The following is a 288,358-nucleotide window of genomic DNA, read 5'->3' as shown; positions in this document are numbered from 1 at the left end:
CACTGTACTTAGAAGTGTCACATATGGATAGACTGTGGTAGGGATACTGGTGTTTTTCTCCAGCTGGGAGCAGCATTAAATGGCCCAACCCGAGAAGGGATTTTGTGCTTTGGCATTTGAAAGCAGAGGGAAAGTCTCCTGGAAGAAAAGGGGAAAAGAAAAGGGAATTGCATAGCCCATTACATATGGGAGAACCGCGTACTCGCAAAAAAGGACATTGTCTAGGTAGTTGGAAGATCAAATTGAATACCCCCGCCTGAGACTTCTTTGAAGGATTAAAATTGCTCCGTCTCAGGAGAATGGGGACTCGATGTTTTCTTTGTTGGTCCAGATAGTCCACCTCCAAAGTTCAATGGTTTCAACGCCCCGGGATGGATTCTTAGCGTTTGGTCAGTGTGTTCGATTCCTAGGACTGCCAGAACAAAGTATCACAAACCGAGCAGCTTAAGAAACAGAAATTTATTTTCTCACAGTTCCAGAGGCTGAAAGTCCAAGATCAAGGTGTTGGCAGGTGTAATTTCTTCTGAGACCTCTGTCCTTGGTTTGTAGAGAAGTAGCCGTCTTCTCCTTATAGTCACTGATCTTCCCCCATGTGTGCCGGAGTCCAAATTTCCCCTTCTTATAGGGACCCCGGTTATACTGAATTACTGCCCACCATAATGACTTCATTTCTTACCTTAATAACCACCCTATAGGCTTTATCCCCAAAAACAGTTACATTCTAGGGTCCTGAGGATCCTACTCTACTCCTACATCATAGGAGTAGATGGGGGGACACAATTCAGCTGGTAACAGCCAGTGTGCCCATGACCACTCTACGAGCCACCATATGTGTTCTTACAAGATCCTAGCAATTGACCTGATTGATTGATCCTAGCAATCAATCTCAGCTATCACCAGGAATCCCTGTTTTAATGAACTTACAAGACCTAGTGAGGACCTCACCATTACATAAACAATAATCCATTTACTTAAGAACACAGTGATTATCCAGATATATGCTACTAATGTGCTCACAGTTAAAGATCAAATTTGTGCCACCCAGAAAATGAATATACCCCATTATAAAAAAGCTATACACTGCACATGATCAAAGTTTAGATCCACTCAACATCTTCTTACACCAACTAAACCCAGATAACTCATTCTGTCTTAAAAGATCTTATCCAACTGGGTCAATATACCTATGAAAAGGTGATCAGTCTCACTAATCATCAGAGAAATACAGATTAAAGATCCAATAATACAGTACTGTGTATGTACCAAATTGTTTAAAATTTTACAAGGTAACAATACCAAATGAACAGATGCAGAATGACTGAGTTCTCATATATGGCTGGTGGGAGCATATATATTGGTACAACCACTATGGAAAATTGTTAATGTCTCCTATCCTGTACTGACCCATACACGATGACCTAGGAATCCACTCCTAGATATAGACCTGGCAGAATCACATCATGTGTCCACCAAAGAGATGTATTATAATAGTCACAGTAGCACTATTCACAATTTCCAAAAAACCAGAAATGACCTGTGTCCAGCAATATTACAATGAATGCATAACTTGAGCACACTCATACAATGGAATACTATATACAACAAGAATGTACAAGCTACTGCTATATTCAACAACACAGATAAATCTGTCACGTAGACTGTAATTTGAAAGATGCAGCACACGAAAGATTACATATTGTATTATTCTATTTATGTAACGTATAAATTTAGGCAAAACTGAGAGTTTACCATAAGGTTTAAGAACTAGGAAAAGGCTAAAGTCCTGTTCTATTTCTGGAATTGGGTGATGGTTAGACAGATGTGTTCACTTTATGAAAATATACCAAGCCAATCTTATGGTTTGTATACTCTTTCAGACATAATGTAATTCAATAAAATTTTTATCACAACACCTTCAAAAAAAGGAAAGATCAAAACAGTTTGAAATAAGGCTTTATAATGGGGGTTAAGTCCCTCTGATGAGAAAACAATTAAAACAATGATCCCAATGGAAGATAGATTTAAAAGACAATGAGAATCTTGCTTTGATGACTAAACACTAGAAAACTACAAGTTTTTTCTTTGGTTCAGAGTCTGTACATGCATGGATTGATTAAAGGAAGAGGCTGTGTGTGTGTGTGTGTATGTGTGTGTTGTTTAGTTATTGACTCAATGAACTCAGTGGTTTTGAATGACCAAAAGGAGTCCTTCTCCATTCTTAGCTGAGATCAATATTCTGAAATTGCCAACCGTGTTTGTCAAGGCTGCTTGGATCCCGTTGAAAAGCAGAGTTCGAGGATGGGCTATCTCCTAAGATTCTTCCTAATGTTTAGTAAACAACTACAACCAACATCAATTTCCATAAGACAATCAAGTTGTTTTTCTGAACTCAAAAGATGTCACTGGTGAACTTTTTCCTCCTGCTCTTTGATCTAAGCTGGCTTTGTCATGGAGACACACATGGGCCCAAGCACAGCTGCTCCAATCTGTAACCTCAGTGGACACGTGCAAACAGCTTTAGAGGAGCATACCTTACCTTCTTCCACTTTGTTAAATTGAGTGCTTCGGTTAGCCCAACTGTTGAATCTAAGTGATACTCCCTAACTGGCAAATGTAATGGTTAATTTTATTTCTCAACTTGAATAGGCCACAGAGTACCTAGATATTTGGCTCAGCATTTCTGGTGTGTCTGTGAGGAAGTTTCTGGGTGAGGTTAAGTTTGAATCAGTAGACTGAGCAAAGCAGACTGCCCTACCGAGGATGAGTGGGCCTCATCCAATCAGTTGAAGGCCTGAACAGAATAAAAAGCTGAGTAATAATTTTTTTCCTTCCTTCCTTTCTTTCTTCTTTTCTTTGTTTTCTCCCTTCTTTACTCCCTCCCTCCCTACCTCCTTTCCTTCCTCCCTTCCACCCATCCTTTCCTTCTTTCCTTCCCTCCTTCCTTCCTTTTCTTCCTCCTTTCCTTCCAACATGCTCTGTCTCTCTCCACCCCCCACCCCCACTACCTGAATGTCCTCAAGCTTAGACAACAGCCTTCCTCTGTCTTTAGACTCAGACTCAGACTAACACTATTGGCTCTCCTGCTTCTTCTGGACCCATTGTCTTTCCTTATAGTTCTGCAGCTTGACAACTACAGATCTTGGGCTTCTCAGACTCCTTAGAAACATGAGCCAATTCCATATAAGGACATATATATTCAATATATATCAATATACTTATGCTGTTTCTCTGGAGAACCCAGACTAATACAGATTTTAGTACCAAGAGTGGTTCTAGAGGAACAGAATTTTAAGGATGGGTTTCTAAATTGGTTTTGGGGTTTCTGGAAATGGCTCTCTGAATTGATTAGATTTTAAAATGCTATTGACTCTATTTCCAATGGTAAAGAGAGCAATGCTAGTCATACATAAAATATCTCCACTATATAGTTATTGTCAACCACTTACAAGAAACAAGGATCTGGATGATAATGTACAGTACTTTCAAACTTTCTGGAGACCTAACAAAGATAATGAAGTTGGCTGCTTGCTCCCATTGTTGCTGGGCAGAGTAGTAAAAGAAAGGGATGAGTTCAGGGATTCTAATTCCAAGGTGGAGCACCTTATAAATGACCAGAAAGCTCCCATGTGTGCCCTCAAGAAAACCCTTATCTCCTGCACTGCAGGGCTGAGATTGCCTGAAATTGAATGCAGCATCTCATCTTATGACTGGCTAAAACACAACTCAAGCTGAACCTCTGGACTCACAGGGTGTCTACTATCTCAAAAGTGAAGAGGGCAGCTGGATAGAAAGCTTCCGTGCCCTCAGAGAATACATAAATAACCATGAGCAGAATGTTGGTTGAAACATCAGATGAGAATGAGAAACATGCTAGTGGACACTATAAAGGAAAGGTGGTCCTTTATAAGTGACAAAGAGGGCACCTGGGTGGCTCAGTTAAACATCTACCTTCAGGTCAGGTTATGATACCAGGGTCCTGGGATCGGTCGAGCCCCACATCAGGCTCCCTGCTCAGCGGGGAGTCTGCTTCTCCCTCTCCCTCTGCCCCTCTCCCCTGCTCATGCTCTGTCTTGTGTGTGTGCTCTTTCTCTCTCTCTCTCTCAAATAAATAAATAAGATCTTTTAAAAAAGAAAAATAAAGTGACAAAGCATTTGGTTCAGGTTCTAGTGTGTTATGGAAGGTAGAACTTGTGACTGATAAAACCAGATATTTAACTCAGGATATTTCTAGGTGAAGTGCTGAAGGAGCTACTTCGTTCCTCCTGACTGCTTATAGTAAAATGTGAGAAGGGAGGAATGAGAAGGAATTTTTAAGCAAAAAGAAGCAGTACTTAGATTTTAAAAATCCTCAGACTGTCTAAATGGCAAAAAAATGAGGAAGTATATTTGGAAGAAAAGACCAAAGCTGTGTCAGGACTAAGACTCAAAATAGACTATGGAATTATATGGCCAAAGGCACTACCAGTTTGAGCTGAAGGGGACAGGGATGGACAAAATGAAGAAAGGCTCTTGGACTTCTTACATCTTATGAGATGTGACCATGGAGCTTGTCAGCTGGGTATATAGGCTGTTCTTCAAGACAAGGAAAGACTCTGAGGGCAATTCAGAGATCATAAGGGCTTCCTCCATGGTTTCAGGCAGGTTGGGAGTAGGACATTGCTTTGGTTTCAGATCTCAGTCACCCAGATCTTGGGGGAGGAGCCTTGGAGACAGAACCACCTGGAGCTCTGGGGGCAGGACCTCCACCCAAAGTTTTGGAGGTAGGTAGGACTGATGCCCCAGGGGGCCTGGAGGCAGCATCAAACCAAAGAGGGTTATTCTTGAGCCTTAGGGTCTAATGGAATTCTCCTTATTACATTTTGGACTTGCTTGGGGGCCATCATGCCTTCCTTTTTTCCTATTTATCCCTTTGGGAATGGGAAAAGTCTACTCTATGCCTGTCCCATCATTGTGTTTTGGAAGCACATAATTTGTCTGGTTTCACAGGTTTACAGCTAAAAAGGAATTTTGCCTCAGGATGAATTATATCTTATCTCAAGTCTTACCCATAGTTCATTTACAGTATATTTAGATGAGACTTTGGACTTTCACACTTCAGAGTTGATGCTGCAACAATTTAAGGCTTTTGAACCTGTTGAGATAGAATGACTGTATTTCACATGTGAGAAGGTCATAAATCTGGAGGGATCAGGGAGGAATATTAGAGGTTGAATGTCTCTCAAATTCGTATGTTGGAAGTCTTAACTCCCAATGTAATGGTATTTGAAGGCGGGGTCTTTGGGAGATAATTGAATGAAGTCATGAAGTCATGACAGTGGGGACCCCATGTTGGGAGTAGTGTCCTTACAAGAAGAGGAAGAGAGACCAGAGTTTCTCTCTCTCTCTCTCCACTATTCAAGGACACAGTGAGAAGACTCTTCTATTGCTTAAGCCACCCAGTTTATGGTATCTTGCTATAATTGCTCCAATTGACTAATACAGTGTATAAGCAGTAAGATGTTCATAAGCCATTTAAGCAATTTTCTGCCCATCTCATTGGTCTCTTTACGTAATGATTGGCTTGCATTTCTTTGAGGGACTATGTGATAGTTGGTCTCTACGCCAGCAGCACATTTATGCATATGCACTATAACTCACGAATTGATTGTGGGATTCAAATAAGCTCAAGTTTAAGAGGTGAAGCCATTTACATTCTTGGCATAGATTTTTTTTTTAATTTGGTTGAACCTTCAGGGTACTTTTTATTTTGTGAAATTAAAAATCTGTCTTTCTAAGAAAGCCAAATACAATAGAAAATCTAATAGGGAGCTCTAGGGCATCTGTTACTGTTAAAAATCTATTTCAATAAATTTTTAGTATTGGCTTAATTTTTAAAATAACTAGTATGTGTTAAAAGCAAAATCTGTTTGGGGTGGGTATGTTTTTTGCTGTTGGAAATGAAATAAGTCAGCCAAATGTCATATTGATCTTTGCTGAAATAGCAAAAACTTTAGGGAGTTAAGTCCAACTTTGTAATTTCTTCAAGGCAAAAATCACAGTGTGATGGATCAAACTGTGTCCCCTACAGTGTATTATCAGAAAAAGAGATAAACACCTATTTTTTTCTCCATGTAGTTTGTCAAAAGAAAATATTTGCAACAATGAGTGTCCTTACTTTAGGTTTCAGTTTCCATAATCATAAGAATCTTAATCAACTCTGCATCTTCAAAGAAAAGGCCACCAGTGCTAAGTATACAAGACATCTCTCAGTTCATGTTTCAAGTTTCAAAATCCTTATTTTAACAATACCTGAAGGCTGTCAGCTTCCCAGAAGAGCATATCAAAATGATAACAAATGAAGCTTGTCAGGAAAGCCTTCCCTGTGGGGAGAGTAGAGGAATGTGTGGAGGAAGGGGAGACAAAAGTGAAATAGTCTGTCTCTTGGAGTCAAGTTATCAAAGTGTAGGAGATCATGATGGAAGTACCTAGGTCAATTTTATAATCCCTAAAATCTTTTAATTCATTTAACAATAATAACTGATACCTATCAAGTATCAGGCACTGTTATAGGCTCTGAAAATACCATGGGAAGACAAAAGGATCTGGGAAAAGGCAAACACAATAGTCATTTCCACACACATGAGTCAAGTATTTTTTAGTTTCAATGTGATTTGCAACATTAAAAAAAAATCCATGCCCAAAACTCATTCTGCAATGATCATATTCATATACATTTATTCAAAAAATATTTTGAATGCCAATTCTATTTAGGACCTCAGACTGTTATAAAAAAAATAAAAACTCACTTAAAATCCAGATGTTCTAAACTCAAGTGTTTCTGAAATTTACTATGACCTTTTTTATGTATTCCATAAATATAAGCCATCTGCTAAATTATAATTTATTTCAATAGGAAGGAATGATAATACAAATAATAATGATAATACAAATTCTAACATGATTTGGTAATGCAACAAATGTCATCAAATGGCTATATCCTTTGAAAATTATCAAGGAAGAAATAAATCTGAAACACCATCGGCCAAATGGTCATGGTAATAGAATCACTCATAGAAACCATGTCAAAAATGAAAGTGCTATTTTTTCCTTAAAGAATACATAAATTACAATGATTGGTTTTTTAAATATTAAACCAGCCCTGCAGTCCTGAAATTAGCCATACTTGGTCACAATGTATTACCCTTTCCATGTATTTGTTGAAATTGATCTGCAAGGGAGTGTAGCATCTGTGTTCCCAAGAAATATTGGTCTTAGGGAACCTGGGTGGCTCAGTGGGTTATGCCTCTGATCTCAGAGTCCTAGGATCGAGTCCCACATTGGGCTTGCTGCACAACGGGGAGCCGGCTTCCCCTTCTCTCTGCCTGCCTCTCTGCCTGCTTGTGATCTTTCTGTCAAATAAATAAATAAAATATTTAAAGAAAAAAAAAAAAAAAGAAATACTAGTCTTCGGTTTTCCTGTCCTTTTTTTTTTTTTTTTTTGTCTAGGCTTTGGTATCAGATTAAACAGATTAATGCTTTCTAATTCTATATAGGAAGTATTCCCTCTTTTTCAATTTTCTGCAAGAGTTTATATAGAATTGATAATTTTTTTCCTCAAATATTTGGCAGAATTCACTAATGAATTTTCTGGCCTGGAGCTTTCTTTGTAGAAAGCTTTAAACTGTTTTATTTCCTTAATAAACAAAATGCTTATTTTTCTTTTTTTTTCCAAATGCTTATTTTTCTGGAGTAAGCTATGTTAGTATGTATCTTTTAAGAAATTTGTCCATTTCATTTATGTTGTCAAATATTTTTGACATAAAATTATTTATGATATTTCTTATGAGGCTTTTAATATATATAAGATTTATAGACTCTTAACATTGACAATATGTGATTTTTTTCTCCCCCTACCCCACACTACCCTGATCACTCTGGCTAAGACTTTATCGAAGAACTAGCTCTCTCTATTTTTAAGTTTTTTATATCAATGATCTCTGCTCTGACCTTTATTATTTTCTTCTGCTTCATTTGGATTTGATTTGCTCTTCTTTTTTCTACATTCTTAAAATAGAAGCTGAGGTCATTGTTTTAAGACCTTTCTCTTTTTTTCTAATGCAAGTATTTTTAGTGTTATAAATTTTCCTCTAAGTACTGCTTTAGCTGTGTCCATAAATAAAAATATTTCATTTCCTCTTTCATTCAGGTCAAAATCCTTTCTAATTTCCTTCTTGATATCTTCTTTGACCAAAGGATTATTTAGAAATATATTGTTTAGTTTCAAGTATTTCTAAATAATCCAAGTAAAGGATTTAGAAAGTATTTAGAAACTAAACAATACTGACATGTTTCTTGTTTTGATTCCTAATTTAATTTTTTATTGGTGAGAGCACATACTTTGGATGACATGAATGCTTTTAAATTTTTTGAGACTTGTTTTATGGGGCTCAGAAAATGGTCTATCTTAATGTGTATTCTGTCTGTACTGTTTTTTGTTCTCAGGCGGATTGAACTATTGTTAACATGGTATATCTTTTGTCATTCTTTTAACCTATTTGTGTCTTTACTTTCAAAATTTATTGTAGGCAGGGTAAAGTTCGGTCTTTTTTTTTTTTTTTTCTTTTAAAGCCAGTCTGGTCTGATAATGTCTTATTTTTAATTGGGGTGATTTGGTCATTAGCAATTATATAGTTAATTACCGGTATGGTTACTATCTTACTATTTCCTCATAATATTACATGTCTGTTATTCTTTTTTTCTTCTTTTTCCAGCTTTTTTGGATGAACTGAGTATTTTCATGATCTCATTTTATTTTTCTTATGGGCTGATTACATAAAACTATTTTTTTCTGAGATTTTAGTGGTTGAATTTGGTTTATAACAGGCATCTCTATCTTATCACAGTCTACCTTCAAGTGATATCATCCTAATTCATACATTGTGTAAGAAGCTTGCAAGAATATGCTTCCATTTCTCCCCTCTCAGCTGTTCTGCTACTATTATCATATATTTTCATATGTATGTTTTAGACCCCCAAACATGTTTTATTTTTGTTTTAAAGAGTCAATTATTTTCTTAAGAAACTTAACCCACTGAGCCACTGAGGCGCACAATTTTCTTAAGAAATTTAAATAAGGGAGCCCCTGGTTGGCTCAGTCAGTTAGGTGTCTGACTCTCAATTTTTGGTCTGGGTCATGATTTGGGGGTTTTGAGATCTAGTCCTGTGTCATACTCCACACTGGATGTGGAGCCTGGGTGAGATTCTCCCTCTCCCTCTTTCCCTCCCCCAATTGCATTCTCTCTCTCTCCCTCTCTAGGAAAAAAAAAAAAGAGAGATTTAAATAAAAAGAAAAAAAGTATTGTTATTTATCCACACAATTATTATTTCCAGCACTCTTCATCCCATTTGTAGTTCCAGGATTCTATCCTGCATAATTCTCTTTCTGTTTAAAGGATTTACCTTAATATTTCTTCTAGTATAGGTTTGGTGACAATAAATGCTTTCAGCTTTTGTGTAACTGAAAGTTTTTATTGCTCTTTCATATTTTAAGGATATCTTTATTGGTAATGAATTTTAGGTTGATGGGGTTTTGTTAATTTCAGTACACTATCTTCTAGCTTGCAGTATTCTGACAAGAAAACTGCTGCTCTTTAATTTTACACTCAGAATCTAATGTATCTTTTTTCCCTGACAGCTTTTAAGATTTTCTGTTTCACTGGTTTTAAGCAATATGCTTATAATGTGCTATATGCTTCACTCTTCATGTTTCTTACACTTGCAATTTAATGAACCTCTTAGATCTGGGCTTATAGTTTTTATCAAATTTGGGGAAATTTGGGGCATTCAAATATTTTGCATACCCTCTCTCCTTTGGGGACCCCATTTATATGTATATGGTTTACATTTAAACAACACAGGTTTGAACTGCACTGGTTCATTTATACATGGATTTTTTTTTTATAAACACAGTATAATACTATAAATGTATTTTCTCTTCCTTATTATTTTCTTAATAACATTTTCTTTTCTCTAGATTACTTTATTATAAGAACACAGTGTATAAAACATGTGTGATACAAGATTAGGTTTTCAGTCAACAGTAGGCTATTAGTAGTTAAATTTGGGGGGAGTCAAAAGTTATATAAAAATTTTCAACTTCATGGGGGTTGGTAACTCAAACCCCACGTTGTTCAAGGGTTAGCTGTATTTGCTTGAAGTTCTCCCAGAGTTCAACGATGTTCTCTTCACTTCTTTTCTAATTTTATTTTAGATCATTTCAATTGTGTTGTTCAAGTTCATGAATTCTTCTGCAATGTCAAAACTGATAATAAGACTATGGACTCTGAAAAACAATCTGAGGGGTTTGAAGTGGCGGGGGGGTGGGAGATTGGGGTACCAGGTGGTGGGTATTATAGAGGGCACAGCTTGCATGGAGCACTGGGTGTGGTGAAAAAATAATGAATAATGTTTTTCTGAAAATAAATAAATTGGAAAAAAAAAAAAGAAATGAGAAAAAAAAAAACTGATAATAATCCTATCCAGTGTATTCTCCAAGTCAGACATTGTGTTTTCAACTTTTGAAGTCCAACTTGGGTCTTTTTCCCTCTTCCATATTTCTACATAAGACATACAATTTTTCTTCTAGCTTGTTGGATATATAAATTATCACTGTCATAACTTTTAATGTCCTTATTTACTAATTCTATCGCTGTGACGATTATGGGTCAATTTCTAATGATTGACCTTCTCATTGTGGATTGTATCTACCTGTTCCTTTGCGTCCACAGTGATGTTTGTTTGGATGTCAGAGGTTTTGGATTTTATCTATTGGGTGCTGGATATTTTTATATTCCTATAAATTTTCTTGAGCCTTTGTTCAGTGATGCAGTAAGAATAAATTACTTGAAAACAGTCTAAATCTTTTAAATCTTACTTTTATGATTTGTTAGGAAGGACCAGAGCAGCATTGAATGCAGGTTTAATTTTTCCCTAGTCCTGAGACAAGATGCTTTTCCGATAACTCTCCATCTGGATGTTGGGAACAGCCATTGTTTTGACTCTGTGTGAACACTGGGCATGATTTCCTCTAGTCCTTTTGGGTGGTTCTTGCCCTAGCTTCAGTTTCCTCAAACACATTCACTGATTAGTACTTAAAGGAATACTACAGATCTCCAGAGTTCTCCCTGGATATAACTCTCTCTCTCTCTCTTTCTCTCTCTCTCTCTCTATCTCTCAGGTGCTCTGCCTTGTGAAATCTAAAAACCTAGCCTTCCCTAGGCTTACAGTTCTGTCTTCTCATCTCATGGAGACCACTGTACCCTGCTTGAGGTCCCCTCCCTGCACTACAGACCAGGAATTTTTCCATATAACAAGCTGGGGTAATCCCAAGGCTCCTTTCCTTTGCTCTCCAATTTTCTGGATCATAGCCCTTCATCATCTGGTACTCTATGTGTCGATAACCCATTTTTGTCTGATTTTATGGTTATTTCAGGCTGAGGGATAAATTCAGTTCCCGTTATTCCATTTTGACTAAAAGCAAAAGCCTCTCTGTCTTATTTTTTAATCTTTTCTAGAACATAGCTTCAGGGGTCATTTTTGAAATTCTAAATGAGTATAACACATGATTAACAAATATAAAGTTTAAGATATATTAATACATATTCTGAATCCATAAATATGCTTTCCAAAATTTTCCTCCCTTTAGTCTTACCAGGTATATGTTTCAAATTCTGCAACATTGTTTTGTTCCTAGTGCTGATTGATCACTTCCTTCATAAAAGAGTAAACTATGTTGGACTGAAAAAGTGTGGGGGATATTTTTCACATTTTTTGGTTAACAAATGCCATGATTAAAAATCTGAATTTGGGGATGCCGGGGTGGCTCAGTTTGTTAAGCGGCTGCCTTTGGCTCAGGTCGTGAATCCAGGGTCATGGTATCGAGTCCCACATCCGGCTCCTGGCTCAGCGGAGAGCCTGCTTCTCCCTCCCACTCTGCCTGCTGCTCTCCCTGCTTGTACTCCCTCTCTCTGTTAAATGAATAAAAATCTTTTTTTTTTTTTAATGTTGAATTTGACTTAAGTTCAAACACAAAACAATGAGTAACAATAACCTCCCTGAGTTAGAAATACTTTTAATTCTCTTGTCTTGATGCTTAAAATTTAGTGAGTTTACTACTGTTGAAAAAGAAATGCTTCTCACCCTTTCAGGAGCAAGTTAAGGAACCAGCTTAAGGGAGGATTGGAAATTCGATCTTTACAAGCTGGAGTTGTAGCTTTTAGGAATGACACTCCTTGCCTCTAGCAGCTCTGCCCCGCGACCTCCTGCACTTGGGACGGGCGCTCACTAACAGACTAAAAGCAAGCATCCTTTTTGTTGCCCATCTACAAAAATCAGTAAGAGTGAAATCTGAGCAAGCTTATGATTTTAATCAGTACTGGCTAAGGCTTTATTGTCGGGGCATGAGGCATTGGGCAAAACAGATGAAATCTGCCCAGAACCTCACATCAATTTAATTGTTTTTTGTTTTTTTTTTAAGACAAAGAGTTACAGCTAGGAGAATACAGTGTTGGCTGTATTCTGGGTTTGTTTGGCTTCTATTAGTTTTACTCTGGGGAGAAGGTATTAAGTTCAAACAACATCGACGGCATTCCTGAAGGAGGAAAAGACTCATAACCCAGCAACTCACAGCTAAGGGGGAGAAAGGGTATGTGGATGGTGAAAAGATCTGACCTCTGCCTGTCTCTATCAAGGCAAGGGCAGGATGGGGACAAAGCCTGATCTGGCACATGTGCTAGACCTTCAGTTGTTTGAAACTCACCTAGCAACCAGGCTATGTATGGACAGATGTAAAGAAACACGTGAAGTCTGACTCAGCCCGGATCTCGGCACAGACGGCTGGAATCGAGTCATCCACAAGCCACCCACCTAGGGGCAGGTGAGACAGACCATCTCAGGAACAAAGTCAGAGACTGTGGCTCAGTTGAAGGAAGAGTTACAGATGCAGGGAAAACTCTCATCCTCTGCGCCATCCATTTTTTTCAACCATTGCAGAGCCCCTGCTCTGGGTCAGACACTGGTCTTCGTGGAGGTACGGTTGAACTAGACTCAGTCTCTGCCTCCGGGTGAAGTTAGGGAAATTCCAGGAAGGGAATGTTCCCTCTGTCGTGTACTCACCTTCTCTTAATGGGAAGAAAGGCAACATGGAGCACCAAGCATCAACAGAAAAGTCTAGTGTGGACTTTGAAGGTGCATCTTACCAGAATGTCTCCTCTTCGGAAACGATTCTCCAATTCTCAAGCTCCTTGTTTTTTCTTCCTTTACTCTGACTCTCTCTTTCTTATCCACAATTTTACCCATGTGCATGTGTATGCACACAGACACTAGCAAAAATGAGTCATAAACTACTAGCTATAATATAATAGGGAGATCTCAAAAAGTAATACAAGGAAAGTTGATGGGAAGCAGATAGGGAAGAAATCAATTGTTAGAGGAAGGAAGAGACAGAGAAGTTTCTAGAAAGGGGACACTTGAAAGAATGGAACCCACGAAGTGGTTAGGGAAGGAAAGTTAGAACACTGAAGGGACACAGACAACACAGTCAAAAGCTCAAGGTCACGGAAAGGCCTAGAGTGGTGTGTGGGTTTGAAGCATTCAGGCTGAAGAAGCTGGGTAGAAATGGCTATGGGGAATATCTAGGCCTTCAACCTCTTTGACAAGGATGGGCCTCTCACTGGAAGAACCAGGGGCTGGAAAGTGCCCTCATGAGCAGGTCCTTGTTTCAGAAAGCTGGTATGTGCACTTAAATGGAGAACAAAGTATGACATAGGGAGTGACAGAAAGTAGGGAAATCAATACCAAAATTACTGCAATAGTCCAGGCAAAAGATACTGATGGCTTTTCACATTCGGGAATATTCTTGGCATCAGAGTTTTATGAGCACATTAAATTAGAGCTGACATATTTATGTTCATCAACGAACAGAATTGAGAGAAGTAAGCTCAGAGATTTCTCTCTGATCCCCTCAGTCCCACTTCCCACACAAAAAATTCTTTCATTGCTTCAAAGTTTTCAGAAATTGTATCTCTCCTTTTTACAACACCTAGCAGGAATGTGGGGAAAGAGAAGGTGGTTGGTTAATAGGTAACGTTGCCCTTAGAGAAAAGTAACACAATAAAATATAACTCTGGGTGACCTACAGTCGCTCCACATAAGTACAAACACCACACTCTCTACAAGTGCCATTAATGAAACCAGTGAGAGTGAACAAGGGCCATTATCGCTGCTGGTCAAACACCTTCACCAGCTGCATTCTTCACAGGCAGGGCGAGCCTTGCATTTTGCCTCATCCCTTTGTCCACCACCCCCTCCCGCTTATGTGGAAAATGCAAAGAGACAAAACAAAATGTGCCAAGTGAGCCTGCCATTTAATTTTTAACCCTATCTCCAAAATGCACTGGAACTTATTTCAGAGAGAAGGAGCTACGAAATGGGTGTTCAAAGCCTTAGCATGGACCACTGCTCGTCTGGTCATCTTGAGCGGCTTTCTCTCCCCCTGTTTAAGGATATATCACTCTAGACAGTAATAAGTGAAAGATATGATCTGTGAGATGGTATAGCAATGTAAAGTACTAAAAAATAAATATATGTATTGCAGTATTTGGCTTCAAAAATTAGGAAAAGCTTTCTTTTATCAGTAGCCAACACATACATATTGAGTCCTAATATGTGTTAAGATAACAGAACATCTTACTTGTTTTTCTGGGTTCTTCTCTCTTCCTTCTCTGCTTTTTCTCTGTCTCTATTTTTACTTCTCTAAAAATCATTCCTAAGAACCAAATGACTCGAGAAAGCCTGCTACTGGTTTTCAAAGCCATCTGCCATCTTCCCTGGCTCTTTTTTCTTTCTGTCTACTCGTTTTGCCCTGTCTCAGAACTAGTCTGAGCTTCTAGGTCAGTTTGAGATAGAAAGACAGTGTCTTAGGACAAGATCTAGCCAACGAAGGAATTCTGGTAACAAGAAGCTTCTGGGTGTCCTCCACATTTGTTCATACCCCAGGGGAAGCACAGCTCTGGCTATCGTTCAAAGCTCTCCTCAAACTTTTCCTGGTTAGTCTAGTCTTTGCTAGCATGCCTAGTTAGTAGAGTAGTTAATCAGTGTGTCTACCTCAGTGGTTGAAAAAAATCGGAGTTTAAGACCTTTATACTTTATCCATAGAGACAACCAGATAATCATGCTTCTCTTATTGGCCAGCAGGCTCTCTACACAGACACTTTTATAAGTATAACTTTTGGCCAAACTATTTGCTTTCCTGGGAAACTAGAGTACAATTGAGGGGGCAAACGTTTGCAAAGTTTATAGAGAAGAGCTTATCCTGAGGCTGAAGCATGACTTCAAAGCCTGAAAGCCAAACATTGATCTATGGCATGGATTTCTCACATGGCAACCTCAAGTTTAAGATCAACAGTTGGTAATAATTAGTGAAAGCCTAGCTTTGTAGTGGTCTGTAGTTAAGCACAACTCCTGTCAAAGAGTTTTAAAAACACACACACTAGAGAAATAGGGAGATGTCTGGGCAGGTATGCAGAGTATTTGAAGATATGGCAACAAGGTTTAAAACATAATTAGGATCCCAAACTCAAAGTTCTTCAGAGCTTATCCAGTAATGTAAATGTGTAAATGAGGGATGAGAACAGGGAGAGAAAGGGCTTGGAGAAAAGTGGAGAACATGCTTTGCTGCAAGTCTTTGAAATCCAGTTGTTTCAAATAGGTATTTTAAGACATGTCCGTAGACTTCAATGACCTAGGGACCACAGCCTGAGACCCCCTTGATTCTGATAAGATGCAAGAACATTTCTTGTCCTGTTTCTCCTGTTAACTCTAAAACTTATCACCATGAGTGCATTCCAATTAGTAATAGAGTTGATTAACACTTGTTGACCTCAGTGATTTTGGGCAGAGGGTGGAGGGGACTTCAAAAAGATGCCATCATTCATGGGCACCATCACAGAAGATGAAAATCCCTGCCCTCCAAAGGGACCATGAAAGGAAATAAAGTATGTAAATGAAGGGCCAGTTTATGAAGCAATGCTAAGAAGACTGGTACAGACAATCCACATCACTGGGTGTCAGAATGGGAGAGGTCTGTCCAGATATGGTCAACCGGAAAAGGGTTAGAAAATATTTGGAATTTTCACTATGCTTGAAGAACTGGTAGTACCTCGAGATATAGAGATGGAATAGTGTAAGGTCAATCTTTTCACTTTTATTTTTTAATTATTAACATATAATGTATTGATCTTTTCACTTTTGATTTAAATAAGTTTATCTTCAAAAATTAAAATTACAAATTGATACCCACACTGCCTCCAAAGTCTAACTAAGTTCATCTGTGGAGCATGATGAAGATGACAAAGAGAGACTTTGAAAAAGTCTAGAATGGAATCTGGAGATGGACTGTAGAAGCACAAATGAGCCAGACCAAAGAAAAAGAACACAAAGGCTGCGTGGACAACTCCTGCCCTTTATTGTGACATTTGTCAGAGTCTATACACTACTCCCCAGTTCTGATCTATAGTAACAGTACTAACAGCTTGGCCAACTCCTTCAAAGGAGCATATAAATTAATCCAGAAAAAAATAGCCTTGTCAAAATATTTGTGTCAGTCCAGCACTTTTAAACTGCTTATTAATAAAATTTTTCCAACTCCATTTGCTGTGCAAGATCCCATAATTAACTTTCCAACAGTGATTCTTTTTGGTTGGAATTAAAAATCTTCACAAAAATAAATACAATTTCTTGTATAGCCATCATCTGAGGACATCTAAATTATTCATAAGCAATATCCTGTCTTCATCATTGTATCCATTTTAGCTCTTGGGTTGCGAGCAATCAAAACCAGATTGAGCTAATTTAAGTAAAAATGAGTTTATTTAATGACTCAGAATGGGAAGCAAGATGAAAGAAACAGATTTCACGAGGGAGTAAAGCTAACTGTTAGTCTTTCTGGAATGAATGAATGAATGAATGAATGCTAACTATTTTCTATCTGTTCCTAACATTCAGACCCAAGGGAAGAGTGTAGCTTGAGATCACAAGCCCACTCCATGGCAGATGTATGAGAAATATATTGGCCACCAGGCCAACCAGCATTATACCTAAAAGAAGGGGTATTTTTTTTCCCCCAAAGGAAAATTGAGGTGTGATTTCAAAGGAGTAGAGGATGGATCCTTGACATTCAAAAACAATGGAGCCCTGTATATAAGTGTAGCATCACCATAACTATTATGTCTATATTGTCCGTGGAAAAAGGTAAGATTTTTGAATATTAAATCAATTGTAGTTGTGTTGTGTTCAAGTATCACCTGAAAACCACCTAGCTCATGGCCATTAGCCCTGTCTTAACTCACAGCAATGTATAAGAGAAAGACAGATGCTGCTTGCAAACATGAGAGACTCTTCCGAGCATCCAAAGGATCATTGGGTAAATTTTAAAGAACCTGTAAGAAAAAGAACATACTTTTGCTGATACTTCTGACCCTGAGTTTGGGGAAATCAGTACCTTGTGAAAATTTTTCTTTATGCCTCTCAGATTCCTGTTGATTTTATTTTTTATATTTTTTTAAAGATTTATTTACTTAATGACAGACAGAGATTACAAGTAGGCAGAGAGGCAGACGGGGGTGGGGGGGAAGCAGGCTCCCCACCGAGCAGAGAGCCCGATGTGGGGCTCGATCCCAGGACCCCGAGATCATGACCTGAGTCAAAGGCAGAGGCTTAACCCACTGAGCCACCCAGGTGCCCCATCCTGTTGATTTTAGACTCATATCATCTATCATGTTTTACTTTAATCTCTCTATCACCAGAAGAGCTAGTATGTTATGTTCAGTTTATTAAAAAGGAGATAGTTCAGGCATCTGGGTAGTTCAGTAGGTTAAGCACATGCCTTTGTCTCAGATTATGATTTCAGGATCCTGGGATTGAGGTGCCCCCTCCCCCACAACCTCCTGCTCAGCGGGAGTTCTGCTTCTCCTTCTCCGTTTCCCCTCCCCCTGCTTGTGCAGTCTCTCTCTCTCTCTCAAATAAATAAACAAATAAATAATAAAACCTTTTTAAAAAAGGAGCAATAATTATATTTAAGCATAAAAATCAGAAAAATCTTAAAAAAAAAAGAAAAGAAAAAAACAAACAACCCAGAATGATCATCCTAGCAGGGTGGTGATTTCCTTCCCCCAAAAAGTCATCAATCAAAGGTAACTATTGGCCATGGGAGAAACATCCTGCTTTGTGTCACTAATAGCTAGATCTTAGAACCAATGATAGGAATCGTAATTCTAAGTCTATTTAATACCAATATGGAATCTCAAAGCACAACGAGACAGTTATAAAAAGGAATATATAATCATTTTCACCCAGAAATTGCTCAAATCTTAATACCTAAAGAGGTTAAATTGAATTTATTTAGGAAAAATTATAACTAATGGAGAGTATAAATGTTTTTCCAGCAAGATGGGGTATTATTTTGATCCAGGCTTCTAGAGCAGCTGAAGCAAGTAATTCTAGTCAAAGCAAGCATTTTTTTTTTTTAAAGATTTTATTTATTTATTTGACAGAGAAAGAGAAGGAGAACACAGGCGGGGGAAGGAGGAGAAGCAGACCCCTACTGAACAGGGAGCCCAATGTGGGGCTCAATCCCAGGACCCTGAAATCATGACCTGAGCCAAAGTTCAGGTTAACAGACTGAGCCAGCCGGCCATCACAAGGATTTTTAAATAGAAAATCACATCTTTTTTTTTTTTTTTTTCTTTTCCCCCAGAGAGTGAGGGAGGGAGAGCAGGAGTGCGGGGGCAGGGGGTGACAGAAGGAAAGAGAGAGAGAGAATCTCAAGCAGGCTCCACACTCACCACAGAGCCTGATGCGAGGCTTGATCTCATGCCCCTGAAATCACAACCTGAGCTGAAATCAAGAGTCAGATGCCTAACTGACTGAACCACCCAGGCGCCCCTAGAATTACTTCATTGTTAATGATATTTCTAAGTTCTATACTTTGATGTAGTGGAAGAGGATGGTAGCATATTGAAGCATTCTATCAATTGAACTGAAGCAGACATTATCCAAGACAGCCAAAATTGGGAACATAAAAATTTTATGAGGCTATCAAAGAGGAAAGAAAAGCTCATAAAGCCTCATAAGACTCTAAATGTAATAATTAGTGATAAAGTATCTTTTAACATGTAAAATTAAAATCTTTTAATAAATAAACTAAATGCTGCTAAAATAATAGCAATTGAAATTCATATATATACGTTATTATCAAACTGTTACTTCTGGAGTTGAAGCTCTTCAGAGGATTGTAGATCTCCAGTCATTTTTTAAAATGCTTATTAAGTGCAAACCTAAAACTCCTTGTCAATAAGAACTGATTAAATAAATCCTGGTGCATGCATTCAATGATGTATCAGCAGCCATAAAAAAGAACAAAGGACTCTATCAAGTCCTGTTATAGAAATCAAGGTCCTGATCAATTTATATTAGCTGCCATTTGAGGAAAAAGAGAAATAAATAAGAGAATGTTTGCACATTTGCTGCCATGTGCATTGACTGTCTTTAAAGGATGCATTAGAAACTGGTAACAGTGGTTGCTTCGAAAGGGATCCAGGGAGCTGGGACCAGTACTAAAGGGAGAGGTGTTTGTTTGTTTGTTTGTTTGTTTGTTTTCAATGTTTGTTTGTTTTTAAAGATTTTATTTATTTGACAAAGACAAAGATCACAAGTAGACAGAGAGCAGGCAGAGGGAGGGCAGGCTCCCTGTTGAGCAGAAAGCCCGAAGTGAGGCTCAACCCAGGACCCTGAGACCATGACCTGAGCCAAAGGCAGAGGCTTAACCCACTGAGCCACCCAGGCATCCCTAAAGGGAGGTTTTTACTCTGCATCCTTTTTTTCCCCCCCCCTTAGGTTACTGCCTATTCCTTATATAAAGAAAATGAATGTTTAAATTTTTTAAGTCATTAAATTGCTTTAAAAATGGATAAAGTTATGGTATACCAAACCCAGAACTACCTGATAGCACTATCAAAAGAAATGTAGTCGGTTTGGTAGAATACCTTCATAGGAAAACGAGGATTGGTCTCAGCCTTCCCTAACACCCTACTGTTCTTTCCTTGGGCCTCTTTTAGGAACAGAAGACCCTCGGGTACCAGGTGGCAACAGGCAAACCCATTGGTTTAAGCAGTCAACAGTAGTGGAGGATAATCTTCCTCATTATTCTTTCTGGCTCAAGACAGACCCAAAGCATTATGCACACATTAGAAGCAGATAAATAAGATATAGCATTCCTAATTTTTTATAATTCAACCTAAAACTTCTGTTCAAGCCCTCCTCTGCCTAGTGTAATATTCCACCTTCCTTCCCAAGAATGGGATCTAAGGTCTAGAAAGCCTTCATTGAGCCAAGGAACTAGGGCAGGGGAGGAAGATGCATCTGATTGTGCATGAAAGCACCTGTTAAGATGTCCATCACCCCACCTGGTCCCACATCACTGTCTATCCCTCGTGTCCAGGAGGGTCTCCAACAACCTCAAATAAAGGAGGCTCCTCACTTTCCTTCTGGTTCTCCCATTCACCCTTCCTTGCTGCTTAAAGAATTTCTTTTTCTGTCCTGGAAGAAGGAATCCTTGCTGTGACTCATGCTGTTTTCTACCAGATCTTCTGTCTGTCTGCTGTCCTTTCTATTCCCCTGCTAGTCTGCTAAAACTCAAATGCCAAGAATATATTTCTTCTTTTCTTTTTGAATTTTTATTCCTTGCCTGAGAATCTTGTGGTTTGGGTTTTGTTTTTAGAACATATACTCTAGTTTTTTTCCAACTCTTTTTGAGATTCTTTTTTTTTTTTTTTTTGGTACAATGTTATATTAGTTAGAGCTGCACAACTCAGTGCTCACCATGAATTGTATGATTGGCATCCATTACCACATGACATTATTACAATATTATTGATCATATTTCCTATGCTGTACTCTACATCTGCACAGCTTATTTATTTTATAACTGGAAGTTTGTACCTCTTAATCACTTTTACTTAGTTTGCCCATTCCCCCCAACCCCTCCCCTCTGGCAACTACCAGTCTGTTTCTGTTTTTTGTTTATCTGTTGTTTGTTCATTAGTCTTATTCTTTAGATCTACATACACGGAAAATCATATAGTATTTATCTTTCTCTGTCTGACTTATTTTGTTTAAGCCTAGTAATTTCTAGATCCACCATGTTGTCACAAGTGGCAAGATCTCTTTCTTTTTTATGACTGAATACTATTCCATTTCATATATTTACATGTATCACATCTTATTTACCCATTTATCTATCAGTGGACACTAGGCTGTTTCCATGTCCTGGCTATTGTAAATAATGCTGCAATAAATATAGGGGTCCATATACTTCCCAAATTCATGTTTTTGTTCTTTTTGTATAAATACCCAGTGGTGGAATTACTAGGCTGTATGGTATTGTTATTTTTCATTTTTTTAGAAATCTCCATACTGTTTTCCAGAGAAGTTGCATCAATTTTAGTTCCTACCAACAGTGCATGAGGATTTCCTTTTCTCCCCATCCTTGCCAACATATGTTTTCGTTGGGTTTTGTTTTTTGTTTTTGTCTTTTGATACTAGCCGTTCTGAGAGGCATCAGGTGATATCATTATGGTTTCAATTTGCATTTCCCTGACCTCTTTTCATGTGTCTGTTGGCCATATGGATGTCTTCTTTGGAGAAATGTCTGTTCAGGTCCTCTGGCCATTTTTTAATTGGATTTTTTTAGTGTTGAGTTGTATAAGTTCTTTTTATGTTATAGATATATACCCCTTATCAGATAGTAATTTGCAGCTATCTTCTATCATTCAGTAGGTGACCTTTTTATTTTATTGATGATTTCCTTCATTGTGCAAAAACTATTTATTTTGGTGTAGTCCCAATAGTTGACTTTTGCTTTTGTTTCCCTTGTCTCAGGAGCCATATCTAGAAAAATGTTGCTAAAGTGGATGCCCAAGAGATTACTGCTTGGTGCTTTCTTTTAGGAGTTTTATGGTTTCACATCTTACATTTAGGTCTTTGTGCAGGATCAGCCTGGGCCCTTAACAAAGAGGAAGTGCAAAGGAAAGAAAGGACAAAGAAAAGAAACTTTGGTTAATATTTCACAATATTTATGCAATCATATACAAATGCCAGAAGATGGAAAATTCTTTGAGAATGAATTTGAATATGAGTTTGAAAAAAATAGTTAGAAGAAAATTAAAAACTTTACTTATCACAGATGTCTACTAACTCTTTTCTTTTCTTTTTATTTTCTACTTTGTGGTTGTTGTTGTTGTAGCCCAGAATATCTGAATGCTGAACACTTCCTGGCAGGGCATTTGGAAAATCTTCGTCTTCCAACTTATATATTTTGGTTTTCCCACATTTTTTTTTCTCCAATCTAGCATCCAGTCAGGATCAAGCTTGCTTGGATTCTCATGGAAAGGAGAGGTTCTAGCTTGACTATGACCCTACCAGGCATCTGAGAAAAATTAAACCTTAACATCAGCTATAAAGAAAAGGATACGAATCCAAAATCCTAAAAGATTCAGAGTGGGTACAGTTTGGCCCTAAGAAGGTGAGGTTTCCATCTCATGTGCGTAAGGCCACACCCAGCTTCCTTCTCTGGAAACACTCTTGAACACTACCTAGGACTCTCTATGGATGGTTTCAGGCACACCGCGTTCTTGCTCAGAATGAGTCCATCAGACTGAGAGTTCATCACCTGAGCAATAAAACCTTAAGATTTAGGAGGGACACTGGGTTTAGTCGGAAGCAGAAGTACACAGAATGTGGGCTCTGGAACTGGTTCGAAATCTGGGCTCTACCATATGCCAGCTGTGTGAACTTGAGTAAGTGACTGAACCTCTCTGTGCCTTATTTGACACATCTGTAAAGGAAGGATAATAATGGGACTTTTTAGTAGGGTTTTCATGAGGCTTATAAGAGAAAATATTGAAAGAAGGTTTTATATGTTGCCTCATCCAGAATGCCTCAGTAAACAAACGCCAATCATATGATTTTTTTTATTTAGTTGCATGTGACATTCCTAAGAAATGATGCAAATCACCCTAAAAAGTGGTGAGAAGACAGGAGAATGATGTTGAGAGTGTGAAAAAGAGAAAGAGAGGACTGAGCGATGTTTTTTAGCAGCTGTCATTCCAACTGGTCAGTAGGAGTGGCCCGCCTTGCCCCACAGCATGGAGAGTCCCACGCTCCCTCCCTCAGCACGTCATGTAGAGACCCTGTTAAGTCTGCTTGGGGTAGGCCTTATTCATTTTTGTACCCTCAGAGCCTAGCACATCGTCTGTGTTCAATAAATAAATGTTGAACTGACCTCATGATCTTGTCTTTCCTCTGTAGTCTCATAGCACTTCTCTAAATGAGGGAAAAAATAGAGAATGATAAAGGGCAGGAACCAAGGAATGTTCTTTCTTCTTTCCTGGTCCTGACAAGAGCCCCCAGTCAGTATATCTCAAGCTACATCCTGCCCATCTCCATGCAGGCTGGCAGAGGATCAGATAGGCAGAGCCCTCTGGGTTCTGCTGTCATCTGGGCCCCTTCACAGAGTTTTCCAGAATTCTCCTCAAGGAACGTAGCCTGTTGGCAGCTTCCTTCTCCTTCTCTGTTTTTCTAGAGGATTTCACTCGTGCTCAAATCTTCCTCTCATCCTTAAGACTCTAAGGAAACCAAAAACAGCTTTCTTTAAAAGGCGGAGCTGATGCCTGAGGTATTGCTAAGAGTTCCACACCAGATATAAAATAGCTATGACTTTTATATAATTACAAATGTAATGATACATAAAATTCATTATTTAAAGTAAGAAAAGTGGCTTTGAAAGTCTTTGAATCTTGCTCACAGGGTAAAATATATATTATGTAAAAAGAACAGCGTGACAACAGGCACAATGGAGTTAACGGGTATTACTTCTCACTCCTACGTGATTTTTTACTTTTCTTCTTGCCTTTGCAATCCAAAACCTTCCTCTACCTCATACAAACCTCCCTCAGAAACTTGGTGTTTGCACACTTCCAGGTGATACCCTGCAACCCCACCCCAAGTCCCATAATCGTCGTGGAGAGAAACTGTGCCAAAACATATGAATCATAATCAACTTAAGAACATACCATATATCCACCTACTTATTAACTGGTATCTTACCCCTTACCTGAGAAGCAACTTATGAGAACAAGGGGAGATTTTGAAGGGACATCTTCTTGGATGCGTAGCTTCATAACTGGTGTTGCCCATGGTCATTAATGGTCCTGGCAGCTTTGACAGTCACGGGCCCCCTGTCAACATTTATTCATTCAACAAACATCAGCACCATTGGAGCAAGACCTAAAGGAAGTATGAGGGTGAGTCATGCAGATGTGAGCAAGCAGAGGAGGTAGGGGGCCTGAGGAAGAAGCAGGTCGGCATAGCCCACCAGCATCCTCCACTCAAGCCCCTTCCTCCAGCAATTCAAAGTTTCAAGACAGTGAAGAACCCCACTGCTCTCCATACCAGGAGTGAGTCTCCGGCAAGAGCTTGACTCACCCTCCCAAGAACTGAAAGGAGAGTTCACTCGCTGCTCAAATCAAAATCCAGGCAGACCCTGCAATGGTGGCTCAGAGATTCAGAAAATGAGAAAAATGAAGACTAGAGAGCACGTAGAAAAGGTGGAGGAGAAAGAAAAAAGGCAGAGGAGGCATATCCACCTGGAACAGAGACACCTTTCAGACCCACAGCGCAAAACCTTGGATCTCAGAACCAGTGTCTCATCATGATGCTAGATGCCAACGTGAATGCATACTCTGGACACAGGGCAAATGTTGCTATTATATCTCAAGAGGCAAAAGAAGAAAGACTAAAAGTTTTTGAATTAATGTGTGAGCCTGTAGGGGTGCCTGGGTGGCGCAGTCGGTTAAGCATCTGACTTCAGCTCAGATCATGATTTCAGGGTCCTGGGATGGAGCCCTGCATCAGGCTCCCTCCTGAGTAAGAGTCTGCTTCTCCCTCTCCCATTGCTCCTCCTCCTGCTCATACTCTGTCTGTCTCTTTCTCAAATAAATAAATAAAATATTTTTTAAAAATAACAATGTTTGAACAATGTGTGAAAATAACAACAGTGTGTGAACGTGTAAAACACAGCACCACACAAACCTCAGACCCAAGCGCATTGTTTCAACACTAATCCTTATGATTAAAGCAATTAAATCTTTGATACCTACTTGTGTAAACCGAGGCAAGCAATTCTGCCTGAGTACCAATAATTTTATCTCTACAAAAATGCTCTTATTAAAATGATGGTTAAAACGAGTTCATTTCTGTGACTTATCGGAAAAATAAGTATTTTCTTTCTTAAGCTCTTTTTAAGAAAATCTACAACTAAAAAGCTTTTCTCACCCCAAAAGTAAATAAATAGAATAAAAAGCCTTTCCCTCTGATCTATTTTTATACATACTTCTGGGTTTCACAGTATTTATATCCCATGAATGATTTTTCCTTCAAGTATGCCAAATTAAGCAATTCTTTTACCATATTTTTAATATGCAAAAGACTTTTCATTGTATCTGTAAAGGTCTTTTTCAAAACAGCATCAAGGCTTATTTGAAATTTATAAAAATAAGGAGAAGTTGAATGAACAAATGCTGGAGTTTTAATTGATAGTAAAGTCTTTCTATGACACTTTTATGATACCTTTTAAATGACTTACACTACAGGCTACTGGCTCTTCAAACACTCAGAATCCCATCCTTCATACCAGGGAGCAAGAATTCTGGGCTCCCAAACAGGGTGGAATCCACACAAAGCACTTAATAAATAGGTACTGATTGAGACACCTATTCACCCTCTTTTGTGCTCAACCAGGCCCAGAAATGGTTGCACTGGGTTTTCTTTCTTTTTTTTTTTTTTAAAGATTTTATTTATTTATTTGACAGAGAGAGATCACAAGTAGGCAGAGAGGCAGGCAGAGAGAGAGGAGGAAGCAGGCTCCCTGCTGAGCAGAGAGCCCGATGCGGGACTCGATCCCAGGACCCTGAGATCATGACCCGAGCCGAAGGCAGCGGCTTAACCCACTGAGCTACCCAGGCGCCCCCTGCACTGGGTTTTCTGACTGAGCTGTGATTTGACTGAGAAAGTCTTATCACTGAAGGGGCTTTACCTGGAAGTTGTTACATAAAATAATACTAAGAAGTCATCAAAGAACAATTGCTCATGGTTTTTGTCTTGTTATCAATGAATGCAAAAGATTTGCATTCAAAATTTAGGATACTGAATTTAGGGTTTGATCTTGGATTGTTCTGGATACTTTTGTACACAAAGAAAAGAAAATCATTTCTAAGGTATTTTCAAACATAACGGGCAGCACCAAGTTGTATTTAATTACCTAAAGAAGTACTTAGGTGCCAAGAACAAAAATCTAAAACCTAATTCTGAATCCAAATCTAATTATTCAAATTTAGGAATTGACAACAGTCCAAAATGTGGTCACTAAAAATAAATAGGTAGCCCGCTCAGTGGTGTCTAGGCTCCTGGTTAAAAATAGAGGAGTGACACTTGTCTTCTCTTTGAAACAAACCACACATAAAAGAAAAAAATGTATTTACTGCATTTTTAATAAAACTAGAACTATGTCATAATTTTGAAACCTATTTATGAAAGAAGGAGTGCAGAGCACTGCAAAAACTGATTTGGTGAAGGGAAGGGAGGGGTGGTAGGGATTGCGAGGTGTTCATAAGACTCATTTCCTTTTCCTGCTTAGCAGACAGCCAGACTACATTTCCCAGCCTCCCTTGCAGTTAGCTTCAGCCTGCAGCTGCGTTTGGACTCCTAGAGTATGAGAGGTAATGTGTCACTTCTGAATAAAGTGTTTAAAAAGAGGGTGTTTAAAAGGCCAGTATGCTTGGGCTTGGGAACCAAAAGAAGGGAGTAGAAATGGCCAGATTACTTGATGGGGAATTTTATTTTCCCACCCAAATCTCGAGATCAAAGGATTTGGTGGTCTTAATGCTCCAAGGAGAAATTCTTCTACAGAGAATGCAGTTTCAGCTCTGTTACCTTAGAGGCTGAAGACTATGCCACGGCCATTCTGGGTTCTTCACACAACTAATCTAGCAGGCAGAGCAAAGAGTTAGCAAACTGACCAGGAGACATAGACGCTGTGACTCAATGAAGAAATGTAAGGAACGCTAAGTCTGCAACCCAGGGGGTTGGCTGGACGCCTCTTAACACCTCCTGAACAAACACTTCTGATCAATGAAAAACCAAGTTCATACAATAAAGACCAAAACAACCAAGGTCTCAAATCCCACACAACTGAAGGTTTGAGTCATCCTGCTAGGTAAAACACCCTAGATGTTGGAGAAAACAGGGAAACATTAAATATAGATGCTCTTCAACCCTCAGCTGCCATTTTCTGCCACCATTCTCTTATGCCTTTGGACCTCCGCACATGCTGGTTTGTGGTAAAACTTTTAATGCTCACTAAATATCCATGTGCCCCCCCTATGTTGACTTACCAATAATCCTACCTAATCTAATTCTACAAACTTGCTATACAATTACATGGATAGCTGGGGCACCTGGGTGGCTCAGTGGGTTAAGGTCTCTGCCTTCAGCTCAGGTCATGATCCCAGCGTCCTGGGATCAGGCCCCATACCGCGCTCTCTGCTCCGTGGGGAGGCTGCTTCCTCCTCTTTCTCTCTCTGTCCGCCTCTCTGCCTACTTGTGACCTCTGTCTGTTAAATAAATAAATAAAATCTTTAAAAAAAAAAATTACGTAGGAAGCACTTCTTCAAAATTTTCCCTACAGTAATTTTTACCTGAGTTCAATTTATTGCGTTAACAAGTTAAAGAAGAAAGAACCATAGAATCATTTTATTAGTGACAGAAAAAAGAGCCTTGAAAATATTTATGTCTTTTGACCCAGTCTACTTCTAAGAATTCATGGAATCTATGGAAATTATAAATAAAGACAAAAAGCATATACACCAAGATAATGATTACAGTATTAAACATAGCTGTCACAACCGCAAAAACACCTAAACATCAGCCAGTGGACAAACGGTAAGTAAGTTATGAAAATTTCACACGGCAGAATATTATACAGTCACTAAAAGTATATTTGCAAAGAAATATTAATGCCATGGGGGAAATGGTTATACCTAAGAAAGTGGGAGAAACTATATACAGCACAGTCTATATTAGATAGCATTTTATAAAAACCAGCTCTACCTGTTGGGATGATTGATTTTCAATGAATGCTTTGGCCCGCCCATCTCCCCCACATTCCAAATTCATATGTTGAAATTCTAATGCTCAATGTGATAGTGTTAGGAGGTGAGGCCCTTGGAAGATGTTTAGGTCATGAGCAGGGAGGCTTCATAAATTGAATTAGTGCCCTTAGACCCTTGAAAGCTCCCGAGGCCCTTCTGCCATGTGAGGACAAAGTGAAAAGAAACCAGGAAGCTTTCACCAAACACTAAACCTGCCTGTGCCTTAACCCTGGACGTGCCAGCTGCCAGAACTGTGAAATAAATGTTCATTGTTTATAAGCCTCCCGGCCTGCGGTATTTCTTATGGCAGCCTGAACAGACTAAGACAACGAGCATGAGCCTCTGCTACTTGTACAAACCAGATATAAAAACATTTTTAAGGGATCTATCATATATGATTTTTTATTTCAGACTTCCAACCTGGCCACATAGAGCATTGCAAAGAGCTAAGAGTTTCTTCTGAATCTGTTTATCCAGTAATTTGTAAATTTAGGCTTTCCACAGATTTTAAGAGAATGCAAAAAAAAAAAAAAAGAAAAGAAAAAGAAAGAAAGAAAAAGAGTTTTTAAGTTTAAGCCTTCCAAGCAAGACTTGGCAATATTATAGCCACGCCCTTAGCAGAGAGCAACAGAGCTGAAGCCTGGATCTTTTCCATGGGTTGTGTCTCTCTGACTTATTTAAAAATAAATACACAAGCAACACCAGAAAGACACACAGGCATTCATCAGCTGTTTCCTTTACATCCTGAAAAAGTGTAAAGAGACTGTTGAGAGCAAAAGCCTGCAAAAGAAGTCAACAGTTTTCATTGAGTTGCCTTCATATGTGACTCCCATTGTTTTAGACAAAGCCACCAGAGGACTTGTCTCATGAGAAGACATACTGCAACAGTTAGTGAAGCTCTTGAAACCAACTGTATTAAATTACTCTTAAAAGTAAAAAATCAAGGGGCACCTGAGTGGCTCTGTCAGTTAAGCATCTGGCTCTTGATATGGGCTCCGGCGATGATCTCAGGGTTGTGAGATCAAGCCCGGCATCGGGTCCTGCGCCGGGTGTGGAGTCTGCTTAAGATCCTCTCTCTCCCTCTCCCTCTGCACCCCTCATCACCCCTTCCCCTTTTCTTTAAAAAAAAAAAAAAAGTACATAAAAATATAACAGACCCTTCCATATAATACAATGCCCTGTGGTTAAATCAGATAAGTCATTATCCTGTGTGAGAAGAAGAAAGCTCCACGGAGGGTGGGTGCGTAGGGAAATGGACAGATAAAAAATGGCCAGTTCCCTGAACTCTCATCCGGTGATCTTATTATTTTCCCTGGACTATGTAGAAGAATGCATTTGCTTCCGGTGGTATCCTTTGGAAGATACTTTCATGACTTCACTTTCCTTCTAGGCCTGCAGAGAAGATCTGAGGTTGAGTCTTGCTGTGTTTCCCATGGGGCCACCAAGAGACTGTGCAGGCATGCGAGTGATTGACTCAAAAACAGACACAACACTGTCAGAGCAAGAGGGCAGCTAGAATCTCCTCTGAGTTCTCATTATCAATAAAATTCCAAATTTTTAGGCTGATTTCTCCCATTGTGAGGACTGTGTCCAATCAATTAAACATGGGTTTACAACCTCCATTTCCCTCCCTCTCAAAATAAAATGGATCCCTCTTATCTCAGAACTATGCTGTACTGTTTCCCTATGAAAAAATTATCATGTTCATATAGCTAACCTCTGAAGTGAGATTCAGTTTTGTTTTTTGAGACATATCAGAACCAGGATTAAGCTAGCATTCAAGAAATGTTAAATGAAGCAGATGATTTTAAATTTGCCTAATACCATGTTCACATTGAACTCTGATTATCTGCTGTCAACCAAAGATCAAGAATTCATTAGCGTTGTATTTTATAGACTATCAACATTTTGCATTGTTTCTTCTGCCCAGTCTTGCCCTGTTCCAGCACAGTATCCAGGATAAAATCAAAGCAATCTTCTAAAAGCCATAAATCTGATCTCAACACTCTCCTTTTTTTTTTTTTTTTAACCCTTCAATGGCTCTCATTGTCCTTTGGGTGAAGCCCAAATTCCCCATTGTGGCTCCCAAATTCCCAAATTATCTGGCCCCCTGTCTAGTCCTAACAGCTGTCCCCTGACCCTTGACCCTCCATATCCCAAACTACAGCTTCTCAAAAACACAGCACTACCTCCTGCCTGTGATCCCTGGGTGTGTTGTTCTGTTGTAGAAGCTGCTAGGGCTCACTATGTGTCCATGTCTTCCTATTTCCCAGACCTAAGACATCTAGGAGGGTCAAATGATTGATTTTTGCCATGACATGTAGGCAAATGTGAGGAGTCATCTCCAATCCCAAGACTTACGAACTAGGTGTGAGATTTCCATGCCCCAAGTCACCGTGTCTCCCATCTGTGCACCTGATAGTGAAGAGCTGCAAAATGGAAGAGCCTGGATCCCAGCATCACCTTTGGAAGATAGTCATGCAGAAGGTCTAACTCATCCAAATTTGCACTTAGTATGTGGAAAAAATAACTCTATTAGGGTAAATTACTGAGATTTGGGAGAGTTTCTTACTGAAACAGCAAGAACTGATGGATCTATGACCTCTCGGCCTCCAAAATGTTCTCCTCACTTTTCCACCCTTACCTCCTTCCACCACCAATTTTCACCTAATGTCTACTCTTTCTTAAATTTCAGTGTAAATCTCTTTCCCTCTTGTCCTCTCAGAGGAGATCTCATGTTTCCTCAAAGACTTCATTAATCATATTTCATTATAATTACTCAAGGATCTTTATTTTTATATGGAGCATAAGCTCCAAAGGCACAGGGACTCAGTCTACATTGTTCCCCACTGTATCCAGAGTGCTGTCATGATGTATGGCATAGAGCGGGTGTTTAAATAATATTCGAGAATGAATGGATGAATAGGGACTTGGTTTTCAGCTACTGCATGTGTCTATATTCTCTTGCTATTTGAGGCAATAAGCTTTTATTGAACATCCAAGAGACTTAATATACAAATGGACAGTGGCCAAACAATATGTAAAAATAGAACTCTGGTTTATAGTCAGAAGCAACCAAATCAGGAAACCAACCCATTATCTCTAGTAACCAGCCCAAGAAACCAGCCAGTCTATAAATCGATAAGTTAGAATAGCAGGAAGTCAGACCACTGTCTATACCAACCAGGGAAGCATGCCAAACAATGGCAATAATAGACCAAATGGCCAGGACTTAATTAATAACTGACAGCATTTCTCATTTTTGCCTCCACCTCTAACTTAGGTCCAAACAGAGAAAGCCAAATATGGACCCCAAACTAACCACATGAAATGCTTACTTCTAGTTAGCCCACCTGGAAGCTTCTTCATGCCAACAGTGCCCACTCAGAGCACAGCTGAGTGTGAGGAAAGGTCTCATGTACACAGTCTCTTGACCCCCACTCAGTGACACAAGAATGGGCCTTGGGTCTGGAACACTTCCTCTCCAAGAGTTAGGTCCACATAGACTGTCTAAGGCTTATTATCGAGCTCTGTCTTAACAAAGCCTCCAGGTGCTGCTGGGGCTAAAGTCTGGGAACCACATAACATAATCAGATCTGAATTACCTTATGTCCCAAAGGCATTTGTCTTTTAGAGTCTACGCATAAGCGGCACCAGAAGGTTCCTTCCCTGTGAGAAGGTCCTACCGGTCTGTTATTCCCCCAGTCATTGGTACCAAGCACCAGATTAGCCCCGCTGAACAGCAGGGACGGCACATGCCTCCCTCTGGAATCCATGGCTTTTGCATCACACAGCAATCCCCTTTGAAACATGCTGCCTGCCTCTCATTCCCTTCTTTTCCTACGCCACCTGGTATTATGATCTGTTAGAAGACAAACACATCGACTTTGGCTGTGCCCAGTTACTAACTGTTCTTAAGAACCAGCCAAATTATTCTTATGACATAGCTTCCTTCCTACTGAATGTTGCTTTATATTTTTAGAGACTTCCAAGTGTTGGTCTAACATGTGGAAATGGATGCCCTCGAAGCTGAAATCTTATTTTACAGAAGCTGGAAAAATCTGAGTGCAGATTCAGAAAAGCACTTTCCAATTTTGAAGGACTGACTTTTCTCCAGGCTCATACGTATTGGATATAAGTGCCTTGGAACACAGTAGACCAGAAAGATGAACAGGAGGAATTTTGCCTTCAAGGCTTTAACTTCTGAGTTGAAACGTCCTCACTTAGAAACTTTAATGAATAAATTATTTTTTCCAGAAGCATCACAATGGTTTCCAACAGTTAAAACCAGGGACTGATCTTTGTGTTGAGGCCTCTAACCTTTTAACAGTCTCAGGATTCCTCTTCTTTAAAAAGGATGTAAAATTGGGTACATTGCGAAGGAAATCAGAAATCACGACAAAAGACAAATTTTGGAAAGCTGACAAATATCACATGTACCATAAAACCCAGGGGAAAGTAATATAAAAATAAATAACACATTTTCAAAAAACCATAAAAATTAAAGTCCTGACACATCTCAAAAATGCTTTTTTTCCTGTGTTTCTGGCTGTGCTCTCTGATCTTTTCCTCATATGACGAAGATGCTGTAACACCAAATAAAAGGTCAAAGACCTTTTCCCTGGCATGGTTGACCAATTTTTCTTATTGATAGTTTAGAAAACTCTTTTAATAACACGGCTGTTGGGGTGCCTGGGTGTTTCAGTGGGTTAAACCCTCTGCCTTCGGCTCAGGTCATGATTCCAGGGTCCTGGGATCAAGCCCCACATCAGGCTCCTTGCTCAGCAGGGAGCCTGCTTCCCCCTCTCACTCTCTGCCTGCCTCTCTGCCTACTTGTGATCTCTGTCTGTCAAATAAATAAATAAAATCTTATAAAAAATAAAACACGGCTGTTATTAATAATGTTTCAGAAATTGTTTTTAAAGTATTGTTGTCAAATGTGGGCAGATTTCTATCAAGTTTCCTCCACATGTGAGCTGCAAAAATCGACGGCTTTCACAGACTACCTTCAGGCTCCATTCCTCCTGGACAGAGTTTCTGTCCGCCTCCCACATACATGGGATGCCCATCCTGGGCCATCCCCTTCCTGTCCTCACACCAGGAGAGTAGCAGCCTGGGGACACCAGCACTAAATGAACTGTATACAGACATGAGTGTGAACCAAATAAGTATATTCCACAGAAATTTACATTAGATGCATCTCCAACCCAAGTTTTCCTTGGGCAGTTCCCAGAGATGGCCAAAATGGCTCCGACCCCAACCATAGCTGGGGAGAGGGACCTGAGAAGGTGCAGTAGAGAGAGGTTAAGCGATCTGCCATCCTATGTTTTCAGCACACGCCAGTGTGAACACAGTGCTAGGGCAGGACCAGCAAGACCGGCCCCAAGCTAAGCTTCCCCAGAAAATCCACCTCCACTCAACCAGGAGACGCCCAGCTTGAGTCTTGATGCATCCTGGCAGGTGAAGGTAAGTTGGACGCCTTTAATTGACATGAAGAAAAGAGGAGAGTAGAACAGGATAGAAAATGATGGAAAGAAAGTGCTAACAAAACACTAGTGGCCCGAGGCTAATGTCTGAAATGAGGGGAAAGTACATTGATGAATATGAGCGTTTTTTAAAAGACAAATGTGCTCGTCTGTGCCTCTCCAGCCTTTCTGCCACGTATTTCCGCGCACGGATCCGCTGAGCAAATTTGTCATAAATGATTAACTTCTGGAAGAACAAATCATTTGACCTCTCCAGCTGAACAAACACACAGCGGCAGTGACTAAAAAAGCCAAAGGCAATGCTTCAACAACACTGAACACACTTTCATGGAAGTCCTGCCATTTTATGGCAGAGGAGCCTGAGGGGAACTTAGGTAATGGCTTCTCTTTAGTTAAAGGAAAAGAATTCTCTGGGTCCCTGGTTGCTGCCACAAAGAAAGACTTCAGATCTCAAAGGCTGATTTTACTGTGGCTTTGGAAACGTGATCTGCAGGTTCTTAACAGGAGAGTTTGATTTACAAAAAGATTCCAGTTTCCTGGATATCAACAAAGAAATTGAATGAAGGTAGCAAAATGATACAAGGAACCATCCGCTAATGCCATGGGTAAGTTTCAAGGGCTTCTGTGACTCTGTTGTAAGCACACTACCCTGGAAATTTACACAAAGTAGCTTTGGGCTGGAAGAGTTCCTTGGGATACAGAATGCCAACATGTAGGCACATTAATTCCAAGTTTCCCTCTTCCGTGAAGCTTTCTAACGCAAGAAGATTTTTCAATAAGGAGTAATTCTTACTTTTAAATAAGGAGTACCCCTGTCCCCGGGGAGATTCTTGTTTTATTCAGATATAGTTTGATGGGGACTTTCATAAATAAAATGCAAATGAGAATGAAGAAAATTGAATTAGAAATACAGATCAGAATTCCTTTTCATTAGTACCTTAAAAACCACCATTTCCCCCAAAGAAAACTTGAAGACATGTTAATATACTAAAATTAAAATTCAAGTCACCACTTGTTTTTCCTGGGGTTTTTTGTTTTGGTTTGGTTTAGGTTTTTGTTTTGGGGGGCTTGTTTTTGGTTTTTTTGTTTGTTTGTTTTTTTGCCGTGACCTTGCTAAACTAAAATTAATGATCTGGTCAGTCCAGAGACCACATCTTACAGGACATTTTCCTCTATAAGGCAGAAGGTTGAAATTCTGTACTAAAGCCTGTGCCTGACCCACGGTTGTTAAAAAACAAAACAAAACAAAAACAGTGTTCTCCCTTCAGGCTCCGGAAGCCAGCCCCCACTGAAAAATGAGAAAACAACCCCGAGGGGTTGTTGGTTTCTTTGGAGCAGGTATCAAATATTGCAATATGTCAAAAAATTTCTTACAGCTTTCCTTTAAAACACATCCATAGAATACACACATGGTCACAGATGATTTCATCTTAAGTTTAAGAAGTTGAAAAGATAGAAATAACTTTTGGACAATCTTTTGAAACAAAATGCATTCATGTTTATTGCATTTATAGTATATCATTTATATGCAATGAATTATTTAAAAATCTGTCTTTTTAAAGTTTAAAAGTTCAAATCTCATCATAGAATACTTGGAAGAGAAAGAAAAACAGAAGAAAAAAGAAAATCACCATTTATCTGCCATCAAGATACAATCATGCCTATCTATGGGTTCATCTTCTGGTATTTTTGTTGTTCATAGTTTTTTTTCACATAAATGCTAATATATGAAGTATTCAAGATTTTATATGCTGATTTTCAGTCTTTTCCTAATTATAAAACTATTATCTGCTTATTGTGGATCATCCAAATAATTTAAAAAATCATGCCTCTACAATGCCACCACCCAGAGACATCTTCTTAAATATGTTGGAGTAATTCTTCACATTTTTTTCTTCTCCTTTTTTTAACACAAACAACTAGTTCATCTCTCTTTTGCTTGTTGGTTTTATATTGATTTTTAGGAACTTTTTATATTTGCTGGTTACTGATTATTTTTTTCTTGTCAGCCAAGTTGTCTCAACTTTTTCTAGGGGCATTTGTCATCAAGACATGTGTTATTTTCTACGTAGTCAAATCTATAAATCTTTTCCTTTGGGGCTCTGGGTTTTGTATCTCATTTTGGAAGTCTTTCTCACATCCCCAAGACTATTTTATAAAATAAAAACATTTTCTTTCTGATACTTTTATGGTTCTGCTCTTGAGTCTTAGCTCTTTATTTCTATGTCTGGTATAAAATAAGGGCCTGATTTTATCTATTTCCAAATAGCCTAGTGTCCCAACAGTATTTATCACCTTGTCCAATTTGTGTTCTGTATCTACTGGCACACTCTGAATTACTCCAGCTGGATACTATATTTGGGGGCAGACTGGGGAACTGAGGGGGTCTTCCTTCATCCCCACTGTTCTTTTGGTTGTCTCAACATCCATTACTATTATGTTTTCTTTTTCAGAATGAATTTTGTAATTATTTGGCCCATAAACTCTCTTGGGATTTGACTGGGAATGTCCTGAATTTATAGATTAATTTGGCAGATAGTAAAATCCTTATAGTAGTGAGCCTTGACATTAGGAACATGCTGTGTTTCTCCAACCCATAACTACTATTTTGTATCTTTCTGTAAATATTTGTATTTCTCCTATAGCTCTTACACATGATTGAGATTTATTTCTGGATTTTTAATTGGGAATGGATTTGGATTTGACAATTTTCATTTCTGAGAAAGGCATTTTTTTTTTCAATATGTTGGCTTGACTTGTACAATCTATTCCTTTGTGTATATCTTCTAATTTCCTGCTTTTCTGTAGTGATGTCAATTTCTCATATTTAATATGATGCTTTTTCTGTGATAGGATTTGCTATAAGTTTGCCTTTTTCATTGGTTTTTTAAAAAGATCGAGTGTGTGGGTTTTTTTGTTTCTTTTATGTTCTAGTATTTTTAAAATTTTTTTTTATTTCTTTTCAGTGTAACAGTATTCATTGTTTTTGCACCACATCCAGTGCACCATGCAATACGTACCCTCCTTAATACCCACCACCTGGCTCCCCAGTCTCACAACCCCTGCCCCTTTAAAACCCTCAGGTTGTTTTTCAGAGTCCATAGTCGAGTGTGTAGTTTTTTAAAATTATTTATTTATTTATTTGGCAGAGAAAGAGGGCAAGCAGGGGGAGCAGCTGGCAGAGGGAGACTCCTCGCTGAACAGAGAGCTGAACGTGGGACTCAATCCCAGAACCCTGGGATCATGACCTGGGCCAAAAGCAGATGCTTAACTGACTGAGCCACCCAGTCGCCGAAGTGTGGCTTTTTTGCTTACCGTTTCATTAATTCTACTTACCTTTTCTTTTCTTCCTTCTTTGGATTCCTTTTCCTATTGTCGTTCACTCTTCCGCTTCCTTCTCATTTTGTAATATTTATGTGTAACACTACACACCGTCCTTCAAATACTCCCTTGCCCACTCCCTCCATGGTTTCCGTTTGGAGACTCCAGTGTTAGCCATGTCTTTCTTCTCCATCTCCTTCCCTGACAAGGTAGTCCTCCCAACTACCCCTCTGTTTTCTGCACCATTACCTCCTGCCATATCTGTAATTGTGAGGTGACAGTTCATTACCAAGAAAGTCCTGACATGGGGTGCCTGGGGGGCACATTTGGTTGAGTGACTGCCTTCAGCTCAGGTCGTGATCCTAGGGTCCTGGGATCGAGTCCTGAATCAGGATCCCAGCTTCATGGGGAGTCTGCTTCTCCCTCTGACCTTCCCCCTCTCATGCTCACTCTCATTCTCTCTCTCTCTCAAATAAAAAAAAAAATTTTTAAAGAAAAGGAAAAAAAGAAAATCCTGACATACTAAGGACATCACATTGGGTTGCTCTGAGTGCCCAGAATCACATTCCTCAACCCACCTTTCTCTTCTTTCTGGGAATTCTCTGTGCTTCCTACAGGCTGGCTTCCATACTGCCACTGCCTCTAATGAATCACAGACTCTTTCTCTCCATCCTGAGAAAAGCTGGATCCTCGTATTTTCTAAACGGATCATCCATTTAGAAAATCTCCATCGTGAGAAACAAACCCCTGTCCTACTAACATGGACCACTTCTTTTGGTATATTGTTAATGTGTCATTATATTTTATGCATATAAGGAGACACACAACCAGTGTGTTCTCGGGCAGTCAAAAATTAGATGGATTTTCTAATGTCCTTTTAGAGACGAGAACTTTTCGGAATCCTGATGGAGATTTTCCCAGCCCTTTAAAGTATTCATTTGCCTTTTCTTCCTCAATGTAGCATCCATTGAATCTCCCATGGGCCAGAAATCTGAAGACCCATCCTAAGGTCTACTTGAAGAGGTACTCCTCTTGCTTTGGGGAAATAGAAGCTGGACCTCCACTGCAACCCAGAGGGAGTCTTGCCAGATTTCCTCTCCTTTGGGTCACTCTTTGTTCCCCACCAGCACCCTGACAATGCCCTGAGTTTGGAGGGACTCTTCTCCTTACCTGTGCTTTTAAGTGTGTAAGAAGTAATAGTAATGATCAATTACTTCAAGAGTAAAGTCATGATCACCATATAAAATAAACATGTTAAAGATTTTATTCAACTCATTTCCTAATTAGGAATCCAGTAAGATATTACAACCAGCTCAAGGAGAAACCAAAGAGTGGACATAAGTTTAAGTCCCCAAAAGTGCTGAAATAGTTTGGCTTAATAGATGCAAAACTTGCTTTTTTTCATGAGGATGGGAGGGGATCAATGACCTCTCAACCAAACAAGGTTAATTCTCATGCCTATGAATATGAATTATTTTTATTGCTATCAGTTATGTATAATTTACAGGGTTATAAAATCACTCAAAGACAAAGAAACTGTAGAGATAATCTGGACAACTGTCCTATGATGACATCCCTTTACCTCTTTGCTCATTTCAAAGGCATTCACCACTTTTCTGATGCTCTTCCCTTAACATCTTCGGTACGGGTCCCCTTCCCGTGTCTGGTAGTTTGTGCTACTGGGATTCCCAAATAAGATGTGTTCTGGGCTCCTGACCACCCAGGGATCATAGGGTTCTCTGTTGTATCAAGATTTCATGGATACCAGCCGCTGAGTCACACAGATGCCTCAAATCAGATTGCACTGGATGGGTCTTTCTTCTTCTGCCTTTTAACCACACACAAGAGTTACTGTGTACCTGAGGGGCCTTCAGACACCAAGAAATAGGATTTAATCATTATTTGTAATGACTGCATGTGAGCCATCACTTTTTTAATTCTCAATTTGTGTAACAAATTTGTTGTAGTCTCCTACAGGAGCCCAAGATATAGTTATAGATTTTTAAATCCCTCCAACTGAAGTAATTCCAGCACTAACAACTCTCAAAATCTGGATTCAAGCCAAATTTATGAGTCAAAAAGAATGCCCCTGTCCTGATGTTGTCGAGGAGGCTTCAGAGATCACATGGGAAGCTACATAGTAGGAGGCAAGTGGTCTTTCTCCACAAGTGAGCTGTGGACTGTGATTGGAGACCCTTGACCTTTTAGGGCCACTTACATGATTGCTCTTTTAAGAAATAATTTAAGGGGTTGTATTAATTCTAGTCTTGACCAAAGTCCTTTGAAGTTCAAATAATTCTCCCGCTTGACAGGTGAAGCAACTAAGTCTTAGAGAAATTTGCTCAAGTTCCCATAACTACTAAGTAACCGTGCTCTGATGCACGGTTGATATAGCTCGACATACTCAATGCATTCCATCACTCTCTGCTGCCCCTCTATATCCCAGGTGTTTGTGCCAACATTCTGCAAACATTCCTCTCAGCACCCACCATGTGTAAGACATCATATAGGAAACCCCATTTATCTGGCTATCCAAGAAAGAAACTTCTACCATAGCCTGATTCTATCATAAGCTCCCCCATGCACATCCGGTTGTGTTCCCAGCTCTATGAATGTTATTTTGATGTATTTCTCCACTGCATCCCTTCCACTCTCTACCCTCAAACATCACCATATTCATCTCGTATTCATCTCCATTAGCCGGAATAACGCAATGTTCTTGTCTGACCTCCCTAATTCTAGCTTCTTCTCATCTCTCTTTCCTACCCGTGGACCTTCTTATTTTCCATGAGTAATACTGCTGAGCTGTGCATGTCTCTCCCTTGCTTAAGAAATCTCAATGGCGGGGCTCCTGGGTGGCTCAGTGGGTTAAGCCACTGCCTTCGGCTCAGGTCATGGTCTCAGGGTCCTGGGATCGAGTCCCGCATCAGGCTCTCTGCTCAGCGGGGAGCCTGCTTCCCTCTCTATCTCTGCCTGCGTCTCTGTCTACTTGTGATCACTGTCTGTCAAATAAACAAATAAAATCTTAAAAAAAAAAAAGAAAGAAAGAAAGAAATCTCAATGGCTCCCCAGTAACTGTGGGATAGGTGCAAACTCTTTAGGGTGGCCCATTAAGGTGTTAAAAATATATCAGCTCATCTTTCTGGTCACTCTTCATCTCAGCCACTGATGAATCTATGACCTAGCCACAGCACATTAGTGCTTATTTCCACGGCATCTCATCTCCTCAGGCCTCCATGCTTTTCCCTCATGCCATTTTTTTTAATTACAACATCCTTCTCTGATTCCAGGCCCAATATCTCCTCTTCTGTGAGACAGTCTCTGATACCACCACCATTCTCCACGTACCAAGGAAAATAATTCTCTCAATCAGGGTGCGTTTCCTCTGTTAAATCATACACACAGGCCCAGGTTCTACAATGGTCGTGCTTATGTTTGTACCTCTGGCTAGACCCTGGTCTCCTCAGGGGAGTCATTCCACACACCTTAGAATTTGTGGCATAAAGCACAGAGACTAGTGTGAGGAGACCCTTAATCAATATGTTGTTGAAAATCTAAATTAATAAACAAACACATGTTGGACTTGAGGGTGCCATTTTCAGACTCTTCACCACATCCTGATCACTTTAAGACAGAAGGAACAACAAAAACAAATAACCAGAAAAACAAGAAAGGACAATTCCAAAGCTTGCGTTCCAGGAAAGCTGTGTACCCCTGAACATCCCCTTCAACCCCAGTGGTCAGAAAATGAATGCCACACTGGGAATCAGTTCTGTGCCAGAGCCTGGACCCTTCCCGGCTGCCTTCCATAATGCCATTTGGGCAGCTTGGAATCAGCCGTGATGGGAGTAGTTTACAGCATGGAAATTGGCAAACGGTGTGAACAAAGGTTGTGGGGAGGTGGGTCTTGTGTGCTGTTCCCATTTTAAATTGTAAGTCACTGATCTTTAGTGTATTCACTGCTTTGTGCAACTATCAAAATATCCAATTTCAGAACATTTTCATCACTCCCCAAAAAAACCATACCCCTTAGCAATCGCTTTCCATTTCCCTCTCCCCTAGACCCTGCAATATTTCTGTGTGTGTGTGTGTGTGTGTTTTGTTAAAGAACTCGTTGTTAAACACTTATAATACACCACTGTTGGGAAACTATCTGTTCCTATAATAACTGTGACTTTTCTCTTTCTTGTTCAATGCTTTGGTACTTCAAGTACCTAGAGGCCTCCTAAACCCCAAGGTTTCCATAACAAAGATTTATATACCTTTAAAGAGGAGTTATTTTAGCTCTCGCTTAATTCAATTTATCCGTCATAGAATGAGATGAAAAATAGTCATGCTTAGAGAAAAGATCAGGAGCTAATAAATCTTTTAAAAGGCTAGATCACTTTCTGCCGGATTAGTATATGGGATTTACTTGTGCATGAGACAATAGGCTCTTGTCTATTTTTAGATTAGATAACGCATTTTCTAGGACCCACAGGAGGCCTTGGCTTCTCTTATTACTGAGCACACATGCAGAGACCGGAGGTTTTATGAAAGGGAATAAGAAAAAGACAAGGGGAAAGGATTGGTGGTTTGCTCTTTTGATCACTAAAGCAACTCCATCAGGAAAGAGGAAATACAATGCCCGAGAATTTCCTCCAAGAAGTTCACCACAAATACACACAAATACACATGTGTCAAGAGACACATATGCCTTGGACACATCCACATGAGTGCACTTGCACCATGAGATCATTTGTTAATGTCCTAATGACCTGTTGCCCCAGAACTGTCTCCCCAGATGTGGGCTTCCAGATACCAGCTGCAAATTACTTATCTAATTAAAGCCTGCTGATTGGACTCGTTTTTAAATCTTCTATATTTGCAAGCAGGGAATGCTGGGCTGTCTAGGGAAGAGTCTAAGCTTTGAACTGAAAGTGTGGCCCATGGGCCAGCAGCGACAGCATTATCTTGGATGTTATTAGAAATGCAGAACCTCAGGCCCTATCCAGATTTATTCTTAATGTTAAGAAGCACCAGATGAAACAAGTGGTGGACCCTTGACTGGCATGTGTTCTCACCTCACTGTCTTGAGTTTGTGTGAAACAAGAACTTGCTGACCCTTCCTTGGCATTCATCCAAACGATTGCTAACCAGGACTTAGATGTCTTGGGAATCCCATTCCATTTCAAGCTTTAGTTTTGGAGCTGAAACAAAAGGCTTATTTTCTGTGCAGATTGGAACCCTACTGACTGCAGAAAGGTCAATGGCCCATCTTCAGGGATCATGGAACGTTTTACTTAAAATGAAGTTTTAGCAAGAGGAAACTAATATGCTCATTACAGAAAAGCTAGAGAACTATGGAAAAGCAAATTGATATCACCTGACTTTCTACCTCTGAGTATTAAACACTTAGTATTTTGGCACTTTTTTGTGTTACTTCCTGTTTCCAGCAGAATTCTTTATTTTACACAACTGGGAGAGTAAAGTATATGGAGTTTGCATCTTGGTTGGGTTGGTTTTTTTTTTTTTCCCCGCATGTCATGATTATTCTCTTATTCCTAAAAATTCTTCAACAAGATGATTTTAATGATCTTTTCTTCTTACGTCACTAAACCATATTTTGTTGAAGTAGTCTCATATTCTTGAGTATTTTAAACGTTTTCTAACCTTTATAAATGGCATTATGATTAAGACTCTTATGTATAAATCTTTTTCTGATTCTTTTTTTTTTTTAAGTAGGCCCCACACCCACTGTGGAGCTTGATCAAGCACTACAGAGGACTTCGCTATCCCTGGCACCCCAACAACACTTTTTTTTTTTTCCAGTCAGGACACACCTCACAACCACTGCTCCTCAAAAAGCCAAAACCTCCGCTCCCACCCACCAAAAGAAGAATAAAGGATTCTTCAAAAAGTCTTTTTTATAAGTTGTTCATTTCTAAACAGATATTTAACAGGGGTGTGTCTGGTCAGTGCTGTGTGGGTCACATTCTTGCATCCCAGCTTTGAGAAAGACTGGAAATTTCACTTTCTGAGTTCCTTCTTTGCTGAGGCAAAATGCAAAAAGCTAGAAATACCCAAACATTGCAAGGGTTTCAAAAAGCATAGGACATTCAGAAAGAATGACAAATTGTCCATAGCACCCACTTCTTTTAATTCTTATAATTTGGCCTCTGCCTCACAATTCCCCTAAAGCTGTTCCTCAGTGGTCCTCAGTGATATTCAATGGACCTTCTCCTTGGACAGCCTTGCACTGGTTGCAGTGATTAAAGACTCCCTTGGCAGCGTCTTAGGACAATTTCCCCAGAAGTGGACACAGAGCCAAGAACTCATTTCCAAGTGATTTTTTTTTTTTTTAAGATTTTATTTATTTGAGAGAAAGAGAGAGAAAGAAAGAGGACAAGCAGGGAAGAAGCAGATTCCCTGCTGAGCAGGGATCCTGATGAGGGGCTCAATCCCAGGACCCTAGGATCATGACCTATGCTGAAGGAAGACATTTGGCCAACTGAGCCACGCAGGCGCCCCTCCAAGTGATTTATTAAAGAAGTTTCTCCGACAAGCTTGGCTAATAGGTGGAGTGTGACACAGAAGAGGAAGAGGAAGAAGCTAAGTATGGGCACAATTTCAGGCAAAATCCCAGAGAGTAAATTCAGTCTGATCCTGCAAGGGACTCTGGAGAGTAAGTTATATCTCAGGGTCCTGACTTGAGGCCAGGAAGCTTTCACAATCTACCCCAGGGGGCCCAGGGAGGGACATAAACTACAGGAACTACCAGCTCTTTGATTTCACAGGTAAGCTGGCCACAGTAGCCTGAGGGCAGTCCTCTGAAAAAACAGAAGCAGACCTGGACTAATGGAGATCAAAGCACATAGGTGCCTTCAGGAGAAAGTCGCACAGACATGGTAAAAGAAACCCAATGCTTCCCTGAGAGACGACCAAAAAATCCCAGGAGAATTAGGGATTTAGTATTCAGTTTCAAATATACCTTCCCGTGGGTACTTCTTCCAGCCCGGGTCCACAGCCTTGCCGACCGACTCCTGTCATCAACCAGCCACCAGTAAGCCACGTTTCTCAGTAATCCCCTGCATCTGCCTCAGCTTTCAGCCAAACTCCTTGCCAGCTTACACCAAATATGCCTAACCTTTCTTGCCTTCATAACATCCCTTTTCCTATGCTAAGGATGCTCTCCCCTCAGTTTATCTACTGTAGAGTTCCCTGAGATCCAATTCAAATCGTCCCACATCAGGAATTCTTTCCTGGTCACCCCAATACTCAAGGACAGCTGTCTCCTGAATGAGGACAAGACTATTTTTAGCTCTTATAAGAGCCTAATCAAGTACTATAGAAACGTTCATGCCTTGTCTTCCCTGATGAGTTTTAGACTCCTGAGGACAAAGATTGCTTCTTTTTTTTTTTTTTAAAGATTTTATTTATTTATTTGACAGAGAGAGATGCAGTGAGAGAGGGAACAGGAGGAAGGGCAGAGGGTGAGGGAGAAGCAGGCTTCCCGCTGAGCAGGGAGCCTAACACAGCACAGGATCCCAGGATCCAGGGATCATGACCCGAGCCAAAGGCAGACGCTTAATAACTGAGCCACTCATGCACATTCAAAGACTTCCTCCTATAAAACGATGTTTATTACATAGCATCTTATTAATAGTATTCACTTACATGTGTTTTTTGAAATAATCCTGTTTCTGAGTTCATGAAACATCAAAAATACTGCAGTTTACTTTTAAAATAGACCATTTCCTAAATCAGAACTACTAGTGTATTACCTTAATATGTTTCTTTGTTGAGAGCATACAAATAATATAACACACTTTTGTGTAATTATTCCAGATCTAAAAACTAATTACTGAAATAAAAGGTTTGGCTCTGGGCTCCCAAATAAATTAAAAAAAAAAAAATGGAAAACGTTCTTGACCGTTTTTGATGATTTTCATCAAAAGAGCTTATCTCCAGTTCCTACCAAGGCAGGGCTGATGACTTCTTAGCTTTTGGGAACCAGGTGCTCTCTGTTGCCTTCATCTACTTAGAACTCCTCCCTAGTGTTCCACTGGTCTTAGGATTTGATCCCCATGCACAAGGCCCTACACGATTGAGCCCGTCTACCCCACCAACCTCATCTCCTCATGCTTTCCCTTTGCTCACAAAGCTTTCTCTGCAGCAAGCTGCTCTTTCTGCTGTTGTCCACAGCTCTTCTCTTTGTTTTAAAGCTATTGTCCTTGCTGTTCCCTCTGCCAAACTACCTTTCCGCCTGTAGGTGACCCACTCATTGACTACTCTTCATCTTTTAGGTCTCAAACTGTTCTATCGCAAGTAACACTTTTACCACTTTCCCTGGGTGATGTCAACCATATCACTCTGATTTTGTCCTTCAAGGTCTTCATGACAATCTGAGATTAGTATTAGCTCAAAAGATTTTGTTTCCTTTCCCCAGCTAAAATTACATGGTGCCCAAAGGAGACTGCCTTATGAATATGCTCGGGACCCACAGCAATTCTACACTCAGTGTGAGCACTCAGTTAGCAGTGGTTAAACGAGTAAATGGAAGAGCGCACTTTGGGAAGGACGCTCTTGTGCAAGACAATAAAATGAAAAATTATAAAGCAATAGATAAATCTGACTTCATAAAATTTTAAAAGCTTCTGATAAAATATTGGAAACCGGGATGCCTGGTGGCTCAGTCGGTTAAACCACTGCCTTCGGTTCAGGTCATGATCCCAGGGTCCTGGGATCGAGTTGCGCATCAGACTCATTGCTGGGCAGGGAGACTGCTCCTCTCTCCATCTCTGCCTGCCACTCTGCCTGCTCGTGTGCTCTCTCTCTCTGACAAATAAATAAATACATAAAATCTTTAAAAAAAAAAAATAAGGAAACCAAGTAAAAAATGGAAAAAAAAAATACTTGGAACAAAAGTAGATGATGAAAAGTGTTTTGGCTGATAACTCAGGTGAGATAAAAGAAAATAATGAACGAGACGAGGGAGAGGAAGTAAAACTCAAGATGTAAGATGAAGCACCTGTGTGGTTGTGGAATTCTCCAAGAACAGAATGAAAAGGTGAGTTTTGAATACGTAAGCCATGAAATTCCTTTGGGATGTGGAGGGCATTCAATCCTCCTAATAATTTCACATGGCATGACATTTTTATCCTCATTTGACAGAAAAAAGGTACCTCGAATAACCGTCTAACCGTCTAACCTCATTCAAGAGAGTAAGTGGTTGAGCAGGAATTTGACCCTAAGTCTTTGAGGCTTCAAGGCTTATTATGTTCTTTCTCTGCCGGTAGGCATCTTCCATTTTTCATGGGTGAAACTAAGCACAGGGGAGTTAAGACATGATCCATGACTTTCTAGGGCAGTGGATTCTAAGCCCAGAAACAAAAATTAAAAGTAGTACTGAAATGCCTTAGGGAAGAAATACCACACTCTAGAAACTCTTAATCTCATGAATCTTAATACATTAATCTCTGCACACTACAGTCCCATTTAGAAATGTGACTCCACCACCCAGGAGTATAAATGGGGTTCTGGAATCAAAACTACATAAATAAGCCATAAAATCTTGGAACTATTAAATAGCTTCTAGAAAGTATTCTCTTAGAAAGTATTTTGTCTAACTCATTTCCTGCTTCAAAAAGTGATACTCAGGAAAGTTCAGTGCCTTGTTTAATATCACAAAGCGAGGTGGTAACATCAGTCTAACCAGATCACCACCAGCCCTGGGCATCATATAGACTGTGACTTCTTCCTCCCATTCCAAGAGGATTTTGAGACAGACTCCTTGAGTCCGCCATCTTTTCTTAGATCATAGTTGTCTACAAGTTAGTTCCACTTTGCTAGGGAGTCTTCTCCATGGTGCATTTGACATTTGTGGCCCTTTTTGCTCAACTTTGCTGATGTCGGCCTTCTCTCAGATCCCAGAACAGCCTTCTTCACAGAAACCATGACTATACTCTCCTCCGAACTTGCGGTCAAATCTTGCCAGAGGCAAAAGTCCTCTTCCTGATGGGCCCTTTCCCACGACTAGTCTCTTGAGAAACTGGAAGTTCAAGTACTTATTGCCAAGCAAGAAGCCTGAATCACTGAGCACTACATTGTGAGACATAGAGAACCAGCCACTCACCAACTGATATTTGGAAGGCTGAAAATGCACCAGGCTGTCTCAGCTTCTTTGGTGAAGTCACATTCAGCAACTGGGTGTTTCCCTGTACCTTCCGGCCTGATGCTTCTCAGGTGGTTGGGAGAAAGGAGCTGGGGTGGATTGGCCCAGAGGAGAAACAGATATGAATTAGAAATTACTTCCTCTTCAGCACTCACTCACTTGGGGAACAACTGATCAAGGCATATCAACATTAGTAAACATCGTGTTCAGCTTCCTTTGGCTCAAAGACATCAGCTTTTGAAAATGACGGCTATTAAGGCGAGTAGTTGTGTAGGGCCTCATAAATTATGAATTTACTAGTCATGGATGAATACAGATAACCCTGCAATCAGGAGACAGCTGGTAATTAGAAGCAACTCTTCTTCTGATTTAATTAACCACCTGAGGAAATTAGGTTTTGATTCGGATTTGCATTTGAATGCTCTAACCCCTTTAAGACAAGGAAAAAGAGGGGCACCCGGGTGGTACAGTCAGTTAAGTGACTGACTGGGTTTCAGCTCAGGTCATGATCTCAGGGTCATGAGATGGATCTTGGGATTCTTTTTGCCTCTCCCTCTGCTCCTTCCTCTTGTGCTCACTTCACTCTCTCTCTCCCTTCCCAAGATAAACAAATAAATCTTTTTTAAAAAAATTTAATGAAACTAGAAAAAAGAATAACAATCCCAGAGTGTAGAACATCTCTTCCAGATTTACAATGGGAGAGCTCTTTCTACTACGGTTAAAGAAATCAATGAATTAAAAGAAATTTAGCCACCTTGTGTTATTGTTGTGAATAATTGCCATCAATAGGCTCAGGAGGGAGGATTGGGCAAAGTATTATCCATTTCTGAAATATATTCTTCTCCATGGTTGAAGACTACCTCCTTCTTTAACCGACTCGATGAAGGGGAAATCGAAATTTGGGCGGTTGCCCAGTATCGCTAGCGAGTAGGTGGCAGTCTCACCATTGAAACACAGAGCTCCTCATTTTCTAATCTACAATATCGCTTGCTGCCTATAGTGCCTGGCCCCACAGATGTTTGGGAGCAGGGGAGGACATTTAGGAATACTACTGTATTTGATCCTGTGGTCCTCCTCGAGCCTCTTACCATACTGACAGATTAGAAAGGAGCAGAATGTTTTCCCCACCTCCACCCCAACCAAGACAGGTGCTTTAATAAAAATCAAAGAAATGTGGTCAGCATTTCAGAAGAACAGTGTTTCCTAGCAGCAGTGACCTTTAAAGAAAGGTCAGGGGCGCCTGGGTGGCTCAGTGGGTTAAAGCCTCTGCCTTCGGCTCGGGTCGTGATCCCAGGGTTCTGGGATCGGGCCCCGCATCGGGCTCTCTGCTGCTCAGGGAGCCTGCTTCCTCCTCTTTCTCTGCCTGCCTCTCTGCCTACTTGTGATCTCTGTCTGTCAAATAAATAAAATCTTAAAAAATAATAATAATAATAAAAAAAAAATAAAGAAAGGTCAAATAGATTTTTTCCTAAAGGTTTTTCAGGATATTTGGAGCCATGTTTCCTGATGATTTATCTAAATATAGTACTGCAATTTTACCACCTGCATTATCAAAAGAAGTCTTTTGATACTCAGGCTGCACAAATAAATATTAATCATGGCCATCATTTATTTGGTGTATTGTTTCACAAAGCATGGTACGGGTATGTGTTCAGATACCACAGGTGGCATACAAAGTGATCTGAGGTCCTATCAGATGGATATTTGTTATTATAAAGGTTGTATATCTGTTTAAATGTGTGTTTGAAAACATAAACAGTTCACCAACTCAATGTTTTAATAAATACAGTTGCTTAAAGTTTTTTAAAATAATTTAAATAAAGTCAATTAAAATATTTAACTAAATAAGAATATATACAGTCAGTACTCAAATATAACTGAAGTTTTGCAAGGGATAATTTGGCACTTATTATGTTCCAGACACTTTGCTGGAGGACTGTGCTTTCTTCTCCCTCCCTGGTTTCTTCAGAAGCTCAAGTTAATCTTACCTGTGAGTGAGTGGAACTGAACCTACTTGGGTTTGGTTTTGTTTCAACACTTTACCTTTTAACCTAATCCTCTTGGGATTTGGATTTTGTAAGATTATTGGAAGATGACTGAAATTCTCCCACTTTAAGCAGTAAACTCAAGAATTCTCTGGGTGGTACAACAGAGTAGCTCATGCCAGCCCTTGTGAGTTACGTATGTTCCCAATTCTGCACTCTGGGACAACATCTTGGTAGCTTGAAATTGGCCACAGTGAGAGTATTTACACCACAGATATTTGCAGATGCTGTAAATTAGGATTTGTTTTTGTTTTTTTGTTCTGGAGAACCAGTTGTTAAATATTTACCAAAATAAAACTGTATTCAATCCTATTTTAAAGATGTTGATGATGTGGAGAAAGGGGAACCCTCCTACACTGTTAGTGGGAATGCAAACTGGTACACCCAATCTGGAAAACAGTATGGAGCTTCCTCAAAAAGTTAAAAATAAACTACCCTGGGATCCAGCAATTGCACTACGAGGTATTTACGCAAAGATACAAAGTTACTCATCCAAAGGGATACATGCACCTCAATGTTTTTAGCAGCATTATCTATAATAGCCAAATTATGGAAATAGAGCAAGTGTTCGTCAACCAGTGAACGGATGAAGAAGATGTGGTGTATACATACAATGGAATATTACTCAGGGATACCAAAGAATGAAATCGTGCCCTTTGCAATGGCTTGGATGGAGCTGGAGAGTATTACGTTAAGTAAAATAAGTCAGAGAAAGACAAATTACCATATGATTTCACCTGTATGTGGAATTTAAGAAACAAAACAAATGAGCAAAGGCAAGAAAAAGAGAGAGAAAGGCAAACCAAGTCACAGACTCTTAACTCTTGAGCACAAACTGCTGGTTACCAGAGAGGCGGTGGGTGGGTGGGGGGATGGGAGACAGAGGTGATGGGGATGAAGGATGGTGTTGGATGAGCACTGGGTGATATTTGGATGTGTTGAATCACTAGATCATACTCCTGAGATTAATATTACATTGCATGTTAACTAACCGGAATTTAAAGAAGAACCTAAAAACATAATGTCTCCCGGCAACATACCATCAGGTCCCTACACCCTCAGGGATGTCCATGTGAGCAGCTGCCATGAACGTGATAGCATCAGAGTGCCGCTGAGAATGGGACCTTCATGAGGGGCAAGATTTTTAGGCAGTTCTTTTTTTTAAAACTCTTCTTCCAATCAAAACTTTTGTTACATGGCCAAACATGAGCCTTTAGCCTCTTAAAGACCTACATGGATGATATATTTTCCAAATAACACTAGTACATCAGTTTGCTCTCTAACTTTTAGGCTTCATACCACTCTTAAAATATTGTATCTAAAAAAATTAAATTAAAAAATAAATAAATGAAATATTGAATCTGAGTGATCAAACATGGGGAGAAGATCAAGAAGAAAGAGGGGCTATTACAAAAAGGCAATAAGAAAGATGGTATGGAGCAGGCAGGGGATAATAAAACCCTCATAAGCCAAAAGCAAAAAAGCAATTACCATTGATTTATGTGGAAAAAACTGTGAGCGTTCCCAGTCCCAAAAAATAACCTCTCTTCGGCTTCTCTGATGCCCTAAGGCACATCTTGTTAATGGATGCACCAAAAAAAAAAAAAAGAAAGAAAAAAAAGAAAGAAAAAGGAAGGAAGGAAGGAAGGAAGGAAGAAAAAAAGAAAATAAATCAAGATAATGCCTAGATGTTCACAGACAAGTTCAAAGCTCTGACTGCTGGATGCTGAGGGCTGAGTGTGGTTCCTGGAGAAGATGCCTGGTGGGGTCACTCTCACAGCTGCTTGGGCGGTGCTGTCTCTATAATGGCTCATCATAAAATAAACACTGAATACTATTTTCAGTTTTGCCTTTCTTTGTAAAATCAAAAAATCCTCTTTGGATTTCTTTTGGTTGGCAAAATCAAGTAATTGTGTAGGTCTTCCATAAATGGCAAGTGGCATAGGGTGAATTTACAAAAAGTGGGGGATACCTGTGTGAGGCCCTCAAGTTCTTCTCAGCATCAGTTGGTCCTCCTAGGCCTGTCCAGTCTCCTTCAATGTTCCTTTAGCCTGCCAGAAAGTATCCCGGTAAGAGCGGGGTTAGTCCTCAAAGTTCATAGCTCAGGACATCTAGTGGTCAGCCTGCCTGGCTATCCCCTAGAGATTAGAACTTCAGACATGTGTAGGTATCCTGCTTCCCTCTTACATTTGTATTTGCTGTTTCTTGCTTGACAAATAGTACACTCTCATGTGCATAAAGCTTATTACAGCATAGCTGGCTGATTCCCAATGGACTTTTCATCACTGATTTTAAGCACACAGCATTGACTGCTCTGATTGCACCTTGACTGTGGGAGGGGCGGTCAAGACAATATTGCCTCCAAGCCGAGAACGTCCCAATTCATCCTGGGCTCCTCCACTCTGGGAAGTTAGCAACTACAGGTCTTTCACATTTCACAACTCCAGGGAATATACTTTCCATCGTCACTCATGTCAACAGTGACTCCAGGAAGTGTCCACAGCACACAAATGATCAAACTCACCACCGATGATGAAGAAAGTAAGGCCCACAGAGAAGACTGTCCAAGTTGCACAGCTAACTTGTAGCAGAGCCAGGATGGCATCCCAGGTCTCTGGATCACAGTCTTTCTAAATTCACCAGACTGCCTCACGTACTTTGCTAATAATAGCAACAGAAAAACAGTGCTGCCATCTTACCACATTGAACATTTCCCAGTGCCAAGCTCAGCATATTTAATTATTTACATATATTTTATCACTCATAAACATAATGAATGGAGTAAGCCATGGGCCCCAAGGGGGACCTAGGTCCATAACATGTTGGCCAAGTCACAAGTAAGGATTTAGCAGAGTTCTAGAAAGTCAAAGAAGGAATGCAGTAGGATTCAATGTTTCTCCTTGCTTCAAAGCACAATACAGATGTCTCTCTGACCATTAACCACTTTGCCCCAAGGAGGTGAGGTGACTTAAGTGGAAATACTGGGCACACAGAGTTCCGCCCATTGATTCTTCTCTGCTTCTCCATGCTATAAATCTTCCTGGGGGGATTCTCATGTACATAGAGTCCAGAATGTTCACGAACATATAGATATACCTGACTCCTGCTGCCAAGAAGCTTTGCTATCCTTTATTATTTGTTATACTGACTGCATAAAAATAAGCACATATCTCATCAAAGAATTCCAGTTCCTCTATGCTCTAATATCACATTCTCATCTTGTTCCAAATACAACAATGAAACACTCAATAGGAAAACTTGTTTAACATTTGGAGACAAGACTCCAATCCTTCAAACGTCTATCCAATGTGCCTACCTTCCCCAATCCAGAGCTTTTTTCAGTTAAGATTGCATTGGGCTGTATGCACTATGGTGTCGTAAGCAAATAAACGGTTTCTGTTTTTTACTAGATAAGAACTCTGGAGGTAGGAAGTCTAGAGCAGATATAGTGAATTGGGAAAATCACAGAAGACTTCCTTAGGATCTCCCTTTCTTTTCTACCATCTTTGCATGAACTTTTCATCCTTATAGTTGCAAGATGACATCATGATTGTGGTCAGGCAGGAGAAAGGAGGGCAGTCAATGGACAAAAAGTGCATGCCTGTGAAGTCTTTCTTTTCACCAGGAAAAGAATAGCTTCCAAGAAACCCTATCAGTGGATTTTCAGAATTATATCCCATTGATTTTGCTAGGGAGCCTGAGAAGTCAGATGATTTGGGGCAGGGTCGCATGCCATGCTGAACAAAAGCTGAGTTATGTTAATAAGAAAAAAGTAGAAAATGGATAATGGGTGGTGTTAGTCTGGTGATTGGAGTCCCTCCCTGGAGCCTTCACCATCAGTTGTGACCATCCCTGAGTCCTTCTGTAGAGGTCAGAGTCACCTTGTCTAGCTGCAGTCCTAGTTGTTAAGTTACTCTTTTCTGGTACTTTTATCTGATTCAGGTAAGTAAGCGCACCAAGACTTGCCTCTGTGCTAGCTTTGGTCAAAATCCAGAATATAAGTCCCACATTAAGCCTAGAGTTTCCTACATCATCCTGTGCTCTACTAATGCAAATTCTCACTCACTCCTGTGTTCTCTCCTGAAACTTTTGGCTGCCCCTTATATCCAGGGCAGCTTCATTAATTATTGCTTCCACCTCCATGCCCTTCCCTGAGGTTAAGGGTGTCCTATAACCTTCTCAAATGAGGGTACTCTTTATCCTATACCCAGGGAAGCTCAGGGCACTTTCCTAAATTCTCTCCAACCATCCAAATGAGACCTAAGGATTCTCACATTTGGGGCCCCTTCCAAGAAGTTTGTGCCTTCTTCAGACCTCTTTGTCCAAATCTAACCTTTCTCTTTCCAAACTGCGAATCCTCTGGCCAGAATCACCGCCTAGAAATTGGAATAGACCTTTATTACTTCAAATACTCCTCCTTTCCAGGGATGTGGACAAAGAGATACCGTGTTAAAATTTCTGACCACTGGGAAGATTTCCCTTCCTTGCTACCCTCAGTTGGAATGCTCTAATTGTCCACTTCTGCCGGAGGCTGGTAAGTTGGGAAGGAACATGTGTGAAAAGGACAAACTGGGTTTTTTAAGAATCTTCAGTCATGGGAGCATCGAATATAGTTACAAGTATGAACTGAAGGAAAGGCAGATGAGTGGCAAAAGTAGACACAATGAGAATGTGAACCACATGGCTATGCAACTTAGTTGTGCCTCCAGGGACTACTCAAGCTTCTACCGTAATGGCTTCTTATGCTTGATGACTGCAGGCCTGACTTAATGGCTGGCTGGATCAGATAGTATCCAGGTCATTTAGATCAAAGCACAGTAGCAAGTCAGGAGCTGTTCCCCAATGGAGAATCTGTGCTCTGCCACAGATACTTCAAGAATCGTTGAATGCTCTGGGCCAAAAAGGAAAATGGGAGCAGGCTTATTGGTGAGTCACATATTATTCTGGGCTCCATACAAAGCCGACAGCTTTGGGGACCACATGGTAAACAGGCCAAATAGGACACCCAATGTCCAAAGAGGTTTAGTATGTACCCTGCCTCTTTGGGGTAGGAGGACGCATGATATTAAGCAACATGTATTTCCTATCAAAAAAGATAATAAACCTATACTCCCCAGACCACTGGAGTTTCAGAAATGATATATCATTTATTTTATCGTATCTTTGATTCATATGTCTTTCCAGAGCAAGCAGAGAACCTGCTACTTCCTATTCTCCAGGGTCCATCAGCATAATGTCATCAGTGCAGGTAGTAATGATGTACTATACAATGATGATTTGGTTACAATCTTGACAGATGAGATTGTGGTAGAGTCAGAGTCAATATACTTCTGAGGTAAGATGGTAAATGTATATTGCTGACTCTGCCAGGTGAAAGCAGGATATTTCTGGTGTTCTCCCTTTATTGAAATAAATACCTGTCCATCAAGTAAAAGATCTTCATCAATTTATAAATTTGCTCCAGTTATAAAGCTCTGTGTGAATGAGCATCTACAATGGAAATTACCACCTTGTTACATTTATAATTTACTGTTATTATACAGGATCAAACTGTTTCTGTTTTTAATTTACAAACTGAAAAACTCATCAGAATGCAATAAAAAACGTTAGCCATTCATATTCAAATGTGTGATTATATCATAATCTCTGAATTCCCCCAAGAAATAGAATTTTGCTTCCCATTTACTCTTCAGTAGATTTGGCCAATTACTCTGATCAGCAAACTGTAATGTCATTCTATATCACTGGGAATTTATTTAATATTGGTATATAACAGTTTTCCCAATAAAACAGCCATGGTTACTTTGAGAAGATGCCAGAAGAAACCTGCTAGATTTTATTTATTTATTTATTTGAGAGAGAGAGACAGAGAGACCATGAGCAAGGGGAGTGGCAGGCAGAGGAAGAAGCAGGCTCCCTACAGAGCAGGGAGTCTGAGGCAGGGCTGATCCCAGGACCCAGAGGTCATGACCAGAGTCAGAGTCAAAGTCAAAGGCAGATGCTTAACTTACTGAGCCAGTCAGGCATCCCAAGTCTTCTTTTCTAATATAACAATTTGAGTTAAATTTCTCTTCTCTTCTAACCATGGGCTGCCTGTTGATTTCATTCCTGAAGACCCCATAATTTAAAAACCACAGCCAGATATTTATGAATGTCTGATAATGTCTCATATTCTTCACACCATGTTTGCCTTGCTGCATAATGAAATGATTATATCACTTTTTTTCTACTATCATTTGGACTCAGGCATTCTGGGCTTCTTTCAAACTGAGATCAAGAAGCCCTTTTCAATTACAGCATTTTTCATTAACATTCTTGATCTCTTAGGAATGAATTGTAAAGCTTTTTTTAAATATTGTGACACTTCTTTCATCAATGTGTCTTCAATGCAAGAGTAAAGGGAGAGTCTTCTTCGTTCTATAAAAAGATATAGTAAGTGAACAGGTAAGGCAAACATGATAGAATCAGTTTAGCATCTGTTTAATAATTTTTTAAAAAGATTTATTTATTTATTTATTTATTTAAATGAGAGAGAGCAGGGGGAGGGGCAAAAGGGGAGGAAGAGGAAGAGGGAATCGCAAGCAGACTCCATGATAAGTGCAGAGCCTGACGCAGAGCTGGATCCCATGACCCATGAGATCATTACTTGAGCCAAAACCAAGAGTTGTCTGTTCAACTGACTGAGCCATCCAGGTGCCCCTGTTTAATATTTCTTGAAATTATTGCTCCTGCATCATAATAAAAATTTACTGGTCTTTCTGTGTCATTTAAGTGAGCCAAAATTTAATCCAAAATTATGTAAGTTAACCCAGAAAAATGGTAGAACCACACTAGGTTAGCTAAACCTAGCCCATTTTATGCTGAATCTCTAGTAATATACCCATATAAATAACTTGAGTCCCATCCCTTGTGAAGTATGCTCAAACTGATTTCAAAAAATTTCTCTAGGGGTGCCTGGGTAGCTCAATCGTTAAGTATCTGCCATCGGCTCAGGTCATGATCCTGGTGTCCTGAAATCAAGCCCCGCATGGGGCTCCCTGCCTAGCAGACAGCCTGCTTCTCCCTCTGCCAATCCCCCTCCTTGTATTTCCTCTCTCACTGTGTCTCTCTGTCAAATAAATAAATAAAATATTTTTAAAAAATTTCTCTAGACTTTTAATGATACAAATTCCTAAATCTTTTCAAGTTCATAATATCTGAATTTTGCACTTCATCTCTCTAACCATATTATGTTTAAATTCTGATTATTTTTAGATCATCAATAGTACATGGGCCACATGGAGAACTATTCTTTCTTCTACAAAGGAGATATGGCTTCCTCATCTGCAGACAGCATTTATAAAATGTTAAGGGTCTGAAAAGCCTATCAAATCTGCCACATATCCCATTCTAATCACTGAGTTTCCTGGTCAAAGCCTTAAATTTCAGTTAGAGACCTGGCCAGATTGTGATTTAAACTGGTGCATAACTTGGCAACCTGCAAAGTCAGGCTGTAAATTTCTTTTAGTTATTTTAGCTCCACGTCTATAAAACAAAAGCAAGATATAAATAGTGTTTTTTCAAGCACTTCTGGACACAATCTACATTATAAAGTAAATTTTACATCATAAACAAATCCACTTGTGCATACAATTGAATCATAAATTACATCAAACATTTCTCCCCACAACTATATTTAACGTACTTAATATGTTCTTTTCGATTATGTTATTTTTAAACTGTTGGTTTTAACTACACAGTAATGGGCTTCAACCACAATCTCATAAAAATTCTGAGTTTTATTTCAAAGTTCGATACAGCTGCTAAAATATCCAATCATGTTAGGAGACAATCCCAGAACTTCTCATTCACTTTAAACTGACTTCCAGCCCTAGCTACCTAGCTCCTAAGAGCTACTCCCTCAGTGGTACAGTGCTTCCTACCAGAGCACAAGTGAAAATTAGACTATCAGTTCACCAGGTAATAACTTGCCTGAATGTATTTTGGCACATAAATGGGAATTTCACCTTATTTTTCCTCATTTAGATTTAATAACTAATTTATTAAATCTCATTTCCTTGAGGATCTAGATCCTCCAAACTATTCTTTCTCTTCTCACTGTTTATATGATCTAGGGTTTTTTGGATGCAAATAACAAAAATCAATTCTGGCTTTAAAAAAAAGTTTATTGAGGGGCACCTGGGTGGCTCATTTGGTTAAGTATCTACTCTTGGTTGCAGCTCAGGTCATGGTCTAGGGTCCTGGGATTGAACCCCACATCCAGCTCTGCACTCAGCACAAAGTCTGCTCATCCCTCTTCCTCTGCCTCTCCCACGGCTCACACACTCTCACACCCTCTCTCTCAAATAAATAAATACATCCTTAAAAAAAGTTTATTGAGGGTGCCTGGGTAATTTGGTCTGTTAAGCATCTGACTCTGATTTCAGCTCAAGTTATGATCTCAAGGTCATGAGATCAAGCCCCACATCAGGCTCAGATCCTGCTTAAGATTCTCTCTCTCCCAGGGTGCCTGTGTGGTTCGGTCAGTTGGGTGTCTGTCTTCGGTTCAGGTCATGATCTCAGGGTCCTGGGATCAGGCCCTGTGGCAGGCTACCCACTGAGCAGGGGGCCTGCTTCTCCCTCTCCCCTCTCAAGCCCTCTTCCTTTCTTTCCCTCTCTCTCTCTCTCAAATAAATAAATACAATTTTAAAAAATAGATTCTCTCTCTCCCTTTCCCACTGCCCCTCCCCACAGCTTACTCATGCTCTCTCTCTCTTAAAAAAAATTATATATATATATATATATATATATAGAGAGAGAGAGAGAGAGAGAGAGAGAGAGAATACTCAGTACCATGAAATCAAAAGAACTTTATAACAACCAAATTTTGGAGAAAGTAGGAACAGTAATTTCAGGAACCTCAGTTTCAGAAACGTGTAGACTCTCTCTGAAAGGTTCTCCTCCAACCGTACTTACTAATGATTCAAATTTATAACAAAGAGAGTCTAATTGACCCAGCTTGACGTGGTGTGCCAAGTCTCTGGTGGACCCGGTAACAGGTGTTTTTTTTGAAGGCCAGTCTTTTTTTTTTTTTTTTTTAAGAGTTTATTTATTTTTGACAGACAGAGATCACAAGTAGGTAGAGAGGCAGGCAGAGAGAGAGGGGAAAGCAGGCTCCCCACCAAGCAGAAAGCCCGATGCAGGGCTCGATCCCAGGACCCTGAGATCATGACCTGAACCGAAGGCAAAGCTTAACCCACTGAGCCACTCACGCACCCCTTGATGGCCAGTCTTACCAGAACCTCATGCATCAGGATGAGACATACATCCCAAAGGAATAGATATTCCCAGACAAAAATAACGGATGCTTGCCACAGTAAATTGGAAAATCAGGATAGCCACCCAGTTTAGAAGAAAAGTTCAAGGAAAAGCCTAATTCAGCCAACTGCAGACCCCTTTCCAGCAACACAGATGGATCTCCCCATTCTCAGAACAGAGCCTCCTCGATGACAGAGCTCCGTGATTCAGGCACCAGTGGAATTCCTTATCTTCCTGTATCCCAGCTTCCTCAGAGACTGCTTCTCTGGTGGGGTTAAGAGGAGTAGGGATGGGCAGCATACTTAAAGCTATGTCCCCCTTGGTTATTTTAAAGATGAGATTGAAGCATTAAAAAAAAAAAAAAAAAAAAAAAAAAAAACCTCCCACATTAATCAAAAATGCCTAAAAGCAGTAGTTTTCAACACTGAATGCCTTCCAGTACGAGCCAGGATGCTTTTCTAAAATATGCGTAATGATGATAAGATCTCAGATTGTGAGGGAGCCCCAATGCATACATTTTGAAGAGAAGGATATTTTGATTCTCACGGGCAGTCAGAGCTAAAACACACTGCCTTGGAAATCAGAGTGGCTGAAGGTTGGAGGTGAGGAGGCACTGTCTGACTCAGCTCTGAAAATCACAGGAGGGGAGAAAGAAGGCAAGTGAGTCCACCAGACTTGGGAGAGGAGATTACATACATAGCGTGGGGCTCTCTGTGTAAAGTATATTTACCTCGAAATTTCTCTTCTCCCATCTTCAGATCACCACAGTTAGATGACAGTCTGTCATTTAATAGTTTCTCCCAGAAGTAACTAAGCCCTATCACCCACTAATGTGTTAGCCAAGAAAAAAGAAAATATCTAGAAAAAGAGCTGGGAATCAGAGACAGGTCAGATCAGGAAAGCTTTGATACAAAGTAAGGAGAGGCAGGAATGAAAGCGTGTAACAGGGGTGTGGGTGGCGTGTGGAAGAGAACACTAGCTGCCCGTGCAATACCCCCTTTCCCTTCCTCCTCGCTAACAGAATTGCATTATAACCTGAAGACCACGTTTCTCAGACTTCCTTGCCACTAGAGGTGGCCAGTGAGATATATATGGAGTTGTTGAGTGGTGTTCCCAAGCTCCTTCACTGGGGGACTGAGCTGAGAGGTGTACCCTTTCCAACCAACCCCTTCTCCTTCTTGAGACCACATGGAACTCAGGTTTAGAGGCTGAAGCCTAGATGCCACCTGGAGCCCTGAAATTATCTGAGCATGGAGGCTGCTTGCTGAAACAGAGGAGCGGAAGGAATGATGGAACCTGGCTACCTCCAGAACCTTCTCACGTAAGGGAGAAGCAAACCTCTGGTGTGTCAAGTTGCATACTGGCATTTTCAGTGACGTGCATGCAACAGAATCCTAGAACAGAACCCACAACGCGGCCCTATGCCCAAAGAGCATGTTTTCAGGAAAGGCTCCGAAAGCCTTAATGTATGAGAAAAGAATTCAAAATGTCCATCAAGCGGAACGTGAAAGCAGCCCATGGCCTCTTATTTGTGGCACAGCCAACCCCTGGTGTAAGACAAGACCCCCCTTTCCCAGCAAGACCCCCACCCCTTGCCAGCACTTCCCATGTCACAGGTCGTTCCTACTCCACTCACCCAGAGATGCCCACGGTCATCCCAGGGGTGGCTGCTCTTCCCCTCCACCCTGACTCCAATGCTAACATGGTTTTGCACAAGCGCCTGGCCAGCCCAGCATCCTCGCCAGGAGAGGTGCCTCCCTGCACTTGTGGCACAAAACCTGCACAATATTCAGCGAGAAAAAGGTGGTGTAGTCATGCATTAGGGCTGATTTGTTCTCTCCAAAAGCTTAGAGCTGGAAGTAAATTCTATAAATGAAGCTCTTGAAGTTAAAACAGTATTTTAGAAAACGTATTTTGTTATTTTACATGTGTTTAGTATCAAGGTCATATCCCATAGGACACATATAGGAAAATGTCCGAGACACTCGGAGGTTGAGTACTAGGGTTGCTAATAGTTGTTAAGTCTTCTAAACATTCACAAGGAGTACCTAGCCACGGACCTAGCAGCCAGCAGGGACCAGAGATAGCTCACTCTACACAAGCAGCAGTTGCCCTGCAAATGGACAGGGTGGCAGTTGGACTGGTTCCTTGGGTAGCTAGGTTTCTGCACGCCTCTTCCTGCCTAATGTCCCCATCTCTGAAACTATGAGAGGGCCTCTTTCTAGTGACCTTGACAGTCCTATTTCTATGGCTGGGCTGTCTTTGTATTCTCCATTGTCTCCATTGTATTCTCCATTGTCCATGTATGCATAAACAAGACTTCTGCTTGCCCAATGGGTTCCATGGTCTTTCTTTACACCTTGGCAGCCATGGCCCCTTGTCGGCTACCCAGAAAAATGCATCCCTGCCACCACCCAAACACGTCCCTGCTCTGGCTCTCCAAGCCTGTCTGGATCTACCCTTGTATTTCTGTGGCCTACCTCATGGCTTGACCTCTGCCCACACATCCCCTCCCACTCCTGAAGGTCTGACTGCAATGACTGGTATCGACTTTGACATCGCTTAACTGGGGAACTTTGAATGAATTGCTCAGTGCAGCCCATCTCAGTTTCTTCATCAGGAAATGATGCGGTTGAACAGAGAACTCAAAGATCCCTTCCAATTCTGAAAGGCTGCCATACTTTGTAGGTAGGTTCTCCCATGTCAGTATTCTTCCTGATGAAGAACATAGAAAGAAGTGGTAGCAGCTGGCACTTCAAGAGCACCTGCTATGTGCCAGGTGTGGTGCTAGGTGCCCGACAAGCATTTTGTTATTTGACCCCTCCTGATTGACATACTAAAGGTGAATGAAATCTTTCTCCCTGTTCTGCCCCGAAGGAAGACCCAAATGTTAGCACAAGAGGCCCAAAGTAATGAGGACTACAGCCGGGGTCACACGTGGAGGCTGACCCCGAGGTTCATGCTTAGCACCCTTCCGCTAGTCCACACTACTACCATGAGCCTGACGGTAGAGCTTTGGGGCCAGGGTCCTGGGTTCAAATGCTGACATCAGCATTTACAAGTAAAGTTTTGAAAACAACGTCAGCATTTAGTTAAACAACCAATTACTATCAGCTATCATTCCTGCTGCTCCCCAAATTCTTTCCCTACTGTTTCCTCCTGGGAGCGGTCGATCCCTTTCTGCTTCAAGGGATGGAGAGCACCTCTTCAAAAACAGACACATCTGTTAAAAGCACCACGGAAGCTGGGAGCTCCAAGAGAAAAGGAACGCTAAACTAGTCCTTGGGAGAAACATTCTTTTTTTCATTTCTTGACAGAATTCAAAGAAGGGATTTAACAAGAATTTGAGTTCTAGTTACCACCCCTGCGCTGGTAGTAGAGCACTCTGCAGAGACGGTGCTGTTGGGTAGAGAGGACCAGCACCTCTGTTCCTAGGCAACGGACCACGGCAACACAAGACCAAGCAAACAGCCCAAGTTCAGGGACTGCAGATATGCCACCTCTCGCTTTGCTTCTGTGATCTTGAGCAAGTCACCTGCTCCACGAGCCTCCAGCTTCTTGTCCCGCTAAATGGGGATAACAAGTTCAGCCCTGTTTGGAGAAAGCCGCTTCTATTAAAAGCGACCTTCCAATAAAATGCATAATTAAAATGTGTAATAGAATGTTATTTAGCCATTAACATAATTGTCAATCCATTAATCTACATGTGTGGTCTAGCTTTCATGCATTCATTATTAAAATTCTTCAATCAGACTCTGCCTGAATATAAATTGGGTCAAATATGTGTTCTGTATTAAGGTTGAAAAATATGTAAATTTCAAGGGATCCTAGGTCTGAGAGCTATAATTTGAAGGAGGACACAAATACCTTTGATGTAATTGTTCCGCTGTCCATCGTTATTTCAGACTAAATTAGCTTTAATTTAGATAAATCCTGAAAGCTCTTTAGTATCTCAGCAGGAAGGATGACCTGTGATGCCTTAAGTTTCACGCATCACTCCGCATAACTAATTATTATCATTGTCCCTATTATCAACCGTAAAATAACAAATTACTTAATGGAGTAGTCAGATGTCAGTAAATATTATTGGATTCAGCAGTGAACATAGAGTTCAACCTCACATTTTGATGGCGATGAAAGGGAAAAAATTCAACTAAAATTAGAGATGAGACCGGCAGACTTACTGCCCTTTCCTTCTGAGCAATATTCTTTGTAAAGCCTGCACAGGGTTTGACCTGGTTATTTCCGTATTTGACAAACTGCGGAGCAAAGAGACACAGAAAATGATCCAAAAGAAAACATTGTTTCCTAAACGTGAACAGCTAGTTTATCTATTTCCTTTAGTCATGGTAGTAACTTGGAATTTCCCTCCCATGTTTGTATTTTCTTGGGTTCCTCCTTCTCCAGGACGCATGTGGGGCTTATGAGCACCTTTGGAAAAAGACTGTCAGTCAGAAGTTCACCTTAAAATAGATGGTTGAGTGGGATCACCTCTGAATAGCAAATGAGAACAGAATGTGCTGATTTTTTTGTTGCTTCCTTTCCTTTTTTAACCCCCCCCTTTTTTTTTAAACAAAATAAAGCCACATTGATTTGGAATGCTTCCAACAAGCAACTTGTATTTGTAGATTTCTCTTTCCTCATTTTAAAAACATCTCTGGTGAGCAGAATGCTGTTTAAATCAAAGCAAGGAGGAAAACGCTAATTATTATTAATGGAGCTGTCCCTTCAGTTACCCAGATATAATTCATAGTGGCCACTCAAAGAAGATGCTCTATCATTAGGAGGTTAGTAATATATGCTGGAGGTATCAAGTTGAATAGCGAAGTCAATATTTGTCTTAGTTTACATATCAAACTGGAAAATAAAACAAACAACTCTTGTTGTAACAAGTGAATTGGTCTTGGTAATTTTGTTAGGCTATTTTGATAGGGATGGGTAAGGCCCAAGAAGGTATTTGTCAAAGAAGTAATAAAAAGACAGGTAACACCCTCTTCATAAGACCGCAACTATTAAAAATATGTGGTGCATAAGACTCTGCAACCCAAACATCCTGTTCTTTATGTGTTGACAGAAAAAGACCAGCACAGTATACCTAAGGACTGAGGCTGCTGCCCCTGTTTACCTTCAGGTACCACTGAAGATTGTTTGCACACAGGTGGAAGCAGGGTATTTCTAGCTACTGGAGTCTGCCTCCCAGACGGGGAGCTGAATCACCTCTGGGGAAACCTTCACCTATCTTTCTCCCTCCCAACTACAGACTGACCTCACCAGGTTAAGGAGTGTTCCCCAATGACCTTTCATCACACTAAAGACTCTTGCAAAGGTTCACTTTTCAAACAAGCAATTCCTCTCTTTTGCTTTGCGTAGATGTCAGATGACAAGGACAAAGAAGTAATATCTCTTGCCCATCTCTTTTTTTTTTATTTATTTTTTATTTTCGGCATAACAGTATTCATTATTTTTGCACCACACCCAGTGCTCCATGCAATCCGTGCCCTCTATAATACCCACCACCTGGTACCCCAACCTCCCACCCCCCGCCCCTTCAAAACCCTCAGATTGTTTTTAAGAGTCCATAGTCTCTCATGGCCCATCTCTTCATAGTACTCTCATCTAGTCTTCCTTTTGCCTTAAAGACATTTGTCTCCATTATCATTGTATTTTCCTGTGCAGTTTTCTTTTAATTGAAGTGTAATTAACATAGTGTCATGTTGGTTTCAGGTGCACAATTTAATGATTCAACAATTCTGTACATGCTCAGTGCTCCCAGAGATAAGTATACCCTTGATCCCCTTTATCACCCAACCCCTGCCTACATCCCGTCTGGCAACTACCAGTCTGTTCTCTAAAGTTAACAGCCTGGTTTTTTTCGGGGGGGGGGCGGTTGGGGGTTGTCTCTTTTTTCTCTTTGTTTTTTTTTGTTTTGTTTCTTAAATTCCACATATAAGTGAAATTTTAGGGTATTTGTCTTTCTTGGACTTATTTCATTTGGCCTTATACCTTCTAGGTCCCACCTATGTTGCTGCAAATGGCAAGATTTCATTCTTTTTTATGGCTGAGTAATATTTTACTTTATACATCCATCTGTGGATGGGCACTTAAGTTGTTTCCATATCTTGGCTATTGGAAATAATGCTGCAATAAACATATGGATGCGTACATCTTTTTGAATTAATGTTTTCATTTTCTTTGGATAAATACCCAGCAGTGGAATTACTAGATCATATGGTAATTTCATTTTTAACCTTTTGAAAAAACTCCATTTGTTTTCCACCATGACCGCATGAGTCTGCATTCCCACTAGTGTGCTCAAGTGTTCCTTCTTCTCCACATCCTCCCCAACACTTGTTATTTTTTGTTTTTTTTTTTAATTTTACCACTCTGACAGGTATAAAATGATATCTCATTGTGATTTTTATTTGCATTTCCCTGATGAGTGAGGTTGAACATCTTTTCATGTGTCTGTTGGCCATCTGTGTGTCTTCTTTGGAAAAGTGTCTATTCAGGTCCTCCACCCTTTTCTTAAATTGGGTTATTGGAGGGAGGGGTTGGGGGGGAGTGTTGTGCCAGTTCTTTATATATTTTGGATATTAACCCCTTATCAAATATGTCATTTGCAAATATCTTCTATCCAGTAGGTTGCCTTTTCGTTTTGTTGATTGTTTTTTGCATTATCTTGGGCCCTAAATAGGTAGAAAAGTTGGTGTTAAAAATAAGGCAGAAAGAAGAATGTGCATTCCAGCATTCCAGGGAAAACTTTCTGGTGCCACTCCTCCATCAACCACCCTGAGCCATCACCTTTTTTTTCTTATGAGGGACCTTAACCTTTAGTGCTCCATGTACAAACTGTATTAAAACTTTTAATTATTCTATAAACCCTATAAAGATGTATCATGGTTCAATTGAAATGTTTTTCTATTCATACCCATTGACACCTTGACACTGGTCTGGAACACGCTCTAATTTTTCCTATTAAAACTAATGGAGGGACGCCTGGGAGGCTCAGTTGGTTAAGCAGCTGCCTTCAGCTCAGGTCATGATCCCAGCGTCCTGGGATCGAGTCCCACATCGGGCTCCTTGCTCAGCAGGGAGCCTGCTTCTCCCTCTGCCTCTGCCTGCCATTCTGTCTGCCTGTGCTTGCTCTCTCCCCCTCTCTCTCTCTGATAAAAAAAAAAAAAAAACTAATGGATTTTTTTTTCCACTTCATGGTTTTTCATTTAACAGCAAGGTTTGAGGGAATGAATGACACTCACTAAAGGAGGGATAGGTGGAACGGAATCTGGCCTGAATTTAGTCAATGTCAAAATGTCAACGCATTCTTGCACCTCCTCAGTGAAATCTCCTCTCTCTAATCTCTAACCTAGTATCTTTCCTGGGCACCCCCAAAATGGTTCTTCTTCCCCTGCCTCTTTCCCTTGGGCAGGTTAGTCCTGTTCCTTGGAGTTCTCTTTCCTTGAGAACACCCTACCCAAATCATGCATGTACTTGGCTACCCTACTGGAACAAGTCCGACAGCCACTGCCTTCTCTGGCATCCCGACTGTCTTACTGGTCGCACCCATCATTTCCCTACATGAGCACATCTTCTTTGAATGTTTCCAGGAACCTGGTACACAAATCCAAGTCCTTTCCCCAGTTAGACTGCAAATTCTAGTGTTCTTCCCTCCCCCCAGCCTGCCCAACTTCACCACCCACACTCATAACACCTACCTGGAAGCTAGGTAGATGTCCAATAAATATTTATTAATTTGAATTCAATGGAATTGCTGTTTTCTAGTGCCGCATGCAAGAGAAGCTAAATCTATGCACGCACATTTTATTTTTAAAGAAGTGCTCTGTTATATTTCTAGATAGTATGAAACATGCAAAGATATTTTGCCCTATAGACAAGGGCAGGGATAATAATAACACAGTGCTTGAGTGCTTGTCCTTGGAGACAGCTCTGAGTGTAAAACCTGGCTCTGCCTCTCCTACTTACTGGCTGTGGCACACTGAGCTCATTTTTTAATCTAAGTCTCAGATCCTTAATTCATAAAAGAACAAAAGGACACTTCCTTTCCTAGTTATTGTAAGGTTTAACAAAGTGCCTTTCCTTCCCCTGTATCTTAATTATAGACATACTTACTCTAAGGTCATTTTCAGATTGCTCTATTATTTTCATTTCTTTGGGAGCAAATTCCTCACCAAAGAATTCCTCACCCAATTGCTGAGTTTACTCCCTACCTTTTATAATGTTCACTTTCCCCATGTGCCTTCAACTTAGAGTCTGTGAGCAACTTAGGAGTAGGATTTGTGTGTATGTGTGTTTGTTTTTTCTTTTTTTCTGGGTTAGGCTCCCTTACTAGTAGTTTTATGGTTTCTTCCACAGGCCACCCCTTTGCTTCCAGGGAGAGCCAGCTCTTGTCAGAGAATCTCTGGGCATCTGCATTAAGATGGTAGTGAGGCTATAGTATAGGCATCGATCGAGCTTCCCACAAGCATTGGAACCCCTTCCTCAAATGAGGCTGAATCTGCTTCCTCCTGCCACTAAGGTGCAGAACTTCAAAAACACTGCCCTTCCAGACAGTACCAGCAAATCCTTCAGCCTCTGTTTGTAGGGCATGGATTTGACAGAATTCCCCAGTTGTAGGCACTGTGCCTGATTCACTTTTCATGGGGTATTTTGGTTGCAATTACTCCACTGACGTTAAACTGTTCTCTCACACCCACAGTCCAGCTGGCCCATAGTTTCAGCCCTGCTCACTGCTTTATATATCTGTCCTGTGTTCAGATCTGGAGAGGTCTTTGTCTTGTCTGGAGGGAGAGGCATGTCTTTATTATTTATTTTTATATTTAATAGTTTGTTATTTTCATGTATCACTGATGTGCTTTTGAAGCTAGAGATAGAAGGAGACAGAAAGCCAGGGGATTGTGGGTGTCCAGAAACCAAAATGCCACCTTAACCTGCAGGAGTACCAAAAATGGCATCCTAGGGATGCCCACTGAACTGGGCCTCAGACCATGATTGCAAGAGAGGAAGAAAGACTGGAGCCCAACCCTGGAAAGGGGCATGAGCTCCAGTTTGGAGGAAGACACACATAAAGCTTATGTCAGCGAGGACAAGGAGATTGGTTATTGTTGGTACTCCTTATGTGTGTGTGTGTGTGGGGGGGTGTTGTAGGAATTTAGGTTGAAAAGAGAGAAAAGACGAAAAATCAAATCCCAAAGAAATGAAATGACCTACCGTAGGTTGTTGAGCTCTGTTCTCCTGTAGGCACGTGATTCTGAACAAAATCACAGTAAAACCATGGTGGGGAACAGAGAGCCCTACAAAGAGAAGCATAGGAGAAGAAAGAGTTCAAGGGCAAGGAGCAGAAGAAGAAGGAAGAAGAGAAAGAAGACCATGGTGGTGGTGGTTGGGGGGTGTGTTGGGAAAGATGGGTAGGGGGGGAGAAGAGGAGAATGGAGGAGGGGCAGCACTCTTTCTGCAGGGAGCTTAACCTTCAGATCTGAATGGACAACATTCATAAATAGCATATATGCAGATTTGATTCTCAACATCCTTTACAAAGTAACAAATGGTGAAAAGCAAATTGTGATACTCATATGTGGGAGTGGAGGGGTATGCCAGGAAGATGAGAAGGAAAAGAAGGACCGCCAGACATACTAGAGATCAGGGATTCCACCTCGTTATTTTATAGTTACAGAAACTTGAGAAACAGAGAGACACGGTGACTTGCCTGAAGTCTCACATATTCAGAATCAAGACTAACCTCCCAGACTCAACCTTGGTGCATTTTTCTTCTCATTTTATCCTCAGGGAAAAGTGGGCTTAATTGAGAAATATTCACAGGAGCAGATATCTTTGAAACCAAATAAAAGGAAGCAGTATTTATAATGTTGGTTTTGTAGAATGCTAAGTTGGTGGATCTGATGATTTGTAAAATGTAATTGACATGTCTTTTAAGCAAATAAAATATATTCCATATGAATACTCTATATTCTTGGATATGGCATAAAAAGAGGTCTTCATGAAATAAAAATGGAATGGCAAGAAGCCATCACTGGTCACAGAGAATCATTATGGTCATAAGTAATGATACACCAAAAAGGCAGTTAACTCCTAACTGGGTTCTTATTCTGTCAACACTGACATTCCTAATTTGTCTGCTGACCTTTGGGACTGATCTCCTGAAGAAGCAAATTAAGTTCAAAACTGGACCTTATTTTCCCTAAAAACATAACCTTCATTTGTAGATACAGAATCTTTTTGCTTTCTGATCAAAAGCTGACCTTCTCTACAAAGCTTTTGTTCATCAAGTGGTATTGATTTTTGACATTTTATTAAATCTTGGTTTGGTTTCTAAAGCAAAATTCAACACAACACCTCCTTTAAGAGACACTAATACAATAAAATAATTTGTTGCCCTATCCCACCCATGATGGAATTCTAGAAATACTGTTATTAGTTATTGGTAAGATGATCTTTTCACTGGAAAGGCTGTGTGATTTTTATCATTTTTCAAGTTTTTTTTTTTTTAAAGAAAGAACTATAAGTATTTCATCTTAGAAATTCTCTTTCTAAAAATCCTAAGGAAACAACCAGAAACACAGATAGGCTCATCACTTAATCATCTATCTTAATAAAAAAATTAAAATTAGGAGTGCCTGGGTGGCTCAGCGGGTTAAGCCACTACCTTCGGCTCAGGTCATGATCCCAGAGTCCTGGGATCGAGTCCCGCATTGAGCTCCTAGCTCAGCGGGGAGCCTGCTTCTCTCTCTGCCTCTCCCTGCCACTCTGCCTGCTTGTGCTCTCTCTCTCTCTCTGACAAATAAGTAAATTAAATCTTTTTTTAAAAAATTAAAATTATGAAAATAAATAAATTGGAAAAAAATAACAACACAAAAAAAAATTAAAATTAGTTTAATTGCCAGGTTATAGTGTAACAATTATATAATCACATGGACATACACCTGAATATTAGGTACTGTAGACGTCACCTTTTGAAGAATATTTAAGGACATGGAACCATATCTCCTATAGAAGTTAAGCTCCAGGGATGCCTGAGTGGCTCAGTCAGTTAAGCCTTTGCCTTTGGCTCAGGTCATGATCTCAGGGTCCTGGGATCAAACCCCACACTGGGCTCCCTGCTCAGCGGGGATTTTGCTTCTCCCTCTGCTTCTCCCCCTGCTTGTGTACTTTCCTTCTCTGTCAAATAAGTAAATGAAATCTTTAAAAATTTTTTAAAGCAGTAAAGACCATGAGAATGGAAGCCAAGTCTGAGTTTGCTCAATATTGAATTCCCAATTCCTAGCACAGTGGTACAGTGTATACTTGTTAGATGAATGAATAGATGGATGAAAATATTAAGTGAAAAAAGAAAGAATTCAAAGCTATGCGTTTATCGCAAATTATATTATTTCTTCTCAAATAAAAGACTCCAAAGAGATGCTGTCACTATTATCACAAACAAAAGCAATATTACCCAAAGCATTTCCTTTTGGTGGCTTTATACAATATAAACATAATTAAAATGTGTTCGCTTTCGAAAGCAGAAAATATGTTTCTGGGGTCTTCAAGCACAGTTTTGATGCACCCAATGAACAAGAGAGACTAAAACAAAAGACAAACAGTCTTTTGATCCTAATCAATTTTTTCTCCCTTAATTCTATTATATAGAACCTTATTTTTCAAAATTTGTTCTTTGTTGCCATAGTGATGAGCTCCAATGTGAAATTATATCACACTGGCTTTCTTTCAAGTTTCAATAACATGCTGTCAACACCCACTTCTCTTTCAAATCCTCTAATCTCTGAGTACCTTAAGAGTCTCACTTTTGGGGAGCTCAAGTGGGAGTTTGGGGGGGTGGATAGTAAAGGGTTATGTATGGAGAGTGAGAGTGAAATGACAAGAAAAAAGTGAAATTCACAGCAATGTATTCTTCCCATCTTCTGAAGTTGTCATTTTATAACTGATATACCAATAGGTGAAGGGAGCCTTAACTTAAAAGGACAGTAATTTGAGAATAAAGGCATATGGATTTTTAGGTTATATTTAATATAGAAAGAGTCTTAACAAAGCAATAAGAAAATGTTTTCCAATAGAAAAATAGGGGAAACATAGATTGGCAACATACAAAAGAAAATAGTAAAATGCTCAATAAACACAAAAAAAGATGTTTTACCTGGCTAGTAGTCAAAGAAGTAAAAATTAATGCACCATCTTTTGTCTGGCAACTGGCAAAAATTTTGAAAGACAATAGTTGCAAACTTAGCAGGAGTTTATTAGAGAATTGGGTATTCTTGTACACTGTGGTAAGAATATAAATGGGTACAGTCTTTCTGAAAATCTTTTGAATTAGGATTTCCACTTCCAGGAATTTACCTAAAAAGGGAAAAAAATAAAGAAAGAGGGCTATGTATTCACTAAGATGCATATGCATTGATACTCTGCTTTGTTTTCATCCAGTAAATGAGATCAACCCCAACGCCTATCAATAGGGAATAATTATATCGATCATGATTTAACCACGTCACAAAGCGCTCTGAAACCATTGAAAATGAAGACAGAGATCTATATTCTTGACATGAAAAGTTTTCATATTGACACAAAAAGATAGCTACATAACATATGGTGAAAATATATACGAAAATATAAAATTTATGTATATAAATTTATAAAAAATATAAAAATATAAATATATTAAATATATGAAAAACATATGGTGAAAACTTCTGAAAATACCCTAGGAAGAGTGAGTCTCCACAGAAACAGGTCTAGATGCTGTAGCTGCTGCTACACCAAAATATAGATGGGTTATGGCTGACACAGATGCTTTCAAGAAATTTTTATTTTCTACATTTCTATGTTGTATGAAGATTTGTAATTGGCAAGCCGAAATCAGGAAAAAACAATACAAGTATGTATTTTTATCACGCAACATGTAAGTTTCTTCCAGAATTTTTGAAACCTAAGTTCCCAGGCACAGGAGGCAGTCAGGACTGGAACAGATCTTGGAAATCAGATGGCTCTAAAATGAAAAAATGATAATTGGGTTGGGGAAGGTTTGTGGAAATGCTGGCACAAATCTGTTACTCAACCAGTACTTACTGAATAAGAACCTGGACTGAGCCCCTCATTTTATAAGACAGGAAGCCCAGACTCAGAAAGGCAAAGCTGTTTGCTCCTTGTCACTGTTGCACAAAGAGGGAGGAAGGAGCTCAGATTTCTCTTTTCTGGGTCTCTCAGTTCCACTTCTCACCCCCACCCCCCACCCAACACCATTACAGAAACTGCCTGCGCCCTCCAGCAAGTTCAGGTGACTGCTTATTTTATAGGGCAAAAGAAGACTTTTTTTTCATTGTATGATAAACCTTGAACAAAGAAAGACATAGAATGACTCAGTGAGCTGAGTTTACGTAGAAATTATAGGTTGTGCTGTTGTTTGGTAAGAGTTTGGAATTAATTACAAGGTATTCCCAAAACAACACCTCTTCGGGCATCACATGCATTTCTGAAGATTTCCTGCAGATGACTGCTGGCCAAGGGCATTTCCTCCGTGCAAATCCAAACATTGCTTGTTTACTGTTATGCTCCAGTGCAAGACTTCTAGGAATGTTTCTAGGAACCAAAGACTTAACCAGGATGTGTAATCTTTCACCATGGAGCTGCTCCACTGAGGGACCAACCTGCCTAAGGAAGCATTTCCATGGCTGGTGTCAATCACCGTTTGCAAACCCGAAGGTTTCCAGTCTGGTTGTCTTGAACACAAGAGATGAGTATAAATGGAGTCATATTAATGGGGAAAGTCCGCGTTTCTCCAAATCTTGACCTGACCTGTTCTTAGAACACTGAAGAGAGTCAAAGCCTATGTTGGAGGGTCCCTGGCTGGTGGTGTCTCTTCTGGGCTCCTGAAACCTGATTCTCAGCACCCCCCAAGGAAAACCACCTTCCCGTTCTTGCCCTCTGCCCGGTCTCTTCTCTGACACTTTCTGTCCTCAGAAACCCTTGCCCCCTACTCTTAGCCTCAACCAGAGGAAGATCAGGGTCTATTCTCAGGCCATCTCTGGAGGCTGCCTAGTATATCAAATGTCACTGAGAGTCTGGTGACATATTCTCTGAAGACTGGGGGGAAAGCATCTCAGACTCTGGGCCACATTTTATCACCAGATGCGGAACAGAGCTGATTCTCTTACCAAGGACTCTACAGGCCCAGCAAGGCAGAGGCCTGGAAGGTGCCAGACAAACTCCTGATACCCTGTCTCTCCCCTAGTCACACCAGAATCTACCCTACCTCCCTGAACCAGAAATCAGACCCAAAGCATCTCAGCTCCTGCAGAAAACCTCTTAAAGCCCCACCTCCTACTCTTCGGATAGGTCTGGATAAGCCTGAATCTCAGAACAGTCTCAAGTAGGCATCTTGGCTACCTGCATTGTCGCTACCTACCCTTGTTGTTTTACATTGCAAAGCAAAAGACTGTTTGGGGAAAATAAAACCAGTTTCCATGGTGCTAAAAGAAGTTTACCATCAGACTACTCTACAAGGGTCTATTGATTCAGGTCAAGTACATTGGGAAAGAAATGCAAAGCAAAACACGTAAATACGTGAATGTGCAAACCAAGAAAGACACAAGAACCAGACCATGAAAATGTCACCCCTGCCTTTTTGCTCAATTTTGTCTTTTGGTTTAAATTTGTCACAGTTGTCAGAGCAGATCAAATCACTGTTTAGACAACTCTTAAAAAGTTAGCAACAGTTTAAGCTTAATTTTATTTCAATTTTCAAAGTGAACTTAAAAAAAATGCCTCCCGGGGTTTCCACAAATGGACTGCGCCTTCAGCACACCCTGCAGCAGCCGAAAGAGAAGGCCAGGCTCGGTTGCCAGGATTGATGGTTGGGGCTCCGCAAAAGCGCTCGGATCAATCTCCGGCACGGGGATTATCTACGCAAACACACAAAATTTAGCACCGCTGAATCTGACCACTCAGACATAAATGCAACTGTTCTCAGAGAAGATCAATGTTTATAGCCTTAAATTCATTCAATATTTAATTTAAATGCAAGCTGGTTTATCCCTGAAGCCAAGGCCTGACATTTCGGGGTTTTGTTGCTTTTGGTTTTGGTTTTTTGTTTTGTTTTGTTTTGTTTTTACCACTGATAGGCCAACCCAGCAAAAAATCATCATGCAAACTCCTAGGTGCTAAGGCCTCAGGGCCTCAAGCACAAGGACCATCTGTCCAGAGGGGTCCGGGAGCAGGGTAGGAAGGCACACCCTCATATCTGACCCCCATCAAGGAAAGTCTGCTCACTGGCAGCAGTTTCTGGTTTTCTCTGCTTCCCACCTCCCCCATCCAGCGGGTTTCTATGGGGCCCCCAGGGCCAGCCTTCTGGGGGCGAAGACAGGAAACACTCAACCCACCACTGAATTCAAGGCCAAGTTAAATAATGAGGAAAACATTTCTAAAGAGCCCGGTAGATGTAATTGGTTGAAACAAAAGCAGAAAAAAAACCCCTCCAAACAAGTCTAGATCCCACACTTAAATTTTTTCTTTAATTGGGGTTTGTTTTATTAGCTTGCTTTTCCAATGCCGTGCACACTTACTACCCAAAATTTGGAAAACAGACACAAGCATAAAGAACATCCTTGTATTTACTACTTATAGCTCCTGGGATGGCATATTTGTACGTGTCCTGCAAGATTCTTCCTGATGGGCATACATACATGTAGATCACATTTTTTACAAAACTGGGCCATCTGAAGTATGTATTTTATTACCACATTTTAGGTCAGTGGTTCTTGCACTGACTGATTATAATCGCCTGGGAGGAATTTTAATACCTTGATAGACAGGCCTCACCCTTTACCACTAAATTATTATAATTTCTGGAATGAGACCCAGGCATCAGTATTTTTAAGGCACCCTAACTGTATCCAAGGTACAGAAAATTTTGAGAATAACAGTCTTGTGAAGGCTAGCACCGTTGACCACCCCAAAATATGCAAATGCTTCGTTGGCTTAAGAATTATCTTGAGAAAGTGCAAACACAGGAGAAACTTTGGAAACAGGTTAGAAGTTACCTTTCACTAAGGTGAAGGGACATTTATATTTATTTTTTTTTTAAATCTCCATTTGTAGGAGTGACTCCTCTGTACCAGGAAGAGTTGGCTAACCCTCAGTCCCACGAAACTTTCATTGACGGACAAGGCAACCCTGGCATTTGCATAACAACCTTGGGCTCCCTAACTGGGTTTCTCCTGGTAACTTCTCATAACCCAGCTCCCTTTTTGTCCACCCCCAGCATCTTTCTTTGGTCTTTAACTACAGATGGTATTGAAGGTGGTGGTTTGGGCCATTTGGGGGAGAGTTACTCAACTTTCCTGGGTCTCCCCATATATTTGTGAGTTATTCACGTTAATAAACTTCCATTCGTTTTTCTGTCATTAACCTGTCTATTTATTACAGGGGGTAGTCAGCCAAGAACCTAGAAGGGAAGGGGGGAGAATTATTTCTCCTCCGCTATACTCACATGAAAAACTGGGATAAAAAGAGCAGGTATGGGGCGAGGTAGGGCAGTCCTTGTTGGACTTGGCCACGTATCCGAACCAGCTGGGAAACCTGGTGAGCACGCCCAGCCCCAGGAGCCTCGGACTTGGGTTCTTCACTAGTTCCCTGGGCACTGCAGGTATACACTGTCTTGGAGAACCACCAGTTTAGGCGACCCATCTCCTATTGTGTGATGACATTTAGGTGACCTGCTCCTCCCTCCTGCTCACCAGACCACAGGCTTCAGGAGTGGCTCTTCTCTATGGCGGGAGCCTCTGCCCATGCGTGGCTATGGAACGCTTGAAGCTGGCTGGCTCCCACTGAGAGTCACTGGATCACGAAGCTTTAGTAGGCACTGAAATCATAGTATTTTGGCCGCCTTGGGTTCCTTTATTTTTATTTCTATTTTCAACTTGGCTACTAAAAAATTGAAATTATACATGTGGCTCACTTGAGATTTCTGGGAGATAGGCTGCTCTAGGGGACAGGACCTATGTCTGTTCTCTGCTATCTTTCCAGGACAGAGCTCACGGATTTTGCATCAAATAGGCACTCCATCAACATTTTTCTGAAAGAGAGAACGATTCAGTGAGTGAGTCAATGAACCCAGACATATAGCAGACTGAGCATTCGCAGTGTGATTCCATGGGCAAAGGAGAAACTTTTGGAGAATAGATGTTATTTTGGTTTGAGTTTCCCCAGAAGCAGTCCCTGAGACAAGGATTCAATGCGAGGGATGTATTTGGGAAAGGATCTCCAAAACGCCAAGAGAGGAGGGAAGAAGTGGGAAGGGGTGCAAAATAGGCTGTGTTCTTCAGTCAGTTACCACTGTGGGCAACTGCAGCTGGGTCCTGCGGGAGAATTGCAGGGAACAATACAGAATTCGTGCTTCAGGGTGATTTCCCCCACCAGAGTGAGAGAATCAGGGTATTTGTGCAACATTTTCCATCAGTCTTTAGTCACAGTCTGCTGGGAGGGCTGGATGTGTGAATCCCAGACACCTCCGTGCCACTGTGTGGGGCAGATGGACAAAGCCTGCCAGTAAAGAGATGTCAGTGCAGGATAGGGGGCATGTGCCATGGCCTAGGGGACAGGGGCATATCATTGGCGACAGCCAATGATAACTCCTTTCTAAGCACGCCTATTCATTCCTGCATCTAATAATTCACATTGTCACCACCCCTCTACACATCCCTCTAGGTGGTCAGGAAAATCCCTTGGGGTTATTTGCCAGCTCATTCCTTGCTGACCCCATTTCCTGCTCTCCCACCCTATGCACCTAGTGGATATGAGGAAGAGGCCTCCAGCAAGCCGCCCAGTGTGGCTTAAGAGTTGCCCACACTGATTAAAGGTGGCTTCAGCATCTCTGTCATCAAGGTTCTACTCTTCATCTCCCATTAGTTAACCCTATGCAGATGCCAGCAGGCAATTTTCTTTCTTCTGGTTCTTCCATTATGATGCAGAGGCACCCCGGGATGGGGCTGGCCCTTGTCTTTGACTTGCTCAAAACACACACACACACACACACACACACACACACACACACTCACACACACAGAGACACACACACACGGACCTGACATGGTGGCAGCTGAAGGTCTGAATAAAGCATCTCAAATTTCTAGTTTCAGAAAATAGAACGTCAATTCATAGTAAGTCATTTCACGGAAACCAGACCACAGTGGTTCTGTCTGGGGAGGTTCATTCAGTCTGGTTCTAATTTGAAATGAATTGGGAGGCTCCAGAATAATTTCATTAAGCACAGAGAAGCAAGGCAAATAGGCCAGAAGAAGTCATAAACAGAATGAAACCCAGAAACGGTTGTTGCTGTTCTGTTCGGGGGCGGGGCAGGCAGGGTGGGGGAGGGGCCCTGAATTCAAAGTAGTCCCGAGTTGGTACAGTCATTTTACCTCTACTTGATAGCACAGAAATGTATCTGTGTTTCCCCGGGAACCGTCCATTTCAGTCATGATCTTGATTTACTCAGGTCGGGCCAAGCCACCCTCCGGACCGCACTCCTGGCGTTCTACGTTCAAGGCCCTTGCCCCAGTCTGAGATTCTGGCATTCCCTTTCTCTCTGGAACTCAGGTGATATCATCGTTTAGCTTATTTAATTAAGTATTCAGGCTATAAATATTAGGTTATCTGATTTAGGTAGATGACAGAGAGAGAGGGGGAGGGATGGACAGACAATCTTGGAGTTCTGCATATAGTTGGACCACCACAACTTGAAAAACAAACCTGGATATTCTAATAAAAATATGACAAAAAGAAATGAGTTCCCCAGTCACTCCTTTTTTCTTTCTTTCTTTTCCTCCCTCCCTCCCTTCCTTCCTTCCTTCCTTGTTTCACAAACACATACAGAGCATCAAGCCCCATTTTATGGGGCCCAGAGCAGGACCTGGCAGTGTTTTGGAAATCAGTGTATCTGATTATGACCTTGTTCTCTGATCACCCAGCACACTGCATACCTCCCTCCTCAACTTCCACTGTACAAAGGAGAAAGTGTCAAGGGGTCTAGTTTATGTTCAAATGCGACCTACAGAAGGAGCTTAAATTCAAGGCAGAAAAGGTGTTGGGAGAACATCGGAAGCAACATCTTGGTTGTCCATCAGAAAAATACATACCTCAACTGGAGAAAGATAAGTTTCTCCTAGGAGATCCTGCTGTTCTCAACATTAACCTCCCCAGAGACCACAGAGATTTCATTTCATGGGAATGTGTACAGAGACTGATTTTGGTTATTGATTGGCAAGAATAAAAACACAGCACTTTGCACCCACACAGAAAACAACAGCAAAGTTGGCTTCCCTTAAATGAAAATATTTCCTTGGCTTCCTCTTAGCTACATATTTTTAGCAAAAATTAAACATACACTGCAAATCGTGCCTTCATTTCTTGGGTTGGGAATAGACTCATTTCAATCGAACTTCAAAGGAGCAGCCAGAAGACTTTTCTTTCCTAGCCCACTTTGAAACACTCCCACACTATTTTATCCTTTTCCCTCTGTGAGTTATTTTTTTCCTCTCGTCAGAACGTAGAGTATGTGAGAAATCTGTACTGTTCTATTTTTGCTGAGGAATGAGTTTTCGGCTCAGAAATTGTTAGCTATTCAATTGTTATTCCTACTCTAGACCTTTATATCAGAGTCGATGCCCAGCCTTTCCTCTTCCTGTGATTGTAACAATAACATGGGGGAGAGGACACAAATTTAGCTATTGTCTAAGACTAAATGATGCCCTGTAATTGTAAATATTATTTTTACTTAATTATATCTCTATAATAGTAATCATCCAGCCCCACATAATTTTATGTGGTGAGCGTGACATCACAGATCAAATAATAATAAAAGCCACATTTATTAAGCCTGACTGGGGGCCATCCAGACCTTTAAGACTCCCATCTACCCCCTTAGTTAGATGCTAATAATTGTCCCCATTTGTCAAAGGAGAAATCTGAGGTACAGAGGACTCCTGTGTCCTGCCCATGTTTACACAAGGATGGGGCTGAGATTCAAAACTGCAGAGACCGTCTGTGGTCATACGATGTGAACCATTCCCACTACAAATGATAAGGTTTTATTTTTTGGTTTTACTCTTCCTTCCTGGGAGTTCAAACAACATTCTATGGAGGCAGAACAAATAAACACAAATATTCCAAATGGAGATACTGTGATCAAGTAGGTGGCCGATCCATCATTCATGGGAGATCCCAGCCAAGAGGTAAGCAGTGAATCCACCCCTAAGAATATGATGTAACGTGGCAGGTGCAGACTTGGGGGGCCCTTTGCGCACACCTCTGGGCCTTCCACACCCAGACACCACTTCTCTAATGTACCAAACTTTATGAGAAATCATAGAAACAGAGCTTGACCCCTTCCCTAGTCTCTTCAGGCTGCTCTAGCAAAATACTAAGACTGGGGGGCTTAGAAACAACAGGAATTTGTTTCTCCTGGTTCTGGAGCCTGGAAGTCCAAGGTCAGGGTGCCGGCATGGCGGGGTTCTGGTGAGAGCCCTCTTCCAGGTTTCAGAGTGTCAACTTCCTGCTGTGTCCTGCCGTGACACAACAGAGGACCTCTTTCTGACCTTACGTAAGGGCACGAATCCCACTCAGGAGCCAAATACTTCCCAATACCACCACCCTAGGCATTAGGGTTCAACAAAACGTGAATCTGAGTCCATAGCAACATCCTACCTCATTCCCTCTTTTTACCAAAGCAACAACCGAAGGCTAAAGTGGGGGAGCGGCTTACCCAGACTCACAACGTTTTCTGGCAAAACTAGAACTATTTATCCCGGTAACCAATGTTTCTGTACCTCGCAACACAGAGACAAGAACAGCAACGTCCGGGATGTCCACTTTCTACGTGGCTTTAGAGCAGGGATAACTCAGTGCCTGCAAATCTCTGCCAGCAAGAACTTCTATAAAAGACGCTCATAAATTCTCTAAGATCTCACCGTGCTTTTTGGATCATTACAGGGAAGATAAAATTGTGGTCAGTGCCGTTTGGCTGTTATGCAATCTATTTTATTCTGTCTCTCCATATGGCATTTTATTTTTCATCTCCGAAACTCCAGAATATACTTATTAACCAGAGCAGGCGGGCTGAGCAGAAGCGGTTTAAAGTCGACACAGCCAGGTCGTCTTGTCGTTCCAGAAAAGTCAGGGGGTGCTAAGTATAACTGGAAGAAAACTGGGTCAAAATAATGGAGAAAATAGCTGTGATACAGCATCAAGATCTCTCCAACAGAGGAAATATTATCATTTGTGCTTTTGTGCATGGGGGGTGGGGTGGGGGGAGAGAACCTTCCCTGAGCCTTTATAGGAAACTTCAGTAAACTTACCTTCCTCCATAAAAGTAAAGCTGCAGAAGGGAGTCCCATGTCAAGAAATACTTGGAAAGAAGGTGGCCAGAGTCTTGCAGGAGAATCCAGATGGCTTGGGAGATGTGGGGCAAGGGAAGCGGAGGTTGTCGCTGTAGAAGTTCCGGAGGCCTGGGTACAGGAGTGGGGCAGGTGCATTCCCCTCGCTGAGCTGAGGACCTTGGCCTGCAGGCAGTCAGTGTGAGTGGTGCTCTTGAGGTCAACATCTCAGGAAGGGAAGGGCAGGAGATAGGACTGGAAGAGGGAGAAGATGAGCAGAAGCCTTGGAGAACCCCACCAGAAGGCCTGAAGCTGGGGTGACACGTTTGGGGTTGTCCCAAGTTCCTGTAAAGGGAATGCACCTTCATAGCCCACCTGCAATGGTCCCTGAATACAGTCCACCCCAACTAGGGCCAGGAGGCTCTCTGTAGCTCAGGGAAGTCCCCCAGTGGGCCAACAGCTCAAAGTTTTCTGCCTGGAGCTCTGCCAGGCAAGCCGTTGGGAAGGGCCATCCTTTGGTCCTGGAAGGGAGCTGCTGGGGAGTGCATGGCGGGGCCATCTCAGGGTCGTGAACATGCTCCTTGCCTGGGAGTAGGCTCTACAAGATGATGCAGGGCTGCTGTCCCAAGACAGAGGTCAGGGTACGACTTCATCTCAAGAGAAGGGATGGGGGAGGAGTGCACAGTGCCTGGGCCTGGAAATGGATCCAGGCTTCACGACAGAGCATGCACTAGACTCAGGCCTGCAATGGGGCCCACCCAGACGAAGGGCTCCAGCTGTGGGCTACATGGGTGCTTGAGGCATGGCCTGCATGGCATGGGTCCCCGGCCCTGCTGTCCTCTCTCTTAGGCCAGGCTTGGTAATAAGGAGACAAACAGAAGTCCCTAGGAGCCTGGCAGCACAGTCTGGGCCACAGACTTCCAGTTTGGGGGGGTACAGCTAAATCCAGGGATGCAAGGTGATTTCTGACACATTGGGTGTGGAGTGGGGTGAGCCTGGTAGGGGTAGGATTGTGAGTGGGGATGTGAGAGGGCTACCTCAGTCTCACCAGCTTTAAGGAGATAGGAAGGGGGGTGCCTGGGTGGCTCAGTGGGTTAAGCCACTGCTTTCAGCTCAGGTCATGATCTCAGGGTCCTGGGATCGAGCCCCGCATCGGACTATCCGCTCAGCGGGGACCCTGCTTCCCCGTCTCTCTCTCTGCCTGCCTCTCTGCCTACTTGTGACCTCTGTCTGTCAAATAAATAAATAAAATCTTTAAAAGAGAGAGAGAGAGAGAGAGAGGAAGACAGGAGAAATCCAGTGGGAATGGAAAAATAAGTGATCGATAATAATTTACACATGCAAGATAGCTTACAGAGTTCTATGTGCCAGAGAGATCCCATTTTGCTAGTTAGTTCTGCCCCTAGAATGTTTATACAAAGAGCCACCATGAATGAATGTTGGTGTCAAAGCCAATCAGAACGCACCCCTACCCCTCACTCCCTCTCTTAGGCCTCTGGAGGTAGGAGCAACACCCCGGAGCATGTGGTTCTCATGGGGGCTGAGCCTCCGTAGATCTCCTTGGCCAAGTGACCCTTCTTGTCCAGGAAGATGCTTCTAGTAGACTTTTTCTCTTGATCCTTCTTTTATTCACAATGTTAAATGGCATCACCACGCTTTGGAAACTCATGCAAACTGTGAGGGTGACAAGGTCATGTCACCATTCTAACAATGACTCCGCTTTCGTGTTTCACACCGGCCACAGGGCCGTCAGGGACTCACGGCAACCCTCTGATGTCTCCCTTCATGCCTGGCCCGTCAGCCTGAAAGAAGCATTTTGCAGGAGAAAACAAAATAGGGAAAGAGAAGACCTCAGCTGTCATGACTGCTGATCAAATGTTGATTCTGCAAGAGGTGTTGTTAGAACAGAAACTGAAGGCCTACTCCTGTCCTCTTGTTGTGGGGTCAAGGTGTAAGGTAAAAGGCAATACATACGGTTGCCTATTGAAAACAAGGGGGTGGGCCACATCCCCATCACTATCAACTGGTTTGAACACCTGCAGGGAAGGCAGGTTGATGGAGAGTCATCCACGGACCACTTGAGGGACTCATGGGAAACGTCTACTGCCAGCTGCTCACAAGTGGGTCTTTGAGATTTACATCCTTATTATCTTAATAGGAGAAACACAACCCTTCAATGCCAATTAACAAATGCTTTATTCAGGTATTTCACGCTTATAACTATCGAGGAATGTCCTTGCCCAGCAGCATCTCGTTGTCTATTTTTAGGTACTTAATTAATGGCCTTCCTCAAGGATAAACACATCGTGTGTTCAATAAGATGATGAAAGCTTTCTTTAAAAATGTATTTTGCATGCCATTATACTTGAAATTGTCCTTCAACATAAAATCGTGAACAATTACTTTAAACAAAACCGTCGTAGTAACAACTGACGATGAGGTTAATTCTGTCCATTCTCTGATGAGTAATTTGGTCCTTACCTAATAGATGTTGAAAGATGCTTGGCCTCAAAATTCAGTGCAAGATGGTATGGTCTGTCCCATCAGAGCAGTATTCTCAATAATGCTGTGGATAAAATCGTGCAATTCTTTTTTTTTTTTTCCTAACAGCGTATTCAGAATTCACTTGTTTTCAGGGTATAATTGATTGGTGTTTAGTATATTTTATGATTCCTTTTAACAGTGACTATCCCTGATAAATAAAAGCAATTACTGAGCCTTTTCCAATCATGTGAATCATTTCCAATTCAGGTATTTTGGTAGTTCCTGCATCTAGGTTACTCATTCATACAGAACTCACAGTTCCTGCTAGCTAGGAGAAAGGCCTGAGTTTCCCTGATGACAGATTTCTGACAAATATCTAGTGTGTTATATCTGTATTGTAATGGGAATACCAAGAAATCCGCCTGGCTCATGCTATTTAAAATCACAAAACACTCCAAGAGCAGAACATGATATAGGAAACATTTGCTATGCTGTGTATAAGTTTGTCTCGTGCAATCATATTTTAAAATGGTTTATTTCACTGTCCAAATACAATGCATTTAGTCATCATTAAATTGATTTTTCTCTGCTATTTTGGCTGGTGTACAGCCTATCTGTCATTTGCAAAGAAGGCCGTGAGGCATAATGTGAAGGTGTTGTGAAGTTTGAACCTTAGGAATACCTGAGCATTGGTGTGCTTAAACAGTTTGTAATGTCTATGAGAAGCTAGCTGATCTAATTTTACACTACTGTGATCCACTTGGAAAATAGAAGGAACTGTGATGCTTTCAATTAACACATATTTAATCAGAAGGGGAGGGATAGAAGGAAGGAAGGAAGGAAGGAAGGAAGGAAGGAAGGAAGGAAGGGGCTAGGAAAGAAACAATTATTTGAGTTTTCATTAAAATCCATCTGTAGGCCTTGTGTAGGACAGTCCGCAGTAATATAAGGCACATTCCAGAAGAAGTGAACGCTACTGAGAGATGAGATCATCAAATACAGGATAAAGAAGACTATGAAGGGCCCCATCTGTGGAGCTATATTGTGTAGATAAAACTAAAGGGTCAAAGCAGTTCAGAGAGAGATCAGTGTAGACCATCAACATCAGGAAATGTTTCATGGAGGTCCAGACATGAGCTGGACCTAAGGGGTGGTTAATATTCTTAACAGAAAGTTTCCAAATTTGGGAAGACTCTGGTATGTACAGTCATAGTTTTGACTGGGTGGAATACCTTTATTTATAACCCCATAAATTGATGAAGAAATAGCACATAAATAAAAATATCTCCATATAGCTACCATCAAAACAATGGAACTGAATGATATAAAAGTAGTTTGCCAACATCTGGTGTTCCTCGATATTCTCAAGTTCCTGAGCAAAAATGGGGGTCTAATCTCTCAGAGAGACCTGGCTTACCAACTTCCTGACTTGGAGCACACCCCACACGTTAGGATATTAAGGGTCTGAGAAGTTGTGCTGAAAAGAAACTATTCAGCTCTGTTTACTTTAGAATTCCCCAAGCTCACCTGACCACGGAATGTTCTTTTTCACAGCATAGACATGTCAAGGAACTGAACTCCATGGGACACAGACTGGGAAATGTTAGTCCACTACAGCAACAAACAAACCATCTAATTTTTGAAATGGGCCAAAGACCTTCACAGTTACCTCACCACAGAAGACATACAGATGGCAAGTGAACATATGAAAAGATGTTCCACGTTGTATGGCATTGGGGAAATGCAAATTTTTTTTTGAAGATTTTATTTATTTATGACAGAGAAGATAACAAGAGATGGAACACAAGCACAGGGGAGCTGGAGAGGGAGAAGCAGGCCCCCCACTGAGCAGGGAGTCCGAAATGCAAATTAAACCAGTTGGCACTACACACCTATCAGAGTGGCCCAGACCCAAAACACCGACAACACCGAATACTGGCGATGTCGTGGAGCTACAGGAATTCTTGTTCTTCACTGGGGGGGAATGCTGTGGCCACTTCAGAAGACAGTTTCTTCTAAATGAGATTGAGCAACTGTACTCCTTGGTATTGACCCAAGTTGTGGAAAACTTATCTCCACACAGATACCTGCACGTGATGTTTACAGCAGCTTTATTCAGAGTTGCCAGAACTAGGAAGAAGCCAAATGAGCCTCAGTAGTGAATGGATAAAGAAACTGTTGTATATCCAGACAATAGAATACTAGTCAACTCTAAAATAGAATGCATTAAGAAGCTATGGAGAGATCTGAAGAAAACTGAAATGCGAAAGACGCTAATCTGAAAAGGCTGCATACTGTGGGATTGCAACTATATATGTGACATTCTAGAAAAGGCAAATCTATGGCGACGGTAAAATGATCAGTGGTTGCCAGAGGCTGTGAGGGCAAGAAGGTTAATAAGGGAAGCACAGAGGACGTTTGGGGCAATGAAACCTTTTGGGTGACATTGTAATGGTGGATACATGTCATAAATCTGTCCAGACCCATAGAACGTACAACACCAAGAAAGAACCTTGATGTCAACTATGGACTTTGGGTGACAATGATGGGTCAATGCAGATTCATTGACTGCAACAAATGTACTTCACTCTGTTGAGGGATGGTGATAATAGGGAAGTTGTGCATGTGCTGAGGGCAGGGGGTCTCGGGAGAAATCTCTGTATTTTTGCCCCAGTGTTGCCGTGAACCTTGAAATGTTCCAAAAAATAAAGTCTATTTTTAAAAAACGTAATCTGGGACGCCTGGGTGGATCAGTGGTTTAAGACTTTGCCTTCGGCTCAGGTCTTCATCTTGGGGTCTTGGGATTGAGCCCCACATCGGGCTCTCTGCTCAGCAGGGAGCCTCCCCCCTCCCCCTCTCTCTGCCTGCCTCTCTGCCTACTTCTGATCCCTGTCAAATAAATAAATAAAATCTTTAAAAATAAATAAATAAATAAACAAACAAATAAATAAATAAATGTGATTCCGTGAGGAAGGCATTGCATTCCCAAGAAATCTGCTCCACACACACACATTTTTTATTTTGTTTTGGTTTTGGGGGTTTTTTGTTTTGTTTTGTTTTCTGCTTTTGTTTTTTTGTTTTTCGGGGGGGTTTTTGGGCTACTTTACCTGTCTAGTACAAAGCTTCATTTAAAACAAACAAAACGAAACAAAAAAGGGAAAATTGATATTGAGAGTTGTTCTGTGGCTGTTTTAATGGCCCAGTGAGTGGTGAAACCCAGATCTGCTCAACGGTAGTCTTATGCTTGTTCTACAAAGTTCTATCTTACAGAAGCATCCTTATCTACATCCTGAAACCCTCAGAAGGACTGATGAACAGATTGGAACAATGTCACAACTGATCTTGAGAGGAAGAAAATAGAAGCCCAAAGTTCAACCTACTCAAGCGTGGCCAAATATAAGTTTTTTAAATGATGAAAGGAAAATGCCTTATGGTTGCAAAAATGTCAAAATTGTTCAAAGGCATAGAGACGGTTCCAAAAGGATTTACAATCACTAACCAATTCTATAAAGATTTCTAGTCTACTTCTTAACCATGTAAATCTGTGTTTCTCGTTAAGGATTACGACACTTCCACCTAATTCTCACCTTGAAATAAGAGACATTAAAGAAATGTGGCTGAACTCCGTGACTGGAGAAAGATCCAACTTGGTCAAACATACATAAGACACACAGCTCCCATGTTTCAAGTCTTCTTGTGTTGAAGTCCTTGCATTTCCTACTGCCTGTCACCTACCAACCCTTTTCAAGGTGTGTCTCTGATCATCTGATCAAATTTTTTTTTTTAAGTAAGCTCTGTGCCCAAGGTGTGCTTGAACTCACAACCCTGAGATCAAGAGTCGCATACTCTACTGACTGAGCCAGCTGGGTGCCTCTGTCTTTAACATATTTAAGTCTGATTCCTTCGTTAATGTCGTTAACCATTTTAAATATTCTTATTTCACCTCCTTTATTCAAATGTACTGTTATGTGAAGTTCTGGGGAAGGAAGCTATCCCCGTTATTTATTAAATCGGATGATTTGGAGTTTTGCTTCTATAGTTTCTCGAGAGTTTTACAGTTTAGAATTGGGAGTCATCTTCACAATAGTGGGATTTAGTATTCTCTGTGGTGTGGGACAAGGGCAAGTGCCTCCAGAGGAGTTTACCAGTGCAGGGCCCCTCTCTTGCCCCAACACAAAGTATCCATTTTATTTATTTATTTATTTATTTATTATTATTTTTTAAGATTTTATTTATTCATTTGACAGACATAGATCACAAGTAGGCAGAGAGGAAGACAGAGAGAAAGGAAGGGAAGCAGGCTCCCCGCTGAGCAGAGAGCCCTACCTGATGCGGGGCTCGATCCCAGGACCCCGAGATCATGACCTGAGCTGAAGGCAGAGGCCTCAACCCACTGAGCCACCCAGGCACCCCCAAAGTATCCATTTTAAACTCAATTCCATTTGAGAAGGAGGCCTGAGGTTACAAAATCGCATGGACTTTATGGCCAGTCAGCTTTTTTGTCATTGGCCCATGTAAATGGTTGATTTTTATCCGGTCCACCTCTTACTGAAGATTCAATCTCTTGAAGAGTGTTTTATCTAGAATTGCCAAAAGTCTCATCTCCTGTCTCACTTGGGTGTTAAAAATCCAATGCCTTATATTCCCGAAGCTGACACCCATCCCCAGAGCTGTGAAGAGCCACTTACATCTTTGTAACTTTTTTCTTTGGTTGTCTTACCTCCTTTCTTTGGGCACAGATGTGTGTTTGAATGAGGTTGGTTATAAGTTATTAGTGTTTCCCGAAGATCACCGCTAGAAGGTTTTGGGGTTCCTTATTCCATATGCTGCCAGGTTCAAACACCCTTTGGCCTTCACTGCGTGATTTCTGTCAGGGATCGAGGGTGAAGCCCAGGTTGGTTGGATTTTGGTGTAACCCTTGCTTGGCAATTCTGTGAGAACATATAAAACTACAGTAAGTTCAAAGTTTTCCAAGGAACTGGGAAAAGCTGTTGTGTATTCTTTTCCAGGAACTTCTCTTATATGTCATAATAAAAAGCACGTTAACGGAGGAAGCAGCAAACAGTGAAGGGAGAGATTTTTGGTTAAATTTGAGATCTTTAAAAAAAACACTTCTCCGTGCAGCAACCCTCAGTGTCAACAAATAACACGTGTTGAGTACCTCACACCAGCCTCTGAAGCACACGGATGAATTACAAGGATTCTTGTTGGTTTAAGGAACTTTTTCTTTAAAAAAAGATGTATTTATTTTGGTGGGGAGCTAGTGGGGGGTTGGGGGGAGGGGCAGAGGGAGAGAGAATCCTCAGGCAGATTCCCTGCTGAGCGTAGAGCCTGATGCGGGGCTCGATCCCAAGACCCTGGGATCATGACTTGAGCGGAAATTAAGAGTCAGCCATCTAACTGACTGAGCCACCCAGGCTTACTCTAACACAGCAGTTTATGTGATATTGTATGCACACACATGCACACATGCACATATGCACCTACCGATAATGATGGGGGGCTGTGGGGGGCATGTGCAGTGCATCTATGCCCATTTTATTAGGCTTGGAGCAGAATTTTACTGTTTTGTATTTTCAGAGTTCCGATTGCTGAGTCTTGGCTTTTATGATAGAGTTTTGTTTACTGCCACAATTTATTTCATGCCAAACCTTTGGTCAGGAAGACGACCTCCAATTTTCCCGCTTTTCCCATGGAAGAGCGCTGTTTTACCCTGGACCACATGTTGCTCCAGTTCTCTGGAATGCATTTTGGATAAAAGCAAACACTGTCTGCATCTCAGAATATTATTGTAGCTAATTAATTACACTACAAGGCAATCAATCCAGGAGAAAATACTTACTATGCTACCATGTGCCTAGTATCACACTTTTTTAGTACTAGCTTTTTGAGATATTCTAAATGACATAAAACGTGGACTTCTAACACTCAAGGGGCCAATGGGTATTTTATTTTATTATTTAAAGATTTATTTATTTGAGAGAGAGAGCACTCGTGTGCAATCAGGGTGAGGGGAAGAGAGGGAATCCCAAACTCAGAATGTGGAGCTCGATCTCACACCCTGTGAGATCATGGCCTGTGCAGAAACCGTGAGTCAGATGCTTAACTGACTGAGCCACCGAGGCACCCCAGAGCCTACAAGTATTTTAAGAGATTATGTAAATGCAGCTTGTAATCAAGTACTCAATCAAACCATTTAAAAGACATGCTAAAGTCACTTAAGACATATTTAAGTCGATTTAAATGTAATTTTTTAATATGTGGAAGAATCTATTTAGTTAATATTTGAAAAATTAATCACCTATGCAAAAAGTTAGAATAGGATGGGAGGAAACTTGTGTTTTTTAAACCCTAAGAGGGTGAGATAGACTGGAAGGAGTGGGGTGGGATTGTGCAGGAGAGATGGGAAATGCATTTTCAATTATGGTGCCTTTTTTGGGTAATCTTGGTTAGAGACTATTTTTATTGATAGCGGTTGGAAATTTCCATTTGGATTTCTTCTAGGAAACCAGCAGGAAACAACAGAAAACCCAAATAGATCCTTTCCTTAAGAAAATTCTAGAGAAATGTGAATTGTAGCTCCTTCTAAATCATCCATTCCTGGGTCTGTCTTAACCATTATTCTTAACATGCAATAAATAATTAAGTTAATGATGAGCATTAGATCATGAGAAGTAATCCTGGATTTCTAAGATGTTATAAACCCAGTGTAGTATTCTTGAGGAATATTTTCTCAGAAATTTTCATCTTCTCAAAATTTCTTAAAATTGAGAGAAAATTACAGAAATACTTAGCAGCAAATTGAATTACACCCATATTCTTACATAGTCTTTAAAAAAAGAGTAAATTTAGACTCACTAAGTCTATACAAGCAGAAAACACCAATTTTATAGGTGTATAAGTTTTAAGTTCTTGGTGGGAGAATACAGCATTGAATGGGCCAAAGACTATTGCTCTATTTGCAAATCTTCAAACTGACAGAACCTTCTGGAAAGATTTATGACAAGTTTGTCTTTTTAAAAAGCAATGTTTCTATAAATCCTACCAAACTGCTATGAATAAGGCTGTAAATCACTTCACTGACTTGAGTAATAGGATTTGTATTTCAAGAAACCAGTCCAAGAAACCCAGAGGCTTTCATTGATATTGAATCTTCTGTAATATTTAATACCTATCTGCCCCTGAAAAGATGAATTTTGATAATGACTGAAAATATTTTTTACCATAATTTTTGCTGAAAGGAAAAACAAATAGAAATCAATGGTATTAGGTCTGATGCTTTTAAAGAGGTTTATTAGTCACCAGCAGAGGAAAAAAAAAAAAAATTAGAAGCAGTAGAAAATAAGTATAACCACATTCACTAAATTGATGTGGCTGTAAGTTCAGATTTTATCTGCAGTCATGATTGGTACATTCAGTTCTAATGGATGAATAATCTTGTGTTTCTTTCTGCATGACTTTTTTTTTTCTGTCTTGCTTTGAATTTGTTGGACAAAGGAGAAACTCCTTTGAATGATCTACTCTTCTTTCTAATTATAGCAATACATTCTCATAGGGAAGTGGAGAACCCAGTAGCTAACTGCACTAAAAACCCACCAGCAGGTAACTCCGATGGGGAGAAAAGGGTACTTGTCCCACAAATCCCACAATTATGTATGATAACCAAGAGAGCTAGGTGTACAGCTGTGTAGAGGGAGCCCTGTGTGCCTTTAGTTAGGGACCTGACTGACATCCTGGGCCATGAGCTTTATAAGTGTTGTCCGTGTTACCAATCTTTGCCTTGGGTAGTGTCAGAACCTAGAAGAAACTGGGCCATGCACAAAAGAAATCAGGCTAAGGGCAAGAGTAAGCTTTGTAGTCCCAGACATTTCTAATGTCCTGGTCAGTGATTTGCGTGTGTTTATGTACACCCTACTTGCCTTCACGAAGAATTTGATGGGGGTCAGAGATGCATTCAACATTTCAGGTACAATAAATGAAAATTGGAAAGAAGCTGAGTCAGAGTGGAAGCAGGAGCAGAAAAGTAGGCAAAATCCATTCCATGGGCTCTTAAATCTGAAGTCATGTACTCCATCTCAGAGGCCCTGGGAGATGATGGGAAGACTTAATCTTTATACCTTTGTACTACAAAAAAAGATGAGTCTGGAGCAATGGTGGGAAAAGGGATCAGAAAGTGCTTCAAATAATTCACAGTTCAGAAGCACGTGTGTAACCTGCACTTGGTATTTTTTGTGTGTGTGCATATTCAACTCTATTAGCATGGATAAGGAAGTTATAGAAAACAAGAAAATAAATGAGATGGATGAAATTCACATCTATTAGCATGGATAAGGAAGTTAGTAACCCTATAAGACCAAGAAGACAGCAAATATTCATTGAGCTTTATATAGAGAGGCATGTAAGACACTCAGGATTCAAAAGGTCTTAATTCACTACCCACTGGTGGTGCCCGTTCTGGTCCCAAGAAACACAAGTAAACAAGTAAACACAAGTAAAACCTGCTTATCAGGTTAGTTGGCAACCTATAGCTACTGACCATGCATACTTACCCCTCTCTATTTGCTTGGGTTGATAGTTTCTGTTCCCAAAAGTTCTGGTCTCAAGTACTCTTTCTAGTCCTGCTTCCTATTCCCATCTACTTCCTGCTCTGGCTTCCCTGGTGGATGCCAGAATCACCCTGTCTATCCCACGGGTCCCCGCCTCTACCCCAGGGCCCCTCTAACTTCATATCCCCGAGACTGACCTCATCTTCCTTTCCCCAAACAACTTGTCCTTCTGTATATTAGCCCCCATGGCAGCAATATCTACCTAATCACTTCACCAAATGCTTGGATATCACCCTGACCCTATCCTTTTCCTCAAGCACAAAGTCTTTTTATTTCCACCTCTTTAAAGTATCTTTTTATTGTTCTCTACCCATCATCTCTGAGCATGTGCCAAATTAATGACATAATGGGGAAGTCCAATAGACAAGGCTGTCAAAATCTACCATGGTTTACCTCTCTGCTCTTACCTAAGTCCTGGACATGGTGGGAAAGACCCTTTCTCTCGCTCTACTCTTCCTTTTTGCCTTTTCACAGCCTGAGCTCTATTGCTTAGAGCTGAATGATCCATTATCTATCCCAAATCTGTGATTTTACCTTCACTATTTTTTTCTCTGTCTACATGTCCTTCTTTCCCACCCTTGGTGCCCCCGAATCCACCACCCCATCACACACCATTTTTTCTGCCACCTCTTAATCTTTTTTTCATGTTTTATTAGGATGTCAGCTCTTCTAGGAAATTTCCCTAAAACCCTAGGCCCACCTAACATCACCCCCCCACCCTTGGCCTTTATTGAATTACATGCACTCCCTTCATGTTTTCACAGCAGTCTGAGATTCTGCTCTCATTACACTAGCAATCGGGGTCCCAGAGGAAGGAGATGGCACTTGCTAATTAGGATGATTCAGAGAGGTGTGGGAGAGGGGCAGGGGAACCATAAGGGATAGGGTAGGAACCCAGGTTAGTAACGGTTGATCTGGCACCCACTCTAGGTCCAAACAGACAAGGAGAGAGAGTGGTTACTGACAGCCTAGACAGAGAAAATCATGTGGGAGAGGTTATCTGCTGAAGACCAGTGACCTTTGTTTGACAAAGGCAAAGGCAACCTTTCTGTGAAGAAAACAGAAGAGTGGGGCACCTGGGTGGCTCAGTGGGTTAAAGCCTCTGCCTTTGGCTCAGGTCATGATCCCAGGGTCCTGGGATGGAGCCCCACATTGGGCTCTCTACTGAGCGGGGAGCCTGCTTCCCCATCTCTCTGTTTCTGCCTGCCTCTCTGCCTACTTGTGATCTCTGTCTGTCAAATAAATAAATAAAATCTTTATTTTATTTAAAAGTGTTATTTTATTAAAAACATTGTTTTATAAAAGAAAGAAAGAAAGAGAGAGAGAGAAAGAAAGAAAGAAAGAAAGAAAGAAAGAAAAAGGAAAACAGAAGAGTAACTCTCCTGGCTTCATTCTCCTCTTTTCTACTGGACTTCATACCAGGGTTTGCCACTGGCCAAACCAACCAGCAGACAGAGGACAAGGAAATGAGTTAAATAATCTCATAGCCCAGCCTGGTGACCTGTAAGTTTGGAGAAGAGTAGAGATGGGGTTTAGAGAAGTGAACGGATTATATCTAGCACAGTCACATGGTAATGAAACTGTCTTCTTTGTTCATCGGGCTTCTTCATTAGCCTGAGTTGCTTGAGGATAGAGAATGTTTCTTTCATCTCTGCATCCTCGGTATCTAACATATACTAGATAACACGTGCTTATGGAATACGGGGAATTGGACATTACTCAGAGGGCTATACTTTCTGAGCATGTCCCACATGCTTTTTGAAATCCAGGGAAAATGGAAAACAGAATGAGTTTTACCATTTTCATTGTCTCACGAAGAAGAAACATCATTTGTTCAAGAGAGATGAGTTATGTTAGTGCTCAGCACTGGGAGGGAATGGATGCAGTCTTGTGACTTCCTACATAAGAGATACTTGGCTGCATAATGGGCAATTCCTCCAAGGGAAGCCACAGGTGCAGAAACAGTTTTCATGGGGCTGTTTAAAAACCATGAGCCCCTTGGGGGTGCCAGGGTGGCTCAGTTGGTCGAGCGTCTGACTCGGTTTCGGCTCTCGTCATGATCCCAGGGTTTTGGGATTGTGCCCTGAATACAGCTCCATGCTGGGCATTGGAGTCTACTTGAGATTCTCTCCTTCTCCCTTTACCCATTTCTCTGCTCATGCTTGTGCACACACAGGCTCTCTCTCCCAAATAAATAAATCTTTAAAAAAAAATGAAGGGGCACCTGGGTGGCTCAGTCGGTTAAGCATCTGCTTTCAGCTCAGGTCATGATCCCAGAGTCCTGGGATTGAGTCCCAGGATGCACGTGGCTCATTGCCCAGCAGGGGTCCTGCTTCTCCCTCCCTCTGCTTATACTCTCTCCCGCTTGCTCTTATTCTCTCTCTCTTCCTGGCAAATAAATAAATTCTTTTTTAAAAATTAAAAAAATAAAATATAAACCCCTGTACATCTTATATAATACTATATGTTAACTACACTGGAATTAATTTTTTTTTTTTTTAAAAAGGAAGGAGAAGAAGAAGCCCTTGATAAAAGCCGAAGACTTGTTACTAAAAAGTAACCAGAAGGTGAACTGAGCTAATGTGGTCCACTCTGATAGATCCTAGAATATCTTGCCTCTACGTGGTTTGGCCTCGGACTTCAAACCTCATCCCCTAAATAAGCCTCAACTGCAGTCCTTACTGGGTCTCTCTTCTCTTACCAGCCAACAGAAGAGAAGGATCAGCGAAGAAACTCGCATGCACTGAGGGACTGTGGATCCATCAGAGGGCAGAAACTTGGCTCCCTGAATGATTATGGGGGACAGAGCTCTCTGTCTACCTCTCTACCTCCTGCAAACCTCTGTGCTGAGAGCAAGAAATATGCTTCTAATTTGCTAGAACTCCTAAGTTTTGTTGGGCTTTATACCAGCAATTATTTTATAGATATGAAAAAAATGTTCTAACTTCTATGTCTGAGTCTGTTTTTTCTTTTTTTTTTTTTAAAGATTTTATTTATTTATTCGGCAGAGAGATAGAGATCACAAGTACCCAGAGAGGCAGGCAAAGAGAGAGAGGGGGAGGCAGGCTCCCCGCTGAGCAAAGAGCCCAATTCGGGCTCAATCCCAGGACCCTGAGATCATGACCTGAGCCAAAGGCAGAGGCTTAACCCACTGAGCTACCCAGGTGCCCCTTTGAGTCTGTTTTAAATGCTGTCACCATGATTATCATAATCCATTGTCCATATTCATAATCAGTTATTTTCACAGAAGTCCTTTCCAGCTTGAATCTCATGATTTTAGAATTACTGTATTGCTGCCTTCCCTCTGAGAGATGCCTCTCAGAGCCCTTCTTGCTTGGAACATGGTAGAAAATATACAACATCGTGATGTATTTTATAATGTACGAAGTCCTATTTCATGCAATGTCTCTCTATATTCTCCCAGTAAATCAGAGGAATAATTCAAGGGTCTGTTATTGTCCCCATTTTGCAGGTGATGAAACTGACACTCAGATTAAGTATAAACCAAAAAAAAAAAAGAAGAAGAAGAAGAAGAAGAAGAAGAAAGAAAAGCTGTGACAGCTAATGTACAGATTTCTTTGAAGATTAAGCAAGAGAATACTTTAGTCTACCTGGCATCTGATAAACGTTCAGACTTTTCTTCTTTTCTTCCTAACTCTCTGATAAGTTATTTATTGCTGTGCAACAAACCACCCCAAAATAATGACTTAAAAAGTAACAATCATTGATGCTGCTCCCAGAGCCAGGGCTGTGAAAACCCGAGTAGCTGGGGGTGGGGTGAGGTTGGAACAGCTGGCTTCCTTGGGTTTCTTTCTTTCTGCGGTCTCTCCACATGGTCTCTCCACATGGCAGCCCCAGGGTAACCATGGCAGCTGAAGGCTTCCAGTGAGGGCAGAGGGAGTGAGAGAGTAGAGCGAGAATGAGAGGAGAGCCAGAGTGAGTTACAGAGAAGGAGAGGGTGAAGCAGAAGCTTGTAATGCCGTATGACCTAGCCTTGGAAGGACATTGTGCTGTCTCGTTTCCGTCACATTTTCTGAGAAGCAAACCATAAGGGCCAGTGCATGGTCGTGGGGAGAAAAATTAAACTCCACTTCTTGAATGAATTTTTGGCCATGTTTTTTTAACTACCACATTTTCCTTCTCTAAAATGCTTGCCTGAATGAATGCAAACACAAAGCTCAGAATGTAAGGGTCACATCCAAGGTCATTCAGCCCATAAATGGTTCCGCCAATATTAGATCCAATTTTGTGACTCCTACCTCCATGCACTTCCCAGAATCCCAGAAAATCTTGCGTGATTAGCATGCAGAACCTGGTAGGCAAGACATGCTAGCCCCCAAACAGACCCAATGCTCATTGCCTTGGAAAACACACTTACATTTATTTTGGAGGAAAGATATTACCCAGAAAGCAGTCATCCATGAGCACTTTCCAAGTTTCTCCCAAACATCTGTGTTTAAAATTTTTCCCCCCAACAGATGTATTCATTTGCATTTCCCCCAGATGAGTCACTTTTTTTGTTGTTGTTATTTTTTGACTGTATTTCTCACCTCTCAAGATCCTTTGGTATTAATTCTCAAACCCACCACTTAGGTTGGTACCGTCTCCTGATTTGGAACCTTCCCTTTCTTCTATTATCATGAACATTTGCCCTTCCTGTGGGCCACTAAATGAAATGTTCTTTAAGTGGATGATCTGAGGAGTACCTGGGTGGTTGAGTCCGTTAAGCATCCCACTCTTGGTTTTGGCTCAGGTCATAATCTCAGGGTTGTGAGGCTGAACCACACCTTAGGCTTCTGCTCAGCAGTGAGTCTGCAGGAGATTTTCAATGCCTCCCCTCACCCTCTGACCCTACCCTGCTCTTATTAGCATGCCCCCTCTCTCTTTCTGTCTAAAAATAAGCAAAATAAATGATTTTTTTTTTTTAAAGAGGACAGTCTGATAGGTCTGAGGGGCATTGTGGTTTGTTTTTGTATTTGTTTGGGCAATAGGCCAACATTTCTAGAATTGAAACTTCTGTTGACCCAGAGAGAGTTTAAAACTCATTTTAGAAAATATGGGTTACTTGAACAGTGATATAACTCTGAAATCTCAGAGGGCTCACATAGGGCCTACAATTCTAAGCAGTAAGGTATTTTTCTATGTAGGAGCCTTCCTGTTTGGGGATCCCCAGGAGTCTCTATGGGAAACCATCCTTTCTCTTTCCCAGACCCAAAGTCTTAATGGGATCATGGGGTAAGAAAAAGAGAGTGGAGGAGTCTCCAAGAGATCTCTGTGTGGCGGTCTCTGTGTAGACCAGCACACTCTTCAGAGACATAATGCAAGCCCCAACCGTAGTGCTATGTTTTCTAGTTAAAAAGTAAAAGGTGAAATTAATTTTAATAATAGATTTTAGTTAACTCAGTATATCCAAAATACTATCATCTGAACATGTAGTTACTTAAAAAAAAAATCCACGAGATACTTTTCATTCTTATTTCTATACCCAGTCTTGGAATCCAATGTGCATTTCACACTTCTTGAACACTTCACTTTTCAAGTCTACACCATATTGAAGAGCACACATAAACCCTTCGTTTCTATTGCTCATTGGTCCTCTGAGACCTCAATCTTTTCTCTGTTTGCATACCTTCTTATCATTCAGATCTCAGCTCAAAACACCTATTCTGGAGAGGAAAGGCAAGTAAATTCAACCCACTCCCTCCCTGCCCTCCTCTATCCCGTTCTCCTGTGTTACTGTATCCCTAGAACTGATCTCTTCTGAAATGGTCTTATTCATTTGCTTACATATTTTTTTTCTATCTTCTCCACCAGAATGTAAGTTTCACAAGGGCAGGGATTTTTAAAAATTTATTTTGGTCTCTTGAGTTCCCGGGGCCAAGCACCGTGCCTGGCACATGCCAGGCGCTCAGGGCACATTTCGCTGGACGAAGGAGTCGCATTTCTCTGGAACGCGGCGGAAGGGGGCAGCCGAGCGGCGTGCACAGGTGGGGCGCCCACGACGCGCGCGGCGCTCCCTTGGCTCCAGGGTGGGTGTGGGTGAGTGGGTGTGGGTGAGTGGGTGTGTGCGGGGGTGTGCGCGGTAGAGCGCGCCAGCGAGCCCCGAGCGCGGAGCTGGGAGGAGCAGTCGGCGCTGCGCAGAAAACGCAGCGCCCGCCGGGCCGGGCAGCTAGGAGGTGGGTGGGACGTGCCGCCAGCCCGCCCGCGGGGTCCCCATTGGCCGCCTGCCGGCCGCCCTCCGCCAGGAAGGCGGCGAGGAGCCGAGGGGCTGCTCGCGAGCCGGAGGGGGAGCGCCCGAACAAGCCGACGCCGGGGCGGACGCGTGGGATCCGCGCCCCCAACTCGCTCCCTCCCCGCGCTCCCGCCGCCGCCCCGCTCGACTCCGGCGCTGGCGCCCTCGGTCGGCCTCCGACAGCTACGGAGGGACCCGGGCAGCTCCCGGGCGCCCGGGGTGAGTGGCCGCGCGCGCGCTCCCCAGCCCCGCCGCCTGCTTTTGCTTTCGCCGCGGCGGCGCGGCGGGGTTTGCCAGGGCAGCGCCCAGGGCAAACGGGAAGGCCCAGGAGGGGGCGGCTGGACTGCGGGGAGAAATGGGGTCGCAGCCAGGAGGCTCCCCCTGCCCCGAGGGCTGGGTGGGAACAGGTGGCGCGGGCCAGGCCGAGCGCTTTGTGTCGGGGCGCGGAGACCGGGAGCGGGCGACCGCGCCTCCCTCGGCAGCTCCCTTTCCTCCCCTGCTCCCCCGGGCGGCCGTACGCCGGGTCGGCCGGGTAACGGGGCGGGAGTCGCCTGGAATGTGCCTCTGGGGACTGCCTGGCTCGAGGGAGGAGCGGGGGTGGCCGCGGCGGCCGGGGAGTGCGGGAGCCGAGAGGTGGCGCGGGGGCCGCTGTGCCGCCGCAGGCCGGAGGGGGATGCTTCCAGCGAGGCGTGTTCCGCCCGGGCGAGGGCTTCATTCTCCCGCGGCGCTCCCGGAGGTGGGGAGCTGGGTGGGCGTGCGTGTGTGGAGAGAGGGGAGGCGGGGAGGCCAGTCACTTCCGGAGCCGGTTCCGATCCGCGCCGAGCGCCCTGCTTTCGCCGACGCGGACCTCGGGGTGCGGTTGTGCCCGGCTCCACGCGCCGCGGGCGATGCGGGGCCGGGGGACGTCCCTGGCGCGGGTTTAACAAAGGGTGCGCCTCTCCACCCGGCGGGGCGGGGCAGCCGGGCAGAGGTGGTCCTCGGGAGGGGCTCTTAGCTGGGGAGGACTCCTTCGTTTTCGGGTTGTCATTGTATTATTATTTTTGCAATTATTTTAAAGGACTGGAGACTGATGCATGAGGGGCCCACGGAGGCGCAGGAGCGGTGGTGATGGTGTGGGAAGCGGAGCTGAAGTGCGCTGGGCTTTGGTGAGGAGTGACAGTTTATCATGACTGTGTTCAGGCAGGAAAACGTGGATGATTACTACGACACCGGCGAGGAACTTGGCAGGTACGGGGGGGGGGGGTGCCGGAAGCGCATGCTACTGGGTTGTGCGAATGCATAATATTGGGGGCAGTGGGCGGTAGACAAACGCAGTTTGAATCAGGCGGCTCCCTCTCCCTTCCAAGAGATGTGCAAATTATAGAGAAGAGTTGATAGCCCAGCGCGTCCTGGGGTCCAGAAATAAAGCCAATAATCCAATGGGCTGTGATGGAAGAGGCAATTTCAGTGCTAGATTATGCTGCATACGGTATTGATCAAGACCCCTGGACGGGAACAGATTTAATTGTCTGCAGTAATTCTTGTCAGCTTTTGCAGTTCCGAGATGAGGCAAAAGCTTAGTAAGATATATTTGCATCTGGTGTTAGGTCTTGTATGTGACTTGAACAGCGTACCGACGAATTAGTAGGATTTAAAATATTCATGCTTTCTCTCTTTGGATTTTCAGAGTAACGCGAGCAAGGATGGGTAGGTCATATATGGCGACTTGCCTGATGTTGGTGTTGGGTTGGATTTTGAAACTTCCTCCAGCCAGAGATTTAATTACCCCGTTGGTGTTCCTTGTTGCTTTGGTTTCCTTTACCATGTTAAATTTGTAACAGATAAAAGACTGAGAGTCTAATATGACTATCTGGATTCAGAGCATTACTTCCACTGGTTGCGGGAGCTGTGACTCTGAGGGCAAAGTCGTTAGTTTCTGGTGAACAAAGAATGATTATTTTGAGGCGGCTCAGTTTCCCCTTGACTGGTTATTTGACAGGATGTGTTGAGCTCTGATCTAAGTAGCACGAAACCCAGTTTTCACACCTAAATTTAGGTTCAACATAAGGATTTGATTTTAGTGGGTATGTTTTGAGTGAACGATCTTGAAACAAACAGAAAGTGTGTATTTACTTACACTTGTATCAAAATATGTATTTTTCCGTATTCTCACCCGATGTCCCGATCCTAAGCTTTTTTTTTTTTTTTTTTTTAAAGAAGGAAATTCAAAAGCACCCACACCTAGGTGTGGGAAATGGGAATTTCCAGTGTGGAGCTTAACAACAATTTTTTACAAGTTCAGATAAGAATGGGGAATAAAAGCCATTTTAAAAAGGATTTTAGTTAGTTATTTGACAGAGGCATAACGAGAGAGAGAACACAAACAGGGGGACGGGGAGAGGGAGAAGCAGGTTTCCACACCCCCCCCCCCCGCCCCCAACAGGGAGCCGGATATAGGGCTCAATCCCAGGACCCTGGGATCATGAGAAGGCAGACACTTAACTGACTGAGCCATCCAGGAGCCCCTAAAAGCCATTTTTAAAAAAAGATTTTATTTATTTATTTGACAGAGAGAGAGAGAGATCACAAGTAGGCTGGGGGGGGGTGAGGTGGGGGGAAGGCAGGCTCCCCGCTGAGTAGAGAGCCCTTCATCCTGGATGGCTGAGATCAAGACCTGAGCTGAAGGCAGAGGCCCAACCCACTGAGCCACCCAGGCACCCCTAAAAGCCATTTTTAAAAGGTTACTGTAACAAAGTATTTCTGTATGTGTTTAATACCAACTCAGGATGTCACTGAGAGCCTGAGTTTAGGAGGAGCTTATGATATATTGGAGATTTTCTGAGGGAATAAGGAAGAAGGAAAGTTCTGAAAAATCATATTTCACGGATATATTTAAGATTAAGGTTTAAGGGTGTGTGGTTAAAGTACTTGTTTTAACTAGAATTAAATCACTTTATTCCTGTGGTTTTCAGCAAAGTGAGTGGTATATGGAGTTTTCCTTTGAGTTTCCCCACTGGGAAAAAAATGGTGAAAAAATATATTTTAATTCCATTTGTGTAATGTGGCCTCATTATATAAATTCTCTTAGAAAGAGGGGTGATTAAAATTAGGTGAGCCGATTGCTTTATGGATTAAGTATATGACCTTATTTTCAGTAAAATCTTTTGGTAGAATTATGTGTTATGAGAAAGAAAGAAAAAAAAAAACAAACCGAAGTCTCCCTAAGGCTGGGGGGGGTTGCGATCTTCACTTAGTGGGCAAGATGACAGGCCCTCTGCCTCGGAGCTGGGAGGTGGTGTGCTCCTTTCTCACTACATTTAGCTTTGACTTTTGTCTTGGTCTCCGTTTCTGTGTAGAACTTTCTCCCCACCATGTAAGGCTAATTGACGCCTCCTTGATGGGCTGATTTAATTTGTGTGACCTGTGGATTTGAGAGAAGGGCTCTGAGAAACTGGGAGTTGGGGGTTTTTTAAATAAAATATATATTCTATACGTCTGATACAGCTGCTTTTGCTTTGCCTGAAAATGAGGAAAATGGTTGATTTGAGGGGGAAGTGTTTTTTGTTTTTTTTTGTTTTTTTTTCCCCAAGCCCTGCGGTTTTTACATCTGCCTTGGAAATAACCTCTTCCTGAAAACAAGTCCTGAGCTAAGATAGAGATAAAGGAAAGAGCACAGAAATGGAAATGCGCAGATGAGGAGCACAGATGCAGGGCCCTTGTGAGCAGTGAGTTATACCCAGACCTGTGTACATTCTACACTTGACCGGCATGTCTTTAGGAGTCATCGAAATAATAGGTAGTCTTTTCGCTTATGCATATGCTGAGACCAAGTCCATAGCCAGAGGAGGTGAGATGGGTGCGCTTGATATTATTACTATTATTGCTTTACTTTTAGGAAAACCAACAGAGTACCTTATGTACGAGTGTCTGTGTGTCTGTGTGGACTGCCCAGGACTGCTGTAAAAGCTCTCTGTTCCTGTAAAGAACTTTATAAAGTACTCTGATTGTCGCACTAATGATCCAGCAGACAGACCCTTGGGCAGAGATCCTGGTTCAAAATCTGGCTCTGCAACTTGCTAATTACTTTGAGTAAGTCCCTTACCCTCTCTGACCCTCAGGATCTTCATTTTTTTTGTTGTTGTTGTTAAAGATTTTATTTATTTATTTGGCACAGAGAGAGATCACAAGTAGGCAGAGCAACAGGCGGGGGTGGGGGGAGGCAGGCTTCCCATTGGGTAGGGAGCCCGATGCGGGGCTCGATCCCAGGACCCTGAGATCATGACCTGACCCGAAGGCAGAGGCTTAACCCACTGAGCCACCCAGGCTTCCCTCAGGATCTTTATTTTTAAAGTAAGTGCCTATGGGTGCCTGGCTGGCTCAGTCAGAAGAGCATGTGACTCTTGTTCTCTGGGTTGTGAGTTTGAGCCCCGTGTAGGGTGTACACATTACTTAAATGAATACATAAAAACTTAGAAAAAAATAAAGTGAGGGGCTCAGTGCTTATGTTGTGGCTGTTTTGAAAATCACATAGTCTAACACATGTAGAAGGATTTTAATCCGCAGTAAAGCATTTAACCAAGGGAGATGTTATCTGCAGGACTGAATGACACATGTGGGTGTTCCAGGCAGGCTAATAACTTGGCCTGCAAGTCAATTTTTGTTCAGCCTTCTGTTTGCCAATTTTGTAAATGGAGGTCTTCTGGGAAAAGGGTCATGTTGGGGGAGGCACATTGATGTTGCCCTTGGCCTCCCCACTCTGAGTCCAAACTCCTGTCGTGAGGAACCCCCCACCACCACCCTTTAGAAGACTGTTTGGTGAGTCTTCAAATTTGTGTGGACTCCAGGAGCCTTTTGGGGTCTCACTCTCCATCCATAAAGCACTGCTTCCATCCCATGGAGTGATTTCTGGGAGGGGTTCTTGTGAACGCAGCTGTAAGAGCTGGGTCACTTGTAACTCCACAGGGTACCCTCGCCACTCTTAGCAGCTGGAGCAGACTGGCTTGTCCCGCCCTCGGGCTCCGCTTACATGGTGGTTCAGCCTAACGCGGGAGCCTTCTGGACATCTCGCTGAGCACCACTTTCCTCTCCCGCCGTCTGACCTCACATGATCTTAAGACCTCTTGAAGGTCTCTTGAAGGGCCTCTTGAAGAACTTCCCTCCACAGTGAGTTCTCCTTCAGACTTGCTGTCTTGAAGCACTCCGCTCGGCTGGTAGGCGACCACAGACTGTCGTGCCGGGCTGGGTCCTTGCTTTGTGCTGTCATTATTCTCTTGCTTCTCATGGCCCGCCGGAGCACTCCTTGTGGTGAGCTCCGTGGTCTTTTCTTCCCAGGGCATGCAGTGCACTGTGTAACACTGAGGGACATCTGGATCAGTGCCTGGACAAGCCATGCGGGTGGCCAGGTGCGGTGTTGGGACCATGATGGGGATTTAAGACCTAAATGACGATGCAGGCGCTCATGCTGATAGAGAGGCAGTGCGCGGTGTGAGACAGCCTCGGGACACTCATTTGGAAAGTGGGGAGACACCTACCTTTGTAAGGTGTTGTGGGAATGAGAGACTGTGGCTGTCAACACCTGACACGCTGTCCCTGCCCGAGGTATTATTTTTAATAACCTGTTGTCCCATCCCAGTGTTCCCACATTGTAGAGTCACTGTTTAGATGATTACCTGCTTTCCTCACAGGTTGTCCCAGGGCTGTGACCTTGGACTTGCTCATGGGTGTGTATCTCTAAGGCCAACTTAGATACTCATCAGTAGGGGCTCAGTAAACGCTTCTTGATGGGATGAATAAATTGTTGTGTGTGAAGCACTGTGAACACACACACACGTATACACACACACGCACACATATGTGTACGTACGTATGGCCCTCAGTAAGGGATGACCCTGGTGGGGATGAGCTTAGGAGGTCAAGGGCTGCGATTCCTAAGAGTGGAAACTGCTCTTCCGTTTGTGTTCTCTGTGCCTGGACAGTAATATGCACCGCAGCCAAAATGTCCAAGCCCAAGGTCCGTTGTAAACGAAACAAAGTGGAGCATTAGATAATTCACATCCGTTCGGATGGTGGCTGGAAGCTTAATAATTCAAATTTAAAACTTTCTCACTCTGGCATACGATCCATAGGCATTTTAATAGAAGAAAGGCTTTGTCCTAAACTCCAGGAGCCAGCATACGTCTTTGATTTGGTTTGCTGCGGATCACTGGGTGGGTTCGTGGAGTCACGGCAGTCCTGCGTGGCTGGAAGGAGGAAAGACGTCTCGGCCTGTTTTCCCTTTGGAAGGGGTGATCTCGGGCCCACCTGGTTGACTGTGAGATCATCCAGTAGGACTGCGCTGAATGTGATTTTTTGTATTTGCCTTTCTGCTTCCGTGTGCCCTCAGATGTTTCCTCTGATAGGAGAGGCTGCAAAGTTTTAAGAGAGATAAGGTTCAAATAGATGCATTAGAGGTGATGTTCAGTGATTTTTCTTTTTTTTTTTGGTTGAAGTGTAGTCGACACACAATGTTACATTCATTTCAGGTGTACAACATAGTGATTGACAGCTCTGTGTGTTATGGTATGCTCACGGGGGTTGCTGTCCTCTGTCACCCACTGTACAACACCATTATGGCATCATCGACTACATTCTGCACTCAGTGACTGTGAATTCTGTGCATTTTAGGACATTCTAATCATGGTCTTCCAGCCTGTGAAGGGAGGGCACAGTGATGGCGGTTGGGGGGCAGTTTGGCTGGATGCTTGCTTGCCAGCACTGGGAAGGCATCCCTGGTCCACCCAGGCAGGCATCATTTAGGCCCGATGGGACCAGAAACATAGAGGGTTGGGGTTTTATTGCTAGGGAGGCGAGAAGCAAGAGGCTGACTCTTCAGTTCCCCCATTCCCTGTTACCCCAGGCCTGTATCTTACCAAGCTACTTGGAAACCTAAGGCTCCATAACACTTGCTGCCTCTCCAAAGCCTTGGAAAACACACAGCAGGCTCACAGAGATGCGTGCTCAGATTAATTCCAGTAATTACATATGGAGGTTTTAAAAGGGGAGGTGACAGGGTCAATACGTTCTCTGACCTTCTAGCAAAGTTGTGATCCCTTAAAGGCAAAGACCATTTCCTCCCAGGTGGAGTGGGGCTGAGGAGGGCATCTGGGTGGAGAGGCACAGACATGTGTTGCCGGATACCCTTGGAGAGGGTATGGTGGGAGGGCAAGGCCCAAGCCCTGTGAGCTACAAGGTCAGTTACATCATCTGACCTCTTTGAAGGCTCCCTGTCTTCCTACAGGGAGATGTGTTACCAGCTTTCACCCTGAATTCTAGGCAGCTGCTGTGTGTACCTATGCTAGCCAGGTATTTTGTATGAATGCAATAAAACATGATTTTAGCAGAAATCTATTACTGATCATGAGACAAAGAAGCCGCTTCCTGGTGGAAGGGACAGGCGTGCCTTAATGAAGACCCCTCTGCACCCGGACCTGGAAGAAGCTGGGAGTCATCTGTGGGTCCTCCCCTCCCATTTCATCTGGTCGGTGCTTAGACAGGGCCGGTGTCTCAAGCAGCTGGTTAGTAGGTAGCAAGAGGTGAGCCCGAACCCGGCCAGGCCTGCTTCGAATGTTCTTTACGCTAGTTAGGATTTGGCAAGATATTTAAGAGAGGTGACCTGGGCAGCCGGCTACTGCCAATCCGTTTTTAATATCTGCCTCGGAGAGGGTGGTTAGGAGCAGCTAGTAGCCAACTTCCCTGAAGGCTGGATTCTTCCCCCCAGCCAGAGGCTTACTCTGAGCTCAGAACTCTCCTGGCCACTTTCCTGCACACAGAAACTTCTTTCGTTTTCCCTTGTGCCCCACGGTTATGAATGATGTTCGTGTGTGGCATGGTTTGACCCAACTCCCCAAGTTAATAGTTCAGCTTTTTAGAAAGTTCGCAGAACACTCTTCGTATTACTGAACCTTCGAGTAACATCATGTGTGAGAGTCACGGCTCTGCCCGGTGGGCCATCCCCTAAGTGACAAACTATTTCGTGTTTCATGAAGTGGCGCTGGTCTGTCTGGGGTAGGGCTGCTGTGCCGTTGCCTGAGCCTCTATGTGGAAGGCAATACTTAATTGTTTTGCTTTGGTTTGTTGAGGGAGATTATCACAACAGAAAGCCTCCTCTTTCAGCCTTGAAAGAGATGATATGACAGTATAATTATTTATAGTAAACCCAATTTATCACTTTATTAACATTCTATATGAATTCCTTTAAATGGGCAGTCAGGAGAGAGAGGAGGGGAAAAAAAATTGCCATCCTGTTTGTCTACAATATCTAAATGGGATTAAAACATCTGGGTCTGTGTAATAAATCTTTCTTAGGTAACCCGTCTCGTTTATTTCCTCTCTCTCTTTTTAGGTGACGTTAGAAGCTAGTATGGCTTACAGGTCACACTGTGGTCACTTAAGTGTCATGTTACCTCCCCCTGAGAAATGACCATGGGGCTCACCCCCCTGTTCTACGACCTTTCAAGTGTGAGCTTAAGGAATTTTATTCAACTGCGTATGTTCAGAGATGTCAGGACAGGAGGTGGGGTGAATGTTGTAGATTTTTTCCCCCTTTATACACACATTCAACTTTGGATGATGAACGTAATGTTTGAGCAAATGAATGCTGGAAACTGCTGATCTCTGGTGTTTGAAAAGTTTTTATTGATGGTTTTCAGCTGGGAAATTTGGCTCTGAGTGTGGCCTCTCTTTGGGGACATATTTTCTGTCAAAACTACCTAATTATTGTTATTATGATCTAATGTGACGAACGACGCTGGTTTCTCTCAAGTAGTATGGATATTCTAAGTGTTCACCTGCAAGGAATGAGCTAATTTCCATTCTTTCCCGTAGTTCAAGAGCTCTTTCTGCAGTTCGGCGTTTCCTGCCTTTGAAACCACGCACAGTTTTCTTTGTAACTTAAAAAATCAGGAGTTTTGAGACCTTACTTCCATCTTCCGTGCTCATGTTGCAGGCCCTTGAGGGTGGAATTTTCCAGTTGAAAAATAAATGTAAGGGGCCCGTGGATGGCTCAATGGGTTAAGCCTCTGCCTTCAGCTCAGGTCATGATCTCAGGATCCTGGAATCGAGCCCCGCATCGGGCTCTCTGCTCAGCAGGGAGCCTGGTTCCCCTCTCTCTCTGCCTGCCTCTCTGCCTACTTGTGATCTCTCTCTCTGTCAAATCAATAAATAAAATCTTAAAAAAAAAAAGAAAAAGAAAAAGAAATGTAGGGAAAATAAACAGTGCCCCTTTTTCAATCTGTATGAAAAGGATTAGCTCTTCCTCAGCCTGTGACCAGGCTGCACGTGCAGAGGGTAGGTAGGACTTGGGTGAGGCAAGGAACAAGATGGAGGGATCTGTTGGGACAAAGAGGGAGTGGCTTGAGGTAGAAGAGATCAGTCGTTGCAGCTGACGGGCCTTTGCTGCCCACCCTCCTCTGAGAAGTTCCTTTGCCTCATCTGTGCAGAGCTCCAATTTTTTTGTTGGTGGTGGTGCTGTCTGTGGTTTCTAGGTAAGCAGTGTAGGTATGTGCGTGTGTCTCAGATGCTGTCTGAGAAGAAGAGACTTTGACTGTCTGTCAAAGAAGAGACTTTGACCAGCCAGCTGCTGATGTCTGAGATGCTGACTCGTCCATGATACACAGAGGAGCTCTCTGTAGAAATTTGGTAAGCAAAACCCAAACCCAGACCGCTAACAGGTCACTTGCTACCTTACAAATGCCATTTTATTGGGATATAAATCAGTATAATTTGAAAGCAGAGCCTGCCCGGGGTTTCTCCTGTACACCTAGGGCGTGATTATACAAAACTGTCTCTCTAAATATTGTCTTTGCCACTCAGAGTATCTAGAATCAGCATGTGAGCTGTTGTCCTTGAAGCCAGAAACTTCTACTGAGTTAGTCCTCAGGAGCTTGTCTGGCTCCTGCTGAGCACAGGTTAGCTTCCTTCCCCTCCGCAAGACATGAGCAGCCCCTCTCCCAGTGCGAGTGCTGTGGCACTGGGCTGCTCTGGGCGAGGCCGGGCTGACTTCAGGCCCTCCCGCTCCTTTTTCTCCCAGATGTCATGTGTCCAACATTGTGCCGCTGGAACCTGTCATCCCTTCTGGCCGTGAGCCTATCAGCTGACCACTTGGTATCCTGTTCTTGGCATTTCTTTGTAATCCGAACAAGCTTTGGGATAGCTGGAGGATATTTACAGTTTTCCCTTCGAGAACTGGTGAGGGCTGGAACTAAGTACCACCCCGTATTTTCCCACATGTGGAGCTGCAGGCGGCTGGCTTAGTTGTCTGGGAGAGGAGGTGGGTGAGTACAATTACCCTGGAATATTTTCCAGGGTAAAGTTTTATCAGTCCATACTCCCCACCGCTCCCTTGACGCAGAGTTGGCAGTGCTTGGCAAATACAGTAGTGGGCAGGCCTCGGCGTGGTGTGTGTGGAGGTGTGAAGTCCCTGGTTTGGCCGAATGTGATCCTGGGGTTGAACGAGCATGTCCTGTTTTGTGAATATCGCTGACTTGTAGGGACCACCCTGTGTAGGTCTCATCTCCTCTTCAGAAGCGCTGTTCTCTCTCTGATGAAGATAATTTTAAGAAAGTCATCTACATGAGAGAAGAGCGATCGCCTGGAGAAATGACCTGGAGTGGCAGCCCGTGCCTTCTCCAGAGCGTGTCCCCGGCTGGTCCACCAGGAAGCCCGTCTTCCTTGGATTCTGTATTCCTTAACAATTCGGAATGAAGAAGCGGCCACTTGGTGTGCTTGCGCAACAGGGTTCTGCCTGTAATTCTCTGCTCTCCCTATGGATTGTGCGTCTTCTGAGTAGAGAACGTGTTTTCTTATGTCACTTCTCTTGGGTGGGATTAAGGTAAGCACACAGTAGGTCTTACTTATTTGCTTAATGAAGGTACATATGCAGAAATTAGAATATGGTTCAGAGCTTTGGACCCAAATCCCTGATTCCACAATGCATCAGCTGTTCCCTTGGGAAACTCACTGGACTCGGTTTTTTCATCCATTAAATGGGACCAACAATCATACCTGTCTCCTAAGTTCGTTGTGAGCTTGTAGGTAATGCGTGTAAAGTGCTTGGTCTGGTAGCAGGCATAGAGTAAAGGCTTAAGAAATGGTGGCTGGTTAACAAGATGGAGAGAGTGAGAGGGAACGAGGGAGAGGGCACTATATGACACGCTTCTGAATCTCTGTGACAGGACTGTCCCTTGTCTCCACTCGTTCCTCCTTTCTCTGCTCACGTTCTGTCCTGGACACTTAGTGGTGGGGTGGGGGGTGAGGGCTCACTCCTTAGTTCCCTTCTTCCGCCTTCTCTTCTCCATTCTCTTCTACCTTCGACTCAGCCTGCAGGGTGGGCTCACTCTGCCAAGCTCGACTTTGTTCATCTGATTGTTCATCTGATCCATCCTTGTAGGCGTGCCTGCCCCTTGCTGGTGGGCACCGACACAGGACTCGGTTTATGTGCTGGGCTCCCTCAGCAAGTTGGCCTCATGTTGTGGTAAATGGCTCTTCGGAGTTCCTGAGAAACAAATAAGGAATTTAGCTGGGCATTCAAAAGTGGGCTGCTGGGGCGCGTGGGTGGCTCAGTCGTTAAGTGGCTGCCTTCGGCTCAGGTCAAGATCCCAGGGTCCTGGGGTTGAGCCCTGCATCCGTCACCCTGCTCAGCGGGAAACCTGCTTCTCCCTTTGCACTCCCCCAGCTTGTGTTCCTTCTCTTGCTTTTTCTTTCTCTGTCAAATAAAGAAATAAAATCTTTAAAAAAAAAAAAAAAGAAAAGAAAAGAAAAGAAAAAAGTGGGCTCTTGGGGATAAGATACCATCTTGAAAGTCCACCCAGGGATGCCTGGGTGGCTCAGTGGGTTAAGCGTCTGCCTTTGGCTCTGGTCATGATCTCCGTGTCCTGAGATCAAGGCCCCCATCGGGCTCCCTGCTCAGCGGGGAACCTGCTTCTCCCTCTGCCCCTCCCCATGCTGGTGTTCTCTCTGTCTCTCTCAAATAAATAAAATCCTTTAAAAAAAAAAAAAAAAGAGAAAGAAAAAAGAAAAGAAAGGAAAGAAAGTCCATCCAGATGCCATGGGAAGAGGGAGGGAGAAGCTTCTGTCAAGGAGGTTTATGGAAAGAGATGTGTCCAGGGAAGCCAGGTGTCAGCTGCTCAGAAATGCTCCGAGGGTTAGTTAGCCCTCCTGGCATTTACTGGGAACCCGGGACGTGTCAGCATGCAGATTCAGCTTTCCTGTGCTGTCCTTGAGTTCCCGAAAAGCCTACTTCATTTTTCTAGCTGCTTTTTAAGTTAAAAGTAGTCCTAAGCCGCCAGAGAAGACCCCAGGCGTTTGATCAGAGGCACAAACCACTGCTTTTTGTCACAGATCTTTATGGAAAAAGAGGTCTGCAGTGAGTGTGCAGGCCCTCGAGTTCCTGAGCAAGACGAGTTTGCCTCAGAACACAAGACCTGTGGCAGAGCTGAGCCTCCGTTTAGCTCTGACACGTACTGATTTAAGATGTGAAAATGAGTGTTTGGCGAAGCCCAAATTGCCCGTGCCAAGAAAAGCCTATTAGGTTGGTGGCTGAAAGACTGAATTGTTAGGATTCACTTAATGGCTGGGAGGCTCTGCCAGCTGCTGGGAGTGAATGCCCACTTACACACTGGAGTGCCCGTCCTTGTTCCCCTGGGCTGGGGTCTCGTTTGTGCAAGGAACATGGCTGCTGCCCAAGAGGCCACTTTTAAAGGGTGATGCCTTATTCTGCAGGCCCATTGAGTGGATAGCTTTAGTTTATGAAAGTGACATTAAATGCTCACAGATTTGTAAAGGAAAATACTTGGAAGCTGGGTCTAGAAGGTGAGTTCAGATGAAATGTCAGGGAACGGCATAGTGACTATAAACAGGCCACATAAGTGGACCGTGAAACAAAACTGTCGCGTGAGCTGTATTATCTGTTCATCGTCTCTTCCTTCCCCCGGGCTTGGCTGGACATGCGAAGGGCCCAGCACTCGTTTGACTTAATCTCAGCAAGTTTCCAACCATGCAGTGTGGACGAACTTTGCACAACCAATGATAATAGAAAGCCCAAGTAAGACGTGAGAGAAACCAAGTACAGAAACCCATTTTTGGAGTTCGGGCAGGGAACGGTCATTCGCACCTAGAGGGGTCATTGATTTTTTTTTTTTTCATTCATTTATTCAGATTCTTGTGGGGATGTAATAATGTAAGCGGGTGGGCACCTGAGCGGCTGAGTGTGTCTCTGTCCCTATATTCCCCGGAAGCAAGTGGAAATCAGGCGTGAAGTGGGAGACCAGGAAACAGATTTACGGGGAACCCATCTAGACTGGGAGCTGGAGGTAGGTATTATTACCCACATTTTACAGATCAGAAAACCGAGATTCAGGAAGATCTCGCCCTTGGATAATGTGTATAAAATAGCAGAGGGACCACTGGATGCCCAAACCTCTAAGCAGTGTCTAGAAATTGGGTGGTGGGCGGCGCAGCTCATTTTGTGTACTTTGTCTTGGTCACCATCTTGGGAGGGATGTTTAAAGAACTTTATTTATTTATTTTTAAGATTTTATTTATTTATTTGACAGAGAGAGAGATCATGAGTAGGCAGAGAGGCAGGCAGAGAGAGACGGGGAAGCAGGCTCCCTGCTGAGCAGAGAGCCTGATGCGGGGCTGGATCCCAGGACCCTGAGATCATGACCCCAGCCGAAGGCAGAGGCTTAACCCACTGAGCCATCCGGGCTCCTTGAGTTTTAAAAAAACTTTTAAGTTTAAAAAAACTTTAAAACATCCATGAAACATCCAGCAGAATGCCAGCTCCTCTAATACGTTCAGTGTAAGTTCGCTGTGTTCCTTCGTCACCAGGCATTTCTCCTGTGACGCTAGTGACCATTTGGTTGCTATCCTTCTCCGTGGTGGTGCTGTCTGGTACGTTGGGGGATGCTTAGCGACGCCCCTGGCCTCCACCCACTGGATGCCTGTAGTGCCCTCCACCCCCCAAGGTGTGACAACGCAAAATGTCTGTAAACATTGTTCCGTGATTGTTGAGGGGCACCCCCTCCCCACTTCCTGTTGAGAATGACTGGGCTCCGGGATCGAGACAGGGAAGCGTTGACTCACGGGCCCAGGGGTCGGAGCTGGTCATAGGTAAGCAGGATCCTGCACCCAGGGAGCAATGAAAATGCCCTTGAAGGAAGCTACTGAAATTGGTATCGAGAGCTGGGGAGTGAATGTGGCGGGCAGCCAGGTGGTGGGAGCAGGAGGTCTGGGGTAGGTGCTCTCCGACATGCTGTCTGTGGAGCAGATGGGTCTGCCGTGTCCCAGAAGCCTGGCATGGGGCTGACAGTGAGGAAGACCTAGAGAGGCTGTTGGTCAGACTTCCAGATGCCAGATGTTACTCCCTCCCTCGGCCGTGGGGGCCACCTGTGGCTAACGCCCCGGTTTGCGCTGTGCCCCTCCATGCTGACCAGGCTGCGGGAGTCACAGCCAGGCTCCCCCTGCTGCCTGACCCCCGTCCACCCTGCTCTCTCCCAGGGGAGGCTTTCTGCTCCTGTGTTGAGGACTCTGTTTTCAACCTGCTTCATAGGTATTGGCCTTTTTTTTTTTTTTAAATATACTGGTCGCTAATTTTAAGTCAAAGCTAGAGAACTCCTACTTTTCTTTTCATTTCTTGTAGCCCCCGGTTTCTGCCTCTCTAGCGGAGTGGATGGTACAGCGTGCTCTGTGACTGTGGGGGGCCCCTATGGCTGAGTACTGGCTCCTAGATCTCGCCCTCCTAGCAGGGGCTTTTAAAGGTAGAATGTCGGGTCTGGCAGCCTCCCTGACAGGAGGTGTGGCGAGTGCCCTGCCAGGGCCCCCAGCTCCCTGGGGACAGGGGCACTAGTGGAGAAGTCACCTGGGGACGCTTGCCAGTGGGGGAGGGTGTGAAAGGGCTGTGGCTTGGGAGTGTTGTGGAAAAAGGAAGTGTGTCCGTCAGGGTGCTGGCAGGAAATGAGTCCACTCCCAAGGGTTCAGGCGAAGGTTATGGAATGGCCACGTATACAACAGTCCGGGGGTCTCATACCTGCTGAGGATGAGCTGGACCCCCGAGGAGAGCTACCAGCACACACCATTTCCCTCTCTTTCCCTCCAACCTCTTGCCAGCACCTCCCGTTAACCGCCTGCGGGGAGACCCAGTGATGTAGTCTGTGGCGGGCGGAGAGACAGCCACCTGCCTGGGCAGAGAAGAGTGAAGAATGCACTGGGGGGTGCGGGCGAAGGTGGACAGATGGAGGCAATGGAGGATAATCAGGAAAAGGACATCCATCGGTGGTAATGTGGACTGATGCTGGGCTTGTATGTCCCTGTTCCCCTGTGTGGTGCAGGTGGTCAGAATCCCCCCGTCACCGTGGGGGACCCTCAGCGCTCCTCCTGATTCTGGGTGTATATACTCTTTCCCCCAGGCAGGTCATCCTGAGCAGAGCATCCCACTTCAAAGCGATGCCCTCCTTTTGCGAACCTTGGGGGCAGTTCCTCTTCGGCACATTCATACGTTTACACTCCCCACCATTGCACTGTTGGCTCTCCGTGTGTGTGTGCGTGTGCGTGTGCGTGTGCGTGCACCCTGGGTTGGAAGCCCTTCAGGACGCCACAGTTCTTTTGTTCGCAGCATCTTGCAAGAAGGTATTCCAGAAATATCTCTTGTTTGATGATCAGTTCCTTTAACTGGTCATAATCACAAAATTCTGCAGGGAAGGACTGCAGCCATAGTTCCTGAGTTTCCAAGGTGGACAAATAATCATGAAAAAGTTCCTGAAGATGCATCGTGTGTTTTCATCCTTGGGATAACACCGACAGAGGACAGTCCTGTAAAGGTCCCCATATCACACTGCTCTCTACAGGGAAGGATGTGGACTGAACAGCTATATCTTTTCTACTATAGCACAGTGATGATGTCCCCAGACTCTGCCGATGCTTTGACCGTGCAGCATATTCTCAGTGTCATATGTATTTAAAAATGTGAGAGTCTAGTGGAGTAAAATGGGGTTGACCCCGTTTCAGTGACGGAAGGGGAGCTAGGAAGCGGAGGCCGTGTGTACCAGGTACCGACCTGTCCTCGGCCACAGCTAGTGTGGTTCTCGGAGAAAGCAGCACCCGGCTGTGCGGAGCCTGGGAACGGAGCCTCCCCAGCCCAGCTGCGTGTCCCGGAATATTTGCAGTTTCCGAGGGAAAACCTAAGGGACTTGGAGTCATACCTTCTTGCAGTCTGCAGTTGCCCAGTTATCCGTCTGTCAAATTTGCTCTCTCTTTTTATAATGCTTGAAAACTGGGGCTTCACAACAGAAAAAGGAAGTCTTAACCTAGAATTGACTTCTTCCTCAGCCGATGTGAATGGATTCTAGTACCGGTAGAAAGGTGCGTCGTGTGTTCTGAAAGGATAGGGTTTAATTCCGGTTTCAAATTAATTCTACGGCAAGTGCTTGGATTGCCACCCAGAGAGACGAAACGGCAGCTCCGGTGGGGTTGTGTAAACGGTCGATGGGAAAACAGGCACTGGCCGCACACGTCTCCCCTGCTTGGGGCAAAAGGGGGGACAGCTGGGGCAGGGGCTATAAAAGCACCTGCGGATGACCCCCGGGGGACCCCTGAGCAGATAGGGACGTGGCCCAGCCTGAGACCCGTTTTTAGTGGGGTATAGCTCTTGCTCCTGGGGTTGTACTTCCTCTGTAGTGAGAAATTACAGGCAAGACGACAGGTGCTCGAAAGCCCCACAACAAGGGGGAAGCGGTTGAGAGCAGGTATTTTAAAATCAGCCCCTGCAGGGTGGGAAGAGTCAGGATATTGGTAACAACTGGAATTCTTTTTTTTTTTTTTTTTTTTCAACAACTGGAATTCTAACTTTATTGTTTTTTATCGACCCTTGAAGGTAGGTGGGAAGTGTTTTTTTTATGCTGCTTTTACTGACTGGGAAACAGCTCAAGGCAGCAGAGTTCAATTCGATGGTGATTGAAATGTGGGCATGTGTGTTTACGTGTACACACATAAATGCATATAATATGGGTGCACATGGGGGCACCTGGGTGGCTCAGTGGGTTGGGCCTCTGCCTTCGGCTCAGGTCATGATCGAGCCCTGGGATCGAGCCCCACATCGGGCTCTCTGCTCAGCAGGGAGCCTGCTTCCCTTCCTCTCTCTCTGCCTCCCTCTCGGCCTACTTGTGATCTCTCTCTGTCAAATAATAAAAAAAAAAATATGGGTACACATGTATGCATATACACGTCCACACTTTATTATAAATTTGATATAAAGGAGGTGTAACGTGCAATTTACAAACAGTGAAATATGCACAGTGTGTTGCAAATTCCATATAGCCAGTTGCGTCTCATGAACTTTCCTTGATGTCTGTGTCGGCTGACCTCCCGTCCACAATGTTTTGACAAAATGGAGCTGCATCCTTGTCTGCTCATTCTTTTCCCAATAAATTTATCACCATTAAATCTGACATGTGATCTCCTGTTGGTCCTTCTCTCCTCCTGGTACAAATTATATTCATTATACTCAGCCGCTTTTCAACTTCACTGCCAGTTGCAGTTGTGCTATCTTTTTAGCTTTCGGTGTCATTGCAGGGATTGTGACTTTGTTTGATTCTATATTATTACAACAGTGGCTGTGTTTAACAAGCAGCTCTCCAGATTCCTGCGAAATGAACAGGGCCCTCTCGTGAGCTGGCAAAGGCTGGCTGGAACACTTCCCCTATTCCATTGTTAAAGATCTGAGAAGGAGGTGCTTGCCTGTCTCACTCCGTCCCCAGTGCTGAGTGTCTGGTTCGAGGCTCAGACTATGGGGTAGCTTCGGTGAATGAGGTTTCAAAGGTGGGACTGAGAGCCAGTTCCTGAGACTCTAGTTTGTACCCCGTTGTCCCTGGTGGGCAATGAGGAAACTCAGGAAAGAAGGGGCTCCAGAAACCGAGAGTGTGTCCGTCGTCTGAACGGGCCGACAGAGTCCTGCCCTCTGGTGGGATGCAGTGTGGTGCAAACAGGAAGGGAGAGGACAGTGTCTCCTTCTGTGTCCCTTTGTTCCAGATCACGGAGACTGACATTTTTTTCCCCATCTTCTAGGAAAGGGGAGGCCTTCTTGGCCAGTAGGGTGGTGACTTCCATTAGTCATCAGTAAACCAGTGGGGATGACCAGTTCTCGGGAACACAGAGTTAGATCCGTTTATGTCTTCTGGAATCGTTGGTGCGTTCCCGTATCATGGAATCAAAGGGGGGTGGGGTGGGAGAAGTGGCATCTGTCTGTCTTCCAGGCACCAGGAACTCAGCTTCTAGGGATCCATCCAGGTATAGTCTCTGCACATTTAAGTCAATGAACATTTAAATATTTTCATGTTTTTTACTGAAATGGTATCATGCTGTTCACTTTGTTCTGCACTTTTTTTTTCTTTAACCTCAACATATCTCAGAAATCATTCTGTTAGTGTACAAAAAGGAATGCCTCTTTCTGTTCTAAGGATGTACTGTATTTGTCTCTCTCCCAATCTATGAACTTTTCCCCTTAATTTTTGTATTACAAATAATGCTGCAATGAATACCTTTGTGTAAAATGTTGTAGTTACCCATAGGATAAGTTCTCGAAAGTGGAAATGCTGGGTCAGAGATTATAAGCCCTTGTCATTCTGGTAGCTATTGCCAGGTTGGGTTTTTTCTTTTAAACTATGCTGCTACCCACAATCGAGAGCCTATCTCTCTACTGCCTCCCACAACTGTTGGGTTCTTGCCATTTGTTGAGCATGGTTTCGTTAATTTCTAAATACGAAGGAGTGGAAGCTTCTTTCCATGCGTTTAAGAATTGTTTGTGTTTGCTGTGAACTTTCAATTCATACTATTTGCTCATTTTTTGATAGCTCTGTAGACCTCTATTCATCTGTAGGGGCCCTTTATATATAAAGAAGAGCTTTCATTGGTGCCCATGTGGCTCAGTTGGTTAACCATCCAACTCTTGATTTTGGCTCAGGTTGGGATCCCAGAGTCATGAGATCAAACCCCGTGATGGGCTCTGTGCTGGGCGTGGGGCCTCAGTGAGAGTCTCTCTCTCCCTCCCTCTGCCTCTCTCCCTCCCTCAAAAAAAAAAAAAAAATAGCTTTATGTCTGTGACATGATTTGTACATCTTTTTTTCTAGGCTGTCATTTGTCTTATGACTTTGTTTCTAGTGTTTTTCCTCCCACGGATACATTTTTGTATTATGGTAAAATTACATAAAATCGCATTTTCCATTTTAACCGTTTTTAAGTGTGCAGATCATGAAGTATAGTTACATTGGTTGTGTAGCCATCACACTAACCAGCTCCAGAACTTTTTTATTATCTCAAACAGATTTTTTTTAACGTGTCAAATTTATCAGATTGTTTATTTTCATCATTTGTGGGTTTTGTGTCACAGTTAGAAAGGCCTTTCCCACTTGGAATTTATTAAATGGGCTCCATGGTTTCTTGTAGTACTTTTGTGGTGTGTTACTTAAATTTAAATATATGATCCATCTGGAACTCATTCGGGTGTAAAGGATGAGGTATGTTTCCAAATACATTTTTTCCAGATAGTGAGCCCTTTGCCATTTGGTCATCAAACGTGGGTTTGAGAAACAAACTGGATTCAGTTGGGGGGTGGGGGAGTGGGGGGTGGTGTCTGGCACCTCAGTCGCTATAGGGAAACAACAAAGAAGCCTTTGGGAGTAGTCCATGTGAATTGTGGGGGGCTTCAGAAATAAGCCTGACCTAGATTGAGGAAATCTCATTCTAGGAAAATTCGAGCTCCTGGGTATTTATGTTTGCTAACCTCAAATAGAATCCCAGACATGCTCGTCAGTACTTCGTCTGAACTTGCTGAAAGACGGTCTATTTGTATCCCTGCTGACACAGTTGGATAGGATCTGTGTAGCACACGGGACAGAACTTCCCGTCTCTCAGGCAAGGACTGCACTTCGTGTCCTGCCAGAGGCTCTAAAGGAGGCTAGGAATGGGCGGGCATCAGGGCTGAAATCCAGCTGATGATCAGAGACCTCTGCCTGGAAGAGGCGGCACCTGTTTGTCATTCACCCAAAGGCTCTGAATAGTGCAGAGATTCCTTGACCCAGTTTCCTGAGTCTCTAGACCCACTAGCAAGGACCCTTCTGGATCTGTTCTCTCAGGCTCTTTGAGAGGAGCATCAAGGGGCAACCTTGCATTCCAGGTGTGCTGGACTGCTGAGCCCCTCACCCTCGGCGTAGCTGGCAGGGTTGGGGCATCAGTTCCCTCAAGCTGGTTATCTCAGGTGGCAGGTAGCAGAGACATCATTTCTGTGTGTTCCATGAGATGGGGTAGGAAAGGTTGGGAAGCCTTGAACTTGCATCCTTCTTAGAAGCTTGAGATGAAGCAGGGGTGGTTTCCCTGGTAGAAGCACCTGATCAAAGAATTCCAGGAGGCACCAGTCAACAATCCATTCACATCCCCAACGGTGTGACTGGTATATCTTTTGGTTTCCCTGGGTCCCTTTTTATTCCCTGGTAACCTGTAGGTGGCCCGAAGGAAGCAATTGTGGGCAATTGTGTGGGCAGGGAGTTCTAGGACTTTCTGCATTTCTATTTTTCACTGTGCTTAGCTCAGAAATGAGTGGAATTAATGAATGACAAAATGCCAAGTTCCAAAATAAAGCAGAAATAGTTCTTTTGTCAAGGCAGCTGTGTTTAGGTTGGGGACTTCTGGTCTACCTCCTTTTCAGTGTGTTTTCATATCTTCCCACCCAAGAGCTCTCAAGGTCTGGTACTGTAACTTCTCTGCTCATTGTCCAGCTTCCTGCCCACAGTCCCTGACTCCCCTGGAAGCTTGAATGTTTGAGGATCTTAATTCCCTGTCCCTTTTGCTCTCACCACAGAGTGAGAAGTCAGTTCTGAAGGACATGACCAGTCAGTTGAGCCATAGCTGTACAGAGATGTATGTTTGTTTTGAAATATTAAATGAGATTTACCTGTATGCATTAAATATTTAAATTCTTTGTTGAGTTTTGTTCTTTCTTCCCCCTGATTACTAGTTTTTGGGTTTTTTTTGTTTTTGCATTTTTTTTTCCAGGTATAATTTGCATGCAGTGCCATTACACTAGTTATTGTGCCATTCCAGGAGTTTTAACAAATGCATGCTGTCATGTGACCTGTAGCACAGTCAGAATATACAGCGGTTCCCTTATCCCCCCAAATTTGCTTGTGCCCTTTGTAGCCAGCACCCTGCCTCCCCCGTCATCTGGCAAGCACTCATCAGTTTTCTGTTCCCGTAGTCTCCTTTTTAAAAATGACATAGGAATGGAGTCCTACATAGCATCTGTCCCCTGCGAGTCTCGCTAGCATAGGGCATTTGAGATTCATCTTCATTGTTGATATATCTGTTATCCCTTCTTTATCATTGAGCAGTATTCTCTTGGATGAATATGCCACAGTTTTTTTATTCACCAATTGAAGGACAGTCAGGGTTTTCCAGTGTAATTATTAGTATTTTGACTGTTTCCATCTGTTAGTGGGTGGGAAGCTTTCTAGTGAATCGCTATGGTACTAACCAAGTATATTTGGTCCCTTTCTTCAAGGGCAAAGTCTTTTGGGCAGCGTCCCGTAAGACACCCTCTATGATGGTGCACTGGATGGTCCTTAAAGATGATGGCCTTAGTAGTGGTGTCGCCACGGCCCCATCTGGTTGACACCTGACCACCTCCGCCTTCTTCCATTCTTCTCTCCTGCTCCCTCTCCTGAGCGACATACCTCCTTTCACGTGGAGGCCAATTAGAAATGTTCTAAAAGCATTTCTCTGAAAATTCAGAACCCAAACTAAACCATCTCCATATGCTGTTTTCTACTTCAAAGACAGTTGGAAGGTAGTTTGACACAGTTTCTTTTCTTCAAAGCAAGGTCGGAGAAGCTCTTCGCTGTGGGGCCAAGAAGGAGGGGTTAGAAAGAACGCCCTGGGGACATCCGTCTCGGGCAGCCTGTAAAGTGGACACCTGAAGGGTGGAGGGCCAAAGATGGCGTTGGTTGTTTATAATTATTTAGCTGATAGGAACAGAATTCTGTAGCAAAGCCTGGTATCCAACAGTTGTGCCATTTTGAGCGACCCTCTGTCTCCCAGCAGCTGGAAACATCCCCAGAGTGGCATTGAGGAAACTTGGATTTTGACAACATCATCTTCAACACTGTGTGTACTTCAGTTTCTCTTTGTTAGGACAAGGGCCGTGGAGAGGATGGACCTCTTGGGTCTCTGATGCTCATCTCACCCTCTCAGATCCCAGCTTAGGGCTGCTCTTTGGATCTGCTGGCTCCATGAGTCCAGAAACAACTGCTCGGTTTCCCGGGGATGCTGAGCTGCCCTCATCACTCACCCAGCGTCCAGGGGAGTCGTGCTCTGTTGGGAGATGAGCCTTAGCTGGCCACACACTCTGGCGGAGTACCAGGGAGCATTCTTCTGCCGAGGTGCGACTTGGGGGACACTTCTCCATATCCAGGCCTGTAAGGAAGGCGATCTGGCAAAAGAGCCACTAAAGACTTTAGAAGCCCATTATGTACATGCAATAATGCCTTCCGCTAGCAAATATATCAAAACGCAAACCTAATGTGTGTGTGACCAAACACGGAGCTTCCTTTGGAGCCGTTACTGGCTATGTTCATGGGACTTCCTTCACGTGGTTTTTTCATATCATTCTTGTCTTGCAAGTGACATCTAAAACACTTCTCCTTTGAAGCACGCATGTGAGGCCAGGAGAAAATCTGAGAACCGAACGGGATCTTTTGGCCAAGATCTTATCTCGCAAGTGACCATTTGCCAACCAGAGTGCCACAACATTCCTAGTGAGTTGGAAATGGGAAGTCAGATCTCAGAAGTCTCCCCGTGGAACCCAGGCAACCCCATGTAATCTCACCAGAGACAGCTTGAATTCCGCACCTGGTTCATCAAGCCGTGTTTGTACAGAGCGTGCTGGTAGCTCGGATCCCGACGCAGTGTCCCAGCCTGGCTTAAACCCTCCCCGCAGTTAGATTTTCAAGAACTTCAGTATGCCTAAGAGACCAACACATTGTCCAGTTAGAAGCCTTTTGTCAGAATACGTGGTCTGTTCCTTCTTCTGGGTGTGCTCTTCCTGCCCAGAGTCACACACCAGCGCTCACCTCTTTCAGCCTTTGCTCCAATGTCCCTTTCTCAGTGAAGGCGAACTTTGCTACCGTCTAAAAATCAGTTCTCACCCCGCATCATACCCCGTTTTCTGCCCTACTTTTCCCCAGCACTTAGCACTTCCTAACACGCTACTGACAAAACCTACCGATCTTGTCTTTTCAACAGTTAAGGGCATTATTTATTGTGCAACCCTTTCCTGAGAGATCTTTGTCTGTTTTATCTCAGGTATCCGGATGGGGCCCGACACATAGTAGGTGCTCTGTAGAAAGTTAGGGAGGGAAGGCAGATGCCTGAGGGGCCGCGTAGCAGAGATCTTGGGTTACTAGTATGCTTTCATTTCTTTCCTGCAAAGCTGGGGGGAAGGCGCAGGTTGCATGGGAGGGGCAAAAGTTCTCACAGCACGTGGGCTGCAGCCTCCATCCCTTTTTCCAGCAGGCACAACTAACTGCCTTGAGGCTGCCCGGAGCAAAGAAGCCTCCTGCTCCATCGGGCTCAGGCTGGCCCAGGAGAGCCTACGGGAGAGCTTCTGGTCACCTGGCCCTCGCACATACATCAGGTCCACTCTGTCCTGCTGGGGTCTGGTCTTCTGTAAATCACCTTTGGCCCTTTAAATTTAGGGTTTCATGAGAAATGTTGGTGTCGGGGAGTATCTGATGGCCCCCTAACTTCTCAGAACCCCCACTTCCTCTTCTGCAAACTAGAGATCAAGGGAACTGCCTTAGACATCTGTGGATGTTACATCAGAGAATCTACCTCACTTCATATGGCTGAGCCGATTTTAATCTGGAAGCTCCCCCCTCCCACCCTCCCTCCACTATTGTCTGGTACTTAGAATTAAAAAGCACAGCCTAATCTTGATCCCCAACCCCAGCTTTGTCCCCAGCAAGGACTTGTATAGTTTTTCTCATGTTCTGTTGTGATTATTACATGTAGCACAATTTATACCAAAGCAACACAGCATTTTCCAGAATGGGGAAAGTAAGCCGAGCACCATGGAGGCTGTCACTTGCAGGGTCAGAAAGCCACCGGAAGCCAGCCATGGAGAGCCCTTGTAACCTTGGATGTTAGCCCCAGAGATGCTATGTTGCCAGCCTGGGGTTGTGTCATCAGTTTATGCATTCAGGTCCTTCCCAAGGTGTCTTGATTTCAAACGCACCTTGATTTCAAGTCTGCACAGTTTATGTGAAGCATGTTACCAGCCTCAGTCCCTCGGAGGGGCAAATGATGCCTGCTTTTCTGGGCCCATTTTGAAATGGGAGGAGAACGTCTATATTCAACTCAGCTGTGTGCACTCCATTTTAGTTTTAATAATTAATGGATGAAAAGTTCTTTCATCCATGGCGCTTCTTGGAAAATTCTAGAATAATTCTCGTCTGTCTGAGTAACAGTAATTTGGCTCTCTAAAAAGATAAACGTGCTGTTTAACTTTTCGAGCAACCTTCATGTCAATTCTGACGTTTGGGGACAGGCTGAAGGAGCCAGTTTCCCTTTATATCAGCTGGGTTTGGGTGGTGCCCCGAGAAAAGGATGTGCAGAGGGGAGCCTTCCTGTGGCAGGTGGGAAGGGACATCCTAGGAAATCCCCCAGGGGCCCTCTTAAAGGTCAGCATCCCTGGAACAAAGTAGTCATTGGGGCCAGACCAGTGACCTCTTCATATTCATGCAGGTCTCCCCTTCAAAGGAGGTTTTTAAGTAATTTCCTTCCCCAGGGGGCTTGGAGCAGCTGTGAGCCAAGGATTAGCATCAGGCCGCTTAAAAATAGAGAGTAATGAATTTAAGAAATGCTTAGTTTAGCCTTCGGAAAGTGAGTAGAGCCATGGATATGTTTTAAAGTATCTGTCTATCCGTCCATCTATCCATCCTTCCATCGCTCTCTTTCAAGGACAGAAGAGAGTGAGGGAGGTCGGAGAGCCAGAAACAGAGGAAGACAGACTGGGACGGGGCTGGGGGGCGGGGAGGTATATTTACGGGAAGAGTGGGGATAGGGAGGGGAGGGAAAGAAAGACAGAGAAAGGGACTTTGTCAAAAATGTTATTTAGGGGGGCGCCTGGATGGCTCAGTGGGTTGAAGCCTCTGCTTTCGGCTCGGGTCGTGGTCCCGGGGTCCTGGGATCAAGCCCCGCATCCGGGCTCTCTGCTCAGCGGAGAGCCTGCTTCCCCCTTTCTCTCTGTCTGCCTCTCTGCCTACTTGTGATCTCTCTCTGTCAAGTGGATGAATAAAATCTTTAAAAAAAAAAAAAAATGTTATTTAGGGCAAAAAATGGTGTGGTCTTTTCACATCGCATACAATGGATTAGGTTCAGTGTGCTTTGTGTTTCTACCCTGTGGTGGATCTGGGCTTGCTTAGGAGGACCGCTCTTGTGCATGGTCCCCTCCTAGTGGAAGGCTGGGCCCCTCAAAGCCACTGCCAGTAGCTGGGCTGGAGTTCATTACCGGTGCCACCAGGTGCCACCGGCCTCTGACCAGTCATTCACAAAGGAACAACATTTGAAAACAGGCCTAATTTTTTTCCTGCGGTCTCTCCTGCGTTTTCTTCATTGAACTCGGATTACTTTGTAGGTGGGGAAATCGCACGAGAAAGAGTCACAAGGTGAGCCAGTCTGAAGGCTGTGTCGGTGGTGAGCGGGAAGGCCGGGGTGAGCGCCGTTCACCTCTGCCCGGACTGGTGCCCACCTCCTCCTCCCAGTGACCCACGACCAGAGACAGATACAGAACGCTGTCCCTTTAGCTGAATGCTCAGAAAGAAAAGACCCCCCCTCCCAGCAGAGGTCAGGAAACCCTTCAGAATTCCCTACAGGGACTGTACATTGCATATAATTTGAAAAGCCTAGTTGCTTGGAAGTTTAGCTCTATCTTGTTCCCTCTGGCATATGAGACTATCAGACACTGTGGAATGTCGGAAGGGCCGGGGGTCTGAGAGGTGGCCACGAGCTCAGAGAAATCCCCAGACTGTAGTTTTCCCCGTGTGCCCCCTGGGGAGGGCATTTGTGCCCATGAGCACTTACAGGTAATGCTAAGAGTTTTCAGGGCTGGCCCTCAGTTTTCCTTTTGTGAGGGAGCAGCTCATTCCTAAACAGGCTTTAGTGCCCAGCTCAGCTTGCTCCCTTTCCGGCCAAATTGTGATTCATGACACCTTAGATCCTCTCCTGTTGGGAGCCCACACCCTGGGGCTCCATGGTGCCCCACAGGGTCAGGGTCCCTATGTTGACATCAGGGGTCACAAAGGACACCGCTCAGGCCACGTCTGACCCAAGGCCTGAGCCCACGTGCTCAGAATGGTTTTCACGTTTTGCAACGATTGGGGGAAAAATATATCAGAAAGACAATAATATTTTGTGACGTAAAAACTATGTGAGATTCATATTTCAGTTTCTTTACATAAAGTTTTATTGGAACACAGCCCCACTCATTTGTTTATGGTTGGTCTCTGGCTGCGCTCACATTCTAGGAGCCAAGCTGAGCAGTTGCGACAGAGACTTGGAGGCCTGAAAGGTGAAAATATTTCGTTTCTACCGTTTACAGAAAAAGTTTGCCAGTCCGTGGTTCACATCACTGGGCGAGGCTTGCTGTGCCCTTATCCTAGTCTGATTTTGCTAATGTTAAATTAATTCCGTTCATATTATAATGTAATAGTTTTTATTTTGATAGCCCTTGTCACACCCTCTATAAGAATCCAAAAATGCTAGTCTATGGAAGAATGTCTAAACTCTTGAACACATCGAACCAGGCATCTGTTTTTTTTCTGATTCTGTTTTTTTTTCTGATCTGGTAATTTCTGATGCTTTCTGAGAAAAAAAAATGTCATCTTTCCTTTACTACCCTCTTCTTTTCTTCTAACGTTCTGAAAATTTTCAAATAAAGCAGTTGATGGTGGAAAAGAACTTTTTAGTAAACACCGATTATGCCCACCTCTCACCTTCTCCCATTGCTAATGCTTTGCTTTATTTTATCTATCCCATGTCTGTCCATCTTTCCAGCTCATTTTTGATGCATTTTAAAATCAGTGGTAGATGCTACTACATTTGAATTATGGGTTCACTTTTATTTCCACTTTTATTAGGCATAGCCCAAAGGGTGTGGAACATCTGTACTTCCTGAATGGAGTAAAGGGAAGCGTTAACAGCAGCTAGGAGCAAAAGAAAAATATAATGTAATTAAAGCCTGGGTTTAAAAATGTATATATGTGTGTCCATATGTATGCACACACATGTAAAATTTTGTATCTGTGTGTGCATTCATATGCATGGATACACATGTACAGATGGTTATATGGGTACGTGAATGTCTTTATATTAAATAAAGGAAGAAAGTCGTCCATAAAGTAGTGGAGTCTTTGGGGAGCAGATTCAAGGGCAGCTGCTGGGGGAGAACCGCACCAGGGCAGTGTTAGGAAATGACGTGGCCACAGTCCTGTCCATATCCAACCAGCCTGGACTTCTGGCCGGGCTGTGTGGATTCACCAGGTCGGCCTTGAGTCTCTTTGCTTTTTGCTGGTAAATCCTCGAGAGAAGCTGGCGCTCAGGGCACTAGTGTTGTGGCTCTCTGAACCTATTTGGCTCCCCTCCAGGAGAGTGTCCGAGGAGGGAGGGAGAAGGGACAGGGAGAGTGGCCTCTGTGTGAGCCTGGTCCCTGGAAAAGATGTTTGAAACCATTAGGCAGCCTGTTATGGAAAGGGTCAGTGAGGAACCTTTGCTTATCAGAGCGTCCTTTTATGGCAGGAACAGTTTATCCTTAATTGACCCTTCGTGGTTGTCATTTTCTTCCAGCTGTTCCAACAGCCCCTGTCCCGGAGGCCTATTTAAAAGCACGTTTGTGGGGTGCCTTACAATTTTTTGAAGCATTTTTTTTCGTGGGTGGTGCTGGCCCTCACGGAGATCCCATGGATGTTATTATCCCAATTTCTTAAGAGAATTTTCTTTTTTAAATTTTGCAGACTGCTTTGAATTTGGGGAACCAAGTAGGTCATAGGCCCTGGGCCCTTTAGATGTAGACATGCACACTGCTATTTGCCATTCGCGGCCGAAATGCAGGTGGCTTGTTCTCGTTTCCGTGTTTCAAGGCCGCAGTGCTGCTGCACTAGTATGGCTTGGAAGTTTTTTGTTTTTTGGAAGTTTTTATTTTTTTAAAAAATTTTATATTTTTTAAAGATTTTATTTATTTGACTGAGAGAGAAGTGGAACACAAGCAGGGGGAGTGGGAGAGGGAGAAGCAGGCTTCCCGCTGAGCAGGGAGCCCGATGCGGGGCTCCATCCCAGGACCCTGGGATCATGACCTGAGCCAAAGGCAGATGCTTAACGACTGAGAACCCCAGGCGCCCCTGTTTTTGGAAGTTTTCAAATTGACAGTTTTTGCTGCACTTCCACCCTCTACGCCCCCCTCCCCACTCCGCTGCCTCCTCCCATTCTTGCTTCTGAAGGCAAAGGTACCTTGTTGCTTTATTCAGCAGTTTGTGAATCTGGCAGCATCTCATCTAGAAACAGAAAGGAGCTCCCCTGAGCTACAGACATGGAAAGGTTTTTAAAGAGGACAGAGGGTGGGAGCAAGAAATTATTAGCAAAGAACACATTGTTTCTGGCAAGGTCGCCCTCCTGAGGGGAATAGTAGGGGTGTCTGGGGTGAAGTATGTCACTGGTGCTGACCAGCTAGTTCCGTGTTGACTGGCTAAAGATTACATTCCTGAGGAGTTGAATATGCAGTTAAGTTGGGATTTAAGTCTTGGTTCGCTGACTTGGGGCTTGGCACGAGAGACTCCATTTTGGGCCTGCTGTCTCCTTTGGAGCCCACATTTCATTGGATCTTCCAAGACTCTCAACCAGTGCTGATCCCCATGCAGATACTTGGTCAACGTTTACTTTCCGCTGGGTTTATTTTGAGTTACGGGTAGGATGCCTTAGCTTTGATTCCATTTCTGACCCAAGGATCTGCAAAAACAACTTCAGGTATACTCTCTGGTCTTGTCAGTAGGTACTGTTGTGGACAAGTGAAATACTTTCCTGTTGGATACCCCTATTTTAAAATTGTGTTGTGTTCTTTCCTACTTTTTTTTTTTTTTAAAGGTTTATTTATTTACTTATTTGCAAGAGAGAGATAGCGAGAGAGGGAACACAAGCAGGGGGAGTGGGAGAGGGAGAAGCAGGCTTCCCACTGAGCAAGGAGCCTGACGCAGGGCTTGATCCCAGGACCCTGGGATCCTGACCCGAGCCGAAGGCAGAGGCTTAACTGCTGAGCCACCCAGGTACCCCTGTTGTGTTCTTTCTTGATTTATCTTCTATCACGGATTCAATCTGCAGAAATGTATTAACGTGAAAGGAAGCTTTTATAGAAGGCAGGTTATTTGGAGGATGAAAGAGTAAGTAAAAATACTTCCTGATTTCGAACTATACCACAAAGCTGTCATAATCACAACAGCATGGTGATGGCAGAACAACACATACACAGGTCGGTGGAACAATATAGGGAACCCAGAAATAAATCTTCCCATTTATGGTCTGTTTTCAACAAATGAGGCAATGGGGAAAGAACAGTGTCTACCAGAAATGGTGCTGGGAAAACTGGACCGCCACGTGCAAGAGAAAGGAACTAGACCCTCTTACACCAAGGACAAAAGTCAACTCAAAAGGAATTAAAGACTTGAAAGTAAGACCTGAGACCTAAAACATCGAGAGGAAGACGTAGGTGGTAAGCACCTCGACATTGATCTTGGCTGTGATTTTTTTGAATTTGACACCAAAAGCAAAAATAAATAAGTAGGACTACGTCACACTGAAAAGAGATGGCAATCTAAGGAATGAGAGGGAATATTTACAAACCATATAGTTGATACCCAAAATATACAAAGAACTCCTGTAATTCAATTGCAAAAACCAATCTGATTAAAAAATGGGCAGAGGAACTGAATAGACATATTTTTAGAGAAGACATACAGATGACCAACAGATACATGAAAGGTGCCCAGTTTCCCTCATCATCAGGCAAATGCATATCAAATCCCAATGAAATATCACCTCACACCTGTTAGAATGGCTATTATCAGAAAGATAAGAGATAACAGGCATTGGCAAGGATGTGGCAAAAAGGGAACCCTGGTGCATTCTTGGTGGAAATGTAAATTGGTGTAGCCACTAGAAAACAATATGGAGATTCCTCAAAAAATTGAAAACAGGATTACCGTATGATACAGCAGTCCCCCTTCTGGGTATGTATCCAAAGGAAATGAAGATAGGATATCGAAGAGATATATGCACCCCTGTGTTCATTACAGCTTTCTTCACAGTAGCCGAGGTATGGAAACAGCCTAAGTTGTTAGATGAATGAATGAAGAAGTGGTATATATGGTTGACCCTTAAACAATGCAGTGGTGAGGGGCAGTGACCTTTCATGTAGTCAGAAAATTCCACATAAGTGGCGCTTGGGTGGTGCAGTTGGTTAAGTGTCCGACTCTTGGTTTCAGTTCAGGTCATGATCTCACAGTCATGGGATCAAGCCTTGTGTCAGGCTCTACACTCAGCGATGAGTCTGCTTGAAATTCTCTCTCCCTTCCCTCTGCCCCTCCTGCCCGTGCACACTCTCTCTAAAATAAAAAAGTCTTTAAAAATATATATAAATAAATCTTTAGAAAAAGAATTAAAGGAAATTATATATAATTTCCTTTATATATATATAAAAATTTATTTCATATATATTTTATAATAATAAAATAATAAATTTATTATATATTTATTATATATTATATATAAATTTTTATATGTATGACTAAATCTTTTAAAAAAGAAGAAATTTCCATATAACTTTTGACTCCTCCAGTACTTAACTATTAATAGCCTACTGTTGACCTAAAGTCTTACTGATAACATGAATAGTTGATTAACACATTTTTTGTATGCTATATGTATCATATAATATATTCTTATAATAAAGTAAGCTACAGAAAAAATTTTAAAATTATATGGAAGAGAAAATACATTTACAGTACTGAACTGTTGTTTATTGAAAAAAATCCTCATTTAAGTGGACCCACACAGTGCAAACCTGTATTGTTTATATACATGAATGAATATTATATGTCTATGAATGAATATTACTCAACCATGAGAAAGAAGGAAATCTTGACGTTTGCAACAACATGGATGAACCTTGAGGGAATTATGCTGAGTGAAATAAACCAGACACAGAAAGACAAGAACTGCATGGTATCACTTATATGTGGAATCAAAAAAATAAGAAAAAAAGATAAAGAAGTTTAATTAAGAGTAGAAAAGTGGCTGCCAGGGTCTGGGGGGGAGAGGGGAGGGTGGAGTAGGGAGAGGTTGATAAAAGGGTACAAGCTTTATGTTGTAAGATAAATAAGGTCTGAGAATCTAATTATCACATGGTGACTATAGTCGATAACCTCGCATTGCATAATTGACATTTGCTGAAAGTGAACCCAAATGTTCTCACATACACCCAAGAAAAGTAAATAAAATCTATTCATCAGTTCTTCGTGTGTGGAGACCATGTGATGACAATGGATAAGCTGATGACATAGACACCATGCCATTTTTTGTGTGTGTGTTCTCTGTGTATTTCTAGCCCCAGGCAAATCCTGCTGTGGGCTGGGCTTCTTATAATAGCCCCTGTTCTGTGGTCACCAGGGCTTATAACTGTGTTTCCATTTTCCCCCGTTTCCTGGGCTTTCTTGACCCTGCGTTATTGTTCCCTCAGCTGCTCCGAGCAGAAAATCAGCACAGAGATGCTTATGAAAGGCTGCCTCACCACTGTTAAGACTGATGTCAGTTTTCAATTCTAGTATTTTATATGAAACTAATCTGTTTTTTATATTGAGTTATATAAAAATTATAAGCCATACCAAATTTTGAGTGTGGTTAAAAAAAACAACAACAACAACCCTGTACATTTGAAACTTGCATGGGGTGAGCATTTTGTATTATAAATTGCGGGCACTCGCATAACTCACAGGGCTTCGTTGCTTCTGACTTGGAGTTCTCATGTGTGAAGGCACCCTTTGGTGTGAAATATTAAAATTTTCTTTTAATATAACGCTGTCTATAAATATGATGTTTTTCCTCTGGGAAAGGAGGTAGATTTTCTTCCTAGTTCATTTAAATATATAGTCCTGTAAAGTTTTATTTCTCTTTATATTGTAGGACATAATTCTAGGTATCTTAGAATATTTCCAGATCCATAAACTTTCTTCGCCAGTTCTTTACAAAATGATTTATTTATTATTATTTATTATTTATTTATTTAGAAGATTTTATTTATTTATTTATTTGAGAGAGAGAGAGAGAGAGATAGAGCACAAGCAGGGAAGAGAGGCAGAGGCAGACGGAGAAGCAAGCTGCCCGCTGAGCAAGGAGCCCGATGCGGGGCTGGATTCCAGGACCCTGGGATCAAGACCCAAGCGGAAGGCAGACGCTTCATTGACTGAGCCACTCAGGCGCCCCTATTATTCATTTTTAGTAAAATAGATGACAGTATAGTCAATGCCCTTTGCCTAAGGCATACAGTTAAGGCAACTTAATATGTTTGTAAGTAAAGAGAAAAAAATGGGATGAGGCAAATATTACCCAGAGGCCCGTGGTGGTTATCTTTTGGCAGAAAATTGCAGCTTGGTAATCTTTGTTTCCCTTTTACTCATCAGTTTTCTAAAATTTCCACAGTGGTTGTTTTATCTTGGTAATAAGAAGCAAAATGATACTTGTTTGTTCTTTTAAATAAAGTCATTTCTCCCAGCCCTCAGCCTCTGTTCCCTCCCAAGTGAGTCAGGGCTTGGGTATGTATTTTTAAGCTTAATAGGAGTGTAACTGACAACATTGTAAAATACTTAAAGTGTACCTTGTGATGATTTGCCATACATACACACGGTGAAAGGATTTCTTCAGTCTAGTTAATTCCATTCATCACTACACATACACACACACACACACAGGCTCTCTCTCTCTCTTAAAAAAATTTTTTTTTTGTTTTTTGATGAGACCATATAAGTTCTACTCTTAGCAAAAGTGAATTAATTCATACAGTGTTATCCACTGTAATCACCACATGGGTTTTAACTTACATTCTTCATTGTCTCTAGGTTAGGGTACTGCTCAGAGCTATCCCCAGGTGCCCTGGGAGGTCAGGATTCACAGCAGTTTGGGGGTCACCAAAGTGACCCTCCGTCGCAGACACCAGTGTGGAGAAGGCTACAAGGGTCACTGGGTTTTAAGTCAATGAACCCCTTTTGGTTCATTCTGGGAACTGCAGTGTGCGGAGAGCTCAGGCTCTGGTTCTCTGGCAAAGGTGTCATCAAGATGAACCCCAGGAGATGTAAATCACAGCGCATGCCTGCGAGTGAAGTTGTTTTTAAGATACTCACTCTGTGAATGAGTGTAACCGGAAGGTTGGTTAATAATATAGATTCTTTTCTCTAGAGAAATGCTAAATAATTAAAGCTTTTATATGTCTGTACTGACTTTGAAAACCAAGAGCTTAAGATTCTGATAGCTTAATTAGCTTTAAAAAAAAAACAAAACTGCAAGTCATGTGGGAGTTGTAAAAAAAAAAAATCAATACCTGATTTTTTCTATCACTCTACCTTCCCGTGGTTCCCTGTCCTTGTCAGTGAAATGAGTATTATGCTATATTCAGTTCATTTTGCAAATTAATGCATTTATAGTAATTCTTTTGAGCCATTTGGCTTTGGGGCAAATGATATCCTTTGTGAATGTTTTATTCTTATTTAAATTCCAAATGGTATTGAATAGGCACAATAACAATAAATTTATTCAAAATTCAAGGTTAGGAAAGAATTTTAATTAACCTGATCGTTTTATATTTTTGTAAGGGAGTAGCAGTGTTTTAGCTTTACTATCTGGAGCGTATGGTTGCTTTAAATTAATTTTTACTCTGAGAAACTTGATATTGGAGAAATGGAAGTTTTCATATGTTTTGGAAGCCCTATTGAAATAGTACAGCAGCACCTGATCTTAGCTCACTCCTTTTAATAGGTTTGGTCTAGCCTGGGGGATGTTTCCAGGTATACTGTGCTGTGTGTGTTTCATGTGTATGGCATCTGTGACACAGATGGGATGTGCGTGTGGTGCAGTGTGTGTTTCACGTGTGATGTACAAGAAGAGTGAATGCCCCTGTCCGTGTGGAATGCGGTGTATGTACAATGTGCCGCGTCGGGTGTGTGTGTGTTGCATGTGTGTGCAAACTATGTGCTATATAGGGTGTGTGCTTGTGCTCATGGGGGATGTGGTGTGTGTGTATAGGTAGAATGGAGTCTGTGTGTGTGTGTGTGTGTGTGTAGAATGAGGGAGCACGTGTGTGTGTGTGTAGTATGTGATATACATATGGTGGTATATGTTAACATGTTTTTGGAAGGAGCAGTGGGAGATGCCACAAAAGAGGCATTTCTCACTCTTTGCTCTTAATGGAGGTTTTCTGGAAGCAGCAGATGGTACAAAACGTGCAGCTGTAAAGTTAGAAGAAAATCTCAGTGAGGACCAGATTGGATCTGAGGCCAAGGAAGGAGTATCCTCATAAAATCAACCCTTGAAAACTATAAAATCAGATAGCAGAGCCCAAGGGCCACCCAGGGGGATCAGAGGAGCTGAAAGGAAGCACTCATTCACAAACTAGTGGCTGCCAGCTTTCATCCACAATCCCACAGGAATTACAGGTGTTTGATTGCCCTGGGACGCTTTGTAATTCAGCAGATGGCTTGAAGAAGTCAGTATTTTCCCATTTTTACTTTAAGGTTAAAGGGATTCTAATTAAAACTAAAGCTACAATTTCAGTGTCATTGTTTAAATGAATTCACCAAGACTAGAGTTGTGGACTTTTTTTAGAGGCAATTTAAGATGTTAATTGCCCACGGAAGTACGGCATGCTAATAATTGAGCCAAATAATGACACCAAAGAATGACTTAGGGATCTGCTTTCTTGGAGTACATATTTTTTTTTTTAAAGGAAGAGGTTTTTTCCCCCCTCATTATAAAAGTAATACATGCCCATTGAAAAAGAAAGAAAGAAAAGAAAAAAAGAAAAGAGAAGAGACAGACTTGGAGGAAGGGAGGGAGGGAGGGGGGGACGGGAGGCAGGAAGAATATCCCACTACTTAAAAGAATCAGTATAAATATCAGTCAGTTTCCCAATCACATATGCAGAGGTTTGAGCTGTGTAGGTGTGTGGGTGTGGGTGGGCATGTTGGTTTAATTTGCAGATCTGGCTTTCATGTTGTGTGTATAAAGACTAATTTGTTTCCATTCATCTTAAGGTTGTATTATTTCTTCACTTTAAAAGGCCTTTATCTGAAGTCCACTGGAAGCCTCAGTATGTCTCATGTGTTGGAGACCTGCCATTAGAACAAGAATTTGAGCAGAAGTCTCTTAAAACACTGAAATAAAGAGAGACCCAGCATTTAAGCAAGAGTGACTCTCTGCCCAGCTGTTTTCTTGCTGGCTGGTTCTATAGCAGTTGCCCACGTAACTAAAAAGAAATTGCAAGAGATTAAAAAACAAAAACCTCCATCTGGTTAATTAAAAATTTAATGGTATCTGTAGTATAAAAACTTAAATTACAAAACAACAATTTATAAATTGTTGGCTTTTTTAAAAAATTAATTTTAACTCCTTTTTTAAAGTTACGTGTTTTTGAGTCTTTAGTGTGACAGATCTTTGTACTTGCTAGATAATGCATTTGGACTCTGAGAAGGGGCTAAAGCCAAGTTAGATTGTATATATATTTGGAGGCATTTTTTTTGGAGACCCTTTGTGTGTTTGCTAACATTAAGTCTCCTAAAAGTGATAAGATTTCTCTTAGGATGGTTACTGACGTTTAAGATACATAGATTTTGGGGTGCCTGGGTGGCTTAGTGGGTTAAGCCTCTGTCTTCGGCTCAGGTCATGATCTCAGGGTCCTGGGATCGAGTCCCGCATCGGGCTCTCTGCTCAGCGGGGAGCCTGCTTCCCCTTCTCTCTCTGCCTGCCTCTCTGCCTACTTGTGATCTCTGTCAAATAAATGAATAAAATCTTAAAAAAAAAAAAAGGATATGTAGATTTTACACAGTTTTCAGATGCATAGTTTAAAATGTGTAGATTATGTGTGCTGGGGAAAACTAAGGATAACCTTTTTCTGACTGCCATTAAGTCAGTTTAACCACACAAGTAATGGGAGCTGATAATAGATTCAGTGAGACCTCTGTAAATACTTTTGTTATTACACACATCACCTCCCAATGCCAGTACTCACCTGTCTTTCGTGGACTTTGAACATATAAGGGGAGCCTCTGTCTTAATCAATTTCAATATGCAGGGCTGATACATACTTGAGATATAAATAATTGTTGAGTTAATGAAAGACCCTTTCATTGAACTATTTTCTCTTGAGCCAAAGTCTTTTGGACTCTGACGGAGATACCGCAAAAATCTGTTTCCATTTTCCATACACACCTAAACCTCTTTCAGAAATGAGAGTAATTTAAAATACTTCCCAGAAGCCTTCTCAGGCTTTATAATATATATATAACTCCAAATTTTCTAAAAGTAATAATATTTATTTTGTATAAATTACGAAAAAATATTTTTAGAAAAGACAAAATCAAGACATTCAAATAGAACATATCTTTCCTGGGCATCTGGGTGGCTCAGGGGGTTAAGCGTCTGCCTTTGGCTCAGGTCATGATCTCAGGGTCCTGGGATCGAGTTCCGCATCAGGCTCTCTGCTCAGTGGGGAGCCTGCTTCCCTCTCTGTCTCTGCCTGCCTCTCTGCCTACTTGTGATCTCTCTCTCTCTCTCTCTCTCTCTCTGTGTGTGTGTGTGTGTGTGTGTGTCAAATAAAAAGAAAAGAAAAGAAAAATCTTAAAAAGAAACAAACAAACAAAAACATCCCTTTCCTCCACACCGAGTGCTGGTTACTCCGGTGATTCCTTGATCCGCCGCTTCTATTGAGTGCATCTCTAGTCCCGTGTAGTTGTAACTAGCTCAAGTCAGAGGGGTTCCAGCACTCAGAGAATGATGGAGAAAGCCATTGTGAGGTGTCAGAAGAGACTGCTTCCCACTAGAAGAAACACAGGACTTGCAAAAAAGTTCCTCAAAACACTGAGGTTAACCATTGAAGAAGTACAGAAGAGGAAATGTGAGATTTATTTTCATATTGAAAGTAGAAGTGAGAAGAGTTAGAACCTCTCCAGGGTACACTTCGCTGGACTACTGTCTATGGGTTACGTCTCAAAAGGTGTTCTTTGTGATTTGTTATTTCGTGAACCATTATTATGTATTATATTGAACCATTATTACGTATTATGTATCAACACGTGGTACTGACAGGATTGGCTCATTTTTCTCTTATGTATCTATCAGATATGTGCACGGTATACATACATACATATACACACACACACACACACATATATATATGTATATGTATATATATATTTTATGTTTTTCCTGTATGTTACAATTAGATTTTGTAGTTCTGTGCTGCTGTTTGTGTCTCAGGTCTGAGTGTCTTTGTTCTTTTTTAAAAATAGTACTGATACCTCTACAGAGTTTTAATATTAAATTTTATTTAAATATACATATAAGTTGATATTTAAATTAAGTTTAAATTAATTCATAGTAACATTTAATTATTAAGTGAGTTTTTGAAGAAACAGTAATCAGATTGCTTTAGGGCTCCAAACGTAAGGAGCACAGCATTGATTACAAGCCCTCAGCTCTGATGCAAGAGAGTCAGGGGGGACTTACAGAACAATGACTTACGGGGTTGGTCAGCAAAGTTTCATACTAGTCTGCCTCTATAGGACTTCATAATGATTTAGCTCATTATGGATTAAGTAATGATTTTTACTCAATGGATTTTTAGTCATGGATTTTTAAAAAATTTTTATTTATTTACTTGAGATAGAGCAAGAAAGAGAGAGAAACAATGAGAGCATGAGCAGGGGGAGCGGCGGGAAAAGGGAGAACCAGGGTCTCCACGGAGCAGGGAGCCCCATGCGGGGCTGGATCCCAAGATGCTGCAATCATGACCAGAGCCGAAGTCGGACGCTTCCCCAACTGAGCCACTCAGGTGCCCATAATCATGGATTAACAATGAAAAATCACTACTGTGTTCTCTAAGGTTTGGAAATTACATATTAGTAATAGTCGGTAACACTTCGTGAACACGTCAGACAAGTCAGACAGTGTTCCTGTTTTAGCAGTGCTTTCTGTGGGTTATCCCCTGTTGTCGTGACAACAAAAGGATCAAGGCTGTTCTGCCCATTTTACAGATGAGCTAATGAGGCTTGGGAGGGGAAGGGATTTGTCAATGGTCACACGGGGAACAAGGGACAAAGCTGGGCGAGAGCAGGGAGTGCCTGACATGCTGGTCCCGGCGTTGTGCTCCACCCACCATTGCTAACTGTGCCAGCGCTCCCGCAGGAAACTGTGCGAGCCATCAGCTCGCCAGAGCCGCGCTGTGCTGTAGCGATTCCCGCAGGGTTTTCCTATCCATGTCCCCTCTCTCTTTCCTAAGAGAAATCCGTGTTTATCAAGCAGCTGCTGTGTTGGTTGGCTTATAGTCACTGACTTGTTGAAGCCTCGGCAAACCCTGTGGGGTAAGAGGGATCTGCCCCGTTTTAAGGATGAAGACCCTGTGACTGAGGCCAAGTTGACCAAAGCGACATGGCCAGTGAGAAGTGAAACTCAAGTCCGTCTGATGCCTAGACAAACAGCCTTGTCCTTGCCCAGGGCTGCCTAGCTGCAGAGTCTCGGGGGAGCCTTTCCATGCGGGGTGCGCACCTCCTTGCTCTCTCCAACCCAGAGCTCACTAAAACACGCAGAATATCGTCATGGTCATCAGTAGACATGCCAGTGACTGGGTTCATTGTTAACACATCTTTTTATAATTAAATATCTTAATGTGACGGTAGGGGTGACAAATTAGAAAATAAATGTTTTTTTCTTCTACAGTAGACATAATGTGGACATTTTTAAAGAATTATTTTAATACTTAAATATTTAAAATATGGCATAGGTTGTAGAGAACAAGTTAGGGAATGTTAGCATATAAAAGGTTTTATTTTTTTTTTAAAGGTTTTATTTATTTATTAGAGAGAAAGAGCACAAGCAGGGGGAGTGGCAGGCAGAGAGAGAAGCAGGCTCCTCTCCGAGCAAGAAGCCAGATGTGGACTTGATCCCAGGACTCTGGGATTGTGACCTGAGCCGAAGGCAGAGGCTTAATCAACTGAGCCACCCAGGGGCCCCCATAAAAGAGGTTTAAAAAGTACTATTTAAGATTTCACATTTATGTACAAAATATGTACTGTTTGGCTGTCTAGGTCTGTTTATCTAGAACAACCGATCTGATAAGGAACATGTCATCTCTGAAGTGGGGGCAGGGAGAGAAAGTTTTTATGAAAAAATGAATTAAAATTTTGGTGGCCTTCTTAGTGGGCTTATGGTTGAGTCTTCCTCAGTGCTCCTCACTTACAAATCAGTTTTCATAATTTCCATTGCTTACCAATTAAGTATAACGTTCATCACTTAGAACCGAGCTTTTTAAAAATGTGCTGCTATTAATAAATGTTTTCTGGCAGTAGATAAGTGGATTCTGACATAGTTTATAAAAACAACACAATCAGCCAAGGATTATCTGTTCATTTCATGGAACTTTCTGCAATTTCATCATTTGTCCTTATCTGGGGTTTTTCTGAAGTTGCTTTATTAAGTATTGCATTGCTTGGTAGAAGAGATTGTAAGCTGATTGCAAACTTGGGAAAAATATAAAAGCCTTATTTTTTAAAATACCCAGATTATATGCTTGATAGTCTTGTGTGTTTGGGTTTTATTTATTATAACATTGTGCTGTAGGTTTAAGGACCAGGGACTTGGAAGATTTCCTGTGATTTTAATTAGCAATCTGCCATATTTAGAAATAAGCTCGTGTTGAGATAATAAAAGTAGAAGTCGTAAATACATAATCTCCCAGAAGACAGGGATGCTGTCCATAAAATTATTCAAGGTAATGTTTCAGAAGAGGAATATACATGATTAAGTATATAAATATATTAGCTTCAGGGGGCGCCTGTGTGGCTCATGGTTAAGCGTCTGCCTTTGGCTCAGGTCCTGATCCCAGGGTCCTAGGCTCAAGCGCCACATTGGGCTCCCTGCTCAGCAGGAATCCTGCTTCTCCCTCTCCCACTCCCCTGCTTGTGTTCCTGCTCTTGCTGTCTCTCTCTCTGTCAAATAAATAAAAATCTTTAAAAAAATATATGTGTATATTTAGCTTCAGAAAAAGTATAGAAGTAACATAATTATCTGAATTTCGGAAAAAGAGAACTCACTCATAGCCTCATTATTTCAGTAAATTTCTGTGACAGTTTTGGGTTAAGATAAATCAGTGCGCTCACCACATTTTCATTGTTAAATATTGCATGCTTGAGCAGGAAGAAATTTTTTAAGTACTATCATACTCAAGAATATATGGTACTTGAGATACATGCGTGTGTATGTGTATGTGTGTGTATCCACATACAAGGATACACACATATACGCATTTCAAAGAATTTGTGCAGTGTTCCTTCCGAAACACAGTCTGCAACTTTTGCCAGTCTTTTTGCAGTTTATTTAGTGACCGCAACCTTTATTTCTAGTGGCAGGACTTGCGTGGTCCCTGCAGAGAGCCCTGTCCTTCCAGCGCTCTGGGCGGGATGGATTATGTATATATTGTCTCAAACAGGGAAGGCAGGAGGACCGGGTCATGGTGACTTTTGTTTTTTTAATCTTTTAAAGATTTTTGTTTTTAATTTCCACCCAACGTGGAGCTTGAACTCATCATTCTGAGATTAAGAGTTGCATGTTCTACCAACTCAGGATAATGTAACTTATAAATGAATTTTTTAAGAGTGAATCAAAGCAAATTTCCCCACCAGTATTCAAAATGCAGGAAGAAAAGCATTTTTCCCAAAGAATGAAATTTATAAAATGAAGATTTTCATTTGCGTCTCCCTCTGCCCCCCGCCCCAGAAGTGAAACTGGCAAGACAGATCTGCCTTCTCCAGGGAAATGACTTCATGTACCTTTGCAGCCCATTCCTGAGCCTCCCACACTGTGGGCGGTGTCCCCACACACTGTAGGTTATTTTCAGCATCCCACTGCTTGCTTTTCCAATCTGCCTTCTTCTCTGAAGGATGGTATCAGCTGCCTCCATACTCCGCACGCAAGGACAGAACTCCTGAAGAGCAGGGGTGGTCAGACCAACTGCAAACAGGCCAAACACCTCTCCTTCAGGAACTCGGGCCTCCAGTAGCCTGGCCTTTCTGCCTCTCTCCCTGCCTCTCCCCGATCTTCCTCTCCCTTGGGAAGTGCTTAACTTTAGAAATGGTTCCTGAAGCAACAGCTGAGTGGTTTATTAATAATAACTCCAGCCGTTCCTTGGGATGAAGAGATCTTAATGGCTGATTTAATTAGAATACACAAGACAGCGGAGGGTCTGCAGACCACAAGCAAGGATCTTCGTCCTTTGTTAGTTTCTTTGAATGTTAGATGAATGTGGAAGGGGCCAAAGCAAATATGCCGGAGAGACATCAGTCAGAATGGTTTAAGTTCAAATCCTAGCTTTGCCCCTGCCTAGGAAGGTGACCCTGGGCTGGGCATTTCAGCTGAAGTGAGGCTGTTTATCTGATCACCGGATAGCTGAGTTTGGTTCTACTTGGTCCCTAAGAGGCACCATTCTGGTGCTTTCCCCAAAAGTGTAAACGAAAAGACTTTTTGTTTTTTGTTTTTGTTTTGTGGTACTTATGTATCCTCAGTACCTCTCACAACACAGTCAGATAACAGCATCTGGCCTCTTGGCTGGGAAATTGATTTTCAGTTAAATCAACTTCGATTTCCCCTGGTGAGACTGGGCGTGATCAAGGAAACGTTTATAAAAGGTAGATTTTATTATTCATCAGGTATAGTGAGGCCAATGGGTGGGGAGATGTCTGCCCTTGAGAAGGGTTTGTCACTCATTGTTCCGGAGAGGAGGGGCGCACCCCACCCTGGGGACCCCACCCGAAAATATCTGGGTCCTCCTAGGGTTGCTCAGGAGGCAGAGGGGGTGAGGGGGAAAAAGTGGACAAGAGCCTCTTGTGGTTACTGCAGGAAGGAAGGAGTGAGCAAGCAGGGTGAGCAGACTTAGGGTTGGTTGGTTTGAACAGTTTCTGAAGGCTTAGGGGCAGAGGGAAGGCCCTGAACTGTCTGATCCCTGGCTCTGGGGTGATTGAGACAGAGGAGTGCTGGCCACAGGTGTGAGAGCCTGGTAGAGGAGGGGAGAAGGCTGAGCTCTGAGTTGGGGTATTGTGTGTTTATACACACAATATGTGTGTATTGTGTCAGCAAGACCCCAGAGACCAAAGCATCAGAATATAAAATTAAAAAGGCATGAATAGGGGACACCCGGGTGGCTCAACAGTGGCTCAAACATGATCCCAGGGTCCTGGATCAAGCCCCGCATGGGCTCCTTACTCGGTGGGGGGTCTGCTTCTCCCTCTTCTTGTGCTCTTTCTTTCTCTCCCAAATAAGTAAATAAAATCTTTTTTTAAAGAAAGGCATGAGTAATGCAGACCGACAACATGTTGACTTTGGATGACAAAATGCACGTCCCCCTCTCTTCCCACACCCTCTATCTCTGTACCTCCCTTTTCCTTTTTCCTACCAGCTCTCCCTCCCACCTCATCTGTTTGTTTCCCTGCCCTTCCTTGTAACAGAGGACTCCGCGCTGACGGGAGCAATGAGCGTTCCACTTTCCTTTCATAAGTAAAAAATTCCCAGGAGTTATTAAAAGCCTAATATGAGGAGGAGGAGGATAAGACGCACACTGGCATCCTAACACACCTTTTACCTATGAACCCCTGGCTGCTTCCTCGGGAAGAGGTTCATTTCCTTCTGTAGATGAGCACTGTCCAGTGGAACTTTCTGTGCTGATGGGAATGCTCCCAGGCCACACCTCGCAGTCTGGTGGCCGCGAGCCCCAGGTGGCTGTTAAGGATTCAAAATGTAACTAATGAGACTGAAGAAACAAAATGTCAATTTTGGCGCATGTAAGGTTAAATTTAAGGAGGCACCCGTGGTTAGTGGACACGGTGTGGGCAGTGTACATGTGGAAACCGTCTGCCTGTAGAGTGTCCGACATTGTTCTAAGCACTTTACTGGGGCTCCATCAGATAAGAGCTGTCAGTATAAGTTCTGTAGAAGACAGTAATGGAGCACTGAGTAAGTCACCTGCCCAAGGTCTTACCACTGGTAAATCAGGCTTTGCACCCAGACAGCCTGGCAACAGACGTGCTTTACCATCACCTCTTTCGAGCCTCCCTTGGCTTTGAGAGGGCAAACTGCTTTCCTAACCACCAGCCTTTTTATCTCAGGGGCCGAAGCGAGAAGGCCTGTGAACCTCTCTGAACCTCAGTATCGTCATCTCTAATACAGGAATGATCATTTTCTCCCCATGGATTTTTTTTTCAGAGGAAATGGGTGAGAGGGTCCTGACTTCTTGTTTTCTCTCTCACGATATTGTGGACATCTTTTCCTATTCCTGTGTCCATTCTGAAAAATCTAAGTTCGAGGACGTCACCAATAAAAGACACTTGGTTATTGACAAGTTGAATCGATTTACATCCTTTTTTTTTTTTTGAAGTGAATACTAAAATGCTAGAAGTGCTGCTTTGATTTTGCAGCAACCAGAGTTGCGTATTCAGAATTCCCTTGCTTATGCAGACAGGAAGGCATGGTACTGTTCTTATTTGTGTATGTGTTTTCTTGTGGGAAACCATTTCTGAGCCCATGTTCCCTGTATTTGGCAGTCAGCCTTACCAAGCTCGGTGCTGATTTTCCTCTTAATGGGTGTGCTCTGGGCTTCTCAGCTCCCCATGCCTTCCTCCATGTGTTTCAGAGTCTGGTTCTGCTTTGGGGGGCTGTTGTCCATGCAAGGTTGTAAAGAATGCACTTAGGAGCTTGCCTCCCAGTGTGAATGAAGCCTTTATGTAGGTGGTTGGTTTGGGCTGTCTTCAGGATATTTAAGAATAAATACCTCTGAAATGAAGACCTTACCATCTTCTGATTTTATTTATTTATTTTAAAAAAGATTTTATTTATTTATTTGACAAAGAAAGAGAGAGAAGAGAGAGAGAGGCAGCGAGAGAGGGAACACAAACAGGGTGAGTAGAAGAGGGAGAAGCAGGCTTCCCGCTGAGTGTCCCCAACACAGTGTCCTACCATCTGTCCCCATCCATTGCTATTCCCTTATCCTTGACTGTGAACCTTATGCTGTGTCTTATATGGCCATGAGTTCTTCACTCCATAACTGGGAGCCTGTACCTCCCTCTCCTCCTCACCTGTTTTGCTCAACCACCCTTCTCCCCTCCCTTCGGACAACCATCAGTTCTCTGTATATATAGGTCTGATTTCGCTTTTTATTTCATTTTTTTAAAAGAATTCACTTAGTGAAATCGTATGGTATTTGTCTGCCTTACTTCACTTAGTGTAATACCCTCTAGGTCCAGCATGCTGTAAATGTCTCATCCTTTTTTGTGGCTGTGTAATATTCCACATCTTCCTTATCCATCCATTCATTGATGGACACTTGGGCTGCTTTCTCATCTTGGCTGCTGTATAATGCTGCAGTAAACATAGGAGTGCATGAACCTTTTTGTGTGTGGTCTTTTTCTGCATGTATCTTTTTGAATTAGTGTTTTTGTTTTCTTTGGGTAAATAAATACTCAATAGTAGAATTATTGAATCATATGGTGTTTCTAACTTTAACTTTTCAAGGAAACTCCATACTGTTTTCCAGAGTGGCTGTGCCAGTTTGCATTCCTACCAGTAGTGCAGGAGAGTTCTTTCTCTCCACATCCTTGCCAACACTTGTTATTTCTTGTCTTTTATTTTAGCCATTCTAACGGGTATAAGGTGTTATCTCATTGTGGTTTTGATTTGTATTTCCCTGCTGATTAGTGATATCAAGAATTTTTTCATGTATCTCTTGGCCATCTGTCTTCTTGGCAAAAAATACCTATTCAGATCCTCTTCCCATTTTTAATTGTTGTTTTTTTTTCTTTTGGTGTTCACTTGCATTTCACATATTAATCCCTATTGAATATATTGTTTGTAAATATCTTCTCCCATTTAGTAGGTTTGCTTTTCTGTTTTGTTGATGATTTCCTTTGCAGTGCAAAAACTTTTTATTTCAATGTAATCCTGATAGTTCATTTTTACTTTTGTTTCCCTTGTCTTAGGAGGCATGTAGAAAAATATCCCTGTGGCCAATGTCTGAGAAATTACTGCCTGTGTTCTTTTCTAGAATTTTTATGGTTTCAGGTCTCATATTTAGGTCTTTAGTCCACTTTGAGTGTATTTTTCTGTCTGGTGTTAAAAGGTGGTTCAGTTTCATTCTTTCATTCTTTTCACATATCCATAAACTACAGTTTGTTTAGCTGTTATCTTGTTGATGGGCACTCGTTTTGGCTATTGTGAATACAGCTGCGAGGAACATCCCGGACCAACTCTTTTTGTGGACACATGGTTTTGTTTCTCTTAGATCCATACCTAGGTGTGCTCACCCCCTCCAGCTGTCACCTCCTGAAAATTGGTGGTAAATCTCCATGCTTCTATTTCTACATGTGTGACATGAAGTTTATTAGACTAAATAACCGCTAAGAAAATAGCTCAAAACTTACACATTTTTCTGTAACTATAACCAAGAAATGGAGAATTCCGAGCATGTCAGGTCCTATCAGTTGGTCATCCCCACAGTAAACCTTGAATATTTGCTGCGAAGACAAAGGGAATATGGAAGAACAGGTGAATTTCTCATTTGCCAAAAAATGGCTCCTATAGAATGATTGAATTTTGGCCACAAATATTTCTTTACAACATGGAAGGCATTTAATAAAATAGTGAGAAGGTCCTTTTCTACTTGACTGATAGTGAGGGAAGTTAACAGATTTCATGGGCTGGTGGGTGATATGTGTGGTATTTAGTGAGGGTTGATTTTGCAGGATAAATAAAGCACTAGGTAGATAAAGCATTGGGGATTTGGAGTTGGGGGGAAGTGTGCCAACATGACCTTCTTTGTCCTTTCCATAAAGAAACTTAAATGCATTTGAGTTTCTTTTGGATGAAGCAGTGCTTGCTTTAGGACTAAGCAGGGGTGTGGGTAGGGTGGGGGATGGGATGGCGCATGTATCCCAGACCTTGAGGAGGGGCTGGTGTGAATGCCAGGACAGCAGGGGCACTGAGCTGTGAACTGAAGCTATTTCTCATCTCTGAAATGGAAATTCAGGGAAGGGAGAGCCCTTTGAGCCAGAAAGAGGAGAGACAAAATGGGCCAGTCAAGAGGTGGCAGTTACAAACCAGAGATCCTACTTCTTAAAACTCTGCGGAGTCTCCGTGACTTTATTTAGGTTCTAAGCCAGGACCTCTTGGTCTCCCTGTAAGGTTAGCAGTGAAATCCTTAAAAACCCAGTGGCAGAGAGCCTGTTACCTGGGACAGCAAAGATGAAGGGATGTGGGGAGATTGGCCTGGTCCCCGAGGCAGAGGTGACAGCTGACAAAGGCAGGGAAGCAGCCACAACCCCCAGAACTGTGGGGAAAAGGGGGTGTGTGTGGCATTCTTAGGGCATGAGGAATTCCTTGGCACCTGTCAGGGGAGAGTGATCAGTGCCAGGAACCCCTTCAGGGCAGCTCAGGCCCTGATACATGGGCACAGAGAAGTTGTAACAAAACCAGAGGCCTCGCTGCAGGACCGTAGGAGGATCCTGAAGATAAGCATCAGAATGTGTTGTCATCTCCTTGGGTTGGGGTGGGGGGGCGCTGTAGGTAGACATGCGAGCCTGAGCCTGAAGCAGATGTGGGGTTTCCGATGCCTCTGTGGGACTGCGATCTGCAGGTGAATCTAGGTGAGCGGCGGGTAATCTCTGCTGCCAGTAAGCCTCCCGGGCGTGGAGTCTCTGTGATAACCCTGATCAAGTTCTGGGCTGCCCGGGAGGCCATGTAACTCTTCTCTCCAAGCCCCCCTCCACCACCCGGTGGCTCACTTTTCAGGCTGCTAGTCATGGAAACGTGACACCGTCTGGGGCCCCTACTCTCCAGGACCGGCAAGTGCCCGGAGAGCAGGCAGGAGATACTGAATTTGGTGATACAGACATTTGCCCCAGGAGATACAGACATTTGCCCTAGGACCCTGGCAGATATGGGCTCTGATAACATCTCTTTTTGCCAGAAACATTCAGAAAAATCAAGACAGCTTTTCAAAAATTTGCAATTAGATGTACATTCCCTACAATTGATCGTTATGTCCGTTTGTGTGTATACAGTTCAGTGCCATGAAGTTCATTCACAGTGTCGTGCAACCACCATCTGAACCTTTCCTCTCCAGAACCTTTCCTCTTTCCCATCTGAAACTGTACCCACGAAACACTGACTCTTCACGCCCGTCCTTCCTCCCAGCCCCTGGTAACCACCGTTCCACTTTCTGCCTCTGAATGTAAGACTGCTCTTGAGAAGAGCTGTCTTGCTCTTGACATTGGTACTGAATTTCTAGCCAGTCAACTAAGCCAAGCAAAACTGCTTTCATCAGACTCTTCAAGTACCTTCTTTTGTAACTTTTTGTCTGTGACATAGGGTGGGGTTGGGGGACTGGGACTGTTTGGTGTCTACCCAGCAGCGTTTGACCTCCCCCAGCATCCTGTCCCTAGGCATCTCAGTAATTATAACACACGGCAGATTATGCTTATGTGGGCTGTTGCTTCCCTTTGACTCTGAGCTCCTTAGGAACAGAGACCCTGTCTGATTTGTCCTCGCATCCCCAGCAGTGAGCCCCATGTGTGGCACAGACGGTGCTCAGCATTTATTAATTTTTTCTAAAGCTCTGTAGATGAGGAGAAGGAGGAAAGGATGAGGAAGGCACGGATGAGCTGTGTGGCCCATGGGTGGAAGGGAGGGGACAGGAAACCCCCCCAGTTTTGCCTTCCACCCAGTTGTGTCATGGTCAATGGAATAAAAGGTTTGGATTGGGAAACTTAGCTATATGTTAATTGAATTCTAAACTTAACTTTTGGGGAGTGCCTTTAAGAATACCTTAGGGCTCTATACGCCTTGCTCAGAAAACTGGCCTCGGATACTCAAACGCAGAGCCCACAGTCTCAGCCGACTGACAGACCCCCCAGGGTGTACCACGGCGCAAAAGATAAGCAAAATGCTTATTTTCATCTAAGTAGCTCAGTTCATAAAGAGCTACAGATTCATTGAGATTTCGCACTTGGTTTCACCATCAGTAATCTCTTCAGTAAGTGTACGGAAGGCGAAGGAAGTTATTCTTGAATGCAGCTGCACTGATCCTTTGAAGGGTTCTTGCTGCAGACTACCGTTTTTTAAATTATTATTCCCATTTTTGCAATGCCTCAAGGCATTTTTTTTTTTTTTAGCTCAATAGCGATCATTAATTCAAACGATTGTGAAATGCTGGAAGAAACTGTAAAAAAGAAAATGTAATACCAAAAAAAAAAAAAAAGACATTCTCACTTCATGTAGAAAATTTAATTTAAAGGAAAAAACCCTTCCCCTCTAGACATAACTGACTAAAGCAGAAGGCTCCCTCTGGCCCAACAGGACGATGTGGGGCCCAACCTACCAACTCCATGCACTCAGCCCCCCACTGCCACGTGACTTAGGGACACCCACTTAGCTCCCTCATCAGGAAAGTACCAGGTGGTCCTTAGTGGGGGCATCCAAGAACACTGCTGATCTCCATGGCAACCTGAGCCCAAGCAAGCAAAGCCCATCAGCCATACAGGCCTGTTAACTACCCTGGGAGGAATGGAGGTCGTGGGTCCTGCCCTGGCTTCCTGGGCCACCTCCCCAGACACCTAGAGCAGGGGGCTTCTGCTCTCCGCTCCAGCTTGTTCTCCAGAAGTTCTTTAAAGGGAAGCTTGGCCAGTGACAAGTTCTCTGCCACAACCTGCAGTGAGGTTCTAATGATGTCTCCGCAGACGGTTCAGCTCCCCGCACAGTGGGTGGTTGGGGTGAGCTGTGAGCTCAGGCAGCCTCACTATTAAGACTTTTAAGGACTTGAGGGATTTACATAACATCCCCTTTTCTCAGCAAAGCAAGTTCCTTCTTTCTGAGCCTCACGGTCCCAGAAGACACAGTTCCTGATCTCAGCTGTCCCGTTAGAGCATTTCTGTAATACAGCATGCATTCTTTTTTTTTTAAAGATTTTATTTATTTATTTGACAGAGAGAAAGATCACAAGCAGGCGGAGAGTCAGGCAGAGAGAGAGAGAGAGAGAGAAGCAGGCTCCCGCCAAGCAAAGAGCCCGATGCGGGGCTCGATCCCAGGACACCGAGATCATGCATTCTTTTTTTTTTTTTTTTTTTTAAAGATTTTATTTATTTATTAGACAGAGAGAGAAATCACAAGCAGGCAGAGAGGCAGGCAGAGAGAGAGAATGGGGGAAGCAGGCTCCCTGCTGAGCAGAGAGCCCGATGCGGGACTCGATCCCAGGACTCTGAGATCATGACCTGAGCCGAAGGCAGCGGCTTAACCCACTGAGCCACCCAGGCGCCCCCGAGATCATGCATTCTTGAGGTAATTTTCAGTCAGGAAGCAGTTAGGTCAGAGCTAAGCCTGGTCTTAACCTAAAGCGGTGAATCTGTCCTTCCTTTTGTCCTCTGTCTTCTCTCTCCCAGACACAGGGAGAACATGGGAATGACACCCGCGGGTCATCTGATCTGTTTCCTCAGGAAATATTAGTCACACGAAAAACAAAAACCAATAAAGATGATTAAAAAAATTTTAAACCCCACACTTAAAAATAAACAGGCACTAGCAGTACCTTAAAATTTCCTGTTAAGCACAAATACGCAATCATGCAAAAGTACACTATGAAAAAATTACCGGCTACTAAAAGGTGAGTGTAATTGAGCAGCTCATGGGGAAGTGATGACTTAAAGGAGGGGATGGAGTCATCGTGCTCCCCTGCGGGAGATACCTTTTTAAGAGCAAATGTGCTCATCATAATGACTGCAGAGGGCAGATGAGAGGCTGTGTATTTGCGTTCAAATCTTAGTCACATGGACTCATCATTTCTGGATGCGGGCCCCTCAAACAGGAGAAGACCATTTGGGGTCGACACTTGTTTCACCGACACTGACCTCTGTGGCTGAGCGCCCGTGTGGATCAGGCAACGTGCTACGTGCTTTTCCACGCGTTACCCCACTTAATCCTTAAAGCAGCCCTCGAGGGGAAGTATAGTGTTCATTTCATGGTTGAGAAACTGAGGCACAGAGAGGTGAAGTGCGCTCAGGCTTCCCTCAGGAACGGTGGCAGGACTCAGTGGGCGAAGCCTCCACCATGCAGGTAGCTTCTGGTGCTACCTTGACGGGCTTCCCATTGCTCTCTGGCTCGTGGACGTGTTCACTGGATGCCGGTGGAACAGGGCCGTGTGCCGGTCAGGGTCCCAGCCCTGGGGCTCCAGCCGTGGACAAGACAGTCTGACCCCCCAGTGCTCGTGTCTGGTGCGGCAGAGTAGCTGGCAGGGGTGGGGCAGGAAAGGCCTGCTGAAACCCGGTGAAGTCACCTCAACTGCCTTTTCCTTGGGCTCCGAGAAGTGACGTTGTTTGCCCAAGGCCCAGAAACCTAGAACATGGTGGGGTGGGGAGAATTCTACCCCAGGCGTCTGTAAAAAACACAGCCCATCCCCTCAGAAGGAGGGATTGCCTCCTCAAGTTTTTACCTGAAGAGATGGCAGAATTGCTTTTCTTGTCATTGGTTTTCTCAACGAGCCACGAGGAATGGAAGGGACTTGCCCCTCTGGTTGTGTGCAGGTGGGCTGAGTCACACTGGTAGGGCCTGTGAGCTTCCTCCCGGGCCACTTCCGAGTTGGTGTCATCAGGGACCAGCCCAGTAGGTAGGGGGGAAGCGAGAAGAGCCCCCCCCAAGAGCCTAGTGGAGGAGTTGGATGGATGACCTCTGACCTCCAGCTGCTCACATCCCCCAAGGGGTAGAAAAGAGGAAGAGCAAGGCCTGGTCTCTACCCACACTCTCCTCACGCTCTCCCCACCCACCGGCTGCTTTCCTCAGTGCCTTCGTCAGCCCTGTGGCTTCTCCAGCTCAGTGTCTGGCTCTGTGAGACCAGTGGTTTTCCAACCCTCTCTGGTCCCAGAGCTCTTTATTCCAAGAGATCGTTACCCGGCAGCCTCACATCCGCCAGGCAGACCTCTGAGGAAAACAGAACTCCTCTGAGAAGAGACCGGAAACCTGGGATCTGCCTTTTCTACCACTACTGAGCCAGGGGACAATCGTTGCCCTTCCCTGCCTGTCCGGCTCCCTACTCTCTCCACAGACCACTTCCTCGTCCTTCTGAACGCAGAGCCTTCCTCTCATGAAGAAACTTAGTTTTCTTTCTGTGGCTCAAAGAATCCTCTTTTGTGATCTCTGAAACCATGCAGATTAAGAAATTATAAATTTGAGATAGCACTGAATGTCCACAGTTCTTATCGACAGTGATGTGGGGGACAAAGTCTTTAGATTTTTTTTTTTTCTATTTCCTACAGAATCCCATACTTCCTACTTTTGCATTATTACTCCTTGTGACATAAAGGAAAAATATATTGGGTTTTTAAAAATACCTACTCTTTTAGCCAAGTGTGTGTCTTGGAAAAGTGAGCTAGCAATCCTTTGAGTGTTTTCTTTCCTTCACTTACCTGGCTATAATCAAATTTTCATTCAAATTTTAACAGAATTATGAGGAAGAGCCCAGCATAGTAACTGGTAGTTAGGCCACCCCGCGCCTGCTGACCGCATAGGCTGCCCCTTGCAGGCCAGTGCAGGAGATAGGTGATCAGTCTGCTTTCACGTTACAGTCACAGAATCTGATGGCTGGTGTCCTGTTTGCACATTGGGTCTCAGCCCGTCAGTGCCTTTTCTGAAGCATCCCAGGAAGGCCTGAAACAAAGTGGGTCATGGCCCTTTGACCAGGCAACCCATCAGGTAGCAAAACTCGAGGATAAACCCACAGACCCATGGGAGAAACAAAGTTAGCCTAAACAAAGAAATGAAAAGATACATTTTAATAAACCACAGAAAAATCTTAAATGAATCAGGGATCTTGGAGTCTCTTGAGTATGCTCTGCACACCCAAACACACGTGTATATGTCCACACACAAAGACCCTGGCCAGTATGCTCACACACACGCACACACGAGCGTCCACACAGATGTGAGCGTCCACACGTATATATATGTCTGCACACAATGGGCATGTGTGTAACAGGATCTCAGATATGCAAGGTGCACAACCGTCTTTGCACATAAACACCCTGCAGACAGAGATGAGCTGGTCTCTGGGTTTCTGCTGTCTCTTCCTGCAGAGTCCTTGTGGGGAAAGGCTGGAATCCCAGGGCTTTCTGTTGACAAGGGGAGTACTTTGCTTCTGTGAATCCCCCACTTGACTCATTGACAGGCCCACTGGGGCCGTTAAGGGGCTCATTCTGGGCTTCACCCACCCATGTGGTTTCCCACACGTGGTTTCTCTTCCTGACAGGCAGGTCGGAGGAGGGTGGCTAGACCAGCCCGAGCCAGGTCCCAGTGCCTGGTGGGCTCCCTGGAGGTGCTGTCCTTTCTCAGCACAGGCCTGGGGGTGGGGAAGGTGGATGATCGTGCAGGTAAGTGTTTCGTGTTCTCTCTCTGTAAGTAGTCACAAGTGCAAATGAGTCTGTTTGCGTGCAAGCACCGGTTGCACCCCCTTCCCTCTCCCCAAAGTAATAGCCACCGTGCTGTGACCCTTACTGTGGGCAGACATGTGTGCCTCGCAAGTATGATCTCATTTAGCACACTTACTTAGGTGCTCATGCTATGCTTGTTTTACAGAAGAGGAAACGGAGGCTGAGAGAGGTTATAGGTACTTACTAGTACTCATATGTCCTTACTAGTACTCCCCAGGTTCCCGTGGCCCTGGAAGAGCTTCTTTTCATCATAATACAGTAAGTAGTGTAGAGCCCATCCGAGTCCCGTGTAGTAGAGCTTTCTGTGATCATGGAAATGTTTTGTGCAGTCCACTGGGGTAGCCTGCATATTCTTTTATAAGGCTGACTAATATTCCATTGGATGTGGATATACCGCATTTCCTTTCTCCATTCACGCATTGGCGGATATTTGGGTACTCTTCTACCTGTTCCTCCGCAAATATAATATGTTATTAAACTATCTAGACAATTATTTTATTTGATGACGAGTAGTTTGTGCTTATTTCATATTTTAAGAGCCACAAGAGTTAAGCCTATACGCTTTCTCCCATCATCACCCTGAAAGGTACCAAATATGTTTACCTAGGGTGGGTTTTTAGTTTAAGGAAACTACCCATTGGCTTTGAAGTTCCCTGGGTCATTGACTTTCCGTAGAAAAAAAGAAATTGTTCAGGCCTGCCTAGGGGATGCCCCTGTTTGAATAGTAAGTTGGATGGGCATTACCTTTGGGTGATGTTTGAGTATGTTAGGTAGTAGTAGTTTAGTCAGGTTAAAGTTTTGTCTCTACAAGAGTGGGGGGGCGGTGTGACATAGCAGTCGCTCGGTGCCATTGGAGACTCAAGTTCCTCCTGCGCTTCTGACCCACCGTTCTTAGGGGTCACAGGCATCTGTGACGTTCCCTGTGGCCACTGGAGCTCCATCCACTGGTTTAGGCAAAAGGAAGAGAAGTGGGAAGGGCAAGGGGGGGGTACAAGTTTGTGTCATTGGCCCCCTTAATGGGCTTTCCTGGAAGTGCCACTCTGGCTCTGTTCATTTTTCATCAGCCAGACTGTGTCACCACACACCCTGACCCCAACCGAGCGTGGAAGAAGCACCATGCTGTCCCGAATGCAGTTTGGTTCTGATAGGAAGTCAGGAGGAGGGGAGCCCAGGCTGCCAGGAGCTCCACTTTCTCCTGGTGGTCTTCACCATCCACCCTCTTGGGGTTTTGATGATGGTTCCAGGAATTTGGGCCACAGGCCCCTTGCAGATGGCTTGCCTTTGGTACTTAGATGTGTCTGACTGCTTTGCTTTTGCTGCTAGAGCATGCCAGCTTCCCTTTGTGAGTGCAGGCTCTAACTTCTTCCAAAAATAGAGGAAGGGGGTGTGTGTATCTCTGTCCGGTCTCCGTTTCTTTGTGTGTCTGGTCATGGAGAAGTGTGGGATCAAGTCGCAGCCCGCGAGGACTCCTCTGCTTGGGTCAGATTTAAAATTCTCCCATTTAAATGGGTTTTAAAATGCAGAAGGGGAGAAAAGGGTTGGCCCCTTAAAGAAGTCTCTTTCAGGTGATAGTTCATCAAACTGCAGCATAATAAAGACACTCATTCATAGTGGTTGGGCCTTCGTGGGAAAGGATGGGGGAGAGTTACTGGAGCTGGTTTGCAGAGCCTGCGATTACACAGATACCCAGGGTTCGAGCAGATGTGTAACTCAATCCTTCTGGGTGCTTCGGTGTGGGTCTGTGAAGGAAGGGACGCAGGGCTTGTTGGGACTAGGAAGTGCTGGCTCCTGATGGGAGTAAAGTGGGAACTGGTGGTTGGGTCAAGCCTCTGAGTGCTCAGTGGGAGCACTGGAGAGTCCAATCACACCTTCATTTCTGAGTGGCTGTAAGCAGGGACTGTCGTCATCCAGGAGCTCGCCTTTTGGGAGATGTAGCTGTAGGACCAGTGAAAAGAACCTCCTAGGGAGACTCGGGCCCAGGAGCCCACAAACCAGCTGTACAGAGGCAAAAAATACCAAGTTCAGATTCCAGGGGAGGCAGAAGGCAGGCAGGAACTGGGCTCCACATAGTGCATGCACTAGTTGGGGGGATGGGGGGCGGGCTAGTCTACAGGATCTGGCCCAGGGAAACAGCCTGGCTTTGAGACCTGGGTTTGCTAGTTCCTCTAGGCAAGTGGCCTACCTTTTGCCTGTCAGAGTCAAGATTATGGATGAGATCGCCTCAGTGGGCACCACCAGTATACTCTGGTCCCATCATCCAGACTTGGGAATGGCTATCAAAGGAGTCAAGGCAAAGGTCCTGTTGTAGGGAAGGAACTTGAGATGCCCCAAGCTCTCTCCCTTAACCCAATAATTTCTGTGGCTTTCTTGCAAGGAAGGGAAAGAAAGCCGTTTTCTAAACTCAAGGCAAGCAAGAAGACAGAAGTAGGAGTGACTAGCCAGAGGGCAATGAGGAATAGAGTAGTTTACTAGCATCTAAGCCACTCTAAAATCAGGAGCCATCTTGCTTAAAATGACCCATCACTTTGTAGTCATAGTAAGTTAGGATGGGCCCAGTCATCCCACTGCGTAACGAGCAATGCCGATGGCTAACGTGAATTAGTTGGAGGCTCTGTCTCCATGTTCCGACTCTAGGACCACAGCTAATGGAACCTCTACCCTCTGGAAAATCTCAGTCGTGTTGGTGAAGGGAAAGTGTGTGGCACACTGAGCACCAGCTCTTGAAACTTTAATTGGGAACCAACACAGGTGCTTCAGCTCCAGTTTCGTTGACCGAAAGAAGTCGCGTGGCCTCACCTCACTTGAAGGACCTGGAGGAGCCTTCCTACCATGTCCTGGTAGAAGGGACTCTGAATCGTGATGGATAGCATTGCCATGGTAGTTATTTTTGTAAAGAGTTATATTTTTACAGAAAAAGGGTCAGGAGCTGGGTCACGGCTAACCCAAGAACCTACGTTATTTACACCTGGAGAAAGTTGAGATTGCCCAGATAACCTCTTACCGTATTATTTCACTTAATCTCAGACACAGTGTCCAGAAGGAGATAAATCTTGCCAAGTCTAACTCATAAAATGATAGCTTGTCAGCTGCCCAAATTAGGAGGACAGATTGAAACAGCGGCCCGCTCTTACTGCACAGCAAAGACAATTTGCTCTATATTAAGCTTAAAGAGTGATTTAAAGAGGATTCTGCCCGGACATGATGACTCGCTCTGCTTTTTTTATGGAACCTAAAGCAGACGCTGACCTCTTAAACCTTTTTTTATGTCCTTCATGACGAACGACGGGATGTGGAGTGAAGGCTGGAAGGAGAGCAGCAGTCCCGCCTGGAGACTTGTTCCTGGTGAATTTCAGGCCAGATGCTCTCTGTGAAATGGTCATGTTCTTCTAAGTCTTCTTGACATTTTTTTGTAAGCAAAAGAGACTTTTTATTCTTGATGAATGGTACCTTTGTGCATTCGCTCTTGGTAAACTCCAGTTCTTAAGTTTAGGGGTATGTGCATTTGTGAGAATGTAATTAATTCACATGAGTTTATTAAGCATCCCCTGGAAAAACTATGGGAATCACCATTGGGGGTACAAAGTCAAACAGGACTTTAAGCTCCTTGAATGCTTCTGAATTTAAGGGGCTCATAGATAAAGTGTGAACCCAGGCACTAATCATATATCTTTCCACTTGGGTGGATTGTTATATTCATGGTCCCCAAGGAATCATGCCTCCTGGTGCCCCCCTCTCCCCTTGGCAGTTCTGCTCCGCTCTTCTTCCCCACCCCTTAAATCGGGGCAGGCCTGTGACTTGCTCTGACCAGCCGAGTTCTGCAGAAGGGATGTTGTGTGACTCCTAAGGCTAGGGCTTCCTCTCTTGGAAAACTTCACCACCGTGTAAAGATGATCTGAGTAGCCTCCTTAGGGGAGGAGACACCTGTGGAGCAAGAGACCCAGCTGACAGCCAGCATGCAGCACCAGCCCCAGCCAGTCTCACTGGCCTGCAGACCCATGGATGAGACCAGCCAACACCACAAGGTGCAGATGACTTGCCCAGCCGAGCCCAGCCCGTGCCTCAACCCACAGGACTGGGAGCCAGTTCTGGTTTTTATTTGGGCCACTGGGCTGAGTGGTTTTGTGCTCAGGGATTGACCATGATGGCCACATAGGTGTTCTTACCATTACCCAGTATGTCCTGATTCTTGGCATCTTCTTGGACATGCCACAGAAGATAACTCACATGCCCGAGAAGGACATTTAGTAGTAACCTAGGTCTTCAGGGTTCTCAGAGAAAAATAGTAGGGATGAGCCTTGACAGCAGTGCCCATGGCCACACAGTACAGAATAAGATGACTGAAGGGAGCCTGATCATTTTAACGGTGCTCCAAATGCAGAGAGATGATAGAAGGAGATAAATATTTTGTGGAAAGGAATGCTGTGAACAAGGGTCTATCAAAAATAAAGTGGGGGGCATCAATTATATAAGTAATGTTGACTGCAGAATTAGCCTAAATGATGCCTGGGTGATGGTGAGAAATATAAACACAAAAGCAGACAAAACAGTTTGTAGATGTATGTTCTGAACAAGAAGAACTAGGAGGGACAGATAGATAGATACCCTGGCTGGACCTTAGAAGGATGAAAGGAAAGCAGGGAACATGAGGGAACAGTCATATTGGGCCAACCTGATTTACTTTTCTTTCTGAAGATTTTTATTTTTCTTTAAGATATCTTTACACCCAACATGGGGCTCGAACTTCCAGCCCCGAGATCAAGAGTTGCACACTCTGCTGACTGAGCCAGACAGGCGCCCCCAGCCTGATTCTCTTATTTGCAAACAGCAGTGGACAGCTGAACAGACAAATGTCGTCCTGGCACACAGAGGGTTTCCGTAGGGTGTTAGACAGCATCCTTCCTGGGACAGATCCTCGTGGTCTTGTGAAGAAAGCGCGTTGAGCCAGTACTTGTACACCTGGGTGACTGGTTAAAAAGCAAAATAGCAAGAAAGGTGGTTAATGATGGTTTACCAATACAAAGAGAAGTGCCCAGAATTCATGCTGGTAGTTTATCTGAAGGTACAGATGGACTACAGAGTTCCTTCCAAAACAAATAATTACGAGATTAAGATATACTCTTTGTATTGGCAAAGCAAGTGAAGGCAGAGTGGAAGGGATGTGGCGGATTGAGAAGTGCCTGGTCTCTCCTCCAGTGCTTGCTGGTGCCAAGTCAGTCTGTAACTGATTATTGTCTTGAATATGTACTCAAATTAGCTGTGTGGCGGGCCATCTGCTGTCTCCTCCAGACTTGGTTGATAGGCCCTGAAAAGGGGAAATCCTGCCAAAATGCAAATAACCTACTAAACTGATAATATAGAGAAAGATAAGGTCTGTTGGCGGGGGACGGGAAGCAATAAGGGGCTAGCGTCTCAGCTCTTCCATGTCTTTCTTCCTCCTGTGTTTCATCCTGTTGGGAAAAGACCAGGGGTGGTTCAGGAGACCTTGTCTTGATCAGAGATGCTGGGTCACTCGGGAAGTAATCTGGGAATTAGGCTTGGTGAGGAGAATGCATTTTGCAACCTCCTAAACTAGTTTCTTGGTTTGAGCTCAAGAGCGGGCATCCTTTTGATTTCCACTGATGGGCTTGCTGTGCTCCGCAGATTTGCCTTCTTCTGGGCATGGAGTTATAGTCTCTGCTCACGTGGGACTACCACCTAGAGTCCCCAGGTTGCCTTCCCATTAATCCCTGACCCACTCCCCTGGGACCCCCCTCATGGTGTTCCCGCCCAGGCATGACTTACATTTTCAAAATGGCAGCTTGAATGGATTGAATAACTGTCATTTACGTGGGCATACTGCTTTATAGTTTCCAGACACTGTCATATTCACATTTAGTGCCTTTTAATACTTGTAAAACCCCGAGAAGCCATCACTGTTCAATTGGAATAGTAATGCTAAAGAAACGGAGGCTCCATCCCCAGGAGGAGACAGTGGTCATTCAAAATTAGCCTCACAGCTAATGAATAGAAGACCAAAAATGTGATTACAAATCCCATCACCAGTTCTGCCCTTTTAGGGTCATTGATTAAAGAAGAGTTTGCAAACTCGGATGCCTGTAGTCAAGTAGACTAGACACAAGGCAGTAGGGCACGGTGAGGCCCACATCCAGCTGGAGAGCGCCGAGTCATCCAAAGGGGGCAGCCATTTTGCATCATGTGATTATTCCGCCAGCTCTTCCAAGTCTAGGCAATGCAGAGAATTAGATTTTTTTTTTTAAGATCTTATTTATTTGAGAGAGAGAGGGAGAGAGAGAGAGCATGGGAGGGGAGAGGGTCAGAGGGAGAAACAGATCCCCCACTTGAGCAGGGAGCCCGATGCGGGACTCGATCCCAGGACTCCAGGATCATGACCTGAGCTGAAGGCAGTCGATTAACTAACTAAGCCACCCAGGTGCCTGAGAATTAGATTTTAAAACATTGAGAGTAGATTCAGTTCTTTTCAAAACACGGTGGCTCAAAACAAAAATCATTCACATATCCCTCTGGTTTTGATCAGTGGGTTAAAGTAACACTCCCTGGTGAATGAAGCTTAGCTTCTTTTGAGGGTTGCTTGCATTTGCAAAGAGTTTTGTTTTGTTTTGTTTTGCTTTTGAAGCAATTTAGTTTCTAATTAATCCAGTCTGTGGGGGAGAAGTTTTTTCATGTGTGGCACTTTGTGCCTGCTCTCTCTGGTCTCCCAGCTTCAGTGAATCTTAGCTGAAGAAAGTGGGAAAGTGAGGGGCAGCGTGCACGGTGGTGCCTGGTGCCTTGAGGCCAAACCGTGCTTCCCTCATCCTGTCTGCTCCTGGGTCTGAACCCCGAAGGTGGCAGGCTCTCTCAATGTACTTCAAGTGATGCACAGAACTCGTTTAAAAACCATTTTCTAAAAAAATTTTTAAAAAATTTAAAAAAACAAAAAACAAACCCTTTTCCAAAATTCCTTGGGAAGGGGGAGGAAGAGCTCTCTGAGCCATAGTTTATACTTTGGGGTTGTCACAGAACATTTGCACTTTTACATTGAGGTTGCGGCTGTGGGCTGACGATGAGCAGGACTCATACTGAGAAAGGAGTTTTAATAGGAACACACGTCAGCTCCTGAAGGGAGGGGTCCATCTAGCAGAACTGATTAGACATTTGGGGAGAGGGGGCTCGTCTTGATGGAGAGACCACATTTAGGCCATCCTTGTTTTGCATACACAGTGTGAGTTTGGGTTAGCCTCGGGGGTTCTCTGCCAGGGATACTGGGGGAATCTACTGGGAGCTTTAAAAGCCACTGCTCCCTGGGTCCAGGCTCAGAGATGAGGATTTAATTGGTCCCAGGCCTGCCTGGGCTCCTGCATTCTCTACTCCAGGTCAGAGCACCTGGGGAGCTTGTGGAGAATGCCCAGTGCTGGCCCTGTCTCGTGCATGGAATCAGCCCCTCACGGAGGCCCTGGAATCTGTATTTTCAAAGGCCTACCTCCTGTCTTGCTGCCCTATATGATCATGGACTTAGGTCGTGAGTGGCCTTTTGTACTCGCCAGAATGGGTATGCCCATCTGTGCGATTGACAGCTGACAGATTGTAATTCTTTACTCTCTGTCTTTGGGCAACTACTTGAGGGAAACCAGCATTCCTGAAACAGATGTCAGTGAGGTACAAAGGCTGTAGGCACCCTGGTTATTTCCCACTGTGGGAGTGGGGCCCGACAGGCCGTGTGTGGCGACGGCTTTCCGGTTAAACGGAGGCCTTGCCCGTGAGCAGCTTTCCAGCCTGCTGACCCTGTGTCCTTGCTTCCTGTCCAGAATGGTCCTTCATAGACACGGGGCCGAATAGCTGTAAACACAAGACCGAGAGCTGTTTAGTCCTTTGCTTTGTTCTTTTTAAGAGCCCAGACAACTTAGGCCAATATTGTAAGTCGCATTGTAATTCTTCTTTTCGGATTGAAGAAATCACCATAAAATACTGCTTGGACACCTCTGAAAGTTAGGCTCTCAGTTCCCGGCGACAGAATGTTTGTGTGTCTGGGTCTTAAGGAGTTAGGGAAACTTAGGAAGTGAAAGCAATTTGTTTCTCCTGCGTCTGCTTCTTTTGCCCCTTATCCTGAAAGTCTACCTCGTACTTTCCGTGTTGGTCCTTACTGAACTCAGTCACTTCCTAATATTTTTTGCTGTTGTTATTTTGTGATAAGAGAAGGATTTTTGTGACTCACAGCCCAGGAAGGAGCAAGTGTAAACACTGCGGATCAAATAGCACACCAGCCCATATGGACTCCTGACCTCATTTCTCTCCTGGGTTCACAGGAGACAGACTTTATTCCGACTCTGTGGGCCTCTCTGTGTATTAGAAACCTCCCTTCTGACCCTAGCCTTGTCTAATTATTAACACTAGGAAATACTACAAGTTGGTGGTTAGGAAAGGAGGGAAAACTTGTTTGGGGAACCGATTTTATTATATCTCAAAATGGCTTTGATGTAAATCTACCACGTGTGTCTTTTTATACATTGTCAAGCACTTGGCTGGAATGCCAGTGACCCTGTCCTTTAGTGGGGCTGTGCTCTTTTCCATCCTAATTATTTTGTGATTCAAGTAAATAGCAAGTTGCACAGAGCATAAATAATACAGATTTTCCAGCGCGGGTCTGTCCGTGGTTCACATACCTACACACTGAGGGCTTCGGGGTAGGGACTGAAAAGCTCGTGTAACACACCCGCCTCCCCCATGTTTCTCGATGGAAAACAGTCACTGTTCGTGGCAGCCACTTAGGAGATTCGGTTCCAAACACTAAATCTCCTGTTCCGTGTCCGAAATGCCTGATTCTCCGGATCCTGGAGACAGGCCCCCAAGGGAAACCATTCTGGAACACACAGGGGCTCAGGTCTGAGTCCCGGTGATTTTTTTTTTTTTTTTTTTTCCATCCAGAGGGTCATATGCTCAATTTGTTTTCCTTGCTTACATGTGCAACTGACCCCTAAACGTGCTGATAACAGAAGAATAAGTAAGTAAACACTCTCAGGGTTGGAGGCTGATAGAAAAGTCACTTGGTTTCAGGGGACTGGGCTGGAACACGAGCCTTTTGTTTGCTGTTGAAAAGTTTAGCGCTTGAATTTCGGGTTGGGCTGTTCATTTCATTAAGGAAAATGTGGACGCCTCATGCCAACGCCTGTTTTCTTTAGTCCCGGAGAATGGAAGGTATTGTGTATTGGGTACACACACACACACACACACACACACACACACTTAGTGACTTAATTGTGCCCTGGGAACAAAAGCTATTACCTGGGGAGCAGGATGGGAGACCCCAGGCTTTGCTCACCCTCTTATAAAGGCAGTATTGCTGGGAAGCTCAGAGCAAATATCCAAGCTGTTGATGGTATTTGAAATTGTAATCCATGGACTCATTTCTCCTGACACAGATGAGAGGAACGTGGCAAAGTGGGTCTCAGATTATTCAGAAGAGCCCGAAAGTCCAGGCCCTCAGCACCTTCGATAAAGACCAGATATGAAGCAGAAGGAGGAGATTGGAAGGGAGAAGAGGGAGCTGGGTTGCCCAACCCAGTCGGCCTCTCTGCAGAAGGCCCAGTGACAGACTGGTGGCTGTGTCCCGGGGCTGCCTCTCAGCTTTCCCGCAGCTCAGCTTTGGTTAAATCTCTTTAAGAAAGTGCTTAACCCACTGGTCCGTATCTGCAGGCCGTGGGTGCCTGCCAGCCTGAGGATTCGGGGAGCACACAGCGCTTCAGGGAGCTAAGGGCAGTCCCTTGATTTTTCTATCACGTGAACGTGATGTCACTCTGTCTCTGTCTCCTTGAAGAGTGATTTCGGGGTCAGAATCCTCTTTTCTCTTGAAAGTGGGTAAAGGGTTGGCTTTGCCGTTGGCTTGATCCAGTGCAGTGGTTGATGACCTCGAGTCCCAGGCCATTTCATTGTGTTTACTTTTGCCTTTGGAGTAGCCATCAAAATAAGATTTCAAGTGTTTTTTTTGTTTTGTTTTGTTTTTTCCCATGGGGAAGAATGCAGGCTTGCTATGGAGTTGGAAAGAAAATGTGTCAAGTAGAAAGAGAATCTGAAATTCCAGTTCCCCCAGTGGTTCTCTTCAGTTTGGGTAAATCGAGGCCAATGACTATGGCAGCTAATAGTAACAGTGATTGCAAAAGCAAAGCTAGAATTCATTGGCCATTCATGCCCTCCATGCCATGCCCTTTATAAACTTTATGACTTACCACTTCTCCACAGTGGCTTTTTTTTTTTTTTTTATGAACAAAAATGGAAGGCAAGTACTTACATGGGGTCCCAGGACAATGACTAAATCTATTCTTGAAGTCATGACATGACTGATGTAAGCCAGCTTCAGTGTGCAGGAGAATCACCTGGGATCTTGTTCACATGCAGAGTGTGATTCAGTCAGTCCGAGCAGCGACTGAAAGTCTGCATCTCTGGTCAGTGTGAGGCTGCAGGTCCACAGAATATACTGCATGGCAAGTTTCTAAGTCAGAGATGGCCAGACCTGGCTGATCATTAAAATCGCTGAAAAGGATTGCGAAACGCACAGCTTCCCTCCCACCTTCAAGATGCTGATTCTTAAGACACCAGCCTCGCTCTTATAAAGCAGCAAAGTGGGGCCCTTAGAGCATGTGGGAGCATCTGGTTGTCTACAAGATCACAGAGAACCCAGAGCCCCGCCCTGCGCCCCCAGCGCTGGGAATGTGCTCTTTTCCTCACACTACCTGTGACTGATATCACGTGCTTAGGAGGTGCCCACAAGTTCACTGTCTTTCCTCCTCACCGAGCCTGCGACAGCTGAAGAACCACTCCAGCTCCCTGGGAGGAATGAGCCTCCCCTCCTGTTGAATAAGCTGGTCTTCTTCCCTGCAGGCGGATCACCTGCTGCACATTTCCACCCAGCACACAGCTGTGGGGAGGAGGGAGCAGAAAGGGCGAGGGTGGAGTGAGTCTGGGGTAGGAATATGTGGCTCGAAAGGAGACCTGCTGTGTTTGCAGAGGTTGGGGCAGCCCACCTGGGGGCTTTTCCTGACCCAGTTGCATTGCTGCTGCCCCTCCCTGACCAGGAAGGCTCAGGCTTCCAGAAGTGCTCCCAACGCTAGCCAGCCCTTCAGCTCAGTATGGCTGCAGGACTCAGACCTTCTATAGTCACTTCCGTGTAGCTCTAATCCTTCTAAGTGTCCAGGATCTCAACAGGTGTCCAGCTGTAGGGAATGGTCCTACAGGATTTGATTCATGTCCCTAATCTCTGTGATTCCAGCTGAGGTTGTCCCCTGGTCATTCAAGGTTTTGAGGGTTTCTTTAGAAGTATTTTCACTTCATGGTTTCATGTGGCTGCTTGTGCTCCAGCCATCGCATCTTCATTCTACTCAGGAAGAAGAGAGGAAGAAGGGCAGGTCATTTCTTATAAGGACATTCCTTGAATGTTGTGCACAATACTTTTGCTTACATCCTATTGCCAGAAACCATAGTTACACGGCCAGAGTGAGGTTGTTACATGGCCCTAAGAAAGCCTAGAAAATGTCGTCTTATATCAGGTGGCCAGATTGGCAGCTAAAAATGAGTAATTCTAAATCTAAGGACAAAAGAAAGATCAAATGTAGAATATACAACTGTTCCTGCCTCACCTGGGTCTTCAAGTCATTTTCAAACCCAGGTAACATTTGGATCAAGTCCAGATGTTTTCGATTGTTGCTTCTAAGCCACTTTACATGACACACGAGGTTTGGGTTATGGTGGATCTCTTAAGCATTCTTCCAAGAGGAGCCAGAGCTATCCCCTTACAGACTACACTCAACTAATTATGGTTTAATAATTTAATTAATTAGGGCTGATGTAGATTGCTGAAAGTAGGAGAAAATTGCTGCCTATAGTCAAAGCTTAAAGGCAGAAGGAAAGATTCATTGATTCATGACTATTCCCCAGGTGCCATCTTCAGCTTGTTGGGAATGTTTGTACATGTGTTTTGAGCCAGACAAAGAGATGAACAGCCGTAACCATGGCAAGAATAGAAAAATGGACCAAGTCTCTCAGCACTAAAGGATGGTTGGTTCTGAGTCAGCACTGAGGGATTTCTGGGACATGGTGAAGCCTAGGAATTTTCAGGAGAGTTCAGGTGCTGAGATCCTTCATTTGTAAAGAGAATGTCTGGAGCTGGAGGTACCGGGCATGTCAGTCTTCATGGGGTTACAAAGGAGCGGTTCGAGGACTGGCATCCATAGGATTTGAACAATGATAGTGAAATAGATTTCCAGAGCTAGTGTAGTGCTGACAGGGCTATTCTGCTTTTTTTCTAGAATGTTCCAGCTTGTTCCTAGAACATACCTAGAATAACTTCTGTACAGGTGAAGACTCATAAGTGGACTGAAGATTATCACTTCCCCCTCCAATCCTCCCTCCACTTTTTTTTTCCCTAACAGCAAACACAGAGTTCTCCTTTTAGAAGAGAATGTGCCAAGAGAGGGGGAAGAAGAATGTTCTTCCCTCTAATCATCCCGTGCTTGTACAAAACAGCCCTCACATTCACAGGCATTAGGAACTCCCCTGGCAATTGAAAACCAGGGCAGAACAGAAGGTAGGACGTGTACTCTGGGGATGTGGAGGCGGACTCGGCCATGCTTTGGGAGGGAGGCTGTGGGTCTAGTTAGGACCTGAAATCGAAGTCACCAAATCTCACATGTATACAGAAGCTTTTCCACAGTTGGATGCTTGGCTTTTTGGAACTCGCACAGGATGTCTGTTGTAGCGTAATCCTCTTCTGTGTTAGCATTCAGTGTATTTTAAACTTGACTGGATTTTGAAGGGCTCCTTCTTCACACACGTAGATGCACACCGGCCAGAGGCAATGAAAAGATGCTTGAATTTGTGATAAAGCCAGGGTGAGCACATGTTCTCCTGTACTGAATGCATTGCTTCTTTCTCTGTACTAAGATTTGTAAGAATAAGAAAGAAAGAGCATAATGACCTCGTATCTGCTCCGATTTTTTCCCATATTGTTTCAGTGCTGTCTTTTCAAGCAGTGTGATGTTTGCTTTTGGGGAAGGTTTTTTTCTAAGTCACGTGAGCTTCTCTTCTCAGCAACAAAAGCCAGGACTTAGACGTCTGACAAGCCTTGGTTGCATCCTCGCCTTCACCCCTCATGAGCTGCCGGTCTCTGGCAAATTACCATTACTCTGGATCTCACTTGTCATTTTCCTGTGATAGCAATGGCTGTCCCCTCCTTGCAAAAGGAGGGAATGAGCTCCAGAAGACATGAAGGATTTCCTTAAACTCCTTGTTTGCCGTAACTGCTCAAAGAATGGGCATTTCCTTTCTCTGTCTCGATTTTCCCTTTGCCATCTTTGGTAAAGAAGCCAGTGTTTAGGGGCAGAAATAATAATCTGATTTGTCACTAAAATTTATCTGAGAACCTGTTGTGGAACTCAAGGTCACCAGGGCAAATCCAAGTTCTCAAAGCATGGCCCTTGGACCAGCTGTAGCATCATCACCTGGGAACTTATTACAGATGCAAATTCTCAGTCCCCTCCCCAGACTTAGCAACTGGAAACTGGGTGCAGAGCCCAAGATTTGTGTTTTAACTAGACTTCTGGATGATTTGATGCATACTGACGTTTGAAAACCACTAGATCTACATCTGGGTTTCTTAGACCTTAGATTTCTCCAGAGAGTCTTTTAAAAGACCAACATCTCGGCCCTGCTCCCAGAGACAATTCAGCGAGTTGTGGATAGAGCCCAGGCTTAGAGATTTTTTAAAATTTCCATGGGTTATTCCCAGTCCACCCAGGATTGAAAAATTCTGCTTTTAAGTGTTTCTGTCTTGTTTTGTCTTTCTCCTGCCTTCTTTCCCTGCCTCCTCCTTTTCTCTCTTTCCTCATCTAGTCTTTGGGATGGGGTGTTGGAAATAGGGGAAGGATTCTCTTGTGACTTGAGTTCAGAGGGGCTTCGGGGGTAAGATGAGATGCTGTCCATAGGTCATAGAAAAGTTCCACTGCCTTTGCCTCATTCCTATAGCACTCTGGTACACTTTGCTGGCAATCTTCTCATTTTAAATGTAACACATGCTTATGTAAAAAGTTTGGAAAAAGCCTCTGTAACTTTGAAGGAGAAAATAGAAATCTCCCATAATCCTCTCCATCCAAAGATCCATGAAACTGTAACATTTTGCTGTGTTAGCCTCATCTCTTGTACTTACATGTCATTGTTAATATAAAATTAGGATCACAATGATAGTTGCATATCTTGCTTTTTTATCTAACATTGTACTATGATAATTTCGCATGAAGTTCTTTGAATTTCATTTTCAAATCCTGTATCAGATTGCACCATGTGGATTTGTCATAATTAGCTCAGTCTTTTCTCTCTGATTAATTCTAGTCTTCTTTCCCCAAAGCTCAGATATCTTTGTAAATAAATCCTTGTTTTGCTGATTATTTCCTTAGGATAGATTCCTAGAAGTAGGATCACAGAGCCAGAAGTTATAAATGTTTCAGAGGTTCTTGTTCCATCATGCTGCGTTTGTTTCCAGAAGAGCCCTGACATTTTCTCTCCTACTCTCAGAGCTGCCTGTCCCCTTGTACTGTTGTTGACATTGGTTATTATCTTAACAAACAAATACAGTGTATCATTTTGCTGAGCTAAGTGGTGGTATCCTTGTTCTCTTCTTGCTCTCTAGGAGGGGGATGTCTTTTTCTTTCTTCTTCCTTCCTCTTTCTAAAGTTTATTTATTTTTCTGGGGGGTGGGTGCGAAGGGAAGAGCAGAGGCGAGAGTCTCAAGCAGATCCCCACGGAGTGTGGAGCTCGATGCAGGGCTTGGTCTCAGGACTGTGAGATCGCAACCTGAACTGAAACCAAGAGTTGGACATGTAACCGACTACGCCACCAAGGTGCCCTGAGGTGGGATTTCTGAACCTATGTGTCTTCATCTTTCTTTCACTCATCCTTTTGGAATCATGTTTATGTTTTCATATCTGAAAGTGCTCTTGTTTGGGGATTTTCATCTTATCTTGGGATTTCAGCTCTGCTCTCTTGTAACTCCATCCTCATTGTATCAGGGTTTCATCTTTAATGTCTTTGTACCCTGTAACCTATTCATATGTGGTGCACGTCAGCGCTTACCAGGAAGACACTTCAGACAACACCCTCAAGAGACCCTTAATAAATGCTCTGAGATATTGTAGCAAAGGCACACATAGCATGACAATCAAAGCTAAATTTTCCTAGATCCCAAGGTGTATGTGATCTATTATCAAAGTGATACTGCACCCCACCCAACACACGTGTGTACACATACACACACGCGCTCAAGTGCACTTCTTCAGTGTATCAAGCAAGGAAGTCTTTTTTGGACCTCCAACTAAAATAGTCAGAGAATCTGTTTCCTTGGCCTTCCTTGACAGATGATATTTGATTGAAGCACCCAATGACTTGACTTGTAATTGTACTTTCCTTTCAAACTAAATGTGCCTTAATTTGGTAGAGGAAGAGGTCGAGAACATTTTCATTGTCCACATTTAACATCTTGCAGCCATTCCCAGTTATCACAATGGGTAAGCCATACAGATCAAGCCAAGATAATGCGTCTTTATGTTTAGGATGCTCCTAGGAAAAGCTTCTTGCAGGAAGGCCAGTGGAGAAAGGCCAGTGGAGAAATAGTCATTGTTGTAATCCATGCGGCTTCTTCTGGCCTCTTCCTATCTTGTGTGCTCTACTTTTGAAAGTGTAGATGTCTGCTTGCCTGGCTTCATGCCTTAGCTTAGAGCACCTGGGGTGGAGGAGAATACTAGCAGACCCTGTTGTTGGTGACTTCCAAGAAATTGGCATTATTAAAGAAGTAGGGGAATTGGGGAGGGACAGGGGCAACAAGAAGGATTGAACCCTTCTACTCCAGGGTCAAGGCCACAGCTTTACGTACTTTCTTCTATTTCTTTGCAAAAGTGATTCCATTTCTTCAGTTTGGGGAAATCAACAAACTAGAGCTGCAGGAATGGCGTGATGGGCTTACTTTTATCCCTGTGACTCCCGAGCGTGTCTGTCCCTCCATCTTTCCAATAAAGTTTTATTGAACACCTACAACTGGAAAACAGCCATTTGGGCCCATGGTTTTCTGAAGATAGCGATAATACGTGTGTTTGTGAATGTGTGCTAAGTATCCAGAAGCCAGTGGTGACCTGCTGTGGACTCACGGGTATATGTAGGGGTGTTTGTGTTTGTTGTTGTTGTTTTGTTTTGTTTTTTCATTTGAAATGGATGAGATGACAAATACAGAATTAGCCAATACTAAGCCCTTATCTGTTGAAAGACAGTGGTTGTAGCAGATATTATCTATTGAGAAGGCAAGGAAAACCTTTACCTGGGAGCCAGAACCTCATGGTTATAATGGTCTAGTCTGCTCCTCCTTCTAGATAACTCCTTTTAGTTCTCAGTTTTAAAAGTAAATAAATCAGAAGGTCTGTGATTAAGATTAGCTCATTGGAGGGCTGTGGTAGGCTTAGATAATGGCCCTCGGTGATGTCCTACTCCTAATAATGCCTGGAACCTGTAAACGGTGACCTTATGCAGCAAAAGGGACTTTGCAGAGATGGCAAGAGGAAACTAACATGAGGTGGGGGATCCAGTGCAGAAGCAAGACCAAATATTTTGTCATAAGTATAATTTGGTTTGTAGACTACATGTCTTAGTTTGGGTTTGGAAAAGGACATCTCCATAGTACATACACAGTCATGAATTCTGTCCTTTTTCCATTTACCTTTGGAGGAATTTCTTACTCCAGAGTTTAGTTCATCAGATATTATCGAGCACTTACTATGTACAAGGCTGTCTACAGGACTAGTATAAGCGTGACTGCGAGGATTGATATCTGCTCTTGACCTAAGACTTCCTTTGTTTTGACTGTCCATGGCATCTCAGTAGTGATCAGCTGGATCTCCCAGGTAGGACCCAGAGGTTAAGCTTCTAAAGAAGTTTTCTGAAGTTTTAAGGAGAAGCAGGGCTCCGAGTATGGTTCGAACGGCACATGAGGACCTGTAACATGAACACTTGATCGTGATTTCAATGTGTGGCCTTTATACAACTTGGATGTGGACTCTGCTGTATGATGTAGATGACACAGAGCTCTGTGGGAGCACTACACCTACTCCCCTAGGTCCAGAGGCGGTGCAGAGTGAGTGCGTGCCCCAGTTAGATAAAAATCAGGTAACTTATCCAAGGTGTTTCTCTCCCCTTCTTTCACATTCATCACGTAGCACTGTGGTGTCGGCTGTTTGTCACTGCTGTTCAGACCAGCAGTGTGCAGGAACACACAGCTTTTGGAGATGCATGGGCATGTTTATCAGTGCTTGGACACAGACTCTAGTCTTAACATAGTGTAGTTTTATTGTGCCTTTTTCCATCCAGGGGGAGGAGCTGGAAACAGTCGTGAGTAGAGGTCTGGCTGGGATGTTCCTCCACGCCTTCTCATCACATCCTCAGAGCTCTTTCGTCTGTAGACAGAGAGACCCAGGCTCACCCGAGCATGAACTGTGATGCTGGAGCCATGCTGTGACCTTTTTTTTTTTTTTTTAAGATTTTATTTATTTATTTGACACAGAGAGAGAGAGGTCACAAGTAGGCAGAGAGGCAGGCAGAGAGAGAGGGGGAAGCAGGCTCCCCGCCAAGCAGAGAGCCCAATGCAGGGCTCAATCCCATGACCCTGAGATCATGACCCGAGCTAAAGGCAGAGGCTTTAACCCACTGTACCACCCAGGTGCCCCCCACGCTGTGACTTTTTAAAGAACATAGTTAATTTTACTTACAACAATATCCTGAAATCAAAATGGATTTAAAACTGCACAGTTATCCTTATCAATAATAAAGAAAGCTGGCTCTGGAGCCTGTGTTTCTGGAGGCCTGTGAGCCCGTTGCAGTTCTGAGGCCCCTGTTTTCTGTGTGTATCTGTGACTAGGTTGGGGTGTGAATTAGAATTGGATTCTTTGCCTGAGCTGTTCCAGTTCCCTTTGGCCACGTAGAAAATAAGCGGTTGTGGGTCAGAAGCAGTGTGCTTCCTTGACTAGTCTGGAAACAGAGCCAGTCTTAAAACCAGCCTGCCTGAACCAGCCTGGAAACTTGGAGAAACTTCACCAGTGGGGAGAGGGTCTGCTGCAAGGGAACAAGCCAGCCATTCATCTCGTGCCTTTCATCAGGCGTAGATCATGTGCCTGGAAGTCATATGTATTTTACAACATTCATTCCCTCTCATTTCCTTTAATTTGAAACTCTTAGGCATAATGTAGTAAGACACTTTAACCGAAATTTAATTTGGACAGGGCTTCACATGGACTAAGGTACCCTACCAAAAAATAACTATGCTCTAAAAGAAAACAAATCTAGGAGGCCTTCAAAGCTCTACCACTTAAAATAATCAACTTTATGTTTTCCGCAAAGATGGATTTTGTGCCCTGCTGGAATGCGGTCCTGTACCAGGTACATCCTTCTCTGGTTCCTTTGTTAATGAGCTGGAGGATCTCATGAGATCTGAATTCAGTGTACGTAAAGTCATAGTGAAGGAATTGCTAGAATCTTGGCAGCCTTTCTGGTTGTACCAAATGATTTAAAGCAAAGGGTGGCTGGAGGTGTATATTAGTCTGCTCGGGGGTGGGGGATAACAAAATAGCATAGACAGGGTTGGGGGCTGCTGAAACAACAGAAGTGTGTTTTTCTCACAGCTCTAGAGGCTGAGGGTCTGAGATCAGGGTGCAGGGAAGGCTTGGATTGCAGAAGACCACCTTCCTGCTGTGTCCTCACTTGGCAGAGAGAGGGGGGGAGGGGCAGCGGAGGGAGAGAAGGAGAGAGAACAAGCTCTCTGGTGTCTTTCCTATGGGGGGTGGGACACTAATCCCATCATGAGGAGGAGCCCTCATGACCTCATCTGAAGCCTAGCACCTCAAAATGCTTTCACACTAGGGGTCGGGGCTTCCCTGCATGATTTTGGGGGTGGAGGGTGTAGTTCAGTCCATAGCAAGGGTTGGATGTGTCCCAAAAAACCCAGTAGAGAAGCAGCCATCAAGAGAGTCTCCAGGGCTATAGCATCTAGCCGTTTGGGGCCTGGTCATGGTTGACATCCTGTGACAGTCTTCACTGCTCTTCAGGACAGGAGACAAAACCTAGAAAGTGTGGCCGGGAGGGGCCCGCACATTTGTTGAGACTGCCGCTCCATGTCGGTTGGTTCTGCTGTGTTCTTGACCATGAGGGTTTTCTCCCTGTCATGGTCACACTTTGCTTACTGCCCCCACTTTTAATGGGGTCTCTGTGCCAAAAGGGTTATTGTTCAGAACCACAGGAGCAGTGGCACAGAATGTCCCCTCTCTGTCAAGAAGTAGCTGATCCCCAGGATCTCCAAGTCAATGGCGGATGCAGTTGGCCGCTTTTAGAATGGCATGACACTCACCTTTATTATTTAATAAGGAGAAGGAGGAAGCAAAGAACAGTAAACAGGGAGAGAGACTCCTGGAGACTGTGGTTCTCAGCCAGGAGAGGGAAGAAGAACATTTCATTGTTACCGATTCTCCCTTTGGGCGATATTTTGGATATTTTAAGACATTTGGGGAGCTATTTTAGGGGGAAAAAACCCAAAACACCATGCTGTGTCTGACACAGAGAGAGCGCTCAAGAAATGGTCATTGAGTGAAGGAAGAAATGGATGCAGGTAGCGATCACCTAGATTTGGGCAGGTGGTACCTCAGCGTAGTTAAACTTGCCATTTGGCTGGAACACACTAGGTGCTTTATGCATAAGCACCTGTGAGTCCCGTGTGATAGGTTTGTTAATTCTTACAACTTTCACCAACCAGGAGAAATAATGGGCATCAGTGCTGTGATGTCTCACAAGTGAGGGAGAAATGAATCAGCCGTGTATTTAAGAAGTACGGTGCAGAGAGAAGGCAGAGGTCTGTGAGCAGTGAGAATCTGGGCACGCAGACCTCTCTTTCACCTCCCCCCCGCCATCTCATCAGCAACTTTTACTTCCCTGCATATGATGTAACCATTACTCTGCCTCCCAGTTTTGGGCCGGCTCAGTACCAGGAACTTTTCCTCTGCTCCACAGCCCTCACCCCAACAACCAAAAATCTTGATCGCCAGCAGCCATTCACACCTGCTTCCACCGACTTGTCTGCCCCTTCCTCCCTGACCACTCTTAGGTCTCATGGGAAGCTTCCTGTCCATCCTCCACTGTTTCATTGTCTAGCATTGCCTTTCTGTAGAGGAGGAGGAGGAGGAAATAAGTAGAATCACCTAGACTATCAGTTTACCAAAAGGGATCAAACTTTTAAATCAGCTGAATCATAATGTGTATTTCTCTCTGGGGCAGGATACATTGTAGCCTCCTCTAGAACACTGCTTAGAAATCTGCATAGAAATGCTTCTTGGAGTCATAAACTCCTCTATATGAAGCAGTGGTTTTACTGACAAGAATTTGCTAGAGAAGCTGAAGGGAGATTTGGTAAATGCCTTCAAGTACATCCGTGATTGTTAGAGCATGTGGTTGTGCAAGTGACTTCCGTGCCCCATACGGCAGAGTATGTTTAAAAAGAAAACCATTTTAGTACACATAAATGAAGAGTTGGAAGTGTCATCACATATTTTTAAGACAAAATTATCTACAATACACAGTCTGGGTTTCCAAGGGGCATTTGGTCTCTTTAGTCTTCTAATAAGGTCAGCCATAGTATCTTTCATCTTCCAATGATTAATGTGTCAAATTAGCAATGGTTCACCTCCCAGTGACTTCACAAGTATCTTTTCCACTTTCCTTCTATAAATAAAATAATCAAGCTATGTCGTAGTTCTATATTATAGCTATAAAATTAACAAGAAGCTGTGCCGTTTGTCAACAACAGCCACAAGCCACTGGTGGCTGGGATGTACTTGAAGTATGGCTAGCCCAAATTTCAATGTTCTGTCTGTATAACCTACCCCTTGGGGTTAAGTGCCACCCTCCCCCCAAGAAATAAGTAAAATATTGCATCATAATTTTTATTTATTGACTACATGTTGAAATTATAGTATTTTGATATGTTGGGATAAATAAAATGCTTTCTAAAAGTTAATTTTACCTGTTTCTTTTCTCTTAATGTGACTACTCAGAAATTTAAAATTGCACATGAGGTTTACATTTGTGGCTTGCATTATATTTCTTTTGGACAGCTCCATTCTAAATAAATCCTTGTTTAAGTTTAGAAATATCTGTTGCTTAAAACTTGTATACATTTATGTCCTCATTATGAAGATTATATACTTAGAGTTCACTTCCTATTGCCAAAAATTATTGGACATATCCTTGAACAAATAATCGATACCAGTACTTAAATAGATTAATGCAAATTGAATCACCCTGAATATGGTCAGATTGTAAGTTTTCAAAGTTTTCCCAATGTGAAATTTTATTCTGTTTAAGAACATATGTTTGGAACCAGTGCGAAGTTCAATTCCGTTTGCTTTACCATGAACCACTAACATTAACTCTTCTGAGCCAGCTATATGGTGACATGTCACTCAACATTTCTAAAGTTGATTCAGCATCCTAAAAGTCACCTTCTTCAGTTTGGTCCTTAATTAGTATTTTGAGGTCTTTCTGGCCTAGCAGGCTCAGGAGTGAGAGGACCGTCAAATTCTCTGAGGCGACCTCTCCCCAAGACATTGGTCCATCTCTTTCCTTCTCTCTACCCTGAATAGTTCAGTATTCCTCAAGTCCGAGCACCTCCTGCTAAGGTGTTCTGAAGGCAGCAGCCTTCATGGAAGGCACACTTAGTAGCCTGTGCTCAAGATGGCTTTTCCAGAACAGGGTGGAGGAAGAACTTGATAGGTTTTTCCTTCTCTTATTTCCCCTAATAGGACAATATGCAAGTCTTGACATGTGCCTAAGAGATGGAGATGGTTTTAAGCAAGATATGCAGTAATAATAATTCTAATAACAGTAGCAAGCATCTGGTCCGTATTATGAGTCAGGCAGTATTGAAAGAGTTGGACAGGTATAGTTCATTTAATCCTTGTAGCAATTACTTAATGTAGGTGCAGTTATTAGGCTCAGTTTCCTGATGAGAAACCTGAGCCACAGAGAGGTTGAGAGGATGCCCAAGATCACCCAGTTCTTAAGTGGAAAAGTCAGGATTCAAAACCAGGCCCTCTGCCTCTAAAGTTTGTGAGTCTTAATGTTATGCAGAAGATTAATTTAATCTGTCTAAATATTTAATTTTGAGTTTTGGGAGACTTAAATTGGCTGTTTTTAAATCCTGTTTAAAAGAATCCTTTCCTGGGGCGCCTGGGTGGCTCAGTTGGTTAAGCATCGACTCTTGATTTCGGCTCAGGTTATGATCTCAGGGCTGTGAGATTGAGACCCATGGGTGGAACCTGCTTAAGATTCTCTCTCCTTCTGTCTCTCCCCGCTTGTGCTCTTTCTCTCTGTCTCTAAAGAAAAGAAAAAAAAATCTTTCCTTCCTTCTTTCATCATCCTGTTATTAGAGACTGACCTGAACCCATCAGGAAAATTTGGACATAAGACATGGTGGTTTTATTCCCAGCTGTGATATCACTTAAATAGCTCCAAATATTAATGTTATATTTGTTTGATAGTGTGAAGTATATAAGACACAATTACATCTTTTTACCACTTTTGAATCTTAGAGCAGTCCTGTAATCTAAGCATTATTGATCTCAATTTCATTTTAATTTCCTAAATGACCACATTGAGTCTCAGAAGAGGTACTGAAGGGTTAGATTAGCATTCCCACTGCTACATGTCCCAGGGGTCAGCATCCAGTTACTGCTATCTGATGGCCTAACACTCTAACCCCCCCAACCCCAGTACATTTCTGTTCAGGTTGTGACTACTCTCTTGTCACTTTGCAAAGTTAATCTTAAGGCACAAGTGCATAAAGTATATTTCTAAAAATAAACCTAGAGAAGTTGAATGAAATAGTGGATCTTAATTAGAGTTTCAATCTGGGGAGATCATGCAGATAATAGAGGTTCAGAAAATGCATAGAGAAGAAATTCTGCCATGGGATTTAACTGTACCCAATAATTTGTTTTCTTTTAGTTAAGTGAAGAGAATAATAGAGCAGAGTCTTGATTTCTGCAGCCCATAGAAACAGAGGAAGGGAACTGAGACCATTGTCCCACCTTCCACTAATATCTGGCTGATTCCTCTTGACAGCCTTTCAGATAGTGACAGTTCTCCTGCCCAGAGCCAAACCTCCTTGTTGCCCCAGCCCCACCCCCTGACTGCCACTTACCCTGTTAGCATCTTTCTTACCAAGTGCAAGTGCCCATTCTGGGGTCCAGACTTGGACTGAGTGCAGGAGCATTGCACCCTTTAAACGTGCTGGTGCCATAATCATGGTGTCTGCAGTGACGTGGCTTGTGTTATTTTTTTTTTTTTAAAGATTTTATTTATTTATTTGACAGACAGAGATCACAAGTAGGCAGAGAGGCAGGCAGAGAGAGAGAGGAGGAAGCAAGCTCCCCGCTGAGCAGAGAGACCGATGTGGGGCTCGATCCCAGGACTCTGGGATCATGACCTGAGCCGAAGGCAGAGGCTTTAACCCACTGAGCCACCCAGGCGCCCCGGCTTGTGTTATTTTTGATGAACTAGAACTGTCCGGTGTTTTCCAATATGAGCTGTTTTCATGTGAAGTTAATTTCTTTGAATCTAAATATAGGGATTTCTGGGGCGCCTGGGTGGCTCAGTGGGTTAAAGCCTCTGCCTTCGGCTCAGGTGATGATCTCAGGGTCATGGGGGGTCTCTGCTCAGCAGGGAGCCTGCTTCCTCCTCTCTCTGCCTGCCTCTCTGCCTATTTGTGATCTCTGTCAAATAAATAATAAATAAAAGCTTAAAAAAATAGGGTTTTCTGTTTATCTCTCTTATGATTTTCTTATTCATTTGGGGGTAATTTAGATTCTCTTTCTATCAGTGAATTTTTGCTTTTAGACTAGTTCTTTAAAAAATGCAGTAAGTATGCCTTCATCTGATCTACTCAGAGAGAAACGTCTTACTAGGACAGCGCTAGACTCCAGAGCTCTCTAGCCTGCCACACGGTGATTCCACATTTCATCGACAAAAATTCCATGAAAGGCCAGCAAGGTAACAGGCCTCGCTGAAATCAAAACATTTTCTTTGTCGATATCATTTCCTATTCCTGCTCATCTTAGAACCCTGTCGGAGGTAGGGAGAATGTTTTTCTGATTGTGCTGTTTGTTGATCACGTGCTGTTTTTAATTCATCTGATCAAAGATTGATTCTCAGTTTTTGCTGGAGACTAATAACAAGCTAATTGATCTTAGAGACAGGTCCAGCTTGGTCTTCTTTTGAACATGGGTATAGCGCTGGGCAACCTTTTATTATCCCTTTTGTTAACTCAAACCTCAGTTAGTTCCACCTTACCAATGTTTTCCCAACTCTCCCAAGTAAAGCCAATGGCCCTCACACAGGAAAAAGAAATGGTGCTCAAAAGAATTCATTTGTTTCCTACTATGATACCATCCACTCTTAGCTCTTTTCTGTCCATCTTCTCTTATATGTTGATTTTTTTCTTTCTTTCTCAAAGCTTAGTTCATTTGGGCTTCCTGAATAATTTGTACTCTTCTGTTGTATTCCTACAAGATCATGAATCTTGCCTTCGTGTTCTCCATTCTTTAGGAATCTGACCTCATGGAGTTTGCACATTGCATTGACCTCTCAAGGGCCAATGATTGCTTAATGACTATCGACAACTCTTATTTTAAAAATATTTTGGTCGTGCTCACTTACCTGAAGCTATGGCCTAAGGCATCTCCTTACATAAAGCACTTAGGCCCAAGGAGACCTTAGCTCCAAGGAGACCAGGAGAATTCCCTTAAGTGTCATTAACCATATGAGGACTGCAATATACCTTTGCTTTTCAAATGAGTATGCAAGATCAAATACACTACTGTCCCCTTGAAAAGCTTCTGAGGCAGGTAGGCCCCCGCCAGAGAGGGCCCGCCGGGACTGAGACTGAGCACATGGCTGGGCCCAATAAATAAGTGATGGAGAAAAGTGAATGCACGTGAACTTCTCAGAGCTACAATATTCTTAAAGCAAATGATAGGACATCTATTGTGATGTTTCTCATTACTGGAGCAGTCATTCTTCCAAGTGTAGAGGGCCAATGGAAATGTTGAAACAGGTAGGTAGTCAGCATATAGTTTTAAGGGGTGACCCATAAGGTCATAGAGTCAACAGGTACAGCTGACTCTTACACAACATGGATTTGAACTGTGGGGTCCAATTATGCGTGTGATTCCCCCCCAGTAAGTACAGTGCAGTACTGTAAATACACGTTCTCTTCCTGATGATCTTCTTAACCCCAGTTTCTTTTTTCTAGCTTCCTTTTTTGTAAGAATACAGTATATAATACATAGAATATCCCCAAAATGTGTGAATTGACTGTGTATGTTATCTAAGGCTTGGTCAACAGTAGGCTATTAGTAGTTAAATTTGGGGGGAGTCAAAGTTAATGCTTAGATTTTCAACTTGGCGGGGGCGGGGGTGGTTGCTGCCCTAACCCATGTTGTTCAAGGGTCAAGTGTATTAAATAAAAAATTTTATTGAATGCGCCATATTAGGTTTGTGCATGTTAATTTTCAGAAAGAATCCTATGTACAGGTATAAAATGAACAATTTTTGAAAAGCTGATCTATTGGTAGGGTGTTAAGAAGGGGATTAGAACTCACACTTGGTAATCCGATTCTTGTAGTGTTCCTTCTTCTTCCTTCCAAACTCAGTTCTAAACTGAGTAACTAGTAGTGAATCTCTTATGAATGCCTCACAAATCGTGAAGTGGCTGGAAACATGGTGTCTGCTTCTGTGTCACTCACTTGTCTATTCCGTGGAAAACAAGCTGCAAATCCCACGTGTTGGCCTCCTACAGCTTTTGAGCTGGCATCTCCCTCCCGGAGTTCACTGTCGCTGTGAAGCCTCCTAACAGTACTGGAGACCAGCGGCCCTCACTCGGGCGTTGATCTAGAAGCCCCTGGAAGGCAGCAGCTAAAGGGGAAGGCCTGAACAAGCGGCCTGAGGTGGTGGGCCTGCTTGGGGCACCATGACAACTGTGTGTTCAATTCTTTGCTGCTCCGGGGCCTGAAGCCCTGGTTTCCTTTGGGCCTCGTTGCCTGCCTGGGAGCTGTGGTGGATCTAAACGGGGTGGCCTGCCCGGCCTACGTGTTGCCATGTGAGTACAGATAAGCACAGGCTCTTGATCTCAGTGGCAGGACCAGGAGGCCCTTGCGGGGCAGGGGAGGGAGGGAGGCATTTTGGCAGCTGCGGTGAGAGGGGCCCCTCACACTGAGCCGAGAAAGTGGGTACCCACAAGCAGAAGGGCTTCCCACACACCTTGACAGGGGCCTTGTAGAGGTCGGCACCCCTTCTCGCCTGCCATGGCTCCCTCCCCTGCCTCTCCTACCAGAAAGTTGTGTTTCCATCAGCTACAGCTTCTGAAGCTCTGGGGCTGATCACCCCGACTCCCCCTGAATTCAGATTCCACGTTTCCTTAGGAAGTGACACCACATGGATAGGTAGTTACATGTCAGTTCCTGCTTCAGGAGGTCTTGCTTTCATCCCTGAGACAGGCCAGGTGCTTTTCATTTTTCTCTGGAGTTTGACCGAAGACCTGGCTGGTGCCCCTTGCACCCCAGAAGTCGCACTTCAGGGTGAAGTGCCGTCATTCGTGTGCTCCGTCTCCCGGCTGAGGAGTTCACAGCCCTCCCCGCTGCCTCTGAGGACAGTCTGCAGGTTTGCACAGGTCCACTCACGGCGGTAAGGTCAGCCCACGTGGCAGGCTTCCAGGGACTTCTGCTTCCACCGAGGGAAGACTCAGACTTCCCGGGAGCTCTGGTTTCTCTTTAACTTCTCATCTTTCAGTTTTATCGGTGTGGCTCTTTCTTCAGGTAACTCCAGCAGTGACTTTCCCTGCCAGCCTCTCCTTGCCTGGCCTGAGGTGACCCCCTCGGTCCTCTGCCTGTTTTCTCGTCTCCCCACACTTCCTGTGAGGTGGGTCCCCACCTGATTCGGAGCCAAGGTAGTGGATGTGTAGGCATCACGGGAAAGGACTTGGCCAAGAGCGCCTTGAAAAGGACTCCTCTGGGCCAGGCCCGGCTCACAGCCAGACAACCACTAGCTGCCTTGTTGATACCTGGGCCTGTGACTCTTGCAAGCCCTGGGAAGGAGAACTATGAAGAAGCCACAGCCCTGGGTTGTATTCGGTCTCTGGAGCCAAACCAGCCTGTGTACAGGGTCTCCCAAGCTCATCGGTCTTTAAAATGTGCTGGAAGCCACATCAAGAAATGTTGCATTTCTTCCAAGGGCACTCAAGTCCAAAACCTTCAGTAGAGACCTGGCTTCTTGGGAGAAGATGGAGCTAATTCTTCCAGTGACAAAACCTGGCGGGAGGTCCCACACCTGCCCATGACATGCTTGCCTCGACAGCATCCATACCAAACCTGCCCGGGAAAACACACAGACAGGTTCCACCTACGCTGAGAAGGGGGATGTGCAAACATCCAGGCATCTTCGTGAAGTGCCTCTCACGCTCCAGAACCAGGCAGAGCACGCGCCAGGGAGCATTATCACACGGTTTCTAGAACTTCCATTGAGCTGATGCGGTTCGGTGTAGTAGTGGCACGATTAAAACGTGTGCCTGTCAGACCCGGCTGAACGTGACCTTTCTTGTTCTCTTGGGCTAGGTGTCCCCATCTCCAATCTCTGCACCTTGAATGAATCCCACTTTCTTTTTTGGTCATGGGATAAGGCACTTCGGCTCAGCTCCTGTTTCTCTTCCTTTGCCCCATGAAGTTCTATGAACCTCCTGTTCTCTTCTTCAGCTCTTTTCCCCTGAGAGCAGCTTGCTGAGTAGAGGACGGATCGTACCTTATGACCCAGTTACCTTTAGCCCAGAAGCTGAAAGGGGATGATATGACAAAGTCAGGTTGATCACATAATGGGATTGGCCCAAGGGATAGGATGAGCATCAGTCTCCAGCCTCAGCTGAGCAACCCAATCCCGCCCTCCCTCAGCCCTGAGCACAGTCTTGGGGCAGGAAACCCAGATCTGCAGTCACCTGTCGTGGTCACCATTGGTTAAATAGGAGGGCTGATCCTGGCATGACACCCTTCCTTACAAGGGCCTTGTACTCTCCGTAATACTGGACTCAAAGGGCAGCCCTGGTTCCAGTGTGGGACTTGCTCTATTTGGAGAAAAATATTTGGAGTACTCTTGTTTGTTCAGTCTGTTGAAGGTCCTCTTTACATGCATCAAATGACACTTTTCCAATACTTGTTTTCCTTTTTCCTTTCCCTTTGGCTTTAAAAACCAAAACCAGACACCAAGCATGTGTTCTGTGCCCGGTCCCGAGTTCAGGAGTCCAGGTGGTGCTGACTGGGGTGGGTGGGGTGTCCCCAGCCCTCAGCTAGCGCAGGACCCCCTCTCACTCTGCACACCTCCGTCCGTCTTCTACAGCACTCACAGGTCTGTTACATGGAAATGTCCTGTTAAGCCCTATGGGTTGTAAATTCCTGAAGTCACAGACCATATCTGAATCAAGCGAGATTAGATGTGGCCACAAGGGACAGTAACCAAAGGAACTCTCCCCGCCCCCCCCCCACCTCCCGGAACAAGATGGCAGTGTTCCTTCTAGGCTTGTGTAAGTCAAGTGCCTGGGAGGCTGCTGAGGACTAAGTGGTTTGCAGGTTCTGGGCTCCTTCCATCACTGCCACCCGATTTCGGTGATGGTTCTCATGGTCCCAGGCAGGCAGGAGAGCTCAAGAGTTCTCCTGTGAACTGGCCGGTGAATAGTACAGCACTCTGCCTTCAGACCTTCTCTCTCCACACCTACCCTGCCAGCTCTCAGTTTCTGTCCACAATACCTAGCCCCGCCAACCAGGTGAAAGAAAAAAAAAAAGACTTAGTCTCAATTGGTACTGGGCTTGTGCCAGGACTACAAACATTGTGCATTGGCCCGTCCCCTCTAAGCAGCCAGACCAGCAGCCAGAAAAAGGCAGAGGAGCGCTCACTCCAAAGCAGCGGGCGGCTTCCTCTCCCTGGCCTGACTCAGTTGGTCCCCACCCTTCTAATGGGCCAGAGTCCCAAAGGGTCTGAGCCCTCCCAAAGCCAGCTCTGCACTCAGCCCCACCCGGCCGCACCCTGAGGGGGTGTGCCTGAGGAATAACCTCAAAATGCAGCTCTGGCTTGAAAATTAAAGGGAAACTGGGCGTATAGAGTCCAGTCCCAGCTCTGAAGAAGAATTTAACTGAGAGAGAAGACAAAAGCAGACTTTTCTTTAAACACACACACACACACACAACAACAACAACCAAAACTGGATTTCAAAATTTCAAAATGCTCCATGACAAAAAACAAGCAAAAAATAAAATAACAAAAGCATTTTGTGGTTAACAACCCAAACCCTCTGAAATGCTGAATGTGGTCCCCCGCCTTGGGGAGAGCAGTATCCTGCGTGCAGAGACCTGTGTGACTCTGTTCATGCAGTTTCCCCTAAACTTGCTTGACCATGACACCCTTTCTCCACGTAGTGTCTGTTTATTTGGGAAATGCACTTCCGGGTGGACCTCAGACCTTCCCCGTCCAAAGAGTGATCCCAGGGACAAGTGGAGTGAGCAGAGGCGTGCACTGCTACCTTTCTAATCGCCCTTTCCTCTGAGTACTTGCTTGCTGGGGTTTGCCTATTCTTTCATTATAATGAGCTGCCCGAGCTGCCCAATGCTTGTGTATTTGGTTTCTTTGACCCACTGGCAACACCGCATCTGTGCCACAACCCAGATCCTTGCCCACCCTTGCCTTGGGTCCTGGCTTTTGCTCTCTTCTGCTGGGTGTGAACTTCTCTGTGCAGTCCTGCCCTCCCAGAGGCTGCTCTACCCAAGGGGTCCACTCTCCGCCCAGTCCTTCTGCTCAGCATGCTGCTCCAGCGTCTCCCAGCCGCCCTTGGGCAGCACTTCTCGTTTGGCAACTCAGTCCTGACTCCCGTGTGTTGTTCTGGTTCCCGGGGTGACAGGCTGGTGTTTATGCCCTTGGTAAACCCTGCCTCTTGCTGTCCGTACCCTGGCAACCTGTGCTGCTTTCTTATGGTGTAGGGGCACACAATTCTTCTTCAGATCAGGGGCCATTTTAAAATTATTATTTATTTTTACTTGTTGGGAGAGGGGCAGAAGGAGAGAGAGAATCTTAAGTAGGCTCCAAGCCCAGAGTGGAACCTGATGCAGGGCTCGATCTTATGACCCCGAGATCATGACCTGAGTTGAAATCAAGAGCCAGATGCTTAAGCAGCTGAGCCACCCAGGTGCCCTGATCATGTGCCATTTTGATTGAGTCTTGGTAACAGTTTAATAATTTCTGAGGGGTTGTGTGTTTTTAGCCGTCCTCCTCATCATCACTGGCTTTGGTGTTTTTGTAAAAGGTGTTTTGCTCTCCTGTCATGTGAAGCTTCTCAGAGGGTAGAGAGGGGCAGTTGGGAGTGTGAGCTGAGCCAGAGAAGCCTTCCAAGGGGATTGAACTTGGTGCTGAAGTTCCCAGTCCCTGGATGGGTTAGCCTTCATCGTCTGCTGAATTCTGTGCGCTGGTGGCTGAGGACAGAAGGGGAGGCTTCCACTGGGCCCCGGGCACGTGGACCAGTCTGAGTGAGGGTGAGGCGGCAGCGTGTTCACGGAAGCTTGCTGGGCAGCGGGTGTTGGGTTTCAGGGTGGGGTCCTGCTCCCCCACAGAGACCAGAGAAGGTGAACTGGAGACGAGTGGCAAGCCCCGCTGCACCAGGGATCTGTGAAGGCATTTCAGCGAGAGCCTCTGGGGTTTGCTGTTGGTTTTGGGTTCTGACACAGAGATCCCTTCTAACTGATGCAGAGCTTTCCTTGAAAGATAGGGAACGGCTGCCAAACCTGAAACATGAGCCCCACATGCGGATGCAGGCTCGGGGGTGGGGGTGGTTGCTGTGTTTAAGATGGTCTGGGCATTCTTGCTCCCTCTCATCATGCCGGGCTCTGTCCCTGGTCACCTGCTGGCCTCTCATCCTCAGTACCGACTCCTTCCCCTACACAGCTTCCCAGGTCATGGGTCAAACCCATCGTCCCAGATATTTTCGTGGCTGTTCCACCTGTCCGTGGCTGTGTAACAAACCAGCCCAAAACGGGGAAGTGAAAAGCAGCAGCCGACCATGCTCTCTCGTGCTCCTCTGGGTTGCCGCAGACCCTCCTCCCCCCACAGTGGTTGCTGAGACCCCCGTCTGGGGGCACTACGTGTTGGCTGGGGCTGGAGCCGTCTGACGACTTGATGGGGCAGATGTTAATGTCCACTTTCCTGGCCGACCTGTTAAATCTGCTGTCCGCTCGGAGGGAGCTGTGGATGGGGACACCTCCACGCTGGGCTTCTCCCAGGATGGTGGCGGGGTTCCAAGAGGGAGCATCCAAGAATGTGTGCCCTAAGAACCAGGCAGAAGTCCCAGAACCACTTTTGCCACATTCTATTAGTCAAACAAGTCTCAGATTCCAGGAGACCAGGCTGAGAGTCCACGTCAGGGTGAGACAGACCAGGTCACACTGCGGGAGAGCCTTGACCTGAAAGACGTGACTGAGGCCATCTTTGCAAAGGACAGTTTGCTTCCCCTAACTTAGCCGCAGACTAAAACTTCAGCGTCTAAATGAAGCAATAAGGTTTTGGGGGGAACCAAAGGGAACACATCAGATAGATTTCATCAAAAATAATTTAGTCCTAATAGAGGGAAGAAAAGCATAGAGATTTAATACTGAGATTTCACAGTTGTTGCCTGGAAAAATGCCAAGGAGAAATTTGGTGCCACTTTTCAGCCACGGAAACACTGTCCTCTGGGCTTCTTGGAGAACTACCGAGCTGTTAATTCTCATCCCTACATGAGCTGAATATGCTTAGAGAACCCACGTGCCTGGCCTCATCCCATGTTGGCATCACCCTCACACAGATGGGGAAACTGAGGCTCAGACAGGTCACCGCATTCTCGCATTGTTGGCCAAGTTGGGGTTGGCGCTGCTTCATAGTGGGCAGGGCCGTGTTTGTGGGGCCTTCACCACTTCACCACTGCTCTGTCTCCTCCTGGAAATACGGACCAGGCGCTTTCGTGCCTCTCCAGCTCAGCTCCTGCTCTCTCCTCCGGGACACCGTTCCTCCACACACTTTGTCCTCCAGGCTGGGGCTTAACCCTCAGGGTACACCCTGGGTCCCCTGACCTCATGCTCTCCCCTGGGGCTTCACAGTGGTATGGCCCTTCCCATACTCTGGTGTTTTGTGCTTGTCTCTCCCGTTAGCCTGCAAACCCTTTGGGGTCTTTTCCCCTGCCGTCAGGGTGAACTCATCCTTGGAAAACCGCTTCTATCACCTCATTTCTTACTGAAGACCTGTAACTCCAGTGTTCAGGTAGGATTCAGGCCACTGGCACTCTTCTCTTCAAGAAGAATAAATGGCCCACGAACCAGCCCTCACATTGTGCTGCGGCTTGATAACGTGAATTCAAAAGTAGAAATTATTTTGCTTTAATTAGAAACCTTACTGCAAAGCCTTGAGACTCAGGGAGAGTTGGAGCTTATCGTTTTTTTGATCGAAGCCAGATCTGTTTCCAGCATTAATACAGGGAACTCATAACAATAAATAGTTACCATAAATAATTCTTTGACTTAAATGTGCTGGGATAGAGACATATTTAAAATCAGCAAAAAAAAAAAAAAAAAAAAAAAAAAAAAAGTACTGTTTTAGCCCCTTTGTTTTCTTTTCTTTTTTTTTTTAAAGGCTTTATTTATTTATTTGACAGAGATCACAAGTAGGCAGAGAGGGAGGCAGAGAGAGAGGAAGGGAAGCAGGCTCCCTGCTGAGCAGAGAGCCTGATGCAGGACTCGATCCCAGGACCCTGGGATCATGACCTGAGCCAAAGGCAGAGGCTTTAACCCACTGAGCCACCCAGGCGCCCCTTTAGCCCCTTTGTTTTGAGTTGGCACCCACCTTCCCTGGTGGGAGCTTGTTGCAATGTGGTGTCTAGGTCAAGGTCAGCAACGAAAATGTTAGCCCCTAGGTTAGGTGCCAGCGCGAAGGTACAACATATTGTCACGTTCAGCCCGATTCCTCCCTCTGAATGCGACCCTCTGACGTTGCACGTTTATGCCATCTTTTTTCCCATCTTTCCCCAAGTGAGCAAAACTCCCACAAATAAATGAATTTGAAAATAAAACCCAACTGCATTAAACAGAGTCCAACAGCTTTACTTGTAATGCGTCATGAAATATAATGGACCTGTAAAAGCCCACATGCTTCACAAATGTGTGCTTGCCACCCTTGTGCGCTGACCTTGAGAATCTTTTGTGGCTCTTTCTAACTGTTAGTAAGGGCTTCTGAAGCGACACACAAACATGACTTACTCTTTACTCTGAGAACATCAGAGCATGGTAACACAGAGGCTTTAATTAGTTAAAACACTTCATGAGTTTGGAGCGGGGAGAAGGCAATACTGCCCAACCGTATTCCATCACCGCCCTCCTCTCCATGCCTTCCCTGCACAAAGCTTTTCCCTGGAATGATTCCTAGACCCATCTGTAACTTCACAGGGGCATCGCTTATATTTCCAACAAAATGGACAGAAGCCCGGGACAGCAATGGGGTTCGACGAATAGAGCATTGGAGGCAAATGCTTTCAGGATTCACTTCTCAAGTGTGGGGCTTCCTTGCAGGAAAGAGTTCAGGCAACTAGAAAAAAATCTCTCTAAGGTTTGGTTTTTCTCATTGATGGAAGAGTGCATAATGTGAATGTTGTAGAGTTGTGATAATGAATAAAGTAATACGTTAAACTCCTTGCGTAGAATTCTGGGTACAGTTCATTGAGTGACTACAAGGTGCTCTCATGAGGTCAGTGACTTAAAACAAAGACACTAGGTGGCAGGTTGTTCTTTATGAAGTTTTTCTCCTTTTATCCAAAGTTTTCTTTCTTTCTTTTTTTTTTTTTTTGATAAAATTTATGATTCTTTTTAAATCAACAAGTTTTTGTACTACAAAACTCTTTAAAATGGGTTGTGTTTCATCGGCTTTGTATGGATCTGGCCACTAGTGGTCAATACGTGTTTGCTACATTTAATTGAAAGCTTCTGTGTCAAAATGAATTTGGCTAGCTGTACCTAGTCCAAAAAGTGTTCTGTCAGTTATTAGGTGACAGAAAACATGAGTACATTTTTAAAAAGCAACATATGATTGATTCTCATTATTGGGGCTATAGTTATGTTCCGTGACTTCACTGCAGACACTGAGTTAGCGAATACTGGACCATTTGTTCTAGAGAAAAAACAGGGTCACATTTCTGTGAGCCTCCGTTCGTAACATTTCCATCATCGAATGCAGGCATAACCTTGTGTCATTCGTGTTTCTGTTTAAAGGGCCTTCCATTACACACATCGTTGATTCCTTAACACTGGGCTCACGGCCAACATCACTGACACCCCTGCCTGAACAAAGCCGACCCACCCATGACATGTGTCCTCCACAAGTCCATCACAGCCTCCGTCTTATGAGCCCTGGACTTCCCATTTTGGGGGTGATTTTAAATAGGGAAATCACCAACAGATAGCAAAAATGAAAAAGCCTGGCACTAAACAGACTCTTAAGAAGACATTTGTTGGGGCGCCTGGGTGGCTTAGTGGGTTAAGCCGCTGCCTTCGGCTCAGGTCATGATCCCAGGGTCCTGGGATCGAGCCCCGCATCGGGCTCTTTGCTCAGCCGGGAGCCTGCTTCCTTCTCTCTCTCCGCCTGCCTCTCTGCCTGCTTGTGATCTCTCTCTGTCAAATAAATAAATAAAATCTTTTTTTTAAAAAAAAAAAGAAGAAGAAGACATTTGTTGGGGCACCTGGGTGGCTTAGTGGGTTAAGCTTCTGCCTTCTGCTCAGATTATGATCTCAGGGTTTTGGGATCGAGCCCCGCATCGGGCTCTCTGCTCAGCAGGGAGCCTGCTTCCCCCTCTCTTTGCCTGCCTCTCTGCCTACTTGTGATGTCTCTCTGACAAGTAAATAAAATCTATTAAAAAAAAAAAAAAGACATTTGTTTACTATATCGAAGCTGATCTAGAAGGCAGAGTGTCGCCTTGACCCACCTCCCCTGGGCACTTGGGTGACTCGGATCTGTGACCGCGACAGCACTGCCAATGATGACTTTGAAGTCACAAGTACAATGTCGCAAGTAGGTGAATTGGCACATACAGCTCTTGCGGAAAGTGAGGATCCCCTGTATTCTGTTTTGTCACTTCAAATGTGCTGGTATCCAGTCAGTTTCTGATTTCCAGAGACGGCTGCATTGCCCCATCCGTGGACGACCGCTGCAGCTGTCCAGGGGAGTGTGCATCGGTGGGGAGCCTCTGGTTCCATCACAGGAGGGAGGCTGGAGCCCAGGCCACCATGTGTGGCGGTGGTGGCCTTGCTTCTCTGTGTGAATTTACGTCCCTCCTTGCCCAGGGCTTACCCTGGCAGCTGTATCAGATCGTTTCTCCGGGATCCCATGATTTGGAAGCTCTTGCCCAAAAAAGCCTAAACAAAAAATTTTTTTCAGTTGTAATTATTGGGGGAGGGGGATCGGGGAAGAGGAGCTGACCCCCCAAAGTGGGTGTGAGGGAGCTGGGGGGGGGGTCAAGGGCCAGCTGCTCAGGAAGGAAAGCATGGGAGCAGCAATTAACCACCAGTCCAGCTCAAATTGGCCTCACAAAGCAAATTACCGTGTTTAGAAAGGAATTTCTTCTCCGAGGAGTCTGCCTTCGGTTCGCTGCCTGCCCGCGGAGATGGCTGGGAAAATCCCGGCACGAGTTACCGAGTGCACACCAAGGCCCCATAGCCTTGCGTGGGCCTCTGCCCGCCCTGGGCTCAGTTTCCTCATCTGCTGGGGGCAGCCGCTCTCCCTTGGCAGGGCATGAGGGCGGGGATGTCGTGTTTGAAGGCCGAAGCCTAAGGCCAGGGTCGGCTTGAGTTTTACACTTTAAACACGTGACAACCCTGTTGAGGTTTTTTTCTTCTTTGGGCTCTTTTTTCCCTTGGCAGTTCTGAGAGGCTGATACTTTGAAGGCACTTCGAGCTTCGAACCATAGACCCTAAGCTCCTGGCAGTGGCTCCAGGTGAATAGTCATTGAAGATGTAATACTGCTAGGCGCCATTCTAATCACTTTCCATATATTATTAGTTTGTTTAATCCTTCCTTTCTACCCCACGAACCCTCCCAGGCAAACACTATTACTCTGCCCACTTGGCAGATAAGGAAACTGAGGCAGAGAGTGGTCAAGGGGGATGTAAACCCTCAGTTACATAGCTAGTAAGAGGCGGGACACCAGCTCAGACAGGCAGCCTGAGTGCGCAGCCCCACGCAGAGCTACTAAACGACAGGGGAGTGTCTTCAGGTAACACCTCTGGTTTTAAGGATTCAGGAGTCAAGCGCATCACGCATGAGCTCCCAGAGGAGCCTGCATCCCGTGTCTCAGGGATGAGAGATTCGCCTGCCAGGCTTCTGTCCTCCGTGGAGCTGCAGCCGTGGTAGCAGAAGAAATGGGCAAGAAACAGAAAAATCTGCAAGGGGCCCTGTGGGCTCAGGTGCAGGAGACGGCACTGGTCGGGGCAGACGTTGGGTAGGCAGAGATAACTCGGAAAGGTGTCTTTAAAGACGTAGCATTGAGATGGGTCTAGAAAAGTGGTCCTCGAAATTAGTCTCCACCTTCTCGACCATCTGCAGCCAAGGTTAGTTGGGACATTAGCTGCAGCCGTGGACATCTTCTCTTGGCCTGGGGGGGTTGGGGGGCTCCCATCCTACCTGCAGCCCCTTCTCCCTGCCTGCTTTCCCCTCGGGGGACCTGGAAGTGTGGGTCAGGCCAGCTGACCAGTGAAGGAGTGGGGTCCAGATGTTTTGCTGCAGATGTGGGCAATGCCGTCAGGTTGGGCCTGTGCACACACTCCTGGTCTTGGCGCACAGGGTATACAGTGCCCCCTCCCCCCAGCCCAGCGCTAGGGTAGGGGGGCCTTGATGCTTTCACTCCCATAATTAAAAGGGGAAAAGTCCACATGGAACATTTAGCAGGAAAAACAACTTGGGATAGTCTTTGAACTTAGGCTTCCATTTACGTTCCTCACATCTCTTTCTGGTTTTTCATTTTTAGTGTTTAAAGCAACATAATTCAAACCACTGAATCTGCCTTGAATCTTTACAGTCCCTGAGAAAAGTCACGGTGCTTGCGTGACAGGCGTGCATGACTCAGCCCCTGGAAGCTTGGGTCGTATGTGACTCGGATCAGTGCACTGCCCCACCCCGCGTCCTTGGACACCTTGGAAGCTCTCAGCTGGGACCTGATGCTCTCTTTCTGACAAGTAGGAATATAAGCACTGCTTCACCAGACGCTTCCAAGTAGTAGCTCACTTTGTTCCGTAGTCAGGCTGTTTTCTTCCCCCACAAGCCCCATCTCTGCCGCCCACCTCCACCCTCCAAGAGAGAAATAAGCCCAGTTCTTTGCTCTTCAGAAAAAGAATGTAAAATGTAATAAAATCCTAACAGATCCCCTGGCTCTTTAAGGTCGTGAGTTCACAGGCAGTTGGTGCTAGCGTTCTGGTGTGATTTATCTTCAGCCTCTCTGCTATTTTTCTGCAGGGAGAAAGAGAGTCTTAATAGCCTGTCATGCAAAAATTTGGCAGTGCTAAAGAAATAATCCTGTACTCTGGGTTTTTCTTCACTGACCTCTGCTGCTAAAGTAAATGAGTAATGTATTAAAGTATCCCTTCTTTAACATTGAACAGTTACCGTTCATCTGATTTTCTCTCCCCCTTTTGTCTTCATGGGAGAATAAAGCTATTTAAAAATAACTGTGATAATTCTCTATATAGCTGTTCTCTAGCACCTGCCAAGAAATATACGATCCTGTGATGGGTGGCTCTGGGGAAGAAGTAAGGTGCCAGCATTGATACAGGAAGGGTCCTTTTGTATTGTTTCCCTTACTTTCAGGGTAGCTTACTTACCTTTCAAGGCTCTCCCTACTTATGTATTTATTTTATTATTTTGTGGTAAGTTCTGTTATTATATTCTTTCATATACATAGGTAGGAGGCTCTGGTTATATACCATGGCTGAGAATGTATAGGATGCTTTCCTCTGCAAGAAACTGAAAGCCCATATCCAACTGGCTTTAGCAGTAAAGGGCCTTTATTGGCTTCTGTTGCTGAAAAACCCAAAGGCAGATGGCTTTCAGGCTAGGGTTATCCAGCCATTTCACAGCGTTACCACAAACCTGGTTTCTCTTCTTCTATTTGGCTCTGCCTCTGGAATGGTTGGCTTTAAACCTTCATCCCGGGATGGCTGGAAGTAGCTACTGGGGTCATGGAGTTCAGTGTTCACATCCAGAAGAAAGAAGAGGCTTAGAAAAGGTCTTGGTCTCTGCATTCTCCAAAAGGTCTTACTTTGGTCATGTGTCTGTACCTGGAGCCAGGAAGACACAGTATACTGACTGGCTTAGCCTAGGTCACCCAATGCATATCTCTAGGTAAGGGTGGAGTCAGTTTCCTCAGGGCTGTAGGATCCCTAGAAAGGAGAGAGGCAGGTAATGCTGGAGAAGCCTCCACAAACAGATGTCTGGTGTATGTGGCTGATCTAATCCCTGAGGTATGAACAGAATATACAGCCTTTTTTTTTTTTTTTTTTTTTAATTCTGAACGTTTCAATTGATAAGTACATAGGCTAGAAATAGGTCGTCGAAAGCAGGGCTCTGTGTATTTTTCTTTAAGTTCGCCCATCTTGATCCCTTGTCTTCCCTGGACAAATGGGAGAAAGGCTTGTCAGAAGGAGGTCGGGAGGTCGGGAAGCTCCTTGCTGCTATCCCAGAGTCTGTAAGGGGAGGGAGGAAGAAATCACAGAAGTGGAGGCATCGTTCTCCGTTCCATAGAGTATTCTTCAAGACAAGAGACTTTGTATCACTTGCAACATTGTTCTTAAATGTTCAAGAACATTGCAACCTGTTTTTAAGCCGGTTTAATGAAACTGAAATGTCATGAGAAGTAACCCAGCTTAATCTGTTAATTTCCCACCCCATGGACTTTCTTACTCACCGTTAAGGGCCCCCCTTGCTCATGCCCTGCCCCATCCGTGCTCAAATCCGGGCTTTGTAGGGAGCAATAAAGAAATGTGTGAATGACCTGTAACCGCTCATCCTCTGTCTACAGTGGGCAGTTTGCAGTCGTGAAGAAATGCCGGGAGAAAAGCACCGGTGTACAATATGCCGCCAAGTTTATCAAGAAAAGGAGGACGAAGTCCAGCCGGCGGGGCGTGAGCCGCGAGGACATCGAGCGGGAGGTCAGCATCCTGAAGGAGATCCAGCACCCCAACATCATCACCCTACATGAGGTTTACGAGAACAAGACAGACGTCATCCTGATCTTAGAGCTGTGAGTAGGGTCTGCGTGGCTGTGGCGGGGCCTGGGAGGCCCAGGGTGGGGGTCAGGGTGGTTGAGGTCCGCCCATGGCTGCCCTGCAGTGGGACACCTCGGGGGCCTGCCCCGAGCCTCGTCAGGAATGTACTCTGCTTTGCCAAATTCGAGAACAACCCTGTACCGCCTGCACCGAGACCTGTCTGTGGTTACCTCGAATGATGCTAAAGAGCCGTTTCCATGAACGCAGTCCTACCCGACTTGCAAGAGGGTCCCCACATCCTGGGGCTCCTCTTCCTTTGTCATGACGTCATCTGACTCCTGAGCTGTCTGGTCAACTTTAAGCTCATGTTCCTTTTCTACTGGCACTGTTCCTTTGCCTTCCTGCGGGATTTCTACTTCTCTTCCTTCTCCCTCCAGTTAACCTCCCACCTCCACTCCCAGCTGTTGGGACTGTCAGCACGATTGACAGGAGGGGGTAACACTGAACCAGCATCCCTCAGAGGTGATCATAGGACTTGTTTTCAAAGCTTTCCGCTTATTTTCTCGGGCAGGCCCTGCCTGTCGATTGTGGTTGCGGGTGACGGACTGTCGTGCCTTTCTCAGTAATGTGTCCCTCTGCCCCCAGGCCCCTGCCTCAGTGCCCCACCCATCTTGAAGAGAGGGGGAGGAGGGGATGCCCCCCAGGAGCACCTGGCTGCGAATGCCTCTGAGCTGTTGGGAGGGAGGAGAGGCATCCGGGCCTTGAGGGCAGGAATCATGGAAGGAGCCCAGGAAGCCAGGGTGACACGCCGGTCCTGGGTGGCTCTGAAGTTTGTTTCCTGGGGCCCCAGAATTCAGACCTGCGCCTCTGCCAGCCAAACAGCTCCCCATGTTTGCAGATCTCTTACGGTTAGGAGGTGATTTTGGAGGCCAGATGGGATGTAAGGAAGTGAAGGGGGGTTTTGTGGAGGACCCAGCCTAGCCCTGGGGACCCCACACTGCGGGCATCCTGGGCTTTGCCCTCACAGGGACCGGTGGGTTCCTGTGGCTTCCTGTCTGTCACTGGGGTGTGGGTAAGCAAGCAGCAGCTTGCTCAGTTATAAATTGGGTCTTCCTCAGGGTCTTGAGGAAATAAGTAAGTTGAGAATTGGACGATCCCTAGCACAGTGTGGGATTCGTGGACATGTTTTCTTCCTCGCTTTTAAGCCAGCAGGTTCTCCACCTCTGTCGCAGAGACCCTGGGGGCTGGGTATGTCTTTGTTCAGGGGCCATCCCAGGCCTTGTACGATGTTTAGCAGCATCTCTGGCTTCTACCCACTAGATGCTGGTAGCACCCTCCCACGGGCTGTGACAACTAAAGCTGTCTCCAAACAAGGCCACGTGTCCTCTGGGGGCAAAACACCCCCCTTCTCCCATGGAGAACCCCTGCCTTAAAGGAAGAGCCGGGCTTTAAGAGCACAGGGGATTAAGGGGCTTGCCTGGGTACAGCTGCGGAAAGAGACGTTCACGGTGTAATCTTTGCTTTCTGTGGCAACTCTTGAACCAGACAGAACCAAGATCAAAATCCAGGCCAATCCTTTACCGTCTCTAAGCCTGCATTTCCTCTCTTAAGGCTGTTGTCAGAGGCCATGAATACAAAATTCTTGGGGAAGAAATGTTACAGATCACAGCTGTTCTGCCTTTTCAGAGAATTATTAGGTTGTGCCCAGTGACTCAGGAATGTCGCTTATCCTCTTTGTACCCCAAGCCGTACAGGGATGCCTGTGCCTTCCTGCCCTTCTGGCTCCCCTTTGCCCGGGCACATTCTGGTCTCAGCTGCTGATGCCTGACCCCATACCCTAGGCATTTCCCCTTGGGTCCCTTTATCCTGTGTATCCATTGGGTGACATACAATTACTTTTTTTAACCCTTGGATTTTTCCAATTTTTAAAAAGATCATATAGTTAATCTGATGTGGGAGGAGGGGTGTGCAAGTCTTAGGACGTCAACACACGTTTAAATCAAGATTCAGAATAGCCCCCCCCCCCCGGTTCCTTTGTCTCATTCCTTTATAGTCACACACACCTTCCGCCCCCCCATCTCCTCGCAACCGCTAAGCTGCTCTGTCTTCTCAGAAATGTCCTATAAATAGAGTGATGTGCTATTCAGCCTTTTGAGACTGGCTTCTTTCACTCGGCGTATTACTTTTGAGATTCATACATGCTTGTTTTGTGCCTTGTTATTGCTGTGCGGGATTCTGCTGCGTGATAGATGCGTGTTTGGTGTCGCCTGTCCACTTACCCCCGAAGGACCTTTGGGTTGTTTTCTAGTATTTGGTGACCATGAATAAAGCTGCTGTAAACATTCATTTACAGGCTTTTGTACAATCTTGAGTTTTCTTTTTTTTTTTTTTTTTTTTTTAAAGATTTTATTTACTTATTTGACAGAGAGAGTATAAGAGCAGGAGGGAGAGGGAGAGAGAATCTGGAACAGAGTCCCCGCGGAGCGCAGAGCCTGACTGGGGGCTTGATCCCATGACCTTGAGATCACCATCTGAGCCAAAATCAAGAGTCAGAGGCTGAACCAGCTCAGCCACCCAGGCACCCCAACTTCTCATTTTTTTGGGTGGATACCCATGCGTGCGTAACTGCATGTGTAATTTTATGAGAAACCGCTGAGCAGCTTCCTGAAGTGGCCGCACAGGATAGCAGTCCCTCCAAGGCTGGGAGGTCCATTTGCCGCCATAGCACTAGCCAGTGTCAGTCCATGACAGTGTCAGCACCAGGATGGTAGCCATTTCAGAAGATGGCAGAGTAGCACGCAGCCTTCTTCATGCACTGTGAGGTCACCTAGACTAGAGGTTGAGTGAGCCCGCAGAGAATGACCCTTGCATGGAAGGAAGAGGAGAGGCCTGAGAAGACATCCCTTCTGCACGGGGTCACTGTATCTCTCTCCCGCCTGAGTATCTGCCCTTCACAGCTTCCGGCACCCCCCCGTGAACTGATTGTCCCTTTCTTATCACCCACCAGCCATGTGGGAGTTGTAATGGTGACCTTTATGTGTCAGTGGAGGTGTCCAGACATTCGATTCAGCATTACTCTGGTTTGTGTCTGTGAGGGTGTTTCTGAATGCAATTAACGTTTGAATCAGTAGACTGAATAAAACAGATCAGCTTCCCCAGGGTGGGTGGCTGGGCCTCATCCAATTAGTTGAGGGCCCCAGTAGAACAAAATGGAAACTTATCCCTAACAAGAGGGATTTCCTCTTACTTGATGGCCTTGGAGTCTAGGACATTGGCTTCTTCCTGCCTTAGGACTGCACTGAACCATCGGCTCTCCTGGGTCTCTAGCCAGGTTCAGCCCACTCACCCTTAAGGTCTGGAGACTTGTCAGCCTCCATTGTGGTGGGACCCAGTTTCTTAGTATGAGCTCCTGCTCTCTCCGTGTATGTACACATACCTCCTACTGGATCTGTTTCTCTGCAGACTCCTGTCTTACACAGTCAGAAGGAAAGTAGACCCTAATTTAAGCACTCCATTTATATATACTTACTTTGCAATGAAGACGTGTCTTAATTTTTAATAGACAATTCAAAATATTAGATCTGCCTGGGAGACAGTCATCTTTGTCTTGGAAGAAATTATTGTTCCAAGTTCTGTGAGCTTTAAGGAAACATTAGCCATCAGGGACACATTCCATCTCTTCTTTGCTTTCTAGAGAATACTGAGGAAGGGGCACCTGGGTGGCTTAGTGGGTTAAGCCCCTGCCTTTGGCTCGGGTTATGGTCTCAGGGTCCTGGAATCGACCCCCACATCGGGCTCTCTGCTCAGCAGGGAGCCTGCTTCCCCCTCTCTCTGCCTGCCTCTCTGCCTACTTGTGATCTCTTTCTCTCTGTCAAATAAATAAATAATAATAATACAAAAAAAAGAATTTTGTAAACCTTGAAAGTAGCTTCAAAGAATGAAGCTCCCCGCTCCCCAAGCTTGTTCTACTGGGAAAGAATTGTTTATTTCCAAACTGATCTGCTGGTGCAGCTCAACACCGGGGCATACGTGATGTATGATCACGATTTCATATCCTCCACGTCCCACTGTTCCCTCATGAAGCCATGCCAATCTGGAACTCTCCTCTGACTGTGCTGTCACTCACCTGATATTGTCCTATGGGCAAGCCACTACAAAACTTTGAAGTCAGTACTTGACTCATTTTGTAACTTTTACCCCGTAGAAAGAGAAGCTAAGCTCTCAGAACTTGAAGTCAGTGCTAATCAGAGCCACCAGCTTCTAGAATTTCGTTCTTAAACTTGCTGTTTGAAATAACTACATATTTTAGGCTATAGATAGTGATGTATTTTTCTCCCTAGCTCTCCTCAATCCAGACATGGTTCAAGCTCACCTGCTTCAGGGGTCAGAGAGGAGATGTAAGTGAGCAAGTGTGGTCCGCAGGAAGCCTTAGGGTTGGGGAGGCATCAGGGAGTGATAAGGACTGTGGCTCACCCGGAATCCCCATACCCGCATCAGACCCATCAGTTGATTGCTGCCATGTGGAATTTTGGATATGGTATTGCCAAGTCTTGTAATTTTTTTCCAAGAAAAGTCTGTAATCTAGACTTTCAACATTGGTAGTTCATAGAATTCATAAACAGGAAAAATAAACCCTATCTGAAGGCCACACCTGTAGAGACTTGAGGCTCCAGACTGTTTCACTATAGCAATAAGTAGTAGTTGATCACTGCTGTGGGAGAAGCAGTGTGTTATAAATACAGCTGGAGGCAGCCCAGAAGGGCAAGATGCATACTTAGCCTGGAAAGTGACTTTTTCTAAGTTTTTTGTTTGTTTGTTTTAAGATTTTGTTTTATTTATTTGACAGAGAGAGAGAACGCAGCGGGGGGAGTGAAGCAGACTTTCTGCCTAGCAGGGAGCCCAATACCGGGCTCGATCTCAGGACCCTGAGATCATGACCTGAGCCGAAGGCGGACGCTTAATGACTCTGCCACCCAGGCACCTCGAAAGTGATTTTTTTAATGTAGAGTATGGTTTAACACAGTGGTTCTCAAACTTCAGCCTGCCTCAGAAGCTCCCGGAAAGCTTAGGAAAGTGTGCATTATTTGGCTCTACTTCCAGAGTTTCTGATTCAGTGAGTCTGAGTGGGACCCGAGCGAGAATTGGGACTTGAAACAAATTCCCAGATGCTGCTGCTGCTGGCAGTCATCTTCTGAGAAGCTGTTAGAGTTGACTTGTGGCTCTCCCAATAAGATATGTTGAAATCCTTACTCCCAGTACCTCAAAATGTGACCTTATTTGGAAACAGGATCTGTGCAGATGGATTTCATTAAGATGAGCTCATTTTGGAGGAAGGTGGGCCCGAACCCACTATGGCTGGTGCCTTCGTAAGGAGGAGGTCGTGTGAAGATGGGGGATTGGAATCATGTGTCTGTAAGCTACAAGAAGGGGGGCATGGCACAGCTGCTCCCTCAGAGCTCTCCTGAGGAACCAAGAGCACCAACACCTCTGTGAGGCGATCAGTGTCCATGGTTTTAAGCCACTCGATACTTTGTTAAGGCAGCCCTAGCAAACCGAGACACAAGTGCTAGTCGAATAGAGAACTTTACTTCCTAGACTGGGAGCCCACTCACACGCTAGTCTAAAGTTCTGAAAGCAGGTCAGAACTGGAACAAAACACCTCATTGTGGCGGCTCCGCCAGGCCACTGAGCCACGATGTGATGTGTAAATCTTAACGAAGGCCTGGACAGAAGAAGTGGTGAGGGTCTTAACTCGAGGCAGGAGTGGACATCACCCCATCCCCACCTGCTTTGGGATAGTCATCCCTGTAGCTCTGAATCACCTATCTGAAAGTCACCATGGAAAGATGTAGACATTAAAAATGCTCTCATTGCCATGTAAGGAATGGCACGGTGGGCTGGGACGGGGAAATCAAATCGGTTTGGGTTTTCCAGTTTTACATTTTTCTCCCTATTTGCTCTGTTTGGAACTTAGACCAGATTTTTTTTTTTTTTAAGATTTTTTTTAAGATTTTTTTTAAGATTAAGATGAAATCTTGTCATTTATTTGACAAGAGCGACAGAGCGAGAAAGACAACACAAGCAGGGAGAGTGGGAGAGGGAGAAGCAGGCTTCCCACTGAGCAGGGAGCCCGACGCGAGGCTCGATCCCAGGACCCGGGGCTCATGACCTGAGCTGAAGGCAGACGCTTAACAACTGAGCCACTCAGGCGCCCCTTAGAGCAGATCTCGAAATCAGTGTAGCCCTTCTCTTAGCTAGCTTGCATGCTTGCTTGCTCTCTCTTTTTGTGATCAGAAATAAAGTTTAATTATTATACTGTGGTTGTAGCCAAGTCCAGGGTATGGAATGAATGATGCATTCTGTCATTTTTTTTTTTTAATCTAGGAATGTAAATTTTTTTTTATTGTGGTTAAAAAAAAAAAAAAACCACGCACATGAACTTGACCCTCTGAACCACTGTGTGGTGCATAGTGATGTTAGTGGTTTGCATGCTGTTGTACAGGAGATCTCCGGAACCTTTTCATCTCGCAAAACTGAAAGTCTATACCTTTGGAATAACAAGTCCCCTTATTAGCTTACTTTTTGACTTTGGCCAGGTTAATCATTGCTGGAATTCAGTTTGCTCATTGCAAACAACCACTGAGTGATAATTCAAACATTTGTGCGATCTTAGGTCACTTTAGGGAGGATCATGGTGAAGTCGGCTCCCTCTCTCTTTCGTCAGCCAGCCGAGACGAATTTCTCCATCGTGTATCAGCACGATGCAAGTGGATGAATCCTTGCCCCACGGACGTCATCAGCTCTAGAATCACAGGAGCTTTTCAAGAAGAAAGTGCAGTGATTGGGGCACCTGGGTGGCTCAGTGGGTTAAAGCCTCTGCCTTCGGCTCAGGGTCCTGGGATCGAGCCCCACATCGGGCTCTCTGCTCAGTGGGGAGACTGCTTCCTCCTCTCTCTCTGCCTGCTGCTCTGCCTACTTGTGATCTCTGTCTGTCAAATAAATAAATAAAATCTTTAAAAAAAAAAAAAAGAGAAGAAAGTGCAGTGATTGGAGGAGCGGTGCTCTCAGGCTACCTTCAAAGGGGCAAAGTTGCATGAAGCAGGATGCAGTTGTAGGGACACAGGTGACGCTGGTTAAGTAAAGTGTCTCTGATGCTGGGGGGGCTCCCAGTGCCCCTCCCGCAGCCGTGCCCCCTCCCAGGCTCTTCGCTCCACTCCGCTCCGGGTCCTTCCGAGACACAAAAGCACACTCCGATTTCTTCAGCGCTTTTTTTCCCCCCTTCCCCTCCGGCTACATTTGTTCCCACTTCTCTGAGCTCGCACCAGCTCTTTTGACTTTTTGAACTTTTGGTTTTATCCAGAGAGGTAATTTCAGGAACTGTGCTGGGTTGCGTTTTTGGCACCTTGCTCCTCGGATATCTGCTGTCAGGCAAGAGCGGAGAACCAAAGTGCACTTGGCAGCTGCCTTACCTCTCACAACAGAACGAAATCACATAAAATAGGTTCTTTTCCGTTCGGGCGCTCTCTCTTGAGAAACAAAACCCTGCGTGGATGTCCCCCTCCCCCCACCCCCAGGCTCTCACCTCTTGCCAGGGCCCTTGAGAAGTGCCCCCTTCGCGTTAATTCGGTGGGCATTTTCACTCCCGTAAGCAGGGTATTTGGTTGCTGGGCAGTCTTATACAATTTGGAAAATGGAAATGCGAGAAACTACACATGGCATCTGAGCTCAAAGATCTGTTGTTTTTATCAAATATTCGTTCTCTGAGCCTCTGACTTGGCGTTCTCTGTGCTGTGCACGTGAGTTGATCGGTGGCTGCAATCTTGGCTCACCTCCAGGAAAGACCCGTGGTCACTGTGGTCTGGCAAATGGGTGGCAGCGCTGCCTGCCGGCCAGCCGCACAGACATCTGTCACTCTGCTGACGGGCTGGCTATTCCTGGACCCCTCCTCAGGGACCACAGACTACTTTATGACACTCTGGGGTAATCCAGATCCCTGGAAACTGTTCACCCTTCCTCTTGGAAGCCATGGCATGAAATCTCATTATTCTTCCTGTCTTGGTTGCCCACTCCCCTAACCAGTACTTCAAGATCCTATAACAGAGGGAAATTCTGTGCGATGGTGGCTTAACCGACCCTTCAGACATTCTGATCTCCTCTCTTGGCCTGTTGCCTCTTCCTCATGGCCTGGTTTCTTCTGTGTGGCTTGGGCCATCCCAGGCACGGGTCACAGGCTTCCTCTCTGCATCCAGAGCCCAGGTCCCTCTCAGGCCAAGGGCTGCCATTTTGGCAGCCTAGGCTCAGCCCAAGCCTTCTGCCTGGCTTTCCTCCATGCCAGTCATATGACGCCCACGACTGGGCACACTGCGCTCAGAATTCTGGGATGGTGGTCAGGTTCAGCTTGGAAACGAGAGCTTAGGCCAGTGGCTGGGGCCGGTCAGCAGCAACCACTCCCAATCATCCTTGAGCCTCTTAGAGCTTCCGTTCTGCCTCATGTCATTGCAAAATGTTGCTTAAAACCAAAGGGGAATACTTCTACAACAACCAGGTATTTGCTTTTTTTTTTCAACTGATTCGTCGAATATTACCCGACCTTCTGGTGTTGAGCGACCCTTCTTTTCTTTCCCTGGGTGGGACTCATTTCTAATGCAGTCAGAGTCACTCTACTGCAGACTAGGGACCACAGGGCTCCGGAGGCGTGGCGGTCAGGATTTGCATGTGCCGTCCTCAGATGCCAGTTTCCGCTCCAGTCCGTGAACCAACACGGTTCCCACGTGTGGCCAGTGTGACCCGAGTGCTGCTGTGCGGACGAAGTTAGTCGTGAGGCAGGGGCTCCCGGACCCCGACTTCCCCTTGGTGACAGAGGTGTCCGTGGCTTTTTTTGGCCCGATATTCAGACGGGGAAATGCAAGCAGAATTGATTGTTTCGGAAACGGGATAGAACGTTCACTTCTCCTAGGGTCCTCCCAGTTTGGTTGTGGATCTTCCCCAGCTGTCTGGAGAAAGAGGATGTAGGTGAAGGGCAAGAGACGCTTTTCTTGGAGAAGAGAGGGAAGCTGCCCTTCACTTGACTCTTTGGGTCAGTCGCTGTGGGGCCCCTGCTTGGTGTTACCTCATTTAATCCGTGGGTTCGGCCCCAGATTATCCTTACCACCCTGCAGATTGGGGAAGCTGGGTCCATTCTGTCTGATACAGGAGTGGGGGATTCTGATTCTCAGACAGAGCTTTTGGGGGAGGAAATTTTTTTATCTGAGTCCTAAAATTCTGCGAAGCCCCTGCAGGACTTAGCCTCCAAGGCCCATTGCCCGTCTTTTAAATGCTGTCCCCTTTGGAGATCGTTGGGGAGGTGAAGGACATAGAGAAGACCCCCTCGGAGCACCGAGGGTTCTCCAAGCCTGCCCCACCTCACTCTCCTCCTCATCTAGGGCTCGGCCAGTCACCTTGACCGCTACCCCCAGGGCAATGATTCTCAACGTGGAGTGGCTCTAGAGTGTATTTGCTTCTCTCAATTTCCAAGCAGTGACGTCGTAACTTTTGGACGCTAACTTGGACTTGGGAGGACCTTTCTGCTTCTCCGGCAGCCATGTTGTCCTTGCCTCTCATTCCTTAGTGTTTCCGCAATGCTGGGAGAGGGCCGAACATGTTCTAGGGTAGCTGTGGAAATGATGGAAGTCCAAGAGGCAGGATGGTGGTGTGGCAGCTTTGGTATTCGAGCTGTGTGCATATCTGCCCCCCTCAGTGGGTTTCTTTGAGGCCAAGACATGGCCTCCTTTGGCACATGCGGCACTGAAGACTGTGGTCCAATAGATGTGTGAGAGTCCAGATAGAGCAGGAAGAATGTTATGATGTAAGGCAAGGGTCACGGGTGTCTCAAGAGCTAGTTGACCCTTGATGTACTTGTTTCCGGTTGGGAGTTGTTGATCTACTTGCTTGGGCTTCAGGAAATCTACTGTTGACGAGGTCTTCAAGAGGGTGAGGAGTAAAACCTGGAATACAATAGCCAAAAAGTAGAAACAACCCATTGTCTATCAGCTAATGACTAGAGAAACAAAATGTGGTCTCTTCATACAATGGACTGTTATTTGGCCATAAAAACGATTAAGGTCCAAGTACACGCCACAACACGGGTGAACTTGGAAATGTTTTGCCTTACGAAAGAAACCAGTCTCAAAAGACCATATATCATATGACTGGATTTATAGCAAATGTCCAGAATAGGCACATCTGTAGAGACACAAAATAACTTCCTGGTTGCCTAGGGCAGACAGGGTAGTGGTGACAGGGAATGGGAGTGGCTACGAATGGGCACAAGGTTTCTTTGGAGATGATGAAAATGTTCTAAAATTAGATTGTGGTGGTAGTTACACAACTCTGTGAATACACTAAAAACCACTGAATTGTACACTTTTAGAGAGTCAATTGTATGGTACGTGAGTTATATCTCAATAAAACTTTAGAAAACATCTCTGATGGCTCCCTACCTCCATAAAATGAGGCCAGGTTCGTAGAATGGTGTAGGATATGTAGGATCAATCTATGTCCAGCCTCCTCCTTGTATCCAACCATTTCTCCTCCATGACTTTCCCCTCTGCCCCTGATGCTCAACCCACAGAGAAGCTCTTGCCTTTACTAGATTATTCCATGTTTTTACCCCCAATCCATTGTTTATGTTTCACCTCTGCCTGATATGCCAAACCTTGTCACCTGGAGAAAACTCACACTCCCCTCTCAAAGCCCAGCTCACACGTCATCCTCACTCTCTTTGGCTTACCCACCTACCCCCATTAGATTTGTTTCTTTACTGTGTGTTTTCATCATCTGTTACAAGTGTGTTGATTCTAGTACTTACCATACCGTATTTTAAATGTTTATGTGTATTTCTCCTGCGAGGGACTGCGAGATTTTCAGGGGGATATGCCAGCATTTTGTTTACTTGTCTTTCTGCGTCTGTCTCCCTCTCTCTAGAAGAGGGCATGGATACTAGCACACGGTCTGCGCCTGGTAAGAGTGGTAGAAGCTGAATTTAGTCAGGGAGGCCAGCAGGCAGATCCTGATGAACGGCAATGAGGGGCCTTTCTAGAGTGAGGACAGTGGGGATGACAAGAGGGAATGAAGCTGAAAGTTCCGCATCATTTGTGATCTGCCGAAAATAGCCTCTCTCCTAAGAACAGGACAGTTTGTCACCCTACCTGATTGCCACGCTGGGCCTGAGAGGGCGGGGCCATCTGTGTGAGCCCAGCGCCTGGGTTGGAGAAGGAGTAGACCGGAAGGGTAGCGGGTGGGATTCTGAGGGCCAGAAGCGGAGGACCTGCTCTGTGCCTGGCATTATGACGCCGGACATCAGTGACGGTCCGAGTGGGCAGTTAGAAGGAAGGCAGCTGAGTGTCACTGGCCTCTAGTGTCATAATGCCCATCACATGGCAGGGACTCGATCAACATTTATGCTAAAGGAAGAGAAAGAGAGAGAGAGAGGAAGGGAGGGAGGGAGGAAAGAACAATCTGAAGTCCCCTTTGCCCCACGTAGCATTCCTTATAGAACCAACCTTGCTCAAATCCTGCCATGGCTCCAGGCTGACTGTGCTTTTGAAAGAGAGATCCAGATCTCATCTCCTCCCCTCAGTTGGGGGTGGCTTTCTGCTCTCTGCCTCCTCTTCCAACAGAGCCGGGTTTCGGGCTCCCTCCTCCCCTTCCCTTCACCAAGGTGTTCAGTAGGAGCTCCCAGCTCCTCTGCCCTGATGCTTGGCCTCTGCCAGTGCCTAGAATCTTTAGCGCTCCTATAGGGAAACTGAGGCAGGAGGTGGTCTGATAGCTTCTCTACCTGCCGAGTGCCTGTCCTGTCCTTCACCTTTTCTGCCTCTTCCAACTCTGCCTCCTCCTTCTCAAATCCATCCTCGCACTCAAGAGAAGGACCACTCTGCTTTAAGCCCGTTTTCAGTCTCCGCTCTCTGTGTCTCCGGAGGCGGCTCAAGGGCAGGCAGAATTGTCCTTCAGACTGACAGACTCCCGCCCCCCATCTGATAGGCCAGTGGTCTGTCATCCTGGGATTTCCACGTCGTTAACAACAATTAGCAGCTTTCACTGGAGGCCTTTGGGCTGGAATGTCGGAGAGAATAAACCCAGCCAGGGAGTGGGCGGAGAGCTGGGTCCCTGCGCTTCCCTTGGATAATAGCCGTCCCTTGTTTTCAACTAGATGGGACCAATTGGTTTTGGCATAAACCCCCATCCATGGCTGTGCCAGCTTGGTTTACTTCCCACTGGCCTTTTGTTCTAGCACCTGTTACAGTGACCCAGGCTGAGGGGGATGTCTGGCTGCCCCGGCTTTTCCGTTTGCCCCCATTTTGATTGGCCTCATTATTTCTCCGGGTCTCCAAAGCTTGGATTGAAGCCATTGAAGTAAAAAGAGGCTGGGTACGCTGTTGAGTTTATTTCCCTTAATATGAGTACTTTACCTCAAGAAATCCATGTGGACCCCTGGAAGTGGAACCGGTTCTCTCTCAGCCCTTTGTCTCCCACCCACGTCCCCATGTCTTGCCTACGACAGCCCTTCTCTTCCCTTGTCACGGTCACTCCAGGGTGCGTGGCACGTGGGCATTTGTTCGGAGCACGGGGTAAACCGAGGCTGTTTGTGGCTGGAGATGGCCACCCTCCAGGTCCAGCCAGGCATTTTGGAGCTCCATCCAGACCCCCAAGGGCTGGGGCCCCTTCGCCTCTGACACTTGTACCCCATTTGTGATACGCAGGTCAGCGGGCTTGACCACTGATCTCTGGGACACCATACCCAGAAGGCCATGCGTGGCCCGTCCCATGACCTCCCTGCCTGAACTGGTCCAGCCAGGGATCCCTCCCTCCCTGGAGTCAAGTGTGCACAGCGTTCCCGCATCCCCTAGCCACCCCGAGTGTCCCAAGGACAGGAGGAGATTCTTTACGGTCAGCCTCCTGTGTATCACTTTCATCGTTGGTGTGGCATTTCCTGCATATTCTCCAGGATCCCTATCTCTCTTGAAAAGTAGGGAGGAGGGAGCTACAGGAGTTCACCATAGGAGTGATGACCACCTACATGAGACATCCCACAGGTGTGACATTCACCCCATTGCCTGATCACCCAAAAACAACCCTCAGTGTTTTCTTCTCCAGAGACCTGGCTCTAACCAACCACCCTACCAAACCAATAACACGTTTTCACCAGTTGCAATCGTTTTGGTCTACTCGGTGGGCAGAAGGCAAAATCGATCCTGTTCCCTGAAAGAGGACGAGCAACAAAATTGGTTTGGGTTATTTGGCTTTTTTTATAAAAGTCTCATTGTATTCCTCATAAAACTTCAATTTAAAAAAAAGTGGGATTTTTGGGGGGGGGTTGTTTTGGTTTAGTACCTTGTCTAGCTGCAAACCATATCCTCCTGTTTGGAAATCTGCTTCAGCACCCTGTGGTTCCATTATTCCAGCCTTGAATTTGAGCATGACCTCATTTAAGCGAGGGGTGGGTAATCCTTTCGGGAGCACTGGGACTGGAGCACAGCTGGGAAATGCGGTCGGGCTCTGCCCTCTGGTATTGATAAACCATGATTCATTTCTTCGTTACCAACCCGGCATTCTGCTTCTGTCTCGGGTACTAAAAAAAATAGTCATGATGCTGCTTTTCATCAATGGATGAATGAAAGTGATTGCTTCAAAATCTGCATTTTCTCTTGGAGGCCATGCTTTGATCCGGCTTCACGGATTAGTCCCTTGTGATGGCAGAGGACCAGATTTTTGAAGCAAGGAAACATCGAGATCTAAACTTATTTCCAAATGTGGGTCTTTCTACAAGATTGGAACCTTTCTTTTCCTGCCTCAGCTGGCAGAAGTCATGGTTTGGTCATATCCCCAAAAACATGTATAGATCCGCTCTCCATTTATTATTCGATACCGTTTCAGGCTTTCTTGCCAGTGACAACCGTCTGTCTCCCTTGAATCATGGAGGCCCCGTGTCTGCCAGGCTACAAAGGAGCTGAAATAAAATTGGTAGTTCCTGGAGAGTTTGGGATTGAGATAGAGCCGCCCAGATAGAGAGGTTACATGGTGGACTGGAGGCGGGGTGGGGTGGAGATTTGAGACAAGTTAGGGCTTCTTTGGAGGTTTCTGGACATCAGAGTAGAAGGATTTTTGACGTTTCCGCCTTGCTCTTTGCTAAGTGCTTTTCATTTCATCTCGTTTAATGAAGAAGCCACTAGAAACATCAGCCTCATTAGAAAGCTTGGCCAGAAAAGCAAAACCCATAAATAAGGAGGTGAATCATTTCCCCTGTACCTGGAAGGGAACTCAGGCAGCTGTAGTCTTTCTGAATAGTTGCCATTCGTGGAGGACATCTTATGCCCCAGGCACTGAGCTAAGTACATTATAAATGCCAGGTCATTTAATCCTCGCAAAAGCCCAGGTAGGGTTCTGAAGGCTCTGATCTGGGTGTCTTGAGCTGTATAACAAACCGCTCCAAAGCATGACGACTCAAAATGGCAATCGTCGTTTGTTTTGATGGCAGATCCGCGATGTGGGCACGGGTCGGCCCACGGGTCGGCCCACAGCTGGAGCGTCAGCTGGGCTACCGCGTGGGGCTGGGTGGGTGGTCCCCTGCCACGGCGGCTCCCTGCCCCGAGCCGCGGGCTGGTGCAGGCTGTCCGCCGGGAGTTCAGTCAAGGGTGCTGGCTCTGCTCCACGGGCACCACTCCCTGTGCTCTCAGGGTCACCCACAGCCCGGCAGCTGGGCTCCTAGGCCAAGAATTCGAGACAGGAAATGGAAGCTCTCCGTGTCTGGAGACTGACACGGCATCGCTTCTCTCGTCTTCTCTGGGTCCAGCAGACACAGAGCCTGCTTGGGTCTGAACTGAGGAGAGAAAGTCCAGCTCTCAGCGGGTCGGGTAAGAATTTGCAGCCGTCTTTATTCTACCGGACACCCAGAAGGGTGAAGTGCCTTACCCTGGATCATGCAGCTAGCACCTAGATAGGTTCCCCATGTTCCTCTTCTTACGGACTCTGTGACACTCTGGAGTTGGCCAGAACTCCCAACTGACCTCAGTCCAGATTTCTGTACTATTTCCTGCCCTTAACCAGGCCTATATGCCAACCTCATCACAGCCACAGAGACCCAGGAAAGCACATTCTAGAAACATTCCTAAATCACTTCATTTGGATTTGTAATGAACTTCAAGAGCAATCCCTACAGAATTCTGGGCTTGCAAAGAAAAGACCCAGGGGGTGTGTGAGACCCATCTTTGGGTTTGGGAACAAAGACGTGTAGGTCCCAGAGTGACTTGTGTTCTGTGACTGTGTTGTTCCTGGGTGGGGCTTGGCAAACTACAACCGGTGGGCCAAAGCCTGCTGCCTGTTTAAGCACAACTCTGAGGGGAAAAAAAAAAAAGGCTCTACAATTTTAAGGGGCTGAAGAAAAAAGCAACAAGACTACATAGCAGAGTCGAAAATTAGCAACAGAGACCAAATAGTCCGCAAATCCTCTGACGGAGAAGTTCGTTGACCCCTGTTCTAGAAGGCAGGATCAGGACCCGTGTTGCCAGAGCTCGATTTCAGGCCGACGGAAGAAGGACTTTTCTGACTCAAGTCATCCCTGGGGAACAGCAGCTCACAGCTGAAGATGCTTATGCAGGCAGGTGGCAGAGCCTAGGACGCTATAGATCCGTGGTGTGCAGGGAAAAAGTCTCTCACCTCTGGGTCTCCAGGCCAGGGAAGCTCTAATTTGTAATGTTTGTCCATTTCTATGGTACAGATCCCATCATGGCCAATTTCCAGTTCCAGCGTGGTGTCCCTGCAGGCAGAGTGGGGAAGAGAGGCACATAAGCTAGTCATGGAGCCCCAGTTTACCCCCGCGACAGGCTCAGGGGATGGATGATGTGTCCTGCTGCCCTTCAGGTGGCTCCCAGGCTAGGGACACGCATAGGTTTCGAGAGGAACGACTACTGGAAAAGCCTTTGAAATGCCACCTGCCTCTCTGGGCTCACAGGCAGCCCCTGTTAGAGTCTGCGATGGCGCAAAGATGAGCACTCGCCCCGGGTCCCCAGCCGCTGAGCCCTCCACCTGCTGTTTCATTGTCCGCACATTTGGTTTCGAAAATCTTGATTTAGACAAAGAGCGATAAGCTTGAGCACATCCCAATTTAGAACTTTTGTTGAAAGCATCACTTCAAGCAAGTTAGAACAGATGGGGAGAAAACGTCGAGGGTCTGGAAGAGGTCGAGGTTTGGAGTTGAGAGGCCGGTGGAACAATCGACAAGCCAGTAGGAAAATGGGGAGACAGTGTGGATGGTTGATACCCACTCAGATACAAAAAGGCTGCTGAACGTGAGAAATGAGCAGTCTTTCGATCTGAAAGAGCAGCTGTCTCCCTGCAGCAGGGACATGTAGGGTACGACAATGAGTCACTGATGCCATCCGTTGGATTGGCCCAAAATAATAATGGCATCCACACAAGGTTGTGAAGCCGCAGCACGTTCGCCAGCGACAGCTGGAGGAGCATTAACTGAGACTAAAAGCAAGCATATCTTGGGGCACCCGGGTGGCTCAGTCGGTTAAGGGTCTGCCTTCAACTCAGGTCATGATCCTCGGGTCCTGGGATCAAGCCCCACGTCCGGCTCCCTGCTCAGTGGGGAATCTGCTTTACTCTGTGCAACCCCCACCCCCTCCCCACCGCCCACTCTTGTACATGTGCACACACTCTCTGTCTCCAATTCGGCACTCTCTCTCAAATAAATAAATAAAATCTTTTTTAAAAAAAAAAAAAAGCATATCCTTATGATGACCTAGAAATTCTAAACCTGAGGGTCTAGCAAAACTCTTAAATCTCATATCTTTAGAAGGCAGGTACACCAGAAAAGTCATTGCCTTGTAGTTTGTGATTGTGAAGAATTAGAAACAACCAAAAGCCCAGCAGTCGGGGACTGGCTAAGTGAACACGGGTCTGGACAGCCCCATGGCTGTCGGGCAGCAGCAAAAAAGGAGAATGCAAGAACCCATGAGCATAGCCAAAGTGAAGTAGCAGATTACGGAATGACACGCATCTAGTCTGATACCATTTATGTTCTTAACATGTAGTGCTGTGTAGTTCATGGAACATACAGAGAAGGTTCTGGAAGGCTACTCAGCGTATCATAGTAGTGTATGTTTTGGAGGAGGTGGAGAGAAAGGGGGCCCGCCCTGGGCAGGAGGGGGATAGTCAGAAGAGACTTGAGTTTTATATGTGGCTGTTCTAATTTTTCTTAAGGAGAATATATTTATGTATTTCTTCCATAATATTTTTAAGAGACCAAGTTAAAGTGTGCCTGGGTGGCTCAGTTGGTTGAGTGTGCTACTCTTGGCCTTGTCTCAGCTGGTGATCTCAGGGTCATGAGACCAAGGCCTGCGTCAGGCTCTGTGTTCAGCGTAAAGTCTACCTGAGACTCTCTCTCTCCCTCTGCCTCTCCCCGCCACACTCTCCCGTTCTTTCTCTCTTCCTGTCTCAAATAAATCTTAAAGAAAAAAAGAGGGAAATACCAAGTTAAAGTTCTCTTCTGCCCAAATGGAGAGGCGTCTGTTAGAGAATGTGCAGCTCCCTGGGTAAGCACAGACCTGCTAGGTTGGGCCTCTAGGGAGCTGCATGGCAGAGGGGGAGCCTCTGGATGTGGGGGTCGCTTTGGCCCACGAGACTAACTTCCCTTGAGGACTGTCTCTCCTCACCTCTCGCATGCTCTTAACTAAATAAGCAAGAAACCACGTTCTCCAAAATCTCTTGTTGCACTGTCGAGACAGGACCGTGTTAAAGAAGTCTTCATTTGACAGGAGAGGCAGTCACAGTAAGCGGACGGTGTTGGGGTGGGATGGTCAGCACGTCCTCCTGTGCCCGCCTCCCGCCTCAGCACGCACTTTCTCCCATCGTCCCCCTGGCTGCCCTCAGGCACTTCTAGATTCCTGCGTGTCCAGACCCACCTTCCAACTTCAGTGTCTAAGGGTCCACTTCTTTTTTTTTTTTTTAAGATTTTATTTATTTATTTGACAGACAGAGATCACAAGTAGGCAGAGAGGCAGGCAGAGAGAGAGGAGGAAGCAGGCTTCCCGCTGAGCAGAGAGCTCCATGCGGGGCTCGATCCCACGACCCTGGGATCATGACCCGAGCTGAAGGCAGAGGCTTAACCCACTGAGACACCCAGGCGTAAAGGCCCACTTCTTTCCTAGGTTTGTGGCCTCAGCAATGTCTCTCATTTCGGGGAAACCCTGCTTTTTAACCACAGCGAGTAGCCTCCCTGGCACATCAGAATCCCACCCCATAAGCTGGCATCTGGATGAGTACAGAGAGTGGCTCACGGGTTTTCCTCACCCAGACACCTGTGACTAAGTGGCGTGAAGGTCTGGGACAACTGCCTGGAATATTAATATTAATGTTAGTGTCAGACGCTCATAACCTAAGTCATATTTTCCTCCTTTCGTCCCCAGTAGTAATAGTGAACTGTAGGTATTATTACCCCCATTTTATAGACAGAGAAACTGCCTCTGAGAGTAACTTAACCCATCTGAAGTCACAGAGCCCAGACTGAAACCCAACACCTTTTTTTGCCCTTTGAGTGAGGTTCTTCCTGTAGGGATTTCATTCTAGAAACCCTCAGAAGGCTCCTGCCTGCGTTCGGCACCACCTCTCTGGGTAAAGTGAAAGGTCACTTCCCCCATGAATTTTGAGTGCCAGGCGTGCTGTTCTGTGAGAAGCCCCAGAACGCCTTTTCAGTTGTTCCTTGAACTCGAATCTGAGGCGAAAACAAAATGTATTTTCAGATACAGCTTATGTTTTGGATTCAAAGAAGGCAGGGCTAATTCGGAGGAGGTGTGAAGATTAGGGGCTCTTTGGATGCTATTTAAAAGGTACTTTTGGGGCAACACAGTATCTAAGCAGAGAATGGCGTTCTCAGGCCCCTGGCCACCGCAGGCCTTAAACTCACACCTAGTTCACAAAATCGAGGAGGAGGGTATCACGTTGACCTTTCCCTTCGGATTCCCAGCTTCAGTTCTGCATTCCAGGAAGTCCTCAGTTAACTCAGGGGATTTCATTTGGAAGGTGAGAGATGAGAGTGTGAAAACCCTTCAGGGCTTCCCCTAAATTAACAAGAAAGAACATTCTCCTGGAGGTGAAGACCCTATAGAGCTCGGAGGTTTAATTTTTGTTCCGAGGCAGAACCAGGAAATGTCTGGGCACTTGCCCCCGACCTTCACATCACGTCCTCCGGGAGAGGTCCACTGCATCTCCAAGTGTTGGAGGAATGACTTCGGGACAGGACGAGATAGCATTTCTCTCCTGACGTTTTTCAGACTCGAATTTAAAAGTTTATGTAACAGTGTGAGAAGGAACCCTTCCTTCCTAGGAGAACCTGAAAGCGAGGCTAATGAAAAACATCAGCAGATTCTAATTACCCTCGCGGAGGCTCACTTGTGCTAGGCATCCTGTAACGTTTTGCTGGCAGCCTGTGGGCTGCTGCCTCTTGGGGGTTGGATTGTACTCACCCCCTAAAAAAAAAAAAAGATGTGTTGAAGTCCCAGCCCCCAGTCCCCCAGAATGTGACCTTCTTTGAAAATAGAACCTTCGTGGATGTCATCAAGGGACAGTGAAGCCACTAGGGTGGACATTCATCTGGTCTGGCTGGTGTCCTTATAAGAGGGGAAACTGAGGCACAGACACAGACATGCACAGAGAGAAGACCATGTGAGGGCCGAGGCCTAGAGTGAGTGGTGCCTCTCCAGCCAAGGATGCCAGAGGTTGCGGGCACACTGCTAAGAGCTAGGAGAAGCAGGGAAGATCCCTCTAGAGGGTTCAGAAGGAACACAGTGCTGCTGACATCTTGATTTCAGACTCGGAGCCAACAGAACTTGAGACCAGAAATTTCTGTTAGATGGGCCACCCCATTTGTTGGTGTGGTCCTAGCAAATTGATGCAACTACTGTACCGCACCCCCATAAAATACACATTTAGATGAAGTAAGAGCGAGCATTTCAGTTCCTCCATCATGGGTAATGACGGACGAATAGGTATTTTCCAAAGATGATTGCGACATCCTCTCGCGTCCTACATGTTGCCTAGAGCCTTGAGGTTCCCTCGTTCAGAGTTGGGTTCTAAACCCCCTTCTCCTGAATCCAGAAGAGCTTCTGACTTGCTTTTAGTGCTACGTTGAACGTTGAGGCAGCTTCCACTGTGCTTGCTGGAACACGGGTCCTGGAGTCTGGAATTCCCACGTCAGCAGTCTCCTTGTCTTGAATCCGCCATGCTGTGAGGAAACCCAGATGGTTCCGAATGGAGAAGCCGCATGGAGCCCTGAGTTTACAGGGCGAGAGGTGCCCAGACAGTCCCCCACGGTGGTCCAGCCTCCCCAGGGTGTTAGCTGCAGCTCCTGAGTCCCACCCCCGTGACAGACCCTAAGCCAGAGCTACCCAGCCACGCCTTCCCGAATTCCTGACCCATAGAAGCCACAGGAGTTAAGACAATGATTATCCTGCTTAAAGGCACTGAGTTCTGGGGAGATGTGTTGCCCAGCACCAAATGACTAGAATGGTTAGCATACTCTGTGCTTTGCCTTGGTTGCTTTCCTTTAGTTTTAATTTTAAAAATACACCGTAGTCCTCCTTCTGATGAAATAGCTTTGTATTTAGAGCAGATGGAATACAACTGCAAAATATCCGTGGCTTAACATAATAGGATTTATCTCTCACTCAGAGTACAGTTGCTGTTGGATGGCTGTCCTCCAGACAGTGATTCAAGGATTCCTATTCTTTCTTCTTAATATCTCCGCTGCCCCTGGTTCCCCTCGGGGTCCTCTGCTGGGTCACTGGTGTTCAGGTGGCCAAGGAGAGAGGGGAGGGAGTGAGGGGAGGATAGTCTGGGATATTACAGAGGGCAGGCCTGAAAGAAGGAAGTAGGAAGTAGGTTCTAGGAAATTATATTTTTGCCATAGTCCCCGAGTTGTGATGTACAGGGAGGTTAGAGGGTCACAATAATTCAACCCTTTCATTTTACAGATGGTAGAGTTAGGCCCAGAGAAGTGTGGGGAGCTCCATACTTTCCTCCACAGCCAGAGCCAGGGTTGGGGGCCTGTGTGCTGAGGCCCCTCTAGTCCTCTTGCCATGCTATCTTCCAGGGCTGGTGTCATAGCAGGCCAGGACTGTGAGGGTGTCCCCTGAATTGTTCCAATGCCCCCCCCATTCACCAAATGAGGAAATACAGCCCCACACTGATGTATCATAGCATTTGCCTCAAAATACCTCATGAGGTGTAGTTAGCTTGTAGCCGCGAGTCCCCTGCGCTTAGTTTATGACCAGATCTAGTCCAGAACACGTCCTGCTGTATCTGGACAATTCCTAGCAAAAGTCAAACCCTGAATACTGTTATAATTTAGAAACTGGAATTCTGTAGTAATTTCTCTATGTCACTCTGAAGGCCTCCTTCGTTTTTCGCATTCTAATGAGTCCTAATTACATTCCGTGACAGCTACCTTTTAGGGAGGCATTGGTTGTAGAGGAAGGCAATGGGGGGGAGAGGGAACCTTCCAGTTTTCCAGCTTTCTTGGTGAACACAGCAACGCTTATTAGCATGCGTGTCACACAGTTTCCATGATAATGCTATAATTTTAAACACTCTGAGTTAAAGACCAAGTAGAGGAGGTTAGTCTTGCTTTCTCAGTTTGCTACACAGATTGCTTGTCTCTCTTTCCCCATCAATCTTCCTTTTCCTAAGCAAAATGTAAAATTTGGACCAAAGAATGGAAATACCAAGGTTTGGACTGATCTTACTAACATTATCCTGCTGTTCACCAACAACATCATAAGCATTTGCATCCTGGTTCTAAGCATATATATGGGGAAAAAAAAATCCTCCAGTCACTTTCAAACTTCTGAGATTTAGGGAGCAAATGGGGTCAATTATCCAATGATAATTTGGATAATTGGATAATTTGGACCCCCCAAACCTTCGCTAAAGTCATTTAGTGTTGATTATCTAGATTAATGACTAAATATTTGTAGCTATATTTGAAATTGATGGCTAGAACACCTGCTTTCCCATAGTGGCATGAAGGAGAATGTATATATGTGTAATAGCCTTCAAGGCAGCAAGAAACCAGGGATGGGTCCAGGCCCGGTGAAATGGGGGGTCCTCCCAACACTGCTGAAGCCCAGCCAAATGGTTCCCTGGATAAGCCACAGCATGGACCGTATTGTGAACACCGTGGGGTGTGAATAATGCCTGGAGAAGAGTGATGGAGAAGTCAGAGGTGATCTGTGCCCCCTTCCTCTCAGGCTTGGTCAAGCACCACTATCTTGCAGGCTGGTCCCTCACTCTCCTTCCCTCTGGGAGCTCCAGGGTTGTTCCTGGCTCTCACTAATGTGGTCAGAAAGCACTGTGGAAGTTGAGTTGCTCAAGACAGGAAAACTGAGGGGGACGCCTGGGTGGCTCAGTTGGTTAAGCGGCTGCCTTCGGCTCAGGTCATGATCCCAGCATCCTGGGATCAAGTCCCACATCAGGCTCCTTGCTCGGCAGGGAGCCTGCTTCTCCCTCTGCCTCTAGCCTGCCACTCTGTCTGTCTGCCTGTGCTTGTGCTCTCTCTCTCTAACAAATAATTAAAATCTTAAAAAAAAAAAAAAAAAAAGACAGGAAAACTGACTAAGGCTGGAGGTGACCAGGCCCAGAGAAGGGCAAATCTAGTTTCCATTGGCTGAACCGAATGAACAGACCCAGTTCAAGATAGTGTTGTGGTCATCTATTGCTGTGTAACCAACTATCCCCAGATTTGCTGGAGGCAGGACAGGTTCCCACAGAAGCAGACTTTGAGATGGAGAAGAGTGTGCAGGTTGTTTATTAAGAACTGCCCTTAGAACCAGAATATGGAACAGAGGAGAAGGTGCAGTAGTGGGCAGAAGAGGCCATGCGGCCTTGCAGCCCAGTGACAGCCCCAGCTGGCCCAACAGAAAGTTCTGAAGGGCCCTTAGATTGGCCCAGGTTGGACTGAGATGAGCTGGTCTTTATATCAGGGTAGATAGACTATAGCCCCTGAGCCATATCCAGGTGGTCACTTGTTTTTTGTTTTAAGCTTTTATTTATTTGACAGAGAGATCACAAGTAGGCAGAGAGAGAGAGAGAGAGAGAGAGAGAGAGAAGCAGGCTCCCTGCTGAGCAGAGAGCCCGATGCGGGGCTCGATTCTAGGACCTTGAGATCATGACCTGAGCCGAAGGCAGAGGCTTAACCCACAGAGCCACCCAGGCACCCCGGTCACTTGTTTTTAAATAAAGTTTTATTGGAACACAGCCACATCCCTTCATTTATATATTGTTTAAGGCTGCTTGAACCTTACTGGGGCAGAGCTGAGTAGTTGGGCAGAACTCTGGCCCCCAAAGCCTGAAATATTTATATCCAGCCCTTTATAAAAGTTTGTTCAACCCAGCTGTATGTTCCTACACTCAGCAGCATGACCTTGGGCGGCAGCTTGCAGCAGAGGCAAACCCTGAAGTGCCTCCAGTCATCAGTAGCAGGTCCTTCCTCCATGGGGAGCATGGGTGGTGCTCACGGGGTCCACCCTAGCAAATTAAAGTGACCATTTTATTTTGCAAACAGTTTTGTGAGTCAGGAATTCTGGGAGGACTCAGATGGAGTCTGATTTCCATGACATCAGCTGGATGAAAGTATCCACTCCCAAGATTTCTTCCTTGGCTCAACGCTCCTCGGCCTCTTTTCTCTCTTCCTGGGGTGTCCCATCTTCCAGGGTTTCTTCATACCACAGGGTGGTTTGGGGATCATGACACCCTCTTTGTGAGGGCTTCAGCACATGGTAGAAACAGAACTACACCAAAGCCGGCACGGAGTCACTCCGCTGTGTCTTACATGGCCTCGGGATCTGCTGAGATTCAAGATGGCGAAGCCCCAGAGGCACAACCCCCTCTCAGAAGCACATGTGGCAGGACGTGCTGTGGCATTAGATAACTAATGCTTCAGTGGCCCAGGTGGCTGGCTCCCCCAGGTTACAAAGTTCTTGGTGCTTCCCAACCCCATGGTCCGTGTCATCCCATGGCTGGCTTGAAATGGCCATGAGAGGAGTAGGACACCCTGGGAATGGACTGGACTGGGCCTTGCCCCTGCCCCCAGCCCCAGAGAGCCCATTGGGAATTATGGGGCAGCACACTGCTGCCTCTGTGGGAGGCTTTCAGTTTGAAACCAGATGAGAACAGAAACAGTGTTTACTGAGCCCCAAGGGGCTCTCCACACCATGGTACCTCAGAACAGCTCCGTGGTGTGCGATAGTCCCTTATTTGATGGAAGAGGAATCCCAGGCTCAGCGAGGTTGAGTAATGGGGCAGGTGGCATGGCGTTCTACAGGGACAGTAGTGTCCCTCCTTCGAATGGCATCCATTCTGCTTACTGACCTCAGCCTCCTGCTGGACTTGCCAGTCTCTTCAGGTATATTTATTATCTTTCATTGGTCAGATCCTAAGTCTATGGACTAAGGTCACTCCTAAGGCCTAAAGTCCTAGGCTACCTGTTTGGTGAGGAAATGAGGCCCAGCCTGAATGCATAAGCTTCCAGCTGCAGAGTGAAGCTGTGTCCCGGGTGCACCTACTCTGGGCCTTAACCCACCACACAGCCCACGGCGGTGTGGGCCACCTAAGCCAGGCCATGCAGGCCAGAGAGGAAGGAAGCACCCGAAGATGATAGAGCATGGTTCCCAAAATCACTTGATTCATCATTTCCCATTTTTCTCTCCTTTACCCCACCCTCTGGAGTTGAAGGAATCCTTCTCCCTGATTTGTTGGTTTTAAGAGGAATAAGAAGACAGAAAACTGAGGAGTGGTGGGCACCCAGTGCAGAGTTCATGGCCAAGGGTTCCGTGGAGAGGATAGGGCAGCAAGGCTGGGAGGGTGCAGACAGGGCCCGCCCCCCCTCCCCTGCGAGAGTGTGGGGGTCACCTGCACGCTTGTGGGGGGTGTTTCCTGGCCTTCCTGGCTCGCTCAGGCTCTGGGGCACATGGCAGATCTGTCCGAGCTCTCTGCTCGGGTCCCCACAGTCACCTCACCTTCCGGATAAACACCCAGATATTAAATATCAGAGGGAGGCCGTGCATCAGGAGAATGCAATTAAAACTTTCACAAATGGTCCTCACTTTTGAGTGTGCTAAGAATCACCTGGGGCGCTGGTTAGCTATTCTGCGTTTTCCAGTCCCCACTCTTGGGAAATTCTCAGGCAGGAGGTCGGAACGGACGTCCAGAGTCTGTATTTTTAAAATACCTCAAGCAATCCTGATGCTAGGGGGCCTGGGGCCAAGCTGAGAAAAACAACTTAGAGAGTGAAGGGGCAGGATCTGACCCCTTTCTTGAAGACGTCGGCTTTCTTGTCACTGGAGTTTAATCTCGTAAGCACCGGTTCTCTTTTTTGGATGGGGAAGTAGTAGGTATGTTCACGGAGCTGTCTTGCCAAAAGAAAGATAATGAACACAGCGTTTATGTGCATAATTGCATTTAATTATTATGTTTGCATGTATGCGTAAACTTGAGAAAAGATGAACTTATAAAAACTCTTATTAATAAAAGTTCCCTGTTATTTGCCATTAATTACTGCTGTGGATTTCTAAGGGGAGTTTGTTCACTTAGCCAGTGGCTAACAAAGTTTTGAGCTCTTGCTGTGTGCCTGGCTTCGTGAGTTTCATGAGAGGCTTCATGCCTGTGTGAAGACCGGGGGACAGTCATGGACTGACCTCTGTCCATCAGAGATTTACAGTCTGCCCAGGGAGAGGGATTCATAAATCCCTAACAACGTCATACATTTCAGATTTGCGTAGGTTTATTCTTACTCATAAAAGTATTTGTAAAATGCATTACTAAATGTGCTTTATTAATATACAAGGATTTATAAATAAACAGGTACAAAACAATAGTAAGAAAATCTCTGTAAGCCATATATTGTGATTTGGGGCTTAAAAGAATTGATTAACGCACCGATTACGAACTTTCCAGGCACTCTCTGATTGCACAAGGAAGATATGTTCTATAAATTCTGCACAAAGTTGGCGTATTGTTTTGTCTTGTTTTTATTTTTTTGAAAGATTTTATTTATTTATTTGACAGACAAGTAGGCAGAGAGAGAGAGGAAGAAGCAGGCTCCCTACTGAGCAGAGAGCCCAATGTGGGGCTTCATCCCAGGACCCTGGGATCATGACCCAAGCTGAAGGCAGAGGCTTTAACCCACTGAGCCACCCAGGTGCCCCATGTTTTGTCTTTGTTTTTAAATCAGTGAGTTAAGACCTCACCTGTACATATATGTAAGTAAGAGGTTTTAAGATACATTTCTCCCCATCACATCTCTGCTCCTTGCTCTCCCCTGTGAGCATAGCACAAGAGGAGGGTGATCCAGAGGACCGATCCAGCACGAAGGTACCTGAAGACGGAATTCCCCTCCAGTGGGGAGACACATGGAGAACTCTGATGCCTCGCTTAGCCATTTCAACTTGTTCTTGGGCCATTCTCTTGCCTGAAATTCGAGCACACCAGTGGTCTACACAAGAGAAACTGAAGTACCCCCAGTAACCTCTGCTCCTGGTTTTCAGAGTCGCAGGTGGAGAGCTGTTCGACTTCTTGGCTGAAAAGGAATCTCTGACTGAAGAGGAAGCAACTGAGTTTCTCAAACAGATTCTTAACGGTGTTTACTACCTGCACTCCCTACAGATTGCCCATTTTGATCTTAAGGTACGTTTTGCTGAGTGTAGGTCAGAGAGAAGGGTATGCAAAGCATGGCATTGGTTGTTAAGAAAAATTGGGACATCTGAAAGACATACAGTTATTTTTAATCCTATATGGGTGTAGCAGATGGAATTAGGAAGATAAATCAGCAGGTGTATAGTGCATATCTACTCAAGGATTTCTAACCTTTTGTGGGATAGAGACTGAAGATAAATGATTACGTTCAAGAATCCCTGGGGAAGAATCAAAGGGTTTTACCAGCCAGGTCTCTAAGCAAGGCGGACATTCTTGGTTATGGGGTGTTTTTAGCCTAGAGTGGCCTCTGGCTGCCCAGTTTCCAACTCCTGTAGCTGCAGGGCATATAAGGAGGAAGATGTCTTGATCTCTCCTCTGCCTCTTGATGCAAAGGCCTGACTCTGTCACCAGCAATCGATCAAGAGAAACTCTGAGATTGGCTAATTGGGGTCTTTGGCAGCCTGGAAACAAAGCACTGTGGGAGATAAAAAGGCATGTCATACTTGTAACTATCAGGGAGGTTATGGTCTCTATAGGAAGGGAAGGCATGTACGGGAGCAGCAGGTCATGATGATGTAAGATTCAAGGCACTGAGAAGTGATCACAAAGCAGCATGTGATCGTTCGGCAAGTGAATGATTCAGATCATTGGAGCTAGGATGAGACTTCAGAAGAGGGAGGACTTTCTCCATACTTACTGTAGCAGAGCTATCAAGACCCCATCTGGATCCCTCCAGCACTCACTAACACACCCTGAACGCTGCTGCTGCACACACTTGTGACTGTCTGCCCGACGTCTGGTTTCTGGCCTGGGAGCTGCACGCACCAGAGTCGATGCCCACAGAAGCCGTTCTTAGCAGTGCAGGCAGTTGGGGTGGGAGGGATGATGGATAAATGCCCCGACTCCCTTCTGCTTCAGCTGGAAAATTCAGTGCTACTCCTCCTTAAGTTCCCCAAGGGGACTGCCCTCCATCACCCCCACCTTGACAAGACACCTTGTGTGGGTTTCCTTCCTTCTGCTTCCTGTCTCCCCAACCTCCACCGTGTAACTCTTCCCTGGAGCCCCCTCCCACAAAAGCCGCTCGCACCTGAATCCCTGGCACAGGTCTGCTCCCAGGAGAACCTAAACCAAGATATTTTGTTTTCCTGGTGTTCTCTTGCAACTACCCAGTCATCCCTAGGTTTGGGTGGGTTTTTTTCAGGGATGGGGAAGAACAATTCTGCCACTTTGTCTTCAGCATAATATATTATAGTGCTTCTCTTTTTTTTAAGCCTGAAAACATAATGCTTTTGGATAGAAATGTCCCTAAACCTCGGATCAAGATCATTGATTTTGGGTTGGCCCATAAAATTGACTTTGGAAATGAATTCAAAAACATATTTGGGACACCAGAGTTTGTTGGTAAGTTTTTTTTTTTTACTCCTGCCCTCCTTTATTTCTCATAAATATAATGGATTAAACTGGCAAAATGTCCCCTGCTGTAACATCATCTGTTTCCCTGGTACATCTTTCTGGTTTATATCTGATGGTGGAATCTGTTGATTCACTTTATTCAAAACTAAACGTGTTTTATTTCCTCTTAGCTCCTGAGATAGTCAACTACGAACCTCTTGGTCTAGAGGCAGATATGTGGTAAGGAGCATGCCCTTGACGCTGTCATCTTTCTGATTTACTTTACTGTTCTTCTGACACTGGCTTCTGTTTCTTTTTGTGTCTAGGAGTATCGGGGTCATAACCTATATTCTGTAAGTATCCAAATCCACGTCTCGTATTCTTTTCCTCTTTCTCTGAGACCATCTGTCTTATTAACCATCTATGTGTCATGTTGATCTCTTCAGTTTATGCATGCTTTTTACGTAAACATACTCATTTTACACCCCCAGAACACGTTTAGTTTATACTAATTAAACATTTTCTTCTAATTCGCAATGAGTCATCAGAAACTGCAGCATCATCGCTGAAAGCAAGCGTGGCTGTCCATCACTGCTGAGAGAATAGGAAAAAAAGAAAATAGGGTATTTTTTTAACTACTAGATGCTGTTCCAAATTAACTTTTGAAGTGCCTCCTAGGCCTTGAGCTGGAGGTTTTGTGCATGGCAACTAAATGCCCCCTGCAGTGTAACTGGATTCTGAAGGAACTGCCCAAGCACCAGATTATCATCTGAAGCCTCACTCCCCTTATCAGTTGTTATAGGAATGACGTGACCACCCAAGAGGTAATCATGCATGTTCTGCACCCCCACTTTATTAACAGCCTAAGTGGGGCCTCCCCCTTTCTTGGAGACACAAAGCAAGAAACGCTAGCAAACGTGTCCGCCGTCAACTACGAGTTTGAGGAAGAATACTTCAGTAATACCAGTGCCCTAGCCAAAGATTTCATAAGAAGACTCCTCGTCAAGGATCCAAAGTGAGTGTCCGCCATTCCTGAAAGGTTCCCGGCCGTGGCTCCAGCTCACAGCCTGGACTGTGCATGCGGCCACATTTATGCGAGCCTGGTTGGTTCCGCGTGGCCAAGGAAAGCATGCCACGTGGAACGCTTCGGAAAATGCAGGCAGGGCCCTTTGGACCTGCTTGGTCGGCCCCTGCAGATAGAGTAAAATCGTCCCAGAAAGACCAACATTCTTTCCGGCTTTCTTCCATGAAGCAGTCCCTGACCTGCATTTTCCAGAGCACCTACCTAGGAGGCCCAGCCGGCATGGAAACAACCTTAGTGTTTGCTTCTATGGTCACAGCATTTTTTTTCTTTCCCCTCCCCCTACAAAGGAAGAGAATGACAATTCAAGATAGTTTGCAGCATCCCTGGATCAAGGTAAGTCGCCCGCCGTGATTGCTTTGGTATTAGAGGGCATCCCAGAATGCCTTTGCCCTGGGGTACTGCAAGTTACCATGGGGTCTCGCCCCAGATTGCGTGGAGGATTGTTTTTGATATTGGTGCCGTATTTAAAGGCGGCTGACAGATGAGAGCGTCCTAATGGTCGTGGAGGTGGGAGTGAGCTGTCACAGCGCAGGATTCTGAACAGGGAATCGAAGGTCAAGTTTGCTCAACAGCCATTTTTGGTTTGACCCGTGGGATGGTGGCCCAGAGACTATTTTAAAATTTTTGGAATTGATTTCCAGCATAAATATCATACCAGATCTGGATTTCCGATGTCTGCTGTAAAATTTAAAGGCTACAGCACTGAGCCCGCATTCTATAAAGCGCTCCAAACCCTGCACAGTTGTCTGTGCCAGAGCCTGCCGCCCCCTCTCCCCCCGGCCTACTATATACCTCTGCGTTCCCTGAGACACCTACTGGCATTTGGGTTAAAGAGTTGGCTCCAGCTATGGCAGTTACACAGTAAAATCATGGAACTGCTAAGGGGACTGCAGTGTAACAACTTGCATTGCTGAAGTAGGTTTGGGGCTTCCAGAGCGTTCTGCTGTGTGAGCTCCTAGCAGTTGCCTGGGCTCCCTGAGGGGGCAGTGGTGTCTCTTTCTCTCATCAGTAGAGCCAATGCTCTCCTAAAAAAAATTCAGTACAGGGAATTCTAGTGCTGTCAGACAGGGCTGATTTGCTAACCTTTGAGTTCCCTGCCTGTCTGAACTACCTGATGATACGAAGTTCACATACCACATCACAAGACCTCACCATGAATCTTGCCATTCCCAAACTCAGTGCGGGAAGTTCGAATTCAAGCCTGGTCCAAACGCAATTCTTCAACTCTTCCCAAGTTCCACTTTTTATGGATTTTATCAAACCCTTAGCCATGAGAGTTGACCTCCAGAGACTAGGTTCCTGGCTCTTGCATATTATCCGAATTAGTTGTCTTATATTCGTAAGGTGAGTGTGTACACATCCCAAATAATTAGAGGTTTCCAAAAGTTGTCATGGCACACATTTCCATCACTTGAGGGCTCTAAATTTGCTTTCTCGGACTTTGATTTTAGCCTAAAGATACCCAGCAAGCACTTAGTAGAAAGGCGTCGGCAGTCAACATGGAGAAGTTCAAGAAGTTTGCAGCCCGGAAAAAGTGGAAAGTAAGAGCGTTTGACAGGGAACGATTAACTGATTTCTTTCCTCTGTGGCACTGCCTCTGGCCAGTCTCATCTGTTCTGATACTGCCCATACAAAAGTGCATCCTTTTTTGGTCTGTTTGTTTAAATTTACTCTAGTGTTCTGCACCGTTATGCTATTTTCAAAAGATAGCTGAAAATAATATTTCAGTCCTCTTTAACTCTAATTTTCATATGTAATTTTTGCATTTTTTTAAAAAAATAAAATCCATTCCCAAGGCAAATGTTTAAATCAGCACAACAAAATTATAGTGGTCTTTTCCTAAATGCAACAAACTGCATTTTAAGTAAATCTGTTCTTTGTGGTAAGCAGCATGGAATTGCGTTTCTAGCAGAACTTGTGTGAATGGTTCTCTAAGTCCAACCTTGATCTGTGATGGGTGGGGGTGGGGGTGGGGGTGGGGCAAGGCCATGAACATTTGCCCTGTGGCCTCTTGTGCTTTTTCAGTGTGGATGGCCTCTATGGGGGCTATGTGGGGCATGACTCTAAAAAGCATTCCAGTCAACCTTGTACAAATGAAAATTCAAGGTTAACAAGGTGACAGGATGTCATCCTATGCCCAGGGTTGTGTGAAGTCCAAAGGAAGCAGGTACCTGCCGCCTGTCTCTGAGCACTGGACTAGAAATGGACCTCATTTTCACAACCATCAAGTTCTGGGTACCATGATAGGGATGAGGAGGGCCACAGCACTAGCTTACTTGAGACTTAACATTTAGTCTGAAGGAAGCCCTGAGAATAGTCTTAAAATATAGAGAGAACCACCGTAAGTTTCTCTTTTTTTCTTTACACACATACACACATACACACACATACACACACACATTATTTACTATTGCTTTTGCCTTTGAGAGTAAATGCAGGGGTGTTTGCCCTTTAAAAGGCTAAGGAGTTTCCTACTGTTTGTTTCCAACAACTGCATGAATTTTGATAGTCACATTACCAGCTTGCCTGGGCACAAGGACACAGGACAAGACCCCTGCATACCATGCTTCTCTGAGTGGGGGTGTGCAAATGGTTTGTTAGGGTAAGATTCCACTGCTCAAAAAGTAGATAAGGACCTATTAAGAGAAGGGATGCAAACTGGGCAATTGTGTAGTTAATAATGAAATGTGGAAGGGAAAACTCTATCCTGTTGTCTTGATTTATAAGACCTTTAGAAATTTCCTTAAGCAAATAGGATCCAACTTCCTTATAGGACCTTTATAAGATCCCCCCGCAAAGAATATGCCATCAGCAGTGAATACCAGCTCAAAGACTTTGCCATTCGCACTCATTTGAGTATCATTATATATGCTCTTTCTTCCTTTTTTTCACCTTTTTCTTTTTTTTTTTTTTTAAGCAATCCGTTCGCTTGATATCACTGTGCCAAAGATTATCCAGGTCGTTCTTGTCCAGGAGTAACATGAGTGTTGCCAGAAGCGATGATACTCTGGTAAGCAAACCTGTTTGCCTTAGTGAGGTTCATTCTTCGCACCGTGTGTTTCAGATGTTTAGGTTGTTTGATTTGTTCAACAACCCAGAAAACCGGAAGTCACGGAAGTGTTAGGCCTCTTCTTCTTCCACTCAAGGGAGGGAACTGGGTGGCTGATTTGATGTACTCTGTTGCCTCTTTTGTTCTCTTTTCTCTTTGTTTGGATTGGCACCATACCCACTCCTGCCTACTGCCTCTAACACCACCCCCCCACCCCATTCTTCCCACACTCACAGTTTGATGAGTGACTGATCAACAGAAGAGGAAAGCATTTATTCTAATTTTCATGAATAAAATGAGAGTCCTCTGTTGCCATTGACCTTGGAAAATACTTGGTCATAGTAGTACAAAAGGGCCAGACACTCCTCCTGCCAACACACACACACCCAAAAATCAGGGCAAATACTGTGGGGCTCACCAGGGGAGTTCATGGTAGACCAGAAGGCTAAACCTACTCCCCCTGTTGATCCTGTATTGCGTGTGTAATGCCCTTGAGAACAACTCCATATTTTTTTTCCCTTAATCCACACTGAAACCTAATCACAGATTAACTCTTCAGATATGGCTGGATACCTCTGAATTCACTGAGATTCTCCCCTGACAGACAGTAAGGCTTTGGGAGCCCTGGAGGTAAAGGGAACCAGAAAGGGTGGTTCTGTGGGAACCAGCCTGTTCCCGTGACTACTACGTAGTGAATGTTTCCTGAGTGGGTCCAGGGGCTCCATGGGCAGGATGACACACCCGCAGACACCAGCTCTTCTCTTCCCTCTGATGCTAGTTGCTTCACTGAGACTCCAGGTGTAGCTTTGTAGGGTAAAAAGAGATAGGACAGGTTAAGAAAAAAATAGAGGAGTGGGAGAGAAGCAAGATCGGAGAAGGAGGAAGAGAGGAGAAAGTTTGGGTTTGGGGATTATTTGAGGGTAACAGCAGAACCTGGGACAAGACAAAAACGATTAATCTAAGTAAGATGAGAACAGTTACATGTTACAAATTAAAATCATCTTGAATAATCGCTCAGGGGAAAATCTAAGCAGTGCGATGTGAAGTTGAGGCTATGAGAGGGCTTCGGGCTGTGTGGGGGCTCCAGGTGGGATGACCCCTCCCTCAGCTCCAGTTCCCTCATTGTCCTGATGTCCTGCTAATCATGGGGATCTGTGGTGACCATCTGCCTCTTCTTCCCATTCACCCCATTTCTCTTGACTGTCACTTTCATGCAAATGTCTCTTAATCATCAAATTGAATTGTGTTGGAAAAGCGAAACCAGTGACATTCTTGACATGGGCTTGGTACGAATATTATTAAAATGCTCGTGGGGGCGCCTGGGTGGCTCAGTGGGTTAAGCCGCTGCCTTCGGCTCAGGTCATGATCTCAGGGTCCTGGGATCGAGTCCCACATGGGGCTCTCTGCTCAGCAGGGAGCCTGCTTCCTCCTCTCTCTCTCTGTCTGCCTCTCTGCCTACTTGTGATCTCTCTCTGTCAAATAAATAAATAAAAATCTTTAATAAAAAATAAAATAAAATGCTCGTGAAGTTTGTTTGGATTCAGATCCGTAGAGAAGAGAAAGCTGAGCCCAGAGAGAAATGCTTTCTCCATTCTGCCCCCAAAGCAGAGACTCAACGTCTGTCGATATGCTGCTTTTCCAGATTTGAAATAGTAGAAGCCATATCCCTGTATGTCCAGAGATTTTAGTTTGGGATTTTTCTGGCTTATTCCTTAGTTTTAGTGTGCCATATTTGGTAAATATCTTATTTTATTTTTTTATTTTTTTTTTAGATTTTATTTGACAGAGAGAAATCACAAGTAGGCAGAGAGGCAGGCAGAGAGAGAGAGGGGAGAAAGCAGGTTCCCTGCGGAGCAGAGAGCCCGACGTGGGGCTCGATCCCAGAACCCTGGGATCATGACCTGAGCCAAAGGCAGAGGCTTTAACCCACTGAGCCACCCAAGCACCCCAGTAAATATCTTATTATTATAAGAAAACTTTGACATAGTGGCAAAGATTTAACTAAGTTGTTGTTCAACATTATCTAGTTATTTTCTCTTGTAACAAGAAATCCATCTGCTTTCCATTTCTTGGGCCTTTATTTTCATACTTCTCCCCCTCTAAGGTATATATAAATATGTATGTGTCTGTGTACATGTGTATATATTCATGTATATATACATATATATGTGTGTGTGTATATATGTGGGTAAACAGAAGGTGGTGTTAGTTTCCAACATGGCAGGAACAAAAAGGAACCACCTTCCCTTCATGACTAGGTGGATTTGGGGAGAAAGTAGCTTACTTTGCACTGAATGCTTCTCTTGACAAATGAGCGCTGATTTCTCTTATGCTGATAAAAGGATCGTGGCCAGCAAGCTAACTCTTGTTCCCTCTTCACGGTCCCTCTCAAGGATGAGGAAGACTCCTTTGTGATGAAAGCCATCATCCATGCCATCAATGATGACAACGTCCCTGGCCTGCAGCACCTCCTGGGCTCATTGTCCAACTATGACGTTAACCAGCCCAACAAGGTCTGAGGCTGTTCTGCCGGGGGAGTGGGTGGGGGAGTCACCACAACTGTACACCTCCAAGTCCAAGGTGGAGAGGATCCCTTCTACTTCTCCATTCCCTGGGGCTGTTACAGGCGCCATCCTGTGAGGAAGTCACTCCTGGGTTGATAGTGGATTGAGTTAGAAATGAGGTCAAGGGCACTGAGGGCCTTTCTTCATGCCCCTCATGGACCTCTAATCATGACATTGCAAATGTGCTCCTCCTGCAAAGGCACGTGTCACCTTGGGTTGGGAACCCAGCAGAGAAAGACTGTGTGTGCTCCTCTTGTTCCCCCTTCCCTGTGGTGCCGCAGTGGTTGTGTGTCTGTTCCGACACGAGAAACTGTGTGGTGTGGGGCCCCGGGGAGAGCTGCTTTTCCCTTCCTACCAAACTGGAAAGAAATGTACTTCCTTGCCTCTTCCAGCACGGGACACCTCCATTACTGATCGCTGCTGGCTGTGGGAATATTCAAATACTACAGTTGCTCATTAAAAGAGGCTCAAGAATCGATGTCCAGGATAAGGTCAGAATTCTGTTTTATTGCCACTGAATTACCTTTGAAGAAACTATTTCCCACTGTCTCCCTATCTTAGAGGGAACAGAGAAAACGTGGGCCTCTGACTTCATTTCTCCATTTTCTACAAAGGAAGGTGAACTGACTAACAGGCTGGTCCAGTCTAACCTGTGTTATGAAGAAAAAGGCAGACCCATCCCTTCCTCTTGTCTTCCCTTGTACACTACTCAGATTCATTCCTGGCTTATCACGTTTACTCAGCGGGGTTAGTAAATGTCACATTTGGCAAAATTTTCATGATCTAATTAATCTAATCAGAAATACATTTGCCTGCACGTTTGTTAGGACAACAAAGTAAGGACACTACACACGCCTTGAGGTCACACTGGAAGGAGAGATACAAGTGTTGACCAGGGAGTAGTCACTACAATGGCTCTGCCATCAGCTTCCATAGATTTTCAACAAAACTATAAATGGACTGGATCTGATCCTTGTGCACAAAGTTCTAACCAGAGATTGAAATGAATGTTGTAAGAGAAGAAAAATGGCATTTTAAAATAATTCTAGATTTACCAAGAAAGTTGCAAAGATAGGACAGAGAGCTTCCCAGAAATCTCAACATCTTATGTAACTCTGGTCTTTTTGGCAAAACTAAAAAATAAAACGGGAGTGTATTCCTCTTGGAAGTTGCTCCCTTGAAGTTGCCATCTCTTGGGAAGGGAACTAGAGGGAGTCTGAGTGATGCGTGCCTTGGGCTCTGGAAACATCACTCCACATTTGTGTTTTGTTTTGTTTTTTTTTAAGTTTTTTTTTTTTTTTTAATTTACTTATTTGACAGAGAGACACAGCAAGAGAGGGAACACAAGCAGGGGAAGTGGGAGGAGAAGCAGGGTTCCTGCAGAACAGGGAGCCCGATGCAGGACTCGATCCCAAGACCCTGGGATCATGACCTGAGCCGAAGGCAGACTTAATGACCGAGCCACCCAGGCGCCCCTCCACATTTGTTTTTATACAGGGTGGATCCAATGCCATCTACTGGGCCTCTCGGCATGGCCACGTTGATACTCTGAAATTTCTCAATGAGAATAAATGCCCTTTGGATGTTAAAGACAAGGTAAGGCCACTTATTTTTTTAGGGACCGTGGGAAGTGATAAGAGGTTGCTTATGAGTGTTGACCTGCCGTATGCATCAGGGCCCAAAGCGATAGGGCTTGTAATCAAAATCTTCCTGCAGAGAATTTAATTGAGAAGTTTCTTTCTGCTGCTGGCTTGGCCTAATATTAAAATCTGCAGTTAGCTGAAATCTACCAAGTCGTTGGCATAATATGCAAGCAGTGACTTATCTTCCCCATAACATGGAAGCTCAAGGTTCTGCTAGAGAGACAACCAAGTCCTGATTCTTTTATTCAATTGCCGTGTGTACCTACCTTTACCCTTCTCGTCCTCTCTGAAGCATCTGCCAGTGTAGGTTTTACAACAACAGGCACTAGAAGGATTCACGAGACTACATGTAAAATAAGGCTTTGGGGGGCAAAGATATAAAAATTATTGATTTAGCAAGGTAAATTTACTTTTGTATGTCTATTTTTTCATTTGGTTCACACAACAGTCATGTGAGTTAATTGGCAGGGCTGGAACACATACCTAGGATTCTTACCTTCTCATCCATTATGCATTGAACTGTGCAACCCTGCTCTGCTCCTAATACTTGCAGACTGATTTGTCATGTTCATTCAGAACTGCCACATACAGTTGTATGGACGGCGCACTACTCTATATCTAAGGGGTGATAGTCACGTCAAAGACAGACAGACGCACACATACACACACACACATTACGGCAGTTTTGGTCAGGTAGCAACAAGTATCTTGTTTTGTTTTAAATCTGTTTATACTCCAAGCTCTGGGCAAATATAAGTAAAACATCCTGAGGAAATTGCATGTATTACAAATTCACAGAATGCGACTGTGGGCTAAAAGTGATAGGTTTTAGAATCTCTGGGAATGTAAGAAATGACATCTAAACATAGACAGTGAAATCAGAAACCTGCTCATAACCAAAACTTTAAATAATGTAATATTAAAACAGGAGTTTTGTGTTAAAAAAAAAAAAATCCCATGGCTGTGAGTATCAGTATATGGAGAGGATTGAGAACCGCCATCACAGACAGGGAAGCGTTCTCACTGAGGAGGTTTTGTGACAAGCAGGATGAGCTATGTCTCTGGGTTTAGCACTAGCTGTGTGGGACACATCCTACCCCAGGGTCCTGGGCCCAATCACCAAGGGGGCATCGGGCCTGAGGGTGGCGGGGGCCCCAAATGGGAAGACGTGGAGCCAGGCATGCATGGGATCTGGCCTCCAGTCCTATGCTTTCAATTTCCACAGTCTGCTGAATTTGTCTGTTTCTCTTACAGTCTGGAGAGACAGCCCTTCACGTGGCAGCTCGCTATGGCCACGCTGATGTGGTCCAGTTACTGTGCAGCTTTGGCTCTAATCCCAATTTCCAGGACAAGGTGGGTCATGGTAGTAGATGTCCATTTGCCTGCTTGCTGCGTGGATGTGCCCCAAGCTGATGGATAGAGTCGGGTCCTTGGGGTTTTCTGCTTAGATTTCAGAGGGCAGGGACTCGAACAGAAACACGAACGTTTATTCATTCTTTCATTTACTCCTCTGGACAATCCTGCATGTGGGTTGCTATTATTATTATCCTCATTTTGTGGAACACTGAGGCACAGAGAGGTTCAGTGATTTGCCCAAGCTCACACAGCTGCTAAGTAGCGGTGCGGTCTGGTTCCACAGTCGTGGTTCCAGAATCATGACATCAGCACTACACTGTAATAACCTCTTGCAGACGGACGTGAGCGTCTAATGACGTTGATGGTGAATATACAGGCCTTTCAGGCCTATAGACCTTCCTGTCACTTCTTAAAGCCCAGTGACCTCAGCACTTCTTTGCCAGAGCAACGGTAAATTGTGCGACTCATCTTTATGTGACATATGGGACAGAAATCTTGAGGGGTTAAGATTGTGGCAGGAATGCTTGCTCAGGAAGTGCTCTCTTCCTGTGAGGAGTCTGAATGTGAACAAAGACACTTTCCCAAGAAAGATGCTATAAACCTACCCACACCCGGGCTCCCTTGTTTAGAACAGCCGAGCCAACCGTTCCAGGGGGCTCCTGAAAGTCAGTTAGTAACTGGTAGGGAAAACTGAATTTGTGCAGCACACAGGTGTGGACGCAGGAAACGAATGAAGGAGAGACATCAGGCCTGCATCCATTATTTCCGGTGAACGTCTTGCCCCACTGGCCACGAGCTCTTTTCTCTGTGCTGCCACCACTGGGCCGCCATCACTCGGCTAGAACTCCGCGCACATGTACCTGCGTGTTGCTGTGTCCATCTCTTTCATGTGTGTGTCTCTTTGGTCAGGAAGAAGAAACCCCCCTGCACTGTGCTGCCTGGCACGGCTATTACTCCGTGGCCAGAGCCCTTTGCGAAGCCGGCTGCAACGTGAACATTAAGAATCGAGAAGGAGAGACGCCTCTCCTGACAGCCTCTGCCCGGGGCTACCACGACATCGTGGAGTGTCTGTCTGAACACGGAGCCGACCTCAATGCCTCCGACAAGGTGCTTTGTGGGTAAATGTATCATGCTCCCTGGCATGCGATCTGGGGGGCTGGTAGGACCACAAGCCTCCTGCATCAATTTACCTAACAAACTCAAATGTAGCAAATTACACTGATCCTTTGTCCTCTCTGTTTCAGAAATTCTGTGCCCTTTTCTAGATTCTGTTTAATAATTAATATTCCTTTGTGACATTTAACACTTGATGTCACATAACTCAGGTGTCTATCTTACGTTTAGCCTTTTCCGCTTCGGAGCAGGTACAGCGATGATCACTGAGCCTAAGACAATCTTCAGTTAGGACTAAAATTGGCAAGTTACTATTACTTCATAGATTAAACGAAGAAATCAGTGGTTTATTTACTTTCATCACTGACTGTTTTGTAAAAAGACGAAAACCACCCTTGTTTGTCTGATAATTGCCATTCTAGACCAGGTGTTCCTTTATTCAGGATACAAATTCAGCATAATCTGTTGTTGTTGTGAGTTTGTACTTAACGTGAGGCTGTGATGTTACTCTATATATCAGATTTGGGATAGTGTAGTTAAGTTAGTAATTGCCATTTTTGGAGTATTTTCTTAGTACGGAGAGATGGTTCTAAACTGGGAGCAGGCTTGCCCCAGGAGACATTTCGTAATGGCTGCAGACCTTTTGTGGTTGTCACAGCTTGGAGTCCCCACACAGACATGGCCCCAAATTCTGTCCCTGGCTCGGGACACTCAACTGTTCGCCAGGGAATCCATAACAAGTGGAGGGAATTCTCAGGCTGGTCTTTTGGGGGATGCCTGGGGCCAACATGTTATATTCACCCCTAATATATAAGGCAGCCCTTGAACACATCTCAGTTTCTCCCAGGCTCAGAGAAAAGAATAAGCATTCTACTTAAGAAGTCAGTAAAGACGCTGAGCAAATGTTTCTTGAAAGTGATTTTCAGGTCCATGATAAAACTGGCCATTGGAGTACGGACCATTACTTAAGTTCTGTAAAGCCAGGGACAAGAAGAAGTGTTGGCTCTTTCTCTCTGGTTGATTGTAGTGGCCGCACCTGGAATCGTCATTTTGTGGTTACTTAGTGGGGCGCATGAAGCCTGTCCCCCACTCTCTGGGAGGACAGTCTGTTACGTAATCCTCCCATCAGGCTCTGCACTAGCGATGCCATCCCCAACTCATCTTGGCCCAGCGCCGGCTGAAAAGGCGAGCCTAAGGGAAAGTGCTCATGGCCCCTGGTACTTTTTGCAGGACGGACACATCGCTCTTCATCTTGCCGTGAGACGGTGTCAGGTGGAGGTGATCCAGACTCTCATTGGCCAGGGGTGTTCTGTCGACTTCCAAGACAGGCACGGCAACACCCCACTCCATGTGGCCTGCAAAGACGGCAACATGCCTATTGTGGTGGCCCTCTGTGAAGCCGGCTGCAATCTGGATATCTCCAACAAGGTAATGGTGGTGGGGATGCAGGGACCGGCATGTGCACCCGGCCAGCTGCCTCTGGGTGTGGCCAGGCTTCTCTTTGTGTCTCATCATTGTTCAAAGTCTGTGTTACTCACGGGCACCCGTTCGGTCTTACAGGGCTCTCAATTTAACGCCATATTTTATTTTATTTTTTTAATTTTATTTATTTGACAGAGAGAGAGAGATCATAAGCAGGCAGAGAGGCAGACAGAGAGAGAGAGGAGGAAGCAGGCTCCCCGCCGAGCAGAGAGCCCGATGTAGGGCTCAATCCCAGGACCCTGAGACCATGACCTAAGCCGAAGGCAAAGGCTTAACCCACTGAGCCACCCAGGTGCCCCTGAATGTCATATTTTACATTTAGCTTTTGAATAACTTCGTGAAGTGATAGAAAATTATTACCTGAATAAGTACTTCCTACCTCGCCAGGTGGTCACTTATGAACATTGAGAGAGGAAGAGAGAGAAAAGGAGGAGTGTGTGTGTGTGAGCTCGTGTAGAGGAATCCCAGAACATCCGTCAAATGAGAGTCTCTTTCTGGAGCACTAAGTCTTTGGGAAGATGCTTCACTGAGAATCCAAGACCCAGATTTCTGTTCTTAGCTTCACATATTCAGAGTTTTATGGTCAAGCACTCATAACCCTTATTTGGGCTAAGTAAATTTGGTAAGACCGAGGGAATGCTACCATTTGGCAAATAAAGAAATGGAAATAAATAATTACATGCTCCATAAACCCCAGATGTTGGCTTCTAGAAGTTAGCTACCACCTTCCCTATTCCCTGAACACCATCTAGATTATCATTACCAAATAAGACAGAAGAGTTGGCTCTTCTTGCGGTTTTAGCCATGTGACTGTAGGAAAGGCAAACACTCTTCTTTTGTGATTGTGTTAAAAAGAAAGTCCAACTGGAATTAAATATTTGAATGTGGGAAGGGTTTGTTTATAAATGGCAGAGATGATGCCAGCAGAATTTTATTGTGATTTGTTTGAGGTAAGAGAATTAATATCTGAAACAGCGGGAAAATTACACTCCTACCAAAAATTATTCCTCTCGCCTATTATGTGATTAATTCTAATGAAAATTGAAATTGGCAATCTGCACGTTCTGGAAATTTGGAAACGCGAGATCATAGGTCTTAGCCATTGGCTGCTACGCTGGTTGCTTTCTTTGTTTATCCCATTCTAATCCTGCCAAGCCAGTCAGGAAAGTGGCTTAACAGGAAAGCCAATATAAAGCAGCATCAAGACCTTGACTTTCCTTCCAGGAGTCTTTAAACAAATAAAAAGTGGCTTCAAGGAACAACGTGGCGCTTACTTGGGTATGTTTGGATTTGGCCACAGCGTGCTCAAAGGGCCAGAGTGTGCACAGCATCTAAGATGAGCTATGCCTTGGGAAGGTGGAGGGGCCGAGCGGGTGACTCTGGGTTCCTTGCACCAAGTTAAAGAAGGGAATGGGTGTTCCCACGCCTGAGTGCAAGCACTGCACCTGCTAAATATGCTCTTAAAATACCCAGCAAGAGGGGCACCTGGGTGGCTCAGTCAGTTAAGTGGCTGACTCTGGACGTCGGCTCCGGTCATGATCAAGGTTGTAGGATCAAGCCCTGCAGCGGTCTCGGTGCTCCGCCTGGAGTCTGCTTGATTCTCTCTCTCCCTCTTCCCTTGCTCGCATGCACACACCCACTCTCTCTCTCTCTCAAATAAATAAGTATATCTTTAAAAAAATAAAATAAAATACTTGGCAAGATAATCCTAGACTTTCACGTTTAAAAACCACTGGCCTATTGACTGGGAAAGGCTCTCCGTTGTTGATGCTGTGGCTGGCCGTCCAGACGTATCCCCATAGACGTGTTTCTACCGTATAGGGCAACACAGTGGCTCAGAAAGGCTGTTCAGCAGGTGACTTGGTCACAGACCTGAGCACAGCTGAAGCTCCACGGCGTCAGCCTCCTGGAGTCCATAGCCCAGGTCAGAAGGTCATGGGGAACCTGCTCAGAGCCCCAGCCTCTGTCTGATGAGCAGCTCTGTGCGCTGGGACCCGCAGACAGGCTCCCTGGGCTGCCGTCAGTGCTCAGGGGCTCAGCACACCGTCACAACGTGCGTCTCACGCCTTCTTCAGAGAACTGAGAACATCTTCGGCTTTTTCTTCCTTTTCTAGCTTTTTGTTTTAGGAAAGTGATGGAGCTCTAGAGGATCTTGAATTAGTAAGAGCATTACTTGCTACCTCTACCTTTACTTGGCCGCACCCTTGTAAGCGACTGTCCAAATGGACCTTAGCACGTGACAGACCATGTCCCACAGGCAGACGGTCACTCCTTTCTTGTGACATGTCTGGCCTCTTCCTTACCTGGATTCAGTTCCCCCGGAGATAACAGTGGCCGTTCGGGTCCTACCCCAGTCCACAGTATGGGACAGAAATTTGTCACTACCTTTGATGCTCATCAAAGTGAAACAGATCTTTCTCAGTCTTCCTTCATCACGTGGATAGCAGCAGGAATGGTTCTTGCCCTCAGGCTGCTTTTCCCTCCAGCCCTGTCTCCTCCTGCAGTCTCTGCTTTCACAGGGACAGGTGCATGGCAAGGCGGCGCTGGGCACATTAGAGAAACTGAGAGGGCTTTTCAGAGGCACTTAGGGCTTTGCTGGATGGGGAAGAGGGGAGAGTGTATTTCAGACTGAGGGAGGCGTTCGTGTATGTTTGGGGACAATTCTCTGGATGCGCCGGCAGCTGACCTGGGGGTGTAGGCTTCGGTGGGGGGCAGGCAGTGGGGCACAGAGAGAAAACGCAGGTGGAAAGGGATCTTGGGTCCAGATGGTGCTAGACGTTGACTCCAATCCTGAGGAGTTTGGGTTTGGTTCTGTGAAAGGTTTGAGCCTTTAAAAGTGTCCACTTCCTAGTCCCTTTTCTTTGTTGTCCTTCTTCCCTTGCATCAGGCGATGCCTCCCACTGCCGGGCTTCTCCTTCTTCCACATAAATCCAGACACCGCATCCCGTCTTTGCAACCTCTCTCTTCCTTCTTGCTGCATTGCTGGTGTATTTGAAGGCTTCATATTTGCTTTCTAAAGCCTCTAGATGACAGCAAACAAAATACAGACATGTATGCACATTGTAGCATTTTTTTATAAGGACAGGGAACAGAACCATCTTAAGTGTCCGTCCTCAGGGTCTGTCTACATGAATATCCACACGTATCCACATGTGACGTTATTATTCAGTTGTCTGAAAGAATGTAATACATCTAGTGACAGGCATGGCGAAGCATCGCCCATATATTGTCAGGTGAACATGTAGAGTGGGTGTGATCATGTCCTGGCTTTTCTAATTATTTGTTTCCTTTTATGGATTGAGAGCTAAAAGCTTGGCAGGAAAGGCAGCAAAGGGACCAGCAGGACCTGCTCCGAGGAGGGAAGTTGGGGGAGGGGAACCGAAGGAAAGGAGCTCTTCTGTTTTCCACCCTATTCCTCAGAGTCCTTTGCATATTCTAAATCAGCGGGTGTTAACTTCAGAACAAAAGCTTACAACTGCAAATAAACAGCCTGAGACCCTTACCTGAAATTCCTCAGCCTCCCTGGTCCTGGTGTCTCAGAACTTTTTTCTTGGTTCCCCTAGGACAAAAGAAATACCTAACCGCTCTGTTTATTAAGTGGTTTGGTCCAAACAACCTAGTAAGAATTTATGTCCTAAAGACTCGGTAGCTGTGGGGGAAAAGTGACCCCACACAAGTGGAAAGGAAACGAATATTTTGATCTCAGGCTTCCATAATCCCAATGGCGTACCAATGGGACGTGTGTGCTTTTGGGGCACCTCACAACCCTCAGACGTGAACCCAGGTTGGACACTGCCGCCCTCACTTCCGGCTCTACCCTGATGTCCTCAAGATACTTGCCTCTTGTCACTTCCCCGCCTGTAACCTCCCCCATGCCCTTTGTGCTAACACCACAGAAAGGAAGGCAGGGCAGTCTCATGCTGAGAGCCTGAACTGCCTCTTAAAGCTAGTAGTTCACTTTGTGTCTGAACCTGCTGCTTCCATTGAAAATGCAAAATATTCCTCAGTATCCCGTGAACTCACTGCAGTGCCCTGAGGTGCCTGGGCACACAGTTTGGGAACCACAGACGTAAACATGAGGGAGCATGGTAGGCATGGCCTTGCACTGTCACCTCGGTAGAGCCACCTCAGTAGCTCTCGTAACATCCCTTTGTCCCTTGCAGCGTCCATATTTGAACTGTGGTACAGATCTTTCTGGAACTTTGGGACTCTTTGTAAGAGCCCTTACTCAGACCTCCTTTCTGCCCGCACAGCGGGAGACTTGATTTAGTTAATAAGCCTCCTACTCTTTCATCCTTTCCAGTTTTAGTTCCAAGTTACTCTTCTCACTGGAGAACACTTGCCCCTGTCCTGCCAGGCTTGTGTCCCTCAGGAGAGGGCGAGTTTCTGGAGAAGGGATCCCACAGCTCCCGTGTCTTCAGGGGGATCCCAGATCCCTCGCACAGTGCTGACCCATGGGATGGACTCGCATCCAGGGCCATCCTCAGCAACCATCGTGAGAAGGACTCTCTTTGGCCTTTCTTGTGTTTTCCAGTACGGCCGAACGCCTCTGCACCTTGCAGCCAACAACGGGATTCTGGATGTGGTGCGCTACCTCTGTCTGGCGGGCGCCAACGTGGAGGCGCTGACCTCGGTGAGTCACCCTCTGGGGCAGGAGAATGCCATAGAAAGCCGTAGAAAACTTCTCAGGCCTCAAGGGCATGAGGAGCAAGATATCACTTGGCAACTGCCTCTCAGTGGACAAGCTGCTAGAAGCTGTGTTCCCGCGTGACAGGTTGAAGACAGTTGCCCACACAGAGCCAGGGGGAGGGCTGGCTTGGCCACCTTACCCCCGCATTTGGTGGCCCGCGCTGCCACGAAGGCCTGCTGTGGCCCGTGTTCCACAACAACACCTGGGGGTGTGTGGTTAGGTCTGTGTTTTCCTTTTCTCAATGCTCCCCTCCCCTATGGGGTTTCGGAGGCACCTGGGGTGGGGGTCAGGGTGGGGAACTGCTTGGGAGAGCCGTGCTCTCCTGTGCTCTCCTCAAGAAGCTGCCTTGGCTCTGAGGTGGGCCCTGATGATTTTACATGCGATGCTTCTGTTCCCCCGGCCTCCCCACTCCACCTTCCATGCCAGGTACTGCCCCGCTTGAGTTAACATTTCATGAAATACCAAAGAGGAAAAATTCAGGGATTAATGAGATAAGGTGGTCATTTTACTGCTCCCGTGAAATACTGTCATTTAACTTGCTTCTGGCCTAATGGTAGGTTGTCTCCCATTCCATTACGTGGGGGATTCCTGAAACTCTAGTGCTTGGCTGACATGAAGTGTTTGTCTAAGGAAAACCATTGGAGTTTCAAAATAATGGCAGCCAGTTTTGGGAAAATCAGGGCCCTGAGACCAGAAGGGAGGCCTCATTTCTTGGAGAGGCACGCAGGGGTTGGCAAGCTAGGGGCCACGGGCCAAATCCCGCCTGCTGCCTGTTTCTATAAATAAAGTTTTATTGGGAGCCAGCCACGCTCATTATTATGTATTTATGGCCACTTTCATGCTGTAAGGGCAGAAGTGAGCAGGTGTGATGGAGACCCTGTGGCTTCCAGAGCTCAAAGTATCTACTCTCTTGCCCTTTACAGAAAATATTTGGTGACCCCTGGTGGAGGACATTGCCTTCCTGAATGCACTGATAGTCCTTTGATGTCCTTCTGTCCCCAGAAGTACTGGCCCTGTTCTCTGAAGTGTTGAGCCCTGAGCTGGGCTTTTCTGCAGGCCTAGGGAATGCCAGTGGGACGGGATTGTCTCTTTCTTAGGGCACTTCCCTGCCCGTCACAAAACCCCACAAGGCCATGCGTGGGCTTCTAGGCCAGATGTGCCATTATCAAACCCTGCCCAGCCATGTCTTGGGAAAAGTATATATATATATATATATATATGTCACAAATGTTGCCTCACAAAAAAATAAACTGTCAAGAATGGCTCTGAAGATACCAGATGCTGATTCTGCCCAATCCCACAGGCGGGTTAGGGACAGTAAAACGTGTGGCCCTTGGCCTCTGCTGGGTGGTTGGTGCCACCACATGACCTCTGTGGGCTCTGGGTCCTTCCTTCTGCCCTTGTCCCCGACTGCTGATTCCTTACTTCCCATCAGGGGCCTCCCATTCCAGCCTGCCCTCAGGTCCGTGTCCTCGTTCATCCTCTTCAGAAGTGCTTCCCTTGTTTCTTCATTCCCCAAAAAGGCACGTACTGTGCACCAGGCACAGCTAAGACCCAGGAACACAGGGGCGGATGAGCTCTGCTCCCTCAGGAGACTTCCAGTAGTCTAACAGGGGGAAGGAAGCAGACAAAAGAGCCACAGCAGTGAGGTGCAATGAGGTGATGCGACCAGTGAGGGGAGTTTCCGGGAGTGGGGAGCACTCCTCAGGGAGAGTGTAGGGAGCACCCTGTGGGAAGCCCTAAGCTTCCCTAAGCTGAGAGGCCACAAGCCCTTCTAGGAGCTGGAAGGACAGTGGGCCTGAGCACAGCCTGGAAAGGCCTGGCCGGCCAAGGGGGAGAGAGCAGGGTCGGGTGCCCCCACCCCCGCCGCAGGTGCGTGGACCCTGAGGTCTCACTCTTAGAGCAGGGGCAGCCTTCCAGGCGCCCAGCAGGGGGGCGGTATGACCACCGACGCCTTGTTGCGAGCTGACCTCTCCAACAGAGCCATCCTCATACGCGCAGCATGTGCCATGCTAGATGTTCTAGAAGCCGCATCCAAAAAAGGAAAAGAAACGAAGAAGTTAATTTCAGGAACAGATTTTCTTTAACACAAAACGTGCAAAATATTACCATTTCGACCAGCAATCAGTATTTTAAAGGTATTGCGAAATTTCCCGTTCTTTGGTTTGTACTGCCCTGGAAATCTGCTTTATGCCCTCAGGTATTTTACCTGGGCCCCATTTCAACACCGGCCCCTCCCCAACGCGGTTGGGGAGGGGCCACCTCCTGATTGGCAGAAACAGTGCCCGCCCCTTTGCTGTGATTCTGTCCCCGCGGCTCGAGCAGGCGGACTTCTGCGTCCTTAACCCCAGCTCGCGACCCTGCGGTGCCCCCTAGCGGTCGCTTGTCGTCCCATTCTGGTCTCAGCCCCAGTTCCTCGGAAAAGCCGCTGAAGGTCCTGCCCTCTTTTTCCTGGACTCCCTCTCCCTCTCTTCCCCCCTACCCCCCACAGCCCCTCCTGGAAACTGTGCTGCCAAATCTCCAGTCACCTCCTAGTAGCTCTTGCCTTCAAAACTTCTTTATAGTAAGATAAAACAGATTTTTTTTTTTTTAACGAAGCATATGAACAAAAGTAAAGCTTACTGAACTTTCAAAGTCACCCCAAAAGCCTCCGGGGCCTGACGTGGTCACTGCGTCTCCTTCCGCAGAGTGTGACCCCGCTCTTTTAGGGTAGCCATGCCCCTGCCTGTCTTCTTTCTCCTCTGCACCTCAGCGGCAGCAGGTTTTCTCAATCATGGTTAGCCAGGACTTGCACTTCCGGCCCCTCCCACTCGCTTTGGGTAAGAAAACCGCACTTGCTCCTGCCTCTCCTCCTGCCTTTCCTTGCCTCCTCCAGCTCCAGTGGCTTCCCACATTCGGCCCCTGCCCTCTGACCACCCTGGGCTGCAGCTGCCGCTGGCCCCAGGCCCACGTCCTTGGCTCCAGCCCCTCATCCCCAGAGCGCCCCCGCATGCCCTCTGGTGGGCACCAGCGTCACAGGGCCCGACCTCTAGGTTGTCCTCATCCTCCAGCCCTGCCATACTCTGTCAGTGTCTGACCTGTGCAGAGGCCTGCAGCCTCTGTCAGCTCCTAGGGTCCAGGAACACACACCCCAGCTGTAAGACATGATGTGCTCCTTCTGTCCATGTGAGAGACTTTGGGGCCTAATAGCACATAGGCACAGAGTCACAGATGACATTGGTGGCAGCAAGGTTCTGGAACACTAGCTCCTTTTCATCTTTCAGTAATCAGTTGGAGCCCCAGATAGCCTCCTCTTTTCAGCCCCCTCCAGCTCCCCTTCTTGCTCAGTTGGAATTGACTTGCTGATCCTCCATGAGATATGACCCCTTGGCCACGATACTGTGCAATTTGTCCAGTCTCCTAACCAGTTTCCTTACTTCTACCCTCACCTGCCCAGACTACTTCAGGCAGCAGCTTGTGTGACTCTATTGCAGTATAAGTCAGATCATATCCCTCCTCCGCTCAGACCCTCCGTCAAGTTAGAAGTCCTTATGATGGGGACTACCTGAAGACTGACCCCTCGCATTGCCTCCCTGACCCCCATCTCCTCCAGGCTTTGACACCCCCCACCCCATACCAGGAGAACCATATGAGCTTCTCTGAAACTCTTCAGACATGACAGTCATCCTGCTGCCTCAGGGCCTTTGCATTTGCCTTTCCTCACAGGTATCCAAATGCCTTGCTTTCTCTTCTCCCTCAGGTTTTGACTCCAATGTCACCTTCTCAGTGAGGCCCTCCCAGACCACTGTTTGTAACCAGAAGGACAATGAGTGTTTGAATTGCTTGTGGGAGTTAGTTAGCACCTGGCTCAGGAGCACAGAGTCAGGCAAGGCCAGAATGCAAACAACCAGCTCCTACCCCATTCTCTCCTAGAAAGGCAGGGCATTTGGGGAAATTCTCAGCTTTTTTATTAGCAATTACTGCCGCTTCCTTTTTCCATGACTGGTACTCTTTTGGTTCTTTCCATTTGTTTATCTCTGATCTGCTGAAGTGCCTGTGTGATGAGGGTCCCCGCTTCCGCCTTACAGTGAAGAAGCCCAGGTTCCAGAAGGCCCAGTGACTGATCACACAGCTGGTGGGGGTTAGATTCAGGAGGTAAACCTCGTCCTTCTGACGCCAAAGGTCAAACTTCCCACCACACTGGCAGGCCTTTCTTTTGGGAGCTTGAACACTGTCTCTTAGGGCAAAGTGTTTTGCAAGCTTTGAAGTGCTCCATAATTGTAGGACATTTGGTTAGTGGTGGTTTTCCTGTCACTTGAAAGGCTCCATGATGGACAGGGACCTTTATCACTGAAGGTCCTCTGCCTGTGTAATGTGCCCATCCTGGGTCTCCAAGAGAATTGTGGTGGCCAGAAGTCAGACAACTTTAGTCAAGGCTCACTTGGCTGCACATTGGAATCATGGGGAGCACTTATAACCACAGTGTCCGGGTCGCACCCAGATTGAGGGAAGCAGAGCATCCAGAAGGGGGTGGGTGCGTGCAGCCCACCAGAGTTCCTAAACACCCGCAGGGTTCCAGTGTGTGGGGAAGTTTGGGAACCGCTATCCTGAGGCCTTTTCTCATCATGTCAGCAAGGATCTAGGCTGTTTGGCATGAATCCCTGGTTGGGGTGTGGTGACTGACAAGATCCCTGATTCACCCCAAAGCAAACTAGAAGCTCTGCTCTGCCCCCTGGAGAAACCTGGGCGCCCTAAGGGAGAGCAGAGGTGGGCCGCGCACTGTGAAGACTGCTCCCCCGAGCGCTTACGTGAGCCTCCAGCTTCAGCCTAAGGCGGCAGTTCTCAGCTGGGGTGATTTCGCGCCCCCCAGGGATCCCTGGGCCACGTCTGAAGACACCTGGAGTTGTCAGGAATCGGGGAGGACTAGCCTTGCAGAGACCAGAGACAGAGGCGCTCCACACCTTGCAGTGCCCGGGACCGCCCCGCACGCCAGAGAATGATCGGTCCAAAATGTCAGCAGTGCGGAGGCTGAGAAACACTGGTCTCGTGAAGCCCCGCGCAGGAGAAAGCAGAAGATGTGCTGTCGGTGAGACTCGGGCGGCCCCGAGCTTCCTCGGGAATGCAGCTGTGACCGGTGCTGAGCTGCCCCGAGCGGGAGAGGGATCGAAATGCTTCTCGGTCTCGCTGAAAGGAGATTGCTTTTATTTGCACGGAAATGGCGCCTGGCCTTTTCTTCTCCGAATTAGTAGCGACTTTAAAGCTGTAGCAGAACAGCCCCTCAGCCTCTGTTTCCCCCTCGGTGGCCCACGGATGAGCAGCCGGAGCTCCCGACCCGCGAGGGCCCCCGAGCGCACTTGCAGGCACAGCAGGCTGCCTGGACCCGGTGCATGGTGGTCCCGGCCTCCGTGTCAGCCCGGCTCCTGCTTACTGCGGGCGCAGAAATGTAAGTGAATTTGCTCGCTGGGAAACGGCAGCCTTGTGAAAATTCTTTACTTAAAAGGTGCCGTGATCTCTGATTTCCTCCTCTTATGTTCACTGAAAATCTTTAGATCAAAATCGTCTGCAAAATTAAGGCTTTTCTTTGAAGTGCACAGAAGTTTCCAGTAACTAGCATCCTCCGTGAGTGCTCAGGTTTGTCCGTGGAGGGGATTTAAGACACTAGCTAGCACCAGCTGGACTTTGGCATCTATGAAAGTCTGCATCGTCTGCTTTCTTGGAGGGAGGTTCAGCATCGGGGGTCATCCGCCCGCCCACGAGGTACCAGGTGTGAGGAAAGCCTGTGGGTCTGAGACATCTCACGGATGGACTTCCAGACACCAGTGCACATGTTTTTTTTCTAATTCTCACCTTCCCTCCCTGCAGAACCAATAAGGAAATGAAATAAGGACTGTACAGAAAGAGAAAGAATCGAGGACTGTGTCCACCTTTTTTGTTTCTAAGGCCTGTTAACCCTTGTTTCTGTCTCTGACAGCAGAACCAGTGGATGGAACAAACAGCCTCCCGTGCAGGAAAGACACTAACGGTTTTTCTCCAACAGGACGGGAAGACAGCAGAAGAGCTCGCTAAATCAGAACAACACGAACATGTAGCAGGTCTGCTTGCAAGACTCCGAAAGGTGAGAAATTCTGTTTTTTGGTCTGATATTGTTTTTATGTGAAAAATTCTGTCTTTTCCCTTTTGTACAATGAGTTGAACAAAATGAGGCTTTGGACACACAGGCTGTAGGAAAGGCATCTCTCCCTGTCCTGTGGTTTGCATACAGTTAGCATAAACGCATCAGCTCCCTATCGGTTTCTTCTTCTGTGTTTGGACTTGGAAATCATTTGGCTTCCATACAGTTTCTGTGCCTGGTTTCCCTCCTCCCACCGCTTCTGTAATAACTGTTCCCATAAAGTAGACAGGAAATGAGAAAGCTGACTGCTTCTTTCTTTCTTAATGTTTTGAGCTCCAAGATGTCACGTGATATGCTCGGGTTTAGGAAACATACTGTTGCTGTAAGGTTTAAGGAAACAGGACACAAATAAGTAAATGCACGGGTGTCTTTCTAGCCCACATCATAGGAATGTGTATCAGGAGTCTTCAAAATAGTCACACCCTTTAAGGTAGGAACTCCATGTCTAGGACTCTATCCTAAAGAAATGGAAAAAATGCAGGAAATAGTGTTTTATGCACACAGATGTTCATTGCAGTGTTATTTATAATACAGTAATAAAAATCAGAAACATCAGATGACCAACAATAATGTCTAGCGAATTGCTGTACAGATGTAGGATAGAACTGTTTCTGGCCACTCAAGTATTTTTGAAGTCCTAAACTCAAGAAGAGTTTAGGACTTTCTAGGGCTTCAAAGCAGAAGATAGATTCCATATACGCATGTTATAATCCCTTCTGTGTTTTCAAAAAGTGAATAAAAAGGAACTATTAACAGCAGTATTCTGGGATTTTGCTGACTGCAAAATCAAAATGACTGCATTTTTTCCATGTTCTATATGATGCTGGTGAGCCTTAAACAACAGATTTGAACTCTGCAGGTCTGCCTCTTTGTAGATGTCTCTCAGTAAGGACAGTACAGTGCTATAAATCTATTGTGTCTTCCTTCCGATTTTCTTACTAATGTTCCCTTTTCTCTAACTTACCTTATTGTAAGAATACAGTCTGTAGTCCATATTGACATACAAAATCCGTGTTAATCTCCAGTTTATGTTATCGGGAAGGCTTCTGGCCAACAGTAGACTGGTAGTAGTCAAGTTTTGGGGGAGTCAAAGATATATTTGGATTTTCAAATACATGGGGGGTCAGCAATCATGATGCCTGTGTTGTTCAAGGGCCAACTGTAATCACGTAATAATTTTTCAGAAACAAACTTCTGAGAAATAAAAACAAAACAACGAAACCAATCCAGTCGATTTCAGTGCCCAGCGGAAAGGTATTGTCCAATACAAGCTTGAGGTCCAATAGAGGTCCCGCCATATAAATTGAAAAGTGCCCCGGGAGCGGACGATCCCCTCTTAACCTCCACAGCTGCCAAGTATCTGAATTTTCCTAGTGGTCCCAGGGTCTCGCTGTGGTGGGGCAGGGGACACGGGTGGGAGCAGTTAGTTTTCCCAGCACCTGGAGTTGAGCTGGGAGCTCATGCATCATCACACCTTTGTGATTCGGAGTCTGCGAACTGGCCGCAGAGGCTCTGGGAAGACAGATGTCCCAGGCCACTGCAGGGATTCAGTGTGCCCTCCCTTCTGGCAATTCCAGGATGAGAACAGTCTAAAAAAAATGTCCTTTGCCTTATTCACACGTTCTTGCAGAGAGTGTGTGCATTCACTGTGGGCTTCACGTTCTCTCACTCCACACCACCACGCACTGTCTCACTGTGGAGGAGAATTTTGGACAAGAATAACAAGGGAGAAGTGTTTTTGTTTACAAGCAGAACAAGAGCCTGAGAGTCACTGTCAGCATATCAACAAGGAACTTTCACATAAAATCTCCTAATCTTTAAATTCCCTTAACTTAAAGCTGTATGTCCACCAGCTCATGGCAGAATGGAACAGTGTGCAGTGTGCAACCCTGCAACAGGCCACATTGGCTCAGGTGTTTGACTTTGGGTGGATTTCATAGCAAGGTGCCCTGCTTTTGAGGTTAGAGCCTTATATTTATTTAATTTAATTTATTTAATTGTCTTTGCAGTGATGGGTCTGAAACAGTAAATCCCAGACAGATGACAGGAAGGATAGGTCCTGACGTGACAACCGAGCTGGGATCAGATTGACAGCATGAAGATGCTTTCTCCCTTCATCTGATCCCAGGTTCCCTGCCTTGTGCCTACACGGCTTTTGTAATTGGAAATATAAACACTGAGAAGCTTGTGTGCTGCTACTGCTGACCCCCAGCGGCCAGGGAAGGTGACTAGCTGTTTTCCAGTCTAGAATCTTTAAATCAAGGTACATGGGCTCTTGCCCTGTCCCTGATTTCCTTTAGTCTCTCTCACTGAGGGGTACCCTTGCGTTTTGGTGCCTAGATTTTTAAAAGAGAGATGGGAGAGAGAATATTCCAATGTCTAGTATTTTACCACGATGCTGGGATTGTTCTCTCAGGAGAGGTCAAGGCAAAGAAACGTCATTTCAATCCCTGTGAGCAAAGGGCATCATTCCTGTTCGTGCCCTGAACCCACAGAAAGATCCCTCTCTCACCTTTGCTTCTGGAGGCAGCATATAAAGTGGTGGCTGAATGCACAGACTCAGGAGTCAAATGGCTCCGGCTCAAATCCCAGCGCTACTATGGTCTAGCAGCCCCGTGCCTCAGTTTCCCTTTTCTCAATTGGCATAATTATAACGCCAATTATATGGTATGGTGGTGATGTGAACAGTGTCTGTACACAGTAAGCACCAAGTGTTTGCTGTTTCTGGAATCCTGCAAACCACTCCCTGAGTCCTGGAGAAACAAAGATTTCCCTGTGGTCCAGCTCCCAGGAGCAGATGTGGCATGTGCGTAAGGCCCCAGGCAGCTGTGGCAGGGCACCCTGGAGAGCCATCGTTAGCAACAGCCATCATTTAGTCCTCAGTGCACAGCTGGTGCTGTCCTTCCCACATCCCCAAGATGGAGCTGTTCTGCAGGAAAGCCCTGCTAAGCAGATGCGAATTAGCTAAGCGCCCAGATTCAGTCCTGAAATAGAAATGTCTGCTTCCTGTGCCCTTCACTGGGCTCAGGGCTTCTGTGCTGATCCCTCCTCAGCCATGGGCCAAGGGGAGGGAGGGTCCTTCCCTTTGCTGTGTAGTGACCCCCCCGTCTCCTTCCTGGTTTCACCAGGTCCGACTCCGTTCATGACTCTGTTCAGGGAGACCTGCGAGTCTGTTTGCCTCAGTCATTCCCTCAAAGGGCTCTAGACCCCGGCTTCCTGATGAGCCAGAGAGGGAGAAATTGGCTGCCATGTATTTCTAACCACAATTTTTTTTTTCTTTTTAATAAATAAATATGGTGCCTGGGTGGCTCAGTTGGTTAAGCAACTGCCTTTGGCTCAGGTCCTGATCCTGGAGTCCCGAGATGGAATCCCACATCAGACTGCCTGCTCCGCGGGGAGTCTGCTTCTCCCGCTGACCTCTCTCCTCTCCTGCTTGCTCTCTCTCAAATAAAATCTTTTTAAAAATAAATGAATAAATCTCCAAATAAGTAGCTGCTTGGGGCCTGGGGACCCTGGTACTGGAACCAGGTTCTTGAAAACGACTGAGTTGTCCCAGGAGCTACCCTGGAGATTGTCAGCAAGGACTTGTTGTAGGTCCTTCCACTATTAGGCGATCCCTACAAAGCCAAGACCACGGGCGTTTTTGCTGTTTTAACTCACATGCTGTGGTGGAGGAGAAGGATCACAACCACTGAGGACAGAGAAGGGAAAGAAAGAGGGCAGTTTCTACTTAGGAGCCTCTTGTCCCCATTTCCTTCCCATGTCATTTTCCTCCTTGATGTTCCCCGTTTCTCTCCAGGGCGGGGCTGGCATTTTGGGGAGGGTGGGACTTCCTGTCTTTGCAGGGCTTGTGGACACCTTAGGCAGTCATGTGATAGCACACTCCTCCACTCGTTGTGAAATCAAAAACTGTGACACCTGACATGTTTCCTGACACCTCTTGGGGTGGGGGGAGCCACCCTCTATCAGACCCCCTCATGTGGATCCTAAACACATTCCTGGGGAGAAGTCTATATCTGCACAGCAACGGAGTGGGGCGAGGGGGGGAGCTTCAATGACTGTCATTCCATAGGTGTGCACACGGGCCAGATAAGCAGCAGGAAGGCCCCCTTGTTTACACCTTTAATCAGTTGAGCCTGGGAACATATGTCTAAAGAAGGTCTATTAGGGAACCCATGGGACCTGCTATTCCAGAAATACAATCATAGTCATCGTATTGACCTGCAGGGGGCAGGAGAGCACCAGCCAGAGTAAAGGAAGAAGCTCTTTGCGTCCTTAGCACAAGGGGTTAACCCTACAAGGAGACTTTGGAGCCATCGCCTCTGGGCAGAATTGGTGGTGAGGATGGCTGAGGCCAGAACTTGGGGTAGAAAGAACCCACGGCAGGTCTCAACTGGACAGGATCTGCGCTGACCTGGTTTCCCATTAAGTGACTGGGAGTGATGGTTTGCCGGGGCATCTGGTCCTGTCTTGCGGATCACCGGTCTCTTTCCAAATGCCAGTGCTCTAACACTGGGGGTTTGATTTTCCTTCCAATTAGATTTCTATAAGCTGACATTTAAATAGTAGCTTTTCTTACATGTAAGATGAGACCATGAGGAAAGATGCCTGAGAATATTTTGGAAAACAGGAGGAATTGGAGAGTTTGCCCAGAATTTAAAATTTAGCACAAGTGAGCAAATTTGCATAATTAAGAGTAGGGGCTCCTCCCCTGCTGGGTCTGACCGCATCCGGCAGTCCCCCTTCCCTTCCCCCCACCCCCGCCCCGGGGAAGCCACAGCAGGTTCCCCTGCTCTTATCTTTCTTTGCCAGATTGCATATGGCCCTCCCTGTCAGTCATTTTTGCTGATGAGAAAATGCAGCTAAATTGCCAGGGGCAAAGGTGCAGGAAAAAAGTTAACTAGAAGCCAGGATTCACCAGGGTGTCAAAGAGCGATGCTGTGACCAAATAACATTCATTTAAAAGGGATTCACAGCGTCTGAATATGCTAAGACCACAATGAACAAGAGGGAAGACTCGGGCTATAAACAAGTAAGAAAAATGCCAGATGGGGTAAATCGGGGGCTGGCAGACAATGACCTGGGAGCCATAGTTGACCCACCACCTCTTTCTGTAAATAAACTTTTTTGGAACACAGCCACACCCCTTGATTTACTGCTGTCTACTGCTGGTTTCTGATACCTGGAGTCACAGGAGAGACCACCCAGCCCTTCATAAAGGATTGTGGCCCCTGCTGTATGTGCAAGGATCCAAACAGGGTGAAATAAGGGAAGGGAGGTATGTTACTTTCCATCCACTGGTCAGGGGGCACCTCTCTGCTGGGGACACATAAACCAACACAGGAAATACTGGAGAGGGGGGACGCCTGGGTGGCTCAGTTGGTTACACAGCTGCCTTCGGCTCGGGTCATGGTCCTGGGGTCCTGGGATCGAGTCCCGCATCGGGCTCCTTGCTCAGCAGGGAGCCTGCTTCCCCCTCTGCCTCTGCCTGCCTCTCTGTCTGCCTGTGCTCGCTCTCTCTCCCTCTCTCTCTCTGATAAATAAATAAAATCTTTAAAAAAAAAAAAAAGAAAGAAAGAAATACTGGAGAGGGAAGGCAACCAGAGGGATAGCGGAAGGAATCCTAGTGAGTGCAAGGGCCTGGGGCAGTAGATCTGGGTGTGTCCCAGGACCCAGACCTAAAGGAGGCGGGAGGGGTCTGCACTGGGGCTTGAGTAAGGTGGTCTGGGGAGTACGGTTCCGGATCAGAGTTAGGCGGCTTTACAAACCTAGGTCGGGAATCTGTGTTTGCTCCAGGTGTGTTCGGCAGATGGGAGCAAGACCTGACTCTGGTTTGGGGACTTTTCCCTCTGACTGCCCAGACAGAGAGACCAGGTAGAAGGTCTTCTACCTTGGCGGCCAGGTGAAATATGGCAGCACTTGGATGGGTTATCCAGGCTTAGTTACTTGGTGAGCAGTGGACAGGAATGCAAGCGGAGGACTTCATCTCTGGGTAAATATTTCAAGTATAAGGTTCAAGGAAATAAGTGGGGAAAGAGCACATCCTGCCTCCCAGTTACACAGATACACTGTCTGACCGCTTGGAAGGTGGTGGGACTGGTTTAGACTTCTGATTCCTCAGGTTCTCTGCTGCTTTCCTGTCCTTTTCCCAAGCCTGGCAGCCCCGCCCAGAAGAGACCGGCCCCCTAGGCCTCACCTCTGCAGCCAGCCACATCTGCCTGCGTGGGGCTGGCCAGGACGGGCTGGGAGGGTGCGGGGGGGGGCGGTGGAGGGGGGGGGTAGGGGGGGGGGGGGCGTGGATAGACAGAGCAAACTATTTCCAGGCAGGAGCCAGAATTTAGGAAACACCAGAGTCCTAGCTCCTCACTCCCCAGGTGTTATTGCTGGGAGGATCTGTCCAGTGGGGCTTTGTGGCCAGCAGGGGGCACAGGTGGTCTTGGTAAACAGAGACCCCAGATGGACTTGTGTTGAGGCAGCAGGAAAATAGGAGTCTTTTTTTTTTTTTTTAAGATTTTATTTATTTATTTGACAGGCAGAGATCACAAGTAGGCAGAGAGGCAGACAGAGAGAGAGGAAGAAGCAGGCTCCCCGCTGAGCAGAGAGCCCGATGTGGGGCTCGATCCCAGGACCCCAGGATCATGACCTGAGCCGAAGGCAGCGGCTTTAACCCACTGAGCCACCCAGGCGCCCCGAAGGTCACAATACAGCTACTCAACGAGATTCTTGCTGAAGGCAGGCCAGGGGGGATCAGATATCAGGGAGTGGTGAGGAATCTCATCACATAAGAAGGAGCAGAGTTCTTGCTAAAACTGAACTAACTTTGCCAAGGACAAGGCCCAAGTTCAGAGCCTTGACACAGAGCACCTGGGCTAGAGTTAGGACAAAAAGAGAGTCTTCATCCCCACTTGTCTCTGTTCTGGGGCTGGCCCAGGGATCAGGCAAGCACATTGTCCGTGGCTTCTGGCCCCCACTACCCTGCATGGAATTCAAAGGGTGAACTGTATTAGTTGAGGGCGGCACTGAGCAAGGTGTAGACATGATGCCCCTCAGCTGCCAGGAACAAGCCAGCCATGGACCAGAGAAGCTTCCAGAAGCACACTGGGACAGCAGCAGTGTCTGTGTCCCATGGTTGCCATACCTCTAGTCTCGTCTGAATGCAAGGGCCTGAGAGGCTCAGGTAGAGGGGACAAACATACCCTTAATCCTACACACAGGACAGACATAGTGACCAAAGTCAGGTGCCAAGATCAACAGGGCACGAGGCAGAAAAGGGCCACAAGCCAATTAAAATTGCACAGTGCACCCATGACCCAGTGGCTGGATTACAGCCTGAAACAGGTTTTCTGCCTTTCCCCTGTTCCAGGAGAAGGAAACACTGCTTCCCACAAAGAATCTCTGTGTGTTGTCACAAAGTATGTGGGGAGTGTTGTGACTTACTCAGTGAGAGGCTCATGGTGAACAGTGATGGTCACAGGACAGGGTAACTGTAGTTCACATGCTTCCGGTGTGGGGGAGGTGGGAGCCGGGCCTGATGTAAAGGGAAAGGAGAGGAAAGGGTGAACTTGAGGGTTAACCTAGAGTGAGGGGAGGCAGATTTGCTTGCGGGGGGGCGCGGGTGTCAAGGACTTATCTGCAACAGTATCCGGGATCGGGTTAAAATAAGTGAGTGCCCGTTCCTTCCAGCCGGGTCAGCAGCACACTGATGAGTACCTGTGTCAGAACAGACCATCTCCAGCGTCTGTGCTGACTTGGATCAGAAGTCGGAGTAATTGCTGGCAAGATCCCCTCAGCCCCCACCCTCCCCGGCAGTGCTTTGTGTCTGAACCTATTGAGATTTGAGGCTACAGGAGAAACAAGAATCAGGACAGCCTCATGGTCTACAGAGCACTGCACAAGGCAAGGTTTGCAGCCCCAGCCCACCCAACATCGGCAACACACACTTGGCGACGCCCCCTTTCCTCTCCTGAATGAAGTTCACAGGAGACCAGTCCCTGCACAGGTTGCTTTAGCGAATGGAATGCCCTCCCTATAACAGAAAAAAGACATCAAAGGAAATATCTATAGTGAAATAATATATTTCCACGTGTAAATCCTGGGGCCTAGGGCATAAGGGCACATTGTGAAATTGGCAGATACGGAGATCCCTCCACACTCATTGAGGCCATGTCTGCAGATGCCCATGCATCCTGGAGCCTGGGATGGCATGTGGACACTGTGACCACCTGCTGACCTGACCCTGCAGAAGTGAGAGTAGGAGTTCATGAAAGATTAAATATTTTTGCCAATTTATTAAACAGCTGCATTCTCAGAAATCTCAGTAACTATTAAACCATGCTCTCCAAGATGGTGTTGGGTTATGGACATTGGGGAGGGTATGTGCTGTGGTGAGTGCTGTGAAGTGTGTAAGCCTGACGATTAACAGACTTGTATCTCTGGGGCTAATAATAAATTATATGTTAATTTAAAAAAATGCTCTCCAAAACATGCAGTTAAATCCTAAGGTCACATAGTTATAAACAAAGTTTTTTTCTTATAAAAATGCTCAGCAGACACTCAGGGGTCACGTGGACCCAGGAAATGGTTACCGTGCAGGACTTCCATTAATCTATTTGAACTCACAGCACCCGCATCCAGGAGTTCCCCAGCAACAGAAAAATTCGCCGCCCATTTCCACCATGCCCGCTAGGGGGCAGTGTTGTGGCGTGGAAAAGGAAGGTCCCAGTCCCACACAGAGACTGGGGGAGGACAGGGAGCCCTCAACAGCTGTCTGGCAGGCGAGCTTGCTGGGTGGCCGGTGGAGAAAGCCACAGTGGCTCAGCGGGAGGACAGCAGCAGGAAACCTCCTTCCCTGGGTTTGGAAGTGGGTGCAGTGTCTGCCAAGCCTGAGGTCCCAGGAGACCAAGAGCAGGCAGTTCCCTCTGAGAGGCTCCTGCAGGGTCGCCAAGTCCTGTCATTTCTCAAACACCTCTTTATTGAGCACCTCCCTGCCAGGTGCTGGGGACACTGTCTCTGCCCTCAAGTTGGCTCCCAATCGAGAGGGGGAGATTGACCCACATCACCCTACAGTCTGGTGGAGTCACAATGGAGAGCCCCACGTGAGCCAGAGCCTCCAGGGGAGGAATGTTCTGGAAGAGATCCCAGCAGGAGGGGTCCCCTGGATGCGTGGACGTGGGTTGGTTAGAGTGGGACCATCCCGGGTCAAGGAAGGAATCCCCCTGAGGCTGTACCCCACAGCTCCAGGGGGCCTCTGTTCTGGAGCCAGGATCGAGCTGGGGGTGGATAACGAGGCTGCCTGTGAGGCCGGATGGAGTCAAGGGCACGGGAGTGATGCCTCACTGTGCAGCCTTGAGGTGGGCTGTCTGGGTGCCCAGAGCCCCTGCCCACACCGTCCCCGCAGAAGCACTCTTGCCGTGTTTGGTGTCGGTGTTTACATACCTATGTGTCCCCCGGACATGGATCTGGGCCGGGTCTGGACCTCCTGTGTGTCCCCAGGACACGGATCTGGACTGGATCTGGACCTTCCTGTTCCCTGCACTGTGTCTGGCCCCACAGGGGCCTCCGTGAATGTCTGCTCACAAGTGAGGGAATGAGTCTGTGAGTTCTCCTGCTTCTCCCTATAGGGAGAGAGAGAGGACGGGGGAAGGTTATCGGGCCCTCGCCCTGCCACTCTATTTGTCTTTGTACCTCGTGATGCCCTCCTTCTCAGCATCTGGTACAGTCACGGTGCCGGGGAAGCAGGACCCCTCCACGCAGAGAGCAGCAGGCGCCCCTGGCCAGGCAGACAGGCCAACCCTGCTTCTCCTGGTAATCCGTGACCTCCTAGGAGTTGCTCCAGCCAATTCCTTGTGCACCAAAATGCCATGGACCTGGGCGCATGCTGGCGACAGAGAGCAGATGGGTAGTTTTCAGGGACTGGGTGGGGAGGGAGGAGTGACTGCTGATGGGCTCAGCTTCCTTACGTCATGGGATGTTCCAGAACCAGAGAGCAGGGCTGGTTGCACACATCATCCATGTAGTAACACCTCGGAGCTTCAGTCCTCTTTAAAATGGCTGAAACAGGGAATTGTATGTTACATGCACTTTACATGAATTTTTTTTTGGCTACGATGGGACACCACGAAACCTCTGTGCACCATGGGTAAGAATCGTGACCAGATACGAACTTCCAGTTAGAAAATGAGTGCCGGGATGTACTGTACACGACGGGACCACAGTTACTAACACTGCATGGCACGTGTGAAAGTTCCTAAGACAGTGGCTCTTAAAACCTCTCCTCATAGGGGTGCCTGGGTGGGTCAGTGGCTTAAACATCTGCCTTTAGCTCAGGTCATGATTCCAGGGTCCTCAGATGGAGCCCTGCATCGGCTCCCTGCTCAGCAGAGAGCCTTCTTCCCCTCCCTCTGCCTGCTGCTCTGGCTACTTGTGTTCTCTCTGTCAAATAGATAAATAATACTTTTAAAAAAGCAAAAACAAAACCTCCTCACAAAGAAATCCCGATCGGGAAGGACACGGCGAGGGGGTTCCAAACTGGGAGCATCCGCGCTGGCAGTTTGCTCAGAGCCTTCTCTTGTTCTGGGACTAACTGGCCCCCCTGCACGTGTGTTTAGGACGCTCACCGGGGACTCTTCATCCAGCAGCTGCGACCCACGCAGAACCTCCAATCCAGGATCAAACTGAAGCTGTTTGGCCACTCGGGCTCCGGGAAAACCACGCTGGTGGAATCGCTCAAGTGTGGGCTGCTGAGAAGCTTCTTCCGGAGACGCCGGCCCAGACTGTCCTCCGCCAGCTCCACCAGGTTCCCGCCCTCCCCGCTGGCGTCCAAGCCCGCAGGTAGGTCCCTCCACCCTGGCTCCTGTCTCTGTGCGAGGTGCTGGCTTTTGTGCTGTCCCGTGTCAAGGTCTAGGGTGAGTAGTGGCTTTGTGTTGGTTCCCTGGCCTGTGGTGACTGGATCTCACTGCCCTGTTGGCTCTAGGTGTCTAGCCCCGCTTTGGATCCTGTGTCCATTTGCTTCTTGGCCTGCGCTCCCAGATCGCCCAGGAATAGCAAGGCCAGGGCCTCCCCAAAATCACGGTCACAGACACAGAGTTCTAAACTGCAAATGTGCCAATCACAGAATGGTGTCGTGTTCTACCCTAAACCCGACCAGTGTAACCAGAACGGGTTAATGTGGTGAACGGTATGTTGTGTGCATTTTACATGAGTTTATTTTAGAGGCGGTGGGACAGAATAAAACATACCTGCCACGTGGCTAACTGTCACAGACCAGGGGACTCAGCCCTCGGAAATAAAACTCACGTGGACAGATTCAGGTTCCAGATCGTACACAGGATGGTACATTGGTCCAGGATGAGTTGTCCCCCTTTGGCTTTCTTCTTGGAACGCTGGGTGCGCACAGTAACTCAAGAACACAGCCACAGGATTCGCACTCAACCTTGTGCATCTCAGTGCTGGTTGGTGGTCTTGAAAGGCTCCCTAATGATGTCACGGTCGGTCCACCCACTCACAGGGAGCCTGACTGGGAGGTGGGCTTTGCTGCTGTCCCCCTCCCACCTGCCGAGATGCAGGTATGGGTGGTTCCATGTCCAGAAGGGCCGCGTGCCTGTCCTTCCCCGCCCCCGCCAGCCCCAGGGAGAAGCACCGCAGAGAATACTTAGGCACAGATTGTGTTTTTCCCAAATCCCAAGTGAGGCAATTACATTTTGCAAAGATAAGAATATAACCCTCCAGAGAGGTTCCTGTGTCGCCATTTTGTGCAAGGATTCATTTCCTCTGCATGACCTCACAAGGTGTCCTGTCAGATCCCCCTGCTGAAAGCACTCACAGGAAAGTTCTGTTTCCATGCGATCCCTCTCTCCATGCGTGAGGGTGTCTGGGGAGCTTCTTCAGGGCTGAGGGACCGTTGACTGACAGTTACGTGCCCCTTTCAGCTTCTTTTCTCTGAACAGCAGTGGACTTGAAACCAGGTGAAGCTCCAAAAACCACAGTAGATTCACAGTTAGCGTGAGTGCAGGGCAGCTTACACGTAGCGGGAGTATCTTCTGGATACAGCACGCCCGGAACTGGACGAAATGTGGTTCGCGGGTCACCTCACGGAGTCCACACAGCAGCCTCCAGGACGTGTACCCAGCATTTTGCTGGAGCCTAGAGGGGTCCAGTGGCCTGCCCAATGTCACGCAGCTGGGAATTCGCGACGGGCCTGACTGCTGTGCTCAGTAGGGATACTGCAAGTCCGTCTGTAGGAAGGGCGGTTTCGGGCACGCACTGGCCATGGTCATCCGTAATTTTGGCTCAGTTTAGAGACGCAGGATGGTTTCACCTTCTCTGAAGCCAGCAGTCTTCCACACTTAATGATTAGGCTCAGCCTGTGTGTGTGGACTGGGTCAGTGTTGCCGTGTGTGTGTGTGAGAGAGAGGGGGGCAAAGGGAGAGAGCCGAAGAGATCTACTTAGAGCTCTGAGCTGGAATTTCTGTACATCCTCATTGGGTATGAAGATTATGCCCCAGGAGCCCCTGAGCGAATCTGAACCAGCCACAGACAGATTGTATGTCTTTCTCAACCCTCATCCCTGAGAAGTAATGTCTCCGTTCATCTTCCACATGTGGAAGAATCTGGAAGTAGATTCTTGATAAACTGTGGCTCAGGAAGGCCGTGTTATCAGCCAGGGTCACGAGTGTGGCGTCGTCCTTCAGCCAGGGCCGAGAGAGACTGGGTCATGGGACTCAGTGACGGAAGATTCTGGCAGGACCATGTCCGCGCTGGACCAGAGAGGCCTCGCCAGCCACGGTCAGCACAGAGACGCTGCGGGTCCCCTAGGGAGGCTCCTTCTCCTGTTCTCTTGACCACCCCTGGTTCAGAGCTGCGTTCTCCAGGCTGAACCCGCAAATTTCTGTCAGGATAGCAGGTTGGTGGGGCTCGGCTTCCCCGACAGGACTGTTAGGAGGTAAATACTGCCCTCTCTTGTGTCCCATGTGAGTCCATTCCAGAATCCTCCTGGTCTCCCAGCATCCCCGAGGACGCTGGCTTTGCTACCAGAAGGAGCCGAACTGTATTCCATTCTCCGGGGAGCGGACAGCCTTGTTCTCTCAGGAGGCAGAGCTCTGCTCTCTGTGGTCACTTGTGTAAAAGGAAATCCCCTCAGGGATTCGTAAGACTGAAGAAAGTGACAAATGCCGGAAGGCCAGGAGAGAAGGCCCAGGGGACACCAAAAGGATGTCCAGCGGGCAAAGTGGCTGGTCTCTGGGGAAACCACAGTAAAACCTGGAAGCCGGGAAGCGTGGAAAGTGGTGTGTGAGGTTGACATGGTCTGTGCTGACCTGGGTCCGGGTCCCGCACACGTGTCGTCTCACTGGATTCTCACGACGTTTTGAGGTTGTGTCATAACCCACTTCAGAGTGAAGGAAGTGGGGGCTCAGAGACATAACGTGTGTGCCTCAGGCAGAGGCTGAAACCCGGGGCCTGGGCGCGGTGTGTTGTGTGCAGGAGCGGGTGTGGGGGAGGAAAATAGGATTAGCTGCCGACATTCACACCTCAGTCACCAAAAAATTTGGATATTGGGCTCTTTGTGGAAAATTGGAAGCTCTGGGTGCACCGACTCACATCCCTGATATCAATATCCATGTAAGTACCTGAATATCGCTCAGACAGCAGGCCGTGGGTTTTCCTTAGACGCCTGGCCCTTGGCTCTGTCGGCTTCTAAGACGCAGGGGGAGAAGGGCCAAGCCATCAGGCAGGACGCAGGAGCGGGGCACGTGTGGATCCCGGCTGCTCCGTGTGCACCTGCTCGGGGCCGTGGGGTCTTCCCCACGGGGCTTGTCCGGTGACCACACCCACACTCGCTCTGTGGCCAGTGGAGGGTCATGGCTGTGGCTTTGTGGGACTGCAGCAGGAAGGACATACCCAGAGCAGAGGGGGAGCAGGTGTCCAGGAGGAGCCTGCAGGGGAGGCGGCCTGCGGTCCCCAGAGAGGAGCCCAGGGGCGCTCTGTCTCTATGCTCAGGGTGCCCAGGGGGCTGCTCCACCGGGCCTGCCGCTTCCCACCACTAGGGGTCAGCAGTTAGCAATGATGAATGGTTTCCCTCTGGTGCCTCTGTCTCCGTGTGAAATTATCATTTTTATGATACTGGACACAAACGCTGTCCTAACGAGAACTCAGTGAGGTTCAGGAGTGCCTGCCAAATCCCGTCCGCTCTGCCTGGGACAAGCTGGCCTGCTAGTGGGTAGAATCTCTTTGCGGTCAGCCTGACACAATCTCATGGCCCAGAGTGGGACAGCTTCATTGGCCCCAGTCAGGGTCCTGGTGGGGACGTTAATGGAAGGACAGTGTCATGGGCACAGTCAGGGGAGCATCGCAGAGACGGTGAAGTGTTCAAGGCCTGGGACAGAAGGAAGCCATTCCCTCCCCTGGGGCGGAAAGACCAGAGGAAGATACTCTGTTCCTGAGAAAGCTGGAGCCCCCAGGGTAAAGCCGCTGGGGGTGGGGGGGGCGGTATCTGAGTCAGTCCCCCGGCTCCACCTCTGTCACTGAGCAGTGCAGGCCAGGGCTGCGGGAGGTGAAGCGGACAGGAAGAATCAGGGCAGCACCCCTGACCCACATGTGGGGGGCCCACGGGGCCAGCCCAAAGCAGCAGGTTGTGGGGACGAGAGTGTCCTGGGAAGGGACAAGGCGCAGACCAGGCAGTGGGGTAGCAGACACTCAGGCTGCCCTGTTCTCACCACCTCCCGTCTACTTGCAGTGTCCGTGAGCATCAGCAACCTGTACCCGGGCTGCGAGCACGTGAGCGTGAGGAGCCGTAGCATGATGTTCGAGCCGGGACTCACGCGAGGGACCCTGGAGGTGTTGGTGGCCCCGCCCCAGCACCCACACTGTGCAGCTGACGACCAGTCCACTAAGGCCATTGACATCCAGAATGCTTATCTGAACGGTACAGTGGCCCGCACGCCCCACTGGGGAGCACCTCCTGTCTCCCTTCTCCCTGGACTGTAAGTCCCCCCCCCCGAGGGAACGGTCCCCCACGTCTGTCACAGCCCCACAAGGACAGAGGAAGAGCCACACAGAGTGACCGTGGGAGTGACCCAGTGAAGCACAGCTGATTCGTACCCGTAAAGAGTGAAACTAAACCCTCTGTCCTCCTGGGCACCTAGCAGAACCCCAAGCACACAGTAGGCGCTTAATAAATGTTGAGTAAATCAGTACATTTTCTTGGCAGAGCCCAACATCCACTTGGATGAGAAATCTTGTAAAATACTATCCAGCTGGCGGTTTAATAAACGCAGGTGTGAGAAGAGTTAACCTTGACCACATCTGCACTCGTGGCTGAAGCTAGGCAGCCCAGGCACGGGCGATTCTCTCCATGGGCAAAATTTCCCATGTGTTCTTTGCCCTCAAACATTTCCAACACTTCACATGTTCCCTGGGAAGGTTATTTCTCCAGCAATCACTGTGTCAACCCCCTGCCCAGCCCCCAGAGCTCCCGGGCCTCCCGTTGGCCCACGTCACTTGAACACCATCCCCTGCCTCATGGAGACGAAGTTTCGAGCAGGGATAAAGCAGTTTCTTTGAGACCCATCTGTGAGGACCGTACGCGCTGATTCCAGCGCCCGCGCTCCAGTGTCCAGCACAGGGGAGGGACTCGGACAATGCCGGTCGGGGGCATCTTCCCATCGGCTCCGTGATTACCCTGAACCCCGTGAATGGTAGACGTCAGTGTGTGTCACCTCGAACTGTTCATCTCCAGGAGGCAGGCAGGTCTCCTGCGGGGCTTGTGAAGACTCACACTGCCACCCTGCCCCCCAGAGCTGCAGGAGGTTGGGGGGGGCGAGGTTAGATGAGGCTGCTGCTGTTGGTCCAGGAACCCCACTAGGAGAACCACTGGGTCTAGTGACGTAGAATTAAAGCCCACGGGCATTTTCTTTTTTAAAAGCAGAGTGTTGTCTGCGGTCCCGGAGCTGAGCTGGTACCGTAGCACTGCGAGAGGGGCAGCCTGTCCCCAGCACCCCTCCTTCACCCGGCTTCTCACAGCCCCTGCCCCACCCCAGATCTGGCTCCCAGTACTCCCCGTGCTGGAGGACCTGTGCCTGTGCTCTGGAACCCTTCATACCAATGCCTCAGTGGCCAGATTTAGAGAGTCCCGTCCCCGGGGCTGCCTGCACTCCAGTCGAGACTTCAAAAGTGCCCTTGGATCTTCCTGAATAACGGTTGATTGCAGAATTTCTGGCCCAAAATTAGCACCGAGGGGAAGAATTGCGGAAAGGGAGCTTGAAATCCTACAACATAAATGGTCCTGCCTGTTTACCCCAGAGGCCGGTGCGTGACTGCCCTGCTGGGATGTGGCCGTGTAGGGCTAGGGATGCCCCTGTATCTGGAAGGTCCCTGAGAGGTTCCAGGTGCCCCAGGATCTACAATCAGAGCCTCACCCACAGACACTTCTAAGAGAACCCTCTGTACCCACCACTCAGATATGAGAGAGCCAGCGCCTCCCAAACATTAGGCCACACAGCCTTCTACCCTTCTTGACCCTTCCACTGCCCCCCACGCTGGCTGAGTGTATGAACCCCACCTCCTCACAGCTCCCTCCCCCTCCGTCAGATGCAGACTGTGCTCATCAACCATTGCATCTTTCACCTGTGCAGGTGACCTACCTGAGCAGGTCACTTTCTCACCTGAAGAAGGTGAATATAACCAAATTTAAATTTATTTAATAAACTTATTATTAATATTATTATATTATAATTATATATAATTATATTGTTATAATGTATAATAATAACTTATTATTAATATTAACATTAATAATATAATATTGTTGTGTTTATTAATAAATAAATAATTTGGTTATATTTGGTAATTTAACCAAAATTAAATTACATATCTTAGTGACTTTTACATTCAACATCATATCTACCCTGTCATGTTCCAAAAAGAATTTATACTTATTTGAAGGTAGGGAATCTTATCACATACGTCCTCTGACTGTGTGAGTTTGTTGATGGGGAGCGCAAAGCCACCAGTTGGCTCTGACTCCTTCCTCGTGAGGAGTCATTCCTGTGGGGAAGGCGGGAGTGTATGGATAAACAGCTGGGTGGTATGGACACCACTCCTTCCCTCAGCAGGCCCTAAACTGTTAAAAAAAAAAAACAAAAAACAAAAAACTGTGGTTGGCATTTGCTGGTGGTGGTACAGATAGTCATCTATCTCTCTTCTCTCTGTAGGCGTCGGTGATTTCAGCGTGTGGGAATTCTCTGGCAATCCTGTGTACTTCTGCTGTTACGACTACTTTGCCGCCAACGATCCCACGTCCATCCACGTCATCGTTTTCAGTCTGGAAGAACCCTACGAGATCCAGTTGAACCAAGTGATTTTCTGGCTGAATTTCCTGAAGTCTCTCGTGCCAGTTGAAGAGCCCATCGGTAAGCTAGCAGGCCCGGTGTGGGGGCGCCCTTCCCGCTGGGCGGATCCACAGCTTGGGGCTAACTGTGAGGCTCCCCCACACCCAGTCTCTCCTTCCCGTGACTAGATTCCCACTCTGGACGGTTGCTGAGGCCCAGCCGCTCCCTTTATTCACAGGGAGTTATTACAGGATCACATTTTCCTGCCTCAAAGACCAGGTCCGAGCAATTCCTTGAGAACCACGTGTCACTCTCTCCCTACACGCTAGAGCTGTGGTCACTTTTGTTGGGTGGAAGTGGAATTCATCCTTTGATGGTCTCTGTGCCTCTACCTACATGAAGAAGAGGTAGAACGGGCCCCCCTTCGTTGTGTGGTTCCGTCAAGCACGGAAGGGACCCCATTGAGTGTGAACGTATTATGTTAACTCTATTCCTAGAGCAGAAGACAGCCTCCAATACACTTTTGTTCCTTCGTGTACAAAACAAAAAGGAGCAGCCTTCCAGGGTGGAAATTCATAGAATAATCAAATAATTGGACTTAACCTCCTCAGGGGACCTCCACTCTTTCCTCTTTCTTTCCCATTCTTTTGGCTGTTTTCTTCCTAAACCCTCCACTAAGGAGAGGCTGGTGGGCTGTGTGCACTGCAGGAGGCCCTCTCAGCCACCTCTGGGCGTCGCTGCATTCGGAGGGCTTTCTTTGTCTGGTAAAGGGTGCACCTGCTCGGAGTTTGCTTTCCCCATACCATACAAGCAGGGCCCCCCAGAGGGAGAGCTGAGAAGCTCCCTCGTGTTCTGTGGTCTGAGCCCAGCAAACAGGCTCATCCTGATGTTGGCCAGGCCCGGGCCTTCTCGGGCTAAGCCCACATGGCAGGCAGAGGCCAGCACGGCCTCCCTCCCCCAGGGAACTCAAGGCAGCCAGGAAGGAGGACCCACCTGTGAAACACCTGCCTTCTGCCCCCAGCCTTCGGCGGCAAGCTGAAGAACCCGCTGCATGTGGTCCTGGTGGCCACCCACGCCGACATCATGAACGTGCCTCGGCCGGCTGGAGGCGAGTTCGGATACGACAAGGACACGTCCTTGCTCAAGGAGATCAGGAACAGGTGAGGGCGTCGCTGGTGACAGGGGCCATCCCGCAGAGCTCACGGACACCAGAGGTCTCCTTTGCTTGGTTGGCTTCTGTGGCATGGTTTTTATTTGTATCAAAACATCGAAAACAACAGATGCAACGGAAGTGAAGAGCATGGGATAAAAAACAACAAAGCATGCATTGCTTTCCTCACCCCCTGGGGCCAGTGCCCGTCTGGCTAGTTAGCACATCCGTCATTACGTCTCCTTCTCTTCTCATTTCTTTTTGTATTTTTTTGGTGAGAATGTCTCTCCCCCAGAAATGTTTCAGCTCAACCCTTAGCAAACGTCTGTCATGTAATGCAGTGTCACCAACTGTGGTCCCTGTGTTGATGAAGAACCCCAGTGGTGGTGGTTGCTTTTGCTCTCGCTTCCTCTGACGACGGTCTTCTTACCACTGAGCAGTATCGCTCAAGGCAAAGTTGCCGCTCCTGAGGGGATCGTGACGGTCACTTGGGGGTCCTGACCTGATCTGGAAAGCAGGAGGGGCTGGAGGGGGAAATACCAGCGTGAGGTTCCTGGCACGTGTTTTTGGAGAACTTCTGTTTCATCAATCAGTGTGGGTGTGCACGGGTCACAGTGTAGAAATACGCATTTTTACATAGCATCTGTCAAAAAAATCGGGAAGCTGCAGCTCTGACAGTAATGTGAATTCTCGATTGATCGTCTGCAGACACTTCTGTGGTCCTCCTGGTAGGAAAAAAAGGGCTCGTACTACTATTTTCCATCGAAGGTGTGACTGTCAGGCCCATGGTCTGCTCTTACACTGTCACAGGGCCTCCGTTCTCTTAGCGTGCAAGGGGCGGGCACAGGCCTCATCTGTCCTGCGTCAGGTGACCTGAAATCTTCCCATACTGTGTGCCTGCCGCTTTGTGGGACGGGAACCGCTCCTCGTCCCTCAGCAGCCACCATCCTCGGGTCTCAGAGCATGCGGGTCCCCACCCCTCCCACCTGCATTATGTGACAGAAGCCAGCAGACCGCGAGGGAGGGATGGCCCTTGCAAGGTCCCAAGAATGTTCTGGTTTCTGGCCAGCAGAAGCCTGACTCCCGGGGGCACCGTAGCACCCTGAGGAGGCCGCTGCTCTTCCCTCAGGTTTGGGAACGATCTTCACATTTCAAACAAGCTGTTTGTTCTGGATGCCGGCGCTTCAGGCTCTAAGGACATGAAGGTCCTTCGAAGTCACCTGCAAGACATCCGGAGCCAGATTGTATCGGTGAGTGAGCCGGGAGGCTGCAGGCCCACCTTTGCCCAGACCGTGCGGTCACCCCAGAGCCGACCTGTTCGTGCTGTCCTCGTGGTTTGGTTAAGTCCTCAGGGGCTCCGGGACGGGGCAATCACAGGGCTGTGTTTGTGTCCCATTGCTCTGGAAGGAAGGAAGAGTGAGAACAGGAGGGGGCCTGGAGCTGAGGGGTTATGGACATGGGGTCACCTTTGGGTGTATGAGATTCTGACAATTTTAGTAACATGGCCTTTTACAAATCACAGAAACCACCCAGAAGTGACTTACTGTGCGCTATTTAGAAAATGCAGAGAAGCATCTGCGGGACTCAGTCGGTTAAGCGTCCAGACTTGGTTTTGGCTCAGGTCTCGATCTCATGGGCCGTGAGATCTAGCCACACACCAGGTTCCACGCTCAGCCCAGAGTCTGCTAGAGGATTCTCTCCCTCTGTCCCCCCAACCCCGCCCTTGTGTATGTGCTCTCTTCCTCTCTAAAATAAATGAATTTATTTTTAAAAGAGCTTATTTATTCAAGACCGACGGGGGGGGGGGAGGAGAGGTGCACATGCTTGCATGAGCAAGGGGGAAGGCCAAGCAGGGAGCCTGATGCAGGGCTTGGTTCCAGGACTGGTGACCTGAGCCACGGAAACTGCCTAACTGACTGAGTCACATAGGCACCTCCATAAATAAGTAAATTTGAAAAAAAAGCCAGGGGCACTTCTTAGAGTTAACACAGTTCCAGCATACATCTTTCAGGAATGAGATAATTGGATTGGGTTTTTTATTTTAAAATTTCAGTGGAAGAATAAATAACATATTATAAAAACCGTGTAGGTAATCCAAAATTTAAAAAATCAGTAAGTGGAGTAAATGAGTATAGAAGTAAATCACAATATCTACAGAAATTTAGTAGAAGACAAAGATGTTGTTTCGGTTTTGGGGAAATGTGATTTCATCCGTGATCTGACACAACTGGCTATATTCTAGAATGAAATGAGATTGAATTCTATTCACTGAGAGTCCCAAAAATAAATTCTAGGTGGATTAAACCTATTAAATGTCAAAAAAAAAAAGAAGAAAAAAAAAACCCCTGCAATATCTTGACTAAGTTTTTAAAGTAACTTGGTACTGCTTTGGAAAACCTTTTAGGTCATACAGGGAACCCTACAAGTTTTCAAAGAAAGTGTATCTATTTGACAATATGGAAGCTAAAATTTCTTTTCTGTCAAAAAAATTCCATGAACAAAGTTAAAAGGTGAAATAGACTGGAAAAAAATATTCTCGGTGCCTCTGACCCATAAAAGGTTGCTGCTCTATAATACTCGAAAAGTTCTCCAGAGCTGTCATGAAAGGGTAAACATCCCAAGGGCAGAAAGCTCCCTGAAAAGTTGCTGCTGCCCCAGCCTCCCGGGTGGGAACAAGGAGCTTGTGTCTCTCCTTCCCTTGTGTGGGGCAGGGCAGGGGGTGGCTCCACTTAGAGCTTACTGCTTCCCTGCTGGGACATGCCTGTTCACACCAGGCTCTAGTTCCCGACGTGCTATAGGAATCTTTAGGAAAACTCTGGGCCCACCTGAAGGCCAGTCCTTGCCTTCCAGTGGGAGCCCTAGTAAGGCACAGTGAGTGGGGAGTAGTCTGGGGGGGGGGTCTCAGAAGAACCCCGTCTCAGAAACCAGTGGGCATCGATGGGGAACAGTGGTCTGTGAAGGGCCCCAGCCCCTCCCCACCAGTTGGCAGTAGGGGCTCTGCTCTGGGCTCAGAGTTTGAACTGGGGGGTGGTGAGATTGTCTGCTTCACAAGCCCCACCCTCAACTCCTGAGGCCGAGCAGGTGGAACCCATCACACAGACCGCCGTTTTGCCTGGGAACTTTGTTTTACGAATAGGGAGTGGAATTTAGCTGACCTAAAGGGATTCGAGAAGGAACTACCTGATTAATGATGCAGGGCAGTGTATGGCTGGCTTTTTTAATTAGGATGGTGTGCGGATTATCTGAGTCTGTCACACAGATGATTTATTTAATGGAATTAAAAGATTAAAAAACAATTTCAAGGGGAGTGGGGGGATGGGTAAAATAGGTGAAGGGGGGTGGGAGTTACAACTTTCCAGCTGTGGAGGGAATAAATCGCAGGAATAAAAGACACAGCATAGGGGCTCCTGGATGGCTCAGTGGGTGAAAGCCTCTGGCTTCGGCTCAGGTCATGGTCCCAGGGTCCTGGGATCGAGCCCCGCATCGGGCTGTCTGCTCAGCAGGGAGCCTGCTTCCCTCTCTCTCTTTGCATGCCTCTCTGCCTACTTGTGATCCCTGTCTGTCAAATAAATAAAAATCTTAAAAAAAAAAAAAAAAAAGACACAGCATAGGGATTATCATCCATAGTATAGTAACAGTGGGCGGTGACAGAAGTCACCACACTTGTGTGCTGAGCCTGGCATAGCCTGTGGACTGGTCCAGTCCCTGCGTCGCGCCCTAAAACTCTCACAAGGTTGCGTGTCAACTATACTCAAAATTTTTGGAAATAATTTAAGAAAGAAATCTATTTCAAGCCCGTTACCAAGAATTAGTCTCATTTAAACTGTATTTATCCACAACATTCCCACGAATGCCTAATTTACTGTAAAAACCCACTGGGATATTGCTAAGGAGGGTTCATCTCTTTTCCTATCCCTTTGCTCATCAAGTGACCATCTTGTGGCTGAAAGAGTTGCTCCAGGGGAGGACGGAACACAGCTTTTGGGGCCAAGGCGTACTGAGATTGAGTCCCTGTTCCAAATGCCTTGTTATGAAGCCTCCCCCCTATTTAACCATTAGCCATAGAAAGGAAAGCTTCCGTGTCCTACTTGATGCTTGTAACCGGGTTTCACAGGGAGGCAGCGCTGTAAAGAAAGAACTGGCCCCATTTGCCCAACAAAAAAGCCCTAACTCATCCCGAGTATTTCTTGCAACGGTGCCTAAAAGAGAGCCATCCCCTCTCCCTGGGCTTCTCCAAGGGAGCGCCCTGGGCCGCCGGTTGACCTGCCCTGTCCTGCACGTTCCAGGTGTGCCCGCCGATGACGCACCTGTGTGAGAAAATCATCTCCACGCTGCCTTCCTGGAGGAAGCTCAACGGGCCCAACCAGCTCATGTCGCTGCAGCAGTTTGTGTACGACGTGCAGGATCAGCTGAACCCGCTGGCCAGGGAGGGAGACCTCCGGCGCATAGCCCAGCAGCTCCACAGCGCGGGCGAGGTAGGGGGCGGGGCCCGCGCGGGGGGGGGCGGGGCTCCACGGGAGTGTTTCCGCCCCCTCAGAAGGGGCTTTGAGCCCGCAGAAGCCAACTGACCAGCCACCCACAGTCTATCCAGACGTGGGGCCCGGGTGATTTTCGGACCTGCCGTTCTCTGCTTCCCTGCCCCCCCTGAGAGCTGTCCCATGGCTGTGTGCGGCTTTGCTCCTTTTCCCGCTTGTGTGAGTTAGGGGACACAGTTCCGCTGCCCGGGGCAACTGGACCTCTTTCCTCTTATCTTGGGGCACCGAGTGTTTAGCTGTGATTTTCTGCCCCATGGGCTTAAAGTCCAAACAGACTTTGGGGCTTACAGATTATTGAGAAAAGGCAGTGACGAGAGGACATCCAGAGACACTTTGACCCAGCAAGCAGTGTCCCCCAGAAATGACCCAGAAATGGAGACCTTTGCTTCTGCGTGTGTGGCATTCAGCACTGGGGCTTGGGACTGCTGTTCTCATCGCCTCCTCTGCCTGTCCCCAGAGAGGGGACCTAGCCTTTTCGTTCCTCCATCCTGTGACATCAGGGGACAGTTGAGGCTAGTCCAGGCCACGAAGAACAGTTCTGAACGTGAAAACCGAGAAGCAGTTCTGAGAATTCTAGACACCAGCAGCTTCTGGTCCAGTCTCAATGTCCCCCTGACTCAAGACCAGTGTGTGTGGGTCAGATAGGCCTGACATTAAAACTGAATCTGGTGACCCTGAAAATTAGAGCATCAGGCAGCGAGAGCAGGAGCCTCCGAACTCTGCTGAAACTCCTGGTAATCTACAGGCCCCTCCCGATGTGCTTTAAAGTGACTGAATCCAAGGACGGGGATCCAAGCTTACATTATAAGATAAGAGTAACCGTAATAATAAACTCAGTCCATTGGCCCAGTCTTCTCTTGTCTTCTGATATCTGACCAGCAGTTTCTAGAGCAAGGGTATAATCCACTGTATTCTTCATTCTCCTTGCCCTTGAGACTTTTTAAGTGAGTAAGTGAAGCTCTGATAGTAGGAGTAAGAGAGGGGAATCTGTCAGGTGCCCCCGCTCTGCTTGGCCACCAGCCCCTCCCCCAGGCTTTTACTGCCCGCTGGTAAGGAAGCTCTTAGGCACATGTCACCGGTTGTCCTGATGCCTTTTTCTGCTCTGGGACCCCTCACTGCACGAAGTTGTCTGTCCCCTTAGTCTGCTCCCGTGTGGCCAGTGTCTCAGTCTTCCCTGACCCTGAGGTCCCACCAAATGCCTTAACAAGCAATAGATCTGCTCTACCCTCCCAGAAATTGTCATTTTAGCGACCATTTGGAACAGACTCGTGGGCAGAGGGGTTCTCAAAGCTGTAACTGCTGTGTAGACTAGAAGGTGGTCCTGGTACCAACAGTCAGGAGCTTCCGCCTCCACGTGAGGAGGGAACCGGCTCTGGGTTCAGAGGGAGGAGGGGAGGGGAGGTGCGGCGCGGAGCACAGCTGCCTCTGGGTGTTGTCCCTTTTCTCTCTCGCAGACTTCTGCTTTTTCAAGAAACACAGGTGACAGGTAAGGCTCCAAGTCCTGTGCAGCCTCGTTCCTCCCTCCTCCTCTCTAGCACCACTGCCTGCCGGCATCGCTTTCCAGACCTTTTTTTCTGTATGTGTTAAAATTTTACATGATGAAATAATATAACAACTGGAATCTTTTTCCTGAAAATTTTTAAGCCTTCAGGGAAGTGCAAGAAGAGCTCAGTCATCATCTGCTTCACACTTAAGTTAACCAAGTGTTTACTCCATTGGCGCTGTGCCTCCTCTCTCTCTCTCTCTCTCTTCTATTTATTTGCTTATTTATTTTGCAAATATGACATTTCACCCCTAAATAATTGAGCTTGTAGCCCCTCCACTGTGGGGTATCCTCCCACTGGTACAAGGTGGAGGAGGAACCGTAAAGTAGCTCCCAAAATGAGACCAAAAAAACGAAGCAGGCAGCTCCTTATAGTTTACAGTTTTATTCGGCGGGACTTATGAGCAGGGGAGATGGGGTGGGCAATGACCCACTTGTGCTGTTTAGTCTCCACAAAGTCTGGACTGTTGTCTACAGATTTTGTAGACAGGGTCCGTGTGCCACTCACGGACTTTTAACATCGAATTAGATCTCATCGGGGCACCTCGGTGGCTCAGGGGTTAGAGCCTCTGCCTTTGGCTCAGGTCATGATCCCAGCGTCCTGGGATCGAGCCCCACATCAGGCTCTCTGCTCAGTGGGGAGCCTGCTTCCCTTCCTCTCTCTCTGCCTGCCTTCCTGCCTACTTGTGATCTCTGTCTGTCAAATAAATAAATAAAATTTTAGATCTCATGGCACCACCTGTGTGTCAGGAAAGGGAGACACTTTGTTCTCTTCAACAAATTTACCAAGGGTCAAAGCAAGCTTCCTACCCTCCTGGCCTTGGTGGGTGTTTCTCAGGTTCGTATGTTAATCTCCAAGAGCCCCCTGGGCCACGGAGGGCGTCAGCAAGTGACCGAACAAGACAGAGGACTAAGGATGGAGTCACCCGGATTACCACAATTTAATTAATTGTGTTCCAGAAACATAGCATGGATATAATGCTACTATTGAATATATAGTCCCCATTTGAGTGTTTGCCGCTCATCCCAGACATTTCTGTCATAGCTGTTTGCATTCATTCGTGTGTTCATTTGAGAATGTAGAATCCAGTCAAAATTTTCTCACTGCATTTGTCTGCCATCTCTCTCTCTTTTTGCCTTTCTTTCATTGCATTGACCTTTTTTTTTTTTTAACTGTCCAAGGTAATCTTTTCATTCCCTCTCAGAACCTTCTCAAGCTGGTGTTTTGGGTCGCTGTTGGATTTCCAAGATCTGTCCCCATGAATGCCCTGGGTCAGTTTTTGCAACATGTGCTTAGAGTTTATCATTTTTCGGGTCCCCTAGCACTCTGAACTGGTGCCTCTGGCCATCTTGGTCCCCACGTGTGACCTCCTGTCGTCCCTTCCGGCAGATCAACATCATGCAGAGCGAAACGGTGCAGGACGTGTTACTCCTGGACCCGCGCTGGCTCTGCACCAACGTGCTGGGGAAGCTGCTGTCCGTGGAGACCCCACGGGCCCTGCACCACTACCGGGGCCGCTACACCGTGGAGGACGTCCAGCGCCTGGTGCCCGACAGTGACGTGGAGGAGCTGCTGCAGATCCTGGACGCCATGGACATCTGTGCCCGCGACCTGAGCAGCGGGACCATGGTGGACATCCCCGCCCTGATCAAGACGGACAACCTCCACCGGTCCTGGACAGACGAGGAGGACGAGGGGCGGGTCTATGGTGGCGTGCGCATCGTCCCCGTGGAGTACCTCACCCCCTTCCCGTGCGGCATCTTTCACAAGGTCCAGGTGAACCTGTGCCGGTGGATCCACCAGCAGAGCGCGGAGGGAGACGCAGATATCCGCCTGTGGGTAAACGGCTGCAAGATCGCCAACCGCGGGGCCGAGCTGCTGGTGCTTCTGGTCAACCACGGCCAGGGCATCGAGGTGCAGGTACGCGGGCTGGAGACGGAAAAGATAAAGTGCTGCCTCCTGCTGGACTCCGTGTGCAGCACCATGGAGAACGTCATGGCCACCACGCTCCCTGGGCTGCTGACGGTGAAGCATTACCTGAGCCCCCAGCAGCTGCGGGAGCACCACGAGCCCGTCATGATCTACCAGCCGCGGGACTTCTTCCGGGCGCAGACCCTGAAGGAGACCTCGCTGACGAACACCATGGGGGGCTATAAGGAGAGCTTCAGCAGCATCATGTGCTTTGGCTGTCATGACGTGTACTCGCAGGCCAGCCTCGGGATGGACATCCATGCCTCGGATCTGAACCTCCTGACCCGGAGGAAGCTCTGTCGTCTCCTGGACCCACCCGATCCCATGGGGAAGGACTGGTGCCTTCTCGCCATGAACTTGGGTCTCCCCGACCTTGTGGCGAAGTACAACACCCACAACGGGGCTCCCAAGGAGTTCCTCCCCAGCCCGGTCCATGCCCTGCTCCGGGAATGGACCTCCTACCCCGAGAGCACGGTGGGCATCCTCATGTCCAAACTGCGGGAGCTGGGGCGTCGGGACGCAGCAGACTTTCTACTGAAGGCATCCTCTGTGTTCAAGATCAACCTCGACGGCAATGGCCAGGAGGCCTATGACTCGAGCTGCAACAGTGGCACGTCTTACAACTCCATTAGCTCCGTCGTGTCCCGGTGAGGGCAGCCTTGGGCTTGGGCGGGGTCTCTTTGGACTGCAGAACGGGGACGCGGCCCCTCTTTCCCATCCAGAAATTCAGGGTGCATCCCCCCATGCCCACATATGGAAGGATGCCACCCTCCCCCCTGTTTTACCAGTCTCTCTGCCACTGTGTCCCTCCCACTCACACACTCCACTGTGTGTGGATGGTCTTTCTCGTTTCAGAGCAGACCGTGCATCCCCTTGTCCTCTGGCCGTTTGAGAAACTAGCGTCCCTCCTCTCTGTGTTCTGGATCCATCTCACCTCCAGCACCTTGCTCCTTGCTGATAATTTTACTGGAATTCCTCACTTTCAATGAAATTTTTTAAACTATGGATTGTCCTTTAAAGAAAAGGAAAAAAAAAAAAAACCCACACACATTTATCCAAAATGTGTATTTCTTCTCCTCTTGTCCCTGTTAGACCACGTCCTCAGCTTATCTCTTTGGTGTTTGTAGGAAGGACTCCCATGCACGGACTCCCACTGTATCCCTCATAAACAGACAACATGTGAGTGCCTTTGCAGAAGAGGGTGTGTCTGAGAGCAGCCGGGTCAGCCAGGAGCTGTCGCCAGGAGACGCCCCCTCTCTGTCCCTTGCTGTCTGCTGATCACCGCTGGAGGTGCTGCGTTCTGAGTGGTTTGTCCCCCAGTAGTTTTTGTGTTTCACTTGGCAAGGAAAGGGGAGGAAGGAACCCTCTTCTGGAGTCATTTCACGACCGGCGCTGTTTCCACGGAAAGACGTGTCTTTGTTGCTCTTGTTGAAACGTCGACGTGCGGGTCCACACGGCACCTGCCCACGGTCCCCCCGCCTCATTCCCGCACATCTCAGGTAGAAGGTGACACAGCTGCAGTTGAGGAAGGCCTGTGGGAGAACTCGGAAGACCCCTGCCCCTTGGCGTGTGACAGTCCGTTGTCATCGGTGCACAGCGGACGATTTTCACATCTAGCTTCTGGTTCCGTAACCTTGTGTACTTGAAGTCCAACAAGATGAAGGAAGTCAGTTTCCTTGCAGTGATTTTAAATTGTGATGGAGTTTTAAGTTGATATGAGGGAACGTGTCCTAATTCTTCTGTCCTGGGAAGCATGTAATTTTAATGTTCCATTCCATGTGTGTATATGTGTATATATATATAAATATGCAGTATGTATATACATATATATGAATACAGGTATTTTTACTTAATCTATACAAGGTAGTAAAAAGATGTTGGTTTCTCACTTCTGTTCTCTTTTTTTTCTTTTCCCTTTTTTTTTTAATATAAATAAACTATTGCTTGTTGCATTCGATTGTTGGTCATTCATTCAAAAGGGATCCTTTATCTCTGTTTTATTTTCACCCCGCGGTACCCACAGAGCGGACAAACTGCACTGAAGTCCAGAAAGTCCGTGAACCTGAACCCCCGTATGGACACACCCAACTTATTTGGGGGGTGTTATGACTAAAATTGGGAATGGTACAGGGAAATGGGAAGAGCCCAGAAGGTTTTCACATTTGTTCTCACTCAAAGAAGGGAGCCCCTTCCATTGTTCTTGCCTGACCCAAACACAGGAGGAATCCTGGAGTCCTGGTGCGGGTACTCAGGGAGATTGGTCTGTACACATGTGCGGGGAACAGCCTGCAGGAGGGAGAGAAAACCCACCACATATTACCCTTCATGAACAATCACACCCGACACTGTGCAGGGCACCAGAGGCCAGGACAGATTCGGGAAGAATCTGGAGAAGCCTTTCCTGTTCCTGCTCGAGTTCTAACCCAGCTCAGAATTCTGTCCCCAGACCTTTCACAGACTGCAAATGGAAACAGAAAAAAGAAACTCTTGGGGCCAGATGTCACAGAATTAATAAAAAATTCAATTTAGAAATGCAACGGTACCAAAACCATCGTAGGACCCTGGCCAGCTCGAGACAGTACCTTCCTGTGGTCGCCTCATGAATATGTCTGTCTTCCCGCCACGTGGGGTTAACACTTCTAGGATTTCACAAGTGTGCTCAAGGGTTGGGGGACTTGTGTCCAAGCACTGATTCCAAAAAGGATTCCCTTTTCTTTTTCAAAGGTAAGTATTTTTGGCTTTTTATACCTGTTCTTGATAACCCAATATTTTTTGTTCTCTGATTCTGTCCTTCAAAGACATAACCAACCACCAGAACGCCCTGATTCAGGCGTTCACTGCTGTACTTCGGATCATAATAAATGCCTGGAGAGTAAAATTCAGTGCTGGCGTGAGGTTTTCCATGTGACATGTGATAGTAACCCAGCCTATCAACTACGATAAGGGAGATATTTCAATTTTCAGTGAAATGATCTAAGTCCAGATATGATTAAAAGCTAGATCTTTTTGGTCCCTGGGTGGCTCAGTTGGTTGAGCGACTGCCTGCAGCTCAGGTCATGATCCCAGAGTCCTGGGATCAAGTCCCACGTCAGGCTCCCGGCTCCTCGGGGAGTCTGCTTCTCCCTCTGATCTCTCCCTCTCATGCTCTCTCTCTCTCTCACTCTCAAATAAATAAAATATTTAAAAAAGAAAAATGCTAGATCTTTTTTGGCTAGGTAGGAGACTTGGGCCCTCATCTAACACCCGCAAATACACGAAGTGGCCCCATCTCTTTTCTAAATAACAGATCATGAACCAGAAAAGACCACTCATGGGAACCTACCTTGAGGGTGTCAGCCTAAGGAAACACCACAGATCACAAAATCACTTGAACCAAGCTGCTCTTTAAAGTTTCAAGTGAAATCCTATGAAAAATTTCAAAATTCTAGTAACTTCAAAGAGGTATAGTAAATTAAGTATATTGGTCAAATTATATAGCCTTTTAAATATATTTATGAAGTGATGAACATGAGGATGTGTTTCCAGTCATTACAAATGGAAGCATTCAGCACAAATATTACATGTATAGAATGAACAATTGTGTAAGCCAACACCCCACAGAATTCTACATGAAATTTGACATGACTCAGTCTTGTGCATGATGGTGGCTTTTCCATTTTTTGCCTAAATGTCTCCTTAGACAAATGCTTATGTTGGTTCCAGAACCGAAAGGAATCCAGGCTTGGATCGAAGCTGCAGAGACAGGTCCCATAGTGGCCACTGCCTTCAGAAGTTTGTATGCCATCTTAGGGACTACCCAGAACCCAGTTACACTGGCAGCAGAATTTTCTGGACTGTATTTGCAGGATTGGAGCTTTCAAAATAGAGACTTCATTACTTGATTACTGATCCATCTCCTGGGGACATGAGATCAAGACAGTTTGCAGGTACAAAGGCTACAATCTAAATTGTGACTATGAAATAAAGTTTCTCTTTTCTCTGCACGTGTTCAAGTTTATAACAAGATAAGGTGCTCCATTTAACCATAAACAATATGGGTAGGATTCCTGTGAGTCCAGGCCTCCGTCGTTCTGAACATACTGGAAGGGACAACTGATCAGATGACCATCACTGCCTTCAGCCCAAGAGCAGGTTCTGCTTACTCAGTGACACTAGATAGCCAGTTTTCTGGAACATCGGTCCTTCGAGGGCTCCAGTTGCACTAAAAGCCCAACCAAATTGGAACCCTGGAACCAAATTAAAAAGCTCTCAGGCTACAGAACCAAGAGCAAGAGCTATTAGCTCTCTTGGCTACAGAACCAAGAGCAACAGCAGCTCCCACATCTGAAACTCTTTTGAAACATCATGACCTGTCCATTGTTTCTCAGCCGAACACAGCAAGGACACGGATTTCTTTTGCCTTTACTCTTGAGCGGCAGCTGCTGAGTACTGGCTCACCTGATCCTTCACGGGGTTTATGGAGCCTTTCTCTCTTCAGTCGACAGATGAGGGGGTCTCAGCAGAGAGAGGGGCTTGGCACACATTCGCCTCCTCACGCTTCGGTATCTGAAGGCCAATCATTATGGGCCTGAATTCTTCATTGGTCTTTAAGGAAAAGAAAGTGGAATGTTGAAAATTGAGATTATTTTGGCAAAGCACTGAGGACGGGACGCATGAAACATTCAGCAACCCAAGCCACACTCACCAGGTCACCAAAGGCATTCACTGCCGTCTCAAAGCTGTGTTTTCCTTGGCTGTACTCCTGGTTGTGCTGTTCAATCACTTTCAGATTCTTCTCCCACACTGCTCTCCTCCATCCTTCTTCATTCTGCAGAAAAACAAATGAACTATCCTCTATTTCTATTTAAAACCAAATAACCTACTCGAAGTGGATGTGCTCACAGAGGGGAGCAGAGACCTTGACTGGGGCTGGGCTGATGCTCCAGGAGCTGCTCTCCAGCAACCACACAGCAGGACGTCTGTCCCCACCTTGCGCAGTCACAGTGGCCTGCTTCCTGCCTGGGTACCAGTGGCCTCCAGGAGCTACTCCCCCCATGGACTCCGACCAGCAATAGAACATTCCCTTGGGTCTCAGTGGACAGCTCAGATGTTACCAGCCTTGTTGTACAGTCTCTTGTGGGCCGCCTTCCACCGGGACCAGCGCACATCTAAGCTCTGATCAAGTTGTGGAGCAGCTGAGGCTATCCCCAGGCAAAGGGCAGCCAGGAAGAGAGAAGGATGCATGTTCCAAAACTTAAAGGAAAACACATGAGTTTCCGATTAAACTGAACTCTCAAAAACCCCGTCCTTCTCTCTTCTGAGACGTTAGCGCCACCATAGTGGAATAGGAACAGAATTTATCCACCAGGCTGTTGGGAAGGCTGTGGGTGTGGGATGGGCTGGGGACTTCAGCCCCGCTCCCTGCCCTGTGACCCGTCTGCGGCTTCCAGGCCATGTGAACAGGGGCACATGGCACCACCATCCTGTAGCCCCACATGGAGGTGTACGATGGGGCCAGGCCCAAGTACAGCACGTCCAGTGAGCCCTGAACCTCTGACCCAAAACGTAGTTCTGGTTTGGGGAATTGCCCGCACCTCAGGACTGGCCCTGGCCTCACCTGTGGCAACTGTAGCTACGTTGACCCAGTCACAAGTGCAGGTCTGGGGGTCTCCCAGGGTGGGTGAGGGTCCCAGGCTTTGCACGGAAGGCCCTGGTTTTCCCAGGGCCAGCCCCACCCCCACAGGCCTACACTGTGACAGACTCTGCCTGCCTGTGTGCACAACTGACTCTGGGCCTAGTGGCCGGTGGCAAGGCATCTGGACAGTGGTGCTTGAGTCAGCTGACCCGGAGGAGGGGACGCCGGAGGACCAGGGTCGGTGCTGAGGGGAAGTCTACGCCTTCTCTGGGGGCCCAGATCAACTAAGTACCCCAAATTCTTGCGCTGGTGGGTGACTCATGAATAGAAGTCACAGGGAGCCCCAAGTAGGTTTTCAGCCTCAGCCTGCATGTCCTTCAGTCCTACAGTTGTGGAGTTTTAACACCGTTAATGAACACCGTAATCTTGGTCTCGTGGTCCCTGATTATTGCAGACAAAGGTAGGGGCAAGGGGAGGAAACAGCCCACAGACCGATTTATTAGCACTGTTCCAGGATGGGAAGCCTCTGGGTTTGGGGAGAATCTAGAGTGGACTGGCAGTCCCCGAACACTGGCCCAGATCCCTGGAAAGAAAAGGGACACAAGAAGAGGTGTCAGGGGAAGGCACAGTGTTCCGTCACTCTCCTCTTCTGTCTCCATGAGGCACAGATTCTTCTTCCCTCTCTAGTCTTTGTCAAAGCCAACAGAAATGTTTTATTTCCAGAAAAATACGATTTCATAAAACGAGGAAAGATGGAATGTCGAAACTGCTTCTTCCTCCCCATTCTCTGTGTTATGGATTATTATGTTCCTCAGTATCGAATGCTTTTCTTGAGATTTAATTTAAAATGTTTAAGAAAGATGCTATTTTAAGCCAAAAAGTGTTCATCAGGAAACCATGAATTTGCCCTCTGAAAATCATTTTTGTTCTCCTTAGGAACATGATTCCACAGGTCTAGACAGTGGGTCACAGTTCCTTTGCTGGATCTCCTTTTCTGATAAGCTCCTGTGGGTCAGAGCTCTGCTCTGTTTGTCTCTATTTTTTACCCTGGAGCTTCCAGTTCAACTGGGTCTCCTTACAGAGCACATCAGCTTGAGCTGCAGAAGGTTAGGCCAGGAGCCCAATGGTGCTGGCATGTCTGCCCGGAGTCCCCTGAGCTGACAGAAGGGTCTGCCCTGAGCCAACCCAGGCCTTTCAGGCACAATTCCCCATTCGGAAAACCTCAGCAAGCTTCCCAAGGACATGGAGCTGGTGCTCACGGAGCCTTCTTAGTGGCGAGACTCAGTTCTGCTGACATATGACGGCATGTGTTGGTTGGCCTTATTCTGTGTACATAAGGGTTCTTGCTAGCGAGATCTTGGAGGCCAGAAAGCCACAAAAATTGGTTGGCACGATTCCAGCATTGAAAAGCTGTTAGACGCCCCTCCCCCTCCAGAAGTCTCCCATAATAAGGTAAGTTGGCCATGGAACAGGTTACATGGAAACTAGGTCACCCACCAGCATCAAGAAAACTTTCCTGCCCCTAGGTACCCTAGGAACAGCACATGGTCCCCAACCCTGTGGCACCTCCCTTTTGAATATTAGTTGGACTCCTAGAAACCCAAAGGCTTAGCAGGGTAGGTATACAGTCACGGGCAATACCTACTGTACACTTGCTTATTTAAGTCTCACAGTTGTAATTCCAGAACGCAGAGATAGCTAGGAAGATGGAAAAGACGAATTTAAAAAGAACCTAGAATTATAGTGTCCATTAGGAGGAAACTTCCAGTTAGACAGGATTGTTCCTTTAAGAACCACAGTCAGGGTTCCCTATCTAAATCCACGGAATGGGATGCCTACTTTAGTTCATATGGAGATGCCTCCAAAAGCCTTCAAGATTCCAAAGTAGTCACATGGAAAGGTTCATGACTAAAGGCTACTGGACAGTTAGAAACACAAGGGATGCTTGAGACCAAAGCCTGTAAGACTGACTTGTCTCTTACGCCTCCCCCATCCTCCTTCCCCTGAGTGCTCTCTCTGCTACTTGCCCACCTCAGGGGCCTTTTCCCCTGAGGAGACACTTTTCTTTTCACAGGAAACCGCCTGAGGTGACAGGTGATCCTCCCAAGATGGCTGTCATCCTTGGGCAGTAAAACAGTTCTTTAACCTGGGCAGGGTCCCCAGAGTTTGTTTCTGTGTTTCTTTCATTTTTAAATCAATCCTCCTAAGTCCAGGTGAGAGAGGGAAATAAATATTAACATTATCTCTTCTTTTCCAAGTCCAGACCCGCTGGTTATGGATCCTTTTCTCCTGGAATTACTATTTCCTCTTGTCCCTCTGGTTTTGCATTCTAAGAACCTGGCTTGGCTTTCCACCTGCCTCGGCTCTCTCTTGAGCTATCTTTGGGAGTGGCTCTAGATCTTGTAAAGATAGTACTGTTTACACCTTTAAAGAAGTCTTTTAGGTCCATGATGTTGTTTAATATTCCCGAGTGTTACTGTCTTTCTTGGCTAAGATCTGATAATATAGTTTTTAAAATTTTAGTAACTACAGAATAAAAAATTGGCCAAATTAAAAGCTGATATTTAGATGCTGATAGAATTTTTTAGTTTTCACTTTTTTTCTTTTTTTAAATTTTTATACCTTTTCTGTTAAGCAAAATTTACTCAGAGGAAGACTTCCTCACAGGTGGATGGGCGCATTAGTCCTTCAATATTATTAAAGCAAGAAGTCTGTTCTTTGAGAAACAAAAAACAGGTGTACTTGTTTTACAAATGTAGTCTTTACAGGACAGAAGGTCTGGTTCCAAAAACAATTCAAAGAACACCAATAATTTTTACCATTCCCCAAGCCGCCTCCCTTATTCATCTCAAAAGGCATATAAGTATTATAAAATTCCTAGCCCAAAGGGATAAGAAAGTCCTTCAAGAAAGTGCTTGCATTTTTTTCCTGTGCCTTCAAAATATAAACATTCAGTGTTCTACTCATCTTCTCCGGGAACTCCTTCACAATGCAGATTCCAGGAAGATCAGTCTTACCAAGCAAACAAGGAAGCCAAGGCCATTTAAAACTTGATTTGCTTCAACAAATACAAATATTAAGTGTCTTCCTCAGAAATACCAAAACCAAAAATTTTTTGCCTTCTATATGAATAACCTTAACTTATTCCATCCACCAAAACACAGATCCAAACTTAAAACTTGAATTTTTTTTTAAGATTTTATTTTTTAAGTAATCTCTGTACCCAACAATGGACTCGAACCAACAACCCAAGATCAAGAACCACATGCTCTACTGACTGAGCCAGCAAAACTACTGAGTTTTGTACCAATTTCATGACAGTAATTTTACAATAGAAGCTCTACTCTTTGCAACTTTCTGTATGTTCATGAGCATCTATAGATATTGTAAATGCTTCCACCTTCAGATGGCACTGCCAATGTGAATTTGTGAAGACCTCCATTTAGCTGGTTTGAAAGCAAGTGACAGTGACAGTAGGTGTTAGGCAAAAGGTAGAAATTAACCCAAGGGCTTTTCAAGTTCACACAATCTAGAAAATCATTTGGTATAAATACTACTTTAAGGTTGATGGTTTAGCTAACACAAACACATCTTTAGGGTTATCAACAGTAAATATAAAGACTTTTATCCTACCAGAGTTTATCAGCCAAATAAGTTGTTATCATTTATAAGAGCTACCATCAGTTTAAAAGCTATAATAACTTGGGATAAAATTGACTTTGTCTAATGCTTAGTAAAGTTTCTATAAGTAATCTGTACATAATTGTTAATACAAGTAGATTAAATATCAAGTTTTGGAGTAAACTTTTTAATTGTGTAGGGGCCAAGGGCAAGCTGCCCCAAGATGGACTACTCTGGTGTAAAAATTGTTTTTGAGTTAAAAGCAACCAAAACCCAGTTTATTCAGGAAAAATTCTTTTCCTCTCCCTCATCTGCCTCACTTAGGAGGAAGAGGACATTAACAGATTTTTCCTTAGAAACTTACGTGCACAACACAGCAACCTTTGCTTTCCAAATATCTATTCTCACCTGCCCACTAACAGTCTCCCTCCTCTTTATATCCCCAGTTCTGATCTTTTTCCTTACCTCTGGATGTCCTGTGAGCCCTCTGTTGCCTGTCTGTCTTTAGAATTTATGGATTTTGTATATGTGTGAAACAAAATTTGATTTTCTCCTGTAAATCTGCCTTGGATCTATTAGATTCTTAGTCCAACCTGAAGGACCTTAAAGGACAGAGGAAATTCTTCCTCCTGGAAAATAACAAAATTTGGAGATCTAAGTGGCTTTACAAAATGCTTTATGAACCAGGCAGGGCCCCATGGAGCAGGTAGACAGGTGTTCCAAGGATATGTTCAACATGGACGGTTTCTATAAAAGGTTTTATAGAAGAAGGTGGTGGCCAGGTAGCTAATAAGCAAAAAAAAAAGGGACTGTTCTTGGCAATGCTTCTTTATAGGGGAAAAATCAAGGTTCCACCTCACCTCTTTGAGGGATGGAGAAGACCCAAGTGGCAGACTCATTGGACCAGATTGAAAACTTCCTAGCTGACAGGTTAATGTTACCTTTGTGGGATAGGTTGAAACTGCAATTAGGTGCAATTCTGCCTCAGACAAAGACATTTGAGAATCATGGCAACAGGTCCCTCCCCCAGAAGATCACCAAGAACATCCAGCCAAGACCAAGTTCACCAATAAATGAGAACTGCAGAACTCCAGAGCTAGGGGAATGCAGCATGTAGCATTCATGGTTTTTTCCCCATGATTCTTTAGTCTTTCAAAGTTAAAAATTGTTTTTCTTAATCTACTTTTTAAAAATTTTCCTATTTCCTATATTAACCATTTTAAACTATTTTATCTTATTAATACCTTATTTTAAAATCTTTAAAAAAATTTTATTGTTATAGTCATATTCTATCCCTCATTCTATTTAACCTTATTTTTTGTATAAATATAGGTTTTTCTTAAAAATTTTGGGATACAGTTTCTCTTAACAGATCAAAATACACCCTAAATTTAGCACATGGCTTTGTCTAGTCTCCAGTCTGATCACACTCTTTCTTCCTTTTTTCTTTTTTCAACCAAATTCTTATCTTATCAACCCCTTTTTTAGAATCTTTTAAAATTTTCACCTTTATAGTCATATTCCATCGCTTCATCATTTTTACCCTTATTGTGTGTGTGTGTGTGTATAAAGTTTTTCTTTCTTTAAAATGTTGGGAGGCAGTTTCTTCTAACAGACCAAAATATACCTCAAATCAATTGTGTGGCTCTGTTCTATTCACCAGTCTAATAATATGTATATATGTCTCTGTGTGTGTGTGTGTATATATATATATATATATATATATATATATTCTTTTCCTCCTTTCTTCTCCCCCTGGTTTCAGGTCTCTTCCAATTTGGCTACTATATATTTTGGGGGGGGGGGGTTATTTCTACCCTTTTAGTATTTTATTCTCTCATTCATCTATTCTTATCTGGATAAAATGACAAAGAAAAAATCATCTGAAAAAAAAGAACAAGATGCTTTATAAAATAGAATGTTAGTGAATGCTGATTTCCCCCCTCTAAAGGACAAGTTTCTAGAACCCAATATTTCAGCATCAGCTCACCGGCAATGATTAGGAAGAATTGAGTAGAGAAAATCAAGCAGGATTATTACAACTTTGGCAAAAAATAATTTAAATGTATATTTCTTTCATGGAGGACAGTGGCAATGTTTTATAACTCAAGAAATTTGGAAGTCAAGGCATTTTGTAAAACAGTCTTACGCTTTCATAGATGAGGAAATTTTGGTTAAAATATGATTTTTTCATATTCTCATTCAAACAATGTTCATTTAAAAATATTTCTATAAAGCTAGTTATGCATCAATACTGTAGTAGAAGGTAATGTACAATGATAATAAAAAGGAGTCATATGCTGTACTCAAGTTTATAATATGGCACCAATGTTAATTTCCTACTTTGACAATGTACTAGTTATTTGAGATGTTACTGTTGAGGAAAGCTGCATGAAGGGTACAGGGGAACTCTGTACCATTGTTGCAACTGTAAAACAAACAATTTTAAAATTAAAAGGAATTTAAACTAAAAAAAGAGAGAGAGAGAGAGAATATGAGGCAGTAATTATAGCTAGGGACCTAATCAATATGGACATTAGTAAGATGTCAGAACTAGAGTTCAGAATGGTGATTATCAGAATGATGATTATCAAGGTGCTAGCTGAGTTCAAAATAAGCATGGAAGATACTAGAAAAATCTCTTTCTGGAGAAATAAAATCCCTTTCTGGGGAAATAAAAGAACTAAAATTTAACCAAGTTGAAATTTAAAAAAAAAAACTTTTAATGAGGTGCAATAAAAAATGGAGTCTGTTACTGCTAGGATAAATGAGGCATAAGAGAGAATTAGTGATCTAGAAGACCAACTGATAGAGAATAAAGAAGCTGAGCAAAAGAGAAACAAACAACTACTGGACACAAGGGGAGAATTCAAGATGTAAGTGATACCTTAAGATAAAACAATATTAGAATAATTGGGATCCCAGAATAAGAAGAAATAGAGAGGGTGGGGCGCCTGGGTGGCTCAGTGGGTTAAGCCGCTGCCTTCGGCTCGGGTCATGATCTCAGGGTCCTGGGATCGAGTCCCGCATCGGGCTCTCTGCTCAGCAGGGAGTCTGCTTCCTCCTCTCTCTCTGCCTGCCTCTCTGCCTACCTGTGATCTCTCTCTGTCAAATAAATAAATAAAATCTTAAAAAAAAAAAAAAAGAAGAAGAAATAGAGAGGGGGCCAGAAGGTATATTGGAGCAAATTATATCAGAGAATTTCCTTAATTTGGGGAAGGGAACAAGCATCAAAATCCAGGAGGCACAGAGAATCCGCCTCAAAATTAATAAAAATATGTTCACACCCTATCATCTAACAGTAAAACTTACAAGTCTCAGTGACAAAGAGACTTGTCTCTTTGTCAGGTCTGTAACATACAACAGTAGAAATACTATATGGCAGCAGACCTATCCACAGAGACCTGGCAGGCCAGAAAAGAGTGACATGATATATTCAGAGCACTAAATGAGGAAAATATGCAGCCAAGAATACTGTATCCACCTAGGCTGTCATTGAAAATAGAAGGAGAGATAGAAAGCTTCCAGGACAAACAAAAACTAAAAGAATTTTTAGGAAACATTAAATCCTCTAAGCAAAGAGAGAAGCTTAAAGTAGTACACCAGAAAGGAACAGAGACAATACACAGTAACAGTCACCTTACAGGCAATACAATGGCACTAAATTCATATCTTTCAATAGTTATCCAGAATGTAAATGGCCTAAATGCCCCAATCAAAAGACACAGGGTATCAGAATGGATTAAAAAAAAAAAAGACCCATAGATATGCTGTCTATCAGAAAGTCATTATAGACCCAAAGACACCTCCAGATTTAAATGGGGGGGGGGTGGAAAACAATTTACCATCCTAGTGGACATCAAAAGAAAGCTGGGGTGGCAATCCTTATATCAGATAAATTAGATTTTTAAGGGACGCCTGGGTGGCGCAGTTGGTTGGACGACTGCCTTCGGCTCAGGGCGTGATCCTGGAGTCCCGGGATCGAGTCCCACATCAGGCTCCCAGCTCCATGGGGAGTCTGCTTCGCTCTCTGACCTTCTCCTCGCTCATGCTCTCTCTCACTGTCTCTCTCAAATAAATAAATAAAATCTTTAAAAAAAAAAATTAGATTTTTAAGCCAAAGACTATAATAAGAGATGAGGAAGGATACTATATCATACTTAAAGGGTCTGTCCATCAAGAAGATCTAACAATTTTAAATATCTATGCCCCTAACATGGGAGCAGCCAATTATATAAACTAATTAATAACAAAATCAAAGAAACACATCGACAACACTACAATAAGAGTAGGGGAATTTAACACCTCCTTCACCAAAATGGACAGATCATCCAAGCAAAAGATCAGCAAGGAAATAAAGGCATTAAATGACACACTGGACCAGATGGACATCACAGATATACTCAGAACATTCCATCCCCAAACAACAGAATACACATTCTTCTCTAGTGCACATGGAACATTCTCCAGAATAGATCACAACATGGGTCACAATTCAGGTCTCAACTGGTACCAAAACTGGGGTCATTCCCTGCATATTTCAGACCACAATGCTTTGAAACTAGAACTCAATCACAAAAGGAAAGTTGGAAAGAACTCAAATACATGGAGGCTAAAGAGCATCCTACTAAAGAATAAATGGATTAACCAGGAAATTAAAGAAGAATTTAAACAGTTCATGGAAACAAATGAAAAAGAAAACACAACAGTCAAAATCTTTGGGACACAGCAAAGGCAGTCATGAGAAGAAAGTATACAAGCAATACAAGCCTTTCTCAAGAAACAAGAAAGGTCTCAAACACACAACCTAATCCCACACTTAAAGGAGCTGGGAAAAGAACAGTAAAGAAAGCCTAAACAGCAGAAGAAAAGAAATCATAAGGATCAGAGCAGAAATCAATGAAATAGAAACCAAAATAATAGTAGAACAAATCAATGAAACTGGGAGCTCGTACTTTGAAAGAATTAATAAGATTGATAACCCCCCGGCCAGACATATCAAAAAGAAAAGAGAAAGGACCCAAATTAATAAAATCATGAATGAAAGCAGAGAGGTCACAACCAACACCAATGAAATACAAACAATTATAAGAATATATTAAGAGCAATTATACAACAGCAAATTTGACAATCTGGAAGTAATGGATGCATGTCTAGAGACATACAAACTACCAAAACTGAGACAGGAAGAAATAGAAAACCTCAACAGACCCATAACCAGTAAGGAGATTGAAGCAGTCATAAAAAATCTCCCAAAAAACATGAGCCCAGGGCCAGATGGCTTCCCAGGGGATTTCTACATTTAGAGAAGAATTAATACCTATTCTCCTGAAATTGTTCCAAAAAATAGAAATGGAAGGAAAACTTTCAAACTCATTTTATGAGGCCAGCATTACCTTGATCCCAAAACCAGACAAAGACCCCATCAAAAGGAGAATTACAGACCAATATCCTTGATGAACACAGATGCAAAAACTCTCATAAAATACTAGCCAAAAAGATCCAAAAGTATATTAAAAGGATTATTCACCGCGAGCAACTGGGATTTATTACTGGGCTGCAAAGTTGGTTCAACATCCACAAATGAATCAGTGTGATACGATACATTAATAAAAGAAAGATCAAGAACCATATGATACACTCAATAGATGCAGAAAAACCATTTGACAAAGTACAGCATCCTTTCTTGATCAAAACTCTTCACAGTGTAGGCATAGAGGGTACATACCTCAATATCATCAAAGCCATCTATGAAAAACCCACAGCAAATACCATTCTCGATGGGGAAAAACAGAGCTTTCCCCCTAAGTTCAGGAACACGGCCCAGATGTTCACTATCACCACTGCTATTCAACATAGTACTAGAAGTCCTAGCCTCAGCAATCAGACAACAGAAAGAAAGAAAAGGCATCCAAATCAGTAAAGAAGAAGTCAAACTTTCACTCTTTGCTGATGATAATACTTTATGTGGAAAAGCCAAAAGACTCCACTTCTTGAACTCATGCTTGAACTCATACAGGAATTCAGCAAAGTAGCAAGATATAAAATCAATGCACAGAAATCAGTTGCATTTCTCTAGAACAACAGCAAGACAGAAGAAAGAGAAATTAGGGAGTTGATTTCATTTACAATTATACCCCAAACCATAAGATACCTAGGAATAAACCTAACCAAACAGGCAAAAAATATGTACTCAGAAAACTATAAAGTATCCATGAAAGAAATTGAGGAACACACAAAAAAATGGAAAAACATTTCATGCTCATGGATTAGAAGAACAAATATTGTGAAAATGTCTATGCTACCTAGAACAATCTACACGTTTAATGTGATCCCTATCAAAATACCATCAACTTTTTAAAAAATCAATTTTTTCAAAGAAATGGAAAAAATAATCTAAAATTTATATGGAATCAGAAATGACCCTGAATAGCCAGAGGAATGTTGACAAAAAAAAAACAAAGTTGGCAGCATCACAATTCCAGACTTCAAGCTCTATAACAAAGCTGTAATCATCAAGACAGTCTGGTACTGGCACAAAAACAGACCATAGATCCATGGAACAGAATAGAGAGCCCAGAAATAGACCCTCAACTCTATGGTCAACTAATTTTCAACAAAGCAGGAAAGAATGTCCAATGGAAAAAAGACAGTCTTTTCAATAAATGATGTTGGGAAAATTGGACAGCCACATGCAGAAGAATGAAATTGAACAATTTCCTTACACCACACACAAAAGTAGATTCAAAACTGATGAAAGACCTCAATGTGAGACAGGAATCCATCAAAATCCTAGAGGAGAACACAGGCAGCAACCTCTTCAACCTCAGCCACAGCAGCTTCTTCCTAGCAAGATTGCCAAAGACAAGGGAAACAAGGGCAGAAATGAACTATTGGGACTTCACCAAGATCAAAAGCTTTTGCACAGCAAAGAAAACAGTCAACAAAACCAAAAGACAATGGACTGGATGGGAGAAGAGATTCACAAACGACATATCAAATAAAGGACTAATATCCAAAATCTATAAAGAACTTTTCAAACTCAACACCCAAAGAAAAAATAATCCAATCAAGAAATGGGCAGAGGACATGAACAGACATTTCTGCAAAGAAGACATCCAAATGGCTGACACATGAAAAAGTGCTCGACATCACTCAGCATCAGGGAAATACAAATCAAAACCACAGTGAGATACTACCTTATACCAGTCAGAATGGCTAAAATTAACAAGTCAGGAAAAGACAGATGTTGGCAAGGATGTGGAGAAAGGGGAACCCTCCTACACTGTTGGTGGGAATGCAAGCTGGTGCATCCACTCCAGAAAACAGCACAGAAGTTCCTTAAAAAGTTGAAAATAGAGCTACCCTATGACCCAACAATGACATTACTGGGTATTTACCCTAAAGATACGAAGGGCATGTTTATAGCAGCAATGTCCACAATAGCCAAACTATGGAAAGAGCCCAGCTGTCCATCAACAGATGAATGGATAAAGAAGACGTGGTGTATATATACAATGGAATACTATACAGCCATCAAAACCCCCCAAATCTTGTCATTTGCAACGATGTGGATGGAACCAGAGGGTATTATGCTAAGTGAAATAAATCTATCAGAGAAAGACACTTATCATATGATCTCTCTGATATGAGGAATTTGAGAGGCAGAGTGGGGGGATTATGGGGGAGTAGAGAGGGAAAAAATGAAACAAGATGGGACTGGGGAGGGAAACAAGCCATAAAAGACTCTTAATCTCGGGAAACAAACTGAGGGTTGCTGGGGTTGGGGAGGGATAGGGTGGCTGGGAGATGGACATTGGGGATGGTATGTGCTATGGTGAGTGCTGTGAATTGTGTAAGACTGAGAATTCACAGACCTGTACCCTGGGGCAAATAATACATTATATGTTAACAATAAAAAAAGATATATCACTGAAGATTTGTCAGAATTGTCAGACAACACAGAAAAAAATACAGAACATGTAACAAGGCCTTGAGGGCTAGGGAAGGCCAAGCACCTGAGGTTATAGGACTAGCAGAGAAGGACAGAGGATTAGGGTCCAGGGGTAGGGGGGGTTGCTTGGTGAGGGGAAACTGTATCAGATGCCAAAAGGGGTCCTGCCACCTCCAGACCTGTGTCATATATAATGCAAGGGGAGTGATATTTAATGAAAATCTTAGTGTTCTTTCCTTATTCGTGTTCCTTTTCTAGGGACTTGTCCCCTCTACAGTGAGAAACTTCCTGGTCTTAAAGATCAGAATTTAAACAGCGAAGGAAAGAGTCACCGTTCAGCATTTAACATAGCAAATAGAATTTCTGAGTCCACAAGGGTCCTGAGGCCAAGCTTTGAAGAGAGAAGATAAGGTTTCCTAATCTCAGGGACCAATCTGAAAACTTCCCATAAGGTCACTGTCATCAAGGAATGAAGAGTCCATCGCCTGTGGAGTGGGAGGAAGAGAGAAGATCTCCCTAACCCTGGGAGAGGAGCACCGTTTCTCCAAAGGTGAGGGCTGTAGCCTGCTTGCACTCAAGGTGTGCAAGGCTGCTCTAGAGAGGGTGGGCTCTGGAAGATGCCCAGGCACAGCTTTAGCAAGGAGGGGAGCAGGTCACAGATTGTGGGATGGCCAAGGGCCACAAACATAGACTGTTCATAAGACCTCGGGACTCTTGCACAGCAGAAACTCCCGAAGAATGCAAGAGACTAGATTTAGCAGGGTGGCTCCTAGTCAGAATTTTTTTTTTTCAGTCAGACTTATTTTAAGAAGAAGAAAAGGATATGATAGTTCTAGGCGGTGTGGACAATAATTATAATTATAATCATGGCTGCATCTGAAAGGACTAGGTCCCAGAAGTGGAAAGAAATGCAGAGGGTTGCTGAAAACTGAAGAACTGAGGTTTGTGGTTTCTCCGTAGGCTCATCCTTTGGTACCAGTGGACTCAATACTCAGCCACTGACACTGATGTAGGTTGAGGAACAAAAAAAGAAAATACTACCGTCTGTCAAATGGGTTAGGACATTTTTTTTATATGTCAACCTTGTGCGCTCAGCTTCGGGTTCCTGCATCCTGGCCGGGGAACACCTTCCCCATCCCCCATTGTCCTCTATGTGAGTTGTGCGCATTCCTGTCCCAAAGCAGAACTGTTCTCAGTTGATGCCCCAAGATTTGCATAGTCAAGTGCTCGGTGAACTCAGAGGAATCCAGGGAGTTGGGCATAAATCCAATCCAGGCTGTGCCAAATACTGTTACTGTAACAGTCAGGGCTTGCTGTCAGTGATCACCTGAACAGGAGAGCCCTGCTGGCCCCAGGAGCACAGGGCTTTGGTTGAATGCAGGTGAGATGTGACCCCACAACCCCCCCTCCAGGCACCCTGGGACAGTGTACATAGTGCACAAGGGTTTGCAAGGACCAGATAGGAAATTTGCTGCTGCAGGTAAGATACACAGCCCGCTCCACCCCTGCTTGCTCAGAGCTCATGATCCAGGCAAGTGAGGCAGCAGAAGATCCTGGGTGGCTGGTCACACTCCCACAACAGTCCCAGGGAGCTGGACACGTCTCCCAGGTGCTCAGCACTGCCCTCCTGAGACCACCCTCCGCCATCGTGCCCAACTCTTTTTCCAGCAGGGGGCGAGACAGTTTCCCACACTCACTTGCTCCCTGGAAAGCAAGCTGAATTCCATTTCACTATGGTAAAACACAGATAACAAAACCGATCCTTTCAACCACTTTCATTTAGTGCATTCAAATTGCTGTGAAACCCTTACTACCATTTATCTCCAGAACGTTCTTCATCTCCTACTGAGCTCTGTCCCCATGAAGCACCAATTCCCCACTCCCCACTCCTCCCAGTCCCTCAAATTCAACTTGAAGAGGATGATATTTTTGGAAAGTTTATGTTCATTTTTTATTGACCTTTTTTTTTTTTAAGATTTTATGTATTTATCTGACAGACAGAGAACACAAGTAGGCAGAGAGGCAGGCAGAGAGAGAGGGGGAAACAGGCTCCCCGCTGAGCAGAGAGCCCGATGAGGGGCTCAATCCCAGAACCCCGAGACCATGACCCGAGCTGAAGGCAGAAGCTCAACCCACTGAGCCACCCAGGCGCCCCTTTTATTGACCTTCTTATATGCAACCCGCCCTTGATTCATCCAGAAGCATCCATTGCCTTGGGAAGTATCAGGTGTAGTAAAGTACAAGAGTCAAATGTTCAGGATTTAAGTTGAAAAATCAGATTCTGGAGCTCCTGGCTTTTAATAAATATTCAGGCTTTGTAAAGAGACACATGGTCTTTCCAAATGCCAGTAACTCCTGGGAAGCTGGGTGGACACCTAGGACATCCTGGCTCACAATCACCTGTCTCTCCTGTGCTGGTCTTCAGGAGAGGAAGGAATCCACAAGCAGCATCATAACAGTATTAACACAAGTTTATATGGCCACTGTGGACCAGGAATCCAGGTTTCCATGTAACCTGGAGACCAGACAGGATGGGAAGTTCACGTTCAAGTGTCAGCACACTTAGGAATTAAAGTTCTTCCCATTCTCTGTCCCTGCGTCTGCTGGAGCAGAGACCTGCTAACCCCTGTGTTTCATGACAGGACCATGGTCTGACTCCAGCTTTCCACCTAACGCTGAGATCTGTGACCGTGTTTCCCAAGCATCCAGAATCACGGTGCTTCCCAAAGCGACCCCCTGCCTGTTTCCGGAACATGGGTGAGTTTTGTAGTGCCAGGGGACGGAGTCCCATATTTCATGGGAAGGGGTCTGTGCGGCTTGCTCCCCACTCCTATATTCAGTAAAATGAAAAGCTACTTTTCACTGGATAACAGCTTTCTGCTGCAGCCTTTGGGGGCAGAGACCGTGAAATTTATTTTTATTTCTTACCTTCAGCATAATGTTCTTGCCGAAATGATGAATGAAAATGTAATCAAGCTTTTATTCCATTTTCCTCTGCTTTATGGAGGGAGAAATTCAATGCCCCCAGGAGAAAGCAATTAGATAAAGCCACAAATCAGAACATTGCACAAGATAACCTGTTTTGCATGTTTTCCCTGGGGCTCAGTGTTCTCTAAATGAGAGAATTTTTAGTGGGGTCCTCACTATTGACAGCGTGTGTTGATGGATAAGGTCCCCCAGTAGTTTCCCAGGGCTGAGGTAGGCAGGGCTGGACAGCTGGTTCCCAGGCGTGGGGATGTGAGGATGCTGAAGAAGTGGGAACCTCAGCCAGGACCCAGGGGAGCCTCACACAAAGAAGAGCCCTAATAACACTGCATCTCCGTGAGGAGCCTGCAACTGAACTCAGACCCTCAGAGCAGGCAAAGAAGGACATCAACCATGAAAAACTGACTAATGAGTGTTTTTAATTCAATGAGCATTTTTTCTTTTTTTTTTTTTATTTTATTTAGTTACTTAACAGAGTAGAGGCTGGCAGAGTAGCAGGCAGATGGAGAGGGAGAAGCAGGCTCCCCGCTGAGCAAGGAGCCCAACATGGGGCTCGATCCCAGGACCCTGGGATCATGACCTGAGCCGAAGGCAGTTGCTTAACCAACTGAGCCACCCGGGCGCTCTTCAGTGAGCATTTTTAAAAAGATTTTATTTATTTATTATTTATTTAAGAGAGAGAGAGAACTAGAACAAATAATCCTAAAATTTCTATGGAATCACAAAAGATCCTGAATAGCCAAAGCAATCTTGAGAAAGACCAAAGCTGGAGGCATCACAGTCCCAGATTTCAAAGTATGACATAAACGTATAATAATAACAA

The 288,358-nt window shown here is 45.2% G+C and overlaps 1 protein-coding gene and 1 pseudogene across 8 annotated transcripts; one reads left to right on the top strand and one right to left on the bottom strand.

Moving 5' to 3' along the window:
- Positions 1-96,998: 96,998 nt before the first annotated feature.
- On the top strand, positions 96,999-269,313 carry DAPK1 (death associated protein kinase 1). 8 transcript variants are annotated; one of them, XM_044265767.1, is made up of 27 exons: positions 96,999-97,066; positions 98,369-98,538; positions 189,403-189,624; positions 216,166-216,304; positions 217,585-217,714; positions 217,897-217,945; positions 218,032-218,058; positions 218,568-218,720; positions 219,077-219,122; positions 220,241-220,330; positions 221,707-221,799; positions 224,232-224,351; positions 224,795-224,893; positions 225,900-225,998; positions 227,300-227,398; positions 228,311-228,508; positions 229,745-229,942; positions 234,531-234,629; positions 240,703-240,780; positions 251,445-251,667; positions 255,569-255,757; positions 258,045-258,242; positions 259,183-259,321; positions 260,441-260,561; positions 263,598-263,786; positions 266,780-268,008; positions 268,489-269,313. In XM_044265767.1, exons 2-27 carry the CDS (start codon positions 98,477-98,479, stop codon positions 268,637-268,639), a joined length of 4,440 nt encoding a protein of 1,479 aa, XP_044121702.1. In that variant the 5' UTR covers positions 96,999-97,066; positions 98,369-98,476; the 3' UTR covers positions 268,640-269,313. The 8 variants fall into 8 exon arrangements, with proteins under 8 accessions (XP_044121702.1, XP_044121705.1, XP_044121700.1 ...); XM_044265770.1 differs by lacking the exon at positions 96,999-97,066 and adding an exon at positions 97,087-97,108; XM_044265765.1 differs by lacking the exon at positions 96,999-97,066 and adding an exon at positions 97,173-97,255.
- Positions 269,314-269,812: 499 nt separating this feature from the next.
- On the bottom strand, positions 269,813-272,584 carry LOC122916756 (annotated as a pseudogene).
- Between the last annotated feature and the right edge of the window lie 15,774 nt (positions 272,585-288,358).

This window comes from Neovison vison, chromosome 9, assembly GCF_020171115.1.
Source record: "Neovison vison isolate M4711 chromosome 9, ASM_NN_V1, whole genome shotgun sequence".
NCBI classification, from domain to species: Eukaryota; Metazoa; Chordata; class Mammalia; order Carnivora; family Mustelidae; genus Neogale; species Neogale vison.
This window is presented reverse-complemented; position numbering and strand designations above follow the sequence as displayed.

Excerpts from the sequence above, each read along its gene's own strand:
- DAPK1 (XM_044265767.1), top strand. The coding sequence starts at position 98,477 with ATGACTGTGTTCAGGCAGGAAAACGTGGATGATTACTACGACACCGGC. Across the intron at positions 218,721-219,076 it reads CTCCTCGTCAAGGATCCAAA|GAAGAGAATGACAATTCAAG; the intron begins GTGAGTGTCCGC and ends CCCCCTACAAAG. Across the intron at positions 263,787-266,779 it reads AGCTCCACAGCGCGGGCGAG|ATCAACATCATGCAGAGCGA; the intron begins GTAGGGGGCGGG and ends CCCTTCCGGCAG.